Below are 288,358 nucleotides of genomic sequence, written 5' to 3'. Positions count from 1 at the left end.
GCAGACTGTAACAGTAACATCTGCACCTGCAACTACATTAATCTCCCGCAAAAGCACAAAGGTTTAGAAGGAAAATGTAGAGACCCATCACTTCCATTCAACAAACAATAGCAGTTGTCTTCCCACAGGGACCTAGTACCTCCTCAGTCACAGGAGATTTTGTGGTGGATCTCAATACAAGATAAGAATTCCCTTCTGTGCATGTGTACACATATCTAATTGGAGAGTTGTTGCGAATATACCTAACAATTGTGCCTTCTCTGTATCAGTGTATACATCTCTCATGACATTTTAATATGTGGGAGAGACAGCCAACAATCTAATAGAACAATTCCTGAATATTTTCTCCCCCAAATGATGGAAGAACCTGATTGGTCTATGAAAGCCAGCCTGCTATTGCACAGGGGGATTCCAGCTCAGGGCAAGTCTGACTTCTTCATATCCTGCAACTCAATCGATTGGTACTATTGTACTTCTGGTTCATACCTTACCACAGGATCAAAATAGCTTTCATAATCTGGGAGGTCCTAAAGATCTTCTTGGCCAACATCTCCTGAGGCTTAAGCCCACCTCTGGCACGTAGCATTTAGTAGGCATATGTCTTCAGAGAGTGCCATTTTCCACCCATGCAGGATACCATCTTTCAAATTCTTTAAGTTACTTTTACTCTTTTTGGAGATGCTGTCACAAATCTTCCAAATACCGAGAGGATACAATGATACCATACAGGAAATAAAAGATTTCCTACACAGGGTGCCTAGGGTCTGTAAAGACCTACCACTGCCTATTCTATCAGGGGACAGGCTTCCTGCAAAGTCACACACTAAGCAGATTCTCTAGAAATGAGGCAAAGTCTAGTCCTCTACAGTTGGAAAAGATCCCATCCCTTAGAGCTACTGACTCCTCACTAGAACAGAATTCAGAACAAGGGTAGTGATAGATAGGAAGCCCTACCTTAAGAATTAAGAAAGTCTTTGTATTCTAGATCAAATGACAAGTCTCTTTAACTCCTAATTTTCAGGATTCTTGTGGAGCCATTGTGGATCATAACACCTCTTAGGAGTCTGGTAACATCAACCCAACCTAATCACACTGACACAAAGACAAGAGCATGGCCACTGTCTGCCCATCCACTTGGGCTTATGCACACATCTGACACACTCCACAACACTGAAGAAGCAGGTGCCTCACTCTCTTTTCCTGAACAAACCAGGCCACTGAGAGGGCTCAGAATGAGCAAGCAATCTCTGACCCCAGCATATTATCTCTAATGAAAACATATACCTAGGTTATCCTGTGTGCATTGCTAAACACAGCATGGCATATGCTTACTTTGCTCTCACCTGTCCACTTGTTACATCTATGCTTTCTATCTATTCTGATTTAAAGACTTCAGAAGCTCACTAGCACGGCATGTGGTTTTCTGTCAATTTCTTCCTGAAAATTTAGCCAGCACAAGTATTATCACATGTGTGTCTCCATAACCATGTCTATTCCTACAGAGGGGGAAACAAAGGCCTTCTCACCTGACATAGAACACCATTGATACAGCAAGAAATAATTCCACCCCAGTCAACAATAATGAGCTTGTATGATTACCAAAGTTACTTAAAAGTGAATGACTGATGGATTACTTGCAGTAGGGACCATGATTTAGATATAGATGCACACACGAGATTTCCCTATATTTCAACAAAATACTGCATTCCATCTGAGAAGATACTCTGGGATGGGAAATGGGTTGTTCTTTTTTATACATATAAACAAAATATCTACTTTGTTTTTTCATGTCACCCAGAACACAGTACCAACAAATGCCTATTTTCTCCAGGTATTCTACTTTCTATTTATCCTGATCTCAGACTCAAGCTTGGCAGAGAATGCTAGAAGCCCAGGATTCCACAGAGGCTATTGCAAGGAGGAAGAAGCTTCAGTAACTATCACAATCATTATACTTGTGCATGAAAGAAGAAGGCAGCCAGGCTCAATGCCTAATAACCTCTATAACATAAGAAGTGAGGCAATATAAAAAGAATGACCACATGTCTGAGGCCAGAGTGAGATACATGATGAGTTGGGGAATAACAGGGGCTGCAGAGACTTGCCTATCTCAGGAAAACAAAAGACTAGAAGGAGAGAAAACATCCAGAGCTAGATGAATCTGAGCAGCAAAAGAGCAACAAGTTTGAAAGAGGTAACATGTGCAGCCAGGGTCACCATAAGCCCCTCAAGTGTTTGCTTCTACTAGCAGCATCCAATTACAAGCATCTTGAAGATGAACAGAAGTTCACCATGATACTGCTCACTACTGTAAGGATACAGGGTCACACTGGTCCAAGAAACAAACCTTGCCGAAAGGGATGAAAAGCAGAGAAGAGAGATGAGTCATGCCAGGACCAATACAGACTAAGGAAGGCCTCTAGGAGAAGACACACAAAGAAGAGTCTTGGAGTTCATCATCCAAGGTGTACTCAATGCACTCAGCCCTGTCCTTCAACACCATCACAAAGGAGCCCTTTGATCTCTTCCTTGGGTCATGGACAGATGCTGATGGCTCATAAATCAGATCAACTAAAACTGTTTCTCACCTGAGTTTCATCCACTTAGGTGTTCCTGTCCTGCCTGCCCAAGGGTACTGACTGTATGTACAGTGTATGCTGATGGAACACTTTCTGCTGGAAGATGACACCTCATAGGAACAGTAGACACAGCTTCATCAGGGAACCTTATATGAAGCACTGCCAATAACCTGGACTAAGCCTCATGGGAAGGGAGACTTCCATGCCAGGATTGCCTCCTTTCACTAGTCCACACCTCAGCCTCCATGGCTACAGTTGGTCTACTGGCATCCTCTCCAACCAATCCCATCTTTTAGCTCAGAATCTGACTTTTGCGTTGGCTGCTGCCTAATTTATAATATTCTCCCTCCAACCCTATCACCAGTGGCAGGTTCTTGGTGTTGCCATGGTGATGCCTGTAAACAAATTTGGACAATCACAGGTCACCTGTGACCAGTGACCAGTAAGTGCTGTCTGATACTGGACACACTTGCTACTCAGGTCAGCTGGTCAGACAAAGACAACCAATTCTCTTGCTCCATTGTACTGTGGATTGCTGATACTCTCTCTCCGACCATGGCAGGTAAGGAAAGAAACTTTAAAATGTGTCTTTTGATCACTTCTCCCTTACTTTTACTGTACTTTTAAATCTTTGTTCAATGGGGATTCTATTGATGTTGAAATCTCCAGTTGAATGTTACATTTAGATTTGGTTCTTACCAGTGGTTAGAAAATATGGAAATAAAAGAAGACAAAGAGAAGAGATGACTCTAGAGGTACACAAAGGTAGTCTGAAACTGAATGTTGCAGACAACCACAGATTTTAAATCAAAAGACACAAGACATTATCAGATCCCAAGCCATTTTTCGGCAACTATACTGTTGAGATTAGTCTAGGTAAAGGTTCCCTGTCACATATAGAAAACAATACCCTCCTCTGATCCCTGGCTCTTAAAATCTATCCAACCCATCTTCCACAGCATTCCCCACATCTTATGAGCACTGGCTGTGTTGGATCTTATCAGCTGGGGCTAGCTACTTCACAGTCAGTTGTTCTCTAGACAAGAACCTACACCCCAATGTGTAGGGGAATTCTCACAAGAATTCCCAACTAAAAGAGTAACAAGAAATTAACAGAAGAAGTAACTGTTTTAAGAATCAATTTAACCAATTATTAAGAAACAATCTTATTCAGAGATGAACCCTATACTACATTAGTAATCACAAAATGTCACATAAACATAGGCAAGACTCAACTTGATATGCCATACTTTGTTGACTCCCCAAGGGAAGCCTTAACCTCTCTGAGGAGTGGAAGAGTATGGGATGGGAGAGGAAGGAGCATGAGGGTATGGAGAGGGAACTGTGGATGGTATGAAAAATGAAATTAAAATAAAAAGAAAAGCTCAGAGTAGAGACAAGCCTGGAGGACTTGGCACGTACCTAGGACACCAGCACTCTGATGCAGAGGCAGGCCGATCTGTGTGATTTCAAGGCCAGACTGATCTAAATAAAGAGAATCTATCTCTACCTAGAGCAGAGATAAGTAGAGCAAGATCTGCACAGTACAGGACAAAGGCACAGGCATGAGAAGCTGTCTAAGGTTCTCCTATATTTAAACACTTCTGTTCTTGGACACATGTGTGAGGCAGTGCCACAGCAGGTTCAAGAACAAGACAATGCAGGGCAAAGAAGGGTTTTTTCTAGATCAGAGCAAGGGTCAAGGTGGATCAACTAGGAAGTCCATGCCCACACAGGAAGAACAGGCAGCTCATCAAATGAGTGTGATCCTATCCAGTACCAAGGATCATTCTGAACCATTTTGTTTGGAATATGTGAGGGAACATAGGCTTTGACTGTCCCAGACACTACAAACTGTAGATAAGACAGCTTGTGAGTGTTACAGCTCTGGAGGGGAAAGTACCCTGACTTATCCAGAAATCAGGCTATACCTGGAGCTGCAATAGGACAGTTCTGGAGGGTGAATCTGTAATAGGAAAGCTCTGAAGGCTGAAGCCACAATAGGACAGCTCAGATCTGGAGGGAAAGGTATCCTGATTTGTCAGGAAGCCAAGCTATACCTAGAGCTGCCATAGGACAGCTCTGAAGGGAGAGGTATCATGACTTGTCAGTAAGTCAGGAGATAACTGAAGATGGGGAGGGATGGGATATGGTCTCCCTGCAGGATACAGCAATCCTGCTCCTCTCCAAGAGAGAGCCTTCACAGATGAGCCTTGCTCTGCCTTTATTTACTTAAGAGCTCTGCTTCTACAGCTAGCACAGTGGAGACCCTGGCAGCAAAAGTAGCTACCACAGTTCGTTAATCTTTCATTCAATTGGGCATGATAAATTTAATTCAATAATTATATACATTTCTATTGGCTTTGAAAATTATAAATTTATAAATTCAAGTTCCATTTGCTTTTGGGATACCATCTTACAAGGACTCCAATTTGCAGTAAGGCTCGTTAAGGAAGGGAATGGCTCAGTTGCCTTTAGCCTACTAGCTATGGGTGGGATAGGACCTCTGTTGGTCTTTTCCATGTCTAACACACAGTTTGCAAGCCCAGTGCCACTTTGAGATTTTTGGCAGCAGTTAACCCTGCAGCTCACACACAATTGCGCCTGTATGATAATGAGTATTCAGAGATGGGTAATTCCTGGGGGGCGCTCACCAACCTAAGACAGAGCGCCTGTGTGGCCTGGGTAGGCATCTCCATGACAGGTAAGGTGACCTGCTGACATCCCACACAACCTAAGTCAGAAGCTGATTTTTTAGTAAAAGGGGGACCTGTAGGGTCCTGGCCCCTGTTTTGGGTAACTGTTGCCTTGCTTGCTGACTTTGACCTTGATGTCCTCCCTATGCTAATTCTCTGCCAGGTTCCATCATCCTGAATGCTTAAGGGAAGTTCCTTGTCTGTGTATCCTGCATAATGGGCATTAACAGCTTAGATGCAAGATTGTAAAACATTGGTAGCGAACTTCTGCCCTCCGGGGTTCTCCCATTGTGCTGTAAGCCTGCATTTAAGACCTTTTCTCTCCTTCAATAAACAGCATTTGGCATTAAATTTAAAAAAAAATGTTCCACAACCTCCCAAAAAAAGAGTTCTGCTTCTTCTCTCCAGCCCAAGATGTTGCTTCTTCTGCTTCACACTGCTAAAGGGGAAACCACTGCAGAAATGTAGCAATCTCCTCTGGCACCAATGAAAAGTGGTTACTTTTTTCTGCTCAGCCTTGCTCAACCCACCTAAGGGAACATCTTGACAAGGTTTTTTTGGCTCAGACCCGCTAAGGAATGTCTCAGCAAGGCTTACCCAAGACTCTTTAAGAAAGAGATTTATTTTGGAATGAGGTTTTGCAGAGGAATGGCTGCCTCTGCCAGAGTGGAAAAGAACAACCCACAACTAAACAGGCAGAGGGGATTACATAGGGCTTTTTAGGGGAAGAATTTCTCCAAGGAGGTCTTCTGCTCAAAGATTGATTTGTATCCTACTCAGGGATTGGTTGGTTTCATGGGTCAAAGACAGAGTTGGCTCTAATTTCAGGACCAGGGCGTATTTCTTTCACTGGCAGAGTTGGCTCTGATTTCAAGGCCAAAATGTTTCATTCACTATTTCTTTTTAGCATTTTGGATCTAATTTTAGGTCCAGGGCATATTCTTTAACTGACTCTGATTCTAGGGACAAAGTGTGTTTCTTTGCTTCTGGTATCAGGGTCAGGGTATGCTTCTTAGGTTCTGAGTTAAGGACTAAAGTGTTTCTTTCACTGGCTTGGGTCCCAGGGCCAGGGTGTGTTTCTTTCACTAGCTCTGATTTCAGGATCAGTATTGGTTTCTTTGATTGGCCCCATTTCCCTACATAGCTCCTCACAGGAAACTACAAAGCTGCCATCTCACCATTCTTCCCACTGTCCTCTTGCTTCCTACAGAAAATTTCCAAAGTGCACCTTTCTTTGGGACAGAATGTGCTCTGCAGCCCTCTGTGACTGTGCTAAGGAGTGTCATGCCCTTAGCAGGAAGTGTGTGCAACTTCTCCAGGGTCTCCAACCCAGCCATGAGTTCAGCATGGCTCCTGTCATCAGACTCCAGCACTTGTTGCCAGCAGCTCATGGACAGTGCCTACCCCTACCTACCAGCTGGCACAACCATGGTGACTGCAATGACTGACCAGGGCCAGAGGTCTCTGCCTTGACAATCTCCTATCCAGGTGTTCTCCAGTGGGATCTCACAGGAAGCACTGACAGGAGGGAAGCTGCATTCTAGGGCTTCACTGTAACTATCACTAACCAAAATACCACATTCTCCCCCTGTCTGTGACAGCCCAGGGTGATAATATTTTAGATCCCAATGCCTTAGTCCTTTCCTGTCCAAAACTTTCTGCCAACCTTGTTCAGGCCACACCACCACAGGTACCAAATCAAGGATACAGCCTGGCACCTTCCCACCAGGAGGGTAGCCAAGTCTATTACTATGACCTCAACAGCCTGGGCCCTCTGATGGCTGGAGAACTTGGGCAGTGTCTGCAGGCCTGTGACTCTGTGTCCTACTCAGAGTGTCAAACCTCTGTCCTGCACCCAGTGATGGTGATGATGCCAAAGGAGATTCAGCCAATGAATGTCCAAATACCTTTCTCCACCTCTGCCATCTACTATCCCACACCTGCTCAAAACATGCCAGACACCAGTCTTCAAGGTGAGTAAAACCCTCCAGGAAGGGAAGGACTAAGATCAGCACTCAAAGGAGACATAGCTCTACCTTTTAGCAGTGGACAGTCCATATAGAGGAAGAATGTGAGTCCTGATAGGTTAGGTGTGCCTATGGCTTGCCATCCTCATTTTCTGTCTCTATAAAGAAAAAGAATGCAGGGCAATGAGTGGCATCCATCCTTCATTGAGATATGTCCGATGAGCACCCCACAAACACACATGTCATAACCCAAGCTAATCAGTCCCATGTGATTGTACACTACAATCACCTCCTTCCTAATTTATTGCTCAAGGCTCTAGAGGACACCAAGGCCTTTCTGTTTTGGCAACACCTGATTTTCCCTGTGTTGAATTCTGACTCAAGAGCAACTCAGAATATGTCCTGGAGGAAATACTACTCTCAGGTTCCAAGTGCTAGTCCTGGCATTCTCTTATGATTATAAGTGCATTGAGAGTCCATGTACAATCGCTAAGATGGGAAAACCTTCTCTAACTCTCTCTCTCTCTCTCTCTCTCTCTCTCTCTCTCTCTCTCTCTCTCTCATTAGCCATCATTCTTCAGAGGTGAGCCAAGGCCATGATCATTAGGACATGTTCTCTAGTACACAGTCACACCCAAGCCCAAAGATTTCACTAATAACAAAACTGTGAAAAGTAGAGCTGAAAGAAATCCTGAAATGTTAGAATGCTGCCTTGCAGGAGTTAGGAACTGGGCTTGGATACCAGAATCCACTTAAAAAGCCAGGCTACTGGGGGCATTTGAGTAATGGCAATAAGTTGGCACACAGGTAAGTTCTTGAAAATTATGGACCAGACAAGCTGCCTAATAGCAAACTTCCAAGGAAATGAGGGTCACTCTTTCAAAGACAAAGGGAAAAGCAAGGGAGGACCACACAGCAAGGTAATTCTGTAACCTCCCCATGATCACTGTGCATGAACAACCATACACCCATAAAGAAACACACAATCATCTGAGAAAACATGACATTGCCTAGTCACCAGAAACAACAGAATATACCTACTTCTCAGCACCTCAAGGAACCATCTTGAAAATTGACCACATACTCAATAACAGAGCAAATCTCAATAGTTACAAAAAATTTGAATAACTCCTTGTATCTTATCAGATCACCATGGCTTAAGTCAGAATTCAACAACACAAAATACAGAAAGCCTACAAACTCATGAAAATTGAACAATGCTCAACTGAATCACCACTGGGTCAAGAAAGAAATAAAGAAAGAAATTAAAGACTTCTAGAATTCAATGAAAACTAATTACAACCCAAAATTATGGGACACTACGAAAGCAATACTAAGAGGAAAGTTCATAACACTAAATGCCTACTTAAAGAAGTTGGAGAAATCTCACACTATTGACTTAACAGCACACCTAAAAGCTCTAAAACAAAAGAATCAAACTCACCCAGGAGGAATAGATGCCAGGAAATAACCAAATTTAGGGCTGAAATTAATAAAATAGAAACAGAGAATAATACAAAGAATCAATGAAACAAAGAGCTGGTTCCTTGAGAAAATCAAAAAGATAGACAAACACTTATGCAAACTAACCAAAAGGCAGAGAGAGAATATCCAAATTAACAAAATCAGAAATAAAAAGGGAGATATAACAATGAGTAAATCCAGAGAATCATTAGGTATATATTTCAAACACCTGCACTTCACAAACAAAGAGGATCTAAAAGAAATGGACAATTCTATGAATTGGTATCACATACCAAAATTAAATCAAGACAAGATAAACAACATAAGTAGACCCTAAGAAAATAGAAGCAGTCATTAAAAGTCTCCCATTCAGAGCACCCGACTGGACTAAAAGGTGAGTCTTGCCGGGCGGTGCTGGCACACGCCTTTAATCCCAGCACTCGGGAGGCAGAGCCAGGCAGATCTCTGTGAGTTTGAGGCCAGCCTGGGCTACCAAGTGAGTTCCAGGAGAGGTGCAAAGCTACACAGAGAAACTCTGTCTCAAAAAACCAAAAAAAAAAAAAAAGGTGAGTCTTAATCTTCATACTCGAAAGCCTCAGCCCCTATTCTTTGGGCCCAGGGAAACAACCCTGCACCACCACTCAGTGCAATTCCAGTTTCAGGCCAGTTGGCAGGCAGAACTACTGCACACAGGTCAGGCTACCAACATCCCCCATCATACCCTGTAACCCAAACCCTACCTCCCCCAAACCACACCTACCCTAGGAGACTGCAACTGTCCCCTGAGACAGAGCCTGCCAGCACCTGCCTGACTAAGAGATAAGTATTTATCCTCATAATTGAAAGCCTCAGCCTCTATTCTTTGGGGCCAGGGGAACAACCCTGCATCCCTACACCACCACCTATTGCAGTTCCAGTTTCAGGCCAGTTGGCAGGCAGACCTCCTGCAGACAAGTCAGACTACCACCATCTACCACATCCTAAGACTGCAGCTACTCCCTGAGACAGTGCCCACGAGCACCAGTTGGACTAAGAGCTGCTCCCTGAGACAGAGTCCATCAGCATCAACTAGACCAAGAGCTCCCACTGGATCAAAAGTATCAAGCAGACCAAGAGAGACTCCCTCAGACACACACTGCTTGCACCAAGCGAAGAAAGAGATTGGCAGATGCCAGTGCAAAAATACAGTCAACATCATAAAAAAACCAATAAGGCTCCATCAGAACCTACATCAGCAAGACCTGAACATCTCAACAAAGAAGAAAAAGAAGATATCCACCATAAAAAAATTATTTTAAGAAGATATTACAGATCTCCAAAGAGGAAATGAAAAATTCCCTTTAAAAAATTGAGGGGGTTGGAGAGATGGCTCAGCAAGAACTTTAAGTCTCTGAAAAAAGAAATTGAAGAAGATGTCAGAAAATGGAAAGATCTCTCATGCTCATGGATAGGTAGGATTAACATAGTAAAAATGGCAATCTTACCAAAAGCAATATACAGATTCAATGCAATCCCCATCAAAATCCCAACACAATTCTTCACAGACCTGGAAAGAACAATACTTAACTTCATATGGAAAAACACAAAACCCAGGATAGCCAAAAGAATCCTGTACAATAAAACAACCTCTGCAGGCATCACGATCCCTGACCTGAAGCTCTACTATAGAGCTACAGTACTAAAAACAGCTAGGTACCGGCATATAAACTGACATGTGGACCAATGGAATCAAATTGGAGACCCTGACATTAATCCACACACTTATGAACATATAATTTTTGACAAAGAAGCCAAAACTGTACAATAGAAAAAAGAAAGCATCTTCAACAAATGATGCTGGCATGACTGGATGTCAACATGTACAAGGCTGCAAACAGATCCATACCTGTCACCATGCACAAAACTTAAGTCCAAGTGGATCAAAGACGTCAACATAAATCCAGTTACTCTGAACCTGATAGAAGAGAAAGTAGGAAGTAGTCTTGAACGCATTGGCATAGGAGTTCACTTCCACTTCCTAAATATAACACCAGTAGCACAGACACTGAGAGAAACAATCAATCAATGGGGCCTCTTGAAACTGAGAAGCTTTTGTAGAGCAAAGGACATGGTCAACAAGACAAAGCAACAGCCTACAGAATGGGAAAAGATCTTCACCAACCCTCCATCTGACAGAGGGTTGATATCCAGAATATATAAAGAACTCAAGAAATTAGACCTCAAAATGCCCAACAGTCCAATTAAGAAATGGGTTATAGAACTAAACAGAGAATTCTCAACAGAGGAAGCTCAAGTGGTTGAAAGACATTTAAGGAATTGCTCAACATCCTTAGCCATCAGGGAAATGCAAATCAAAACGACTCTGAGATACCACCTTACACCCCTCAGAATGGCTAAGATCAAAAACACTGAAGACAGCTTATGCTGGAGAGGATGTGGAGCAAGGGGAACTCTCCTCCACTGTTGGTAGGAACGCAAGCTTGTACAATCACTTTGAAAATCAATATGGCACTTTCTTAGAAAATTAGGAATTAATCTCCCCCAAGACCCAGCTATACCACTCTTGGACATATACCCAAGGAATGCTCAATCATACCACAAGAGTACATGTTCATAGCAGCATTGTTTGTAATAGCCAGAACTTGGAAACAACCTAGATGCCCTTCAACTGAAGAATAGATAAATAAAATGTGGTACATATACACAATGGAATACTACTCAGCAGAGAAAAACAATGACATCATGAGGTTTGCAGGCAAATGGGTGGATCTAGAAAAATTCATCCTGAGTGAGGTAACCCAGATTCAGAAAGACAAACATGGTATGTACTCACTCATAGGAGGATACTAGATGTAAAACAAAGGATGACTAGAATGCTATTCACAACTCCAGACAGGCTACCTAGTGATGAGGACCCTAAGAAAGTCACAGGGATCACCCAGTGACAGAGAAATGGATGAGATCTACATGAGCAAACTGGACGTGAGACAGGTAATGGAAGGCAAGGGTCAGGGGAAAGGGAGCTTAGGGGAACGGGAGATCCCAGCTGGATCAAGAACAGAAAGGGAGAACAAGGAAAGAGAGACCATGATAAATGAAGACCCCATGGGAATAGGAAGAAGCAAAGTGCTAGAGAGGTCCCCAGAAATCCACAAAGAAACCTCCACAATAGACAATAGGCAACGGTCAAGAGAAAGCCCGAACTGACCTACCCTGATGATAGGATGGCCGAACACCCTAACAGTCGTGATAGAACTCTCATCCAATGACTGATGGAAGAAGATGCAGAGATCCATGGCCAGGCCCCAGGTGGAGCCCAGGGAGTCCAATCAGTGAGAGAGAGAGGAGGGATTGTATGAGCAAAAGATGTTGAGACCATGATTGGAAAAAGCACAGGGACAAATAACCAAACTAGTGGAAACACATGAACTATGAACCAATAGCTGGATCAGGCCCTCTGAATAGGTGAGACAGTTGATTAGCTTGAACTGTTTGGGAGGGCCCCAGGCAGTGGGACCAGGACCTGTCCTTAGTGCATGAGCTGGCTTTTTGGAGCCTGGGGCCTATGCTGGGATGCTTTGCTCAGCCTGGGTGAAGGAAAGAGGGGACTGGACCTGCCTCGACTGAGGCAAGCTGAGCTGAATCCCCAGGGGAGTCCTTGCCCTGAAGGAGATGGGAATAGGGGGTAGATTTGGGAGAGGGGGGGCAGGAAGAGGGAGGACAGGGGAATCCATTGCTGATATGTAAAATTAAATTAATTATAAATTTTTTTAAAAAATTAAAAAAAAAGTGTGGGAGGATTTGGTGGCATGGCAAAAGGGGTGGTGAGAGAGAGTGCAGAAAGAGACCATTTGACTTAAGGGGAAGTCATTTCAGGGTTTAGAGTGCAAACTTAGTACAGTATAATCTTTCTGGAATCTATGAAATCGATCCAATTGAGAACTCCTAATAATAAGGGATATGGAGTCTCAACAGGACATTTTTTCTCACCAGGCAAGGCTTCCAGTGGTGGTACTTGATTGCATTCATATGAGTTATTGTCCAAGGTGGACCCATGGAAATCCCCCAAACAATATAGGCTGTTGCTAAGATATAGGGTTTCTCTCTGCAAACTGACAGAGACAGCTCCATTGCCTAAGACAACAACCCACAGACTCACTGAACATGGAGATGTCAACATGGAATCTAAACACCTAAGTTCTAGTGTCATTGGTGTGGGAAAGTATTCTGCATGGTGATGAAAGAGAAATATAAAAACCAACAGCCATTAGTTCGGGATTTAGCTCAGTGGTAGAGCGCTTGCCTAGCAAGCACAAGGCCCTGGATTTGGTCCTCAGCTCCAGAAAAAAAAAAGAATAAAAACCAACAGCCACAAGCCCTTTGACCTACAATCTATCTTGCCTGCAAATTATGATATGGCAACGGTGACACAGAACATGTGTGAGTAGCCAATTAGTGTCTGATTTAAGGCTCATTCCACAAGAAGGAACCCATACCAAACACTGCTTGTGTAACCTAGAACCAGACACTGGATAGCCCAAAGTCCAAGGGTAAGAACAACACTACTGGTCTAAATACAAATTGAAAAAAAATCAATAAAATGACTCCTAATGACATGCTGCTTTATTTCTATACCAGTGCCTTATTCAGTCATCATCAGAGAGGCTTCCTCTGGCAGCAGATGGGAACAGATGTAGAGATCTATAGCCACATTATAGGGAGAGAGAGTCTACATAGAAGGTCTGCATCAAATCCCTCTACTCAGAGCTCTGGAAATCAAATGGAAGAGAAGGCAGAAAGACTGTAAGAGCCACAGGACTGGAGGACAACCAAAGAACAAAGCCCTCTGTATCAACAAATCCCAGCTATATAAGCTCATAGAGACTGAAGCAGGGCCTACATAGGTCTATCCCAGGGCCTCTGTGTATATATTATAGCAATTAGCTTAGAATTTCATGGTACTCTGAACTCTGAGAAAAAGTAGGTCTCTGACTCTTGAACAAGCATGTTAAACATGCTTCTTCTCATTAGTAAGCCATGTTCAGTTTATATATAAGAATTTTTCCTTAGTCTTATTATGTTTGTTTGTCATAGTAAGTTGTTGTCTCTTAGAGTCCTGTTTTTTTCTAAAGAGAGACTAAAATGGAGTAGATACTGAGAAAAGGGGACTTGGGAATGAATAAGAGGGAGTATAGAGAAGGAAAAGTAAATTCAGTATAGGTTGTATTAGAAAATAAATTTTATTCTATAAAAGGAAAATAATAAACAAATGTGTAAAAAATACTTTAAAAACACAGAAATGGTCACTCCAAGACTGCAAGTATTCCCTGAGACAGAGCCTGCCAGTACCAGATTGGACTAAGAGGTGAGTCTTTGTCTAGGTGGGGCCGAGGGGCACAACTCTGCACTCCTTCAACACCACTCATTGCAGTTCCAGTTTTAGGCCAGTCTGCAGGCAGACCTCCTGCAGACAGGTCAGACTACCAACATCCCCCATCAGACCCTGTAACCCACAAGCCCCACCTCCCCCAAATCCCACCCTCAAAGACCACAACTGTTCCCTGAGACAGAGCTCACCAGCACCCAACTGGACTAAGAGGTGAGTCTTTATCCTCATACCCAAACACCCCAGCCCCTAGGCTTTGGGCCCAGGAGCAAAACCCTGTGCACCTACACCACCACCCATTGCAGTCCCAGTTTCAGGCCATTCAGCAGACAGGCCTACTGCAGACAGGTCAGACTACCACCATCCCCCACCAGAAACTGTAACCCACAAGCCCCACCCCTACCAACCCACCCACATGCCAAGATTGCAGCTACTCCCCGAGAGAGAGCCCACAAGCAAGAGCCAATTGAACTAAGAGCTGCTCCTTGAGACAAAGAGTCCATCAGCACTGATTAGACCAAGACCTCCCACTGGACCAAGAGTATTAATCAGCCCAAGAGAGGCTCCCTCAGACAAAGACACCGCTTGCACCAAGTGAAGAAAAAGATGGGTAGACACCAGTGCAAAAAACAGTCAACAACATAAAAACAAATATGGCTCAATCAGAACCTACATAACAAGACTTGAACATCCCAACACAGAAGAAACAGAAGAAATTGACCTTAAAAATGACCTTAAGAAGATGATAGAGATCTTTAAAGAGGAAATGAAAAATGCTATTAAAGAATTTAAGGAAAAGTCAAACAAAAAATTGGAAGAAATCAGTAAATCCCTCAAAGAAAGCCAAGAGAAAGCAATTAAACAAGTGAGGGAAACAGTTCAAGATTTGAAAACTGAAATCAAGACAATAAAGAAGACACAAACTAAGGGAATGCTGGTAGTGGAAAATCTGAGTAAACAAACAGGAACTACAGATTCAAGCACAACCAACGGAATGCAAGAGATGAAAAAGTGGATCTCTGACATTGAAGATACAATAGATTCATCAGTCAAAGAAAACACTAAAGCCAACAAAGTCATGGCCCAAAATGTTCAGGAAATTGAAGACACCATGAAAAGACCAAACCTAAGAATAATAGGGATAGAAGAAGGAGAAGAATACCAACTCAAAGGTACAGAAAATATATTCAACAAAATCATAGTAGAAAACTTTCCAAACCTAAAGAAGGAAATGCCTACAAAGATACAAGAAGGTTACAGAACATCAAACAGATTGGATCAAAAAAAAAAAAAGAAAAGAAGTCCCCTCACCACATAATAATCAAAACACTAAACATACAGAATAAAGAAAATATATTAAGAGCTGCAAAGGAAAAAGGTCAAATAACATATAAAGGCAGATCCATAAGAATATCTGATTTCTCAATGGAGACTCTAAAATCCAGATGTTATGCAGACACAAAGAGATCATGGATGCCAACCCAGACTATTATACCCAGCAAAACTCTCAATCAAAATAGATGAAGTAAAAAAATATTCCATGATAAAACCAGATTTAAACAATATCTATCCACAATACAGCCCTACAGAAAGCACTAGAAGGAAAAATCCAACCTAAGGAAGTTAGATACACCCATGAAAACACAGGCAATAGATAGTCCCAAACCAACAAATACCAAAGAAGGAAAACAAACAACACTACCACCAAAAAATAACAGGAATTAATAATCACTGGTCATTAATATCCAGTAACATCAATGGACCCAATTCACCTATAAAAAGACACAGGCTAACAGAATGGATACAAAAACAAGATCCATCCATTTGCTGCATACAAGAAACACACCTCAACTTCAGACAGACACTACCTCAGAATAAAAGGCTGGGAAAAGACTTTCCAATCAAATGGATTTAAGAAGTAAGCTGGTGTAGCTATCCTTATATCGAATAAAATAAACTTCAAACTAAAATCAATCAAAACAGATGGGAAGGACATTACATATTTATCACAGGAAAAATCTGACAAGATGAAGTTTCAATTCTGAATATTTATGCCCCAAGTACAAGGGTACCTACATTTGTAAAAGAAACATTACTAAAGCTTAAATCACACATCAAACCCCATATACTAGTAGGGAGAGACTTCAACCCCCCCACTTTCACCAATGGACAGGTCTGCCAGACTGAAACTTAACAGAGAAATAAGGGAACTAAGAGACATTATGACCCAAATGAACTTAATAGATATGTACAGAATATTACACCCTCACACAAAAGAATATACATTCTTCTCAGCACCCCATGGAACCTTCTCCAAAATCGACCACATGCTTGGTCACAAAGCAAATCTCAACAGACACAAAAATATTGAAATAATTTCCTGTATCTTATTGGACCACCAAGGCTTAAAGTTAGATTTCAACAACAACAAAAATCACAGAAAGCCTACAATCTCATGGAAACTGAATAATGCCCAGTTGAATCACCAATGGGTCAAGGAAGAAATAAAGAAATTAAAGATTTCCTAGAATTCAATGAAAATGAAGGTATAACATACCTAAATTTATGGGATACTATGAAATCAATGCTAAGAGGAAATTCATAGCACTGAATGCCCCATTAAGAAGTTGGAGAACTCTCAAACTAGTGACTTAACAGCACAACTGAAAGCTCTAGGACAAGAAGAAGCAAACTCACCAGGAGAAACAGATGCCAGGAAATAATCAAATTGAGGGCTGAAATCAATAAAATAGAAACAAAGAGAATAATACAAAGAATCAATGAAACAAAGGGTTGGTTCTTTGAGAAAATCAACAAGATAGACAAGCCCTTATCCAAATTAACCAAAAAGCAGAGACAGAGCATCCAATTAACAAAATCAGAAATGAAAAGGGAGACATAACAACAGACAACAAGGAAATCCAGAGAATCTTCAGATCATACTTCAAAAACCTGTATTCCACAAAATTGAAAAATCTGAAAGAAATGGATGATATTCTGGATAGGTACCCCATTCCAAAGTTAAATCAAGACCAGATGAACTATTTAAATAGAAAAATAACCCCCAAGGAAATAGAAATTGTCATTAAAAGCCTCCCAGCCAAAAAAAGCACAGGACCAGATGGTTTTAGTGCAAAATTCTACCATATTTTCAAAGAAGAGCTAATACCAATACTCTTCAAATTGTTCCAAACAACAGAAACAGAAGGAACATTACCAAAATCTTTTTATGAGGCTACAGTAACCCTGATACCCAAACCACACAAAGATACAACAAAGAAAGAGAAATACAGACCAATCTCTCTCATGAACATTGATGCAAAAACACTCAATAGCCGGGTGGTGGTGGTGCATGCCTTTAATCCCAGCACTCGGGAGGCAGAGCCAGGTGGATCTCTGTGAGTTCGAGGCCAATCTGGGCTACCAAGTGAGTTCCAGGAAAGGCGCAAAGCTACACAGAGAAACCCTGTCTCGAAAAAAAAAAAAAAAAAAAAAAAAAACACTCAATAATATTGGCAAACCGAATCCAGGAACACATCAAAAAATTATCCACCATTATCAAGTAGGCTTCATCCCAGGGATGCAAGGATGGTTCAACACACAAAAAAAATCTATCAATGTAATACAACATATAAACAAACTAAAAGAAAAAAAAAGCATGATCACCTCATTAGAAGCTGAAAAAGCCTTTGACAAAATCCAATATCCTTTCATGATAAAGGTCCTAGAGAGATCAGAAATACAAAGAACATTCCTAAACATAATAAAGGCAATTAACAGCAAGCCAACAGCCAACATCAAATTAAATGGATAGAAACACAAAGTCCACTAAAATCAGAACAAGACAAGGTTGTCCACTCTCCCCATACTTATTCAACATAGTACTTGAAGTCCTAGCTAGAACAAAAAAAAAAAAAAAAAAAGGTATGGTGATATTTCATTTGTACTGAAATGTGATTTTATTTGTATGTTAATAAATAAAGTTGCCTGGGGTCAGAGCTAATAGCAAGCCATAGCAGAGCAGGGTGTTGGTGGGTGGCGCACGCCTTTAATCCCAGCTCTTGGGAGGCAGAGCTAGGTGGATCTCTGTGTGTTCAAGGATACAGCCAGCATGGAGACACACGCCTTTAATCTCAATACCAACCATAGAAGACCTGGAGGTCTGTACAGGCAGGCAGTGATGAGGCGGTCATGTGGTTGGGTTTACAACCAATGAGAAGGCAGAACAGAAAGTCTTTATATAGACAAACACAAAGGAAGTAGCTCTCGTGGCTGAAGAGGATAGCTGAAGCAGAGTGAAGGGTAAGGCTCTTAGCTCTGAACTCCTGGGCTTTGATCTTTGCATTGGTTCTGTGTTTCTTATTAAATAAGACGGTTATTTCTACATTTGGTGCCCAACATGGCAAGAATCCATTAAAAACCGCTTCACTTGGCTTGGCAGCAGGTCCAGCTTCCCGCCTGGGTGGCCCAACTCCCTAGCTCAGGCACAGGTCAGCTTGGTCTCACGCCGGACTGACCGTAGCCCCAAGCGGTTAGGTGCAGCTGAAGCTACTTGCTTAAAGCCGGTGCTACAAACAACTCAGGACTGCCCTGCTGAACAGGGGCCCTACCTGTAAAGCCAATGAACATGGTCGGAGCTTAAGGAAGCCGGAGCCCAGGCTTGACTCATCTCAAGCAGGAACACGTGGCTGGATTTAAGTTTTTAGCCAGAACGTGTGGCTACGCTTTCTTTTGCTCTCTCTCTCTCTCTCTCTCTCTCTCTCTCTCTCTCTCTCTCTCTCTCTCTCTCTCTCTGGATTCACACCTCGGACACTAGGTGGATGTTTTGAAATTCCCTCAGATTTCTACTGTTCTACACAGACTTGGTAAGTCAATTAAGATATCAGATATTTTAAAGGAAACTATTTAAAAGATAAATTTTTCCCCATTAAAAAAATGGGTTTTATGTGTACATTGGAAGAATATTGGTCTTTGTTTCAAATTTTAGGCAGTCTGACAATGGAACAACTATATGAGGTTAATGTTGATCGAATTATGCACTTTATTACTTCTCTTATCCTCATTTTACTATTTAAAAAGATAGTCAATTTAAGTGCCAGGATAAAAGTTTTAGAAAAACCTGTTAAACCTGTTAAAATGAATTATAGAGAAATTCAAATTCAGACAGACGAAATTAACAATGAAGTTGTTTCAAGATTGGACCATAAGGTTACAGAAAGAAAGCCTGTTTTCACACAATCACCCTTAATTTATCTGGTAACCATACAGCAGTTACCTGATCAAGTAAATACACAAAATATTTGGGCTCCAATTGAAATGTTAGATTTAAGAAGGTTTAAGGAGGCAATATTATCTTATGGCATGCATTCCCCATATGTAAAGCAAATGTTAAACACCTGGTCAACTTATAATAGGATTATACCACAACTGGTGGGAGCTGGCACATGCTGTTCTGGAACCCAGACAAAGGATCCAGTGGCAAATGTGATTCAAAGAGGAGGCTAAAAACATGGAAAAACAATGGGGGGATAAAGGAATACAAGTCTGCCAGGATCAGCTTGTTGGAGAAGGCCAATATGCTGCAGTACAAAAACAATGTTTATATGATATTCAAACCTTAATTCTATGTCGAATGGCAGCCTTAAATGCATGGGACAGAGTTGAGGAACCAGGAAAAAAACTGAGTCATTTACAAAGGTTATACAAGGCCCAAAAGAATCTTTCACAGATTTTTTTTTTTTACAAAGACTGGCTTCAGTAGTAAAGAGAATGGTCCTGGATTCAGAAGCTAGTAAGATAATAATTGAATCTTTGGCCTTTGAGAATGCGAATGCAGCATGCAAAAGAATAATCAGGCCATTAAAGGCAAGATCTGCATCCTTGGAAGATTGGATTAAAGACACAGTTAATGTTGAGGCTCATTACCATGATGCTATGTGGGTAGGAGAAGCAATTTCAAAAGGTTTGAGGAATGTTAGAAGTTTTGGATGTGGAAAGCAAGGACATTTGAAACGGGACTGTAAACAGGTCATTCCTAGAAACAATGTTTCTTCAAGGAACAATGGCAACAGAATGCCCCTTCCTTCTGGAGTATGTGGAAGGTGTGGTAAGGGAAAACACTGGACCAACGAATGTAGATCAACAAGGGACAGGGAAGGTAATCCTTTGCCTCAGTCTTCAGGAAACTCCAAGAGGGGCCTCAGGCAGGCCCCCATAGCAAAACCAGTTCAAACCTTTCCTGCAGTTGTAGAGGAAACCCCTACTCAGAGCAATTAAATAACCAAATGCCTATTGGAATAAATCATGCTGGTCAGGATGATGAAACAGAGAGAATAGAAAATTCAGAAGAAAACAAAGAAAAATTTTTGGCAAACTTCTATAAATGAACAAAGACCAAAATTAATAATAAAAATTAATGGCATTTTGTTGTCTGGTCTGGTAGACACAGGTGTGGACGTTACCATAATCGCACCAGAATTTGGCATCCAACTTGGCCTCTTCAGGAGGTAAACATTCAACTGTTAAGAACTGGGACATATTCTCAAGTGAACAGAGTGCAAGATGGCTCAAATATATAGGTCCAGAAGGACAGAGAGGAAAATTAAAACCATATGTGGCTAACATAGCTATGAACCTGTGGGGTTAAGACCTGTTGCAACAATGGAATACTCAGATTAACATCCCTCCAACCTCAGAAACAAATCATAAACTAGGACATGTTTCTGAGAGAAATATTAGAAGATATTATTCTAATGAGTGGTCACCAGCCATCCATATTATACAAGAACAGGGCACAACAACTGATGATCTTCCAAAGACACCAACAGCTCTACCTTTAAAATGGTTAATAGACAAGCCTGTATGGGTTCAGCAATGGCCTTTAACAACAGAGAAACTACAGGCTTTAGAAGAACTGGTAGAAGAACAGTTAAATGCTCAGCATATTGAAGAATCAACCAGCCCTTGGAATTCTCCTGTATCTGTTATTAAAAAGAAATCTGGTAAATGGAGAATGGTAACAGACCTTAGAGCAATTAACAAGGTAATTCAGCCAATTGGCTCTCTACAATCTGGAATTCCTTTGCCTACTCTGTTACCAAAAGGATGGCCTGTCATAGTTATTGATTTAAAAGACTGTTTCTTTTCAATACCTTTACAAGAAAAAGACAGAGAAAGATTTGCTTTCACAGTGCCTACTTATAATAATTCTCAACCAGTTAAAAGATTTCAATGGAGGGTCCTCCCACAGGGAATGTTGAATAGCTCAACTCTGTGCCAATATTTTATACAACAGCCATTGGAAGTGATACATAAAACATTTCCTAAATCTATAATTTATCATTATATGGATGATATTTTACTAGCTGACTCAAATGCAGATACTTTAGAAAGAATGTTTGAAGAAGTAAAGAAAATTTTGCCTTGCTGGGGATTACAAATTGCTCCTGAAAACATACAAAGAGGAGATTCTATTAATTATTTAAGATATAAAATAGAGCTACAAAAAATTAGACCCCAAAAGGAGCAAATTAGGACAGATTGACTACAGACTCTTAATGACTTTCAAAGATTATTTGGAGACATTTCTCATCTATGAACTATTGTTGGGGTAAAAAATGATGAACTGAGTAATTTGTTCAAAACCTTAGAAGGTGACAAGGACTTAAATAGTCCAAGAGAATTATCACCTGAAGCTGAGAAAGAATTGGCCTTGGTAGAAAAGAAAGTACTTTGATCCAAAGCTGGATTGCATTTTGGTTATTTTACCTTCTAGGCATTCTCCTACAGGAATATTAATGCAGAGGGAAGATATTGTATTGGAATGGATATTTTTACCACATAAACCGAATAAAAAATTAAAAACTTATGTGGAAAACATCTCTGACTTGATTTGGAAAGGAAAATTGAAACTTCGTCAATTAGCAGGAATAGACCCCAGCAGAAATTGTCATACCTTTAACTAAGGAAGACATTGAAAAATTATGGACAGAAAGTGAACCTTGGCAAAGAGCTTGCAGTAATTTTTTGGGAGAAATTAACAGCAAATATCCCAAAAGCAATAGAATTGATCTTAGAAAGAGAGCTGATTGGATCTTGCTTCGAATTGTATGGGAAAAACTCCATATCTGGAGTTTGTACATTTTATACAGATGCCAACAAACAAGGAAAGGCAGGTTACAAATCAGAAAATTTAAGTAAAGTGGTTCAAAGTCCTTATACTTCAGTGCAAAAATCAGAATTGTATGCTATTCTGTTGGTATTAATGGATTTTTCAGAACTTCTCAACATAGTAACTGACTCTCAGTATGCTGAAAGAGTGGTATTACATATTGAGACTGCAGAATTTATCCCTGATGCTTCAGAATTAACTTCAGTATTTATTCAATTACAAGATACAATCAGGAAAAGGAGTCATTCTTTATATATAACTCACATCCAATCCCATACTGGTCTGCCAGGCCTTCTAGCACAAGGCAATGATGAGATTGATAATTATTGATAGGAAATGTGCTGGAGGCCTCAGAATTTCATAAAAAACATCATGTCAGTAGTAAAGGTTTAAAAAAGGATTTTTCTATAACCTGGCTACAAGCCAAAGAAATAGTAAAGAAATGTCCTACTTGTTTCTTCTACAATCAAATGACATTACCAGCAGGATGTAACCCAAAAGGTACTCAGAGGAATGAGATCTGGCAGAAGGACATGTTTCACTTTGCAGAATTTGGAAAATTGAAGTATGTACACCATACCTTCGATACTTATTCAGGATTTCAATGGGCAACTGCTTTGAGTTCTAAAAAAGCTGATTCTGTAATCATTTGTAGCATAAATCTTAACAGTTCTTATTAATAAAATCAAACCTGAGGCTAGTTATTGGGGTTAATTCTGGAGATCAGATGCAGAACAAGCCACAGCTATCTCACCTTGCCAATTCCTCAGCTGGTCTTGTTTCCTCAGACTGGAGGCCTCTGAGTCCTCTTCCAGAATGTGTCTCATCTGTACTGCTGCTAGAAGCCTGAAAGCTTAACCAGCGAAATGCTTCTAGTTTCTGGTCCTCACGCCTTATATACCTTTCTGCTTTCTACCTCCACTCCCTGGGATTAAAAGCTTGCTTTCTGGGATTAAAGGTGTGTGTCACCATGCCTGGCCATTTCCAATGTGGGCTTGTGTTGTGGTAGCGCCCGCGCTACCACCATCCATTCACAATGTCCAAGCGAGGGCCTGTGGATTAAAAAATAAGAGATAAGAGGCAGCGAGTCATTCGCCACAGCAGAATGCCGAATGCCGTTTATTGAAAGAGGGAGGAAACCTTAAATACAGGCTTACAGCACAATGGAGGAACCTCAGAGGGTAGAAGTTTGCTACCGAATGTTCTACATTCTTGCATCTAAGCTGTTTACACCAAATGCAGGATACAGGAACAAAGAACCTCCAGTGATCATTCAGTAAGAAGGAAACCAGCAGGGAATCAGCATAGGGAGAATATCTGGTCAAGGTCCACAAGCAAGGTGACAGCCACTCACAGTGGGGAGCCAAGGCCCACAGGTCCCCCCTTTTTACTAAAAAATAAGCTTTTGATTTAGGTTGCATGGGACGTCAGCAGGTCACCTTACTCATCATGGAGACACCTGCCCAGGCCACAAGTGTTCTGTCTTAGGTTGGTGAGCACCCCCCAAGCATTACTCATTTTTGAATACTCATTATCATACAGACTCAACCACATGAGCTGTAGAGTTAACTGCTGCCAAAGATCTCAAAGTGGCACTGGGCTTGCAATCTGTGTGACACAGAAAAGATCAACAGAAGTCCTAACCCACCCATAGCCAGGAGGCTAAAGGCAATTGAGCTATTCCCTTCCTTAATGAGCCTTACTGCAAATTGGAGTCCTTGTAAGGTGGTATCCCATAGGCAAGTAGAACTTGAGTTTTATAAATTTTACAACTTTCAAAGCCAATTCAAATGTATAATTTTAGAATTAAATTTATCATGCCCAATAAAATGAAAGATTAACTAACTGTGGTAGCTACTTTTGCAGCCAGGGTCTCCATTGTGCTAGCTGTAGTAACCAACTATGGAATAGCAATCCCAGAAACAGTAGCAGCAGTGGCCACCACTGCTATAACAGCAACAATGGCAACAGCGATGTCAGATTCTCTTCTGGAGTGTTTGAGCATCATATGTGTCTAACTGCCATGGTCCACTGGCATGGACACAGCTCCAGGAACATGAACCACCAAGGTCCATTTTTCTTGATCCCAGCACAACCTAAGCTGGCAGCTCTGAAAAAAAAAAAAAAACTGAGAACCATAAAGAAAAACAGACAACAAACAAGGAGCAGCACTAATGGTCTCATAATGGCTACATTCAGGCTCACAAATTTTAAGGTATCTTCAAAGGAGGCTAGATGAATTTCAGGAGGCCAATAGAAGTTGCACAGAGCCACTCCTGAAAAGGTAGGTACTACATCAGCTTGAAGAGAATTTCGAAAATGAAAAAGGCTTAGCTGGCATGCTATTGTTAACAAATGAAGGTCAGTGACCTTCAGAGTTATCCTTAATCTCGAAGGTGTCTGGGTGACACATTCTCAACATTTTTGAAAAAAGTTACCATACATTATCTTCTGAAGAATCCAACCACATGACTAGAGTTCCTAGGCTTACATTAATGTTTGCCAAGGCTAGCCGTATTGGGCTCTCAATCCCCATTGGCATCAGAAGGGGAGAATTTTTCACGAAGGGCCAATAGGTCTCTGTCATGTTGGGATTCAGCAGCAGCCACAGGGCGCACACAGCACTCAGGAACCCAAAGAGGAACCTCATTGTCCTGTGGAAAGATACAAACAGATCCCCGGGCCCACACCAACACTGGATCGGGTCCCCTCCAAGTGCCAGTAGAAAGATCCTTCCATCGCACCAGAGGATGATTTGCAACAGGAGCCCTCCAGTGTTTATCTGCAGTGGATACTCCAGCAGAATCCACCGATAAAAAATTTAAAATATATAAAACAAGGGGAAGAATAGAATGTGGAGAGGAGAGATGAGCCCTTAGCTCCTCCCTTTTTACTTCAGCAAAATATGTTTTTAAGGTACAATGGCAGCTTTCTACTATAGCCTGTCCTTGAGGATTATAAGGAATACCAGTCTTATTAACAATAGAAAAGTCTTGGCAGAATTTTGAAAATCCCGTACCTCTGTAGGCAGGACCATTATCAGTCTTTATGCATTTTGGTACTCCCATTTAAGCAAAAGCATGAAGACAATGATTTTTTACATCTTTAACCTTTTTTCCTGAATGGGCAGAAGCAAATATTAGAGAAAAATATGTATCAATAGATACATGGACATATTGTAATTTTCCAAAGGAAGGCACATGCGTGACATTCATCAGCCACACATGATTAGGTAAAAGTCTTTGGGATTAATTCCCAAATGAGGAACAGGTAAAAATTCAGCACAAATAGGACATGATTTAACTATCTGGATGGCTTGTTTTTGGGTTATGTCCGTATGATGACGAAGAGATCCAGCATTAAGATGATAACGTCGATGTAACTGAGTAGCCTTTTTAAGGGCAGAACAAATAAATGTGACAGCCATACGGGTAATGGCATCAGCCCTCTGATTACCTTCTCTTAGAGGTCCAGGCAATTGGGTATGAGCTCTAATATGGCCCACATAAAGGTTATGGAAGCGGGACCATATGAGTCCTTGTACTTGCAATAAATATTCATGAATGGGAGAAATGGATGGTATGTAGGCTGTTGTCTTCAAAGGCATAATGGCATGTGCCACATATTGACTATCAGTATAAATATTTACACTCTCATCAGAAAACATCTATAAAGCAAGCAACAGTGTCTGTAACTCTGTCATCTGGGCAGAAGTGCCTTGGACTTTCATTCCCTTCATTATATTACCAGAAACCACCACAGCAAAACCACATGAAGTGCCATCAGTAAATACCACACAGGCCTGAGGAAAAGGAGTCATCTGTATTATCTTGGGAAATATAACAGGATGCAATTTAAAAAACTGATACATATCATTGGAGGGGTAGTGAATATCAAACTGACCCTGTATGGAGCATGTCAATATGGTCCAATCATTATCATTAGCTTGTGACCATGTTATTTGAGACTGGGTATATGGGGTCACCACAATATCTGTCTCCTTTCTAAAGGTTTGAACACTGATCTTGATTCCCTTAAATATAATCTGAGCAACAGCCTGAGGATAAGTAGTAATGGTTTTTGCTGGAGAAGTTGGGGAATGTACCCATAGAATAGGACCTGTTTGTCAAAACACTCCAGTAGGTGAATGAGAAAAACCAAATATTCATGACCTAAATAATGATAGAGAAAAGATATCTGTACCTTTTTTGGGGCTATTTGTAAGTTAGCCAGGCTAAGAACCTCTTGTAATTTAGAAAAGGCATCAAAAAAACAAGTTTTAATCTTTAGCAGCCAATAAAATATAAGTCAATCATAATTAAATGCCAATGTTTAGGAATTGCCACAGGGGCAGGCAAGCCAGGCTGTGTTGCTTCCATGAGAAGCATGTTTTTATTTACAGCTCTAAGATCTTATAATAGTCTCCATTTTTCTGACTTTTAGTAGAGGCCAGTTGGGATCTCAGGATTCTTGTGAAAGTATGGATATATCCAGCACCAGAATCCAATAATCTTTCAATCTCAATCCCATATAATTTTATTTCTAATTTAGGCTGCTTATCATTGATAACTGTTTGTCAAAACACCTTTTTTCCTGTACCTCCAAAGCCTCCAGTTTTACATATAGGTGCCATTTTGTATTTAAAACATGAAAGCAATAATAATTGAGCAATTCTATCATGAGCTTTTGTTTCCATGGTCCTTTTTACATATGCCAATTATAAAAGCATTAAATACAATCTCTATAGTATTTGAAGAGGTAACTTTAGGTAATATTTTTGAGTATTTTTATAAAATTTTAAAAAGAGATCCTTTCTTATAGATTTCAAATAATACATTAATGTAAATCACCAATTATTAACAATGTGGACCAAACAATTTACCTGTATTTTATTTACTGGAAAAAATACTTTTGCAACCTCTTTATCAGTAAGAGATTATTATTTATGGGTTTATCTTAGCAACATTATTTAATAAGCTAACAACCCAATCCATTTTAGGTGTTATATTTTTAGAGAATTAAACCAAGAATTTCTAGAAAGCAACTTAAATTGCAGAGCCAAATTTTTAGTAATGATCAACAGACAAGAGCATACCTAATATATAGTTCAAAATTATGAATCCTGTTTCTTTAATTTAATCTACCATGAAAATCCAAACATTTATTAAGATAATCAAAAGAACAGAACATCCTTTATTTAAACAGTATTGACTTAGCATTCCATGTCCTGACCGAAACCATTTCTTACCAGAAGTTTGGCCCGTTTAAATTTTTAGCTCTAGTCCCTTCCTGGCCTCTGCTCACTTGGCTGAGGCTGTGGCTTTAGCTTTGGCTCCACCCAGTGCTCAGGCTCTATTATCAGTGCCTGTCCAGGCCACGCTCCATCGCAGCTCCGCCTCCCACCAGTGTGTACCTGTCCGCCCGCTGCTCTGGGCTAACTCACTCACACCTTTGTCCGCCACCCCCGCCACAGCTGGGTATGCGCCCCCCCGCACACACAAACTCATGTTTAAACTTTCTACTCCCATGAAGGGACTACCTAATAATGAGTTATTCCCACTATAAGGGAAAAACAGAAAAACATTTCCCATGAAGGGATCCTAAATATGGAATTATTCCCACTCTGAAGGAAAAATGAAAAACATTTAAACCAAAATAAGCAAATAGACAGCAAAACTTTTAACCTCTGGCTCGCTTGCTATTTAGCCAGCAGCAATGAGGCCTACCTGCCGACTCTTTGTAATTCAGATGCTGCTGCTCTGCACTGGCAGGAAGAAAGGGCTCTGAGTTTCAGCTATCCTGAAAACTCTACAATTGGAAAGAGTCTTTTCTTCCTCTATTACCACTGGGAAGAGGCTTCTCTCTTTTGTTCATCCTTCCTCTACAGGGTCCCAATCTTTAGGCCTAGTTTCAAAATTTTTTCCCTTTTTACCAGGAAAATCCTTTTTTCTTGATTAAATTTTTTTCTCCCTTTTCTAATGGGAAATTTCCTTTCCTTTCCTTCCCTCTTCCCTATTGGGAAGATTACCTTTTTTATTTAAAATCTTTAGCTGTCTTGCCCTTTCTTAACTGCAGTGGTGCCCTATTTGCACCCATGACAATTCACTCTTACCTTTTTCTTTTTTCTTTAAATTACTGGCCAGCCTTCCAAGAGTGTCCATCAGCTTTTCCATTTGAAAGACCCTAACCCTTCAGGCTCACACCCCCCCCCCCCAAGCCCCAAAAGAATGAGGAACTAAAAAAAAAGAAAAAAAAAGAAAGGAAAAAAGCTAGTTCCAAGGGCAAACTGACTCAGCCATTACTCAACCACCCCTGCCACAATGTAACAATGTAAAGAGATTTCTGTTAAGAGATGCACTCAACTGTGACTGGGATAATTGCAAGTGTTCCAGGAAAGACCACTGTAACCTTTGTGTAACCTTCACTCCCGCCCTGATACCCCCCTTGAGTTTTCGGGAAGAATGCACATGAGGACGTGATTGTACCCACCCTGTGATCAGGCCATGATCTTGTGAAATTAGCCTCTAGACATAAATCAATCAGAACGACATTGTATGGGAATTGTAATCTTATGGCTTTTATGGTTTTTTTTTCCTTTAAAAGTACCTATGTGGCTGCAGTAGAGGCGACTCTTGCCCTCAAGACAAGAGGAGCCTGACTGTACAGCCGCATCAATAAACCTCTTGCTATTTGCATCAACTGGACCGGAGTCTGGGTTCTTGGGGCGCCCACCCGAGAAGGTAGTACCCTGGGTCTGGGGTCTATCATTTGGAGGGTCCACCGAGATTTTGGGGTGCCCCTAGACCCCTACTCTGCCAGTTGGAGGTAAAAACAAGCTCAATCTATGTTTTATGTTATGTTATTGTGTTCTTGTCTTTTGTCTGGTCGATTTGGCACCTGTATTCTGTGCCTGCGCAGCATCTGTATCTGAGTATTGGGACCTGTGAGGGGAGCAGACATGCTCAGATGTCCCCAGGTCCCTGCTTTGGAGGTCTCCTCTGGAGTGATCTGGAGGAAGGAGACGGACCTAGTGTCTCTCCTTCCCAAGGAGTGAGGCTGTACGTGGCTGCTCCCATCTGAATCTGTACTTTCAGTTGTCGCCAATCGACCACCGTGAAGACTATGTCTGTCATTGTCCTCTTTGTGGTTTTTTTGGAATCTGTCTTTGCCTCTACCCATCTCTCTCTCCACAAGGGGCAACAACTAACTACCTCCCTAAGTTTGACTTTAGATAACTGGAAAGATGTCCTCACCCGGGCCCACAATGCCTCTCTGGAAGTCAAAAAAAAAGAAATGGATCATCTTTGAGGTCAGCTGGCTGGAGGATGGGACCTTTAACGTTGATGTCATTCTGCAGGTAAGTGCACACAGATCAAGTGCCTTCCTTACATTTCACTCTGGGAGAGTTTTGCCAGAGACCCACCTGCCTGAGTGAAGCTGTTCCTCACTGCTTCACCTGCCCCAGCAACACTGGGGCCCCAACCCCCACTTCCTCCTTCTCAAACTCCGCATATACCCTTACCCCCAGATCCGCACACTCCCCTTGTCCCTTCAGCCCCCTGCTGCCCCCCGACTGTTTCCCAGTTCTCCCACTTCCTTCCTTTACCCTCTTAAGGAAATCCAGCGTGAAGAATCTAAAGAAAAGAAACCCCCGGTCCTTCCAGAGGACCAGGGGGATCTACTAATGATGGAATCAACCCCCCGCCTTACACCGATCCACCGATGCAGGGAAGGGAATCCTCCAAAACGGCTCTGGAGGCGAACTCTCCTGGCAGAGACCACTCTCCCCACCGGGATCCCTCCTCTCCTCCCAGCAGCCACCTCCACCTCTGCCGTGATAGGGCTGGGGAGGCAGGAGATACTGGGACATCACAGGTTTTTCCCCTCTGCTCGGTGGGCAGCCAAACCCAATACTGGCCGTTCTCTGCTTCGGATCTCTATAACTGGAAAACTCATAATCCGCCCTTCTCCCAAGACCCCCAAGCATTAACTGGGCTAATAGAGTCCATTCTCCTGACCCATAGGCCTACGTGGGAGGATTGTAACCAACTTCTACAGGCCCTCCTTACAACCTAAGAGAGACAGCGTGTCATCCTAGAGGCTCTTAAGAACGTGCCGGGGGATGATGGCAGGCCCACTAAACTACCAAATGAGATCGAGGAAGCCTTCCCCTTGACTCGCCCCAAATGGGACTTCAATACCCCTCGCAGTAAGGAGCAACTCTGTCTCTATCGCCAGATTTTCCTGGCAGGTCTCAAAGGGGAAGGTAGACACCCCACCAATTTGGCTATGGTATGTGCTATAGTACAAGGGTCAGAGGAAACTCTGGCAGGGTTTCTAGAGAGATTAATGGAGGGATACCGCATGTATACTCCCTTTGACCCCCAGGCTCCGGACAGGCAGACTGAGGTCATAATGTCCTTCATTGGACAATCGGCCCCCAACATCCGCACTAAGCTACAGCAGCTGGAAGGGCTCCAGGGGTATACCTTGCCAGACCTAGTAAGAGAAGCTGAAAAGATTTTCAACAAAAGAGAGACGCCAGAAGAGAAGGAAGAAAGGCTACGCAGAGAGCAGGAGCAAAGGGAGGAAAAGCTGCGTAGGGAACAAGAAGAGAGAGAGAACTTAAGAGACAGAAAGAGAAATAAAGAATTATCTAGAATCCTGGCCACTGTAGTCTCAGGGACAGAGCAGAATAAGCCTAGGCAGAATAGGAACCTGGGAAACAGGAGGATGCCACCGCTGGAACAGGACCAATGTGCCTATTGCAAAGAAAAGGGGCACTGGGCCAAGAATTGTCCAGTCCGTATCCAGAAGACAAAAATGCGCAAGCCTGTCCCAGTATTGTCCTTGGAAGAAGATTAGGTGAGTCAGGGCCAGGAGCCTCCCCCTGAGCCCCGGGTAACTCTTAAAGTGGGAGGCCAACCAGTGACATTCCTGGTTGACACAGGGGCCCAACATTCGATCCTTACCCAGACCAAGGGGCCTCTGAGCTCCAAAACATCATGGGTCCAGGGGGCCACCGGGGGAAGACTATATAAATGGACTTCAGAGAGAGAGGTCCACTTATCCACGGGAAAAGTTACTCACTCATTCTTGCTGGTACCAGACTGTCCCTACCCACTGCTGGGAAGAGACCTTCTCTCCAAGGTGGGAGCCCAAATTCACTTCCAAGAAAAGGAAGTCTCCATTACAAACCCAAAGGGTCGGCCTCTCCAGGTACTGACCCTGAGTCTGGAGGATGAGCACCGGCTACATGAAGCCCCTCCAAAATCCCTCTGAATAGACTCCAAATGGCTCACCAACTACCCCTTGGCATGGGGAGAAATAGCAGGCATGGGACTGGTCACCCAGCAGCCACCGCTGGTGATAACTTTAAAGCCTACCACCACCCCATGTCCATCCGCCAATATCCTATGGCCAAGGAGGTGAAAAAGGGTATAAGGCCTCATATCCAGAGACTCTTACAATTGGACATTTTGAAGCCCTGCCAATTGGCATGGAATACCCCCTTGCTGCCAGTCAAGAAACCTGGCACCAATGACTGTAGGCTGGTCCAGGACCTGAGAGAGGTAAACAAAAGGACTGAGGACATTCATCCTACTGTACCTAACCCTTACAATTTGCTCAGCACCCTGCCTCCAGGACATGTGGTACACCGTACTTAATTTAAAAGATGCCTTTTTCTGCTTGAGATTGAGCCCTCAGAGCCAGACCCTTTTTGCCTTTGAATGGAAAGATCCAGAGTCTGGATACTCGGGGCAGCTGACCTGGACCAGGCTACCACAGGGATTCAAAAATTCCCCCACCTTGTTCGATAAGGCTCTGCATCAAGACCTGGCGGACTTCTGAGTTAACCATCCAGATCTGACCCTCCTCCAATATGTAGATGATCTGCTCCTGGCAGCCGAGACGGAACAAGGATGCCTCCAAGGTACCGGGGCCCTGTTAAAAAGACTGGGAGAGCTGGGATATCGGGCCTCAGCCAAAAAGGCCGAAATCTTCCAGCAAGAAGTGACTTACTTGGGGTATCTTCTACGGGAGGGCCAGAGATGGCTAACCGAGGGACATAAACAGGCCATGGCTCTCAGACCCCTGCCCTCTCATACTAAGAAGCTGAGAGAGTTCCTAGGGAGTGCAGACTTCTACCGCCTCTGGATACCGGGGTTCACAGAAATGGTGGCCCCATTATATCCCCTCACAAAGGCCAATGCTCCCTACACCTGGGGCGAGAAGGAACAGCAAGCCTTTTATAACATCAAGAAGGCTTTATTGTCAGCCCCCGCGTTGGGCCTCCCGGACATGAAAAAGCCATTCACCCTAAATGTGGATGAATGAAAAGGGATAGCAAAGGGAGTCCTAACCCAACAATTGGGCCCCTGGAAAAGACCGGTAGCCTACATTTCCAAGAAACTAGATAATGTAGCTTCAGGATGGCCTCCTTGTCTCCGCATGATAGCCGCGGTGGCAACCCTAGTCAAGGACTCTGATAAACTCACTCTGGGGCAACCTCTCACAATAATGGCCCCACATGTTATAGAGACAGTAATTCAGCAACCCCCCTGATCGATGGCTCGCAAACATCAGAGTCACCCACTACCAGGCCATGTTACTGAACCCTGAACGGATCCGGTTTGGGACAGTTACTTCCCTCAATCCGGTGACCCTGCTTCCTGAGAAAGTGGAGGAAACTGCAGTAGAGCATGACTGCCACCTAGTGCTGGCTGAAACCCATGGCACTCGAGAAGACCTGACGGACCAGCCACTTCTGGATGCAGACTGTTCCTGGTATACAGATGGAAGCAGCTTCCTACATCAGGGGGAATGGAGGGCAGGTGCGGCACTGGTGGACGGCACCAACGTGATCTTGGCAAGGGCCCTGACCCCTGGGACCTCGGCCCAGCGGGCTGAGTTAGTGGCCCTCATGCAAGCCTTGAAGACAGCCAAAGGTAAGACAGTTAATATTTATACTGACAGCCGGTATGCGTTTGCCACTGTGCACGTTCATGGGGAGATATATTGCAGGAGAGGATTGCTGACCTCCACAGGGAAGGACATTAAAAACAAGCAAGAGATCCTGGATCTCTTAGAAGCCCTTCACCTGCCCAAGAGACTGAGTATTATACACTGCCCAGGACACCAAAAAGGAGATGACCCAATAGCTCGGGGGAAATAGAATGGCCGATGAAACAGCCAAGGCCGCCACTCTAGGTGAACAGATACTCACCCTAAAAGAGCCTAGAGAACAGCCCCAAACCCCAAGATATAAATATTCAGATAGAGATCTGGACATTGTCCAATAGATAGGGGCACAATATGATAAACAAGAAGGAGCTTGGAGACTTCAGGACAAAACAGTCCTACCCCAAAAGATGGCTAGAATGCTAGTGACTGACCTCCACCACCTGTCCCACCTACAACATAAAAAACTCAGAGAGCTATTACAGAGAGAAGAACAGTTCTATTTCATACCCAACCTAAATTCCCTGATTAAGCAGGTTACGGGGTCCTGTGTTCCCTGCGCCAAGGTGAATGCCAATCGTCGGGCATTGTCAGAAGGAGCCAGAGCTCGAGGATCCTGCCCAGGAACAAACTGGGAGGTGGACTTCACTGAGATCCGCCCCTGACGATATGGAGCTAAATATCTCTTAGTTTTTATAGACACCTTCTCTGCGTGAGTGGAAGCTTTCCCTACGAAGAAAGAAACAGCACAGGTGGTGGTCAAGAAGATCTTAGAAGAGATTTTTCCCCGTTTTGGCCTGCCCAAGGTAATAGGGTCAGATAATGGTCCTGCCTTCATATCCCAGGTAAGTCAGTTGGTGGCCAGGATATTGGGGCTGAATTGGAAGCTACACTGCACATATAGACCCCAAAGTTCAGGACAGGTAGAACGTACCAATAGAACCCTCAAAGAGACCCTCACTAAATTAGTGATGGAGACTGGCACTAGAGACAGGGTCAAACTCCTCCCCATGGCCCTGTTCTGGGTTCAGAACACTCCTGCTTTCCTTGGGTTAACCCCCTATGAAATTCTCTATGGGGGCCCTCCCCCAATAGCAGACTTGTTGGGGCCTGACATAGACTCCTTTGCTACATCCCCCAGTCTCCAGGCATGCCTGAAGGCTCTACAACTCATTCAGGACCAAGTCTGGAAACCGCTGGCAGCTGTGTACCAATCCAAACCACCTAGTGTGCTGCATCCCTTCCAGATTGGAGACTCTGTTTACATCTGCAGACATCAAATTAAGACCCTGGAACCTCGCTGGTAGGGACCTTACACCATGTTGCTGACCACCACAACAGCCATCAAGGTCGACGGAATTGCTGCCTGGATACATGCCTCCCAAGTCAAGTCGGCACCTGCTGAGGCCAACGAGGACCCTACGGCCCCCAGGTGGAAGCTTCAGCGAACTCAAAATCCTCAAAAGCTCAAAATCGTGCATGTCTGACACTGGTCTTCATAATGGAGATGACAGGGACACTGTCTATGAATAACCCCCATATACCAGGAACAACTACCTGGACCCTGACCGTTGCGGGCACTGATGTCGTTCTGGATACTAAATCCTTCTCTGGCCTATACGGAGTTGGATGCCCAAATAAGATGAAAGCAGACCTGTAGATGTTATGTAACCAACCGTTTTATTAAATAAGAAATACAGAGCCGATTCAGAGAAGAAAGTCAAGAGGTCACAGCTAAGAGCCTCACCCTTCCTGCTTCAGCGATCCTCTTCAGCCAAGAGAGCTCTCTGAAAAGGACCTACTTCCTGTGTGTTTGTCTTATATAGTCTTTCTGTTCTGCCTTCTCATTGGTTGTAAACCCAAACACATGACTGCATCGTCACTGCCTGTCTGTAGAGACTTCTAGGTCTTCTATGGTTGGTATTGAGATTAAAGGTGTGTGTCTCCAATGCTGGCTGTATTCTTTTACACACAGAGATCTACCTAGCTCTGTCTACCAAGTGCTGGAATTAAAGGTGTGCCCACCACCGCCACGCTCTTGCTATGGTTCTAATAGCTCTGACCCCTGGGCAACTTTATTTATTAACATACAATTAAAATCATATTTCAGTGCAAATAAAATACCACCATACAGACCTCAAAAAGATCCTCAAAATGCTAGATGAAAAGATTCAGGGTATAGCCTGGTTTGATGACTGGTATATTTGCCCTGGGAACAAAAACACTCACCACTCGGGGTGTAACTCCCCTTGGCAATTCTATTGTGATAAATGGGGTTGCGAGACATTGTCTTTTGGTAGAATGACAGGAAGATGGGGCACAAAGCGAGGTAATGACCCCCTTTCAATAGAATGGGAAGATTGTGGAAATGTTTGCTATCCAGGCCGAGACAGATACAATCCCCTACTGAAATTCAATTGCAAACACCCCTCCAAGGTACCAGGAACCTGGGGTTCTCAACATTACCACCCTATGGGATATGATTGGGGGGCCCACATCACTCTTTCCCATTGTTTTGTGCCCTCAATCCCTCCACAAGTCTTGGGGCCAAACAAGGTATTGCGGGAACAAGAGACCTCCCCCAAGACCTATGGGGCCAACCCCTAGATCTACCCTGAGCCAGGGCACCACTCTGACTCGGGTAGCTACCAACACTACAAAACCCAATTCCACAGGGCACCGGGAAAAGAATGCTCAACCTGATAGAAGGAGCTTTTGGGATCATCAACCAGACCAAGCCTAGCTTGGCAGACCCCTGCTGGCTATGCTTAGGGGCGGCACTCCCTTATTATGAGGGAATTGCCACTATTGGAAATTACACCATCAGCAAGGCTTCCACTTGTCACTGGAATGCAACCCCTAAACTAACCCTAACTGAAGTTAATCGGGTAGGCCTTTGCATTGGGCAACCTACAGGATCACAAGCTAGCCTCTGCAATAAGACCATCTCAACCTCTGATATACAGGGACCATACATCATCCCACCTAAAGACTCATGGTGGGCCTGCACCACCGGGCTGACCCCTTGTGTGTCCATTGAAGTCCTTGAAAAGTTAGAAACAAAGGGAGGCTTCTGTGCAATGGTACAGATCATCCCCAGAATATATTTCCACCCAGCAGGCACCCTTGAAAATTTCTATTCCAGCCACCCCCCTCGCTTCAGACATGAACCTGTGTCTCTAACTCTGGCAGCTCTGCTAGGGCTCGGAGTCGCTGTGGGGGTTGGGACAGGGACAGTGGCCTTGATTCAGGAGAATAAGCATTATTTAACCCTCCAGGCTGCAGTCGATGAGGACCTCCAAGCATTGGAGCAGTCGGTTTCGAAGTTAGAACAGTCCCTTACCTCCCTGTCAGAAGTAGTACTCCAGAATAGACAAGGACTGGATCTACTATTCCTAAAAGAAGGTGGCCTCTGTGCCGCCTTAGGAGAAAAATGTTGTTTTTATGTAGACAACTCAGGGGTGGTCAGGGACTCCATGGAAAAGCTCCAAGCTAGATTGGATAAAAGACAGAGAGATCGGGAAGCCCAATAAGGCTGGTTTGAAGGATGGTTTAATAGGTCCCCATGGATGATGACCCTGGTATCTGAAATTATGGGACCCCTGCTTATTTTACTCCTGCTTTTAACCTTTGGCCCGTACATTTTAAATATATTACTGCAATTTATACGGGAGAGATTATCTATTGTACAGGCCCTTGTTTTAACTCAACAATACCAAGCTTTAAAAGTTACTGAAATACAGGATACCATAATTTTAAGATTAAAAGTTGCCAAAAGAAAATAGGGGAATGGAAGACCCTAACCCTTCAGGCTCACATCCCCCAAGCCCCAAAAGAATGAGGAACTAAAAAAAAAAGGAAAAGAAAGGAAAAAAGCTAGTTCCAAGGGTAAACTGACTCAGCCATTACTCAACCACACCTGCCACAATGTAACAATGTAAAGAGATTTCTGTATGGTAGTATTTTATTTGTACTGAAATGTGATTTTAATCATATGTTAATAAATAAAGTTGCCCAGGGGTCAGAGCTATTAGAGCCATAGCAAGAGCATGGCGGTGGTGGCACACACCTTTAATCCCAGCTCTTGGTAGACAGAGCTAGGTAGATCTCTGTATGTTCAAGGATACAGCAAACATTGGAGACACACGACTTTAATCTCAATACCATAGAGGACCTGGAGGGCTGTACATACAGTCAGTGATGAAAAAGTCATGTGTTTGGGTTTACAACCAACGAGAAGGCAGAACAGCTAGACTATACAAAGACATACACATAGGAAGTAGGTCCTTTTTGGAGAACTCTCTTGGCTGAAGCAGGAAGGGTAAGGCTCTTAGTTCTGACCTTTTGGCTTTCTTCTCTGAATCGGCTCTGTGTTTCTTATTTAATAAGACAGTTGGTTACATCTACATTTGGCGCCCAACCTGACAAGAATCCATTAAAAACCACTTAACTTGGCTTGGCGGCAGGTCCGGTTTCCCACAAGGGTGGCTGGCTCCCTAGCCCGGGCCCAGGTCTGCTTGGCCTCAGGCTGGACTAACCTTGAGCTACTTGCTTAAAGCTGGTGCTACAAACAACTCAGGCCTGCCCTGCCGAACAGGGCCCCTGCCTGTAAAGCCAACACATGTGGTTGGAGCTTAAGGAAGCTAGAGCCACGCCTTGACTAGGCTCAAGCAGGAACACGTGGCTGGATTCAAGCTCTTAGGCAGAACTTGTGGCTACGCTTGCTCTCTCTCTCTCTCTCTCTCTCTCTCTCTCTCTCTCTCTCTCTCTCTCTCTCTGGATTCACACCTCGGACACTAGGTGGCTGTTTTGAAATTCCCTCGGATTTGTACTGTTCTATGAGGGCTTGGTAAGTCACTTAACATATCAGATATTTTAAAGGAAACTATTTAAAAGAGAAATTTTTTCCACATTAAAAAAAATGGGTTTTCTGTGTACATTGGAAGAAAATTGGGCTTTGTTTGCAATTTTAGGCAGTCTGACAATGGAACAACTATATGAGAAGATTGATGTTGATCGATTATGCAGTTTATTACTATGCTTATCCTCATTTTACTATTTAAAAAGATAGTCAACTTAAGTACCAGGGTGACAGCTTTAGAAAAACTTGTTAAACCTGTAAAAATTCAGACAGAAGAAATTAACAGTGAAGTTGCTTCAAGATTGGATCATAAGGTTACAGAAAGAAAGCCTGTTTTCACACAGTCACCCTTAATTTGTCCAGTAACCGTACAGCAGTTGCCTGATCAAATGACTACACAAAATATTTGGGCTCCAATTGAAATGTTAGATTTATGAAGGTTTAGGGAGGCAATAGTATCTTATGGCATGCATTTTCCATATGTAAAGCAAATGTTAAACTCTTGGTCAACATATAATAGGATTGTACCACAGGACTGGCGGGAGCTGGCACAAGCTGTTCTTGAACCCAGTCAAAAGCTTCAGTGGCTAACTTGGTTCAAGGATGAAACTAAAAACATACAAAAACAATGGAGGGATAAAGGAATACAAGTCTGCCAGGATCAGCTTATTGGAGAAGGCCAATATGCTTCAACACAAACACAATGTTTATATGATGTCCAAACCCTAATTTTAGGTCAAACGGCAGCCTTCAATGCATGGGACAGAGTTAAGGAAACAGGAAAAAAACTGAGTCATTTAAAAAGGTTATACAAGGCCCAAAAGAATCTTTCACAGATTTTTTACAAAGACTGACTTCAGCAGTAAAGAGAATGGTCCCGGATTCAGAAGCTAGTAAGATAATAATTGAATCTTTGGCCTTTGAGAATGTGAATGCAGCATGCAAAAGAATAATCAGGCCATTAAAGGCAAGATCTGCACCTTTGGAAGATTGGATTAGAGACACAGTTAATGTTGAAGCTCATGAGCATGATGATATGTGGGTAGGAGAAGCAATTTCAAAAGGTTTGAGGAATGTTAGATGTTTTGGATGTGGAAAGCAAGGACATTTGAAAAGGAACTGTAAACAGGTCATTCCTAGAAACAATGTTTCTTCAAGGAATAATGGCAACAGAATGCCCCTTCCTTCTGGAGTATGCAGAAGGTGTGGTAAGGGAAAACACTGGACCAACGAATGTAGATCAACAAGGGACAGACAGGGTAATCCTTTGCCTCAGTCTTCAGGAAACTCCAAGAGGGGCCTCAGGCAGGCCCCAATACAAATCCAGTTCAAACCTTTCCTGCAGACATAGAGGAAACCCCTACTCAGAGCAATTAAATAACCAAATGCCTATTGGAATAAATCATGCTGGTCAGGATGATGAAACAGAGAGAACAGAAAATTCAGGAGAAAACATAAAGGAAATTTTTGGCAAATTTCTATAAATGAACAAAGACCAAAATTAACAATAAAAATAAATGGTGTTTTGTTGTCTGGTCTGGTAGACACAGGTGCGGACATTAACATAATTGCACCAGAATTTTGGCATCCAACTTGGCCTCTTCAGGAGGGAAACGTTCAACTGTTAGGAATTGGGACATTATTTCAAGTGAAACAGAGTGTAAGATGGCTCGAATGTATAGGTCCAGAAGGACAGGGGGGAAAATTAAAACCATATGTGGCTAACATAGGTATGAACTTGTGGGGTCGAGACTTGTTGCAACAATGGAATACTCAGATTAACATCCCTCCAACCTCAGAAACAAATCATAAACTAGGACATGTTTCTGAGAGAAGTATTAGAAGGCATTATTCTGAGTGGTCACCAGCCATCCATATTATACAAGAACAGGGCACAACAACTGATGATCTTCCAAAGACACCAACAGCTCTACTTTTAAAATGGTTAATAGACAAGCCTGTATGGGTTCAGCAATGGCCTTTAACAACAGAGAAACTACAGGCTTCAGAAGAACTGGTAGAAGAACAGTTAAATGCTCAGCATATTGAAGAATCAACCAGCCCTTGGAATTCTCCTGTATTTGTTATTAAAAAGAAATCTGGTAAATGGAGAATGGTAACAGACCTTAGAGCAATTAACAAAGTAATTCAGCCAATGGGCTCTCTACAATCTGGAATTCCTTTGCCTACTCTGTTACCAAAAGGATGGCCTGTCATAGTTATTGATTTAAAAGACTGTTTCTTTTCAATACCCTTACAAGGAAAAGACAGAGAAAGATTTGCTTTCACAGTGCCTACTTATAATAATTCTCAACCAGATAAAAGATTTGAAAGGAGGGTCCTCCCACAGGGAATGTTGAATAGCTCAACTCTGTGCCAATATTTTATACAACAGCCATTGGAAGTGATACGTAAAAAAATTCCTAAATCTATAATTTATCATTATATGGATGATATTTTACTAGCTGACTCAAATGCAGATACTTTAGAAAGAATGTTTGAAGAAGTAAAGAAAATTTTGCCTTGCTGGAGATTACAAATTGCTCCTGAAAAGATACAAAGAGGAGATTCTATTAATTATTTAAGATATAAAATAGAGCTACAAAAAATTAGACCCCAAAAGGTACAAATTAGGAGAGATAGACTACAGACTCTTAATGACTTTCAAAGATTATTTGGAGATATTTCTCATCTATGAACTATTTTTGGGTAAAAAATGATAAACTGCATAATTTGTTCAATACCTTAGAAGGTGACAAGGACTTAAATAGTCCAAGAGAATTATCACCTGAAGCTGAGAAAGAATTGGCCTTGGTAGAAAAGAAAGTACATGAAGGGCACGTAGATCATATTGATCCAAAGCTGGATTGCATTTTGGTTATTTTACCTTCTAGGCATTCTCCTACAGGAATATTAATGCAGAGGGAAGATATTATATTGGAATGGATATTTTTACCAAATAAACCAAATAAAAAATTAAAAACTTATGTGGAAAAACTCTCTGACTTGATTTGGAAAGGAAAATTGAGACTTAGTCAATTAGCAGAAATAGACCCAGCAGAAATTGTCATACCTTTAACTAAGGAGGACATTGAAAATTTATGGACAGAAAGTGAACCTTGGCAAAGAGCTTGCAGTAATTTTTTGGGAGAAATTAACAGCAAATATCCCAAAAGCGATAGAATTGATCTTAGAAAGAGAGCTGATTGGATCTTGCCTTGAATTGTACAGGAAAAACCCATATCTGGAGATTGTACATTTTATAGAGATGCCAACAAACAAGGAAAGGCAGGTTACAAATCAGAAAATTTAAGTGAAGTGGTTCAAAGTCCTTATAGTTCAGTTCAAAAATCAGAATTGTATGTTATTCTGTTGGTATTAATGGATTTTTCAGAACCTCTCAACATAGTAACTGACTCTCAGTATGCTGAAAGAGTAGTATTACATATTGAGACTGCAGAATTTATCTCTGATGCTTCAGAATTTACTTCACTATTTATTCAATTACAAGATACAATCAGGAAAAGGAGTCATCCTTTATATATAACTCACATCCAATCCCATACTGGTCTGCCAGGCCTTCTAGCACAGGGCAATGATGAGATTGATAATTATTGATAGGAAATGTGCTGGAGGCCTCAGAATTTCATAAAAAACATCATGTCAATAGTAAAGGTTTAAAAAAGGATTTTTCTATAACCTGGCAACAAGCCAAAGAAATAGTAAAGAAATGTCCTACTTGTTCCTTCTACAATCAAACACCATTACCAGCAGGATGTAACCCAAAGGGTACTCAAAGGAATGAAATCTGGCAGATGGACGTGTTTCACTTTGCAGAATTTGGAAAACTGAAATATGTATACCACACTATCGGTACTTATTCAGGATTTCAGTGGGCAACGGCTTTGAGTTCTGAAAAAGCTGATTCTGTAATCACTCATTTGCTAGAAGTTATGGCCATCATGGGTATACCTGCACAAATCAAAACTGACAATGCTCCATCATATGTCTCTGTTAAAATGAAACAGTTTTTTGCTTATTACAATATAAAGCATATTACAGGCATACCACATAATCCTACAGGTCAAGCAGTTATAGAAAGATCAAATAGAACTCTAAAAGATATGCTAAATAAACAGAAAGGGGTAACAAAAACCCCCAGAAATAGACTGCATAATGCTCTATTAACTTTGAATTTTCTCAATGCCAATGAGAAAGGAACAACAGCTGCAGAGAGACATTGGATAATAGAAAAAACTACAGAATTAAATCAGCCTATATACTTTAAGGATGTGCTGACCTCAGAATGGAAACCAGGATATGTGTTACATTGGGGACGAGGTTTTGCTTTTGTTTCTACAGGAGAAGATAAGCTGTGGGTACCATCAAAATTGATAAAGGTTCGATTTGAACAAGAGAAACCTCTTAATTAGAGGAGGTGATAGTTCATCAACTGGCATGAACATCTAATTTAAACTAACTTATACCAGTAACACATGCCTTTTCATTTAATCAGATAATAACTTGCCAAAAAGGAACATCCCCAAAATTAGTCTTGGGGAAAGGTTTTTGTTTTTGTCTTTTAGGAGAATGAAGGCTAAGGAATCTGAAGAACACTGGACAAATGAGACAACTGAAGAAAAGGGACAAATCATCTATCCCAGGAAACAGAGTGAAATGGCATATGGGTATATCATCTAAAAATTTTTATAAGTCTTCCTAAATGTTTGTTTCTGCTCTTCTCTAATGAAATTTAACACTATTGGTCTTCTAATAGTCCCAGTTCAATTAAAATTTAAAGCTGACTTTGGAGTTGGAGAATGGCTCTCTCCTTCTTTAAACTCAAGCATGTTGTTAAAAGGAACATGCAAACTCCCTGTATCATGCCAGAAGAAAAGAGCCATCTTCTGCTATGGGACAGGAGAAAAACCAAATTAATTAAAGGACTATTCTATTACTAATCTCAACTATTTGATTCTATTCTGATTCTTTAAACTTTTCTTAAAGTATGAACTTTATATCAAAATTTACAGGATTAATATATATATATATATATATATATATATACAGATATATATACATTTTAAACTTTGTTAAGATATGAATGATCATATAGAGTATTAACTAATTCTAGAAAAAAGGCTTCAATTAGCTGCTTATATATGTCTTTGTGTTCGAGTCTCTTATCAATTTTCTGCAGGAAATCACGGCCAGGCCTAACATCAACTGAAGTCTCCAGGAAGAAGATGGAGCCCCACAACAACAACAATTCCACGTGGACAATAATATCACTAAGCTGACAAACATCATCTACAGATCAGCTTTAGACTACAAAGTGCTCAGATCAATTTTGAGAGGGCTGCTGAGATGATCCAGTCTCAAAGACTACTTGAATAAGGACTTGAGATCAACACTGAACTTTGGCATTGTACACAGACTGGATAATGAAGGATATAGTTACCTTTCCTAGAATTTGACAACCTAAATTTTTTCTTTTCAGGATAAAGATACCTTCGCCCATACCCAGGAGGCAATTTTAAGAATAATTAACCACATTCTCAAAGAAGTGGTGTGGGGAGGGTGGTTTTTTGGTCTTTTAATGGGTTTTGGGTCTGGGATAATTTTCATTGTTTAGGGGGGTTGGTTACAAGTTGTTGTCAAGGGTTAGGAAAAGGGCTAAGCAAAGGAGGTTAGATTTAAGGTTCTTGTTTAAAAAAAAGAAAGAAAGAAAAGGAAAGGAAAAAGACAATTACTAGTTTTAAATATTTTACATTGGATTGGATTGTACAAATTATATATATTGAAATTGATATTGTTAGAAAATGCTATAAGTATATTTCTAATTGTACTTATACCGTTCATTTAACAATGTAATGCAATTTTCTGATCCTTGAATGTTATTATTACCAACTATTAGGATATAAAGAAGTGAAAGTTAGTAATTAGACATTATAATAGAACTTGTAGTCATATTAGATATGTTTTAAAAATTGAGCAGATATATTTTAGATAGACAGGTCATCTTCAAACCCTTCAGAGATCTACAGAATATGGCATTTAAAATGTTGTAATAACTTAGAAAATTTTTCTTTTTTGTTATGACTATGAGACATGTTGGCTCCTGGCAGTACCAATCTACTTCAGAGAAAATGTGGACATTGAAGAAACTGCATATGGAGTTAACGTCCATTGTGGCAAAAGTCAGCCACTGGACAACAAAGTATCTTTGAATCAACTGCTGACAAACAGGACAGACAGGACATAAAGCAAAGGACTACCGATTCTTGCCAAAACAAGTGTGTTTATGGCTTTATCAAAAGGCATCTTCTGAGGCCAGGACAATATGGCACCATCCCTGAAGTGGCCTTCGCAATCCAGAAGAGGTACAGTGCCCTTTTCTTCTAAGGCAGCTGAACAGGCAGTGGGCTGATGGCTTCTGATGTGTGGTAGAACGACAGGTAAAACAGTTATTCTTGAAGAGTAAACTCACACCTCTCAATAGTAGACTGGCATTTAATAAAGGGATATGGAAAAGAACAGGATGCTGAGATGAAGCCACACACACACATAGCCAAGAAGAATGGACAGCTGAATTAAAAAAAAATCAACAATTTCTAGAATTTAAAATCCTGAATCATGACAGGACACTAGTGGAATTCAGGTGTTTCTGGTACATGGACTGCTCTCACCCAATGTGAGGTCGAACTATTGACCTTGTGTACATCCTACTTCACAAATGAGTCTGTCAGATACGCTAAGCCCATAGGCTGAAGATGATGCCCCAACACTGCGGAGAAACCTCGGTGACTGTCCAGGCAGCTGGCTGTTTCTGTCAACTCATATTTTTTTTTGTTAGTTGCTTGCATGCACTTCCTATTTTTAATTTTTATTAGGTAATATTAATTGGGTCTCTGAGGGAGTTGAAGATTAGTTAGCTATAGTTGAAGATTAGTTAGGATAGAAAGTGAATTAGGTACATTTTGGACTTACCAAAATAGGACAGATAATGGAATAATTTTCTCTGAATTTGTCAAATACAAATGGACTAGACATGGTTTAGGTATTTATTACTTGTATATATGGTATATAGTTATTGTACTTTTGTATATAGTTTTTCATATGTTAGTTATAACCTTTTTCCTTTTTTCTTTTTATTAAAATAGAAAAGGGGAAATGTGAGGATATTTTATTTGTACTGAAATGTGATTTTATTTGTATGTTAATAAATAAAGTTGCCTGGGGGTCAGAGCTAATAGCAAGCCATAGCAGAGCAGGGTGTTGGTGGCGCACGCCTTTAATCCCAGCTCTTGGGAGGCAGAGCTAGGCGGATCCCTGTGTGTTCAAGGATACAGCCAGCATGGAGACACATGCCTTTAATCTCAATACCAACCATGGAAGACCTGGAGGTCTCTACAGACAGGCAGTGATGAGGCAGTCATGTAGTTGGGTTTACAACCAATGAGAAGGCAGAACAGAAAGACTTTATAAAGACGAACACACAGGAAGTAGCTCTCTTGGCTGAAGAGGATAGCTGAAGCAGAGTGAAGGGTAAGGCTCTTAGCTCTGACCTCTTGGGCTTTCATCTTTGCATTGGTTCTGTGTTTCTTATTGAATAAGATGGTTATTTCTACAAAAAGGAGATCAAGGGGATACAAATTGAAAAGGAAGAAGTCAAACTTTCACTATTTGCAGATGATATGATAGTATACTTAAGTGACCCCAAAAATTCTACCAGAGAACTCCTACAGCTGATAAACTCCTTCAGTAAGGTGGCAGGATACAAGATTAACTCAAAAAAGTCAGTAGCCCTCCTATATACAAATGATAAATGGGCTGAGAAAGAAATCAGAGAAACATCACCCTTTACAATAGCTACAAATAATATAAAATACCTTTGGGTAACTCTAACTAAGCAAGTGAAAGATCTATCTGATATGAACTTTAAGTCTCTGAAGAAAGAAATCAAAGAAGATATCAGAAAATGGAAAGATCTCCCATGCTCATGGATAGGCAGGATTAACATAGTAAAAATGGCAATCTTACCAAAAGCAATCTATAGATTCAATGCAATCCCCATCAAAATCCCAACACAACTCTTCACAGACCTTGAAAGAACAATACTCAACTTTATATGGAAAAACAAAAAACATAGGATAGCTAAAAGAATCCTGTATAATAAAGCAACCTCTGGAGGCATAATGATCCCTGACCTTAAGCTCTACTATAGAGCCACAGTAATAAAAACAGCTTGGTACTGGCATAAAAAATGACATGTGGACCAATGGAATCAAATTGAAGACCCTGACATTCATCTGCACACGTATAAACACCTAATTTTTGACAAAGAAGCCAAAATTGTACAATGGAAAAAAGAAATCATCTTCAACAAATTGTGCTGGCATAACTGGATGTCACCATGCAGAAGATTGCAAATAGATCCATATCTGTCACCATGCACAAAACTCAAGTCCAAGTGGATCAAAGACCTCAACATAAATCCAGTTACACTGAACCTAATAGAAGAGAAAGTACAAAGTAGTCTTGAATGCACTGGCACAGGAAATCACTTCATAAATATAACACCAGTAGCACAGACACTGAGAGCAATAATTAATAAATGGGACTTCTTGAAACTGAGAAGCTTTTGTAGACCAAAGGACACGGTCAATAAGACAAAATGACAGCCTACAGAATGGGAAAAGATCTTCATCAACCCCACATCTGACAGAGGGTTGATCTCCAAAATATATAAAGAACTGAAAAAACTGACTTCAAAATACCCAACAGTCCAATTAAAAAGTGGGGTAACAGAGCTTAGCAGAGAATTCTCAACAGAAGAATCTCAAATGGCTGAAAGACATTTAAGGAATTGCTCAACATCCTTAATCATCAGGGAACTGCAAATCAAAACAACTGAGACACTTCTTACACCTTACAGAATGGCTAAGATCAAAAACACTGAAGACAGCTTATGTTGGAGAGGATGTGGAGCAAGAGGAACACTGCTACACTGTTGGTGGGAATGCAAACTTGTACAGCCACTCTGGAAACCAATATGGGTTTCTCAGAAAATTGGGAATAAGTCTTCCTCAAGACTCAGCTATTCCACTCTTGGGCATATACCCAAGAAGTGCTCAATCTTACCACAAAGACATATGCTCAACTATGTTCATAGCAGCATTGTTTGTAATAGCCAGAACCTAGATACAACCTAGATGCCCCTGAACTGAATGGATAAATAATGATATCATGAAATTTGCAGGCAAATGGATGGAACTAAAAAAAAATCATCTTGAATGAGGTAACCCAGACTCAGAAGGACAAACATAGTATGTACTCACTCATAAGTGGATACTAGATGTGAAAGAAGTGATGGCCAGACTGTAACCCACAGCTCCAGAGAGGCTAGCTAACACAGATGGCCCAGCGAAGGAGAAGTGGATGAGATCTACATGAGCGGACTGGGAGTCGGGGGTTGGCAGAGGGTGAGGAGTGGGGGATGACAACATAGGGGAATGGGAGGATCAAGCTGGAATAGGGAAAGAGTGGGAGGGCAGGGAGGGAGATACCATGATAGATTAGGACATCATGGGAATAGGAAGAGGCAGAGGGCTGGGGAGGCACTCAGGAATCCACAAGGATGACACCATCTTGGACTGCTGGCAGTGGTCCAGAGGGTGCCTGGACTGGTCTACTCTGGTGACCAGTGTAGTGAATACCCTAACTGTCATCATAGAGCCTTTGTCCAGTGACTGATGGAGGCAGATGCAGAGATCCACAGCCAGGCACCAGGCTGAGCTCTGGAAACCCAATCAATGAGTGAAAGGAGGGATTCTGCAGGCAAGGGACATCGAGATCATGATGGGAAGACGTGCAGAGATGACTGGTCACACTAGTGGAATCCCATAAACTGTGGACTAGTGGCTGTGGAGCTCCCCATGGGCCAGACTAAGACCTCCGGAAACGGAAGATGGTTGTTTGGCTCGAACTGTTTGGGTTGCACCCAGGCAGGGGGATCGGGATCCATCCCCAGTGCATGGGCAGGCTGTTGGGAGCCCGGTGCCTGCAGTGTGGTGCCTTGCGCAGCCTTGGTGCAGTGGGGAGGGGCTTGGACCTGCCTAGGCTCAATGTGCTGGGCTCTGCAGACTCCCCATGGGAGACCTTGATTTGGAGTATGTGAGGTGGCTTGGGAAGGAGGGCTCAGGGGTGGGAGCAGGGAGGAGGCTGGATCTATGGGTGGTATGTAGAGTGAGTAGAAAATTTCTTAATTAAGAAAAATGAAAAAGAAAAAAACAAAAATGATGAGAATTTTTAAAAAGAACATAGTTTTTCTTATCTATCTACCTATCTATCTATTCATCTATCTATCTACCCATCTATCACTTTCTCTCCACTCTCAGACATCTCAATAACACAGTTCTAGTGACATTCTACTCACTTGTATCTACACTGCTACAGGAGGACAAGTGTTTTTTCTGAAAAGTCTACAACCAGGAGCCTGGACTGAAAGGAGACTTTCAGTCATTGTCACTTGGAATATTTCACATTATCTGACAAGTCATGAGTCACGAAGAAATCTGGAAGGGGAAAGACAGAAGCAGTCAGCTGGCCTATAAAAAAGGACATTATTATTGCAAAGTTTTGCTAAGCACTACAAAATATAAAACAATCTGCATGCAGGAAAAGGTCTACTGATCTGGGCATGTAGCTGCTAGCTACAGCATTAGCTCAGTGTAAAAGAGGTCCTGAGGGAAAGTGCTGACAGCTCATGTGAACGCAGGAGGAGAGCTAAACAGGCTCCAGGGTCATTTTCAATAAGGACTGACAGACGCTGTCACAGTAGTGCTTGTTGAGGAAGTTAGAGTAAGAAATGTATATAAATGCACACTACACTTACGCCATAATACAGTCTATGAACCCACCAGTGAATGACTAAAAAGAATAACAATCTAAACCAAAATGAGGAAACACACAAGATTTCCCCATACTTCAACAAAATGTCTCATTCCTATCTGTGAAGATACACTGAGATGTCTCTTTTTTTTTCAAATATAGAGCAAAATTGTAGGATAAAAGAGCCAGCCAAAGAAACATGCTGACCCTGAAACCAGAGCCAAAGAAACACACTCTGCCCCTGACTCAGCACAAAAACCAACCAATCCCTGAGCACAAAATCTAACCAATCTCCAAATTTTCCAAACTAGGGAATTGAAATCTGAGGAGCTTCATGCTGTAAAAACTCCCCCACTAAGAAGCCCTAAATAAGCCTTGTACTTGTTCAGTTGGGAACTGCCTTTTTCCACCCTGGCGGAGGCAGGTACCCTCCTCGAATCTTCCCTCCCAATAAATCTTTTGGATGAGGTTTGGGTGAGATCTTCTTTTGCCAGAATGGAGCAGCTCAGAGAAGTAACATTAGCCAGAGTGGGAGCAGAGCAGAACAGAACTGTAACACTTTCACTGGGGAAACCTTCCTGTAGCAAACCAGAGTTGTTACATTGAAGAAACCTTTCCCTGGAGCAAGGATGAAAGCTGCTACGCATACGTTGACTTTGTAGTATTCCTTGGCTCTCAACTGCCAGGATCCAATTCCACCCAGTTGCAACACTTACAAAAACACCTACATTGCTTTTTTCATGTAACCCAACACCACACGTCAACAAATGCCTTCCTGCTCCAGGTGTTCCATCTCTATTTAGCCTTTTCTCAGAAAAAAAAGCATGGTGGAGAATGCTAGAAGCCCAGGATTCTGCAGAGACTGTTGCCAGGAGGAAGAAGGTTCAGTAACTGCCACACTCATTATACTTGTGGATGAAGAGAGAAAGCAGCCAGACTCAATGCCTAATAACCACTATAATATAAGGGAGGCAAGATAAAAAGAATGCCCACATGTCTGAAGCCAGAGTGAGATACACAGTGAGTTCTCAACAACAGGGGCTACAGAGACTTACCTATCTCAGGAAAACAAAAGACCAGAAGGAGAGAAAACATCCAGAGGTAGATGTGTCTGGGCAGCAAAAGATTAACAAGTTTGAAAGAGGTAACATGTACAACCAGGCTCACCATAAGCCCCTCAATGTTTGCTTCTACCAGCAGCATCCAATTACAAGCATCTTCACAATGAACAGAAGACCACTGCTTCTGGAAGTTCACCATGATACTGCCCACCACTACCACTGTAAGGATACAGGGTCACATCAGTCCAATAATCAAACCCTACCAAAAAGGGATGAAAAGCAGAAAAGAGAGATGTGAGTAGCACCTGGGCCAACACAGACTAAGGAAGGCCTCTAGGAGAAGACAAATAAAGAAAAGAGTCTTGGAGTTCATCTTCAAGGTGCACTCAATACTCTCAGTCCTGTCCTTCAACACAGCCACAAAGGAGCCCTTTGATCTCTTCCTTGGGTCATGGACAGATGCTCACAGCCCATAAATCAGATCAACTGAAACTGTTTCTCACCTGAGGTCCCTCTACCTAGGTGTTCCTCTCCTTCCTGCCCAAAGCTACTGACTGTACAGACACTGTATGCTGATGGGACACTTTCTGCTGGAAGGTGACACCTCATAGGAACAGTAGACACAGCTTCATCAGGGAACCTTATATGAAGCACTGCCAATACCCTGGACTAAACCTCATGGGAAGGGGGACTTCCATGCCAGGATTGCCTCCTTTCACTAGTCCACACCTCAGCCTCCATGGCTACAGTTGGTCTCCTGGCATCCTTTCCAACCAATCCCATCTTTTAGCTCAGAATCAGACCTTCCCATTGGCTGCTGCCCCGTTTATGACATCAATCTCCCTCCAGCCCTACTACCACCTGGTAGGTTCTTGTGGTTGCCATAGCGATGCCTGTAAACAAATTTGGATCATCACAGGTCACCTGTGACCAGTGACCAGTAAGTGCTGTCTGATACTGGGCACATTTGCCACTCAGGTCAGCTGATCAGACAAGGACAACCAATTCTCTTGCTCCATTGTACTGTGGATTGCTGATACTCTCTCTCCGACCACGGCAGGTAAGGAAAGAAATTTTAAAACATTTCTTTTAATCACTTCTCCCTTATTTTTACTATACTTTTAAAATTTTGATTAACAGGGATAGTATTGATGCTGATAGAGATATCTGGAATTGAATGTCACATTTAGATTTGGTTCTTACTGGGGTTAGAAAATATGGAAATAAAAGAAGACAAACTGCAGAGATGACCCTGGATGTACACAAAGGTAGTTTGGAACTGAATGCTACAGATAACCACAGATTAAATAAAAAGGCACAAGACATTGTCACATCCCAACCCATTATTATGCAGCCACACTGTTGAGATTAGTCTAGGTAAAGGTTTCCTGTCACATATAGAAAACAACATCCTCCTCTGATCCCTGGCTCTTACAGTCTATCCAGCCTATCTTCCACAGCATTCTCCACATCTTTTGAGCACTGGTTATGTTGGATGTTATCAACATGGGCTGAGTACTCCACAATCAGTTGTTCTCTGGACAGAACTGACACACCAGTGTGTGCAGGAATTCTCACAAGGATTCTGAAATAGAAGAGTTACAAGAAATTAACAATTACTGAGGAAGTGTTCATTGAAGAATCAGTTTAACCAACTATTAAATTAAGAAACAATCTTATTCAGAGATGAAACCCATACTATATTATTAGTCCCAAGATGTCACATAAAACACAGGCAATCAACACGAAATGTTATCTGCAGGTTATATGCATATAGTCATATATGCATATGTGCTTAATGGTTATATAAAAACAAGAAGTAATGACTTATTCAAGGAGTAGAGGGGAACAGGAAAAGCTAGAGGAGGAATGAATTCTTAGCTAAATACAGTACATATCTATGAAATTCCTGATATATCATTTCCTTAAGAAAGCTCAGATTAGATACAAGTCTGGTGGACATGGAAAAAAACTACAATACAAGCACTCTGGATGCAGAGGCAGGCCAGTCTGTGTGATTTCAAAGCCAGACTGACCTTATCTCTCTACATAGAGGAAGATTGGCACAGAACAAGACAAAGGCACAGGCATGAGAAGCTGTCTAAGATTCTCCTATATTTAAACACTTCTGTTCTGGGACAAAGGTGTGAGGCAGTGCCACAGCAGGTATTAGAACAAGACAAAGCAGGGCAAAGAAGGGTGTTGTCTAGATCAGAGCAAGGGTCAACATGGATCAACTAGGAAGTCCATGCCCACACAGGAAGAACAGGCAGCTCATCAAATTAGTGTCATCCAGCCGGGCGGTGGTGGCGCACGCCTTTAATCCCAGCACTCGGGAGGCAGAGCCAGGTGGATCTCTGTGAGTTCGAGGCCAGCCTGGACTACCAAGTGAGTTCCAGGAAAGGCGCAAAACTACACAGAGAAACCCTGTCTCGAAAAAAAAAAAAAAAAAAAAAAAAGAAAACAAATTAGTGTCATCCTATCCATTACCAAGAATCATTCTGAACCATTTTGTTTGGGATATGTAAGGGAACATAGGTCTTAGACTCTCCCAGACAGTACAAACTGATGATAACACAACTCCCCACAGGAAACTAGAAGGATTCCTTCTCACCATTTTTTCCTACTGTCCTCTTGCTTTCTACAGAAAATTACCAAATATATATATATATATATATATATATATATATATATATATATATATATATATATATATATATATATATATATCCCTTAAAAGTAATGAAAAGGAAAACTGTTGTGACCACTATGTAGAAAATGGCTCCAAAAAATAACAAAACCAAAAACAGGAGTTGGTGGTATGGAAGGCAGTATACAGAAAAATCTGACAGTTCCTGTAAACCAAACACATTTCAAGCACTCTACTGTCATTATAATCTCAATCTACATAAAAACTTGTGTACGACAATACTGGTTATCCTATTTTATACAAAGTGTGAAAGAAACCGAGGCTCTGGGTTAACTAGCACGCTTCCAGCATGAGATGAGCTCGTGTCTCGGAGATCAGGGCTGTCTGACTCCAAACTATGCACTCCGCTGTGACAAGAGCCGACGAAACAGGAATGGCAGGGTCTCGACTTCAGAAGTGACAATGGGGCTGGAAAGCAAAATCCCAGTGAAGTATGTGCGTGGCGGTGCTCTGGGAAGTTAGGAATTGGCACCGCGAACCTCCAGCATCCCATCCACTCCCTTGGTTCCGAGGGCGCCTGCGCGAGTCTCCCCACCTGGATGAGCCCGCTGAGGACGCCGAAGAGCCAGTGCTTGCTGTAGACCGTGCTCCCAATGCAGTCTCCCCCGGCCTGGTCCTCCTCGTCCTCCTGATCGCAGCTAGGCGGCGGAGGCGACGGGTTACAGTCCATGCTGGCGCGCGGGAGCCACACCGGAAGCCCAGAGGAGGCAAGAGGACGTGCCAGAGAGCCCGACGCACCCAGCGCGGCTCCGCACAGCGCCCCCTGCCGTCAGATTCCTGCAGAACGGGTGGGAATCTTCCCCCAAAGTGTCCACCCAGGACCAGGCGTGAGCATGGACGAATGCACACATCAGCATTACCTTGAAGAGGGGAAGGGGAAAAAAAAGAGGAGGAGGAAGAAGATGATGGAGATGCTTGGACGTGGGACTTCAATACAAGCTGATTCTGGATGAAGAACCGAATATATAAAACAAAACTTTTACGTCTAGAAGAAACTGTAAAGAACATTTTATGACCACAGAGATAGGGAGGGTTTTCTTAAAATACACAGGAGCCTAATGTGAGAAACTGCCACATTTCTCAGACTGGGGAGATGGTTCAGCGGTTAAAAGCACTCACTGGTCTAACAGAGGATCCGGTTCCTGTTCCAGCATCCACATGGCAGCTCATACCCCTCTGTAGCTCCTCTTCCCCGGGGGATCCGATGCTGCCTTCGGGCCTCTGCTGGCACCAGACATGCACAGACACACATACAGGCGAAACACATAAAAAAGTAATTGCTACATTTCTATCATTCTGCATAAGGCTCAGCTGGACATGGTAGCTCACACCTGTGACCACAGCACCTGAGAGGCTGAGGAAGGGCATTGTCACAAATTTAAGGCAGTCTGTGCTTCACGATGAGACACTGTCTAATGATGATATGTACATCTTCAAATTGGGGAAAAATCAGTCTATAAATAACATAGGCTCAGGATCAAGAATAACAAAATCTTATAACTAATAAATCAGTAAGAAAGAGACAACTCATTAAGAAAACAGACAGAACATAGAAATAGGCAATTCACAAAGGAGGAGGCAAAACTGAGGGGACTGTTAAAAGGATCTCCAAGTCCGGTTTATGTAAAATGCATGAAAGTCGGGGACAGAGCTCAGTGGAAGAGCACACGTGTGCCAACTATGCCCGAGGCCCTGGGTTCAGTCCCCATTCACAAAGATACGTACATTCCATGGAGATGTAAATTTAGATCAGTGTAAGTTACCACTTTGCATCCCCACAGCTGAAATCTGACCACTCCGAGTATAAACATGATGGCGGAGAGGGGAGAATTCCACACACTGAAGAGAGACTTCACCTGAGCACAGCTACTTGATTTCAAGAATGGTGACCTATTTTTTAAGGTTTGAAATGTGTCCTACCTGCACATTTTTAAAGACACAGACAAGGCTAGGACAAAAGGAAAACTGCGAGAGGCCATTATATAGACCAAATATTGGCACTGTTTCGTGAAACCTTTGTTTCTGTTGCACACAAAATGCCAAGTGTTTCACAGAGCTTCTGTCTTGTTACACACACACCACACATACACACCACACATCACACACACTCACCACATACACCACACACACACATACATCACACACCACACACACACACATATACCACACACACACACATATACCACACACTACACACACACACACACACACACACCATGCAGGAGGAGGGGTGTATTTAAGGTACATGTTAAGATATGTCAGCCCTTCATTGGTGGTTGGTTTATACATTACATCATCTTACATTTCAGCATCCACTTGTGGGTTTTTTTTTCTTTGTTTGACTCTTTGTTTGAATAGGGTCAAGCTACATAGCCCAGGCTAGCCTGCTACTCACCATCCTCAGGCCACCACCTCCAGCAGCTAGGATTGTAGGCAGGTGCCATCATGCCCGGCAACTCCAGGTGAAGTTTTGTTTTGGGTTTTGTGGGTTTTGAATTCTTTTATCTGTGAGTCACACTGCTACACTGATGTTTGCATACATGCTTTGTGAATTTTCTTTTCTCTTAGAATCCCAGGGGCAGGAAATTGGATTAATTGTGACTGTAGTTTATGGTATCTTCTGATTTGTCATTACCCAACCAAACTTTCCTGGTCCTTCTCTCTCTCAGAATTACTATCTATAACCAGACAGTAGTTATTCTTTTCTCTCTTTTTTCCAAACACTCCTTTCTGTTGCCCTTGAATGAAAGCACAGGTCAATTCATGCTTCTCTGGTTACTCATAGGAAATCAACAACCTTGCATGATTTTAAACCATGAAGCTTGAAGACTTAGTTGAATTAACCATGAGGACTGCAGACCTTGGGACCACATAACGATTGGGATTTCCTGCTCACTTAGAGTGCGTTTTCTCCCCTTTCCTAATTCAGCTCATGATGAATAGGCTCTGTAGGTTGGAGATGGTGACTTTGTTTTCTTGTCAGTGTTCTTCCGCACACAGATCACCAGCTGCTCTTTCTGACCCCTCCTGGAAGGAGAAGGGGCAGGCAGAAGTGAGAGGCAGGAAAGGAAGAAAAAGTTGTACCCATGACAATTTCATAAGATGGTTCTGTGTCCTCTGGGCCTAACAGGTATTTTTGTTGTTGATGTTGTTTTTCAAGACAGGCTTTCTCTGTGTAGCTTTAGAGCCTGTCCTGGAACTCACTCTATAGACCAGGCTGGCCTCAAACTCAGAGATCCTCCTGCCTTTGCTTCCCAAGTGCTGGGATTAAAGGTGTGCACCACCACCGCACAGCCCCTAACAGGTATTTTAGCTGACACCATCCCCTATCTCCTGTGTGTGTGTGTGTGTGTGTGTGTGTGTGTGTGTGTGTGTGTGTTCTCTGTTGTTTTCTTTCCAAGCTGCTAGAGACCGAACGTAGGTAGGCAAGGACTCAACTGCTGAGATACACTGCCAGCCTATGAAAGTGGTTTACAAAATGCCAACTTCAATACAATTGCTCCCTGCTTATCAATGCTGTGGAGGCCTACTGCATCTGCACGCGGGAGCTGCAGACCATGGCTGATCAGGAAACCCTCTCCTCTGCTGCCTTCCAAAAGACTCTACTGGATGAGGTGAAACTGGACCCCTCTGCTGGGGCCTCTCTGTCTTCTTCTGCCTATGTTAAGGCCTGCAGCATGGCCTCAGCAAGCAAGAATTTATATATATATATATATATATATATATATATATATATATATATATATATATATATATATATATATATTATGAATACAAACTAGTTTGCACCCTAGCAAAGGAGTGGGTAAGAGATGCAAGAACTCCTGGGACTAGGCCACCGAAGCAAGGAAGGGACCAACAGGAGACCAGAATTGGAGGAGGCAGCTAATGACAGAGGACACAGCTGCCCAGACAGAAAGGGACTTCCTGAGCTAGCGTGACCCAGGGAAGGCTATGGTTGGGTAAAGAAACAACATGGAATATCTGAGCCCCAGTTTCCAAGATTGGAGAGTCTTCAGGGATTGTGTAAAGGGAGCAGCCCCAGGCTATACCTGGAGCCTGGAGCTGGTCACTGCTGGAGTCAGTCCATCATCAGTGACAAATTACATTTCACAAGTATTTATTCAACATTTTGGGGTGCTTAGGGATCCAGAGTTTAGGAACTAATTCAAGTCAGTAATTGCCTCTTTGGGGTCTGCATGGCTGGGAACAACATGAAGAGAAAACTCAGTATTTACTAGGCAGGCCAGCAGGTTGGAAGTGGTTGGGGTCTCTACCACTCTGACCCCATTCATTGGCAAGCTGGTCAGCTCTTGAGTCCTCTGCTCCATGTCCTGTGAACCTCTGAATACCCTCTCTAGCATCACTGCAATCAAGACAGACAAGAAGAAGACCCATAACCAAGCTGATGGCAATGGCCACACCCTCTGGACTCCCTTCTTCAAGAGATGGCTGTAAGAGGAGCCTAAGAACACCAGGGAAGGAGAGGATGGTACTGATCCCACCTAAGTAAACACCTGCTCAGCCAAGGAAGTCACCCTCATGCTGGATGAGCAGCACCAGGAGAGAGAGGGTGGGGTAGCATGCATCATTGCCAACCACTCCCAGTACTGTGCACAGAAAAGAGGACGGTTAATGGGCAGTGTGCACAGGATGCAGAGGAGAGACCCTCCTGACTGTCCAGAGCAGTCAAGCTCTGCTCACCGAGACCTCTGTTACCTGATCACTTTAGCAGTCCAGGCTCCTCCTGGTCCCCTTTGGGCAGCATCATAGTTCCCTCTAGCATGGAAGTATTTGTCTGAGTTTTTCCAGTTGGCCTCCTTCATGTCAGAGTAAGCCCGCCACATGTCTCTAGTCCCTGGAGAGTTAGGAGAATGATGAGGAAGATTGCATTTAGGCAAAAGAGAGAGTTAAAACTTCCGTCCAACTCATCCCAATGACTTCAGACTTTCACAAGCCACAGAAATGTTGCTGGCTTGAAAAGAATAGTTCTTACTTCCCCATGCCTTGCAAAGAGAAGTACTTTTGGAGCGAGTTTTATTCTGAGGGATTCCTGTCATAACTCTGTTGATGTTGGGCTTTGGCTGCTCTGTTGCTGGAGAATTTCTCTCCAGCTCCCGCCACCAAGTCCCGCCAGTCTCAGAGCCCACTTATAAAATAAACACACAGACTCTTACATTATTTAAACTGCTTGGCCATTAGCTCAGGCCTGTTATTGTCTAGCTCTTACTCTTATATTTAGCCCATTTCTATTAATCTTTACTTTGCCACATGGCTCATGGCTTACTGGTACCTTACATCTTCCTTGTCCTGATGGCGGCTGGCAGTCTCTCCCTCTCAGCCTTCCACTTCCCAGAATTCTTTTCCTTGTCCCGCCTATACTTCCTGCCTAGCCAATGGCCAATCAGTGATTTATTTACTGACCAATCAGCAACACACTTGACATACAGACCATCCCACAGCACTTCCCCTTTTCTTTTCTTAAAAAGGAAGGTTTTAACTTAACATAGTAAAATTACATATAACAAAACAATTATCAAGCAAGAATTACAGTTACAATATTAAAGAAGAGATCCTATCTATCTTATATTTGTAAGTTTAAGGTTTTATATCTAACTTATCTTTTATTATAACTAAGGAAAATTGTAAGTATCTAGTCTTTAACCACATCAAAGACCTCAGAAGGATATACTACTACCTGAGAAATGGAGAAGGACATAAGCAACTTTTAGGAGTCTTGTAGGGTAGACAGAGACAGCTGAGCCTGGACAGTCATGCAAAGTTTTCTTGTAAAGTTGGGGCATCTGTCTTCAGCCCATAGGCCTAGAGTCTCTTATTCACTTTTCTCTGTGTCCTGTAGAATGTCTGGCAGTTTTCTCTGCAAAGCAGGAACCTGAAGGACCATTTTGTCAAGCAAAGTTCAGTGGTCACCTTTCTATGGGTCCTGCATGTCCAGTTGATCAAGCAGTCCAGGCAAGAACAGTTTCTTGCCCAAATGGCTATTTTTGTCAAGGTGAAGATAAACTCCATATGGAGTGTCTTCGATGCCCATCCTCCTCTCTGAAGTAAATCGGTGCTGTCAGGAGCAGACATGTCTCACTGTCCAAAAAGTCTAAACTTTTAAAACATTTTAAATGCCATATTCTGTAGGTCTTTGAAGTGTTTGAAGACTACCTATCTATCTGAAATATATCTATGTATACCTAGAAGACTTAACTAACATGGCTACAAATATTATCATAGATGACTAACTATTAATCTATTTTTAATTATCCATTACAATTTTAAATGAGTTACATAAACATAATACCTCAAACAAGAATAGAAATATATATACAGTATAACAAAATTAAGTTTAAACTTGTATCAATAAACTAAAATCTATAGCAATGTAAAACATTTTAAACAAGTTGTTACTCTTTCAAAGTAGGTTCATTAATCTACCCTTTCATCCTATCATATCTAAACTATCCCCCTTTTTGTTTTAGAAAGAGATTGTATTTATAATCAACCTGATTTAAATAAAAATATTGTTTTTTCTCTGTCCTACACCAGAGGGCTCTTTTGATTTGGGACATAAGAATCTCTTAACCATTTTTTTTTTTTTTTGAGCAATATGTCTGGGTTTAGAGGGGGAGTGAGCCAATTCCATCTCTAAAGCCAGCTTGGTATATTTGGGAATTTGGGCGTAGCTTCTCTTACTACTTCCTGCTGGAGGGGGGCGCTGTATCTTCTGGAGACAGAAAGAAAATTTTAGGATCATGGAGTAGTCCGTGAGGCTGTATATCTGAGCCAGTTGACTTGAAACCATTCTGGATGTTGAATCATCTGGGCCATGGTGTCATTGGAGACCTTTCAGGGGGTCTTGGCTGGTCAAACCTGATGTATCTTAATCTGGAACAAATCCATAGTCTCTGGCTTTCTGTGGAAACAAGAGCAGAGACTCTTTTCCAAAGCAACATATCCTTATATCCAAATTTTGAAGTCAAGGTACCTTTAAAATATACATTTTGGCATAACTCAACAGCTTTTGTAATCAAATGTTTTTCTTCAGTTATGAATATCAAAGAGAACATAATCCAGATTCTCTGTGTGGTAGCCATCTTTACGTGGCTTATTTTTTTATATTACCTTGAGCCTATTGCTTTAAAGTGCAGCCTTCTAAGCCTGAAACGGTGCTGGCGCTATGGCTGCTGGCTCCGCCCACTTCAGCTTCCCAACATGGCGGCGGGCCGCTTTCCCCCAGCTCTGGGAGCCATAACTCTCAGAAATAGTGGGTCTACACTTTTACCAAGGTAGCGTGTAGCCCAGAAACCTCTTTTTTTGTTTTGTACTAGCAAAGGCTAAATTCACCACACAGTTTAATGTGCTACTTGCAGAGGCCTCATTCCCACCATACTGCAGGTCGAGCATGCACGCTAGGAACCCGCCAGTAGCTCAAACCGGCAGTTGCCGCTTATTTGAGAGAGACAATTAGGAAGCTGTTTTTAGTTCCGTTTTAGAATCTTTTTTGTAAGTTTTTAGGTGGAAACTCTTGCCACCACGTTGGATGCCATTTGTTGCTGGAGAATTTCTCTCCAGCTCCCGCCACCAAGTCCCGCCAGTCTCAGAGCCCACTTATAAAATAAACACACAGACTCTTACATTATTTAAACTGCTTGGCCATTAGCTCAGGCCTGTTATTGTCTAGCTCTTACTCTTATATTTAGCCCATTTCTATTAATCTTTACTTTGCCACATGGCTCATGGCTTACTGGTACCTTACATCTTCCTTGTCCTGATGGCGGCTGGCAGTCTCTCCCTCTCAGCCTTCCACTTCCCAGAATTCTTTTCCTAGTCCCGCCTATACTTCCTGCCTAGCCAATGGCCAATCAGTGATTTATTTACTGACCAATCAGCAACACACTTGACATACAGACCATCCCACAGCACTGCTCCAAAAGCATATAGAGGAGAGATGCTCTCTAGGGGATGTTTTATCTTGTGATAATGAAGCTATTTCTGAAATGGCCCAGGGAAATGTCTGTCTATGCTGTGAGACATGAGGCCTCTTCCCTTCCTCTGCTCCCCTCTCTTCTTCTTCCATTTCTTTCCTTTCTCTTATGTTCTCTTCCTTTAGAGACAGCATGCATCTCTATATAACCCTGGCCAGCCTGAAACTCACAATCCTTCTGCCTCAGCCTCCCAAGTGCTACAATCACCACTGCAGCCACAGATCTCTCCTAGCACAGGCCATGGGAGAAACTGCTCTCCAGGCAGAGTGATTGAAGTTCTGCTCTGACCCCACGGAACGTCCAGGATCTATTACAACCTGAGCTGTTCTCAGCTCTCCATCAGCGGAGACAACAGTGAGTTCTCTGATACAGGCAGCAACAAGCTGGATGATCAGAGACTCTAGGTGGCAAAGGGCACACTAGGTTTGAAACGTCTACATCCTCTCCAAGAACAGGGAAGAGTATTAGCCACCTTGGTGGTTATGTAGAAAACCTGAGAAAATGAACATGGGATGTTCATGGAAGATGCTCAATTTATCATCTCATTTCTCTGCTTCTCAGGAAGGTGCCACAAACAGCAAAAGGTGTAAACTAAGGGCAGCTGTGGTGAGCTGTCCACTGAAGGACAGATCCAGCTAACATTAAATGGGAAATGTCTTCAAAAGTGATAAGTTAGGAGAAAAGGGAAAGCCCAATATCTAGGTTCATTTAATTTTTATTGTGCTGTGGCTGATGGGATATATTTCCCTTGGTGACAGTTTCTTGTCCATGTCTCAGCCCCAGAAGACCTATATTCCAGGTAAGCAAGTCACCGTCTTCTGCAGGTGGCAGAGGATCTGGAGCGGCCTTCACAGGCAGTTGCCTTCCTCAACCCATGACCTGCTGTTTCTCAGGTCAACAGTGAGTGTGTGCTCATGAAGTCCTCTCTCTGTCCGGGGAGCTGTTTCATGGATTATGAGGAGCGGGCCAACCTGGCCTAACCTCTGTTCTTCCAGAGGTTTTTGTTGTTGTTAGATAGCTTATTATGTTTTTTGTGCCTCGGTTTCCTTAAAAGATAGATGTGGCACTACACCACAAGATTAATTTAAAAACTAATTCATTTCCACACATATTGAACAATGCCTTTTCATTATGTGAAAAGTTCAATTAGCCTTGGCTGCTGTCACTGTGGACTGGGGACCGCACTGGTTCTCCTGTGCCTGGCCTAGAACACTAACACTACCCTTGGGATGTACTTCAATTCACAGTCACCAGACATAGACGTGAACTGCCACAAGGGGGCAGCAGATCCCCTCTTCTGTTGGCGAATCTGCACCTTTCAAATACAGATTGTTCCTGCACTCCTGTGGAAAAGCTGCTGTACAAACATTACGTGATCTCAGGCTTGGGATCCTCACAGAAGAAGGTAAACACTGACCAGAAGAGTTCAGAACTACATGGGAAGAGCAACGCAGCTCGTCTCTCCATGGAGACTTCACAAGTACGTTATCCCTTAACGTGGTGGTCCCTGCTCTGGTAAATACTTGGAACTCACAAATACAACCGCCTGTCCCCATCCTTTGCCCTTACCTTGACCAGCCTCTTTCATGAACTGGAACCATCTTTGGCTGGCAACTCCCAGCACCAAGCAGCAAAAAATGATGGCAATGGATGACTTCATCCTGCTGTAGGGCCGGGAAAACACAAGGATGAATATGCCATTACTTAGGGTGGCAGATGCTTCTGTAATGTTGAGCTGTCCTTTTATGCCAGTAACCAATCCCTCTGGATTTTATACATAAACCCACACACGTGTAGAGGTGGATGATATAAGTGGATTCCAGGGAGCTATCTAGCTCCCCATTTCCACGTTTCATTAGACTCCTACTGACTGAGAGTTTGCAAATGGACCATTAGCATAAAGCACATTGCATTCCAATCTTGCCAGCCAAAACCAAACTGTGTATGAAGTTTCCAGAGAGCCATGTAGGGGCTTTATAGCCATCATAGACTTTTGCAGTCTATCTGTAGAGGGCTGACTCTACCCTCCCCTGAATTCACACAGAAGCATACAACAAATCTCCATGATAAAAATATCGCCTCCAGTGAATTCTAATCCATCTAGTAGATTCAGGAAAGAGACAGAGCAGGAAAACACAACAAGTGAATGCTGGCAGGGAAAAGAATCTGCAAAGAGCAAATGTCGGAAAGTTCTGACAACTCACCCTGGGCTGTCGGTTCCTGCTGAGACTCCTGGTGAGTGACTTGTGTCACTTGTTGAGGAGATGTGGCTGAGGTTATCTATATATACTGTCACTCAGCTAGTGGAGCAATCCCCCTGTTTCATCTTGCATAATCCCACTTGGCCATAATTTATCTTTCAGAACATAAAGATTTCTCTTCACACACAGGTCTGCTTTTCCCAGATTGCACAATCTGGCCATTTTCAGAAATGTGGCAAGTTGGGCTTTCAGAGTCTTCCCCATCCTAACTGGGAATAATCACAATGAGTACTTTCCATCCAATCATGTAGTGCCAATTTCTAAGAGAGGGAAATTAATATTGGAAAAAGAAATCTGAATATGTAATGAATCATGGAGGTGCATGGCAACTCCAAAGGCTGAGCTAAAGTCCTTTCAAAGCATAGTTCAGAATTTGCTGGGCCTAGGAAACAGAAGAAAGGAAGGCTGAAACTGACGTTTAGCATCCACATGGGTAAACTCAACACTGGAAAAGACTTCTCCAGACTCAAGTGTATTTATTCATGAACAGTTGGTATGGAAGATAAGAGAACAGATTAAATTCAGATACTGTGATAAACCAGGAACACGAAACAGTAGTACAGGATTTGTTTCAAAGTTGTGAATAAATAACCCACCATAAGCATGCATGAGGAAGGCCCACTGGCTGTGAAATTATGCTAACAGTGGGTTCAGGCAGAAAGTAGCAGAGCACAACAGAGGAATGCTGGGAGGTAGTACCAGGAAACAGCTTTTGGAGCTAGAAAAGCAACACTAGGTTTTGCTACATGCATTTGTCTTGTAAAGAAAATCCATTCAGGCAATCAGGGAACTACAATTCATTTTGTATCCCCACCCCTTTATTCAACAGAAAAAAATTAAATACACTGACTTCCCTAGAGAAGGAAGGGATATAGATAGCTACAAGATGGTGGATATCACATTTGTTCCTCTGTTCTAAGGGACCCGGGGCTGGAAGCCTGAGGACAGCAGTAAGGCTAAAAGACCCACCCAGAAAGAAATAGCTCGGGTTTTTTGCCTGAAATTGTTTGTTACTAGAAGAGGAATGTTAATATTTCAATGGAGAAACAAGTTGATGTAGGCAAACCATGTAAGCTGGAAGATGGTGACTAATAGCCAGGAAGAAGGAATAAGAGCCGAAGAGAATGGAAGTGAAGAGCTTTTTGTTGGACTACAAACCAGGGGGGTGGTGTGGTGTGGTGGAGGATGTGGGTAAAAGTGGTGCAGGATGAAGCAGGTCAGGCCAGGGTGGGCACCATGTTTGAGAATCGTCCTAGATTAGAGCTGTTGGGAATGAAGCCTCTTTCTAGGTTTGTCCTTTGTTTTAGTTGTTTTGGGCACTATGACATGAGAGCTGTAATGGGAAAAGCTGTCAAATGATGTCTCTTTAGTCTCTTGGTCCTTAGCCAAGGCACTGCCAAGCCACATTTGGCTACTCCTTACACGACTTCCATCCCTTGGGAAAGGGATTCTTTAGTGCCTGGGGTCCGGCTGGCTTGGCTCACATTGTTCTAACAGTAGGCAGTGAGCAGCAGCTACAACCTCCCACACCACACGCCCTGGTTGTGGACCTGCTTGGGGAGGTGCTTCACAGAAGACTGCACATAAAAGCAGCCCCTCTTCTGTCCTGACTTCCTTGGGATAGACATTTGTTGCCAGTGATTATGTACTGACCTCCTCAGCCATTCTCCATTCAAAATTCACTTCCCACATGTCCACTCTTTCAATCCACCCTTCTCCTCCTCTTTTACTTTGGTTTTACTTTATGTGTATTTTGCCTGGATGTATGTGCATGCACCACATACATGTCTGGTGCCTGTGAAGGTCAGAAGAGCATGTCAGTTCCCCTGGAACTGGTGTTAGAGATGGTTGTGAGCCAATATGTGAGAGCTGGGAATGAACCCAGATTCAATTAACTGCTGAACCATCTCTCCAGTCCCTGCCCTCTTCTTTGATAGAAATATTATTAAACAAGAGAATTCTTTCCTAGACATGAAGAAGAGCTTTTCATATGAACTTTTTCTTTATTAATAATTAACTAATTCTTTAAGGATTTTATCCAATGTATTTTGATCGTATTCACTCCTGATCTCCAACTCCACTCTCACCTCCCTACCCACCCAACTTAAAGCTTTCTTCTTTTTTTCCCTTCATCAAGTCCAGTTTGTATGAGCCAACTAGTCTTGGCGATGGGGTCTGCCCTAGAGGTTGGTCAACAAGGGTCATACCATTAAAGAAAGTTGACTCTTCCTCTCCTACCAGCTATCCAATGCCAATAACTTCTCATCTAGGGGTAGGATTTTGTTTCCACCTCACCCCATCCAAGCTGAGATTTCGTCTGCTTTGAGCTTGCACAGGTCTTGTTCATGCTGTCACAATCCCTGTGAGTTCACCTGTGTCTGGAAAACACTCTGTCCTTAAAGTCATCCACCACCTCTACCTCTTACATTCTTTCTGCCCCTATTCCAAGAAGAGCCCTGAGCCTGGGGGATGGGGTGTGATAGGTGTGTCCAGGGGCGTTTTTCTTTATTGTTCATTTTATTATCACACAAAGTTGCCCCTTGTTCATTCCTAATGTATCTCCATGGAATGGGATCTCGCGAGAAGACCACTGTCTGTTTTGTCTCGCTATCATCCAGACATTTCTCTTGGTTCCTTAAGCAGGTGATGAATAAATATAAAAATGCACTCATCTGTGCATTCTGCAAGCTTATTTACTTAAACTGGAAGAGGATTTTAGAGGACTCTAAATGTTTGAGAGAAGCATGCCAGTTTGGATGGTTCTGAGTCTAGCCCACATTGAGTAAACACAGATTGATCCACAGTGCATTGCATCTCTCCAGCACATGCAGGAACAACCCACATCAGACCCAACACTAACTTACTGTAAATGGACCCAACCCGCATTTCCCGTAGATTACTCCATAGCATTGGACTATTGCCTGCAAGTTTGCAAGGACTCCACCAACAAGGAACTTGGGTCTAAATACATGTTCTCAGAGTGTGAGCCTGGATTTTCTTTCCCATAACCAGAAATTTCAAAATGTAAACCTGGAAAAATCGAGAATTGCACAATGCCTTCTTTGGCAGCTGAGTTTGAAATTTTGCTGATGAACCCCTTTCTCCTGTTGCCTGCACCTGAGAGGATGAAGAGACTCTGATTGTTCCACACCCTGGAGAATTCGTGCAAGAAGCTGAGCCCGACCTCAGAGCCCCTAAAGTCTGGGAGGAGGCAGAGCGCAGGCTCTCAGTCCCAACCTCTCCTTCACCTCCCACTCCTGCTCTTGTGCATGTGGAGAGAACTCAGGGAGTGGACAGGACAGCTAACCCACATTGCTTGAGGGGGGCCTTAGAGCCGACCTACCATTAGAGTTGAACCGAGACTGCAGGGACTTTGCGTAGCCAACAGGACTAGAGTTGCTCTTCTGTGAGGAAAAAAAAAGTAGTTGCAGAGTTAGATCTCTTCATGTGGGTTCAGGTGCCCAGAAGAAAAGGACAAGCCTCCTGAGTCCTCAGCAGGTTTCATAGCAGGTGATACAGCCTGCCAGCTGACCCCACACCCTGCCTGGCAGATAGGAGTGTGGTGAGGGGGTCCTAGGGGAAACCCCTGAACACTCTGGTGCTTGCTCCTCATCTTGGTATTTTGGAAGGATGGAATAGCCCATATCATCAGAGTTTGAAGGGTACTGGCAGTGTGCCAGACAGATGTTCTATTCCTCTCTGCCACTTGGTCACTCGGGTTGGAAACTTTGGCTAGGTGAAGGTAGGCAAACCCTTCCTCAGGGAGCAGTGGGTGCAGCTGCTCCTCTTTCTGGTAATAACCTCCACTGCAGAGGGGGCTCATGAGGAGGTGAAATTCCTCTCAGGAGCAGCCATGCACACCATTTCTGCAGAGACCCCCAGGTCAACAGAGAATGTTAGCGTGATTAGGAGTACGTCAGACTCTGCCGAGGCCCTGGTGATACTCCCTCCCTATAGCAATCCCATCCCCCAGTCCTGAGGCGGGGAGCCATGGTGGAAAGACACCTCCAAGTCACTTGCATGGGAGGACCCTCTGGTCCTCACTCCTCCAAGTGTCCCAACAGCCAACTAGCCTGTAATGTGGGAGGTCACATTAAAGCAGACCTGTCACTGCAGTTGAAACAGGACTGCAGGGACTTCCAATGGCCAACAGTGACCCAGTGCTAAGGACAGAGAGGAGAATTTTACCTTCACAGTCAAACCAGGGTTGGGAAAACAAAGGCACTTTGTGGTGAAGCCTCCTAAACCAGCACTCTAAACTGGCTGTGTTTAGGCAGCATGTGTCAGTTTTCCGACTATGTTCCTTTGCACTTGGGACATCTGTACCACATCCTCTTCCCCCAGGGCTCACAGACCACTGCATAAGAGGAGAGAGAAGGACTGCAAGAGGCAGACATGACTACAGGGAAGTTGTTTTCCAGACACAGCCCCTGCTCACACGTGTAGACTCATAGCACAGCAATCGTGACAGTGCACAGCATCTGCACAAGCTCAGGCCAGACCGCATCCCAGCATGGAGAAGGGAGATGGGCACAAAGTCCCAGCCCTAGCCAAGGAACTATTGACAATTGATAGCTGCTGGGAGAGGGAGAGTGGGTTTTCTTTAAGGGTTCAGGCCTAGCAAGTTAGCCATGCTGTGGTGAAAGACCACACTTTCACCAAGTAGAAAAATTAGATTGGTAGATTAAAAAATCTACGAGAACACAAAGGTGGGTGGGTAGAGAAGGCAGAGTAGACCTGGGAGAAGTCGGGAGAGAATTATCATGTCTGCTATTGCTGTAATAAACACCGTGGCTGGGGTAGCTGGAATGAAAATGGTCCCATAGGCTCAAACACTTGAATGCTTGGTCCACAGTTGCTAGAACTGTTTGGGGAGTGTTAGGAGATATGGCTTCGTTGAAAGAAGTGTGTCACTAGGGTTGGGCTTTGAGATTTCAAAAGCCCACACACCACACCCTGTGAGTGTGCTCTCTCTCTCTCTCTCTCTCTCTCTCTCTCTCTCTCTCCTCTCCCTTCCCCTCTCCCCTCCCCCTCCCCCTCCCCCTCCTTCTCCCTCCCTCTCCCTCCCTCTCAACCTCCATCTTGACCTCTCTCTCTCTGCCTCGTGGTTGTTATCTTAACATGTAAGCTCTCGGCTACTGCTCCAGCACCATGCCTGTCAGCCTGCTGCCATGCTCCCTGCCATGGTGGACTCACCCTCTGAACTATAAACCAGCCTCCAATTAAATGCTTTCTTCTCTAAGTTGTCTTGATCACGATGTCTTGTCACAACAATAGAAAAGTTACTAAGGCAATGACCAAAAGTAACTTGTGGTGGAAAGAGTTTACATGGCTTGTGGGTCACATAGAGTCCATCATCAGGGGAAACCAAGGCAGGAACTCAAGGCAATAACCTGGAATCAGAGGCCATGGAGGGATGCTGCTTACCCTCTTATTCTCCATGGCTTGCTCAGCCCCATTTTCTTTTGTTTGTTTGGTTGGTTTTTTTGTTTTTGTTTTTTGAGACTGGGCTTCTCTGTGTAGACCTGGCTGTCCTGGAACTCACTCTGTACACCACATTGGCCTTGAACTCAGAGATCTGCCTTCCTCTGCCTCCAGAGTGCTGGGATTAAATGTGTGCAGCACCACTGCCCTTCTCAGCTCCATTTTCTTATAAAATGCGTTACCAACTACCAAAGGGCAGCACTGTCCCAGTGGCCTAGGACCTCCCATACCAATCATTAATCAAGAAAATGCCCAATAAGGCAGGGCAAGATGACCCACACTTTTAATCCCAGAATTCCAGAAAATATTTGTGAGTTTGGAGACAACTTAGTCTACATAGCCAGTCCCATGCCAACCAGGGCTGCATAGTGAGAACCTGCTTTGAAAGAGAAAAAGTGTGTGTGTGTGTGTGTGTGTGTGTGTGTGTGTGTGTGTGTGTGAGAGAGAGAGAGAGAGAGAGAGAGAGAGAGAGAGAGAGAGAGAGAGAGAGAGAAAGCACTCACTGGGAGTGGTGTGTGGGCTTTTGAAGGGAGGGAGGGAGGCAGGGACAGAGGGAGAGAGGGAGGGAGAGAGGGAGGGAAGGAGAGGGAAGGGGAGAAGGAGAGGGAGAGGGAGACAGAGAGACAGAGATTTCTCGATAGAGGCTTCTCTTTCCTGGTACCTCTAGCTTATGTCAAGTTGACAAAAGGCTAACCAGGAGGAGGGTGAAAGTAATAAAGTACTTTATTGGAAATTCTCAAAGAAATAAAAAAAGGGAGGGAAAAAGAGAACTAAGTTCCAGTCTGCTCATCTAACTTTGCCAGGCATGCTTTTATACACAGGCATGCACGCGTGTGCGCGCGCAAACACACACACACACACACACACACACACACACACACACACGCGCGCGCGCGCGCGCGCACCTTGCTCTCCCAGTGCCTGTAGCATTAGGACTTTTTCAGACATGGACTTTGAGATCAGGGAGAGGGGATTTGGATGGCACCCCTCGGGTCACTGTTTCACTCTTTCAGCAACACTTGGCTGCTGTTAGCTAGGCTGAGCACTCTGACTGGGAAATCTGCCCCAACCTGAGGTACCTCCCCTTCACTTCCCTGGAGGCTCTCTGCTCTTATTCCCTCTGCGTTCTGCTCTAGGAGGCTGGCCTGCACAGATGCCCTGACTCCACTCTGTGTCCCTTCTAATTTAGTTTGGCCAGTGGGGAGCCCTTGCAGGAGCTTGGGAGGAGGGAAGAGAGAGAGATTTAATGATTTGTTCATATAACTCCTTCAAAGAGGGGTCACCAAAACCCAGTTTGTCCCTCATCCAAAGGTCCTAACTCATTAATGCCTCTCTGCAAAGATTTCTGCCTTTGCCTGTCTATCATTCCCCTTCGCTCTTCCCTGTCTGCCACATTGCGTACAGGGACCACCTGTCTTTAGGGTTTTGATGAGATACTGACTACCAACTCACAGTAATTTCTGCTTTAATAAATGGGCTGCCTGGCCTCATTTCTCTACACTGTCGGCACCTTGTCACCCCTTGAGGAACACTGCTGTTGCCACCTTGTCTGACTGGGTTCTTTCCTGACAGAATCCCGACAGAGACAAAAGCCTCTGTGATGTGGATGTCTCCCCTACAAGTCCACATGTTAGAAATTTCATCCCCAACTTCAGCCGGCAGTGGGTTTTGGAGGTTTAGAGGTAAGTAAGGATCAGAAAAGGTCATAAAGATGGGACCCCCATGATGACTTTAATGTCTTTGTGATAAGAGGAAGGGACCTGATCTACCAGACCTGATCTGTCACTCAGTGTGGTGTTCTCAGAGGGGATGAGATACAAGACCCTCACCAGGGATCAGATTCCATCCTTGGACTTCCCAGCCTGTAGCATCATGAGGTAAATACACTTCTACATTTTATAAAGTTTCCAGAGGGTAATATTATATACAGCAACAGAAGCACACTAAGATTTACTTACTTAAACTAGATTTATTTCATTGTTTATTTTTACGTGCCCATCTGAGATCATACCATGGTGTCATCCACATTTATGGAGGGCCTTTCCCTCTTCTTCTCTGGAAACTTCCTTAGAGACACATTTAAAACTGTGCCTCACTAATGCCTGAAACAGGTTCATTTTCTCCTTTGTTATTATTTTATTTTTAATTACATGGATGTGGGAGCACACATGAATGCAGCTTCCCACTGAGGTCAGAGAGGAAGCCAGATCCTCTGGAGCTGGAATCACAGGTGTTCTGAGCCTCCCAATGTGGTGCTGGGAACCAAACTCAGGTCTTCTGGAAGAGCAACACACTACATTCTTAAGCACTGAGCCATCTCTCCAGGCCCCAGCATTTTTTATTGGTGGCCAGTGTATGTGTGGCACACACCACCACACAGCTGTGGAGATCAAATGGTATCTAGTGGGGTCAGTTCTCCTCTTCCACCTGTACATGGGCTCTGGGGATTGACCTCAGGCTGTGAGACTTGTGTGCCAGGAATCTTCATCTGCTCATCCATCCAACCTGCTCCTCTTCTCCTTTTCTCTTCTTCTTTTTAAAGTAATATTTTATGAAATCTTTGAGAATTTCACAGAATTTATTTGATCATATTCAACCCCCAGCTTCTCCCAGATCCACTTCCCACCTCCCTGTGCACCCATCTCCAAGCTCTCTCTCTTTTTAAAGTCACCAAGACCTGTTTGTGTCCTCAAATCTGGGATGTGTGTTCTTCCACCTGCCATGGTTCACACCCTCAGAGAAAACTGACTGCCCCCTCCCCCTTGAAAGCTACTCCCTCCTGTTGTGCCTTCCTGATCCCTCCCCTCTGTGGGAATTCTAACTGAAACACAAATTCAGAGATAACATCCACAGAAGAGATAAAGCATGTGATGTTTGCCTTTCTGAGACCAGGTTAGGTCACTTGGGATGATTGTTTACAGCCCATCATTTACCTGAAATGTTTTTGTTTTTGAGGCATTGTCTCGACTTTCAAAGGTTGATCTACAACTCCCTATGTACCCACGGATGACTTTGAACTTCTGATCTTCCTGCCTGCACCTTGTAAGAGACACTAAACCCAATTTATGAAGTGCTGGGAATAGAACCCAGGGCATCACACATCTTGGCCAGACTTTACCAAAGGAACTGATGTACCCCCAGTACCTTAAAAATTCATATTTAAACATTATTTTAATGTGAGGGATACATATGTATCCGTGTGTGTGTGCGTGCGTGCACATGAGCGCAGGTAGAGTTACACATGTGTACACATGTAAATGAAAGACAGATGTTGATATCTGGTGTCTTCTTCTCTTTTTAAAGCAGAATCTCTCACTGTACCAGAAACTCACTCTTTGGGCTCGGATGGCTAGCTTCCAAACCCGGGGATCTGCACATCTCTGTCTCCCTCCTCAGCACCTGGGTTATAGATGCATGGCCAATGCTCAGCTTTTGTGTGGGTGCTGTGGGTCCAAAGTCAGGTCTATATGCTTGTGCAGAAGGTACTTTACAGGCTGAGCCCTCTTCACAGACCCTCCCCCAGGAATGTCAATACTGAGTCAAGTGGAACCACAATTAAGCATCACCATAACTGAACGTTTATTGTTTCTTCTCGGTAGCTAAAATGGAGAGCAAGCTTCATTTCATGCTTTGTCAAATCTCAAACATACATGTACTGATTATGAATTTCCTAAATTAGGATATTCCTTAAGTTTACTAATAACAAGACAGCATTGATGAAATTAGTCACACCTGTAGGAATAAATTATTTCCTTTCTTTTTGAACATACTCAAAAACAAGACAAAAACCATCTTAATAAGGCTACAACATTTTCATTGAGTATAAGGATCTGAATGATAAGAGACCATTATCTCAGTTTAATGGGAACCATGTTTATCTTGGCAGTGTGTACATAAGTGTACATCTTTAAGGATATGGTGTTTTGTCCTTTAAAGGAATACAGTGTGCCACTACTACATGGTATGTTTTCTGCTAATGCTCCCTGTGAGAAAACAGTATGTGTGTGTGTGTATGTGTGTGTGTGTGTGTGTGTGTGTGTGTGCGTGTGTGTGTGTGTGTGTATTAGAGAGAGTGTAAGAGAGACACAGAGACAGAGAAAGAGAGACAGAGAGACAGAGACAAGATCTGCTATATAGATATATCGCCCTGGCTGGCCTCAAACTTGCAGCCATACCCCTGTCTCTACTTCCTATGTGCTTCAATTTAAGAATATGTCACCACACTTAGTATCAAAATATTTATTAAGTTCTTCTGAGGCTTTTCATAGTTTACTTATACTTCATAATTTTCATTTCTGTGAGAGCTGCAAAGCATTGCTGAGAAAATCCAACCTGTTCTATGCCACAGTAAGACTTTCTCATCTGGGGCGGTGGTGGCACATGCCTTTAATCCCAGCACCCGGGAGGCAGAGGCAGGTGGATCTCTGTGAGTTCGAGGCCAGCCTGGGCTACCAAGTGAGTTCCAGGAAAGGCACAAAGCTACACAGAGAAACCCTGTCTCAAAAAAAGAAAAAAAAAAAACTAAAGACTTTCTCATCTGGCTAGAATTTGAGCATTGATTTTGGTGTAGAATTACAGATTCATCTCAAGGTGACTCATCACCATGTTCTGCAAATAAAACTTGAATGAAACATTCATACATTATACAGCTTCTAGACGCTTCTCCAAATGTGTTGACTTCTGCGGAATACACAGTTTCATTGTCTTCTTTCAGCTCATGTTTGTAGAGCATCTACTCGTGGCAGGAGTTAAAACAGGTACTGTGGGTACAAAGATGGCATACAGCAATACAGACATTTTTGCCCTTTCATTTTTTTTATATTTTCTCTGTAGGCACATAGACACATAGACCAATAGAGTGAAGTGTGCTGAATCCTAAATGTAGCAATCTGTAATAAAAGCAGGCGCAACTGACTCCCCCCACCAGGTCCCTAGTCCTCTATCCCAGAGGCTCCATCTGTCCTCTTCCCTTCTCTTTTCTTGAGCAACTGATGTTTCTACTCTGTTGGAGTTAGGCTTCCACCTAGGAGCCTGGCTTTGGCATAGCAGCTATTCAGTTAGGACCAGTATCACCCTCTCCATCCGTGCCTTTTTGTTCCTACAAACTATAGTGACATTCACGGGCAGAATGCCTTTGCATTGTGAGTAAATTAAAACATTCATTCCTGCTCAGTTCTGCTGTGCCTCATTTCCCTTCTAGAACAGTAAGTAAAATTTTGCTTAGAGCAAAAGACAATGAGAATAAAATTAAGAAATAGTGACATTATAGGCATTTTCTTTTAGATAAAATGGACCAACACTAGTTAGAACATGTGCTGAGGTAGGCACTGGTGTGTGTGTGTGTGTGTGTGTGTGTGTGTGTGTGTGTGTGTATTTGATTACAACACAGGATCTCACCTGTCCCAGGAAGGCCTTGAAATCGTTATATAGGCAGAGCTGGCCTTGAATATCTGGTCTGTCAGCCCCTATGTCTCCAGTGCTGGAATTGTAAGTAGGTACCGTCACCGGGTTTACATAATTCTGGGAATCCTTCTATGGATTCGTGCATGCTAAGCAAACATTCTGTCAACTGAGCTATATCCCTGGTCTCCAGTGCAGTGTCGAGGTTAGGATTTCAAAGGTTAGGATAAAGCTTTGTCGAGGTGGTGTACTTCTCTACATGAAGAGGTCACAGGGGACAAGGACTGAAATCAGACCATGCATAGGCCATAACTGATAAGGTAGAGTGGCATCACTACACAGAAAAGCCTGGGAACAACAAAAACATAAACAGAGAGGCCTTGGTATGACTAAAAGATGTTGGGGGTAAAGACACACATCTGATCTATATCAAGGAGGGATTGATGGACAGCTCAGAGTAAATTTCACTTGTGGAGGCGGCTGACATGGCTGACAACACTCTACTACCTCATGCCTGTTTGTCAGGGGAAGCTGGTGTGGCTAAAGGCTAGAGCAGATTTGGTGGGGTGGGGTGAGGGGCCTGCATGGTTTCAGGCTACTTCCTGGTGGTCACAGCTCCTCCTCTACTTATCTTCTGTGTGATACATAGCAATTCTTCCCAGAAAGTATTTCTGACATTTCCACATTTCCATCAACAAATTCCATCCACAAAGTATTTGGTGGGCATCTCTAGCTTCTCTGTGATTCCTTTGGACACCAGTGACATCCTGTCAAGGGGAGAGGGATGCGGCTCACAGCTTAGTCTCCTCAGTGCAGCCTGTGTAGCAGGCTCAGAACTTCTCAGGCAGGCCCTGGGGTCTGAAGTGATTAGGGTTTTTGCCACTTTGACCCCATTCCTCGGGTTTTCAGGTAGATTCCAGGCTTTCCAATCCATGGTCCTTCATTCCAAAATAATACCGGTTTAGGAGACCCTGAAAGTATTTCCTGCTGGTGCTGAATTCCTTGTCCATAATAGTTTTTTCTAAATTACATAAAATGCTTGTATTTTGGCAAGTTTTTTTACCTCACTGCCCTAACTTCCCTGGATGATACACTGCAAGCTGTAAGCTGAAATGAACCCTTTCTTCCCAAACTTGTTTTTGGTCATAACATTTTGTCATACCAGTAGAAACCCTAATAGGACATGGACACAGTTCCAAAAGGCCAGACTCCTAAAGGCCAAGGTCTTGTTCACAGTAGTTCCGTACAGGCTTCTAAAACACCCTGATGAAGAGAGACTCAAAGGAGGAAAGGGTTTATTTGGCTCACAGTTGTAGGTGACACTTCATGATTGCAGGGGAGTCACAGCAGTAGGAGTGTGAGACAGCTGGTCACACCACATCTGGTCAAGGGCAGAGAGAATGAGTGCAGCCATGCTGCCTGCTTGTCTCTGCTCTCCGTTAGCTTTCTTCACTCTTACACAGTTGGGGCCAGCACATGAAAGGGAACATCTCATTTTCTGGGTGGGTCTTCCCACCTCAGTCAACAATCAAGAAAACCTCCCCAGACAAGCCCATAAGCCAATCTAGTCTAGGCAATTCTTCAATTTAGACATCCAGCTCAGGTAATTCTAGGTTATGAAAACTTGACATTTCAAACTTACCAGCCCACCCAGCACACAGTAAGTCTGTATAAATATTTGCCAACTGAACACATGGAAGGACCTAACCGGGGGTTCTAAATATTTCCTCATGCGATGTATGGTTAAAATGACAAGTAGCAGCCAAGAAATGGTGCTAACACAACATTTAGGAGGCTGAGATGGGAGGCAAATGAGTTCTGAGATAGCCTTGGCTACAAAATGAGAACCTGTCTTAAAACAAATAAAAGGCAAAAAGCAGGCAGGTATTAAGGTGGTACATGCCTTTTAAATCCAGCACTCAGGAGGCAGAGGCAGGTGCATCACTGAGTTCAAGGCCAGCCTGGTCTATAGAGTGAACAAGTACCAGGTTAACCAGGGCTACACTAGAAACTCTTGTAAAGCAAAAAGGGCAAGTATCTCCACTTGTCTAAATGGTGAGGCACATGTATTGAAGCCATGAAATAAGGCTGGAAATAATCTCTCTCTCTCTCTCTCTCTCTCTCTCTCTCTCTCTCTCTCTCTCTCTCTCTCTCTCTCTCTCTCTCCTCCCTCCCTCCCTCCCTCCTCCTCCTCCTCCCTCCTCCCCCTTCTCTCCGCTGGAGTTCTAGGTAGCTGATGGGCTCAGGTTCTCATTGGCTTAGCTGATGCCCAGACACAGAAGAGGACAATCTACTTTGCTGAGTTCACCAATTCTAATGCTAATCCCACCCAGAAAGAATCCCACACACAAACTAGTGCTCAACCTAGACACATGGCTTCAGAATATAATCCATTTGGTGGACACCAGTTCCTTCACATTAAAACACCCTGGGACTTAGTTCAATCAAGGTACATTCTAGAGACTTGGAAAGACCTCGAACTGTTGGATGTTTGACTGGGTAGTTGGTTTGCTGGTGTACATGTGTACAGATGCTGCTGCAGTCATTTCTGTCCTCTTTCCTTCCTTTTTTCCCTCCTTCCTTCCTTCCCTCCTTCCTTCTTTCCTTCCTTTTTTCCTCCCTCCCTTTCTATCTTTACTTACTAATTTGTTTTTCTTCTACTTGTTTAAACTGCAAATGTCTGTTATTATTTATGGAAATGATAAACAAAAAAAGAGTTTTGAAGGGATGGGTGAGGGGACAGTGATGTGTACGTACTGTGGAACAAGCTCTGAAATTGCTGGAATAAAGACCAAATTGGAAAGGTAAGGAGATGGCGCATTAAGAATGGCCAGAAGATGCATATAGCCAAGGCACAATGTGCTAATTGCTGGGATTTTTTTTTCACCTGCAAATTCCAATGCAGAAGCTAAGCTCATGCTAGGAAACTTTTACAGCATTTGTCTTGGAAGCAGACACCCCTAGGACAGATTAGTGGGGAAAATGAATGACACACAGGACAGCTGTGTTTGATATAAGATGAATTATTTTTTAAGACGTCATGATGCCTAAGACATGGGTGAGGGTGCTGGTTTCAGAACTATGGTGAAATCTTTTCATGGAACCAGTCCACAGCAGCAGCCAGTGCAATTAGACCAACACAGAGAGCTTCGGATGGACCATGAACTGTGCTTGGACAGAACACTGGGAAAGCAGCCTTAGAGCACCAAGGACTGTCAGTGATGCTGGCAGGGTTACATGGTAAGATGGACTAGTGAGATCATGTTACCAGGGAGAGGATCCAGGGAGGCTGGTTCTGGTCACTGAATGAAGGCTGTGCACTGAAAGCCAATCCTAGAGAGGGAGCCTAGGAATTGAATATTCAGAACTCTGGACAGAGGCAGCAGCCTCCCCCCCCCCCCCCCCCCGCTTCACAAGTTGGGGGCTCCATCGAGTGGCTGATACCCAGAAGCCAGGATGAAACCCTCCCCAAAGATCAAGTAGACTGTAAGGTGAATCATGGGGATGCCTTGCTGGTTTTCTCCAACAGGGCTCAGTCTACTCTTCAAAGCAGTTAGGAGAGAAGTGTGAAGTTGTCAAGGTGTGCAGAAAAGAGAAATGTTGGTTAACGTGGACAGATATGGATGTAACATGTTTTTTGAAATAGCTCTAATAAAAAGTGCTTATAATCAAGAATTTGTTTTCAGAGATGACACCACCATGGCTCAGTGGTGTATTGCTTGCTTCGCACATGTGAGGTCCTGAGTGATTTAAAACTATACAAAACAAACAAAACAAAAGACTGTACATAAGTACCTTCAGGCAACTCTGCCCTCAGAGATCCTTAAATACAGGACAGTGGGTTCAAGTTTCACCCTAAGGAATGGGATCCATGTGTCAGAGAGCCACAGTCAACCCATTCCTTCTGTCATGATCATTACCCACCCAAGGAAGGATGCTGTTGCCCAGGAAGAAGAAACAATCTATGTCAAAGTCCATTTCTCTGAAAGAGATGTGGAGCGTCTACAGAGAGCCTAAGAGAGTCTGTAGGAGTCATTCAAGGACAAACACCCAGAGCATAGCAGCCCTCAGCCAGTGCTATGATTACTCCAGCTCTCTATTTCAGAACTCCATCAGTGTACTTTCTGGAAATTGGTCCACCCCTAGAAAAGATGAAGGGTGGCTTATGGGGGGAATTCTAGGATGGGTGGCTTAGTTTGGAAGAAGGCCATGGGTCACAGCAATCCAGCTCCAGGCAACAAAAACCTGAACATTGTCCCTATGGTAGCCTGCCATGCTTATCTCCAAGAGAAATCCCTATTACAAAACACCAGAGAACCTGTCCAGGAGAGGCCTTGACCCTGAGTTCCCATCATAGATCATTTGCAAAGTGGATTTGCAAAGAGCATGGTCCTGAGGTGACTGGTCACTTGGTTCCTTGGGTCCTAAACCTACAGTGACTTCAGCTATGCACTGAATTGATACTGTAGAAGACATTCAGTGTCCTGGAAAAGGAGAGGTAATGAATAAAGGAAAGGGTGGGATGCAACAGGCCCATTTATGTTCACTCACAGTCCCATTGTGAAACTACGGATTTGTGAAATCCTAGGAAACAACCTAGGAAATTGTGCCTCAACAGATCCATGCAACAGTTCACCTGCCACCTCACAATTTCCTCCACTGGAGGGTTCACCTGCACTCGTACATTGACTAAAGAATGTTGTGGGTGTCCACCAGAGAAGACTACCAGACACAGGTCTAAGTAGAAAGTCTTTATTAAAGAAGGAGTGTTGGTGCACACTTTTAATATCAGCACTTGGAAGGCAGACCAGGTGGATCTCAGTAAGGTTGTGGACAACCTAGTCTTCATAGTGAGTTCCAGAGCTATACAGTGAGACCCTTTCTTGATAGTAAGAACCTGTCTCATGAAAAACCAAAAGCCAAGAAAATGTCTTTAGTAGCTAGATGGTGACCACATTTGGTGTTTTGGAATCCCATTGAAGCTCCAAACCTTTCTCAGGGTCATGACAAATACCATGTTCTGGGTCAACACACTTCAGTTATTTAACAAGAACAGTAGTTAGCTAGAGGCAGAACTGCAGAAACCAAAAGGTAAGGTTAGTACATTTAGAGACTGTCCCAGAACTTTGATGAATTAGGTCTTTGTTTTCGATTTGGTAGGTGATGCTGTCAATGTGCTGAGTTTTTATGGCCTGAATGGTGCTTTCATCATGGAGATAGTTGTGCCAAGTTTGGTCTGGGAGCCTGTTACAAGACAGGAATGTGTTCTGAGAGATGCAGATTTTTAGTTACTTTCTGTTTCAATAACAAATATTTTAAACAAAGAAACTTCTTGAAGAAAAAATTATTTTTAGTTATAATTCCAGAGGAATAAGAATCCATCATTCAGATGGATGGCAGAGGTGTGGGTGAGCCAGTTCCAATGTTGTGTGCATGGGAGAGCTGTCCCCATTACTCATCTGTCACATACTGGCAGGGGTTGAGGAAAGATGTCCCCACCTTATACCCATCAACACCTGAGGTTCGTGGAACAGATTGCCCTGAGGTCATAATAGTGGGAGAGCTGTTCCTGCCCCCTCATCACCTGCAGCACTCAGGAGAGTGGCCCCTATACCTCACCTGGGCAACACAGTAGAGCTGGTCCTGAAGATGTAGGTGTGGGAGAACTGACCCTGAGGAAAAAAAAAAGCTGGAGAACTGGCCTTGGCCATTGTTCCGTGTTGCAAGGGGTGAACTAGCCAGGACAGTGCTGAAGAGCTCCCCCTGGTGGGAAAGACAGGGAAGAGCTGGCAGTCTGACCAACCCTGGAACTACCCAGGCCCAGAACCAGGGTTGGCCAAGCCCAACATCAAGCCCAACAACCACCCCTACAGGGACGGGGGTCGACAATCTGGCAGATGCAGGGCTGCAGGATCTCCAGGAGACAGAGTAGAAACGGATATCCGGGAAGAATCCCAGTGATGGCCCAGTGTCAAGGATGTAGCAGAGACCAGGGACCTTGAACCAGACGAACAATTCTTTATGATGAACACCCTCATGTAAAAACGTATGGATAAAGGGTTTACTTCATGACTCACTGTGTCACAATGCAGCTTCCATGACTAGATTTTCACTTTATTCCATTTCCCCCTTTTTTCTCTAAAATTTTATTTTATTTTGTTTTGGTGGGAGAGGGAGATGGGTGGGGTTTGGAGGCATGATGTGAAAGACGTGAAGAATAAAGAAAGCTTAAAAAAATTTCATCATTCTGGGGAGACATGGCAGCTAGTGGAAAGCATGGCAGCGGGAGGAGGCAGCTCAAACCCAAGCAGGAAACAGAGAGAACAAGAAGTGGAATGAGACCTTAAACACTCAACGCCCAGTCCCAGGGACATACTTCTCTGTCCTTCCTCTAGCCTTGCTCTATTGCTAATATACAGAAAATGAGAGAGCCTTTGATAGGATTCAGTGTTTTGTGTCCAGGGGTGCCCCAATGTCTCGGCACCTTGTCAACCCTTGGGGAACACTGCTGTTGCCACCTTGTCTGACTGGGTTCTTTCCTGACAGAATCCCGACAGAGACAGAAGCCTCTGTGATGTGGATGTCTCCCCAGAAGTCCACACATTAGAAATTTCATCCCCAGCTTCAGCCGGCAGTGGGTTTTGGAGGTTTAGAATTAAGTAGGGATCAGAAAAGGTCATAAAGATGGGACCCCATGATGGCTTTAATGTCTTTGTGAGAAGAGGAAGGGACTTGAGCTACCAGACCTGATCTGTCTCTCAGTATGATGTTCTCAGAGGGACTGAGATACAAGACTCTCACCAGGGACCAGATTCCATCCTTGGACTTCCCAGCCTGTAGCATCATGAGGTAAATACACTTCTACATTTTATAAAGTTTCCAGAGGGTAATATTATATACAGCAACAGAAGCACACTAAGATTTACTTACTTAAACTAGATTTATTTCATTGTTTATTTTTATGTGTGCCCATCTGAGATCATGCCATGGTGTCACCCATATTAAGGGTGAAACTTTCCCTCCTCTTCTCTGGAAACTTCCTTAGAGACACATTTAAAACTGCCTCACTAATGCCTGAAACAGGTTCATTTTCTCCTTTGTTATTATTTTATTTTTAATTACATGGATGTGGGAATGCAGCATCCCACTGAGGTCAGAGAGGAAGCCAGATCCTCTGGAGCTAGAATCACAGGTGGTTCTGAGCCTCCCAATGTGGTGCTGGGAACCAAACTCAGGTCTTCTGGAAGAGCAACACACTACATTCTTAAGCACTGAGCCATCTCTCCAGACCCCAGCATTTTTTATTGGTGGCCAGTGTATGTGTGGCACACACCACCACACAGCTGTGGAGGTCCAAGGGTATCTAGTGGGGTCAGTTCTCATCTTTCACCTGTACATGGGCTCTGGGGATTGACCTCAGGCTGTGAGACTTGTGTGCCAGGATTCTTCATCTGCTCATCCATCCAACCTGCTCCTCTTCTCCTTTTCTCTCCTTCTTTTTAAAGTAATGTTTTTATGAAATCTTTGAGAATTTCACAGAATTTATTTGACCATATTCACCCCCCAGCTTCTCCCAGATCCACCTCCCACCTCTCTGTGCACCCATCTCCATGCTCTCTCTCTTTTTAAAGTCACCAAGTCCCGTTTGTGTCCTCCAAATCTGGGATGTGTGTTCTTCCACCTACCATGGTTCACACCCTCAGAGAAAACTGACTCCCCACTCCCCCTTGAAACCTACCCCCACCTGTTGTGCCTTCCTGATCCCTCCCCTCTGTGAGAATTCTAACTGAAACACAAATTCAGAGATAACATCCACAAAAGAGATAAAGCATGTGATGTTTGCCTTTCTGAGACCAGGTTAGCTCACTTGGGATGATTGTTTACAGCTCCATCCATTTACCTGAAATGTTTTTGTTTCTGAGGCATTGTCTCAACTATCAAAGGCTGATCTACAACTCCCTATGTATCCAAGGATGACTTTGAACTTCTGATCCTCCTGCCTGCACTTTGTAAGAGACACTAAACCCAATTTATGAAGTGCTGGGAATAGAACCCAGGGTTTCATTCATATTGGTAAGCACTCTACCAACTTCTATACCCCTAGTACTTTAGAAATTACAATGCTGCTATTATTTTAATGTGAGGGATATATATCCATATGTATCCATATCTCTGTGTGTGTGTGTGTGTGTGTGTGTGTGTGTGTGTGTGTTTTATTGTGACACAGGGTCTCATTTATCCCAGGCTAGCCTTGACTTACTATATAGCCAGCACTGGTCTTGAACCTGGTCTGACAGCCCCTACTTCCCCAGTGCAAGGAATATAAATGTGCTCCATCACCAGGTTTACACAGTTCAAAGGATCCCCTAAGGGTTCATGAATGCTAAGCAAACACTCTGTCAACTGAGCTATATCCCTGGTCCCCAGTGCAGTGTCTAGGTTAGGATTCCTAAGGTTAAGATAAGGCTTTCTCAAAGTGATGTTCTTCTCTCTATGAAAAGGGGTCATAATGAAAAAGCCTTGAGTCAGACCCTGACATGATGGATAAAGCAGAGTGGCATACCTATACAGAAAAGCCTGGGGGGCTGGAGAGATGGCTCAGAGGTTAAGAGCACTGCTTGCTCTTCCAGAAGTCCTGAGTTCAATTTCCAGCAACCACGTTGTGGCTCACAACCATCTGTAATGAGATCTGGTGCCCTCTTCTGGCCTGCAGTCATATATGCAGACATATATAATAAATAAATCTAGAAAGAAACGAACGAAAGGAAGGAAGGAAGGAAGGAAGGAAGGAAGGAAGGAAGGAAGAAAGAGAGAAAAAGAAAAAGAAAAAGAGAAGGAGGGAGAGAAAGAGGGAGGGAGGGAAGAAGTGAGAGAAATGTGTATTTGAGACAGAGGAGCAAAATGGCAGTGGCTGAGGCAGAATTCACCACGGCAATTTTCCCACAGTTGTGTCGCTGTCCACAGAGGCAGAGAAATATCAGACTAATGCAGCGAGAGAAGAGAAATTTCTGGAACAGTAGGCACAGAGGGTAGTGGTCACAATATGGAAAGGTCTAAAAACAGTATCTCTGTAACTTCAGGGACTTGAATAGTCACATGAGCCTGAATGGGGAATGGGGCAGTCATCAGAGCTATCTCTCTATGTAACTTCTGAGAATATCAGTCCTAAGCCTAAATATTCTATTCCGGACTGTGTTTAGTATTGACCCTTTATACCACACAACTCCACCCACTAAAACACAATGACAGGAAACTTCATCTCTTATGAATTTATTACATGTGCACTGTATGCCCTCCACACCCACAGTGGACACAAAAGTGAAGAACCCCATGTCCTGACCCCAGAGCCCGCAGCACAGCCTCCTGAGGCAGTAAGGAGGATGCTCAGTATTTGGCAGGCAGTCTTGCAGGTCCGTAGTGACTGGGGTCCTTTCCACTGCGGCCCCATCTGTTCGCTTCCTGGTCAGCCATGGAATCCTCATGTCCATGGCCCATGAGACTGTGAATGCCCTCTCTTGCATCACTAGGAGAAGCAGACATGGAGGAGATCTATCACCAAGCTTCATCGCCACAGCTGACACCCCCAGTTCTCTCATTTGCGTGGAATGGCTTTAGGAGGAAACCAGGAAGGGCCAGGAAAGAGGGCCTGAAACAGTGACCCTGCCAAGCCCAGCAATGCTTAGGCCAGTCTGGCCACCCTACACTGAATGACCATCACCAGACAGGCAGGGATGAATCATTCCCTGTCTGCATTTGGAAACAGGCCTATCAAGCATGAGCTGAGTGCTGACTCTGCCCACAGCCCAGGATCCACACTGAGCATGAATGGAGGAAGTAACTGCATGAGCAGGAGGGGGAGGGGCCACAGATTGGCATGACCTTCTCTGGGGCTCATCTGCCCCTGGTCTCCTAGCACAGTCAATACCTTCTACCCAGGCCCAGTGTCCCAACAGTCTGTGTTTACCTGATGACTTCAGGAGCCTAGACTCTCCCATGACCCCTTTGGGCAGCATCATAGTTCCCTCTAGCATGGAAGTATTTGTCTGAATCTTTCCAGTTGGCCTCCTTCATGTCAGAGTAGGCTTGTCACATGTCCCCAGCCCCTGGGTGGGAAAGACAACATGAGAGGATGACAGGGATGGAAAAACTCATGGCTTGAGCCTGTGGTCAGAGCAGCCTGAGACATGGTAGAGAAGAACATTTTCTAACCCTAGCTGGCCTCTCCAGGTTACTACTGAGAGTTCTTAGAAGGTGCTCCTGTGAGAGCTGGTGCCGCAATCTCCCCTCCCCCATGGGAGAGATGGCCCTGCCTCTGGCAAGGGAGAGCTGGCCCAGATGGCATGGCTTAGGAGTGCTGGCTCTGACCCTTCCCTAAGGGGGTGGTCCCAGTGGCCCAGACTGACCAGCTCATCTACCATCCAGACCCACCTGCCGGGCCTTGGGTTGGCCCACCCTAGTAGCTGCCCCATCTATGACCTGCTGGAGAGCACAAGGGCACTGGTCCTTCAGAACAATGACTGCAGGATCTCCATGACTCGGGGCAACAACAGGATGACCAGGAGGAGTTTCAGTGGGGGCCCAGGGTTGATGGTGTACCAGATCAGAAGCCATGAACCAGACCAATGACTCATTACAGTGAATAATTGGTAGGTGGGGCTGACTGGACAAAAGGGGTATACTTCGTGACACACTGCAGCTCCCGATACCACTAGGATGAAGGAGGACGTGTTGAAAGACGGAGGAGTGAGGTGGGTTTTTTGTTTTGCTTTGTTTTGAATTAATTTTGGGAGAGCATACTGCAGGGGTGATGGTGGGTATGGAGGGACTGGGAGGTGAGAGGGATTGGGGGGCACGATGTGAAATTTCCAAAGAATTGATAAAGAAAAGTTTTTTAAAACTAATGAATTAAAAATCCTTAAAAACAAGACAGTCCACCTGTGATGTGTTAGTGTGAGAAACACTGTGTACATGTGAGCTGCCTCTTTTTACACAATGGGAATGTGGAACAGAAAGACGGGAGCTATCATCACAGAACAGAACTTCTCAGCCTTGGCTCTATTGCTGTGTTGGGTCCCTCGTTTCCAGGGCTGATCTGAGCACTGAATATGTTTCCAGCATCCGTCTCTCCTCCCAACAGCACAACCCCCTAGTAGTCATCTAATGTACCTTCAGAAATTGAAAATGTCCCGAGCCACTGTCACATTAACCTTAATCCACAATGAGTGTTCGAGAATGAATTTGAGTTTCTGAGGGACTTCCAAATGCAGAAGACACAGGAAAGGGGGAGAAAGGCTGAACATGGGGAGCACTTCTGTACTGATTTCTAAGCAATCCATCTCAACAGTGTGCATGCACATCACTGTAAACAGGCACTTCTAGTCCTTCTAAACAGACTGTGCAGTGGGGTGGATGCTTGAGGAGGAGCTAGAGCCACAGTCCTCAGTGGTGGCTGTAGGTTCAGTCACATAGGGATTTACTGAAAGCTGCCATGACAGCCACACCCAAGATCAGTTCCTGAGACTCTAAGAGGACACAGGCTTCAGTAGCATTGAAGTCTACTGGGGATTTCACATGCTCCTAAGAAGTTCACATGGGAGACAGCAAGAAGGCACATCAACCAGGCTAGACTGGTCTCAGGCTCAGCCAAGTTCAAACACAGCTCTGCCACCTGCTGTGTTCAGACCATTACAGTCACTAGTACAAGATTTATATTTATATGGCACCCTACAAAAACCCAAAAAAGTACATACCAAGGCAGTGGGAAAAAGCTTTGAAATAGTTGGCTGAACTCCACAAGCCATACTTCATCCATCAGCCTTACCTCGGTAAGCCTCACCAGTAAATGAAAACCAACTGCTGACCCCCAGGGCCAGGGAGCAGAAAATGAGGCCAGTGAGAAGCTTCATCCTGAAGAAATCAAAAGAGAATCTAGGAGACACACGCAAATTTGTACCTTCCCCTTAAACATCTGTAATCCAGGAAGAAGCTAGTTGTCCATTCCCACTGCAACTCACTAGAATTCCAGTGGGACACCTAGGTGACCTTGCAACAGGACCTTCCTCAAAATCACAAGCCTTCAGTTATGATCCCATCAGCCCTGAACCAAGTCTGTCTGGGAGGACAGCAAGACATCACTGATGGAGGAAGAGAGACATCGAGAGCAGATTGTCTCCCCCTACAGGAACCCACAATTCACTGAGAGGCATTTCCCACATGTCCCTGAAGCACAGCACAAACTTCACACCATATATATTTAGAACACAAAGATATATATTTAGGCATTTCCCACATGTCCCTGAAGCACAGCACAAACTTCACACCATATATATTTAGAACACACCATATATATTTAGAACACAAAGATTAAAAGGAAATCACACTCTGGGACAGAAGAGCAGAAGTGTTTGTGTAGGTCAGTCCATGGAGTCATCTCTCACCTGAGTCCTGGAGAGTAGGTGATAGTCTGTGGCTGTCAGGGAGAGGATGCTGCTATTTATGTTGAGATTCCCCATTGAGGCCAATGGCATGTGTGCCTGGCTGGGTTCCTGGAGAAAGTCCCACCATGTCATTTCCCATGAAAGACTACAAAGGAATCTCCCTGGACTCCAGGATACTCTTTATTCACATGTCAGCTTAACCAGAGGACACAGGATAGTTTTGATTTTTTTTTTGATTGGCTGTTGGGTTAGGAAGGGTTCGCTGGGGTAAGGAGGTTCCTTAAGGTGTGCAGAGACAGGTGTCATCTATCCAGGATCTAGTTTTCCTTGCTGTTGGCCTATGTGGAACTTTGGTAGGTAAAGTCAGATGTCTTGAATCTCTGCTCCCTAACAATGCTCCCGTTTGTGATGGGGTGGGGACAGTTTTTCTAATGTTTGATCAGTCAGTCAATGCACATAGCCAGGTGGTAAAGGTGGTATATTTGAAGGCTGCCAGAATGATTGAAATGCAATAAAGTTGGTAGATTTCTTATGAGTATTCATTTATTCAGAAGTCATAATGGACATTGCTAATATATAGAAAATTATGATAGTTTGTGATTGAAATTATTACTTTATGTGTCCATGGGTCCCCCACTGTGTGGGAACCTATGAGCCTGAGTTAGAGCAAACCTCACAGACATACCCACTTGCAGCGAGTAGCCTGCAGTCTGGAGAGTCAACCTGGCAGCAGAGTTCAGGAGCTGTAGGGCCTGAGAATTTTCCCCTCTTCAGCAAAGATCACAACATGTTAATTTCTCAAACACAATATCCAGAATTAAGACAGTAAACAGCAGAAAGAATTTTAAGCCACAGCTGGTAATCTGTGAATCAGGGAAAAAACCCAGGTGGCTGCAGAGTATGATCCAATTGGTGGACACCATTTCCCACCCACTGAAACCACCTGGATTTAGGGGGTCTTGAACTTTTGGTTATTTGATGATTGGATAATGGCTTGTGGATGTACATTTGTTCAGAATGATGCTGCAGTCCTTTCTTTCTTTCCTTCCATCTTTCTTTCTTTCTTTTTTGTCTTTTTTCTTACAAATGTCTATTATTATTTGTGGAAATGATCATCAAATTACAAGAGTTTTGAAGGGATGGATGAGGAGACAATGATGTATACGTACTGTGAAGCAGACTCTGATGTGGCTAAAGACCAGAATAGAGAGGTAAGGAGATGGTGCATTGTGAATGGTCAGAAGATGCACAATTGCTGGGTTTGTTTTTTTTTTTTTTTCATTGTCAACTTCCAGTGCAGAAGCTAAGCTCATGCTAGGAAACTTGGAAGCAGGCACCCAGTAGGATGGATTAGTGGGGAAAACGAATGACACAAAGGCCAGATATGTTCGATATGAGAGGAATTGTTTTTGAAGATGTCAGGATCCCTATGAGTACATTTGAATGGGTGAGGGTGCTGATTCAGAACTGCAGGGAGAGGTTTTGATAGAACCAGTCTATAGCAGCAGCCAGTGCTGTTGGTCCAGCACAGAGAGCTTTGGATGGACCATAAATCATGCTCTGGCAGAACACTAGGAAAGCTGCATGTAGAGCAACAAGGACTGTCAGTGATGCTGGCATGGTTAGCATGGTAAGGTGGACTAGTGAGATCTTGTTAGCAGAGGGAAGATCCTAGGAGGCTGATACTGGTCACTGAATGAAGGCTGTGCACTGAAAGCCAATTTAGTGAGGGAACCTGGGAATTGAATATTCAGAACTCTGGACAGAGGCAGCAGCCTCCCCTCTTTGCTAGTTGGGGACTCTGTGGAGTGGCTGATACCCAGAAGCCAGGATGACACTCTCTCCTAAAGACCAAGTAGACTGCAAGGTGAATCATGGGGATGCTTTGCTGGTTTTACCAACAGGCTTCAATCTATTGAAAAAAAGAGGAAGAAGAGAGATGAGAGAGAGGGAGGTAGAGGGAGAGAGGGAGAGGAAGAGAGAGATAGAAAGGGAGGGAGGCAGAGAAGGAGAGAGAAAGGGAGAAACAGAGGGAGAGAGAGAGGGAGAGAGACGGGGGAGGGAATGGAGGGTCAAGAGTGAAAAAAACTAAAAAGTCTGACTAGTAGGGATAGATATGTCTATCATATATTTTTGAGACATTTCATAAAAAGTGTTTATAAACAAGATTTTCTTTTTAGAGATAACATACAGCACGCAAAAGTGAATGTGGGGCTAGGAATGTGGCTCATTGGTATAGTACTTGCTCACATGTGTGAAGTCCTGAGTAGTTTGAAACAATGCAATATAAACAAAACGAAAGCACACACATTAGGAATTGCAGACTAATTCTGAACTTGGAAAACCTTAAATACAGGACAGAGCGTTCGAGTTTCACCCGAAGGAATGGGATCCGTGTGTCAGAGAGTCACAGTCAACCCATTCCTTCCATCATGAGCAGGACCCCTTCTGGGAAGAATGCTGTTACACAGGAAGAAGAAACTATGTCCAGATCCATTTCTCTGAAAGAGCCTGTAGAGAGTCTACAGAGAGCCTAAGAGTCTGTAGGAGTCATTCAAGGACCAGCACCCAGAACATAGCAGCCCTCAGCCAGCACTCTGCCTACTCCAGCTCTACCTCAGAACTCCCTAAGAAGACTTTCTGGAAATTGGCCCATCCATTAAAAAAATGAATGGCTTACAGGAATTCTAGGGTGGGTGGCTTAGTTTAGAAAAGGGCCATGGTTCACAGCAATCCAGCTTCAGGCAACAAATCCTGGACATTGTCCCTTTGGTACCCTGTCATGCTTCTCCGTATGTGAAAGCCCTGTTACAAAATACCACAGGATCTGTCCAGGAGAGGCCTTGAACCTGAGTTCCCATCATAGATCTTAAAATCCAGCACCTTGGGCTTGGAAACAGCATGGTCCAGAGGGGAAGAGTCACCTTGGGTTCCAGGACCTAGAGTGACTTCAGCTATGCCCCATAGTGAAACTGGGAGACCCTCAAAGTCCTGGTGTAGAGGGGATAGTGTCTAAGAAAAAGCGTAGGGTGGAGTGGCCCCAGTGATGTTCAGTAGCATTTCTGCTGTTTTCACAGCCAACAAAGTGTGCATCAAGGGGTCCATGCCTCTGTACTCCTGGGCCTTCTGAATTTGCACCAGTGGCGTGTTCACCTACATACATGCACTGCTTAAAGACAGGGATGTGCTCTGAGAGATGTAGAATCTTAGTTACTCTTCTATTGCCAAGACAAAAATACCATAACTTAGAAACGTACAAAAGAATGATTTTGTACTTATGGTTTCAAAGGAATGAGAATCCATCATGGCGGGGAGACATGGCAGGAAGTAACAGGAAGTTCAAAGGCAGGCAGGAAGCAGAGAGTAAACAGCAAATAAGATATAAAAACTCAAAACCCACCCCCAGTGACATACTTTCTATAGTAAGGTTCCAACTCTCAAAGGACCCACAATTGTCCTAACAGCTCTACCATCTTGGTTACTTATGGAGGGCATAGTTCCTCAATATCACAGTATGGCAGAAGGCACCCAGGTCATTGTGTGCACATGCACCTGCACACAGCTAGACAATACAGGCTAACTCACCCATGTTGTCTCCAGGTACGACAAAGAAATAGTGAGTATCAGGTATATGAGGCTGTTGCTGCACAACAGGGAAGACTCTTGTACACTAACGTGGTTAACCAAAAGAAGTGCGTTGGAGTAAGTACAAACCAGGATTGGAGATATTCTTTACCATAATCAAAGCCTGTATAGAATTCTGTGTGCTGTGGTTTCATGTGAATGGCAACACAGTAGTTTTCCATACAGCAGTGCCATCCACATGTGAGCAGTACCTTGGTATATGGCAATCCCAAGGCTATTTTGTCAGCAACAGGAGTTCTTCTGCTCCATTATACTTTCATGGGTGTCAGTGACTAAGGTGTTGGGTTTTATCCCATGGCTGTTTAATCATAGGACAAGCATTCACTGGGTCTTTTATTTAACAGTCACTGAAGCAGATGTTGGACAGACAGTGGAGGCCAAGTCCAGCCTATGATTTCATGAATGTGAGACTTATAATGAGGGGATGGTGATGCATGCTTAAGACAACTCTCCTAGATATTTAATAACAAAATGGGTAATAAATAGAAAAATATATGAAGGAGTGTATATATAAAAGTTCAGTTAAGGAACTATTAAAGCAGAGGATACATACAGCCTAAGATTGCTATCTCCCATGAAGAAAAAACAAGAAATAAAATAATTCAGAACAGGGGCTTAGCAGTCAATTCCACTGTCCATTTCCTTCCCCCTTCTTGGCAGCAAGCAGCCCATTACAGCCATGAGGGACAGAGGGAAGTGTGTCCTTCTTGAGCCTCTTCTCACAAGTCACACGTGTGCTGGTCTAAAGGACATGGTGAAGGGAATAGACTCCTAGCTCTGTGGAGATGTGTCCCTTCCAAAGCTGGCACCCACAGTGAAGGGTAAATCCTTTTGACCTGGTGAGTGAGAAGTACCCAGGAGCATCAGAAGAAACCAGCAGGCCCTGTGTGTACAACTCTGCACTTCTCTCTTCTCCACAGTCTTCCTGCCTTCTGCGGCCTGCTGAGCTTTATGTGATGGAAAGAATCAGGGCAAAGGACACCACAGAGAGAGGGAAGATTCAGTCTCCACCCTACTGTCTGCAACAGTGACTGGAATCTGGAGTCTACCTGCAGTGTGGGCCAGCAGATAACTGCATCCTATACACAAATTGCTGGTGCTCTCCTCTGAGAACATTTGTGAAAGGGATAGTGCGTTACAGAGTGCTCAAACCAAATTGTTCCATGAAACCATAAAAATTGGTTCAAATAAAAACTCATTTCTAGACATAGTTTTTTTTTTTTTTTGGTTCTTTCAAGACAGGGTTTCTCTGTGTAGCCTTGGCTGTCCTGGAACTTGCACTGTAGAATACCACCAGTGCCAGGCTACAGATACAAATTATCAAATCATTTTTGAAGCTTTGTTAAAAGTCAAAGGATCAAGAATAACTCCATCCTATGCACCCAAACTAAACCTTCTGTACCTGGATCCCGGCACCCACCTAGGCTGGAGAAATGGCTCAGCAGTTAAGTGCACTGGCTGCTGTTCCAGAGGATTTGGGTTCAGTTAGCAGCACTCAGATGGTGGGTCACAACCATCTCTCCCTCCAGTGCCAGGGCATCTGACACCCTCTTCTGGCCCAGAAGCACTAGGCATTCATGTGGCACACAGACATAGATGAATGAGGCAATTTTTTACTTTTGGAATTTATCATGCATAGTTATTGTATCATTGGGAGAAGATAAAATTAGCCCCTTCTTCTCTGTGTTAAGGTGGATTGTACACAAAACATTCATCAATGAGTTCATTGGTCAGTAATTAGGTAGTTACTATTTTAGTCATTTTATTTATTTATTTTTAATATTATTTATTTATTTATTTTACATACCAACCACAGCTTCCCCTCCCTCCTCTCCTCCCGTTCCAAACCCCAGCCTCTCATCTACCCCCCTCCCCATCCACCCCTCCTCTATCTCCATTCAGAAAGAGGCAGGCCTCCCTTGGGCATGAATAAACATGGCACATCAAGTTGAGGAAGGACCGGGCTCCTCTCAAAGCATCAAGGCTGGATGAAGTAATCCCAGCATGGGGAACAGTTTCCCAAAAGCCAGCTAAGCACCAGGGACAGGTCATGATCTCACTGCTAGGAGCCTCCTCACAAACAGACCAAGCTACACAACTGTCACACACATGCAGAGGACCTAGGTCAGTCCCATGCTGGCTCCCTAACTGTTGGTCCAGAGTCCATGAGCTCCCACAAGCTCTGGTCCACTGTCTCTGTGGGTTCCCTCCTCATGACCTTGACCCCCCTGGCTTATACATTTCCTCCTCCCTTTCTTCAGCAGGACTCCAGGAGCTCAGCCCAGTACTTGGCTGTGGATCTCTTCATCTGCTTCCATCAATTACTGGATAAAAGCTCTCTCATGACAATTAGGGTAGTTAGTCATTTTATTATATAAAAATCCTTGGTGGATTGTTGAATGTATTTTCAAGTGATTATGATATTTGTAAAAATTGATTCTGAAAATATTTGTAAAAATTTACTAGAGATTAATTTTAAAGATTTGTTTTTATTATTTAATATGTACGTATGTATGTCTGTGTGAGTTTATTTACATCATACACATGCAGGAGCCTGCTGAGACAGGAGTGTTGATACTCTGAAACTGAGTTATGGGCAGTTGTGAGATGCCTAACGTGGATGCTGGGAACCAAACTCAGGTCCTTTGAAAGGGCAGCAAATGCTCTTAAGTGTTGGGCCATCATTGCAGCCTGAGATTATTATTATTTTATCTTGTGAAAGAGTGAAAATGATTGGTATTCAAAAAGTTGCTATGGCTGATCAAAAAACCATTTCTTCCCAACAATCACCAGGGATAATTTAAATCCAGACACTGAGGGTGGCCTGCTTTGTGTCGTGTGCTTATTTATTGGTCTCTGCAACATAAACACCACGAGGCCGGACCTTTCAGTACAGGGATGGTGTTAGCCCAGTGTACCAGTTCTGCAAGTCCCACTAGGACAAACATGGTGATGAGTGGCTGCTGACCACCCTCCAGGTGGTATGACAAACACCACATACATGCAGGGACAGTACAGACCCAATTTCTGCTGTCACTCTGAAGTTACAATGTGGGAGTCCTTGGAATCATTATGTAAACAAAACATCATCTGTCATAAGGCTACAGTTGGGTTTGACTTTTTGTTTTGTTACTACTTTCTGAATCTTTAACCTCAAACAAAGAAGGTAGACTGGTCAGATTCCTAACTTGCTGGCCAGGCCACAGGGGCCGTAACTGACCTCTTTTATTCCGCTAACGGCATGTGTGCACATAAGACATCTGTAAAGTCAGGTAGAATCTTGATGCCCCTCTCTTCGCCTCCCACATGCTACGTACCCTGGGGAGTTTAAAAGTCTGTTTTTCATTCATACCAAGGAAGAAGAGCAGGATGACAGGAGAGTGAACATCAGAAAGAAGAGACTAAATGAGCTTGTCTGCTGGGATGAACCAAACCCAGCAAAAGGAGGAGGAACAAGAAACTAGTTTCAGGCAGAGAATCAGTCCGTCTCCTCCATCCATCTTCAGTTTGTAATGATGTCACCTTGTCTAGGCTGCCTGTGGTGTCCAGAACCCTCTCCCTAGAATATTTCTGCTTAAGAAGAGCAAGAGAGCTTATTTTCTGGATGGCAGCAGGCTGTGTTCCTACATGTACAGGCTGGTGTAATGCCAGCCCTCATCTCCTACCCCTGATGACCCTGAGATTTCCAACTCACACTGATGAGAGGGCTAAGAGGGATCCTCTGGGAAATACAGCCCTGAGAGCTAGGCTCATCTTTCAGTGCCTGACCTAGCTTTCCCTCACCCCACCACCACCATCTCTGCTGGCTGCTCTTCTCTGTGAGAAATGGTACTTCCTTCCTCCCTTCTATGTGTTTCTTAGTTCCTTACTCCCCAAAGCCTTAGCCCTGACCTTATGCTCCTTCCTAGGACTGAGTTAAGAAAGGAGTAGGGCCCCTCTAGTACCTTGTCCCTGTGAGACAGTTTAGTTAATCTTTTTGTCACATCACAAAGAACATAGAAATAGAGGTGCCTCCCTAAGAGCTGAGAGCGGAGTATGCTAGTGAAAATGCTACAGGTGCCTTGGAAACACACAATGTCTGGTGGGGCTGGCTGGTCAGTTTTGCAATTTTAGTTTAGACATGAAAAAGAGACTTATGGCCAGCTGGGCGGTGGTGGCACAGGCCTTTAATCCTAGCACTCGGGAAGCTGAGGCAGGTGAATCTGTGAGTTCTAGGCCAGCTTGGTTTACCGAGTAAGTTCCAAGAGAGCCAAGGCTACACAGTGAACCCCTGTCTCAAAAACTAGAGAGGGGGAGAGAGAGACTGACTGACTGACTGACTGACTGACTGACTGACTGACTGAAGGTAAAGTGTCAGTTCCAGGTTAAAAAAATAAAAACCAACCTGAGGCAATGCCTGGGAAAGCAAGTGTTGGCTACAGGAATTATTCTCCTATCCTTAGGAGCCCTGATCCTCTACTGAGATGGCCACTCCTTGACTCTCAGCATCCTCAGTTCCATCAGTATTAAAAAGTATGTACTCTGACCCAGAAGACTGAAAAGACAAAGGTGTATAGTGTGTTCACATTGCATAATTACAGGAAATGACCTGTGGATGGAGCAAGATTTCTGTTGCAGCCTTTTAGAAGAAATGACCTGCTGGGAGTTTCCCCAAGCACCATGCCAGTCTCTCTCTGCCCCTGACCCCAGCAGGGAGGCTCAGCATAAATACCAGCCTCCTCTCACTGACAGCCACAGCCACCCATCTCTGCCCACCAGACATCAGGTGAGGGACAAACCTATGCACAGATACTTAGTGTGTGCTGTGTTTCAGCAAGTGTGCTTTCCTCTCAAGGGAATTCCTCACTTCCGTTCACCTGGTGTGGGATTTGTGCCAGATGAGGGGGCATGTGGTAAATGCTTCCTGCTGAATCAGAGGCTCCTGGAGAGAGTAGTAATCTAGTCTCTGCTCCTGCAGCTCCATCAGAACTGCCTGCTGCCTTCATAAACAGTTCAGCAGGCAGGATGGGGTCAGAACTGAGACCTTGTGGCTCTGAGCGGGGTCCTGCTGTGAGGTCTCCAGGGGCCACTGCTAGGACACTACTGAACATCAGTAAGACAGAACAACCAGGGCATCTGTGGATGAGACACTCAAGAGGGAGGCGCCAGACTGTGGGCGTCTCCTTCAGCCTGTCCTTTCATTTCAGCAGGATGAAGCTTCTCACTGGACTCATTTTCTGCTCCTTGGTCCTGGAAGTCAGCAGTCAAAGCTGGTTTTCATTCCTTAGAGAGGCTTACCATGGTAAGGCTTTGGGGGCAGAGAGGCACAGCCTCTAGGGGTCTCCTGAGTGTTGGGAGAATTCCTGCAGATTCCGGAGTGTTAGCACCTAGCTTTGATCTGCCTTTTGTGATTGCTAGCTCCTGTCTCTGGTACCCTCTGTTTGAAGTCTTATCTGAGAGTTTCCTAAGGGGTTTAAAGCCTATGCAAACTTGGTTTAGGACCCAAAACACTGTGGTATTCCTTTACTGAGAATTTGCATTTTGCATTGTCCCTTTAGGGGGCTTAGATAAGAGGTTTTGGTAAATGGAATTGACTTACTAAGGTGTAAATTGTATAACAATGAAAGGGCCCTTTGCTAAGCTACAGTGGTTCAGTCCAGAGAGATGAATCCACCTTGCAGTTGGAAAAGGCTAAGATTCATCTTTGAGGTGCCTCTGTGAATTCATTCCATGGACCCTCATTAACACCACCTGTTATACAACACCTGAGCATTCAGAAGAGCTGGACTCACTGTCCTGCTTGTCAGGATGGACCAGGGACTCTGGCAAGACTTCCTGAAATGCACTGCCTACAGCAGGGGGCAGAGCAGAGATCACAACCTAGCTATGCTTGAGGACAATCCTGTCTGTCAGTCTGGCGGACACTTTCTAAATTCATTTGTGACCAATATAAGGTACCAATGGCATCACCTAGAGAGTTGTAATACCACCCAGGTCTGGACCAGTCATCCCCCTGCACCTAGAGACTCAAGATTGGCCTTGGGTGTGGCCTGGCATGGTGACTCTCAGTGTCTCCTCAGAGGATCAGAACCTGCAGCCACAGCTGAGATCATTGCTTCAAAGCTCCCTAAAGACAGCACAGAACCTGTGCAGTCTAGTCCAAGGGCAGAGATGACAGTGTCACTGTGGTGCACATGCTCTCTGTCAGGACAGAATTCTTAGGGATCAGAGTCGATGCTCCCTGTGTGCAGCCCCCCTCTGCCTTCTGTATACTAAGTCACCTCAGGATGGGACTTCCTAGCTGAGGGTAGCTGCCTCCAGAAACACTGGCCCTAGCTTGGAGGTGGTGTGCTCGCAAGACATTTTCAATGGCTGTAGAGACACTAGGTTGCACTACTAAGGAAATGTGCTTTGAGGTCTAATGGCAGAAGCTAACGACTCTGTAGCAAACACTTCCATGATACTGAAGCTGACACACTCTGCTATGTAATGACACAGTGCTGCCTCATTGGCTGCTTCCCACCCAGGCGAGGGGCAGCTCACAGCAGAATTGTGGAAGAAAGGTGAACACAGGGCAGCTGGGCCCCCTAATGGCCCTCCTGAGTTACTAAGAGAGGACAGTGAGGATCAGGAGATGATCTTCCATTCACGCTCACAGCTGCTCTGACCACAGGCTCAAGCCATGAGTTCTTTTCATCCCTTTCATTCTCTCTAAGGCATGGGCAGAGCTTTAAGGTTCATGTTCCTGCTGTCTTTCCCATCTAGGGGCTGGGGATATGTGGTGAGCCAACTCTGACATGAAGGAAGCCAACTGGAAAAACTCAGTCAAATACTTCCATGCTAGAGGGAATTATGATGCAGCCCAAAGGGGACCAGGAGGAGTCTGGGCTGCTGAAGTCATCAGGTAAACATAGATTGATTGGAAGACTGGACCTGGGTAGCATCATCACCAGTGTTTCTGTTGTTCAACTAGTGTGGGGTGACCAGTCTGGGCTGACCTCCTGCCTGGCCCTTCCTGGGTTCCTCCTAAATCCATACCATGCAAAGGGGGAAAACTCAGACAGTGGACTGTGGCCATGCATCTCGGTGATGGATCTCTTCCATCTCTGCTTCTCCTATTGATGCGAGAGAAGTCTTTCAGAGTTTCATAGGCCGTGGACACGAGGACTCTATGGCTGACCAGGAAGCAAACAGATGGGGCCGCAGTGGCAATGACCCCAATCACTACAGACCTAAAGGACTGCCTGACAAATACTGAGCATCCTCTTTATTGCCCCAGGAGGCTGTGATGTGGGCCCTGAGGACAGGGACTGGGGTTCTTCTTTCTCATGAACACTGGAGTTGCTTGAGAACACACAATAGTTATCTCACATGAATATGGACCAAGAGTTTCAAAACTGTGCTATTCTTGGAGTAGTAACTACTGCTTGAAAAGAGGGTAATGAACACTAACATGGAAGTGGAGCTGAGCCTGAGTATCTGTCATTGAAGGACATTTCTGGGTTCACTCAGGGCAGACACCACTCTCACAGAATCTGGCATGATCCCTTCTCTGGGCTCCTGTGCTATGGGTATGTTGTTATTTGCAGGCCTTTCGATGTCCAGGCCCTTACTCCCTGTCAACCACGTCCAGTCCCCTGTTCTCATACCACAGCCTTGTGCTCCCTGTCTCTGGGGACCAGGTGCACAACCATAGGAGGGCTTGCCCTGCAGCTATCACCTGATCTTGCTCACTCCTCAGCAGCACCGAGACAAATCCAGTATTACACAACTTCTCCATCCTAAGAAATATTCCCAAGTAGTTTCCTCTCGCCTTAGGTCACTATTTCTGTGAGAAAATACTATGGCCAAAGCAACTTAGAGAAGGAACAGTTTGTTTGGCTTTCACTTCCACATCACTGAAGCAAGTCAGGGCAGGAACTCAAACAGAGCCGGAACCTTGTGTCAGGAGCTGATGCAGAGGTCATGGAGAGGTGCTGCTTACTGGTTTGCACCTCGTGGCTTGTTCAGCTGGCTTCCTCATAGAACTCAGGACCACCATCCCAGAGATGGCACCACCCACAATGGCTGGGCCCTCCCCCATCAATCACTAAGAAAATGCCTACAGCCAGATCTTATAGACACATTTTTAATTGAGGCTCCCTCTTCTCCAATGACCCTCTTGTGTGCAATTGACACAAAACCAGCCAGCACACCTCTGCTTGCCTTACACTGAGTCCAGAGAAATATCACAGGGAAAACTGTCTCTGGGGATACAGACACAGCATCAACACCAAGATGCAGCCTGTTTGTGTGGCCTTTGACATCCCTGTTCTGGGGAAAAAGCCACTGTCCTTCTAAGCCTATTCTGGCTGTACAACTTACACACTCCTCAGGAGTCTGGGCACTTTCCTCCTTAGATAGGAATTCTGAATGCTTTTCTCGTATTGCACCTCTAAGAAATCGATGACCTGGCCTTTCCAAACTAGTGAACAGACTTCTCTGTCCACATGTTCTATTTATCACATGCTAAGAAGTGGTGGTTGTTGAGACAGGGTCTCACACTGTTACTCAAGCTAGTCTTGAACACAAGAGATCCTCCTGCCTCAGGCTCCCAAGTTCTGGGATTACAAGCATGTGCCACCACACCAGGCTGTTTAAAAATGTTTTATATGAGTATGGTGTGTGGGAGAGTACTGTGCTGGCTGGTTTGATGTCAATTTGACACAAGCTAGAGTCATCAGAGAGGAGGAAATCTCAATGGAGAAAATGTCTCCAAAAGATCCTGCTGGAGGTTGTGTAACTTGGTCTTCATGTGAAACTCCTAACAGTGAGAGCAGGGTCTGTCTCTGACTGTGTTGCCTGCTTTGGAATCCAGCCATAATAGAAGAGGAGGTGCCTAATCTCGCTGCAACTTGATATATCATGGCTTACTGATATCTAGGGATGCCTGCCTGTATCTGATGAGAAACAGTGGGTGAGTGGATGCGGGGCAGGGGGTGTAGGAACTGGGAAGAGGGGAGAGAGGGGAAACTTTGATTTGATTGTAAAAAGAAATTTATATATACACAGACCAAAAAAACCCACACAAATTAAAAATATCTAGCTGTAGGGTATTTTCTTAATTAGTGGTTTATAGGAGAGGGCCCAGCCCATGCAGATGATGCCATCCATCAGCTGGTGGTGCTGGGTTCTATAAGGAAGCAGGCTGAGCAAGCCATGATGAGCAAGCCGGTAAGAAGCACCCCTCCATGGCCTCTGCATCATCTCCTGCATCCAGGTCCCCGTCTTGTTTGAGTTCCTGTCCTGACTTCCTTCAGTGATGGACTATGATTATAAGTGTAAGTCAAATAAACCCTTTCCTCCCCAACTTGCTTTTGGTCATGATGTTTCATCACAGCAATAGTGACCCTATGACATGTGTATGTTCATGCTTGCAAGTGTGTGGAGGTACAGAAGACTCTTGGTTGATATTGGCTGTTGTCCTACTTTGTTTCTCTGTTGCTGTGATAAATACTTTAACCAGTTGTGGGGGAAAGGGTTTACCAGGCTTATAGGTTACAGTCTGTCACCAAAGGAAACCGAGGCAAGAACCTAGAGGCCGTCACTGAAACAGAGACCACAGTGGAGCACTATTTCCTGGCTCTAGTTTGTGTACGGTTGACAACAACTAACCAGCATGGGTATCTTCCTCAGTCGCTCTCACTTCTGTTTACTGAGGCAGTTCTCTCTGAAGCCGCTGCTTGCCTGCTCCTGCTGGCTCTCTGTCCTTGCTCCCTGGGCACTGGGGTTAGAGGCAGCTACCACACCTGCCCAGCTTTTATGTGGGTCCTGGGAATGCAAACTCTAGTCCTCATGCTTCTCAGACAAGTGCTACCCACTGAACCACCCTCTCCCGCACTGTGCAGACTTTAATGTCTCTCATATTTATAAAGCCTTGGAAGGCTTGCTTTATTCAGCCTCACAGCTCGTCCTTTCTCTGATCTTTTGTTCTCTTTTCTTGCATTTCATGAAAATCTAGAACCCGACTTGGGGCCTCACTCTGCTGTAGGAATCTGACCACGGACCTGCCCCCTCAGTACTACACTCTCCTGGAGTCAAGTCCATGGCCACACTACCCTCAAGGCCAGGGCTTTGAGCATGGTCACAGAGCCACCCTGCCACCACTGTCTCCCCAATCTCATTTATTCTGCCCCCAACTCCTTTTGTCCTGAATCCAAGACAGAGCTTATCCCCTCTCCCTCTCCCTCACCTCTGTTTGAACCTCCTCACAGGAACTGGAGATGTTCTGCTGGGAACTACTCTGCTCTATGTTCACATTTCCTTTATTCTTTCATTTTTGGTTTTTCTCTAACAGGGTCTCACTATGCAGTCCTGACTGTCCTGGAACTCACTATGTAAACCAGGCTGTCCTCAAATTTACAGAGATCTGCCGCTTCTGCCTCTCAAGTGCCAAGACTAAGGGCTTGTGCCACTATGCCCAGCTCATTTATTCTTTTCAGTTGTCTTCCTCTGAAAATATAACTTCACCAGTCTCCTCCCCTGAAGAGTACTCAATTCCACTTTGAGCTCCCGTGCCCTCCTGTGATTTGTCTTCTCTGCCAGAAGAGGGCGCTGGCAAGGCAAGTCTGAAATAAGATCCCTGCTTCTGTACACTTGGCTTCTTTCCAGCTGGTGTTTCTGGGACCCCCGGTACCCCTCACCCCAGAGAGTTTTCGGACTAACAAAATCCAAGTCTGCTTCCCACAGGTTCAGTGGCAGCCCAGCTAGATTGCCAAGGGATTCAGAAGTACGTATCTTACCTTTCTTTCCATGGCTGGTTCTCCCTGCCCCTCCCTGGCAGTGCCCTGTTGGGGGCAACTTTCCCAGGAAGGCTGTTAGAACCCCAGCTGACTGCCTGGTCAGTTAGAAAAAAAGCGGCTACTCTCCTGGACTCCTCCTTTCCAAATAAATCTCTTTCTCAAAATCTTCATTCACTGAGGCACAGAAGAACCTTGCTGGGACATCCCATAGTGGATTGAGCAAGGGGGATCTGAACAGATCTTTGCTGAGACGTCCCTCAGTGGACAGAGCAAGAGAGAGCTGAAAAGTAACACTTTTCTCCTGAGCCTGAGGGGATTGCTACATTTCTGCAATTTCTTAGGCCAGAGAAGCAGAGCTCTGCTGGGAAGCCCCCTTAAGTGGGTGCTGAGCAAAGCTCAGCTGTAGCAAGCAGCTCTCCAGGAGAGGAGCAGGATTGCTATATCCTGCGAGGAGACCATCCCCATCACACCAGGTACAGTCTGACTTTCCCTAACAATCAGGATACCCTTCTCTGCTGAAGCAGTTCCAGGCCTGACTTTCCCAAGAAGTCAGAAAAACTTCCCTTCAGGGATGAACTGTGTCTTAGCAGTTCCAGCTGTCACAGCTGTGCTAAACAGGACACCTTCAGGGCAGAGCTGCTGTTCTGAGCAACTCGAGGTGTCCGGGATACCTCGCCCTCCAGGGCTGAACTGTCTCCTTGCAGTTCAGCCATCAGAGCTATCCTAAGCATCTCAAGGTGTTGCCTGACTCCCAGGTAGTCAGGACACCTTTCCCAGAGTTGCAAAACTCACGTTTTGGTGCCAAAATCCGGGACCAAACCCAGACTTGTTGCAACCAATTTATTAATTGTTGGTGCTGAAACCCAGGACCAAACCCACAGAGCTGCAAACAATTTACTTACACACAGTGCTTTTCCTGCTACCTGCAGATCAAGATGTAGGACTCTCAGCTCCTTCTCCAGCACCATGTCTGCCTGTGCACTGCCATGCTCTCCACCATGACGATAATAAACTCAACCTCTGAAACTGTAAGTTAGCACCAATTAAATGTTTTCCTTTGTAATAGTTGTCAAGTTATTGGGGTCTGTTCACATCAGTAGAAACTCTAATTAAGACAGTGCTGTCATCCCTCTTCTCGGCTCCCAGGCCTTATACCCTTTAGCTACCACCTCATTTTGTCTTTGGGAAGAGGAGCCCCTGGAGTCCTGGCAATGGATACACTGGGCTCTCCACCCCTTGTTCCTGACTCAAAGTACAACCCTTGCACTGTGAGGTCTAAGAGACCTTTTTCCTATGGTTCAAACTCAGTCTCTAAAACCATAGAACTGAAACACTATTCCATGAATACCCTCTGGCCTTGCAGGAGAAGGGAGGCTGACTCTGCCTGGAGCTGTTTCCACTGCACACCTCACAGGCGGCTTCCTCTAGTTCACATCTTTCACTGAGGTAAGGCTAAATTGCTGTGACAACAATAACTCCAAATACTGAAGCTTATGGAACCTACAGATGCACCTCACACTTAGCAGTTTAGGGCCCATATCTCAGCTACCATGGGCTTCAGCTCTGCATTTCACATTCCTTCCAAGCTGTTTTACCACACTGCAGTCTTGCACCTCAAATTATGATCTGAAGGCCAGAAACATCAGTCACCTTGAATCTTGTCAGAAGTACAAAACCTCAGGATCCCCACCAGTTCTGTGGTGACATTAAGGATCACCTCATTTGTGAGTACCATGAAAACCAGAAATGCGGGTGCCCTACTACAGAAACCATTTAGAATTACAAGATTGAAGAAACAGAGCACTAAGTCAAGAGCAGGAGCTCTCCCGAGCAGCAGATTCTGTTACTGTGAGTGCACATGGGGCTTCCTGGGGGCACAATAAAGGCCGATTGAGTCCCAAGGCATTCCCAAAGCATATCCACAAGGTCACACATACCAATGAAATAGGACAGTTTACTATGAAATGTTACTCAACCAGAGGGTTGAAAATACTATGACATAGCTGGGCGGTGGTAGTATATACCTTTAATCCCAGCACTTGGGAGGCAGAGGCAGGCAGATCTCAATGACCCATTTACCTGTTCTACATGGAGTGTCAGTTCTTATTCCTGGGCAGGTGGCTCTACACTCAGTTCCTAGGTGCCAGATCCCAGGGTAAAGCTCTCTATCATTTAATCCACACAATCAAAACTTAAAAGAGACAAAGTACCTCACCAAGATCATTAGTGGGGAGATACACCCAGGCTGAGTGGCCACCCTCCCATGTAGTGGGTAGCCATTCCAGCTTTGTTCTGGAAGTTCCAACCCCTATTGAGACTTAGGCAACTGTCAAGCCTACAAGGCGGGGCCAAGGGAGGCGCCTGGGGACCTGAGATCTGGATGGGCAAATGCTCTCTTGGTTCCAGGACCCTGGATGGTGGAGGTGGACAAAGCAGAGCTCCAGAGAACACCGCTGGACTGTGATACACCTTCCCCAGACCCCGCGACCTACCTATCCCTTAATTTGTAAGTTACGCCATTAAATAAATCTCCTTTTAACTACGTGGAGTGGCCTAAATAATTTCACCAATATCTGGCGCTCATGTGGTGCAAATTCCAAAAGCCTGGGTGGCTCCTGCCCTCAGCCTCCTCCCCGGCTAGTGGGTACCTAAACCCGCCTGCAAAGTTCCATATAACCAGGGAACACCTACAGGGCTCCATTCCCGAAAAAGGGAGCAGCTAGTCCGGTCTCAGCTCCCTAGCTTAGCCCCGAGACCAGCGAAAGAGGCACTCCCCAGCTTCCTGAGTGCACGCACGCCAGCTGCGGCTCGGCTCTGCCATCTTGACTCCAGCAAGCTGCAGTCAGCCAAGATCACCAGCAGGCCCTGCTTTGGAGCTGTACCATCACCACTTGCTGGCTGAAAAGTGCTACTACACCCCCCAAAACCACAAAAGGTAAGTAAAAGTACCTGATAATTTTACACCTTAAAATTGACTAACAAATTTTGAGTAATTCTTGTAATATGGCTGACAACATTACCTCACAAGAATTTGAAAACCTTTTTGCCTGTATGATGAATGACATCTTCCTGGAAATATACGACCTTCCTAAGGCATATCTGGCCTGTACCATTTTGGCATTCATTGTAATAATCCACGCAGTGTTCAAACACTGGTTTAAAAACAAGAACAAAGATGAGTCATTATTGGGACTGATACAGGCTTTAAGCGAGAGCAATGAAGGCTTACAGAAAAAGATTCTCTCTCTGGAATCTGCTAACCAGGATTTACAGGCTTTCAAAACTAACAATGACGGCTTACAGAAAAAGATTCTATCTCTGGAATCTGCTTTAATGGATAGCAATGAGACCTTAGAGAAAAAGATTCTCTCTCTGGAATCTGCTAACCAGGATTTACAGGCTTCAAAACTAACAATGACGGCTTACAGAAAAAGATTCTATCTCTGGAATCTGCTTTAATGGATAGCAATGAGACCTTAGAGAAAAAGATTCTTTCTCTGGAATCTGCTAATCAGGATTTACAAAACAGGCTTGTACCAAAAATTGATCTTATTGATAATAAATGTGAATATTTAATGGACAGAACACTAACTCTCCAGACACTATATAAGGAAGAAAGATTATCATTAATTGATAAGATAAGGTCCATGGAATCATGTGTTTCTGAGGAACATAAAAACTTCTATGATTCCATGAGAAATCTGGAGTCCCTTGCCAGAGAGGAGGTTCACTCCCTAGAACAGACCCTAGGTGCTCGTTTGCAGGCCTTAAAGAAACTCTCAGTAAACATGACAAGGGACCTAATAAGCAGAAGGGCAAGACCATAGAGGTTGTAACATCTCCAAATGGCTCTCACACAATGGCTTATCCTGTTATCATCCATGAGAAGCCAGCGGATGACACACACCCCGAGCCATATAATACATATACATTACAACCAATTTCAACAAGGGACTTTAAAAATATAAAGGAAGCAGTAGTTACATATGGGATACACTCCACATACGTAAAACAATTGTTAAATTCATGGTCTACCTCACATAGAATCATCCCAGATGACTGGCATCAGTTGATTTCAGCTGTTCTAGAATATAGTCAGCAGCTACAGTGGAAAAGCTGGTTGAGAGAAGAGGCAAAAAATTTAGAACAACAAGGTAAACTCAGAGGTTTTGTGATCTCCCAAGATCAAATACTTGGTGAGGGATGTTTTGCTGACAGGAATGTACAAGCCATTTATGATGAACATACAATATCCCTATGCCGTACAGCAGCTCTAAATGCTTGGGAAAAAATTCCAGAACCTGGAAAACCAACTGAGGTATACACAAAGATATTTCAGGGACCGCACGAACCCTTCACTGATTTTTTACAAAGACTGAACACAGCTATAACAAGAGCTGTATCAGATAAAGAATTAAGAAAAGTATTAACTGAGTCCTTGGCGTTCGACAATGCTAATGCAGAATGCAGCTTAAGGATGTGCTGTGCAGTAGATCACTCTTCTCAGTTTGATGAAGCCTAATGATTCTTCTCAGAGAAAAAAGCAACATAAAATACAAAATCAAAACTTTTAAGATGAGCTCATCATCAAACAGTTTAAATAAGATATAAACCAGGTATATTAACTATTGTTATTTCAAGTTGCTAACATGTAAAAGATCTTTAGAGAAATCTTCAAAAACATCACATTTTAAGTGAAAATTTCTCTGATTTATATTGAGGACTTGTAGTGGGTAGCCCATCCAGATCTCAGGTCTCCAGGTGCCTCCCTTGGCCCCGCCTTGTAGGCGTGACAGTTGCCGAAGTCTCAATGGGGGTTGGAACATCCAGATCAAAGCTGGAATGGCTACCCACTACAAGGACTAAATCCCAAGAACTGTAATTCAGTCACAGCATTTGCTATATGCATCTTGGTGGAAAAAAACTAAATATTTAGGTTACTGAAATAAAGAATTTATATACAAATTTACAGGTCTCCTGATATTTACACAGGACTCTGACTTAGGAATCCCTGATGTGGAGCATTCCTGTGTGCTGAAGATCACTCATTAACATTCTGTTCAGACTTCCTAAATTTAATTGAAATAATTCTCACTGTAACCTCAGTTATCTGGGAATCATTCACTTAGCCAAGAGGCTATTTTAGGCAGTACTTGTTTCACACTCTCCAGTGAAACATCTAGAACCTTCAGGGTATGTTAATAACCTTCACTTTTCTACAGAATAAATATTATTTATGGTTTTCTGAAGAGACAAGAAATTGTATCTTTTAAGTATAGATCTGAATTGAAAATCATATGTCTAAGAAAAACCTACAGCTCGTCCATCAGAGATATAAATACGGTTCTAGCTGGTTTATATTCCTTATTGTTATATTAGAATGTTCAATATTCTTCTATAGGATTATAAATAGGGAATTATTTATCTTAGATAACACTCGCATCATTTAAAAATACACTATATATTTCTGTCATTCACTAAAACAAGGAATTCATAGCCTCATAAGAGGAAATATATGAGCTCTATGACAGCACACATTTTAATAATGAACCCATGTTTGGATATATTATAAAAATAAAATTGACTTCAGTCTTCTTAAATTTTTTGAATGGCATGTCAGGAAAAAGTTGATACTGGAAAATACTAAAAATACAACATTCTTTGTCATCTTAATCCTTCTGGACCAGTACTGAATATTAAATCTACGAAATTTTCCACTTGAATGATTTGGCCTCATTGTCAAGTGACTGTCAATTTGGAGAGAAATCTTCTAAATGCTGAGGTGTGAAGATAGGTGAAACTTCACTGAGATGCTGTAACACCAGCTGTGGTTTTGACATGATCTTGTCTTTGATCTGTGGGATGCCTTCAACTGTCTGCAGACAGATGCTAGTGTGGGATATAGCCCAATATAGCTGAGCTACATAGTCACACGCAGGTAACTTTGTGCCCTGTCCCTGTTCCATGTCCTTGTCAGTACAGCAGGAGGTTATGATTCAGTTTCTTTTTTGCTGAAGCATCATCATATGTACACAGACCACTGTACTCTGTGGCAGATGGCCAGACTTGGTCCATGGACCCTAAGGATTGTATGCTTACATATCTCAACAGTGCTTCCACAAGGAGATATAACATAAATTAATTTAGACAAAAGAAAGACTTCCATGATGTCTCAGTGCAGGGATTCCAAATTTCTGTATGTTTTGAAGCATTTGAGGTGAGAAGCTTACAAAATCCTTTTAAACGACATTAAAATTTACCTTTCTTTTGTTGTGTGAGGAAATGATTTACACAAAATTATAAAGCAAAGATGCAAAGTATGAACTAGAAGTTTCAGAAAAAGAAGCCACACCCACACTAAACTTTCCACAATGCTGATCAGCTCAATGATTGTGGAGAGTTGGACTACTTCAGGTCCAGAACCAAATTATCATGGACTGTTTTAGTCCCCCCTAAATAGTTATTAATGGACTACCTCTGTGAATGACCTAAAATCCTTGCACTTCAAAGACACTCTTCCAGAGTTACAAACTCTCTGCTACCTCCCTGCAACCCAAAAGCTAAGAATATAATCAGATACCAGCTAAGACTGCTAGCAGAAATTTTCCCTTTGCTGTAAACTGGTTACCTGATGGTTCCACCAATATATCTGGAATGTTTCTTGGTTTATGATTGCCTTTGCCCTGTTTTTATAAAAAGCTTCATGAGGCTTTTACAACATCACAACATGGTATTTGGAGTGACATGAATCTGTGTTGTCAGGCCACAGTCACTTATGTCCTATCTACTATTCTCTCTGACATGGAAGCTGTATTTCTAGTGTCAATAATAGCATGGGGCCAGGCTTTGATTCTCCATCCACTCAGCAAGAAAAAAAAATAAATCACTAATAACCAGGACACTCGTAAAATGACATATTTTCCCTTTTTTGTACTCTACACAGAAATTATGACTTTAGTGTATTTTCCACAACTGAAATATAGACTATGACAACTGAGACAATATGAAGAAACAAACACAAAGAAGTTCTCAAAGAAAAACATAGAATTAATAACCAGTCAAAGCTTGTATAGAACACAAATTAAGAATCATAAAAAAATAAGAAAACCCCAAATAATTACAAAATAAAAGGAAAATGCAACCTTGTATGGTATTACTGTTGACAGCTTGAATGAGACAAAATGCCATCCTGCCTGTGAGAAAAAATTGTTTTACTTAATGGGGTAATTTGAGACAATACAAATTACTAATGAAATTTGTTTTAAAAATACCTAAGCTGAATAACGAAATCAGCTCAGTTACCAAAAAAATAAATAAGGTAGATGATTCAATCTGAAGTACCAGAGAAAGAAGTTATATATTATGAAGAGGAGAACTGAAGTAAAAGAAAAATTTTAATATGTACAATTTTAATATGTACACATTTTAATATGTACAATTCTGTATAGTTTTAGTAAAGATTACTCACAGATGATTTAATGAAATTGTGGATCTCTATGTGCATAAAACATTAGCTGTAAAAGTGCCATCCACCTCAAATTAGATATTAGATATCCTTTTCGCTCTGGTTGTTGGTTGAACTACTATATATATATATATATATATATATATATATATATATATATATATATATATATTATATATATATAAGTTTTTCGTATTGTAGCAGTTGAATGTTCAACTGCATTTGATCATTTTTAGTGCTGTTTGTTCCTGTTGGCTCTCTGAGAACAGTCCCCCTGTCTAGTCTAAGTTTGTCACCTTTGGCTTCACTATCACCCAGGGTTGCTCAGGGGAAATAGTCAACTCCCACAAGATACTAACTTACTAAATTTAGCAGTAGATAGAATCTTTTCTTGTGTATCCCAGATTCCCTGTGTAAGTTTGGAATTCACTCTGACTGAACCTTATTACAGTGTGGTTGTACTGAAGACATCAGAGCAGAGTGAAATGGATAGATGGAGGACTGACTGCCAAACTCATATTAAATGCAAAGTAGAAGCTGGATAAATAGTAAAGAAACAAGAAACAAGAGGATTGGACTTTGGAGACAGAAAAGAAGCATGTTGTTCCTCTGTGTATTTCATTACCTTAGACACTTTGTGGATGATCTTTTTTCTTTTTTCTTTAATTAATTAATTAATTAATTTTCCCCAGCCTGATTACAGATTCCCCCCCTCCTTCCTTTCCTCTTTCAGTTCCTTTCTTCTTTGGAGAAATAATACAGACAATAATAGCAAAGTAAAAGAAGACTCACGGTAAGCCATTGTGTACAAGGGAGTATGTAGATTCCATATTGTCACTGGATCATTAAGTTAACTTCACTTCTAAACATTTTCAAAAATGTTGTCCAGACACTTGATATAGGAATTAGTGTTAAAAGTCTGAGTCCTAGTGCTAAGGACAATGAACCTCTCTTACGGGGGATGCCACAATCATCAGGGTGCACACCCAGAGCTCGGGACCCAAGCTCTTTGCACATCCCAGTGATCACATTCTGACCTCTAACAACAGAACCTAAGATTTCTGCCTTTAAATTGTGGAGCTATTTGCTACTTCAGAAAAGGGAGAAAGAGAATATTTTAAAAAGTAAAATGAATTTTTCTTATAATAGATGAACTAGAAAAGATCATCCTGAGTGAGGTAACTCAGATCGAGAAAGACAAACATGGTATGTACTTACTCATAAGTGGATATTAGCTGTAAAATAAAGGATAAATATGCCACAATCTACAGACACAGAGACTAGGTAACAAGGAGGGTTCAAGGGGCGACACCTGCATCTCTCTGGGATTTTGTAAGCAGACTGCAGGTGGGTGGAAATGAGAATATGAGTGATCAGGTGGTGGGCAGAGAGGAAGGGGAAGAGTACTGAAAGAGACTACTGGAAATGGGGGGCATTTCAGGGTCAGGATAAAAACCTGACACAGAGGAATCTCCCAGGAATCTACAAGGATGGCCCCAACCATGACTCCTGGAAATAGCAGATAGCCTGAACTGGCCATCTCCTGTGACCAGGCAAGACTACAAGTGAAGGAGGTGGGAAACCAACCCAGTCACATAACCTTCAACCTACAGTCTATCCTGCCTGTGGATGTGCTGAGGTAAGGGTGGCCTAGAAATTGATGGAGTGGCCAACCAATGTCTGGTCTATCCTTAAACCCATGCCTGGAGAGTAGGCCCACCCTGAGACCACCTGGAACATCAGAACTCAGAGGCTGGATGACCCAGAGACCTAGAATAGAAGCAAACATGATTGAAGGGAAAAAATGTCAATGTAATGATGCCTAATGATATTCCACTATACTCATAGATTGGTGCCTAGCACAATTGTCATCAGAGAGGCTTCATTGAACAGCTGACGGAAACAGATACAGACCCACAGCTAAACATTAGCTAAAGCACAGGGAATGCTGCATAAGAGGGGAAGAAAGGACTGTAGGAGCCAAAAGGTTCAAGGACACCATAAGCAAATTCACAGAATCAACTAACCTGGGCTCATAGGGGCTCACAGAGACTGAACTGACAACCAGGTAGCCTGCACAGGTCTGACCTAGGCACATCGCACATATTAACATTATATACATTGGTCCTCTTATGGGACTCCTAACAATGGGAGCAGCGGCTATCACTGACTCTTTTACTGGCTTTTGAGACCTTACTACTCATACTGCTCAGTCTTAATACAAGGGGAGGTGTTTAGTCTTACTGCAACTTGATATGCCATATTTTATTGATACTCATGGGAGACCTACCCTTCCCTAAACAGAAATGGAGGAGAGGTGGATTGGGGATGGGAGCAGAGAGGCTGAGGGAGGGGCTAGGAGGAGAGGAGGGAGGAGAACCTGCAGCCAGAATGTAAAATAAATAAATAAATTCATAAATAAATAAAAAGTAAAATGTGTTTATTTTCCTTTCCTTGACCATAGACTCTCTGATATGAAAATATTAGTGTCTACTTAGTATTACTTAAGCACACTTTTCTGTAACTTTCAGTCATATCTGAGAAAAAGGGATTGTGCCTGGAACTTCTTTTTTCCTTTTCTTTCCTTCCTTCCTTCCTCCTTTCCTTCCTTCTTGCCTTCCTTCCTTCCTTCTTTCCTGCCTTCCTTCATTCTTCCTTCCTTCTCTCATTCTTCCTTTCTTTCTTTTTCTTTCTTTCTTTCTTTTTTGTCTGTTAGTTTTGAGACAAGTTCTCACAGTATAGCAAGGTTGACACCCCATACACTATGGTGGCCAGGAATGTTCAATGAAGTACTTCCTCTGCCTCCATATGCTGGGAGTGGAGGAGCTTGTCACTACAACTACCCAACAATAAGCTTACATCCTCAGACAATAATCTCATAGTCACTGTCTATTAAATCTCAGCCTTGGTGCATAAATGTAGGGTTCTGTGCCAACTTGTTCTTCTATGATAATACTGTACACTTTGTATAAAAGCTTTCTCTCCCAATCCCTATTATATTCTAGGCGCTATCCCACTGGCTGTAGATGCTTGTCAGATGTGTCTCATTGCTAACTGATGATTTGTATGCATCCTCAATGAATATAGCAAGACACAAGCTTTATATCCAAGAGCACCAACATAACTGATAAGTCAATGTAACTAAGTTACATGGGAAACGGTGCTTTCTTCAAACCATATGGTGTATAATAATGTTTTAGAATGTTTTACATTAGTATATATGTTTTTCAGACACAGTAGGTTTTGTATAAAAGTAGGTATGAATAATTCCATTAATAAAGATGTGAAGACTGGGAGGTAGGGGAGTAGCTCAGTAAATAAAGCTCTTATCATGCAAGGACTGGAGCCTGGATGCTAGAATCAACTTAAAGTCAAAGGACAAAAAGCCCTCTTAAAATTCCAGTGTGAAGGTCACGTGACACAGGAGACCAACCTAGCGGGATGGCTACATTGAGGAGCCCACATCTGTGAGCTCTGGCTTCAGGGAGACCATGCCTCAGTGAATGAGGTGGAAAATGACTGAGGAAGACTGCTGACATCAAACCTAGGCTTCCATAAGCATTTGCACCCATACAATTGCACAGACACATATGTGCCACACACATGCCAACAAACATACACATCTGCACACTCACACACAAACACATGCAGAAAATGTGTGCATAGAAATAGAAAGTAGTTCTATTTAATTGACCACCACATAGGTGAGCAAACATCATAGCCTCTAATATAATAATTATCAGAATTATAATATAAAATATTGCACTGACTGTGTGTGAGCAATGTGTTAGGCATCTGAAAGGCAAAACACTATGATTCTTAACTTCATAAAGCTTACTTTGTAGGCTCTCTTTTGCTTAACTTAATTTTTTAATCGTTCTATTACAACAAACATATTTTGTTTTTAGGATTTTAAAACCTGGTATTTTGTTTTCCCTTGCTATCTCCTTCGGCTGTCAAGGATGCAATGACATTCAATATTGCTCACTGCAGAATGAGCTGTGCGCATGGAGCAAATACCCTTCCATATTTCCCAAAGCTCCAAGGCATATAACTGTGGAAGATTATATTACTGACAGTTTTAGTGTATGGCTGCATTGTTTTAGTGCCCAGCTGTGTCTTCTTAATGAGTGGCTATGCTGTACCTTTCCTTTTGTTTCAGGGTTCATCATATAACACATAACAAACTTTTCTTACAGATTGAGTGAAAAGTAAAAATCCCTTTAATAGTTTAAATTGACCATTAGATATGCGCACTTCATTTTGAAACCTTGATGTACCAGGGTAATTGTGGCATGGAACTAGTGGGAGTGACCAATCAATGACTGCTCCAGCTTGAGGACCATGCCATGAGAGAGAGACATTGCCTGGGTGGCCAGGAACCAGAAACAAACACAACTGCCTGCCCATCTCACCCCCCAGAAAAAAGAAAAGAAAAGTCAATGAAGTGATCGACTGCTATACTCACAGATCCAGTGCCTAGCCCAATCATCATCAGAGAGGCCCACCCAGCAAGTGATGGGAGCAGACGCAGAGAACCACAGCCAAACAGTAGGCAGAGCTTGAGGAGCCCCTCAGAAGAGGGGGAGAATGGATTATAGGAGCCAGAGGGGTCAAGGACAGCAGATCATGGCAGGCAGAATCAACTAAGCAGGGCTTATAGGTGCTCACAGAGACTAAAGTGGCAATCACTGAGCCTGTATGGGTCTGAGCTAGGTCCTCTGCATATATGTTACAGTTGTATAGCTTGGTGTTCTTGTGGGACTCCTAACAGTGGGAGTGGGAGTGTCTGTGACTCATTTACCTGCTCTTGGGACTCTTTTCCTCGTACTAGGTTACCTCTTCCAGCCTTGATACGAGGGTTTGTGCTTAATCTTATTGTAACTTGTTATGCTGTGTTCAGTTGATATCCCTGGGTAGCCTGCTCTTTTCTGAAGGGAAACAGAGGAGGGGTGGGTATGGGAGAGAAGGGAAGTGGGTGGGAGAAACTGCATTCAAGATGTAATGTGTGAGAGAAGAATAAATTTTAAAAAATATTTTATAAGGAAAAAAAGAAGGGGTCTTGAAAGTTCTCAAATCAAGTTTGATGGCATTGTAAACTACTTGCACTAAATTTGAGCAGAAGGAATTATGGGGCATTAAAAAGAGGTAGCTCCAATAGTTGTTGCATAGGTTGTTATTTTGGTTAATTTTAATGTCAATTTAACAGAACTAAGAGTCACTTAGAATCTCACTTTTAGATGAAATCATACAGATAGTAAATGGCTACTGAGAGAAGAATTAGTCTGTCTACCCCAGGCATGAGCACCCTAATTGATTATCTAACACAAATATATATATTGTATCTGTGTACACACACACACACACACACACACACACACACACACACACACACATATTCATGATAGAAACATTATGTGGACCCAGCAGGGTATATTTATATATTCATGTGTGTGTGTGTGTGTGTGTGTGTGTGTGTGTGTGTGTGTGTGTAGGAAAAAGAGGCAGTGCATTTGAGATTGAGCACGGGATTGGGGTAGAAGATGACATGAGAGTGTTGGAAGAAAGAGATGAAGGTGTAAATTATGTAAATGCAGTACACATCTACAAAATTAAAAATAAATTTAATTTAAAAGACCGGTACAAGACCGTGAATATAACCTGGTGTGATGATGGAGCTGTGACTAAATATATTCACACATTGTACCTCTATCTGGGCCCTACAACTACTTCTTCCTAAGATGTACAGGAGGCCAACTGAGAAGATAGCATTATTCTGTCTTTAACTCTCCTGTGTGCCAAGCCTGCTCAAACAAACTGACATTCGTTCAGGTGGAGGTAGGAGGACCAGGAGTTCAAATCCAGCTTTGGCTGCATAGATAGTGAGTTGGAGGCCAGCCTGGACTACAGGAAAGCTGGTCGGTCTCTAAAACAGGAAAAGAGGAGGGGAAGAGGGAGAAAGAGAGAGGAGAGGGGAGAAGGGAGGGAAGGAGGAGGGGAGGGAGGGAAGGGAAGAGAAGAGATGGGGGAGTGGAGTGGAAGGGAGGGGAGTAGAGAGGAGGGGAGGGGAGAGGAGTAGAGTAGAGGGGAAGGGAGGAGAGGGGAGGGAGGGGAGTAGAAAGGAGGGAAGAGGGGTGGAGGAGAGGGGAGGGAAATAGAGTAAAGGGGAGTGGAGGGGAGTAGAGTGGAGGGGAGGGGAGGGGAGTAGAGTGGAGGGGAGGACAGGGGAGTGGAGGGGAAGGAAGTAGAGGGGAGGGAAATGTCAATAACAAACAAAGACAAATAAGAAAAGAACATAGTGCTTAGAAAAGATCAACAACAGATAAAATTTATTCTTGGTTTTACTGTAAATCCCTACAATTTTTAGGCACAGCAGATAATGATGACTTTAAATAAGTGATATAGAGTCTGCAAGAGATCTGCAAGTGTGAGTTTGAGGGAGAGATGGGGGGCACAGAGAGAAGTAGACAGATAGATGATAGATAGATGGAAGGACAGATAGACAGGCAGAGAGACTGAGTCCATAGGTGGATTGCCTCAGAATCAACCTGATGAAGGGAGACATCAGAACTCTGTTTTCCCTTAGATGTTCTGCATTTGGACTGAAAATAGCTATTATTAAATTTTGATGTATTATCATTTAAATTATTCAAATTATTATAAGAAGTCTTTTTTAAATCCATTTTCAAGGGCTACAATTTGTTATGGGGAGCAAACTAATACAGCTTTTGCATAAATGCACAGAAGAGAGTTTATTGGTTTTGTGGCATTTATCTATCTATTAAGAATATTATGTGCATGCTGACAAAGATTGGTCAGGCTAATGGCTCTGACTGTAGAGAAGGTGGTTCACTGCTGCTGACTAAGACAAGTCACAAGGTTGTTTTTAAAAGCCAAACAACACATTTGAGTAATAACTCATGTCACACAATAAATCACCCTGAAATATAATGGTTTAAGGAACCATCATGCATTTCTCTGAGCGTGTAACCATGCTCTCAGTATTCCACATCCAGCTGCAGCTGTATGTTTCTAAGAGTAACATCTGCTTTGGGATGTTCAGGTTTGGCTGTTGTAGGATTACTAGGTTTTGATGTTACTGCATTGCTCTTTATGTTGTTTAATGTGTTCTTACACTGCAGTCTACCCATTTCTTCCTTTAATATAAACAGGTGGAGCTCCAGATCATTCTTCCTCCAATTGGTGCAGGTGGACCCTCTGAGTCCTGTGGTTGCTCTTCTTCCCAATTGGTCCAGGATAAGGCATATGGCTCTGGTGGTCACTGGTGCCTAACAGGATGGTTGGCCAGAGGTGGGGGTAGGAGGAGGCTGATGCCCAGTCTCTGGAACTGCACTGGTGCGGGGAGTGGCACTAAATGTGCCCTCAGGACCTAGGGGGGCTGAGCAGTCTGGAGACTGGGGCCTCACCTGTTCCCAATTGGTGCAGGGTGGGCGTACAGGCCTGGTCACCTCCCATCCTCTTAAAGTATGGGAAGAAAAGTTACACATTAAGGATGGTAAGTATGCTTTGTCTTTTAGACTGATTGAAAGCCATCCTTTTATGGCTTGTGTACCATTACCTTACTAGCTACTAAATGGGCCTGTACAATTGTGCCGTAATAATTATTGCATCACTTGTGAATGCTGTACCCTTCATACCTGTGTTAATTCTAGTATGTCTTTAAACTTACTATTTCAAAGTTTATATATTCTTAGAGCAAGGGCAACAATCTGGATACCAGTGAAGTTGTCGATGTCATGTCAAGGCACACACATTTGATGAACCTGGTACAGAAGCTAGCTGAAAGAATATTTAGAAGAATACATCAAATGGTTGGATTGATTTTTGCAGTTATTATGAGAATTATTGCATTGACTGCTACTGGTGCAACAGCCAGAGTGGTGCTTCATAAAGAAATTCCAACTACTGGGTTTGTTAGAAACTGGCATAAGCATTCTACAGAACTTTGGACTGAACAAAATAAAATAGATAATGAGATAGTTAATGAATTAGCTGATTTGAGACAAGCTGGTATATTGTTGAGAGATCAGTTAGAACTATCAAAGGAGCAAAGAAAGTTAAAATGTGATTGGAATGTTATTGTATTACTCCTTTAAAGTTTAATGAAAGCAAGTATGGTTGGGAAAAGATTAAGATGCATTTGATGGGTCACCCTAACTCTTCTCAAATGATTTATGATTTACAGCAAGAAAGTAAGAATTTTTTAAAGTTACCTGATATGACAAGAATGGATGTTATGGAAAGCCTTGCAGATACTATAACCTCATTCAACCCTGTACATCACTTTAATAGATTTCTTGTTTGAGCAAGTGTTACTCTTTTGCTAGCAACAGTAACCTTATTGGCTTTAAGATGTGTTTTGATTTACTTATATAAGATTGTAAAACAGAAAGATAGAGAAAAGGCTGTATTTGCTGTGAAGCTACATAACCTCCAAAATAATTAATTGTTGCATGTAAAAAGGGGCATATGTTGGGAGAATTTCTGCAGAACTGCAGCTGGTTTGATTCCTGAGTGTTAGCACCTAGCTTTGATCTGCCTTTTGTGATTGCTACCTCCTGTCTCCATTATCTCCTGTTTGAAGTCTTATCTGAGAGTTTGCTAGGAGTTCAAAGCCTATGAAAACTTGGTTTAGGGACAACCCAGAAAACTGTGCTATTCCTTTACTGAGAATTTGCATTTGGCATTGTCTCATTGAGGGGCTTAGATAAGAGGTATATGGAATTGACTTGCTAAAGTTGTGAATTGCATAACAATAAAAGGGTCCTTTGCTTATCTACAGTGTTTCAGTCCAGAGAGATGGACCCCCTCTGAAGGTGATAAAGTCTAAAATCATTCTTAGAGTGCTCTGTGCCTTCTTTCTTTGATCCCCCATGAACACACATCCAATATCCCACAGTTTATCTTGGGCAAAGGACATTGAGTGAACAGCACCTGGATTGTTACGGCTGATGTTATATCTCCACCTTCAGATCCTATTCCTAGTCTGAGCCAGGGGTTCCACCATCACATCTACAAGTGGCCAGCATGAAGAGAATCAAAGCAAAGGGCTCCCTCTTCCCTTCTCAAAAGCAGAAATTTAGCCTTGAGAAGGTTCTGCCAGGGAAGTAATTGAGGTTCAAGGAGGGGAATGCACTCGACCTTGGCCACATTGTCATTGGGGATCCTAGGGCTTACACGAAGTCTCAAGTGCTCCCTCATGCTCATTCTCAGCCCTGAGCCCAGCTGTCTTCCTGAACACTGGAAATCCCAAGATCATGTTTCTGACTTTGTACCTGTTTCTGACTTTGTGACAGATACAGTCTCTTCCTCCCTCTGCATGAACTCTGGAAGCAGTACATCTGTGATCTATGCAGTGAGCTCAAGCCAGACACATGAGTTTTATTTCTGAAGCCTGCCATGGGATTAGACCCTCAAGTCTTGAGAGCACTAGAGATGCAGCCTGAGAAACCATCTGGCTGTGGGTGTTTGTGATCCTGTTTGCTTTGTTACCAACGCGTCTTTGTGGGCTCTTTTCACCACCTAGGCAGCTGCACATGATTCAGGCCAAGCATGTAAAGGCAAATCTTCATGGTGCTATTATCTCAGGTGATTTCTATGAGAGCATATGTTCATCTGGGGACTGTTACTCAGTGGCAGTATTCTGCTTGTCATCTGTCACTTGGTGTCCCTGAGGTACAAACAGTGAAGTTACAAACAGTGAAGATCTAAGATGGTTGTGACCTCAGCCATCCTGGAACCTTGTTAAACACACTAAGTGCTCTCTGCATGTCATTGGCTCACACTGTTGGAACCTAGCCTCTATCTGAGACTCTTGGGGGCAGATTCTCTCTCATCATGGTTTCCAGGGTGCCATCACCAGTGCAGATCTTTCCTGTCATTGCCAGACTCATTTACCTCATTGCACCCAACAGCTACCTGGACATCCAGGAGGTACCTCAAACTCCCTATCTAACACAGAACCCTTGGTCTCCATTTAGGTCAGCTCTCTCTGACCTGAATTCCTCATCTCCGAAAATGACACATCTCTGTATACAATTTGTTCAGCCTAGAAACCTAGAATCACACACATCACCTCTTTCCTAATCCTCCACCTCAAGTCAATTAACACCTTGTTTTTGTATCTAACTTACCTCCAGCTCCCTCAAGTTGGTATAGAAGCTTTCCCTCCTCCTCCCCCAGCTCACATACTGTTTTTTCCCACATACACACCAGATTAAATTCCCAAAATGAAGGCTGTTATCAGACATCAGACTACTAACTGCCATTTGCCTCTTCTTTAGCAGCTTCCCATCCAGTCAGAGTAAAAATTTTCAGTGTCCGTGGCTGGCCTCTGTGTGACTTGCACATCAGGTGCCTTTGCTTAGGTCCTTCTCTTAATAAGGGTACTCTGCAGGTTTGTGTATTGATTCCTGCTGTAACTTAGGTCACCTTTCTGATGTCACTTCCTGAGAGTCTACCACTCCTAAAGTTTTCCCCTCTACTCAAATTATTCTGTTATTATTTTCCTTACAGCCATTATCAGTATCAAGAAATAGAATTGCCCAGGTGTTGTTATGCACTGTCCTTCATGAGAACTTCAGCTCCACAGGAGCAGGATATAGGTCATATCATTCAGTGTCCTACCTCAGCAGCCACTTAGCACACTAGGCACATAGTTTGCTCCAAATGTTTACTACATGGAAGTGGGCAGGGGCCTGTCTGTGAGGAGGCTCACCCCTTAGTGCTGGGCAGCTCTATAAAAGAACTATATTCCAGGAACAGTTCAAGAGGCCCAAAAATGAATGATGGGTGTCCTACCAATGGCAATTGCTCCACCAAGGCAACAAGACTGGGCTTTGTTGGTTCTGTGTATGACCTGTTGGCTCCAGAACCCTGGCTAAAGCCCAAAGGACACTTAAGAACAGCCCGGAGATTGCAAAGCCCAGGACAAGGAGTTGGGGTGCCTTGGCTCTTGCTGGCTTGATCATTGCCAGGCTACAAAGGCACTATCCTCTGGAGACTCTCTTCCTCAGCTATGAAGGACCAGGCTACCAGTCCCTAAGGCCAGGCTGTGACTGCCGGAACTACCCAGGCCTTACCCTCAATTATTTTCTCCTTTGCAGTCATAAAATCCAAGTGACCCTCTTATTGGGGGGGGGGGTCACAGGAATCCTTCTGCAGGAGACAAGGCATGTCTTCAAGACCATCACCAAAGAAGACAACCTGAAAGGGACCAGTCAATTCCCAGTTAGCCACAGACCTTCTTTATGCAGAAACCAAGAGGTATTATATGGCCTTAAGAAATTATCATTTCTATATAAATCATTCAGGATTATAATCTGGTTGTATGCAAAGATTAGAACTACAGGGAAATAAGAATGGTAATAGATGAAAATGTTACTGCCCTAGAAAAATCTGTTAGCTAATAGTTCTTAATTCCCAATACACTTGAGCCCCAGGACAAATAGGACTCATGATTGAGTCCTGTCATTGGTACTTGTGAAGGGAGGGGGGGTTATGGGGCCTGGGGCAGTTGCCATGACAAGCTTAATAAAAACCAGCTAAAAAGTAGGCCTGAGTTTACTGGCAGGCATCACCTGGATCCAGGAAAAGCTATAAGCTGACCCCACCCAGAGAGGGCTAGCAACTAAGGGGAAATACCTCAAAACAACCTCAATACTATAAGAAGGGAGACAAGATAAAATGAATGCCCATGTGTCTGAGGCCAGCATGAGATACATCGTGAGCTTCTGAAAAACAGGGGCTACAGAGACTTGCCTGTCTCAAGAAAACAAAAGACAAGAAGGAGAGAAAACATCCAGAGGTAGACAAGTCTGGGCAGCAAATAGCAACAAGTTTGAAAGAGGTAATATGTGCAGCAAGGCTCACCATCAGCCCCTCAAGTGCTTGCTTCTACCAGCAGCATCCAATTACAAGCATCTTCACGATGAACAGAAGACCACTGCTTCTGCAAGTTCACCATGATACTGCCCACCACTTTAAGGATACAGGGCCATGTTGGCCCAAGAATCAAACCCTACTAAAAAGGGATGAAAAGCAGAGAAGGGAGATATGAGTCCTGCCTGGGGAAACACAGACTAAGGAAGGCATCTAGGAGAAGACACCAAAAGAAAAGATTCTTGGAGTTCATCATCCAAGGTGAACGCATCACACTCAGCCCTGTGTTTCAACACAGTCACAAAGGAGCCCTTTGATCTCTTCCTTGGGTCATGGACAGATGCTGACAGCTCATAAAAAAGATCAACTGAAATGGTTTCTCATCCAAGTTTGTTCCACCTAGCTGTTCCTCTCCTTCCTGTCCAAGGCTACTGACTCTATATACAGTGAATGCTGATAGGACACTTTCAGCTGGAAGATGACACCTCATAGGATCACTAGATACAGCTTATTATAAGTAGCAATGCCAATACCCTGGACAGACCTCATGGGAAGGGGTACTTTCATACCAGGATTGCCTCCATTCACTAGTCCACACCTCAGCTTCCATGACTACTGTTGGTCTCCTGGCATCCTCTCCAACCAATTCCAACTTTTAGCTCAGAATCCAACCTTCCCATTGCCTGCTGCCCCATTTATGACATCATTTCCCCTCCAACCCCACTACCACCTGGTACTTCTTGGGATTTGCATGGTGATGCCTGTAAACAAATTTGGATCATCACAGGTCACCTGTGCCCAGTCACCAGTAAGTGCTGTCTGATACCAAACACACTTACCACTCAGGTCAGCTGATCAGACAAGAATAACCACTTCTCTTGCTCCATTGTACTGTGGATTGCTGATACTCTCTCTCCAACCATGGCAGGTAAGGAAAGAAACTTTAACACACTTCTTTTGATCACTTCTCCCTTATTTTTAACTATGCTTTTAAATCTTTGTTTAATGGGGATTCTATTGATGTTGATATCTCCAGTTGATTGTTATATTTAGATGTTTTTCTTAGCAGCGGTTAGAAAATATGGAAATAAAAGAAGACAAATGGAAGAGATGACTGGAGGTAGTTTGAAACTGAATGTTTCAGATAACCACAGATTTTAAATAAAAAGATACAAGACATCATATCCCAAGCCATTTTTAGACACCACACTGTTGAGATCAGTCTAGGTAAAGGTTCCCTTCAAATATAGGAAACCATATCCTCTTCTGATCCCTAGCTCTTAAAATCTGTCCAGCCCATCTTCCACAGCATTTCCTACATCTTATGAGCACTGGTTGTGTTGGATCTTATCAGCTGAGGCTGGGTACTCCATAGTGAGTAGTTCTCTGGACAAGAAGTGACACACCAATGTGTAGGGAAATTCTCACAATAATTTCCAACTAAACAGTAACAACAAATTAACAGTTACTGAGGAAGTATTCACTTAAGAATCAATTTAACCAGTTATTAAATTAAGAAACAATCTTATTCAGAGATGAACCCTATACTACATTAGTAATCCCAAGATGTCACACAAAACACAGGGAAGCCTCAACTTGATATGCTAGATTTTGCTGACTCCCCAAGGGAGGCTTTATTTAACCTCTCTGAAGTCAGCAGAGCCCGGCACACTGAGCCTAGCCAGGTCCAAGCCCCTCCTCACTGCACCAAGGTTGTTTAACCTCTCTGAAGGTGGATGGGGGTGGGGGAGTAAGTAGCAGGAAGAGGGTATGGAGGTTAACTGTGGTTGATATGTAAAATGAAATTAAAATAAAAAAGAAAGCTCAGAGTAGAGATAAGCTTGGTGGACATGGCAAGTACCTATGATCCAGCACTCTGGATGCAGAGTCAGGCCTACCTGTGTGATTTCAAGGCCAGACTGATCTAGATAGAATCTATATCTTCCTTGAGTAGGGATAAGTAGAGTAAGATATGCACAGAACAGAACAAAGGCACAGGCATGAGAAGCTGTCTAAGGTTCTCCTACTTTAAACACTTCTGTTCTGGGACACAGGTGTGAGGCAGTGCCACAGCAGGTACAAGAACAAGACAATGTAGGGCAAAGAAGGGTGTACCTGTTTGCACTCCCACCAACAGTGGAGGAGTATTCCCCTTGCTCCACATTCTCTCCAACATAAGCTGTCTTCAGTGTTTTTTATCTTAGCCATTCTGACAGGTGTGAAATGGTATCTCAGAGTTGTTTTGATTTGCACTTCCCTGATTACTAAGGATGTTGAGCAATTCCTTAAATGCCTTTCAGCCATTTGAGATTCTTCTGTTGAGAATTCTCTGTTAAGCTCTGTAGCTCATTTTTTAATTGGATTCTTCAGTATTTTGATGTCTAGCTTTTTGAGTTCTTTATATATTTTGGAGATCAGCCCTTTGTCAGATGTGGGGTTGGTGAAGATCTTTTCCCATTCTGTAGGCTGTCGTTTTGTCTTATTGACCATGTCCTTTGCTCTACAAAAGCTTCTCAGTTTGAGGAGGTCCCATTTATTTATTGTTGCTCTCAGAGTCTGTGCTAGTGGTGTTATATTTAGGAAGTGATCTCCTGTGCCGATGCATTCAAGACTACTTCCTACTTTCTCTTCTATCAAGTTCAGTTTAACCAGATTTATGTTGAGGTCTTTGTTCCACCTGAACTTAAATTTTGTACATGGTGACAGATATGGATCTATTTACAACCTTCTACACACTGATATCCAGTTATGCCAGCACCATTTGTTGAAGATGTTTTCTTTTTTCCATGGTACTACTTTTTTGGCTTCTTTGTTCGTATGATCATAGGTATATGGATTAATGTCAGGGTCTTCAATTTGATTCCATTGCACCATGTGTTTGTTTTATGCCAGTACCAAGCTGTTTTTTTTTATTGTAGCTCTATAGAGCTTGAGGTCAGGGATCATGATGCCTCCAGAGGTTGCTTTATTGTACAAGATTCTTTTAGCTATCCTAGGTTTTTTGGTTTTCCATATAAAGTTAAGTATTTTTCTTTCCAAGTCTGTGAAGAATTGTTTTGGGATTTTGATGGGAATTGAATTGAATCTATAGATTGCTTTTGGTAAGATTGCCATTTTTACTATGTTAATTCTACCTATCCATGATCATGGGAGATCTTTCCATTTTCTGATATCTTCTTCAATTTCTTTTTCAGAGACTGAAAGTGCTTATCATACAGGTCTTTCACTTGCTTAGTCAGAGTTACCCCAAGGTATTTTATATCATTTGTGGCTATTATTTTAAAGTGTGATGTTTCTCTGATTGCTTTCTCAGCCCATTTATCATTTGTATATTGGAGGGCTACTGATTTTTTGAGTTAATCTTGTATCCTGCCACATTACTCAAGGAGTTTATCAGCTGTAGGAGTTCCCAGGTAGAATTTTTGGGGTCACTTATGTATACTATCATACCATCTGCAAATAGTGAAAGTTTGACTTCTTTCTTTCCAATTTGTATCCCCTTGATCTCCTTTTGTTGTCTTATTGCTCTAGCTAGAACTTGAAGTACTATGTTGAATAATTATGGAGAGATTGGTAGCCTTGTCTTGTTCCTGATTTTAGTGGAATTCTTTGAGTTTCTCTCCATTTAATTTGATGTTGGCTGTTGTCTTCTTGTAATTTGCCTTTATTATGTTTAGGCATGTTCCTTGTATTCCTGATCTCTCTAGAACCTTTATCATGAAGGGGTGTTGGATTTTGTCAAAGGCTTTTTCAGCATCTAATGAGATGATCATGTATTTTTTTTATTTCAGTTGTTTTTTTATGTGGTGTATTACATTGACAGATTTTCATATGTTGAACCATCCTTGCATCCCTGGGATGAAGCCTACTTGGTCATGGTGGATAATTTTTTTTATGTGTTCCTGGATTCGGTTAGCCAGTATTTTATTGAGTATTTTTGCATCAATGTTAATGAGAGAGACTGTTCTGTAATTCTCTTTCTTTGTTGCATCTTTGTGTGGTTTGGGTGTGAGGGTAACTGTAGCCTCATAAAAAGAGTTTGGTAATGTTCCTTCTATCTGTATTGTGTGGAAAAATTTGAAGAGTATTGGTATTAGATCTTCTTTGAAAATTTGGTAGAATTCTGAGCTAAAACCATATGGTCCTGGGCTTTTTTTGGTTGGGAGACTTTTAATGATCATTTCTATTTCTTTAGGGGTTATTGGTCTATTTAAATAGTTTATCTGGTCTTGACTAACTTTGGTATGTGGTACCTATCCAGAAAATCATCCATTTCTTTCAGATTTTCCAATTTTGTGGAGTACAGGTTTTTGAAGCATGACCTGATGATTCTCTGGATTTCCTTGTTGTCTGTTGTTATATTTCTCTTTTCATTTCTGATGCTCTCTCTCTGGTTTTTCATTAATTTGGATAAGGGTTTATCTATCTTGTTGATTTTCTCAAAGAACCAACTCTTTGTTTCATTTATTCTTTGTATTGTTCTGTTTGTTTCTATTTTATTGATTTCAGCCCTCAATTTGATTATTTCCTGGCATCTGTTTCTCCTGGGTGAGTTTGCTTCTTTTTGTTCTAGAGCTTTCAGATGTACTATTAACTACTCACTAGTGTGAGATTTCTCCAACTTCTTTATGTGGGCATTTCGTGCTATGAATTTTCCTCTTAGTACTGATTTCATAGTGTCCCATAAGTTTGGGTATGTTGTACATTCACTTTCTTTGAATCCTAGGAAGTCTTTAATTTCTTTCTTTATTTCTTCCTTGACCCATTGGTGATTCAATTGGGCATTATTCAGTTTCCATGAGATTGTAGGCTTTTTGTAATTTTTGTTGTTATTGAAATCTAACTTTAGGCCATGGTGGTCAATTAAGATACAGGAGGTGATTTCATGTTTTTGTATCTGTTGAGATTTGCTTTGTGACCAAGAATGTGCTTGATTTTGGAGAAGGTTCCATGGGGTACTGAGAAGAAGGTATATTCTTCTGTGTTAGGGTGGAATATTCTATAGATATCTATTAAGTTCATTTGAGCCATAATGTCTGTTAGTTCCCTTATTTCTCTGTTAAGTTTCTGTCTGGCAGACCTGTCCATTGGTGAGAGTGGGGTGTTGAAGTCTCCCACTACTAGTGTATGGGGTTTGATGAATGATTTAAGCTTTAGTAATGTTTCTTTTACAAATGTAGGTGCCCTTTTATTTGGGGCATAAATATTCAGAATTGAGATTTCATCTTGTCGGATTTTCCCTGTGATAAATATGAAATGTCCTTCCCAATCTCTTTCGATTGATTTTAGTTTTGAAGTCTATTTTATTAGATATTAGGATAGCTACACCAGCTTGCTTCTTAAATCCATTTGACTGGAAAGTCTTCCCAGCCTTTTATTCTGAGGTAGTGTTTGTATTTGAAGTTGAGGTGTGTTTCTTGTATGCAGCAAATGGATGGATCTTGTTTTTGTATCCATTCTGTTAGCCTGTGTCTTTTTATAGGTGAATTGAGACCATTGATATTAATGGATATTAATGATGAGTTATTGCTAATTCCTGTTATTTTTGGAGGTAGTGTTGTATATTTCCCTTCTTTAGTATTTGTTGGTGTGGAACTATCTATTGCCTATGTTTTCATGGGTGTATCTAACTTCCTTAGGTTGGATTTTTCATTCTAGTGCTTTCTATTGGGCTGGATTTGTGGAAAGATATTGTTTAAATCTGGTTTTATCATGGAATATTTTGTTTACTCTGTCTATGTTGATTGAGAGTTTTGCTGGGTATAATAGTCTGGGTTGGCATCCATGGTCTCTTAGTTTCTGCATAATGTGTGTCAAGGACCTTCTGGCTTTTAGGGTCTCCATTGAGATGTCAGGTGTTATTCTTATAGGTCTGCTTTTATATGTTACTTGGCCTTTTTCCTTTGCAGCTCTTAATATTTTTTCTTTATTCTGTATGTTCAGTGGTTTGACTATTATGTGGTGAGGGGACATTTTTTTGGATCCAGTCTATTTGGTGTTCTGTAATCTTTATAGGCATTTCCTTCTTTAAGTTGGGAAAGTTTTCTTCTATGATTTTGTTGAATATAATTTCTGTGCCTTTGAGTTGGTGTTCTTCTCCTTCTTCTATCCCTATTATTCATAGGTTTGGTCTTTTCATGGTGTCCCAAATTTCCTGGACATTTTGGGTGACGACTTTGTTGGCTTTAGTGTTTTTTTGACTGATTATTCTATTTCCTGTATCTTCAACGCCAGAGATCTGCTCTTCCATCTCTTGCATTCTGTTGGTTATGCTTGCATCTGTAGTTCCTGTTCATTTACTCATATTTTCCACTTCCACCATTCTCTCAGTTTGTGTCTTCTCTATTGTCTCGATTTCAGTTTTCATATCTTGAACTGCTTCCCTCACTTGTTTAATTGTTTTCTCTTGGCTTTCAAGGGATTTATGATTTCTTCCCAATTTTTGTTTGACTTTTCCTCGAATTCTTTAAGGGAATTTTTCATTTTCTCTTTAAAGATCTCTATCATCTTCTTAAGGTCATTTTAAGGTCAATTCCTTCTTTTTCTTCCGTGTTCAGATGTACAGGTCTTGCTGAAGTAGGTTCTGATGGTGCCATATTGGTTTTTATGTTTTTGACTATATTTTTGCACTGGTGTCTACCCATCTCTTTCTCCACTTGGTGAAAGTGGTGTCTGTGTCTGAGGGAGCCTCTCTTGGTACAGTGGGAGCTCTTGGTCTAATTGGGGCCGGTGGACTCTTTGTCTCAAGGAGCAGCTCTTAGTCCAATTGGTGCTTGTGGGCTCTATGTCAGGGAGTAGCTCTTAGCCCAATCTGGCACCGGCAGGTTCTGTCTCAGGGAACACTTGCAGTCTCGGAGGATGGGTGGGATTTGAGGGAGGTGGGGCTTTTGGGTTACAGGGCCTGATGGGGGATGGTGGTAGTCTGACCTGCCTGCAGGAGGTCTGTCTGCCCACTAAACTCTAACTGGGACTGCAATGGGTGGTGGTGTGGGGGTATAGGGTTGTCCCCCAGGGCCCAAAGCCTAGGGGCTGGGGTGTTCAGGTATGAGGATAAAGACTAACCTTTTAGTCCAATTGGGTGCTGGCAGGCTCTGTCTCAGGGAACAGTTGCAGTCTCAGAGGGTTAGGTGGGATTTCTCATTAATTCTTTTTAGCATTTTGGATCTAATTTTAGGTCCAGGGCATATTCTTTCACTGGATTTGAATTGAGGGACAAAGTGAGTTTCTTTTGCTCTGGTATCAGGGTCAGGGTATGCTTCTTAGGTTCTGTGTTGAGGGCTAAAGTGTTTCTTTCACTGGCATGTGTCCCAGGGCCACGGTGTGTTTCTCTCACTAGCTCTGATTTCCAGGTTAGAATGGGTTTCTTTATTTGGTCCCATTTCCTTACATGGCTCCCCACAGGAAACTACAAAGCTGCCATCTCATCATTTTTTCCCATTATCCTCTTGCTTCCTACAGAAAATTTCCAAACTGTGCCTGCCATTCTTTGGGACAGAATGTGCTCTGCAGCCCCCTGTGCCTGTGCTGAGGAATGCCACGCCCTTAGCAGGAAGTGTGTGCAACTTCTCCAGGGTCTCCACCCCTGCTCTGAGTTCAGCATGGCTCCTGCCATCAGACTCCAGCACTTGTTGCCAGCAGCTCATGGACAGTGCCTACCCCTACCTACCAGCTGGCATGACCATGGTGACTGCATTGACTGACCAGGGATGGAAGCCTACATTGGCACTCTCCTATCCAGGTGTTCTCCAGTGGGATCCCATGGGAAGCACTGACAGGAGGGGAGCTGTGTGGTGATATTGTATTTGTGATGAAATGTGATATTTTATTTGTATGTTAATAAATGAAGTTTGCCTGGAGATCAGAGGTCATAGACAGCCATAAACAGAAGTCAGGCAGTGGTGGCACATGCCCTTAGTCTGATCACAAGCAGACAGTCTCTATGTGTTCAAGGACACAGCCAAGCATGGTGGCACATGCCTTTAATCCCACTACCAACCATAGAGACCTGGAGGTCTGTATATAGAGGCAGTGATGAGGAAGTGAGGTGGCTGGGTTAAGAGCCAATGAAAAGGCAAAACAGCAAGGCAATAAAGGTAGAGGTTACACAGGAAAAGGATCTCTTGGGAAGCTATGGCGACGTGGTGAGCTAAGGTTAGTTGGTGGCTATCACTCTGATCTCTATGTATTTTACCCCTGTATTTGGCACTGTGTTTCTTATTTAATAAAACTGTTTAGAAATTTGTCTACATTTGGCACCCAACGTGTGGCCATGTTGAGTCTCATGACCATGATCATATGTGGATAGGAGAAGCAATTACAAAAGTTTTGAGGAAACATGTCATATGTTTTGAGTGTGGAAAAGAAGGTCATTTGAAAATGGAATGTAAACAAGGCATTCCTAGAAAGAAGGTTTATTCAAGGAACAATGGCAACAGAATACCCCTCCCTTCAGGATTATGCAGAAGGTGTGGTAAGGATAAACATTGGACCAATGAATTCAGATCAACAAGGGACAGACAAGGTAATCCTTTGCCTAGGTCCTCGGGAAACTCCCAGAAGGGCCTCATGCAGGCCCCCACAGAAAATTCACTTCTGACTTTTCCTGCCATCATAGAAGAAACCCCTTCTCAGAGCAATTAAATAACCAGATGCCTATTGGAATAAACCAGGCTCCTTGGGGTGATAGAACAGTTGAGGCAGAGAGAATAGAAAATTCAGGAGAAACCATGAAGCAAATTTTTTGGCAAAATTTTATAAATGAACAAAGACCAATATTAAAAATATGAATAAATGACATTTTTGGATGGTTTGGTAGACACGTGTGACAATAATTGCACCAGAATTTTCGCATCCAAATTGGCTGCTTCAGGAGGTAAACATTCAGCTGTTAGAGATTGGAACATTATCTCAAGTGAAACAAAGCACAAGATCGCTTGAATGTATATGTCCAGAAGGACAGAGAGGAAAATTAAAACCATATGTGGCTAATATAGCTATGAATTTTTGTGGCCGTGATCTATTACAACAATGAAATACTCAGATTAACACTCCTCCGATAACAGGACAGGGAATGTTCACCAGGAACAACTGAGTAGTTACTAAGTGTCCGTAAACCCAGGTGGTACCATTGCTACTCAAACATAGCTCATAGGAATGCCTGGCCCACTACTGAAGGAACCTGAGTGCTGAGGTGCACTGAAAGGAGAGGATCATCTCACTTACCAGGCACTGACTCCTTCCTTGACTCTTTTCCAGTGGTGGAAATGGAGACAGCCTGAAGATTGACACCTTCAGGCCTGACACTCTGTCTGCTACAGAGTCCTGACTGCTGCAATGTCTGCACCCAGGATACCCAGATGAAGATACCACCTGTTGATGGGGACAGGTCATTAACTGCCCTCATTCACAGTCCTTCAGAATTCCTTCTTTGTCTCCAGCTCCAAGCCTGGAACAAACAGAGAATAGCAATGTGGAAGAGATGACTGCTGAGCAATCAAAGCTGCTGAATGCCTATGAGGGCAGTACAGAAAACCAAGGCTCAGCCCTCCTCCCTTTAGCACACCCTGACATGCAGCAGCCCCTGAACTACACTGATGCTGGGAGATTAAGGTAGAAGCCAGATTCTGATAATGCCATCTTGGGAAGCAACAGCCTTGGTCTAGGAGAGCCTGGGTCTTTGTAGAGTGTCATGGTCTCAAGCATTGACTTGGAAGACATGACTACAGTGCTGTCAGATATTCACCTTCCTCAACTCTTAAACTCCCTCACTGACCTAGACTACTGGGAAAATCCCACAGCAATCCATTCCAAAGACTCCACAGTCATCAGGAGGGATCAGGTTCAGGAATGCTCCAGGATCATAGGACTCTCTGAATAGGTGAGCAAGAAAGAAATTATCTTATCTGCTTCATGGAGCTCTTCAGGCCCAAATCCAGCACCAGGACCTGGTGGAGGGTAGAGACGCTGGGGCCAATGCTGCAGCTAGTGAAGGGGTTATTGACAACATGAACAACAAACATTTGGAAGGCAAAGCTCAGGAAGCCACACCCAGCCGGCTCAGGGTAACTAGGGTGCAGGGGCAAGACGGAACTAAGAGGACTAGGGAAAACAATTTCAGCAAAATACAGCAGCTGAAGCCATCAAGTAACAGAGTCAAGACACAAGAGAAGCCCACCATCCCCAAGACCAAGAGGAAGAAAATATAAGACAGCTTTAAAAAGCCTCGAACTCACCTCGGAAAGCACATGCTCCATGCAGTTCCTTCACACACTGGAAAAGAAGAGTGAGAAAAAAATGGCAACTCATCCACCCAGGCTCTGCTAAATTTCAAGTGCAACAAAGATCCCAGAACAGACCCAGGCACCACATCACTACAGGATGTGCCATGTGATGGCCGAGGCCCTGTTAAAACGCTGGGCAATGCTCAAAGACCAGAGAGCAGTGTTTGCAAGTAGCTCTCTCCATCCCACTATGAGCTGCCCCCACCTGGGAAGGTCAAGTTAGTACCTCTGCCTTTCCCAGCCCCGGACAAGCCGCAAGCCAGACTGGTTTCTAGAAAGCCTCTCTCCCTGGCTTCACGCAGGCCCCCTGCAGTATGCCCTGTGAGGCCTCATTCCCACTCGGCTTAGCCTACCATACTCAAGCCACCCCATAAAAATGTCTGACATAGTTTCTATACTTGTAAATATTTGAAGACACTAAAAGTGACTGAAGAAACTAAAGTCAGTTATAGCATCCATGAGTAAGTATATATATAGAAGGCTTTGATGGTTTCTTCATACCTTTGCTACTATTCATGTTGCCAAACTAGAAATATGTGTTACATAAATATATCATATACTATAAATTACTGGTAGTGTTTATTTAAGGTAAAAGTAATTATTCTCTTTGACTTTTATTTTCAAATAAAAGTATTTGAACTTGGTATGTTTCCTATAGTGTATACTGTTATAGTAAACACACTCCTGTTCTCACCACACTTCCTCCCATTTAAAACCACTTACCCCAGTCCTTTAATCATTACTGGTCTGGGACAGATCTCCTTCTGAAATTTCATGAAATGAAATACAGGATTCCATGTATACACTATCAAGCACCCACCTTAAAGAGAAAATATACAAGGCTGACCATCTTCCTGAGAAGAGTTTCATTTCATAACTATGTTTATCTCAAGTTGTTTCCATCTTTGAATTCATCCATTTAATACTTTAATTTATTTTGCATGTGTGTTTGTCTGTGTATCGTCCACCTGAATTCATGTGGAACACATGTGTGGAGTGCCCACAGAGGCTGGAAAAGGGCATCATCTCTAGGGTCTGGAATTAAGAGAGTTAGAAAGCCACCAGGAGGTGCTCTGAAGCAAGCCTGGGGATTCTGCAATCACTCCAGTGTTCTTATCTACTGAGCCATCTCATGGAGCCTGAGTTGAATCCACATACTGCAAACAACATAACTTCATTTTCCCTATGGCTGAAAACACTTTACTTTCTTCAGACATCCCATTTTCTTCACCCATGGCTATGCTGTTGGACACCATGCTTGTTCTCCAAACAGTGCTGCAGTCAACATTGATGGGAAAGTACATCTCTAATGTATTGAGTTCTTTGGAAAGGCATATATGATCCATGTGGTGGGCCAGGTTTTGGCTGTTGGAGGACCTGCCACACTGACCTCCAATCAGGCAGGAAAACTTCCCATCCCCTCCAGCACTGTATAGCATTCCTTTCTGTGAACTCTCTCAGTGGTGGCTGTCATTTCTTTTCTAGTTGGCCTTGGATGGCATCTAGGAGGTTCACATGCATGTCTTTAATTCCTCCTCCATCTGAACCTTTGTATGTCCTCACTCTCCTTTTTAAGAAATCAGGGAGGACTGTCTTTTTCTTTGTCCTTTACTACCTGGGTTGTCTTCTTTCGTATGATTTATGTATTTTATCTAATTGTAAATAATCTAGATATTAATCTTCCTACTGAGGTAGCAATAGCAAAGATGTCCTCCTGTTCTCTAGGACCCCCTCTTAATAACTATTACCTTTTTCTGGCAACAAATGCTTTACTTCCCTGAGAGACCATCTGTCAACTACAGCCAGGATTTCTGAGTGGCTGGTGTGTTGCTCCATTCTGGCCTGTCTGTGAACATTCAACTCTTTCACATACTCTGTGCTCTGATATTATCAGGGTTACGCACACTATGACCTCTGAGGCATTTGGCATTTCATTTTACAGGGTGACACATAGGAAATATAACTCATTTATTTATTAATTTGCTTTTAATTTATTGAACCAGGTTCTCTCTCCATAACCCTGAATGTTAATGAACTGACTATGTTGTAGCATGAATCTTAAAGAGTCTTATTAATAAAATCAAACCTGAAGCCAGGTATTGGGATGAATGCTGGAAGGACAGAGAGACAAAACAAGGCACAGCTTCCTCACCTCACCAATTCCTCAGTTGATGCTGTGTCCTCAGACTGGAAGCTTCTGAGCCCTTATCCAGATGAATCTCAGCTGAACTGCTTCTCGAAAGCCTGAATGCTTAACCAGCCTAGTTCCTGGTTTTCACACCTTATATACCTCTCTGCTTTCTACCTTCACTTCCTGGGATTAAAGGCTCACTTTCGGGGGTTAAAGGCATGTGTCACCATGCCTGGTTGTTTCCAATGTGGTCTTGAACTCACAGAGATCCAGAGGGATTTCTGCCTCTGGAATGCGAGGATTAAAGGAATGAGTGCCACTATTTTCTAGCCTCTGTATCTAGTGGCTGTTCTATTCTCTTACACTAGATAAGTTTATTAGGGTACACAATATTTTGGGGAACACAATACCACCACACTATGTTGGTAAGGCTAGCCTTGAACTTACTAACATCAGACTGCACCTACCTTTGTCACTACCTCTACCTCTGACTATGACTCTGCCTCTGCCTCTAAAATAGCCCTGGACCTACCCCTGATCCTGGCCCTATCTCAAGAGTGTTGAGACTAAAGGAATGCTCCCAGAAACTAAATGGAATCAAGTTTCTTTCTGTCTATGTAGATATCCAGGTTTCCCAGCATGATTGGAAGAAGAGGACATGTGTAAGCCAAGGTGCATTTTTGGTACCTACCCCAAATCCTCACAGACTTAACTGAATGTGTTTACAACTGGAACTCAACTCTTACTGATGTTTCCGAATATCTGCAGCTGTGGCAGAGATCCTAAGAATGTCACCCAGCTGTTGTAGGGGCCTAAGTGCAGAGGTGCACTGAGAGGAGGGGACATCCCACTTAACTGGTACTGACTTCTTCCTTGACTCTTTTTCAGTGGTGCAAAGGTAAACTTCCCTGGGAATCTCCCAAGGAAGGCAGACTGTAACAGTTACATCTGCACCTGAGACTACATTAATCTCCTGCAAAATTGCAAAGGTTTAGAAAGGAAATGTAGAGACCCAACCATTCCAGTCAACAAAACAGTAGCATTTGTCTTCCCTCTAGACCTGGAACTCCTCAGTCACCAGAGATTTTGTACTGGGTTGCAGTATAAGATTAGAATTCCCGTCTATGCATGTGTACACATATCAAATTGGAGAGTTATTTCCAATATACCTCACAACTCTGCCTTCTCTGTCCCAGTGTATACATCTCTCTGGATATTTTAGTATGGGGGAGAGACAGCCAACATCCTAAGAGCACAAATGCAGGTAATTCTTCACCAAAATGGTCGAAGAGCCTGCTTGGTCTATGAAAGCCAGCCTGCTATCAGAAAGGGGGTTCCAGCTTGCGGCAAGTCTGACTCTTTCATAGCCTACTACTCAATCAATTCAGCGTTACTCTACTTTGGGCTCATAACTTAAACAGGAATGAAATAGTTTTCATATTCTGGGAAGTCCTAAGGACCTTCTTGGCCAACATCGTCTGAGGCTTAAGCCCCCTCTTGGCACTTAGCATTTAGCAGGCATATGTCTTCAGGGAATGCCATTTTTTTCATCCATGCAGGATACCATCTTTCAGATTTTTTTAACTTACATTTATTTTCCTGGAGATTATGGCCTAAAATTTTATTTTACAATATTTATTTGTTAACTCTTGAAAGCTCTTTCTTTTCTAGAGAGCAAACAGAAAGATAATAGGAACTGAGAAGTGGGGACTTGGAAAAGAATTAAAAGGACTTGAGGGTTCAGAAACTAAAAACAGTATAGGCTCTTAGAGAAAAGGAGTTGTTTATTACACTGAATAATAAATAATGTGCAAATGTTTAAAAATAAAAAGCACAGAAAAGATGGGAATTAAACACAGAACACCGTTCTATCTATGTGTCTACTTCTCTCTCTCTCTCTCTCTCTCTCTCTCTCTCTCACTCTTTCTCTCTCTCTATATATATATATAGATATAGATATATAGATATAGATATCTTATCTATGATCTCTCATTTTTTTCTCCACTCTCAGAATTCTCAGTAACACAGGGCCACTCATGTTCTGCTCACTTGGGTCTATGCTGCTACAAGAGGACACATTTTTCAGATTGGTCTTTGACCAGGAGCCTGGATGAACCTTCTGAATTTCAGTCATTGCCACTTGGAATGTGTCACATTATCTGACAAGTGGTCAGTCATGAAGGAAACTGCAAGGGTGAATGACATAGGCAGCCTAGTCACCTATGAAAAATGACATTCTTATTGCAGAGTTTTGCCAAGCAATCCAAAACATGAAACAATCTGCATGCAGGAACAGTTCTACTGAGCTGGGCCTGTAGATGCAAACTACAGCAGTAGCTCAGTGTAAAAGAGGTCCCAAGGGAAAGTGCTGGCAGCTCATGTGAATGCAGGAAGAGAGCTAAACAGGCTCCAGGGTCATTTTCAGTGAGGACTGACAGACACTGTCATAGTAGTGCCTGTTGAGGAAGTTAGAGTAAGATATGTATATAAATGCACGCGACACCCATGCCATAAGACAGTCTATGAACCCACCAGTCAGTGACCAAAGAGAATGATAACAATCAAAACCAAAATGAGGGAACACACAATATTTACCCATACTTAAACAAAATATCATATTCCTGTCTAAGAAGATACACTGCGATGGGAAATGGGTTGTTCATCTTTTCAAATATAAAGGGAAATTGTAGGATAAAAGAGCCAGCCAAAGAAACACATCCTAGCCCTGAAACCAGAGTGAAAACGGTAAAAAGGGCCTGTGAAAGAAACACACTTTGGCCCTGAAACCAGAGTCAAAGAAACACACTCTGCCTCTGACCCACTCAGCACAAAAACCAACCAATCCCTAAGCAGGAAAACCTACAGACCATAAATGAACCATTCTCTGGGTTTGTCCAAACTCAGGGATTGGAATCTGAGTAATTCTCACCCTGCAAAGCTTCACCCTGGAAAAGCTCCCCCACTAAGAAGCCATACATAAGTCCTGTACCTGTTCAGTTGGTAACTGCCTTTTTCCATCTGACAGAGGAAGTCACACTCCTGGATTCTTCCTTTCCAAAAATTTCTTGAATGAGGTTTAGGTGAGACATACTTTTGTTTGAAGGGAGCAGAGCAGAGAAGTAACAGTAGCCACTGTGGAGCAGAGCAGAGCAGAACTGTAACACTTTCCCTGGGGGAAACATTCCCCTAAAAAGAAGAGTTGTTACATTGGAGGGAAGATTTCCCTGGAGCAGGGATGTAACCTACTATGCTTAAATTCACTTTGTGCTATTCCTTGGCTCTCAACAGCTAAGATCCCTTGACACCAAGCTGCAACACTTACAAAAACACCCACATGGCTTTTTTTTTTATGTAACCCACCACCACATACCAACAAATGCCTTCCTGCTCCAGGTGTTCCTGTCTCTTTTTAGCCCTTTCTCAAAAAAAAAAAAAAAAGCATGATAGAGAATGCTAGAATAACAGGATTCTGCAGAGACTGTTGCCAGGAGGAAGAAGCTTCAGTAACTGTCACACTCATTATACTTGTGGAAGAAGAGAGAAGGCAACCAGACTCAATAACAAACAAACCCAATACTGTAAAAAGGGAGGCAAGATACAAAGAATGCCCATGTGTCTGAGACCACAGTGAGATACAAGATGAGCACCCAAACAGGGGTTACCCCTCAAGTGCTTGCTATAACCATTGGCATCAAATTACAAGCATCTTCACAATGAACAGAAGACCACTGCTTCTGGAAGTTCACCATGATCCTTCCCACCACTCTAAGGATACAGGTTCACCCTAGTCCAAGAATCAAACCCTACCAAAAAGGGATGAAAAGCAGAGAAGGAATGCTCCCACAAACTAAATGGAATCAAGTTTCTTTCTATCTATGTGGATATCCAGGTTTCCCAGCATGTGATCAAGAGGACATGTGTAAGCCAAGGTGCATTTTTGTTATCTACCCAAAATCTGAATATCTGTAGCCAAGGTAGAGATCCGAAGAATGTCATCCAGCTGTTGTAGGAGCCTAAGTACAGATGTGCACTGAAAGGAGGGGGCATCCCACTTACCAGGGACTGACTTCTTCCTTGACTCTTTTTCAGTGGTGTAAAGGGAGACTTCCCTGGGAATCACACCTCAAACCAGACACTCCCTCAGCTGGAGAACAGATCTCTGCTACTCCTGCACCCTGGATTACCAGATGAGGACACCACCTGTTGATGGAGACAAGACATTACCTACCCCAACTACAACCTTCAGAATTTCTTATATTGCCACAAGCTCCATGACTGGAACAAACAGTGAATGACAACCTGCATGAGATGGCAGCAAATCTTTCAATGCCTCTAGATGCCTATGAGTGCATGAAAGGAAACCAAGACCCATCTCCCTCCCTTTAGCACATCCCAACATGAAGCATCCGTTGCACTTCACTGATGCTGGGAGCCTAGGTCAGAAGCTTGCTTCAGACAATGCCACATTGGAGGCAGCAGTCTTGGTCAGGATGAGCCTGGGACATGCACAGTGTGTTGGCCTCCAGCATAGACTTGCAGATATGACTACACTGGTGGCAGAAATTCACCTTCCCAAATGATCACCTCCTTCTCTGAACTAAACCAATTCCAGGTTCCCACAGCCACCCAATGCAAAGTCTCCAGGGTCTTCAGGAGCGATCAGGCCCAGTAAAGATAAAGTGTTTTCAGCACACCCTTAAACCAGCTGAGGAAGAAGGAAGAGCAAAGCCCTAATCTGCTGGATGGAGATTCTCTGGCCAGAATCTAGTGTCAGGACCTGGTTGAGGGACAGAGCCTTGGAACAGTGCTGTGGGTAGAGAAGGTGATATTGACAACATCACCCAGCATATAGAGGCAAAGTTAAGAAAGCCACACTCTGCAGGCACAGCAGACCTGGGAATCATAAAAGACAAGACCAAGTGTATTAGAGATATCAACTCCAAGAAAGCTGAAAGAGTTGATGCTATTAAGTCACAGAGTCAAGACAGAAGACAAGCCCACTGTCCTCAACAACAAGAGGAAGTTCAATCAACCTGAGCTTAGCAATGATGGCTTTAAAAAAGCCTCAAAACCACCTCAGCGTGCACATGCTGGAGTCTGTGAAGGTCTGTCACTCACTGTGGAAGGAAGGGTGAGAAGAAAACTGGCATCTCCTGAACCTTCAACTCTTTGTGCTACTCTGTGCTCTAATAATAACAGAGTTTATTACACTTTGGCCTCTGGGGCATTTGCCATTATCTTTTTCCAAGATTACATATAGCAAGCAGAATTCATTTATTTATTAAGTCACTTTGAGTTACTTAAACTGGGACCCACTCCATGGCCCAGCATCTCCTAGAACTGACTACATGGAACAGACAATCATTGAACTCACAAAGATCTGCCTGCCTCCCCCTCTGCCTCAACCACCATCTCAGCCTCTGCCTCCCCTATTGCCTCCACATCTGCACACTCCTCAGCCACTGCCTCAAGATTGTTGACATGAAAGGAATTCTCCAACATGCAAGGTGGAATCAAGGTTCTTTCTGTAAGGTGCATAACCATGTTTCAGTGCATGACTTGATGAAGCGGCCATGTGTACTCCAGGTTACATTTTTGGAACATACCTAAAATCCAAAGAGACAAAAGCACATGTTTTTATAATGCAACTTCACTCAGAATCATTTGTTTTTCTGAAAATCTGCCATGTTTCAGTTGTAGGCTGCACTTGCAACAAAGCCTGTGAAGCACTATCCTCATATGAGGTATGCTCATGCAATCCTGTGTATTTTCTTCTTTTATAGTAAAGTTATGATTGCTTTCCTACTTCTAGGAAGTGGAGCATCTCAGGAATTGTTTTCTCCCTCTCCATAGAGTTTCTTGATGCATCTTTCTTCACAATATCTAACCCGCAACTACCGTGTATGCCCCAAATTGTTCATTCTAACAAGGGCTAAGTCCAGTCTAACTCACCTAGAAAATGTATACAAACTCAGCATGAAAAGATCCTTCTTCCTGAATGCAACGATCTCAGAGGGACAAATTTGAGTACAGCAGGATGATAGAAAGCAATGGCTTAGGGAGGCCTCTGGTTTTATCACTCCCTGTGTGTGGCTCAATGACAGATTTGCACACTGCCATGAGACTACTGTCTTCATCTCACACCTTAGGAGCAGCAGAAACACATTTGGATGGATATCTTCTAAACTTGATATTATTATTTTAATCTATATTTTTTCAAACTAAGGGTCTTGTAAAATAATCCTTATTAAAGAAGCTCAGGAAGCATTTTTATATTAAAGCAATTCACACAATGCTGTACTTGTATTGAATCCTCAATGTCATTAATTCCCATTGTACTATTCATTGAACACATTCTTTTAAAACTATACATTGTATACTGAGCCCAGTAACTTTGCGACCAAGGCCTACCCTATTCCTTAACTCTCACCAAAAATCTTAGGCATTGGTCATATACTCAACAGCATTGCCTTCAATGTCAGGAATGGAACATGGAGGTGTGAGTAATCTAGCATTCATATACAGACAGCATCGGGAGATATTTGTCTGGGACTAGATACATATGGTATAATATGATTATCACGAGTTACAAGAACTCTCCTGCAATCACCTTGACTACATTCAACACTTTAGCTGAAATGGTTCTGTTGTGTGTAGACATCACATATTCCTTCTCCATTGCTCTCTTATTGGACAGCAAGATCAACTAACATAGATATTCCTGAAAAACTCTGCGATCTGTACTGATGTGCAAAGCAATAACATGTTCAATTCCTTGGAATAGTATAGATGGAAAATGAGATAGACCTGGTGTTGGTGTTTAAAGTCACTCCATACTGAAATAGAGAGAGGGTAGAACACTTCACATTATACCCACCAAGTTATTGGTGTTTCCTGTGGAAGCAATACTTAAAAGCCCCCTATATTCAGTTAACTCTCCATTTCTATTCTCTTGCATCAAGGAAGACCATTTTCTAATGGGCCTGGTGTTCAAATTCAAGTTATGTCTAGAATGACAAGTCAAGTTTTCATGAACCTCCATGGCTCCTTTTACTATGTACAGCAAAGCTTCACAGCCAAAGACCTGTCTATCACTGCATCCATCTCTTCAATTACTTTCAAAGGTCTCCATCCAACTGAAGATCCATCACAATGGGATGTTCCTTTGATTTTGGAATAGGAAGCCATGCTACTCTATTCTACCCCACTGCTCTAACTCTCACTTTAAATGGGCTCCTACTTGCAGGACACTCCCTGAGCTTTGGATGGACTGCTTTGCACATGATCCACTTCTGAGTACCAGCCTGCCATCTCACCACAACAGCAGCCACTGAGACTCAGCAGCTGAAACAATGACAACTCTCTCCAACAGCAACAGAAACAAATACCAAAGGAAGGCCAGCAAGGAGGCAGACTGTAACAGTTACATCTGCACCTGAAACTACATTAATCTCCTGCAAAATTGCAAAGGTTTAGAAAGGAAATGTAGAGACCCAACCATTCCAGTCAACAAAACAATAGCAGTTGTCTTCCCTCTAGACCTGGAACTCCTCAGTCACCAGAGATTTTGTGCTGGGTTGCAGTATAAGATTAGAATTCCCGTCTATGCATGTGTACACATATCAAATTGGAGAGTTATTTCCAATATACCTCACAACTCTGCCTTCTCTGTCCCAGTGTATACATCTCTCTGGATATTTTAGTATGGCAGAGAGACAGCCAACATCCTAATAGCACAAATGCAGGTAATTCTTCACCAAAATGGTCGAAGAGCCTGCTTGGTCTATGAAAGCCAGCCTGCTATCAGAAAGGGGGTTCCAGCTTGCGGCAAGTCTGACTCTTTCATAGCCTACTACTCAATCAATTCAGCGTTACTCTACTTTGGGCTCATAACTTAAACAGGAATGAAATAGTTTTCATATTCTGGGAAGTCCTAAGGACCTTCTTGGCCAACATCGCCTGAGGCTGAAGCCCCCTCTTGGCACTTAGCATTTAGCAGGCATATGTCTTCAGGGAATGCCATTTTTTTCACCCATGCAGGATACCATCTTTCAGATTTTTTAACTTACATTTATTTTCCTGGAGATGCTGTACCAAAATTTTATTTTACCATATTTATTTGTTACCTCTTGAAAGCCTTTCTTTTCTAGAGAGCAACAGAAAGATAGTAGGAACTGAGAAGTGGGGACTTGGAAAAGAATTAGGAGGAGTAGAGGGTTTAGAAACTAAAATTCCTATAGGATTTTAGCATTAATAAGTTCATTACTACACTGAATAAAATAGAATGGACAAATGTTTAAAAATAAAAAGCACAGAAATGATGGGAATTAAACAAAGAACACAGTTCTATCTATTTATCTTTCTATCTATCTATCTATCTATCTATCTATCTATCTATCTATCATATCTATGTATCTCTCAATTTGCTCCATGCTCAGACTTCTCAATAACACAGGCCCAGACTAACTTCGGTCTATGCTACTAGAAGAACACACGTTTTTCAGAATGGTCTGTGACCAGAGGCCTGGATGAACCTTCCAACTTTCACTCATTGCCACTTGGAATGTGTCACATTATCTGACAAGTGGTCAGTCATGAAGGAAACTGCAAGGGTAAAACACAAAGACAGCCTGCTGGCTTATAAAAAAGGACGGTCTTATTGTAGAGTTTTGCCAAGAACCACAAAACATGAAACAATCTGCATGCAGGAACAGGTCTACTGAGCTGGACATGTAGCTGCTAGCTACGGCACTAGCTCAGTGTAAAAGAGGTCCCAAGGGACAGTGCTGACAGCTCATGTGAATGCAGGAGGAGAGCTAAACAGGCTCCAGGGTCATTTTCAATGAGGACTGACAGACACTGTCATAGTAGTGCTTGTTGAGGCAGTTAGAGTAAGAAATGTATATAAATGCACACTACACCCATGCCATAAGACAGTCTATGAACCCACCAGTCAGTGACCAAAGAGAATGATAACAATCAAAACCAAAATGAGGAAACACACAAGATTTACCCATATTTAAACAAAATATCATATTCCTGTCTAAGAAGATACACTGAGGTGGGAAATGGGTTGCCCTTTTTTTTTTCAAATATAAAGAAATTTTGTAGAACAAATGAGCCAGCCAAAAAAAACACACCCTAGCCCTGAAACTAGAGTGAAAACGGTAAAAAGGGCCTTCGAAAAAAACACACCCTAGCCCTGAAACTAGAGTGAAAACAGTAAAACAGGCCTGTGAAAAAACACACTTTGGCCCTGAAACCAGAGTCAATGAAACACACTATGCCCTTGACCCACTCAGCAAAAAAACCAAAAAATCAGTAAGCAGGAAAACCTACCCAAAAAAATCGAACCAATCTCTGGGTTTGTCCAAACTCAGAGATTGAAATCAGAGCAATTCTCACCCTGCAAAGCTTCACCCTGGAAAAGCTCCCCCACTAAGAAGCCATACATAAGTCCTGTACCTGTTCAGTTGGTAACTGCCTTTTTTCTTTCTGGCAGAGGCAGTCATGCTTCTAGATTCTTCCCCGAAAATAAACTCTTGAATGAGGTTTGGGGGAGACCATCTTTTGTCAGAAGTGAACAGAGCGGAGAGGGAACATTAGCCACAGTGGAGCCACCGTGGAGCAGAGCAGAGCAGAAGTGTAACACTTTCCCTGGGGGAAACATTCCCCTCACAAAGCAGAGTTGTTACGTTAGGGAAAGCTTTCCCTGGAGCAAGGATGAAAGCTGCTATGCTTAAGTTCACTTTGTGCTATTCCTTGGCTCTCAACAGCCAAGATCCCTTTCCATCCAGCTGCAACACTTACAAAAACACCTACATTGCTTTTTTCATGTAACCCACCACCACATACCAACAAACGCCTTTCGCCTCCAGGTATTCCAGTCTCTTTTTAGCCCTTTCTCAGAAAAAAGCATGGCAGAGAATGCTAGAAGCACAGGATTCTGCAGAGACTGTTGCCAGGAGGAAGAAGCTTTAGTAACTGTCACACTCATTATATTGTGGATGAAGAGAGAAGATGGCCAGACTCAATGACAAACAACCTCAATACTGTTAGAAGGGAGAAAGACACAAGGAATGACCACATTTCTGAGACCAGAGTGAGAAACACGATGATCTCCCGTTCAACAGGGGTTACCCCTTAAGTGCTTGCTACTACCAGCAGCACCAAATTACAAGCATCTTCACAAGGAACCGAAGACCACTGCTTCTGGAAGTTCACCATGATACTTCCCACCACTCTAAGGATACAGGTTCACCCTAGTCCAAGAATCAAACCCTACCAAAAAAGATGAAAAGAAGGGAAGGGAGATGTGAGTCCTGCCTGGACCAACACAGATTAAGGAAAGCATCTAGGAGAAGAAACCCAAAGAGAAGATTCTTGGAGTTCATCATCCAATGTGATCTCATTACACTCAGCCCTGTCCTTCAACACACTCACAATGGAGCCCTTTGATCTCTTCCTTGGGTCATGGACTGATGATGATGGCTCATAAACCAGATCAACTGATACAGTTTCTCACCCAAATTCCCTCCTCCCATGTGGTCCTCTCCTTCCTGCCCAAGGCTACTGACTGTATGTACAGTGTATGCTGAAAGCACACTCACTCCTGGAAGGTGACACCTCATAGAAACCATAGACACAGCTTCATAGATGAACGTTATTAGAAGCTCTGCCAATACCCTGGAATAAACCTCCAGAAAGGGGGATTTTCTGCCAAGATTGCCTTCTTTCTCTAGCTGACACCTCAACCTCCATGGCTACTGTTGGTCTCCTGGCATCCTCTCCAACCAATCCCATCTGTTAGCTCAGAACCCGACCTTCACATTGGCTGCTGCTCGTTTATGACATCATTCTCCCTCCAACCCAACCTACCAACCCTGGTAGGTTCTTGGGGTTGCCATGGCAATGCCTGTAAACAAATTTGGATCATCACAGGTCACCTGTGACCAGTGACCAGTAAGTGCTGTCTGATACCGGACACACTTGCGACTCAGGTCAGCTGATCAGACAAGGACAACCAATTCTCTTGCTCCATTGTACTGTGGATTGCTGATACTCTCCCTCTGAACATGGCGGGTAAGGAAAAAACTTTTAAAACATTAAAAAAATATAGGATCACTTCCCCCTTATTTTTACTATGCTTTTAAATTTTTGTGTAATGGTTATATTATTGATGCTGATAGAGATATCTGGTATTACATGTCACATTTAGATTTGGTTCTTACTGGGGAAAGAAAATATGGATATAAAAAAAGACAAACTGCAGAGATGACCCTGATGTACACAAGGCAGTTGGGAACTGGATGTTACAGATAACCAAAGATTAAATAAAAAGACAGAAGATATTGTCACATCCCAACCCATTATTATGCAGCCACACTGCTGAGATTAGTCTAGGTAAAGGTTTCCTGTTACATATAGAAAACAATGTCCAGCTCTAGCCCCTGGCTCTTACACTCTATCCAGCCCATCTTCCACAGCATTCTCCACATCTTTTGGTTGTGTTGGATGTTAACAACATGGGCAGGGTTCTCCACAGTCAGTTGTTCTCTGTACAAAAACTGACACACCAGTGTGTGCAGGAATTCTCACAAGGATTCCCTACTAGTAGAGTTACAAGAAATTAACAATTACTGTGGAAGTGTTCATTGAATAATCAATTTAACCAACTTTTAATTTAGAAGTGTTCATTGAAGAATCAATTGAACCAAATTTAATTAAGAAACAATCTTATTCAGAGATGAATACTATACTACATTAGAAATCCCAAAATGTCACTTGAAACATAGGGACTAAACATGAAATGTTATCAGCAGGTTGTATTCATGCAGTCATATTGGATGTGTACTGAATTTATATAAAAAAGTAAGAAATAATGACTTCCATAAAAAGTAGTGGGGCACAGGAGGAGCTAGATGACCAAGGGATTCTTAGCTAAATAGAGTTTTTATCTATAAAAATCCTGATACATCATTTCATTAAGAAAGCTCAGAGTAGAGCCAAACCTGGTAGACATGAAAGAACCTACAACATCAGCACTCTGATGTAGAGGCAACCAGTCTGTGTGATTTCAAGGCCAGATTGATCTAGGTAGAGAATATCTCTCTCTGCATAGAGGAATCTCTGCACAGAACAGGACAAAGGCACAGGCATGAGAAGCTGTCTAAGGTTCTCCTACTTTAAACACTTCTGTTCTGGGACACAGGTGTGAGAGAGTGCCACAGCAGGTATGAGAACAACACAAAGCAGGGCAAAGAAGGGTGTTGTCTAGTCAGAGCAAGGGTCAACGTGGATCAACTAGGAAGTGCATGCCCACACAGGAAGAACAGGCAGCTCATCAAATGAGTGTCATCCTATCCGTTACCAAGAATCATTCTGAACCATTTGTTTGGGATGTGTGAGGGAAAATAGGTCTCACTCTCCCAGACAGGAAAACTACAGAAAACAAAGCTCCTCATGGGAAGCCACACAGATTCCATCTCACTGTTCTTCCCACTTTCCTCTTCTTTCTTACAGAAAATTACCAAAGTGCACCTTTCTTTGGGACAGAATGTGCCTTGCAGCCTTCTGCACCTGTGCTGAGGAATGCCACGCCCTTAGCAGGAAGTGTGTGCAACTTCTCCAGGGTCTCCACCCCAGCTCTGAGTTCAGCATGGCTCCTGCCATCAGACTCCAGCACTTGTTGCCAGCAGCTCATGGACAGTGCCTACCCCTACTTACCAGCTGGCACAACCATGGTGACTGCACTGACTGACCAGGGCCAGAGCTCTGCCTCAGCACTCTCCTATTTAGGTGTTCTCCAGTGGGATCCCACGGGAGGCACTGACAGGAGGGGAGCTGCACTCCAGGACTTCACTGTAACTGTCATTGACCAGAATACCACATTCTCCTCCTTGTCTATGACAGCCCAGGGTGACAATATTTTAGATCCCAATTCCTTAGTCCTCTCGTATCCAATACTATCTGCCAGCCTTGTTCAGGCCACACCACCACAGGTGTCAAATCAAGGATACAGCCTGGCACCTTCCTACCAGGAGGGCAGCCAGGTCTATTACAATGACGTCAACAGCCTGGGCCCTCTGATGGCTGGAGAACTCAGGCAGTGCCTGCAGGCCTGTGGCTCTGTGTCCTACTCTGGGGGTCAGGCCTCTGCCCTGCAACCTGGGATGGTGGTGATGCCAAAGGAGATTCAGCCAATGAATGTCCAAACACCCTTCACCACCTCTGCCATCTACTATCCCACACCTGCTCAAGACATGCCAGACACCAGTCTTCAAGGTGAGTAAAGCCAGGAGGGGAGGAGTGAGATCAGCACACAAAGCAGACACAGCTCGACCTTTCAGCAGTGGATGTCTTCAGGGAGAAAGGATGGGAGTCCTGAGAGCTCAGCCTTGGCCTGGCTCACTATCCCCATTTTCAGTCCCTATAATGACTGACAATGCAGGACAATGAGTGGCACTCATCCTCCATTAAGACATGTCCAAGGACACCACCACAGACACACACATCACTGACCTAGCTTATCATTCCCATGCACCGTTACACAGCAATCACCTCCTTCCTAATCTATTCCTCGGGGCTGTAGAGGACACCAAGGCCTTTCTGTTTGGGAACACTTTATTTTCTCTGGGTTCAATTCTGACTCTAGAGCAGTGCAACTCCAAATCTGTCCTAGAAGAAGTATTGCTCGCAGATTCCAAGTGCTGGCCCTGCCGGACTCTTCCAAGCATAAGTGCATTGAGAGTCCAGTATAAACAGTGTACCAGTGTGAAACTGCTAAGTTGGGCAAAGCTTCTCTCTCTCTCTCTCTCTCTCTCTCTCCTCTCTCTCTCTCTCTCTCTCTCTCTCTCTCTCTCTCTCTCTCTCTCTCTCTCTCTACTCCTCTCCATCTCCCTCTCTCTATCCTTTTCTTTGCTATGGTTATTCTGAAGTGAGCCAAGCATGATCACTAGGATATGTTCTAAACTACAAACATAACACAAGCTAAAGATTTCACCTTCTTAAACCAATTTTCACATCATTAATAACAAGACTGTGAAATTTGGAGCTGGAGGAAATACATGGTTGTAGAAATGATTGCCTTGCAGGAGTGAGGAACTGGGTTTGGTTACCTGAACCCATTTAGAAAGTCAGGCAACTGGGGGCATTTGAGTAATGCCAAGAGTTGGAAGACAAGATTAAGTTCTTGAAAATTATGGACCAGACAAGCTGCCTAATGGCTAACTTCAAAGGAAATGAGGGTCACTCTTACAGAGACATGGGGAAGGCAAGGGAGGACCACACCCCAAGGGAATTCTGTCACCTCCTTATGATTACTATACATGCACACAACACACAAACACCGAAGAAAACACAAACATCTGAGAAAACATGATATCACATGTTTACCAGAAATAAGACAGTGGTCACAAGTCTCCCAATAGAGGTGCCGTGCCGCCTGTGCTACTCAAGCAGAGCTCATAGGAAAGCCTTCCCCACTGTTGTAGGGGGTCTGAGTACTGAGGTGCACTGAAAAGTGGGGAGCACCTCACTTACCAGGCACTGACTTCTTCCTTGACTCTTTTTCAGTGGTGAAAATGGAGACAACCCTGGGATTGACAGCTTCAGGCCAGACACTCTGTCTGCTGCAGAGTCCAGACCTCTGCAATGCCTGCACCCAGGATGTCCAGAAGACACCACCTGTCCATGGGGACTGGTCATTAACTGCCCCCATTGACAGTTTTTTGGAATTCCTGCCCTTGCCTCCTGCTCTGAGCTTGGAACAAACAGAGAATAATGACTTGGATTTGATGACAGCTGATCTGTCAACTCCTCTGTATGCCTATGAGGGCATAAAAGAAAGCCAAGATCCATCACTTCTCCCTTTAGCACATGCCAACATGCAGCAGGCCCTGAACTCCACTGATTCAGGGAACCTAAAACAGAAGCTTTCTCCTGACAATGCCACCTTGGGAAGCAGCAGCCTTGGTCAGGATGAACCTGGGGTGCTGCAGAGTGTGATGGGCTCCAGCATGGACTTTGCAGACATGACTACACTGGTGGCAGATATTCACCTTCCCCGACTCTTCAACTCAATCACTGAAATGAACCAATTCCAAGATCCCACAGCAACCCAATCCAAAGACACCAGGAGGGATCAGGCCCAGGAAAGCTCCAGCATAATCAGTGTATCTGTGAACCAAGTGAGAAAAAATAGCCAGAAATCCTCTGAGATGCTTGATGGGTCTCCTCAGGCCAGAATCCAGCTCCAGGGCCTGGTGGAGGAAGAAGAGGCTGTGGGCAGTGCTGGGTCCAGTGAAGGGGCTATTGACAACATGCCTAAGCACTTGGAGGGCAAAGCTCAGAAAACCACACCTAACATGCCCAGCAGAGCTAGGGCTCAGGGGCAAGACAAGACAAAGAGAACCAGAGAAAACAACTCCAAGAAAACAGAGGAGCTGAAGCAGTCAAGAAACATAGTCAAGGCAGAAGAAAACACAACCATGCCAAAGAACAAGAGGAAGAGGAATCCTCCGGAGCTCAGCCACAACAGCTTTAAAAAGCCTCGAACTCATCTCGGCATGCACATGCTAGAATCCGTGCAAGTCTTTCACCCGCTGGGGAAGAAGAGTGAGAAGAAAACTGGCATCTCCTCCTCCCAGGCTCGGCTAAACCTCAGCAAAAACAAAGATCCCAGGACAGGCCCAGCCACCACATCCCTTCTTGATGTGCCAAGTGATGGCCGGGGCCCTGGTAAAACCCCGAGCAATGCTCAGAGACCAGAGAGCAATGCTCACAGGGAGTGTCCATCTCCATCCCAGTATGAGCTGCCCCCACCTGGGAAGGTCAAGTTAGTACCTCTGCCTTTTCCAGCCCTGGACAAGCCACAAGCCAGACTGGTTTCTAGAAAGCCTCTCTCCCTGGCTTCACACAGGCCCCCTGCAGTATACCCTGCGAGGCCTCATTCCCACTCGGCTCAGCCTACCACACTCAAGCCATCTAAACCAGCTCCTGCCAGCACTTCTTTGATGGCCTCTGACAAGCCAGCTCTGCCTATTGCTACCAGGGACACACGAGCTAACATAACCAACCCCATCCAGTCTTGCCCTGGGCCTCAGCCAGCTGTCTGTAGGCCATTATCCTACAGGGCATCATCTCACCCTTCACTACAGAGGGAGCTTGACTCTTCTAACAAGAACAAGGCCCCATCAACCCCCAAACCTCAAATCCAATATCTACTACAAGACTTCAGCCACCAACCTATTCCATGGAGGAAAGTCCACATTCCAGGGCCAGTCATCTCACAGCCCATCACAGAAGAGCAGAGACCAGAGAGGGAGGCCATGAAGAGGCAGGCTCAACGGGAGAGAGAGAATGCTGCCAAGTTCACCTCTCTGGGAAAACCACAGCTCTTCCTTCAGAAGCAGAAGGATATGGAAATTTCTACATATTTTGGCTATGTCATGTAAGGGCTACCCTAGACTTTGGAACACAGTACTATTCAACACAGATAAGGTAATAGAGACACATATACATGAATACATTGGATTTAAAGACTTGGACGAATGTGTAAATATGTACGTATATATTGAGCTAATGTGACTAATAAGTACATCACAGGATTTATAGAAAAATGGTCAGACATAGTTTCTATACTTGTAAATATCTGAAGACACTAAAAGTGACTGGAGAAATTAAAGTCAGTTATATTTTATCCATGAGTAAGTATATATAGAGGGTTTTGCTTGTTTCTTTGTACCTTTGCTGTTATTCACGTATGTTGTCGATATAGTAATATATGTTACATAAATACATCATATGATATAAGTCCCCTGGTAGTGTTATTTAAGGTAAAAGTAATTAGCCAAAACTTGTAGTGGTAATAAAATTATTCTTCTTGACTTTTATTTTTAAATAAAATAAAAGTCTTTGAACTTGGTATGTTTCCTATAGTGTATACGGTTATAGTTAACACACTCCTGTTCTCACCACACTTCCTCCCATTTTGAAACTCTCACCCCAGCCCTTTAATTATTACTAGTCTGAGACAGAGCTCCTCCTGAAGTTTCATGAAATGAAATACAGGATTCCATGTGCACAACATCAAGCACCCACCATAAAGAGAAAATACACAAGGTTAACCAATTTCCTGAGTAGGGTCTCATTTGATTACTGTTTGTCTCAAGTTTTATCCATCTTTGAAATCACCCACTAATACTTTATTTTGTGTTTGTGTGTTTGTTTGTCGTCCACCTGAATTCCTGTGGAACACATGTGTGGAGTGCCCACAGAGGCCAGAAGAGGCCATCGGATCTCTGAGGTCTATAACCAATAGAGACTGAAAGCCTCCAGGAGGTGTTCTGGAGTAAGCCTGGGGATACTTCCAGAAAAGCAAGTGTTCTTATCTACTTAACCATCTCATGAGCCTCATTTGAACCCACATGACTGCAAACAACATGACTTCATTTTCCCTCTGGCTGAAATGACTTCACGTTCTACAAACATCCCATTTTCTTCACCCATGGCAATGCTGTTGGACACCGTGCTTGGTTTCCTAATATTCTTGAAAAGGTTCTGCAGTCAACGCTGATGGGCAAGTACATCTGTAATATATTGAGTTCTTTGGAAAGGCATATATGAACCATGTGGTGGGCCAGGTTTAGGCTTTTGGAGGATCCTCCGCATTGACATCCAGTCAGGCTGGAAATCTTTCCATCCTCTCCAGCACTGTATAGCATTCCTTTCTGTGAACACTCTCAGTGGTGTCTGTCATTTCTTTTCTAGTTGGCCTTGGGTGGCATCTAGGAGGTTCACTATGCATTTCCCTGGTTCCTCCTCCATCTGAACCTTTGTATGTCCTCACTGTCCTTTTTAAGAAATCAGGGAGGATTCTCTTTCTCTTTGCACTTTACTACCTGGGTTGCCTTCTTTCTAATGACTTCTGTGTTTTATCTAATTCTAAATAATCTACATATTAATCTTCTCACTGGCATAGCAATAACAAAGATGTCCTCCTGTTCTCTAGGACCCCCTCTTAATAACTGTTACCTTTTTCTGGCAACAAATGCTTTGCTCCCCTGAGAGACCATCTGTCAACTACAGCCAGGATTTCTGAGTGGCTGGTGCGTTGCTCCATTCTGGCCTGTCTGTGAACATTCAACTCTTTCGCATACTCTGTGCTCTGATATTATCAGGGTTACTCACACTATGACCTCTTTGGCATTTGACATTTCTTCCACAGGGTGACACACAGGAAATATAACTCACTGACTTGTTCATTTGCTTTTAGTTTCTTGAGACAGGTTCTCTCTCCATGACCCTGCATGTTCAGGAACTAACTATGTTGATCAGGCTAGCCTTGAACTCACAAACTTCAGCCTGCCTCTACCTGATACTATCTCTGACTCTGCCTATGACTCTGTGACTGCCTCTGCAATTGCCATGGTACTGATCCTGCCTCAAGAGTGTTGAGACTAAAGGAATGCTCCCACAAACTAAATGGAATCAAGTTTCTTTCTATCTATGTGGATATCCAGGTTTCCCAGCATGTGATCAAGAGGCCATGTGTAAGCAAAGGTGCATTTTTCTTATCTACCCAAAATCTGAATATCTGAATATCTGTAGCCATGGCAGAGATCCTAAGAATGTCATTCAGCTGTTGTAGGAGCCTAAGTACAGATGTGCACTGAAAGGAGGGGATATCTCACTTACCAGGGACTTCTTTCTTGTCTCTTTTTCAGTGGTGGAAAGGGAGACTTCCCTGGGAATCACACAACAAGCCAGAGACTCCCTCAGCTGCAGAACAGAAAGAACTCTGCTACTCCTACACCCTGGATTACCAGATGAGGACACCACCTGTTGATGGGGACAATACATTACCTACCCCAACTACAATCTTCAGAATTTCTCGAATTGCTTCAAGCTCCATGACTGGAACAAACAGAGAATGACAACCTGCACGAGATGGCAGCAAATCTTTCAATGCCTCTGGGATGCCTATGAGTGCATGAAAGAAAACCAAGACCCATCTCTCCTCCCTTTAGCACACCCCGACATGAAGCATCCCTTGCACTTCACTCATGCTGGGAGCCTAGGGCAGAAGCTTGCTTCTAACAATGCCACATTGGAGGCAGCCGTCTTGGTCAGGATGAGCCTGGGACATGCACAGTGTGTTGGCCTCCAGCATAGACTTGCAGACATGACTACACTGGTGGCAGAAGTTCACCTTCCCAACTGCTCAACTCCCTCTCTGAACTAAACCAATTCCAGGTTCCCACAGCCACCCAATGCAAAGGCTCCATAGTCATCAGGAGCGATCAGACCCAGTAAAGATAAAGTGTTTTCAGCACACCCTTAAACCAGCTGAGGAAGAAGGAAGAACAAATCCCTAATCTGCTTGATGGAGATTCTCTGGCCAGAATCTAGTCTCAGGACCTGGTCAAGGGACAGAGCCTTGGAACAGTGCTGTGCCTAGAGAAGGTGATATTGACAACATCACCCAGCATATAGAGGGCAAAGTTCAGAAAGCCACACTCTGCAGGCACAGCAGACCTGTGAATCATAAAAGACAAGACCAAGAGTATTAGAGATATCAACTCCAAGAAAGCTGAAAGAGTTGATGCTATTAAGTCACAGAGTCAAGACAGAAGACAATCCCACTGTCCTCAACAACAAGAGGAAGTTCAGTCAACCTGAGCTCAGCAATGATGGGTTTAAAAAGCCTCAAAACCACCTCAGCATGCACATGCTGGTGTCTGTGAAGGTCTGTCACTCACTGTGGAAGAAGGGAGAGAAGAAAACTGGCCATCTCCTGAACCTTCAACTCTTTGTGCTACTCTGTGCTCTAATAGTAACAGAGTTTATTACACTTTGGTCTCTGGGGCATTTGCCATTATCTTTTTCCAAGATTACATATAGCAAGCAGAATTCATTTATTTATTAAGTCACTTTGAGTTTATTAAACTGGGACCCACTCCATAGTCCAGCATCTCCTAGGACTGACTACATCGAACAAGCAATCATTGAACTCACCAAGATCTGCCTGCCTCCCCCTCTGCCTCAACCACCATCTCAGCCTCTGCCTCCCCCACTGCCTCCACATCTGCACACTCCTCAGCCACTGCCTCAAGATTGTTGACATGAAAGGAATTCTCCAACAAGCAAGGTGGAATCAAGGTTCTTTCTGTAAGGTGCATAACCATGTTTCAGTGCATGATTTGATGAAGAGGCCAAGTGTACTCCAGGTTACATTTTTGGTACATACCTAAAATCCAAAGAGACAAAAGCACATGTTTTTAGAGTGCAACTTCACTCAGAATCATTTGTTTTTCTGACAATCTGCCATGTTTCAGTTGTAGGCTGCACTTGCAACAAAGCCTGTGAAGCACAAACCTCATATGAGGTATGCTCATGCAATCCTGTGTATTTTCTTTCTTTTGTAGTAAAGTTATGATTACTTTCCTACTTCTAGGAAGTGGAGCATCTCAGGAATTGTATTCATCCTCTCCATAGAGTTTCTTGATGCATCTTTCTTCACAATATCTAACCCCCAACTACTGTGTATGCCCCAAATTGTTCATTCTAACAAGGGCTATGTCCAGTCTAACTCACCTAGAAAATGTTAACAAACCAGCATGAAAAGATCCAACTTCCTGAATGCAATGATCCTCACAGGGACAAATTTGAGTACAGCAGAACGATGGAAAGCAATGGCTTAGGGAGGCCTCTGGTTTTATCACTCCCTGTGTGTGGCTCAATGACAGATTTGCACACTGCCATGAGACTACTGTCTTCATCTCACACCTTAGGAGCAGCAGAAACACATTTGGATGGATATCTTCTAAACTTGATATTATTATTTTAAGCTTTATGTATTCAAACTAAGGGTCTTGTAAAATAATCCTTATTTAAGAAGTTCAGGAAGCATTTTTCATATTAAAGCAATTCACACAATGCTGTACTTGTATTGAATCCTCAATGTCATTAATTCTCATTGTACTATTCTTTGAACACATTCTTTTAAAACTATATATTGTATACTGAGCCCAGTAAATTTGTGACCAAGGCCTACCCTATTCCTTAACTCTCACCAAAAATCTTAGGCATTGGTCATATGCTCAACAGCATTGCCTTCAATGTCAGGAATGGAACATGGAGGTGTGAGTATCTAGCATCCATATATAGAGATAGCATCGGGAGATATTTGTCTGGGACTAGATACATATGGTATAATATGATTACCATGAGTTACAAGAACTCTCCTGCAATCACCTTGACTACATTCAACACTTTAGCTGAAATGGTTCTGTTGTGTGTAGACATCACATATTCCTTCTCCATTGCTCTCTTATTGGACAGCAAGATCAGCTAACATAGATATTCCTGAAAAACTCTGCGATCTGTACTGATGTGCAAAGCAATAACATGTTCAATTCCTTGGAATAGTATAGATGGAAAATGAGATAGACCTGGTGTTGGTGTTTAAAGTCACTCCATACTGAAATAGAGAGAGGGTAGAACACTTCACATTATACCCACCAAGTTATTGGTGTTTCCTGTGGAAGCAATACTTAAAAGCCCCCTATATTCAGTTAACTCTCCATTTCTATTCTCTTGCATCAAGGAAGACCATTTTCTAATGGGCCTGGTGTTCAAATTCAAGTTATGTCTAGAATGACAAGTCAAGTTTTCATGAACCTCCATGGCTCCTTTTACTATGTACAGCAAAGCTTCACAGCCAAAGACCTGTCTATCACTGCATCCATCTCTTCAATTACTTTCAAAGGTCTCCATCCAACTGAAGATCCATCACAATGGGATGTTCCTTTGATTTTGGAATAGGAAGCCATGCTACTCTATTCTACCCCACTGCTCTAACTCTCACTTTAAATGGGCTCCTACTTGCAGGACACTCCCTGAGCTTTGGATGGACTGCTTTGCACATGATCCACTTCTGAGTACCAGCCTGCCATCTCACCACAACAGCAGCCACTGAGACTCAGCAGCTGAAACAATGACAACTCTCTCCAACAGCAACAGAAACAAATACCAAAGGAAGGCCAGCAAGGAGGCAGACTGTAACAGTTACATCTGCACCTGAAACTACATTAATCTCCTGCAAAATTGCAAAGGTTTAGAAAGGAAATGTAGAGACCCAACCATTCCAGTCAACAAAACAATAGCAGTTGTCTTCCCTCTAGACCTGGAACTCCTCAGTCACCAGAGATTTTGTGCTGGGTTGCAGTATAAGATTAGAATTCCCGTCTATGCATGTGTACACATATCAAATTGGAGAGTTATTTTGAATATACCTCACAACTCTGCCTTCTCTGTCCCAGTGTATACATCTCTCTGGATATTTTAGTATGGCAGAGAGACAGCCAACATCCTAATAGCACAAATGCAGGTAATTCTTCACCAAAATGGTCGAAGAGCCTGCTTGGTCTATGAAAGCCAGCCTGCTATCAGAAAGGGGGTTCCAGCTTGCGGCAAGTCTGACTCTTTCATAGCCTACTACTCAATCAATTCAGCGTTACTCTACTTTGGGCTCATAACTTAAACAGGAATGAAATAGTTTTCATATTCTGGGAAGTCCTAAGGACCTTCTTGGCCAACATCGCCTGAGGCTGAAGCCCCCTCTTGGCACTTAGCATTTAGCAGGCATATGTCTTCAGGGAATGCCATTTTTTTCACCCATGCAGGATACCATCTTTCAGATTTTTTAACTTACATTTATTTTCCTGGAGATGCTGTACCAAAATTTTATTTTACCATATTTATTTGTTACCTCTTGAAAGCCTTTCTTTTCTAGAGAGCAACAGAAAGATAGTAGGAACTGAGAAGTGGGGACTTGGAAAAGAATTAGGAGGAGTAGAGGGTTTAGAAACTAAAATTCCTATAGGATTTTAGCATTAATAAGTTCATTACTACACTGAATAAAATAGAATGGACAAATGTTTAAAAATAAAAAGCACAGAAATGATGGGAATTAAACAAAGAACACAGTTCTATCTATTTATCTTTCTATCTATCTATCTATCTATCTATCTATCTATCTTATCTATGTATCTCTCATTTTTGCTCCATGCTCAGACTTCTCAATAACACAGGCCCAGACTAACTTCAGTCTATGCTGCTGCAAGAACACATGTTTTTCAGAATGGTCTATGACCAGAGGCCTGGATGATCCTTCCAACTTTCACTCATTGCCACTTGGAATGTGTCACATTATCTGACAAGTGGTCGGTCAGTCATGAAGGAAACTGCAAGGGTAAAACACAAAGACAGCCTGCTGGCTTATGAAAAAGGACGGTCTTATTGTAGAGTTTTGCCAAGAACCACAAAACATGAAACAATCTGCATGCAGGAACAGGTCTACTGAGCTGGACATGTAGCTGCTAGCTACGGCACTAGCTCAGTGTAAAAGAGGTCCCAAGGGACAGTGCTGACAGCTCATGTGAACCCAGGAGGAGAGCTAAACAGGCTCCAGAGTCATTTTCAATGAGGACTGACAGACACTGTCATAGTAGTGCTTGTTGAGGCAGTTAGAGTAAGAAATGTCTATAAATGCACACTACACCCATGCCATAAGACAGTCTATGAACCCACCAGTCAGTGACCAAAGAGAATGATAACAATCAAAACCAAAATGAGGAAACACACAAGATTTACCCATATTTAAACAAAATATCATATTCCTGTCTAAGAAGATTCACTGAGGTGGGAAATGGGTTGCCCTTTTTTTTTTCAAATATAAAGAAATTTTGTAGAACAAATGAGCCAGCCAAAAAAACACACCCTAGCCCTGAAACTAGAGTGAAAACGGTAAAAAGGGCCTGTGAAAAAAACACACTTTGGCCCTGAAACCAGAGTCAGAGAAACACACTCTGCCCTTGACCCACTCAGCACAAAAACCAAAAAATCAGTAAACAGGAAACCCTACCCAAAAAAATCGAACCAATCTCTGGGTTTGTCCAAACTCAGAGATTGAAATCTGAGCAATTCTCACCCTGCAAAGCTTCACCCTGGAAAAGCTCCCCCACTAAGAAGCCATACATAAGTCCTGTACCTGTTCAGTTGGTAACTGCCTTTTTTCTTTCTGGCAGAGGCAGTCATGCTTCTAGATTCTTCCCCGAAAATAAACTCTTGAATGAGGTTTGGGGGAGACCATCTTTTGTCAGAAGTGAACAGAGCAGAGAGGGAACATTAGCCACAGTGGAGCCACCGTGGAGCAGAGCAGAGCAGAAGTGTAACACTTTCCCTGGGGGAAACATTCCCCTCACAAAGCAGAGTTGTTACGTTAGGGAAAGCTTTCCCTGGAGCAAGGATGAAAGCTGCTATGCTTAAGTTCACTTTGTGCTATTCCTTGGCTCTCAACAGCCAAGATCCCTTTCCATCCAGCTGCAACACTTACAAAAACACCTACATTGCTTTTTTCATGTAACCCACCACCACATACCAACAAACGCCTTTCGCCTCCAGGTATTCCAGTCTCTTTTTAGCCCTTTCTCAGAAAAAAGCATGGCAGAGAATGCTAGAAGCACAGGATTCTGCAGAGACTGTTGCCAGGAGGAAGAAGCTTTAGTAACTGTCATACTCATTATATTGTGGATGAAGAGAGAAGATGGCCAGACTCAATGACAAACAACCTCAATACTGTAAGAAGGGAGAAAGATACAAAGAATGACCACATTTCTGAGACCAGAGTGAGAAACACGATGATCTCCCGTTCAACAGGGGTTACCCCTTAAGTGCTTGCTACTACCAGCAGCACCAAATTACAAGCATCTTCACAAGGAACCGAAGACCACTGCTTCTGGAAGTTCACCATGATACTTCCCACCACTCTAAGGATACAGGTTCACCCTAGTCCAAGAATCAAACCCTACCAAAGAGATGAAAAGCAGAGAAGGGAGAGGTGAGTCCTGCCTGGACCAACACAGATTAAGGAAGGCATCTAGGAGAAGAAACCCAAATAGAAGATTCTTGGAGTTCATCATCCAATGTGATCTCATTACACTCAGCCCTGTCCTTCAACACACTCACAATGGAGCCCTTTGATCTCTTCCTTGGGTCATGGACTGATGATGATGGCTCATAAACCAGATCAACTGATACAGTTTCTCACCCAAATTCCCTCCTCCCATGTGGTCCTCTCCTTCCTGCCCAAGGCTACTGACTGTATGTACAGTGTATGCTGAAAGCACACTCACTCCTAGAAGGTGACACCTCATAGAAACCATAGACACAGCTTCATAGATGAACGTTATTAGAAGTTCTGCCAATACCCTGGAATAAACCTCCAGAAAGGGGGATTTTCTGCCAAGATTGCCTTCCTTCTCTAGCTGACACCTCAACCTCCATGGCTACTGTTGGTCTCCTGGCATCCTCTCCAACCAATCCCATCTGTTAGCTCAGAACCCGACCTTCACATTGGCTGCTGCCCCGTTTATGACATCATACTCCCTCCAACACAACCTACCAACCCTGGTAGGTTCTTGGGGTTGCCATGGCAATGCCTGTAAACAAATTTGGATCACCACAGGTCACCTGTGACCAGTGACCAGTAAGTGCTGTTTGATACCAGACACACTTGCGACTCAGGTCAGCTGATCAGACAAGGACAACCGATTCTCTTGCTTCATTGTACTGTGGATTGCTGATACTTTCCCTCTGACCATGGCGGGTAAGGAAAAAAATTTTAAAACATTAAAAAAATATGGGATCACTTCCCCCTTACTTTTAGTATGCTTTTAAATTTTTGTGTAATGGTTATATTATTGATGCTGATAGAGATATCTGGTATTAAATGTCACATTTAGATTCGGTTCTTACTGGGGAAAGAAAATATGGATATAAAATAGACAAACTGCAGAGATGACCCTGATGTACACTAGGCAGTTGGGAACTGGATGTTACAGATAACCAAAGATTAAATAAAAAGACAGAAGATATTGTCACATCCCAACCCATTATGATGCAGCCACACTGCTGAGATTAGTCTAGGTAAAGGTTTCCTGTTACATATAGAAAACAATATCCAGCTCTAGCCCCTGGCTCTTACACTCTATCCAGCCCATCTTCCACAGCATTCTCCACATCTTTTGGTTGTGTTGGATGTTAACAACATGGGCGGGGTTCTCCACAGTCAGTTGTTCTCTGTACAAAAACTGACACACCAGTGTGTGCAGGAATTCTCACAAGGATTCCCTACTAGTAGAGTTATAAGAAATTAACAATTACTGTGGAAGTGTTCATTGAATAATCAATTTAACCAACTTTTAATTTAGAAGTGTTCATTGAAGAATCAATTGAACCAAATTTAATTAAGAAACCATCTTATTCAGAGATGAATACTACACTACATTAGAAATCCCAAAATGTCACTTGAAACATAGGGACTAAACATGAAATGTTATCAGCAGGTTGTATTCATGCAGTCATATTGGATGTGTACTGAATTTATATAAAAAAGTAAGAAATAATGACTTCCATAAAAAGTAGTGGGGAACTGTTGCTGGAGAATTTCTCTCCAGCTCCTGCCACCAAGTCCCACCAGTCCCAGAGCCCACTTATAAAATAAACACACAGACTCTTACATTATTTAAACTGCTTGGCCATTAGCTCAGGCGTGTTATTGTCTAGCTCTTACTCTTATATTTAGCCCATTTCTATTAATCTTTACTTTGCCACATGGCTCATGGCTTACTGGTACCTTACATCTTCCTTGTCCTGATGGCGGCTGGCCGTGTCTCTCTGACTCAGCCTTCTACTTCCCAGAATTCTTTTCCTTGTCCCGCCTATACTTCCTGCCTAGCCAATGGCCAATCAGTGATTTATTTACTGACCAATCAGCAACACACTTGACATACAGACCATCCCACAGCACTTCCCCTTTTCTTTTCTTAAAAAGGAAGGTTTTAACTTTAACATAGTAAAATTACATATAACAAAACAATTATCAAGTAAGAATTACAGTTACAATATTAAAGAAGAGATCCTATCTATCTTCTATTTGTAAGTTTAAGGTTTTATATCTAACTTATCTTTTATTATAACTAAGGAAAATTGTAAGTATCTAGTCTTTAACCACATCAAAGACCTCAGAAGGATATACTACTACCTGAGAAATGGAGAAGGATATAAGCAACTTTTAGGAGTCTTGTAGGGTAGACAGAGACAGCTGGCAGCCTGGACAGTCATTCAAAGTTCTCTTGTAAAGTTGGGACATCTGTCTTCAGCCCACAGGCCTAGAGTCTCTTATTCACTTTTGTCTGTGTCCTGTAGAATGTCTGGCAGTTTTCTCTGCAAAGCAGGAACCTGAAGGACCATTTTATATCTCTCTCTGCATAGAGGAATCTCTGCACAGAACAGGACAAAGGCACAGGCATGAGAAGCTGTCTAAGGTTCTCCTACTTTAAACACTTCTGTTCTGGGACACAGGTGTGAGAGAGTGCCACAGCAGGTATGAGAACAACACAAAGCAGGGCAAAGAAGGGTGTTGTCTAGTCAGAGCAAGGGTCAACGTGGATCAACTAGGAAGTGCATGCCCACACAGGAAGAACAGGCAGCTCATCAAATGAGTGTCATCCTATCCGTTACCAAGAATCATTCTGAACCATTTGTTTGGGATGTGTGAGGGAAAACAGGTCTCACTCTCCCAGACAGGACAAACTACAGAAAACAAAGCTCCTCATGGGAAGCCACACAGATTCCATCTCACTGTTCTTCCCACTTTCCTCTTCTTTCTTACAGAAAATTACCAAAGTGCACCTTTCTTTGGGACAGAATGTGCCTTGCAGCCTTCTGCACCTGTGCTGAGGAATGCCACGCCCTTAGCAGGAAGTGTGTGCAACTTCTCCAGGGTCTCCACCCCAGCTCTGAGTTCAGCATGGCTCCTGCCATCAGACTCCAGCACTTGTTGCCAGCAGCTCATGGACAGTGCCTACTCTTACTTACCAGCCTGCACAACCATGGTGACTGCACTGACTGACCAGGGCCAGAGTTCTCCCTCAGCACTCTCCTATCCAGGTGTTCTCCAGTGGGATCCCACGGGAAGCACTGACAGGAGGGGAGCTGCACTCCAGGACTTCACTGTAACTGTCATTGACCAGAATACCACATTCTCCTCCTTGTCTATGACAGCCCAGGGTGATAATATTTTAGATCCCATTGCCTTATACCTTTCTTATCCAACACTGTCTGTCAGCCTTGTTTAGGCCACACCACCACAGGTGTCAAATCAAGGATACAGCCTGGCTCCTTCCTACCGGGAGGGCAGCCAGGTCTATTACAATGACGTCAATACTCTGGGTCCTCTGATGGCTGTAGAACTCAGGCAGTGCCTGCAGGCCTGTGGCTCTGTGTCCTACTCTGGGGGTCAGGCCTCTGCCCTGCAACCAGGGATGGTGATGATGCCAAAGGATAATCAACCAAAAACTGTCCAAACACCCTTCACCACCTCTGCCATCTTCTATCCCACACCTGCTCAAGACATGGCAGACACCAGTCTTCAAGGTGAGTAAAGCCAGGAGGGAGGACTGAGATCAGCACTCAAAGCAGACACAGCTCGACCTTTCAGCAGTGGATGTCCTCAGGGAGAAAGGATGGGAGTCCTGAGAGCACAGCCTTGGCCTGGCTCACCATCCTCAACGTCCATCTCGTAAGTAAGAAACATGCATGTTAGGGGCTGACATCCATCCTTCATTAAGACATGATCAGCAACCACACCACAGACACACACGTCACTGGCTACGCCAATCAGTGCCATGCTCCATCACACTATAATCACCTCCTTTCTAGGATAGTGCTCAGGGCTCTAGAAGACATCAAGAATTTTATATTTGGTTAGCACTTATTTTTCTCTGAGTTGAAATCGGATACCTGAGCAACACAACTGCAAATATCTCTCTCTGTCTGTCTGTCTGTCTGTCTGTCTGTCTCTCTCTCTCTCTCTCTCTCTCTCTCTGTCTCTCTCTCACTCACTCACTCATACTTACTCACTCTCTTGCTGTATCTTCTCTTATTCTCTTTCTTTTTCTCTGTGATTCTTCAGTGTTGACACAAGTCCATGATCATGTACCCATGTTCTCTATAACAAAGTCACACTCATGCCACACTATTTCACTTTCTTCAAGTAATTTTCATATCACTTATAACACGTCTGTGAAATGGGAGCTTGAGGAAAGTTGGGGTTCTTAAATGGCTTGCATTTCAGGAGTGAAGGCCTGGGTTTGCACACTGAAAACCCAAAAAATCCAAACATCTGGTTGCACATGAGTAATGCCACTACTTGAACGAAGTAAGCAGATTGTGTAAGTTTTGGAAATTATAGACCAGACAAACTGCCTAATGGCACACTTCCAAATAACTGAGAGGAACTGTTTCAAAGTCAAAAGGAGGACAAGGAAGGACCACACACCAAGAGAATTCTGTAACCTCCCCATGACCACTATGCATGCTCACACCAATAAATGATATGGAACACACAAACATCTGAGAAAACAAGACATTGTGTGGTCACCAGAAACAACTGAGTAGTTACTAAGTGTCTGTAAACAGAGATGCTACACTTGCCACTCAAGCAGAGTTCATAGGAATGCCTAGCACACTGCTACAGGAGCCTGAGTGCTGAGGTCCACTGAAAGGAGGGGATCATCTCACTTACCAGGCACTGACTCCTTCCTTGACTCTTTTCCAGTGGTGGAAATGGAGAGGGCCCTTGGATAGATAGCTTCCGGCCAGACACTCTGTCTGCTGCAGAGTCCTGACTTCTGAAATGCCTGAACCCAGGATACCCGGATGAAGATACCACCTGTTGATGGGGACAGGTCATTAACTGGCCTCATTCACAGTCCTTCAGAATTCCTGGCCTTGCCTCCAGCTCCAAGCCTGGAACAAACAGAGTATAGCAATGTGGAAGAGATGACTGCTGAGCAATCAAAGCCTCTGAATGCCTATGAGGGCAGTACAGAAAACCAAGGCTCATCACTCCTCCCTCTAGCACACTCTGACATGCAGCAGCCCCTGAACTACACTGATGCTGAGAGACTAAGGTAGAAGCCAGATTCTGATAATGCCATCTTGGGAAGCAACAGCCTTGGTCTAGGAGAGCCTGGGTCTTTGCAGAGTGTCATGGTCTCAAGCATGACATGGAAGACATGAATACAGTGCTGTCAGATATTCACCTTCCCCAAATCTTAAACTCCCTCACTCTCCTAGACCACTGGGAAAATCCCACAGCAATCCATTCCAAAGACTCCACAGTCATCAGGAGGGATCAGGCCCAGGAAAGTTCCAGCATCACTGGACTCTGAAAAAGTGAACAAGAAAGACCAGAAAGTATCTCATCTGCTTCATGGACCTCTTCAGGACCAAATCCAGCACCAGGACCTGGTGGAGGGAGCAGAGGCTGGAACCAATGCTGGGGCCAGTGAAGGGGATATTGACAACATGGACAACAAACACTTGGAGGGCAAAGCTCAGAAATCTGCACCCAGCAGGCCCAGGGTAGCTAGGGTTCAGGGACAAGACAAGACCAAGAGGACCAGAGAAAACAACTTCAGCAAAATACAGCAGCTGAAGCCATCAAGTCACAGAGTCAAGACACAAGAGAAGCCCACCATCCCCAAGACCAAGAGGAAGAGGAATCCACCCGAGCTTAGCAATGACGCCTTTAAAAAGCCTCAAACTCACCTCGGAAAGTACATAATGGGCATCCACTCAGGTCCTTCACCCACGGGGGAAGAAGAATAATGACAAAACTGGCATCTCCTCCTCCTGGACTCTGCTAAACTTCAGCAGCAACAAAGATGTCTGGACAGGCCCAGCCACCTCATCCCTTCTGGATGTGCCATGTGATGGCCGGGACCCCGGTAAAACCCCGCGCAATGCTCAGAGACCAGAGAGCAATGCTCACAGGGAGTGTCCATCTCCATCCCAGTATGAGCTGCCACCACCTGGGAAGGTCAAGTTAGTACCTCTGCCTTTTCCAGCCCTGGACAAGCAGCAAGCCAGACTGGTTTCTAGAAAGCCTCTCTCCCTGGCTTCCTGCAGGCCCTCTGCAGTATACCCTGTGAGGCCTCATTCCCACTTGGCTCAGCCTACCACACTCAAGCCATCTAAACCAGCTCTTGCCAGCACTTCTTTGATGGCCTCTGACAAGCCACTTCTACCTATTGCTACCAGTGTCACACGAGCTAACATAACCAACCCCATCCAGTCTTGCCCTGGGCCTCATCCAGCTCTCTGTAGGCCAGTATCCTACAGTGCATCATCACACCCTTCACTACAGAGGGAGCTTATTTCTGCTGCCAGGAAAAAGGCCCCATCACCTCCAAAATCTCAAATCCATTATCTGGTGAAAGATTTTGGCCGCCAACCAATTCCATGGAGTAAAGTCGACATTCCAGGGCCAGTCATCTCACAGCCCATCACAGAAGAGCAGAGACCGGAGAGGGAGGCCATGAAGAGGCAGGCTCAACAGGAGAGAGAGAATGCTGCCAAGTACACCTCTCTGGGAAAACCGCAGCTCTTCCTTCAGAGGCAGAAGGATATAGAAATTTCTAGATATTATGACTATGTCATATAAGTCCTAGCCTAGATTTTGGAACACAGTGGTATTCAACACAGACAAGGTGAGATATAGACATAGATATACATGTATATGTTGGATTAAAATCTTGGTGAGTGTGTAGATAAGTAGGTACATATGGAGTTAAGGAGATTAATTGGTAGATCCAGGGATTTATATATAAATGGTCAGACAGTTTCTATACTTGTAAATATTTGAAGACACTAAAAGTGTTTGGAGAAATTAAGTCAGTTATATCATCCATTAGTAAGTATATATAGAAAGCTTTGATGGTTTCTTCATACCTTTGCTATTGTTCTTTAATGTTTCCAAAGTAGAAATATGTGTTACATAAATTCATCATATGCTAGAAATCACTGGTAGTGTTATTTAAGGTAAAAGTAATTAGTCAAAACCTGTAGTGGTTATAAAATTATTCTCCTTGACTTTTATTTTCATTATACTGGTTTTTGAACTTGGTATGTTTCCTATAGTGTATACTGTATAGTGAACACACTCCTGTTCTTCCAACACTTCCTTCCAATTTTAACCACTTAGCCTAGTCTTTTCATCATTACTGGTCTGGGACAGATATCCTCCTAAAATTTCATTAAATGAAATACAGGATTCCATGTATACACTATCAAGCACCTACATTAAAGAGAAAATATACAAGGTTGAACATCTTCCTGAGAAGGGATTCATTCATAATGACGTATGTCTAAAGTTGTATCCATCTTTGAAATCATCCTTTTAATACTTTAATTTTTTTTGTGTGTGTGTTTTTGTGTGTCATCCATCACTATGTATTTCCCTGATTCCTCTTCAATCAGAACATCTTAATGTGCTTATTATCTTTTTATTATATCAGAGTAGATATCTTTTTCTTTGTCCTTTACTACCTGGGTTGCCTGATTTCTTATGATTTATGTATTTTATCTAATTCTATATAATCTAGATATTAATACACTTACTGAGGTAGCAATAGCAAAGATGTCCTCCTGTTCTCTAGGAACCCCTCTCAAATATCTCTTTCTTTTTCTAGTAACAAATGGTTTACTTCCCTGACAAACCATCTGTTAACTACAACCAGGAATTCTTGAGGAGCTGGTGTGTTGCTCCATCCTGGCCTGTCTCTAAACATTCAACACCTTGACATACTTTGTACTCTAATACCATCGGGGTTACTCACACTATGGCCTCTGAGGCATTTGGCATTTCATTTTACAGTGTGACACATAGGAAATATAACTCATTTGTTTATTAGTTTGCTTTTAGATTCTTGAGACAGGTTTTCTCTCCATAACCTTGCATGTTCATAAATATGTTTATCAGACTAGCTTTGAAATGACTAACATCAGCTGCCTCTACCTCTGCCACTATCTCTGCCTTTGCAACTGCCCTGCCCCTGGCCCTGCCTGAAGACTGCTGAGACTAACAGAATGCTCGCACAAACTAAATGGAATCAAGTTTCTTTCTGTTTATATGAATATCCAGATTTCCAAGCATAATTGGATGAAGAGGACATGTGTAAGCCAAGGTGCATTTTTGGTACCTACCCAAAATCCCAAGAGACTTAACTGAATGTGTTTACAACTGGAACTCAACTTTGACTGATGTTTCTGAATATCTGCAGCTGTGGCAGATATCCTACTAATGTCATCCAGCTGTTGTAGGGGCCTAGTACAGATGTGCACTGAAAGGAGGGGGCATCCCACTTACCAGGGACTAACTTCTTCCTTGACTCTTTTTCAGTGGTGCAAAGGGAGACTTCTCTGGGAATCACACCTCAATCCAGACACTCCGTCAGCTGCAAAACAGATCTCTGCTACTCCTGCACCCTGGATTACCAGATAAGGACACCAATTATTGATGGGGACAAGTCATTAACAGTCCCCAACCTTCAGAATTCCTGGTATTGCCACAAGCTCCATGCCTAAAACAGAGAATGACCACCTGCATGAGATGGCAGCAAATCTGTCAATGCCTCTGGATGCCTATGAGTGCATGAAAGAAAACCAAGACCCATCTCTCCTCCCTTTAGCACACCCCAACATGCAGCATCCCTTGCACTTCACTGATGCTGGGAGCCTAGGGCAGAAGCTTGCTTCTGACAATGCAACATGGGCAAGCACAAGTCTTGGTCAGGATGAGCCTGGGACTTGCACAGTGTGTTGGCCTCCAGCATAGACTTGCAGGCATGACTACCCTGATGGCAGAAGTTCACCTCCCCAAATGATCAACTCCCTCTCTGAACTAAACCAATTCCAGGTTCCCACAGCCACCCAATGCAAAGGCTCCATAGTCATCAGGAGGAATCAGGCCCAGTAAAGATAAGGTGTCCTCAGCACACCCTTAAACCAGTTGAGGATGAAGGAAGAGAAAGTTTCTAATCTGCTTTATGGAGCTACTTGGGGCAGAATCCAATGTCAGGATCTGGTGGAGGGAGAGAGGCTGGGACCAGTGTTGTGGCCAGACAAGGGGCTATTCACAACATGGCCAAGCAAATAGAGGGCAAGGCTCAGAAAGCCACACTCTGTAGGCCCAGCAGACCTAGGGTTCATGGGCAAGACCAGACCAAGAGAACTAGAGAAAACAACTCCAAGAAAGCTGCAGGAGCTGAGGCCATCAAGTCACAGAGTCAAGGCAGAAGACAAGCCCACTGTCCTCAACAACAAGAGGAAGCAGGATCTACCTGAGCTCAGCCATGATACCTTTAAAAAGCCTCAAACCAACCTCAGCATGCACATGCTGGAGTCTGTGATGGTCTGTCACTCACTGTGGAAGAAGGGAGAGAAGAAAACTGGCATCTCCTGAACCTTCAACTCTTTGTGCTACTCTGTGCTCTAATAGTATCAGAGTTTGTTACACTTTGGCCTCTGAGGGATTTGGCATTAACTTTTTCCAGGGTTAAATATAGGAAACAGAATTCATTTATTTATTAACTCACTTTTAGATTCTTGAGACAGGGACCTTCTCCATAGCCAAGCATATCCTGAAACAGGCTGCACCTACCAAGTAATCACTGAACTCACAAAGATCCTTGCCCCTGGCTCTGGCTCTGGCTCTGGCTCTGGCTCTGGCTCTGCCTCTGCCTCTGCCTCCTCCTCAGCCAATGCCTCAAGAGTACTGGGACTAAAGGAATGTTCCAACAAGCCAAGTGGAATCAAGGTTCTTTCTGTACATGTGGATAACCATGTTTCCCAGCAAGGCTCGATGAAGAGACCATTTCTAATCCATGGTGCATTTTTTTTGCACATACCTAAAATCAAAAGAGAGTTAACTGCAAGTGTTTACAACTGGAACTTAACTTGGATTCATTTTTTCTGACAATCTGTTTTGTTTCAGTTGTAGGCTGTACTTGCTACAATGTCTGTGAAGCCCTGACCTCTAATGAGGTAGGCTTATGCTATGTTGGGGACTTTTTGCTTTTGTGGTAAAGTTTTTATTGCTTTTCTACTTCTAAGAAGTGGGGCATCAAAATATTGCTGAGCGATTGTATTCAAGCTGTCCATAGAGTTTCATCATGTATCTATCTTAAAAATATCTAAACTCCAACTACTGTGAGGGCCCCAAATTGTCCATTCTAATAAAGGCTATGTCCAGAGTCACCCAATTAGAAAATGCTAACAAAGACAGCATGAAAAGATCCCACCTTCTGTATGCAATGATCCTCACAGGGACAATTTTCGATTAACAGAATGATGAATAGCAATGGCTTAGGGAGGCCTCTGGTTTTATCTCTCTCTCTCTCTCTGTGGCTTTAACTACAGATTTGGACACTGCGATGAGACTACTGTGCTTCACTTTACACCTTAGGAACAATAGAAAGGCATTTGGACAGATATCTTCCAATCATGATATTATTATTTTAATCTTTGTTTTCAAATTAAGTATCTCATAGAACAACCCTTATTAAATAAATATCAGGAAGTATTTTTCTTATTAAAGCAATTAACACAATGCTCTTCTTATGGAATTCTTCTCAGTGACTATTAATTCTCATTGTACTATTCATTGAACACATTTTTCTTAAAACATTACATTGTATTCTGAGCCCAGAAACTCGGTTACTTACACCTACTCATTCCTTAACTCTCAACACAAATTTTAGCAATTGTTCTGCTCCACAGCATTGCCTCCAATGTCATGAATGGAAACATGTAGGTAAGTGTAATGTAGAATTGATATATAGAGACAGCATCAGGAGATATTTGTCTGGGGCTGGATACACTTGGTACAATATGATTATCTCAAGTTAAAAGAATTCTCCTGCAATCACCTTGACTGCATTCATCACTTTAGCTGAAATGAGTTCCATGGTGTGTAGACATCACATATTCATTATCCATTGCTGTTACTGAAGCAAGATCAGGCCCTAACATAGACATTCCTGAAAAATGCTGCAATCTACACTGATGTGCAAAGCAATAACATGATCAATTTCTTCTAATAGTAAGGATGAGATATGTGGAAGACCAGGTGTTGGTGTTTAAAGGCTCTCCACACTGAAATTCATAGAAGGTAGAATACTTCACATTATACCCACCAACTTATTAGTGTTTCCTGTGGAAACAATACATGGGAATCCATTACTTTCAATTAACTCTCCACTTCTTCTATTTTCTAGCTTCCAAAAAGACCCTTTTCCACCAGGGCCTGGTGTTCAAATGCAAGTAACATTTAGAATGACAAGTCAAGTTATCATGACTCTCCATGGCTCCTTCTACTATGTACAGTTATGCTTCACAGCCACAGACCTGTCTATCACTGCATTAATCTGTTCAATTACTTTCTAAGGTCTCCATCCATCTGAGGTAATCACTGCTAAGAAATCACAATGGGGGCTGGAGAGATGGCTCAGCCGTTAAAGGCTAGGCTCACAACCAAAAATATAAGAAATCACAATGGGATGTTCATTTGATTTTGGAATAGAAAGCCATGCTACTCTATTCTACCCCACTGCTCTAGCTCTCAATTCGATTGGGCTCCTACTTGCAGGACAATCCCTGAGCTTTGGATGGACTGCTTTGTGCATGATCCATTTCTGAGTACCAGCTTGCCATCTGACCACAACAGCAGCCACTGAGACTCAGCAGCCTAAACGATGACAACTCTCTCCATCAGCAACAGAAACAAATGCCAAAGGAAGAACAGCAAGGAGGCATACTATAACAATTACATCTGCACCTGAAACTACATTAATCTCCTGCAAAAGCAAGGCTCAGAAGGGATATATAGAGACCCAGACACTCCATTGAACAAAACATTAGCAATTGTCTTCCAACTGGGACCTAGTACCTCCTTACTCACAAGAGATTTTATGGTGGATCATACTACAAGATAAGAATTCCCTTCTGGGGCATTACATACTCATCCCAGGAAAGATCCACCAAGATGAAGTTTCAATTCTGAACATTTATGCCCCAAACACAAGGGCACCCACATATGTAAAAGAAACATTACTAAAGCTTAAACCACATATAAAACCCCACACATTAACAGTGGGAGACCTCAACACCCCACTTTCACCACTGGACAGATCTCCGAAATCAAAACTTAACAGAGAAATAAAGGACTTAACTGATGTCATGACTCAAATGGACTTAATCGATATCTACAGAACATTCCATCCTAACAAAAAAGAATACACCTTCTTCTCAGCACCCCATGGAACCTTCTCTAAAATTGACCACATACTTGGCCACAAAACAAATCTCAACAGATACAAAACAATTGGAATAACCTCCTGTGTTCTATCAGACCACCATGGTCTAATGTTAAATTTCAACAATAACAAAAACTACAGAAAACCTACAATCTCATGGAAACTGAATAATACTCAACTGAATCACCAATGGGTTAAGGAAGAAATAAAGAAAGAAATAAAAGACTTCCTAGAGATCAACGAAAATGAAGACACCACATACCCAAACCTATGGGACACTATGAACGCAGTACTAACAGGGAAATTCATAGCACTAAATGCCCACATAAAGAAGTTGGAGAAATCTCACACTAGTGACTTAACAGCACACCTGAAAGCTCTAGAACAAGAAGAAGCAAAGTCTCCCAGGAAAAATAGACACCAGGAAATTATCAAAGTGAGAGCTGAAATCAATAAAATAGAAACAAAGAGAACAATACAAAAATTAATGAAACAAGAGTTGGTTCTTTGAGAAAATCAACAAGACAGACAAGCCCTTATCCAAACTAACCAAAAGACAGAGAGAGAGCATCCAAATCAACAAAATCCCAAATGAAAAGGGGGACATAACAACAGACAATGAAGAAATCCAGAGAATCATCAGGTCATACTTCAAAAACCTCTACTCCACAAAACAGGAAAACCTAAAAAAAATGGATAACTTTCTGGTTAGGTACCACATACCTAAGTTAAATCAAGACCAGGTAAACTATTTAAATAGTCCAATAACCCCTAAGGAAATAGAATCAGTCATTAAAAGTCTCCCAACCAAAAAAAGGCCAGGACCAGATGGTTTCAGTGCAGAATTCTACCAGATCTTCAAAGAAGAGTTAATACCAATACTCTCTAAATTGTTCCACACAATAGAAATAGAAGGAACATTACCAAACTCCTTCTATGAGACTACAATTACCCTGATTCCTAAACCAAACAAGGATACAACAAAGAAAGAGAACTACAGACCGATCTCCCTCATGAACATTGATGCAAAAATTCTCATAAAATATTGGCAAACAGACTCCAAGAACACATCAAAACAATTATCCACCATGATCAAGTAGGCTTCATTCCAGGGATGCAAGGGTGGTTCAACATACGAAAGTCCGTCAATGTAATACACCATATAAACAAACTCAAAGAAAAAAAACACATGATCATCTCACTAGATGCAGAAAAGGCATTTGACAAAATCCAACACCCCTTCATGATAAAGGTCTTGGAGCGATCAGGAATCGCTCCTAAACATAATAAAGGCAATTTACAGCAAGCCAACAGCCAACATCAAATTAAATGGAGAGAAACTAAAAAAAAATTCCACAAAAATCAGGAATGAGGCAAGGCTGTCTGCTTTCTCCATTCTTATTCAATACAGTACTTGAAGTTCTAGCCAGAGCAATAAGACAACATAAGGAGATTAAGGGGATACACATTGGAAAGGAAGAAGTCAAGCTTTCCCTATTAGCAGATGACATGATAGTATACTTGAGTGACCCCAAACATTCCACCAAGGAACTGATACAGCTTATAAACACCTTCAGCAACATAGCAGGATACAAGAACAACTCAAAAAAATCAGTAACCCTCCTATATACAATGGACAAAGAAGCTGAGAAAGAAATCAGAGATACATCACCCTTTACAATAGCCACAAATGACATAAAATACCTTGAGGTAACACTAACCAAGCAAGTGAAGGACCTATATGACAAGAACTTTAAGTCCCTGAAAAAAGAAATTGAAGAAGATGTCAGAAAATGGAAAGATCTCCCATGCTCAAGGATAGGCAGGATTAACATAGTAAAAATGGCAATCTTACCAAAAGCAATCTACAGATTCAATTCAATCTCCACCAAAATACCAACACAATTCTTCACAGACCTGGAAAGAATAATACTCAACTTCATATGGAAAAACAAAAAACCCAGGATAGCCAAAAGGATCCTGTACAATAACACAACCTCTGGAGACATCACGATCCCTGACTTCAAGCTCTACTATAGAGCTACAGTAATAAAAACAGCTTGGTATTGGCATAAAACCTACATGTGGACAAATGGAATCAAATTGAAGACCCTGACATTAATCCGCACACCTATGAACATATAATTTTTGACAAAGAAGCCAAAAGTGCACAATGGAAAAAAGAAAGCATCTTCAACAAATGGTGCTGGCATAACTGGATATCAACATGTGGAAGGCTGCAAATAGATCCATATCTACCACCATGCACAAAACTTAAGTCCAAGTGGATCAAGGGTCTCAACATAAATCCAGCTACACTGAACCTGCTAGAAGAGAAAGTAGGAAGGAGTCTTGAACGCATTGGCATAGGAGATCACTTCCTAAATATAACACCAGTAGCACAGACACTGAGAGAAACAATCAATCAATGGGACCTCTTGAAACTGAGAAGCTTTTATAGAGCAAAAGATACAGTCATGGCAAAGCGACAGCCTACAGAATGGGAAAAGGTCTTCACCAACCCCACAGCTGACAAAGGACTGATAACCAGAATATATAAGGAACTCAAGAAGTTAGACATCAAAATGCCCAACAGTCCAATTAAGAAAAGGGCTATAGAACTAAACAGAGAATTCTCAACAGAGGAAACTCAAATGGCTGAAAGACATTTAAGGAATTGCTCAAAATCCATAATCATCAGGGAAATGCAAATCAAAACAACTCTGAGATACCACCTTACGCCTGTCAGAATGGCTAAGATCAAAAACATTGAAGACACCTTATGCTGGAGAGGATGTGGAGCTAGGGGAACTCTCCTCCACTGCTGGTGGGAATGCAAGCTTGTACAACCACAATCAATATGGCGCATTCTTAGAAAATTGGGAATCCATCTCCCCCAAGATCCAGCTATCCCACTCTTGGGCATATACCCAAGGAATGCTCAATCATACCACAAGAGCACTTGTTCAGCTATGTTCATATCAGCATTGTTTGTAATAGCCAGAACATGGAAACAACCTAGATGCCCTTCAACTGAAGAATGGATAAACAAAATGTGGTACATATACACAAAGTAATACTACTCAGCAGAGAAAAACAATGACATCATGAGGTTTGCAGACAAATGGATGGATCTAGAAAAAATCATCCTGAGTGAGGTTACCCAGACTCAGAAATACAAACATGGTATGTACTCATAGGAGGATACTAGATGTGGAAGAAGGATGACTGGACTGCTACTCACATCACCAGGGAGGCCACCTGGAAAAGAGGACCCCAAGAAAGACACAGGGATTGCCCAATGATGGAGAAAGGGAAGAGATCTACATGAACAGCCTGGACATGAGTGGGGTTAATGAAGAGTGAGCGTCCAGGGAAAGAGAGCTTGGGGGAGTGGGAGATCCAAGCTGGATCAACAACAGAGAGGGAGAACAAGGAATAGGAGACCATGGTAAATGAAGACCACAAGAGAATAGGAAGAAGCAAAGTGCTAGAGAGGCCCACAGAAATCCATAAAGATACCCCCACAACAGACTGCTGGCAATGGTCGAGAGACAGTCCAAACTGACCTACTCTGGTGATGGGATGGCCAAACACCCTAATTGTCGTGCTAGAAACCCCATCCAACTACTGAGGGATCTGGATGCAGAGATCCATGACTAGGCCCCGGGTGGATCTCTGGGAGTCCAATTAGCAAGAAAGAGGAGGGTTTATATGAGTGAGAATTGTTGAGACCAAGGTTGGATAAAGCACAGGGACAAATAGCCAAACGAATGGAAACGCATGAACTATGAACCAATGGCTGAGGGGTCCCCAACTTGATCAGGCCCTCTGAATGGGTGAGACAGTTGATTGGCTTGATCTGTTTGGGAGGCATCAAAGCAGTGGGACCGGGTCCTGTGCTCATTGCAAGAGTTGGCTGTTTGAAACCTGGGGCCTATGCAGGATCGCTTGGCTCGGCCTGAGAGGAGGGGACTGGACCTACCTGGACTGAGTCTACCAGGTTGATCTCAGTCCTCCTCAGGGGAGGCTTTGCCCTGGAGGAAGTGGGAATGGGGGTGGGCTAGGGGGAAGGTGAGGGGGGCGGGAGGGGGGAGAACAAGGGAATCCGTGGCTGTTATGTAGAACTGAATTGTATTGCAAAATAAAAATTAAAAAAATTAAAAAAAATATAACACAGAGTACAACTGCAAAGCTGGTTGGCCCATGTAACTGTATCCTGAATGAATTGTGTGTCTTAAGAAGTGGAGACTTTAAAAATAAAGAAGATTTGCTTTGTAAAAAAAAAAAAAAAAAAAAAAAAAAAAAAGAAAAGAAAGAAAGGGGGACCATTGGGAGCCCATTGTCAGGTTCCTCATGGCTTTACCCAGCAGGTCCTCATAGAGAGGATGATTAGGACCAGGGGCCTGAGTGCAGGTGTCTGAGATGGTCTGCACTTGGCTGTGCTGGGGGGGGTCTTTTGCTCCCCCCTTGGCCTCTCTATAAATACCCTGGCGCAGAGACAGTCAGGGCCCATTGCAAAAGGTTCCAGGCCCTCTCGAGGCTATCCTTTATTTTCTATCTGTTTATCTCCGCAATATGAATCCTTCTATTTAATATTTCCTGCTGCTCACACTCAAGAAAACTCTGAAGAGCTGTGGGGTTGGTTGGTAAATGCCCCACAGACCTGAAGATGACCTATGCACTGAGAAGAGAGAACAACACCCCTATGAACCTGAAGAATGCTGGTGCCAATGGGTCCATGTTCTCCTCTATCCAACACCTGTAGTTCCGCTTGCCAGTCCTCTGTACTGACACCAGAGTTTGGATCAAGTGCAAAACAGGGTCAGGGAGTTCGTAATCTGTGCCTTGTATTTTTGAGGGTATGGATAAAGCTGGGTATCTAATGTTAAGCAGTGCTGTCTTGCAGAGTAGTCCAAGCCAGCCTATGAAGCAAGCACAGGAGAACCCACAATTTAAGAAATGCAATGACCCAGAACCCAAAGTGTCCTGAAAAACCTTCAGATTTCAGATCAATTTACAGCTTTAAGTTTCAGATTAGGATTTTTCAATCAGCAAATCCATGCCAACATTCCCACAGTCCAGAAAAATCCAAAGTATGAGACACTGCTGGTCCCAAACATTTTGGATAAGATGAGAAATACCCTCTGATGTTCTCATAGTATTTCACACAGGGCTTTCTTGTGTGAAAGCCCAAAAAGGCCTGTCTCTCTCACATACAAATAACCATTGAAAAGAACCGGAACTGGACCTGATGGTGATCTCCTATAGTCCTGTCACTGGGCAGGTTGAGGCACATGTATGCATGTGTGTATACATATTTCATACGACAAATGAAATAAAAGAGTAATGAAACAGTTTCCAGCTCTCATGATTAATAAGGCCTCTGGTTCTAATTGCATGCTTGGGGTTAATTTCTTTCTAATCACTAAGTTTTTAAGCAGTGACTAAAACTCCAGTAGAAATGTTTCTCCTTAATCCAAAAGTGAAGTGGGCTACAGAAAGTAATTCCCACTGTCACCAGAAGTCATTAGATAAATGGATCTCATTCACTAATGGAACACATGGTTTGAATCTGCAATGTCTCCCAGAGGCTCATGTTTTGACCACTTGTTCCCCAGCTGGCGACACTATCTGGGAAGGCGATGGAACCTTCAGGAAGCCCAGCTTCCTGGCAGAAGTAGATAATTAGGAGTGGCCTTTAAGGTTACAGCCCAGACATAGTTCTGGTCATTCTGCTTGTCCTGGTCAGCCATGACATGAGTAGCACTGCCACACACTTCTGCTGTCATGGACTGAGCCACTACACCATGCCCACCCTGCTGTGATAGACTGCAGATCACTGACCCTGAGCCAAAGTTAACCTTTTCACCATTGTTTCTGTACATATAGTGTCAACGGCAGCAAGAAGTAAACTAAGGGGCTGGCAAGATGGTTCTGTGGGTGTGCTGTCTAGTTTTGTGTCAACTTGGCACAAGTTAAAGTCACCTGAGAGCAGGCGAAATAGAGGTTTCCACTAAGAAAATGCCTCCAGAAAGTCAGGCTATAGGCAAACCTGCAAGGAACTTTCTTAATTAGGGATTGATGTGAGAGGGCCCAGCCCATTGTGGCTGGTGCCGCCTGGGCTGGTGGTCCCAGATTCTGTAAGAAAACAGGTTGAACAAGCAATGAGGGGTAAGTCAGTAAACATCACTCCTCCATGGCCTGTGCATCAGCTCCTGCCTCCAGATTCCTTCCAAGTTTGGGTTTCTGCCTTGACTTCCCTCAATGGACTGTGACTGGGGATATATAAGAGAAATAGACCCTTTCTTCCCCAAGTTGCTTTTGGTCATAGTGTTTCATGACAGCAGTAGAAACCCTAACTAAGACAGTGGGTAAATGTGCTGGCTGCCAAGCCTGATGACAGGACTTCAATTTTGGGACACACAGACTGCAGGGTGAGAACTGACTCCTTCAGCTATCCTTAGACCATCACGCGTGCTGTGGCACACACGTGCCAACACTCGCAGACACACATAATAATTGTAATAGAATGAAGGAGGGCTGGAGAGATGGCACAGTGGTTAAGAGCACTGGCTGTTCTTCCAGAGGTTCAATTCCCTGTACCCACATGGCAGCTCACGATTGTCTGTAACTCCAGTTCCAGGTACCTGACACACTCATATAAATACACAAGCAGGAAAAACAACAATGCACAGAGATTTTTTAAAAAATGGAATAAAAAGTAGAAAAAGAAAGTAATCCAAGTTATGGCCTGATTTTCAAATACTCATGTGTTTAATAACTGAAGTTATTCTTGAATCTCTGTATGAAAATGTGCTTCTGTCTTTGATATGACAGCCTGAAGGTCTTAAGACAGCAAGCCAACATAATCTGCACAAATGTAGCAAGATGTCAACTGCAGAAGTATACTGGTACTGACTGGAGTAGGTGTATGTGAGTGTGGTACACACGTGGCACAGCATGTATGGGGAGGTAACAGGTCGACTCTCTGGAGTCAGTCCTTTTCTGTCCTGGTGGAATTTGGTGATGGAATTCAGGTGGTCAGATTTAGATGGCAAACACCCTTACCTGCTGGCCATCTCACCAATCCTACTTCAAGTTTTCCATAGTAAGTTGTTGGAAGTGGGTGGAGGCACCATCATGCCATTGAACCTCAAATTCTCACAGAATTTTCATAGATTCACTCGTGGGAAAATGCATGACTATCCATGATGCAAAGTTTACCATTCATCGCTACAAAGAGAAAAAAATTAAGATGTCACTTTCATAAAATGAAGTTTTTAAATAAGCAAAGGTATTTCCTCATCCATTTATAAAACCTTTCAATGTATTTGTACAATTTTTCTGTACAGATTTGGTTTTATTTACTAATATTTCTATAACCATCCTAAAAATTGTGATTATCTAACCTGTAATGGGACCTATTACATACCTGAATATAAGAACATCTCACCTGAGAACATTCTTTAAAAATACAGATTCTAGGGGCCAGGGAGATGGCTCAGGGGTTAAAAAAAAATTGCTGCTTTTCCAGATGTCCCAGAACCCACATTGGGTGGCTCCAAACCACATGTAACTCGAGATCCAATGGAGTTTTCTTCTAGTCTCTGTGGCTACTGGCACATGCATAGTGCACATGCACCCACACACACGTATACACACACACACACACACAAACACATAAACACTTTTAAAATCTTTTTTTTCAAAACATAGATGCTGGGTACTCATTTGCTAGGTAACTCTAAGAGATGCCTAGGAATCAGAAATTTTGAAACCTTTAATTTGTTTGCTTTCTCAAACAGGGTCTCACTGTGTATCCTAAGAGGACCTTAAACTCTCTATCCTCCTGGCCCAGCTTTCTGAGGGCTGGAGTTATAGGTGTGTACTCTATCACCCATGTGATAAATTTAATTTACCAAATAAATCAGCCCATACTTCATTTGCTCAGTCCATAGCTGTCAAATATTATTCTGAGTATTTTGCTATCATAAATAATAATCACAAAAATTCTAATAGGTATCTCTCTTCATACACTGTTTTCTGAAGAGGATAAAGTGGGGGCACTCCCTTCTTAAAAAGCAAATATTTTAGTAAGCAGGCAACTGTGGTCACTGTTGCTCTGGGGAACCCACCACCCTACTGTAATCTGAGAATCACAGGGAACACTGGCAGATATTCAAAGCTATGCTTGCTATTTAAAAATGATTCATTAAGAGATTCCTATTAATTGGGGTAGAAAGAGGGCTCAGCAGCTAAAAGCACCTACTATTCTTGCCGAGGATTGGGGTTCAATACACATTGAACACATGAAGGCTTACAACCATCTCTGTAAGTCCAGTTCCAGAGAATCTGGCACCCTCTTCTGGCCTCTGCAGGCACGAGCCACACACAATGCACGTACCAGATACGTACGTACATGCAGTCAAAACACTATAACATAAAGCCGGGCATGGTGGCACATACCTTTAATGCCAGTACTTGGGAGGTAGGCACGATGATCTCTGTGTGTTTGAGACCAGCCTGGTCTACAGAGGGAATTCCAGGACAGCTAGGGCTGTTGCACAGAGAAACCTTGTCTTGAAAAACCAAAAAGAAAAACCACTCATAAAATAAAAATAATTCTTTTCAAAAAGAGAGACTCCTTTGCCTCTGTCACTATAACCACAGAATCCACGCTACTTTTGAGTCTACAACCCACAAAATGACTCCTATATTTTCAGTTGTCTAACCTCACCCCCACCATCTGCTACTCTGGTAATTAAACTCAAGGCCTCAATGTACAAAGCAAGTGTTCTGCCACTGAGCTACACCCCTAGACCACTCTTGTCTTATACTTATCTAAGTTCATAATGGTAAGGGAGGAATAGCTCAGTGATACATACCATGAGTTAGGTCCTGGGTTGATCCTAACCACCAAAAATAAATAAGTAAATTCATTAATTAAATAACTTTTTAAAGAAAAGGCTAAAAGCTAATTCATAATAATCTAATGTATGTCATAGCTACTATAGTAGCAGCATATACTTCAAAAAAATCACTAAAATTTTAAATGTCTCACCAAAAAAACAATTACATGTGGTTATTTAGACTGATTTAGCCATATCATAATATATAAATTTCAAAGTGTTATTTTAAATGTATACCATTTTTGTCAAGTAATCTTTTACCATGTTTTAATTCCAGCACTCTTAAGACAGAGGCAGGTGGATCTCTGTGAGTTTGTGGCCAATTTGATCTACATAGCCAGTTCCAGAACAGCCAGGCCTGCAAAAGGAGGCCTATCTCAAAATAGAAATCAAGTATTCATTATTGAGTTCACATTTATGAGTCCCCAAGGGCACTTTTCACACACAGTCTTATACATGCTAAACTAGTGTCAGGCCTTTGCAAATGCAAAACATTTGGTGTCCATCCTGTTGTTGTTAGGCTGGCCTCAAAGTCTAAAGCATATGTGTGTTACCATGGCCTGTACTGCTAAAGATCAAAATGGCACACAGTTATCACCCAAAGACATATAAAGCCTATGTTTCTTAAACAAGAATGTGGTGCTCTTTGCCCAAGTTTCTCTAAAATATCGTTTCCCTCTTTAAAAGGAGGTCGCATAGTACTCAATATTAAAAATCACCGACTGAAGAGACCACAGGGACTGTTTCTCTCACCTACCATCCAAGTTAGATCCAGCACTCATCAGAAATCAAGGGCGGTGTCTGGACAGAACCCAGGCAGGCTGAGAAGGCTGGGCTGGGCCTTTGTGTCCCAGATCTGCAGCCACAAGAATCACTTTTTGTCTTTTATCATATTGACAAAAACTAATGCGCCAAGTCTCAAGAATGCTTTCTGGGTTGGATGCAGTAAGAGAAGCCTGTAAATTCCAATGCTCCAGAGGCTAAGGCAGGAATAGTGATTAGACTTAGGAGCTCAGCCTCGGCTACATAGAAAGTGTCTGGGCTACACAGGGAGACTTTGTCTTCAGAAGGAAAAATAAATAAATTTTAAAAAGCAAGCATTCTGAGACTAAAGCCAGCTAAAGCTACTCTATTTTACTCATAGGAAAGAGACCCTTAAACGAGGTCATAAAATTACATAGTACCTTAAATAGAAGAAAATCCCTGGTCACCATTACAAAAGATAACTAGCAATCCTGTGAGTGAATTCTAGGCCAGCCAGGGACACATGAGTCCCCTGGGGGCCGAAAAGAAAATCCAGACAATGGTGGCTCAAGCCTTTAATCCCAGCACATAGGGGGCAGAGGCAGGCATTTCTCTGAGTTTGAGGCCACATGGTCTACAAGAGTGAGTTCCAGGATAGCCAGCTCTTACAAAGAGAAACCTTGTCTCGAAAAACTAAAAGGAAAAAAGAAAAAAAAAAATCCTAAGACCTCAATACAGCCATTACGTCCACTACGTCGGGCCCATTTCTGCCCTCCGTAGTCCCAATCTCCCTCGCATCCTCTCCATGACAGCTTGCCAAGCTATACTTCATTAATCCTGACCTGCAACCGGACTGCTAGGCCAGGATAGCCATAAACTGAAGAGGCCACAAATAACAGACTCCACCGGCCACAGAACCGGCGCTTAGCTAGCCCCTCCCTCGGTAGCAGAGCTAAACCCAAGGCGCTGCACCGCCAGAGCCCGTCGCGCTTCCATGGCGTCACACAAAGCGCATTATCCGAGATATGGTCCCATCCATTGATGCCGCCTGGAGCAAGTCTGTCTGTGTACTGTGCGCAAGTTGTTTCTTGGGCACAACGGATTTTTCCAGCGGAAAGGTAAACAAGAAAGAGTCCTGGTGGCTGAAAGCTGCTGAACGAAGTGAAGAAAGGGGAAGAGTGAGTGAGACCTGAAGGAAACGTCATCAAAGCGCTCCGGAAGCGTCCGACAATGAAGGGTAAGCGGGATGAGAGACACGAAATTGGGCCGGGATGACAGTATAGAGGGTCTGGAACAGGAAGCTGAATCAGGGATACCTGTCACAACAGAGTCCCAAGACAGTTTCCAGGGAACTGACTCATAGTACACAAAAGAAATCAAGGTGCAGAGTGTGAAGTGGCCGGACACAGTCTCTAAGCTAGGAATAGATGTCAAGATCCAGTGTGTGTGTTTTCCCCAGGGGAGCTAGGGCTGCTCAGGGGAACTAGAAGAGGTGGATCCAAGACCTTGGCAGGACTTAGCCACTACCTGCCCAGATAACTGCTGACAGGACCTGCTCCCCTCTACCACCTGGCTTTTCACCCTTTGTCATGTAAAAACCTTCTTAGGCCCAGTATAGCAAACCTAAGGCATTGGTATTTGAGCAGAAAAGAGATATTCCAGGAAAGGAAGCAAGCACTGGAGCAGTATAAGAGGGAGAGGGGATACTGTAAAGATTAAGCTTCTGATCTGTTGATTTACACTCCTGCCATGTCCTTTTATCAGAGATCAAGTGCCTTGGCATATCTCAACTTCAATATTATTTTGTACATAACTAGGAATAACTATGTTTAAAATTGCTTAGAAAGATTAATGAGATTAAAATAAATGTATACATGCACCTACCAGTGTATATATGTGTTGTTTTAAATCAACTACTTGACAAGCAGTGAGTGTACCAGAGCTATTACATGTGTACTGCTGCAGAAAGACTTCCAACTCTGTTGCTAGTCACCTGGAGTAGGTAAAACAAAGTTATTCCTAGAGTCCCAGGCCCTGCACATTAATCTCAATAAACAAACTGGAGTCTCAATCTGCAGTTCAACGGAGAACTAGATTCTGTATGTAAAACTGGTAACTACCTTGGTTTGTTTGCTTGGTCAAACATGTACTCAGGGAAGCACAGGAGAACAGAGGTGGGTTTTTGTTTCTTTGTTTGTTATTATTGTTGCTGTTAGGATAAGGTCCGCTATATAATTCTGACTGAGCTGGAAACAGACTGTAAAGGAGGCTGGCCTCTCCCTCTGAAGTGATTGGATCAACTGTGAGCGCTACCACACTCAGCTCAGAGACTAAATGTATAGAGTGTAGTGTGAGCTACATTTTCTGGTCATTTGCCCTTTCCTACCACATTTACAACTGTACTCTGTCCCCCAATGCCACCGTGATGGTTTCCTCCAAACAAATAAGAAACAGAAGCATGGAGGTTTAGAGAGATTTTGGCATCATGCTGGCCATATTTAGAATTTGCAGAAAGACTGTTGTATTTTGTCTGTCAGGATACATTCCAATTTTATAGATTCTAAACAGCGAAAAATATGTTTTAAATTTCTTATAGTCAGCAAAATACAGTGTTTCAACCAACCACCCCCTAACCGTTAACATCACCTCAGTTTTAGTGTCTTCATTCCTTAGTGAGCAACTGCCCCAGCATAATTATAACTTGTATTTTAAATCAGAATTACTCTAAATGTGATCCAATGAGGAGTTTTTCTGGACATGCAGAGTCTGGAGTAGGAACTAAAACCCCATGTTTTAATAAGATCCCAGAGGTTCTTAAACACATTAAGCTTTGAGAGGTGCTCTTTTAAACCTCATCCTAAATATTTCTAGGACAAATCTGGCCAGAGGGAAGAGTTAAGAAGTATCTAAGATAGTTGTGGTGGTACATGTCTGTAATCCCAGGAACTAGCACTTAGGAGCCTGAGACAGAAGTATTGGAGGTTTAAGGCCATTGTGAGCTACATAGCAAATTCTAAGTCAGCCTAGGATGCCAAGTGAGACTGTGTCTTTAAATAAATATGTAAATAAGCAGCATTCAGTAGGACCAGGGACATGGATCCATGGTGAAGCATTTGCCTGGCATGCATTAAACTCCAATGAGTTTAATCCCCCAGGACTGCAGAGTAAAACAGAAGTACCATCCAAGAAAGCTTTGCCTTTTCATACTAACTGTTAGGCCCAGATTGTGACACCAAAGATACCACCAAAGACCTTAGGTACAGAATGCAAAAGCAAGGTTTATTTCTGTTTACAAGCCGCGGGCAGGGAAGCTCGATCCAAAGCACTCACTCATAGTAACCGTGAGGCCAGGAGGAACTTGCTTTTTCTTTGTGTGGCTAGCTTTTTAAAGGCAAAATCCACAAGCTCTTCAGGGGGGTTGGGGGAGTTTTGCACGGGTGCAACTCAGATTGGTTTATTTTTATCTCTGTTCTCTTTCAATTGGGTGGGGGTATGTAACCTTTGAATTTACTGGTTGGTGGTTACAATTTATCACTTTGGGGACAGTCCAGCACAAGTCCCAGGCTTTGTCCTTGAGCCACCATGGGGGCTGGCTGGCCAAGCACGTACTGCACATAACTCTAAGTTGGTGAGGGGCCCCAGAGAGTAAACGTCTGGCTGAACTTTGAGCAGTCTGAGTACGTGCAGAAAGGGAGCTACTGCAAGGACTATGTCTTTTGTTCATGGCCCTCCCAGAAACTGCTTGCTTAAGTCTCAGGAAACTGAAATTGAGGCCTGATCTCTGAGAGAAGACTGAGCAGCCTGTTATGGCATCTGCTTGGTCCTTTCACTAACCAAGTATTCCGTCTCTAAATAAGTGTAGTTTTGGTCATACTTAGAAGAGCCTTGGATATTACACTCATTCCTAACAGGAAGTAATCTTCTATTTTTGTCTTTCATCCCCCAGCTGTGATTTACCATGCCTTTTCTCATAAAGAAGCCAAGGAGCACGATGTACAGGTACAGTCTTTCAAAGGTGGGCTGGGAGCAGTAGACTTGATAGCAAAGATGGTTCAATGTCTTCTAAGACTGGTCTAGCTGTCCTTTCCCATGGATTACTCTTCACCTTAACAGTCAGCATATTAGACCCCATTGAGGTCTTTTGTGCTGATGTCTTCTTGTGCCAGACTCCTTTTTTAGGGTACCAGAGTCAGCTCTGAGGGACTTGGACTCCTAGATTTCATGTCATCTTCCACTCCATGGGGAATGACAGCCGGTGCCTACCTGAAACCTGACTTGCTCTTGCTTCTGTGTTCAGTGTTCAGGCCATTTCATAAGTGAATGTTATAAATTCTGTCTGGATGCTTCAGCATGCTTTGTCAGTTGGGTGGACATGTCACCTGTGTCTCATAAAGAACACATGCCCTACCAGGCTGTGTGGCGCATGCCTTTAATCCCAGTTCTTGGGAGGCAGAGGCAGGCAGTTCTCTGAGTTTAAAGACAACTAGGGATATACAGAGAAACCCTGTCTCAAAAAAGCAAAAGAGAGAGAATATCCTTGAAATCAAGATTTTAAAAGGCCTTGATTTTATTTCCCCATGAAAGAGAGACTACATATGAGTTTAAAAGAACCAAATTGTTCTGATATTGATGATAGATTGTTTAGCCATCCCGACTTTGAACTGCCTCAAAGATTGTGTGTTCTGTCGTTTTACCCCCTGCTTTAGCAGAGAGAGGATATCGGCCACTGTTGATATGTTAACCTAAATAAAGCTGGAAGTTAGCCTCAGACTTGTTTTTACTGTCTGGTTAGTGCAAAAAGAGCCCAGCAAATGGTCCAGTCAAGAGGTAGGTCCTCAGGAAAGAGCACTGTCCGGGTTGCAGCAGATGAAGGCCAAGTGAGATGCCTGCTGCCCAGTGAAGAATAGACTGTTGCTGCCCCAACTTGAGAGGTGGTGACACTAGAGTGTCTCAGGACTGGCTGCAACAGTGAAGTGGTTTCACCTGCTCTTCCCTAGGGTATTACAGTCCTGTGGATGAGAGTCAGTAGTGCCCGAGATGCACTTCACGCTTTCTGCCTCAAGGGGGACTGGAGCAGACCTCTCCAACAGCAGCCACATGGAGGCCACAAGGCTGAAAAGCAAGGAAAGGGGACTATGGTGCTCAGTATCAGATTTCCTCCTCCTTGACCTGTCTGGAACCCCCAGGCAATTTCCCCTAGTTCTGGAATGGCTATTTCCCTAACACCCCCAGCTCCCTTCCACTTCAAGCTAGTCTTGTGGTCATGACTTATTAAATAACCTGTATCATCCATTTCTCAAGCTTCCTTCCCCACAAGGATTAGAGAAGTCTTGTGTTACAAAGGATTTTGAATGCTCAATAGAGTTACCTCAGAGAAACAGGACAGGAAGTAAGTGTTTGACCTGGCTACAGTGTAGGACAGTGTCACAGTTAGCATGTGAGTGTTACTTTTACATCTTGGTAGTTGTGTGTAGCAAACACTTGGAAGACAAGGGATTTGTAACCTAGATCAGCAAAAATGGTGGCTCTCAGGAACGGGACATGAGGACCCCGGAGTCTGAGAACAGAACAGTAAACCACACCACCATGTTTCCCAGCAGGAGCTTGGAAGCCAGCGGGCTGAGGCCTTTGTGAGGGCCTTCCTGAAGCAGAGCATAGTTCACTGGAGCCAGCAAGACTTTTGAGAGCCATCTGCAACTTAAGGCTGTGGTCTTGGAATACTTGTCAGAAGCCAAAGCAGCAGAAGAAGAAATCCAAAGGCCTCACTGCCAAACAGAGGAGAGACATGAGGCTCTTTGACATTAACCCAGAGCAACAGAGGTACGCCCATCTTTCCTAAAGGCCTTGCCACTCATCATTGCCTAGTCTTTCTGGTCAGGGTGTGCACTGGTGATTCCAGGGGCTCACTAGGCAGCTCTGCCCCCTTAGTCTCAGGGGCTTCTCTGCCTTCCGTCACAGGAGGCAGCCTCCCCCTATCAATGTTTTTATGTCTTGGCTTGGCTTCTAAAAGTCAGGCATTGGTGAGCCAGAGAACTTTCATCATTGAGTGTCTCTCCTAGGTTCACTAATAAGTGAGTCTGTTACCCATAGCCACAGACTGTCTTTGCTTTCTAGAAAAGTGGAACTGATTTTCCTTAATATGGACTTTCTTATAGCTTTTAATATCACTAGACAGAATCACCCACTCAAAGGTTACTGCCAAGGAGAGGTACTGCCTACACTTGTCTGAAGTTTCTGAAAGGAATATATCACTTTCTTATGGGAGGATGTCTCCCTTAAGGCAGTTCTGAGTTTGTGTGTACAGTCACTATTTATAGGCTTTGTATAACACTCTATTGCCACATAGCCTTGCACATCAGGTGCCTTTGCTTAGGTCCTTCTCTTAATAAGGGTACTCTGCAGGTTTGTGTATTGATTCTTGCTGTAACTTAGGTCACCTTTCTGATGTCACTTCCTGAGAGTCTACCACTCCTAAAGTTTTCCCCTCTACTCAAATTATTCTGTTATTATTTTCCTTACAGCCATTATCAGTATCAAGAAATAGAATTGCCCAGGTGTTGTTATGCACTGTCCTTCATGAGAACTTCAGCTCCACAGGAGCAGGATAGAGGTCATATCATTCAGTTTCCTACCTCAGCACCCACTTAGCACACTAGGCACATAGTTTGCTCCAAATGTTTACTACATGGAAGTGGGCAGGGGCCTGTCTGTGAGGAGGCTCACCCCTTAGTGCTGGGCAGCTCTATAAAAGAACTACATTCCAGGAACAGTTCAAGAGGCCCCAAAATGAATGATGGGTGTCCTACCAATGGCAATTGCTCCACCAAGGCAACAAGACTGGGCTTTGTTGGTTCTGTGTATGACCTGTTGGCTCCAGAACCCTGGCTAAAGCCCAAAGGACACTTAAGAACAGCCCGGAGATTGCAAAGCCCAGGACAAGGAGTTGGGGTGCCTTGGCTCTTGCTGGCTACAAAGGCACTATCCTCTGGAGACTCTCTTCCTCAGCTGTGAAGGACCAGGCTACCAGTCCCTAAGGCCAGGCTGTGACTGCCGGAACTACCCAGGCCTTACCCTCAATTTTTTTCTCCTTTGCAGTTATAAAATCCAAGTGACCCTCTTATGGGGGGGGTCACAGGAATCCTTCTGCAGGAGACAAGGCATGTCTTCAAGACCATCACCAAAGAAGACAACCTCAAAGGGACCAGTCAATTCCCAGTTAGCCACAGACCTTCTTTATGCAGAAACAAAGAGGTATTATATGGCCTTAAGAAATTATTATTTCTATATAAATCATTCAGGATTATAATCTGGTTGTATGCAAAGATTAGAACTACAGGGAATTAAGAATGGTAATAGATGAAAATGTCACTGCCCTAGAAAAATCTGTTAGCTAAGAGTTCTTAGTTCCCAATACACTTGAGCTCCAGGACAGATAGGATTCATGATGAGTCCTGTCATTGGTACTTGTGAAGCGGGGGCTATGGGACAGCTGCCATGGCAAGCTTAATAAAAACCAGCTAAAAAGTAGGCCTGAGTTTACTGGCAGGCATCACCTGGATCCAGGAAAAGCTATAAGCTGACCCCACCCAGAGAGGGCTAGCAACTAAAGGGAAATACCTCAAAACAACCTCAATACTATAAGAAGGGAGGCAAGATAAAAAGAATGCCCATGTGTCTGAGGCCAGCGTGAGATACATTGTGAGCTTCTGAAAAACAGGGGCTACAGAGACTTGCCTGTCTCAAGAAAACAAAAGACAAGAAGGAGAGAAAACATCCAGAGGTAGACAAGTCTGGGCAGCAAAGAGCAACAAGTTTGAAAGAGGTAACATGTGCAGCAAGGCTCACCATCAGCCCCTCAAGTGCTTGCTTCTACCAGCAGCATCCAATTACAAGCATCTTCACGATGAACAGAAGACCACTGCTTCTGCAAGTTCACCATGATACTGCCCACCACTTTAAGGATACAGGGCCATGCTGGCCCAAGAATCAAACCCTACCAAAAAGGGATGAAAAGCAGAGAAGGGAGATATGAGTCCTGCCTGGGGAAACACAGACTAAGGAAGGCCTCTAGGAGAAGACACCAAAAGAAAAGATTCTTGGAGTTCATCATCCAAGGTGAACGCATCACACTCAGCCCTGTCTTTCAACACAGTCACAAAGGAGTCCTTTGATCTCTTCCTTGGGTCATGGACAGATGCTGACAGCTCATAAAAAAGATCAACTGAAATGGTTTCTCATCCAAGTTTCCTCCACCTAGGTGTTCCTCTCCTTCCTGTCCAAGGCTACTAACTCTATATACAGTGAATGCTGATAGGACACTTTCAGCTGGAAGATGACACCTCATAGGATCACTAGATACAGCTTATTATAAGTAGCAATGCCAATACCCTGGACAGACCTCATGGGAAGGGGTACTTTCATACCAGGATTGCCTCCATTCACTAGTCCACACCTCAGCTTCCATGACTACTGTTGGTCTCCTGGCATCCTCTCCAACCAATTCCAACTTTTAGCTCAGAATCCAACCTTCCCATTGGCTGCTGCCCCATTTATGACATCATTTCCCCTCCAACCCCACCACCACCTGGTACTTCTTGGGATTTCCATGGTGATGCCTGTAAACAAATTTGGATCATCACAGGTCACCTGTGCCCAGTGACCAGTAAGTGCTGTCTGATACCAGACACACTTGCCACTCAGGTCAGCTGATCAGACAAGAATAACCAATTCTCTTGCTCCATTGTACTGTGGATTGCTGATACTCTCTCTCCAACCATGGCAGGTAAGGAAAGAAACTTTAACACACTTCTTTTGATCACTTCTCCCTTATTTTTAACTATGCTTTTAAATCTTTGTTTAATGGGGATTCTATTGATGTTGATATCTCCAGTTGATTGTTATATTTAGATTTTTTTCTTAGCAGCAGTTAGAAAATATGGAAATAAAAGAAGACAAATGGAAGAGATGACTGGAGGTAGTTTGAAACTGAATGTTTCAGATAACCACAGATTTTAAATAAAAAGATACAAGACATCATATCCCAAGCCATTTTTAGACACCACACTGTTGAGATCATTCTAGGTAAAGGTTCCCTGTCAAATATATGAAACCATATCCTCTTCTGAACCCTGGCTCTTAAAATCTGTCCAGCCCATCTTACACAGCATTTCCTACATCTTATGAGCACTGGTTGTGTTGGATCTTATCAGCTGAGGCTGGGTACTCCATAGTGAGTAGTTCTCTGGACAAGAAGTGACACACCAATGTGTAGGGAAATTCTCACAATAATTTCCAACTAAACAGTAACAACAAATTAACAGTTACTGAGGAAGTATTCACTTAAGAATCAATTTAACCAGTTATTAAATTAAGAAACAATCTTATTCAGAGATGAACCCTGTACTACATTAGTAATCCCAAGATGTCACACAAAACACAGGCAAGCCTCAACTTGATATGCTAGATTTTGCTGACTCCCCAAGGGAGGCTTTATTTAACCTCTCTGAAGTCAGCAGAGCCAGGCACACTGAGCCTAGCCAGGTCCAAGCCCCTCCTCACTGCACCAAGGTTGTTTAACCTCTCTGAAGGTGGATGGGGGTGGGGGAGTAAGTAGCAGGAAGAGGGTACGGAGGTTAACTGTGGTTGGTATGTAAAATGAAATTAAAATAAAAAAGAAAGCTCAGAGTAGAGATAAGCTTGGTGGACATGGCAAGTACCTATGATCCAGCACTCTGGATGCAGAGTCAGGCCTACCTGTGTGATTTGAAGGCCAGACTGATCTAGATAGAATCTATGTCTTCCTTGAGTAGGGATAAGTAGAGTAAGATATGCACAGAACAGAACAAAGGCACAGGCATGAGAAGCTGTCTAAGGTTCTCCTACTTTAAACACTTCTGTTCTGGGACACAGGTGTGAGGCAGTTCCACAGCAGGTACAAGAACAAGACAATGTAGGGCAAAGAAGGGTGTACCAGTTTGCATTCCCACCAACAGTGGAGGAGTATTCCCCTTGCTCCACATTCTCTCCAACATAAGCTGTCTTCAGTGTTTTTTATCTTAGCCATTCTGACAGGTGTGAAATGGTATCTCAGAGTTGTTTTGATTTGCACTTCCCTGATTACTAAGGATGTTGAGCAATTCCTTAAATGCCTTTCAGCCATTTGAGATTCTTCTGTTGAGAATTCTCTGTTAAGCTCTGTAGCCCATTTTTTAATTGGATTCTTCAGTATTTTGATGTCTAGCTTTTTGAGTTCTTTATATATTTTGGAGATCAGCCCTTTGTCAGATGTGGGGTTGGTGAAGATCTTTTCCCATTCTGTAGGCTGTCGTTTTGTCTTATTGACCATGTCCTTTGCTCTACAAAAGCTTCTCAGTTTGAGGAGGTCCTATTTATTTATTGTTGCTCTCAGAGTCTGTGCTACTGGTGTTATATTTAGGAAGTGATCTCCTGTGCCGATGCATTCAAGACTACTTCCTACTTTCTCTTCTATCAAGTTCAGTGTAACCAGATTTATGTTGAGGTCTTTGTTCCACCTGAACTTAAATTTTGTACATGGTGACAGATATGGATCTATTTACAGCCTTCTACACATTGATATCCAGTTATGCGAGCACCATTTGTTGAAGATGTTTTCTTTTTTCCATGGTACTACTTTTTTGGCTTCTTTGTTCGTATGATCATAGGTATATGGATTAATGTCAGGGTCTTCAATTTGATTCCATTGCTCCATGTGTTTGTTTTATGCCAGTACCAAGCTGTTTTTTTTATTGTAGCTCTATAGAGCTTGAGGTCAGGGATCATGATGCCTCCAGAGGTTGCTTTATTGTACAAGATTCTTTTAGCTATCCTAGGTTTTTTGGTTTTCCATATAAAGTTAAGTATTTTTCTTTCCAAGTCTGTGAAGAATTGTTTTGGGATTTTGATGGGGATTGAATTGAATCTATAGATTGCTTTTGGTAAGATTGCCATTTTTACTATGTTAATTCTACCTATCCATGAGCATGGGAGATCTTTCCATTTTCTGATATCTTCTTCAATTTCTTTTTCAGAGACTGAAAGTGCTTATCATACAGGTCTTTCACTTGCTTAGTCAGAGTTACCCCAAGGTATTTTATATCATTTGTGGCTATTATTTTAAAGTGTGATGTTTCTCTGATTGCTTTCTCAGCCCATTTATCATTTGTATATAGGAGGGCTACTGATTTTTTGAGTTAATCTTGTATCCTGCCACATTACTCAAGGAGTTTATCAGGTGTAGGAGTTCCCTGGTAGAATTTTTGGGGTCACTTATGTATAGTATCATACCATCTGCAAATAGTGAAAGTTTGACTTCTTTCTTTCCAATTTGTATTCCCTTGATCTCCTTTTGTTGTCTTATTGCTCTAGCTAGAACTTGAAGTACTATGTTGAATAATTATGGAGAGATTGGTAGCCATGTCTTGTTCCTGATTTTAGTGGAATTCTTTGAGTTTCTCTCCATTTAATTTGATGTTGGCTGTTGTCTTCTTGTAATTTGCCTTTATTATGTTTAGGCATGTTCCTTGTATTCCTGATCTCTCTAGAACCTTTATCATGAAGGAGTGTTGGATTTTGTCAAAGGCTTTTTCAGCATCTAATGAGATGATCATGTATTTTTTTTTATTTCAGTTGTTTTTTTTATGTGGTGTATTACATTGACAGATTTTCATATGTTGAACCATCCTTGCATCCCTGGGATGAAGCCTACTTGGTCATGGTGGATAATTTTTTTATGTGTTCCTGGATTCGGTTAGCCAGTATTTTATTGAGTATTTTTGCATCAATGTTAATGAGAGAGACTGTTCTGTAATTCTCTTTCTTTGTTGCCTTTTTGTGTGGTTTGGGTGTGAGGGTAACTGTAGCCTCATAAAAAGAGTTTGGTAATGTTCCTTCTATCTGTATTGTGTGGAAAAATTTGAAGAGTATTGGTATTAGATCTTCTTTGAAAATTTGGTAGAATTCTGAGCTAAAACCATATGGTCCTGGGCTTTTTTTGGTTGGGAGACTTTTAATGATCATTTCTATTTCTTTAGGGGTTATTGGTCTATTTAAATAGTTTATCTGGTCTTGACTAACTTTGGTATGTGGTACCCATCCAGAAAATCATCCATTTCTTTCAGATTTTCCAATTTTGTAGAATACAGGTTTTTGAAGCATGACCTGATGATTCTCTGGATTTCCTTGTTGTCTGTTGTTATATCTCTCTTTTCATTTCTGATGCTCTCTCTCTGGTTTTTCATTAATTTGGATAAGGGTTTATCTATCTTGTTGATTTTCTCAAAGAACCAACTCTTTGTTTCATTTATTCTTTGTATTCTGTTTGTTTCTATTTTATTGATTTAAGCTCTCAATTTGATTATTTCCTGGCATCTGTTTCTCCTGGGTGAGTTTGCTTCTCTTTGTTCTAGAGCTTTCAGATGTACTATTAACTACTCACTAGTGTGAGATTTCTCCAACTTCTTTATGTGGGCATTTCGTGCTATGAATTTTCCTCTTAGTACTGATTTCATAGTGTCCCATAAGTTTGGGTATGTTGTACATTCACTTTCTTTGAATCCTAGGAAGTCTTTAATTTCTTTCTTTATTTCTTCCTTGACCCATTGGTGTTTCAATTGGGCATTATTCAGTTTCCATGAGATTGTAGGCTTTTTGTAATTTTTGTTGTTGTTGAAATCTAACTTTAGGCCATGGTGGTCAATTAAGATACAGGAGGTTATTTCATGTTTTTGTATCTGTTGAGATTTGCTTTGTGACCAAGAATGTGCTTGATTTTGGAGAAGGTTCCATGGGGTACTGAGTAGAAGGTATATTCTTCTGTGTTAGGGTGGAATATTCTATAGATATCTATTAAGTCCATTTGAGCCATAATGTCTATTAGTTCCCTTATTTCTGTTAAGTTTCTGTCTGGCAGACCTGTCCATTGGTGAGAGTGGGGTGTTGAAGTCTCCCACTACTAGTGTATGGGGTTTGATGTGTGATTTAAGCTTTAGTAATGTTTCTTTTACAAATGTAGGTGCCCTTTTATTTGGGGCATAAATATTCAGAATTGAGATTTCATCTTGTCGGATTTTCCCTGTGATAAATATGAAATGTCCTTCCCAATCTCTTTCGATTGATTTTAGTTTGAAGTCTATTTTATTAGATATTAGGATAGCTACACCAGCTTGCTTCTTAAATCCATTTGACTGGAAAGTCTTCCCAGCCTTTTATTCTGAGGTAGTGTTTGTCTTTGAAGTTGAGGTATGTTTCTTGTAGGCAGCAAATGGATGGATCTTGCTTTTGTATCCATTCTGTTAGCCTGTGTCTTTTTATAGGTGAATTGAGACCATTGATATTAATGGATATTAATGATGAGTTATTGCTAATTCCTGTTAATTTTGGAGGTAGTGTTGTATATTTCCCTTCTTTAGTATTTGTTGGTGTGGAACTATCTATTGCCTGTGTTTTCATGGGTGTATCTAACTTCCTTAGGTTGGATTTTTCCTTCCAGTGCTTTCTATAGGGCTGGATTTGTGGAAAGATATTGTTTAAATCTGGTTTTATCGTGGAATATTTTGTTTACTCTGTCTATGTTGATTGAGAGTTTTGCTGGGTATAATAGTCTGGGTTGGCATCCATGGTCTCTTAGTATCTGCATAATGTGTGTCAAGGACCTTCTGGCTTTTTGGGGTCTCCATTGAGATGTCAGGTGTTATTCTTATAGGTCTGCTTTTATATGTTACTTGGCCTTTTTCCTTTGCAGCTCTTAATATTTTTCTTTATTCTATATGTTCAGTGGTTTGATTATTATGTGGTGAGGGGACATTTTTTTGGATCCAGTCTATTTGGTGTTCTGTAATCTTTATAGGCATTTCCTTCTTTAAGTTGGGAAAGTTTTCTTCTATGATTTTGTTGAGTATAATTTCTGTGCCTTTGAGTTGGTGTTCTTCTCCTTCTTCTATCCCTATTATTCATAGGTTTGGTCTTTTCATGGTGTCCCAAATTTCCTGGACATTTTGGGTAACGACTTTGTTGGCTTTAGTGTTTTTTTGACTGATTATTCTATTTCCTCTATCTTCAATGCCAGAGATCTGCTCTTCCATCTCTTGCATTCTGTTGTTGTGCTTGCATCTGTAGTTCCTGTTCATTTACTCATATTTTCCACTTCCACCATTCTCTCAGTTTGTGTCTTCTCTATTGTCTCGATTTCAGTTTTCATATCTTGAACTGCTTCCCTCATTTGTTTAATTGCTTTTTCTTGGCTTTCAAGGGATTTATGATTTCTTCCCAATTTTTGTTTGACTTTTCCTCGAATTCTTTAAGGGAATTTTTCATTTTCTCTTTAAAGATCTCTACCATCTTCTTAAGGTCATTTTAAGGTCAATTCCTTCTCTTTCTTCTGTGTACAGATGTGCTGAAGTTAGTTCTGACGGTGCCATATTGTTTTTTATGTTGTTGACTGTATTTTTGCACTGGCATCTACCCATCTCTTTCTCCACTTGGGAAAAGTGGTGTCTGTGTCTGAGGGAGCCTCTCTTGGTACAGTGGGAGCTCTTGGTCTAATTGGGGCCGGTGGACTCTTTGTCTCAAGGAGCAGCTCTTAGTCCAATTGGTGCTTGTGGGCTCTATGTCAGGGAGTAGCTCTTAGCCCAATCTGGCACTGGCATGTTCTGTCTCAGGGAACACTTGCAGTCTCAGAGGGTGGGTGAGATTGGAGGGAGGTGGGGCTTGTGGGTTACAGGGCCTGATGGGGGATGGTGGTAGTCTCACCTGCCTGCAGGAGGTCTGTCTGCCCACTGAACTGTAACTGGGACTGCAATGGGTGGTGGTGTGGGGGTGTAGGGTTGTGCCCCTAGGGCCCAAAACCTAGAGGCTGGGGTGTTCAGGTATGAGGATAAAGACTAACCTTTTAGTCCAATTGGGTGCTGGCAGGCTCTGTCTCAGGGGACAGTTGCAGTCTCAGAGGGTGGGTGGGATTTCTCATTAATTCTTTTTAGCATTTTGGATCTAATTTTAGGACCAGGGCATATTCCTTCACTGGATTTGAATTGAGGGACAAAGTGTGTTTCTTTTGCTCTGGTATCAGGGTCAGGGTATGCTTCTTAGGTTCTGTGTTGAGGGCTAAAGTGTTTCTTTCACTGGCATGTGTCCCAGAGCCAGGGCGTGTTTCTCACTAGCTCTGATTTCCAGGTTAGAATGGGTTTCTTTATTTGGTCCCATTTCCTTACATGGCTCCCCACAGGAAACTACAAAGCTGCCATCTCATCAATTTTTCCCTTTGTCCTCTTGCTTCCTACAGAAAATTTCCAAAGTGCACCTTTCTTTGGGACAGAATGTGCTCTGCAGGCCCCTGTGCCTGTGCTGAGGAATGCCACGCCCTTAGCAGGAAGTGTGTGCAACTTCTCCAGGGTCTCCACCCCAGCTCTGAGTTCAGCATGGCTCTTGCCATCAGACTCCAGCATTTGTTGCCAGCAGCTCATGGACAGTGCCTACCCCTACCTACAAGCTGGCATGACCATGGTGACTGCATTGACTGACCAGGGACAGAAGCCTACATTGGCACTCTCCTATCCAGGTGTTCTCCAGTGGGATCCCATGGGAATCACTGACAGGAGGGGAGCTGTGTGGTGATATTGTATTTGTGATGAAATGTGATATTTTATTTGTATGTTAATAAATGAAGTTTGCCTGGAGATCAGAGGTCATAGACAGCCATAAACAGAAGTCAAGCAGTGGTGGCACATGCCCTTAATCTGATCACAAGCAGACAGTCTCTATGTGTTCAAGGACACAGCCAAGCATGGTGGCACATGCCTTTAATCCCACTACCAACCATAGAGACCTGGAGGTCTGTATATAGAGGCAGTGATGAGGAAGTGAGGTGGCTGGGTTAAGAGCCAATGAAAAGGCAAAACAGGGGCTGGAGAGATGGCTCAGAGGTTAAGAGCACTGCCTGTTCTTCCAGAGGTCCTGAGTTCAATTCCCAGCAACCACATGGTGGCTCACAACCATCTATAATGTGATCTGGTGCCCTCTTCTGGCGTGCAGGCATGCATGCAGCTAGAACACTGTATACATAAATAAATAAATTAAAAAAAAAGGCAAAACAGCAAGGCAATAAAGGTACAGGTTACACAGGAAAAGGATCTCTTGGGAAGCTATGGCGACGTGGTGAGCTAAGGTTAGCTGGTGGCTATCACTCTGATCTCTATGGATTTTACCCCTGTATTTGGCACTGTGTTTCTTATTTAATAAAACTGTTTAGAAATTTGTCTACATTTGGCACCCAACGTGGGGTCATGTTGAGTCTCATGACCATGATCATATGGGGATAGGAGAAGCAATTACAAAAGTTTTGAGGAGACATGTCATATGTTTTGGGTGTGGAAAAGAAGGTCATTTGAAAAGGGAATGTAAACAAGGCATTCCTAGAAAGGAGGTTTATTCAAGGAACAATGGCAACAGAATACCCCTCCCTTCAGGATTATGCAGAAGGTGTGGTAATGGTAAACATTGGACCAATGAATGCAGATCAACAAGGGACAGACAAGGTAATCCTTTGCCTCAGTCCTCAGGAAACTCCCAGAGGGGCCTCATGCAGGCCCCCACAGAAAATTCACTTCTGACCTTTCCTCCCATCATAGAAGAAACCCCTTCTCAGAGCAATTAAATAACCAGATGCCTATTGGAATAAACCCGGCTGCTTGGGGTGATAGAACAGTTGAGGCAGAGAGAATAGAAAATTCAGGAGAAACCATGAAGCAAATTTTTTGGCAAAATTTTATAAGTGAACAAAGACCAATATTAAAAATACAAATAAATGACATTTTTGGATGGTTTGGTAGACATGTGTGACAATAATTGCACCAGAATTTTGGCATCCAAATTGGCTGCTTCAGGAGGTAAATAATCAGCTGTTAGAGATTGGAACATTATCTCAAGTGAAACAAAGCACAAGATCACTTGAATGTATATGTCCAGAAGGACAAAGAGGAAAATTAAAACCATATGTGGCTAATATAGCTATGAATTTTTGTGGCCGTGATCTATTACAACAATGAAATACTCAGATTAATACTCCTCCAAAAACAGGACAGGGAATGTTCACCAGGAACAACTGAGTAGTTACTAAGTGTCTGTAAACCCAGGTGGTACTCAAGCATAGCTCGTAGGAATGCCTGGCCCACTACTGAAGGAACCTGAGTGCTGAGGTGCACTGAAAGGAGGGGATCATCTCACTTACCAGGCACTGACTCCTTCCTTGACTCTTTTCCAGTGGTGGAAATGGAGACAGCCTGAAGATTGACACCTTCAGGCCTGACACTCTGTCTGCTACAGAGTCCTGACTGCTGCAATGTCTGCACCCAGGATACCCAGATGAAGATACCACCTGTTGATGGGGACAGGTCATTAACTGCCCTCATTCACAGTCCTTCAGAATTCCTTCTTTGCCTCCAGCTCCAAGCCTGGAACAAACAGAGAATAGCAATGTGGAAGAGATGACTGCTGAGCAATCAAAGCTGCTGAATGCCTATGAGGGCAGTACAGAAAACCAAAGCTCATCCCTCCTCCCTTTAGCACACCCTGACATGCAGCAGCCCCTGAACTACATTGATGATGGGAGACTAAGGCAGAACCCAGCTTCTGATAATGCCATCTTGGGAAGAAATAGCCTTGGTCTAGGAGAGCCTGGGTCTTTGTAGAGTGTCAAGCATTGACTTGGAAGACATGACTACAGTGCTGTCAGATATTCACCTTCCTCAACTCTTAAACTCCCTCACTGACCTAGACTACTGGGAAAATCCCACAGCAATTCATTCCAAAGACTCCACACTCATCAGGAGAGATCAGGTTCAGGAACGCTCCGGGATCATAGGACTCTCTGAATAGGGGAGTAAGAAAGAAATTATCTTGTCTGCTTCATGGAGCTCTTCAGGCCCAAATCCAGCACCAGGACCTGGTGGAGGGTAGAGAGGCTGGGGCCAATGCTGCGGCTAGTGAAGGGGTTATTGACAACATGAACAACAAACATTTGGAAGGCAAAGCTCAGGAAGCCACACCCAGCCGGCCCAGGGTAACTAGGGTGCAGGGGTAAGACGGGACTAAGAGGACTAGGGAGAACAATTTCAGCAAAATACAGCAGCTGAAGCCATCAAGTAACAGAGTCAAGACACAAGAGAAGCCCACCATCCCCAAGACCAAGAGGAAGAAAATATACGACAGCTTTAAAAAGCCTCGAACTCACCTCAGAAAGCACATGCTCCATGCAGGTCCTTCACACACTAGAAAAGAAGAGTGAGAAAAAAAATCACTCATCCACCCAGGCTCTGCTAAATTTCAAGTGCAACAAAGATCCCAGAACAGACCCAGGCACAACATCACTACAGGATGTGCCATGTGATGACCGAAGCCGTGTTAAAACACTGGGTAATGCTCAAAGACCAGAGAGCAATGTTTGCAAGTAGCTCTCTCCATCCCACTATGAGCTGCCCCCACCTGGGAAGGTCAAGTTAGTACCTCTGCCTTTCCCAGGCCCGGACAAGCCTCAAGCCAGACTGGTTTCTAGAAAGCCTCTTTCCCTGGCTTCATGCAGGCCCCCTGCAGTATACCCTGTGAGGCCTCATTCCCACTTGGCTCAGCCTACCACACTCAAGCCATCTAAACCAGCTCCTGCCAGCACTTCTTTGATGGCCTCTGACAAGCCAGTTCTGCCTATTGCGACCAGTGCCACACGAGCTAACATAACCAACCCCATCCAGTCTGGCCCTGGGCCTCAGCCAGCTGTCTGTAGGCCAGAATCCTACAGGGCATCATCTCACACTTCACTACAGAGGGAGCTTGCCTCTGCTGACAAGAACAAGGCCCCATCACCTCACAAACCTCAAATCCAATATCTACTGCAAGACTTCAGCCACCAACCAATTCCATGGAGGAAAGTTGACATTCCAGTGCCAGTCATGACACAGCCCATCCCAGAAGAGCAGAGACCAGAGAGGGAGGCCATGAAGAGGCACGCTCAACAGGAGAGAGAGAATGCTCTCTGGGAAAACCGCAGCCTTTCCTTCAGAGGCAGAAGGATATAGAAACTTCTACTATTTTCGCTATGTCATGTAAGTTGTGGCCTAGACTTTGGAACACAGTACTATTCAACATAGATAAAGGGAGATATAGATACACATATACATTTATGCATTGGATTTAAAGATCTGGGTGAATGTTAGATAAGTAGGTACATATGGAGTTAAGGAGATTAATTGGTAGATGCAAGGATTTATATATATATAAATGTCAGACATAGTTTCTATACTTGTAAATATTTGAAGACACTAAAAGTGACTGCAGAAACTAAAGTCAGTTATATCATCCATGAGTAAGTATATATAGAAGGCTTTGATGGTTTCTTCATACCTTTGCTACTATTCATGTTGCCAAACTAGAAATATGTGTTACATAAATATATCATATACTATAAATTACTGGTAGTGTTTATTTAAGGCAAAAGTAATTATTCTCTTTGACTTTTATTTTCAAATAAAATAAAAGTCTTTGAACTTGGTATGTTTCCTATAGTGTATACTGTTATAGTAAACACACTCCTGTTCTCACCACACTTCCTCCCATTTAAAACCATTTACCCCTGTCCTTTAATCGTTACTGCTCTGGGACAGATCTCCTCCTGAAATTTCATGAAATGAAATACAGGATTCCATGTATACACTATCAAGCACCCACCTTAAAGAGAAAATATACAAGGCTGACCATCTTCCTGAGAAGAGTTTCATTTCATAACTATGTGTATCTCAAGTTGTTTCCATCTTTGATTTCATCCATTTAATACTTTAATTTATTTTGCATGTGTGTTTGTCTGTGTGTCGTCCACCTGAATTCATGTGGAACACATGTGTGGAGTGCCCACAGAGGCTGGAAAATCATCCCTTGCACTTCACTGATGCTGGGAGCCTAGGGCAGAAGCTTGCTTCTGACAATGCCACATTGGAGGCAGCAGTCTTGGTCAGGATGAGCCTGGGACATGCACAGTGTGTTGGCCTCCAGCATCGACTTTGAAGACATGACTACACTGGTGGCAGAAGTTCACTTCCCCAAATGATCAACTCCCTCTCAGAACTAAACCAATTGCAGGTTCCCACAGCCACCCAATGCAAAGGCTCCATAGTCATCAGGAGCCATCAAGCCCAGTAAAGGTACAGTGTCTTCAGCACATCCTTAAACCAGTTGAGGATGGAAGAAAAAGGCTCTAATCCTCTTCACATACCTTCTCTGGTCAGAATCCAATATCAGGACATGGTAGAGGAAGAGAGGCTGGGGTCAGTGCTGTGGCCAGAGAAGGGGATATTAATAACATGGCCCAGCAAACGAAGGGCAAAGCTCAGAAAGCCACACTCTGCAGGCCCAGCACACCTAGGATTCATAGAATACAAGATCAAGAGAACTAGAGAAATCAATTCCAAGAAAGCTGAAGGAGCTGAAGCCATCAATTCACTGTCCTCAACACCAAGAGGAAGCAGGAATTACTGGAGCTCAGCCATGATGGCTTTAACAAGCCTCACACCCACCTCAGCGTGCACATGCTGGAGTCTGTGAAGGTCTGTCACTCACTGTGGAAGAAGGGAGAGAAGAAAACTGGCATCTCCTGAACCTTCAACCCTCTGTGCTACTCTGTGCTCTAACAGTATCAGAGTTTGTTACACTTTGGCCTCTGAGGCATTGGGTGGTAATTATCTTTGTCCAGGGTTAATTATAGTAAACAAAATTCAATTATTTACTAACTCACATTTAGTTTCTTGAGAAAAAGACCCTCTCCATAGCCCAGCCTGTCCTGGACCTTGCTAAATCGAACAGGCAAACATTGAACTCAGAAAGAGCTGCCTGCCTTCCCCTCTCCCTTTGTCTGCATGTCAACCTCAGCCTCCACTACTGCGTCCACCTCTGCCTCTTCCTCAGCCACTGCCTCAAGAGGGCTGAGACTAAAGGAATGAAGCAAGAAGCCATGTGGTTTCCAGGTTCTTTCTGTAAGGTGGATAACCACGTTTTAGTGCATGACTTGATGACGAGGCCATGTGTACTCCAGGGTGCATTTTTGGAACATACCTAAAATCCACAGAGACTAAACCACATGTATTTCCAAATGGAACTTAACTCAGATTAATTTTTTTCTGGCAATCTACCTTGTTTCAATTGTAGGCTGTACTTGCTACAACACCTGTGAATCACTAACCTCATATGAGATGTGCTAATACTATCTTGGATATTTAGTGCTTTTATGTTATAGTTATGATTGTTTTTCTACTTCTATGTAGTGGGGCATCTGATTTTTAAGAAGGAACTGTATTCACCCTGTAAATAGAGTTTCATGGTACATCTTTCTTCACAATATCTAACCCACAACTAATGTGTAGGCCCAAAAGTGTACGTTCTAAAAAGAGCTTTTCCAGACTCACCCATCTAGAATATGATAACAATCCCAGCATGGAATAATCCTACTACCTGTATGCAATGATTGTCACAGGGACAAATTTGAGTACACAAGAATAATGGAAAGCAATGGTTTAGGGAGACCTCTGGTTTTTATAACTCTCTATGTGTGGTTTTAATTACAGATTTGCACACTGACATGAGATTACTGTGCTTCACTTTACACCTTAGGAGTAGTGGAAACACATTTGTCTGGATATCTTCTAACCTTGATATTATTGTTTTAATCTTTATGTATTGAAACTAAGGGTCTTGTAAAATAATCCTTATTAAAGAAGCTCAGGAAGCATTTTTTATATTAAAGCAATTCACACAATGCTGTACTTGTATTGAATCCTCAATGTCATTAATTCTCATTGTACTATTCATTGAACATATTCTTTTAAAACTATACATTGTATACTGAGCCCAGTAACTTTGTGACCAAGGCCTACTCATTCCTTAACTCTCACCAAAAATCTTAGGCATTGGTCATATGCTCAACAGCATTGCCTTCAATGTCAGGAATGGAACATGGAGGTGTGAGTAATCTAGCATCCATATATAGAGACAGCATCAGGAGATATTTGTCTGGGACTAGATACATATGGTATAATATAATTATCACGAGTTACAAGAACTCTCCTGCAATCACCTTGACTACATTCATCACTTTAGCTGAAATGGTTCTGTTGTGTGTAGACATCACATATTCCTTCTCCATTGCTCTCTTATTGGACAGCAAGATCAGCTAACATAGATATTCCTGAAAATTGCTTCGATCTGTACTGGTGTACAAAGCAATAACATGTTCAATTCCTTGGAATAGCATAGATGGAAAATGAGATAGACCTGGTGTTGGTGTTTAAAGTCACTCCATACTGAAATAGAGAGAGGGTAGAATACTTCACATTATACCCACCAACTTATTGGTGTTTCCTGTGGAAGAAATACTTGGAAGCCCCCTACTTTCAGTTAACTCTCCATTTCTATTCTCTAGCATCAAGAAAGACCATTTCTAATGGGCCTGGTTTTCAAATTCAAGTAATGTCTAGAATGACAAGTCAAGTTTTCATGAACCTCCATGGATCCTTTTACTATGTACAGTAAAGCTTCACAGCCAAAGACCTGTCTATCACTGCATCCATCTCTTCAATTACTTTCAAAGGTCTCCATCCAAATGATCATCGATCACAATGGGGTGTTCCTTTGATTTTGGAATAGAAAGCCATGCTACTCTATTCTACCCCACTGCTCTAACTCTCACTTCAATTGGGCTCCTATTTGCAGGACACTCCCTGAGCTTTGGATGAACTGCTTTGTGCATGATCCATTTCTGAGTACCAGCCTGCCATCTTACCACAGCAGCAGGAGCTGAGTCTCATCAGCCTAAACAGTGACAACTCTCTCCATCAGCAACAGAAACAAATACCAAAGGAAGGCCAGCAAGGAGGCAGTCTGTAACAGTTACATCTGCACCTGAAACTACATTAATCTCCTGCAAAATTGCAAAGGTTTAGAAAGGAAATGTAGAGACCCAACCATTCCAGTCAACAAAACAGTAACCTTTGTCTTCCCTCTAGACCTGGAACTCCTCAGTCACCAGAGATTTTGTGGTCGGTTGCAGTACAAGATAAGAATTCCTTCTGTGCATGTGTACACATATCAAATTGGAGAGTTATTTCCAATATACCTCTCAAATCTGCCTTCTCTGTCCCAGTGTATACATCTCTCTTGACATGTTAGTATGGGGGAGAGACAGCCAACATCCTAATAGCAAATACCAGACAATTCTCCCGCAAAAGGATGGAAGAGGCTAGCTTGGTCTATGAAAGCCAGTCTGCTATCAAAAAGGGGGTTCCAGCTTGTGGCAAGTCTTACTCCTTCATAGCCTGCTACTCAATCAATTCAGCGTTATTCTACTTTGGGCTCATGACTTACACAGGAATGAAATAGTTTTCATATTCTGGGAAGTCCTAAGGACCTTCTTGGCCAACATCTCCTGAGGCTTAAGCCCCCCCTTGGCACTTAGCATTTAGCAAGCATATGTTTTAGGGAGTGCCATTTTTTCACCCATGCAGGATACCATCTTTCAAATTATTTAACTTACATTTATTTTCCTGGAGATACTGGCCTAAAATTTTATTTTACAATATTTATTTGTTACTTCTTGAAAGCTCTTTCTTTTCTAGAGAGCAAACAGAAAGATAATAGGAACTGAGAAGTGGGGACTTGGAAAAGAATTAAAAGGACTCGAGGGTTCAGAAACTAAAAACAGTATAGGCTCTTAGAGAAAAGAAGTTATTTATAACACTTAATAAAAAATAATGTGCAAATGTTTAAAAATAAAAAGCACAGAACAGATGGGAATTAAACACAGAACACCATTCTGTCATTCTGTCTATGTATCTACATCTCTCTCTCTCTCTCTCTCTCTCTCTATATATATATATATATATATATATATATATATATATATATATATATATATACCGTATCTATGTATCTCTCATTTCTTCTCCACTCTCAGAATTCTCAGTAACACAGGGCCACTCATGTTCTGCTCACTTGGGTCTATGCTGCTACAAGAGGACACATTTTTCAGATTGGTCTTTGACCAGGAGCCTGGACGAACCTTCTGAATTTCAGTCATTGCCACTTGGAATGTGTCACATTATCTGACAAGTGGTCAGTCATGAAGGAAACTGCAAGGGTGAATGACATAGGCAGCCTAGTCACCTATGAAAAATGACATTCTTATTGCAGAGTTTTGCCAAGCAATCCAAAACATGAAACAATCTGCATGCAGGAACAGTTCTACTGAGCTGGGCCTGTAGTTGCTAGCTACGGCACTAGCTCAGTGTAAAAGAGGTCCCAAGGGAAAGTGCTGACAACTCATGTGAACGCAGGAGGAGAGCTAAACAGGCTCCAGGGTCATTTTCAATGAGGACTGACAGACACTGTCATAGTAGTGCTTGTTGAGGAAGTTAGAGTAAGATATGTATATAAATGCACGCGACACCCATGCCATAAGACAGTCTATGAATTCACCAGTGAGTGACCAAAGAGAATGATAACAATCAAAACCAAAATGAGGAAACACACAAGATTTACCCATATTTAAACAAAATATCATATTCCTGTCAGTGAAGATACACTGAGATGGGAAATGGGTTGTTCTTCTTTTCAAATATTAAGTGAAATTGTAGGATGAAAAAGCCAGCCAAAGGAACACACCCTAGCCCTGAAACCAGAGTGAAAATGGTAAAAAGGGCCTGTGAAGGAAACATACTTTGGCCCTGAAACCAGAGTCAAAGAAACACACTCTGCCTCTGACCCACTCAGCACAAAAATCAAGCAATCCCTAAGCAGGAAAACCTACAGACCATAATTGAACCAATCTCTGGGTTTGTCCAAACTCAGGGATTGGAATCTGAGCAATTCTCATCCTGCAAAGCTTCGCCCTGGAAAAGCTCCCCCACTAAGAAACCATACATAAGTCCTGTACCTGTTCAGTTGGTAACTGCCTTTTTCCATTCTGGCAGAGGAAGTTACCCTCCTGGATTCTTCCCCTCCAAAATTTTCTTGAATGAGGTTTAAGTGCGACATACTTTTGTTTGAAGGGAGCAGAGCAGAGAAGTAACAGTAGCCACAGTGGAGCAGAGCAGAGCAGAACTGTAACACTTCCCTAGGGGAAACATTCCCCTAAAAAGAAGAGTTGTTACATTGGAGGAAAGATTTCCCTGGAGCAGGGATGTAAGCTGCTATGCTTAAGTTCACCTTGTGCTATTCCTTGGCTCTCAACAGCTAAGATCCCTTGACACCAAGCTGCAACACTTACAAAAACACCTACATTGCTTATTTCATGTAACCCACCACCACATACCAACAAATGCCTTCCTGCTCCAGGTGTTCCTGTCTCTTTTTAGCCCTTTCTCAAAAAAAAAGCATGATAGAGGATGCTAGAAGCACAGGATTCTGCAGAGACTGTTGCCAGGAGGAAGAAGCTTCAGTAACTGTCACACTCATTATACTTGTGGAAGAAGAGAGAAGGCAGCCAGAGTCAATAACAAACAACCTCAATACTGTAAAAAGGGAGGCAAGATACAAAGAATGCCCATGTGTCTGAGACCACAGTGAGATACAAGATGAGCACCCAAATAGGGGTTACCCCTCAAGTGCTTGCTATAACCATCGGCATCAAATTACAAGCATCTTCACAAGGAACAGAAGACCACTGCTTCTGGAAGTTCACCATGATACTTCCCACCACTCTAAGGATACAGGTTCAGCCTAGTTCAAGAAACAAACCCTACCAAAAAGGGATGAAAAGCAGAGAAGGGAGATGTGAGTCCTGCCTGGACCAACACAGATTAAGGAAGGCATCTAGGAGAAGAAACCCAAAGAGAAGATTCTTGAAGTTCATCATCCAATGTGATCTCATTACACTCAGCCCTGTCCTTCAACACTCACAATGGAGCCCTTTGATCTCTTCCTTGGGTCATGGACTGATGATGATGGCTCATAAACCAGATCAACTGATAGAGTTTCTCACCCAAATTCCCTCCTCCCATGTGGTCCTCTCCTTCCTGCCCAAGGCTACTGACTGTATGTACAGTGTATGGTGAAAGCACACTCACTCCTGGAAGGTGACACCTCATAGGAACCATAGACACAACTTCATCGATGATCTTTATAAGAAGCTCTACCAATATCCTGAAATACCCTCCTGAAAGGGGGATTTCCATGTCAGGATTGCCTTCTTTCACTAGCACACACCACAGCCTCCATGGCTACTATAAGTCTCCTGGCATCCTTTCCAACCAATCCCATCTGTTAGCTCAGAATCTGACCTTCGCATTGGCTGCTGCCCCGTTTATGACATCATTCTCCCTCCAACCCAACCTACCAACCCTGGTAGGTTCTTGGGGTTGCCATGGCAATGCCTGTAAACAAATTTGGATCATCACAGGTCACCTGTGACCAGTGACCAGTAAGTGCTGTCTGATACCAGACACACTTGCGACTTAGGTCAGCTGATCAGACAAGAACAACCAATTCTCTTGCTCCATTGTACTGTGGACTGCTGATACTCTCCCTCTGACCATGGCAAGTAAGGAAAGAAATTTTAAAGTATTAAAAAAATATGGGATCACTTCTCCCTTATTTTTACTACACTTTTAAATTTTTGTGTAATGGTTATATTATTGATGCTGATAGAGATACTGGAAATGAATGTCACATTTAGATTTGGTTCTTACTGGGGTTAGAAAATATGGGTAAAGAAAAAAGACAAATTGCAGAGATGACCCTGATGTACACAAAGGCAGTTGGGAACTGCATGTTACAGATCACTACAGATTAAATAAAAAGAAAGAGGACATTATCATGTCGCAACCCATTATTATGCAGCCACATTGTTGAGATTAATCTAGGTAAAGGTTTCCTGTCACATATAGAATACAATATCCAGCTCTAGTCCCTGGCTCTTATACTCTATCCAGCCCATCTTCCACATCATCCTCCACAATATTTGGTTGTGTTGGATGTTATCAACATGGGCTGGCTACTCCACAGTCAGTTGTTCTCTGGACAAGAACTGACACTTTAGTGTGTTGCAGGAATTTTCACAAGGATTCCCAACTAGGAGAGTTACAAGAAATTAACAAATACTGTGGAAGTGTTCATTGAAGAATCAATTTAACCAACTTTTAATTAAGAAACAAACTTATTCAGAGATGAACCACGTGCTACATTAGAAATCTCAAACTGTCACTTGAAATATAGGCACTCAACATGAAATGTTATCAGCAGGTTTTATTCATGTAGTCATTTTGGATGTGTGCTGAATTTATACAAAAAATAAGAAGTAATTACTTACATAAAAAGTAGTGGGGAACAAGAGAAGGTAGATGGGATTCTTAGCTAAATACAGTTCTTATCTATGAAATTCCTGATACATCATTTCATTAAGAAAGCTCACAGTAGAGCCAAGCTTGGTGGACATGGAAAGAACCTACAATGCCAGCACTCTGATGCAGAGGCAGGCCAGTCTGTGTGATTTCAAGGTCAGACTGATCTAGGTAGAGAATCTCTCTCTCTTTCTACATAGAGAAAGACTTGCACAGAACAGGACAAAGGCACAGGTATGAGAAGTTGTCTAAGGTTCTGCTACTTTAAACACTTCTGTTCTGGGACACAAGTGTGACAGTACCACATCAGGTATCAGAACAACACAAAGCAGGGCAAAGAAGGGTGTTGTCTAGTCAGAGCAAGGGTCAACGTGGATCAAGCAAGGAAGTGCTTGCCCACACAGGAAGAACAGGCAGCTCATCAAATGAGTGTCATCCTATCCATTACCAAGAATCATTCTGAACCATTTGTTTGGATTATGTGAGGGAAAATAGGTCCCAGACTCTCCCAGACAGGACAAACTGCAGATAACAAAGCTTCTCACATAAGCTACACAGATTCCATCTCACTGTTCTTTCCACTTTCCTCTTCCTTCCTACAGAAAATTTCCAAAGTGCACCTTTCCTTGGGAAAGAATGTGCTCTGCATCCCCCTGTGCTTGTGCTGAGGAATGCCACGCCCTTAGCAGGAAGTGTGTGCAACTTCTCCAGGGTCTCCACCCCAGCTCTGAGTTCAGCATGGCTGCTGCCATCAGACTCCAGCACTTGTTGACAGCAGCTCATGGACAGTGCCTACTCCTACCTACCAGCTGGCACAACCATGGTGACTGTGCTGACTGATCAGGGCCAGAGCTCTGCCTCAGCACTCTCCTATCCAGGTGTTCTCCAGTGGGATCCCACGGGAAGCACTGACAGGAGGGGAGCTGCACTCCAGGACTTCACTGTAACTGTCATTGACCAGAATACCACATTCTCTTCCTTTTCTATGACAGCCCAGGGTGACAATATTTTAGATCCCAATTCCTTAGTCCTCTCGTATCCAATACTATCTGCCAGCCTTGTTCAGGCCACACCACCATAGGTACCAAATCAAGGATACAGCCTGGCACCTTCCTACCAGGAGGGTTGCCAGGTCTATTACAATGACCTCAACAGCCTGGGCCCTCTGATGGCTGGAGAACTCAGGCAGTGCCTGCAGGCCTGTACCTCTGTGTCCTACTCTGGGGGTCAGGACTCTGCCCTGCAACCAGGGACCGTGATGATGCCAAAGGAGATTCAGCCAACGAATGTCCAAACACCTTTCTCCACCTCTGCCATCTACTATCCCACACCTGCTCAAGACATGCCAGACACCAGTCTTCAAGGTGAGTAAAGCCAGGAGGGAGGAGTGAGATCAGCACACAAAGCAGACACAGCTCGACCTTTCAGCAGTGGATGTCTTCAGGGAGAAAGGATGGGAGTCCTGAGAGCTCAGCCTTGGCCTGGCTCACCATCCTCATCTTCAGTCTCTATAATGACTGACAATGCAGGGCAATGAGTGGCACTTATCCTCCATTAAGACATGTCCAAGGACACCACCACAGACACACACATCACTGACCTAGCTTATTAGTCCCATGCAAGGTTACACAGCAATCACCTCCATCCTAATCTATTCCACTCCAAATCTGTCCTAGAAGAAGTATTACTCACAGATTCCAAGTGCTGGAACCACAGTTCTCTTCAAAGCATAAGTGCATTGAGAGTCCAGTATACCCGGTGTACCAGTGTACAACTGCTAAGTTGGGCAAAGCTTCTCTCTCTCTCTCTCTTTCTCTCTCTCTCTCTCTCTCTCTCTCTCTCTCTCTCTCTCTCTCTCTCTCTCTCTCCTCTCTCTGTTTCTCTCTGTCTCCATATTATAAATGCTAAGTTGGGCTAAGATTTTCTTTCTCTTCTCCCTCTACCATTCACCATGCCCCTCCTTCTCTCTCACTCTCTCTCTCACTCTCACTCTTTCTGTATCTCTCTGTTTCCTTTGTCTCTCTGTCTCTCTGTGTCTCTCTGTCTCTCTGTCTCTGTCTCTATCTCTCTCTTTTTCTTTGCTATGGTTATTCAGAGGTGACCCAAGGCTATGCATGATCCCTAGGATATGTTCTAAACTACACACATAACACAAGCTAAAGATTTCACCTTCTTAAACCAATTTTCACATCATTAATAACAAGACTGTGAAATGAGAAGCTGGACGAAATCCAGGGTTGTAGAAATGATTGCCTCGCAGGAGTGAGGAACTGGGTTTGGTTACCTGAACCCATTTAGAAAGTCAGGCAACTGGGGGCATTTGAGTAATGCCAAGAGTTGGAAGACAAGGGTAAGTTCTTGAAAATTGTGGACCAGACAACCTGCCTGATAGCAAACTTCGACAGAAATCAAGGTCACTATTACAGAGACATGGGAAAGGAAAGGGAGGACCACACCCCAAGGGAATTCTGTCACGTCCCCATGATCACTATGCATGCACACAACACAAAAACACCAAGGAAAACACAAACATCTGAGAAAACATGATATCACATGGTTACTAGAAATAAGACAGTGGTCACAAGTCTCCAAACAGAGGTGCCGCCTGTGCTACTCAAGCAGAGCTCATAGGAATGCCTTCCCCACTGCTGTAGGGGTCTGAGTACTGAGGTGCACTGAAAAGTGGGGAGCACCTCACTTACCAGGCACTGACTTCTTCCTTGACTCTTTTTCAGTGGTGAAAATGGAGACAACCCTGGGATTGACAGCTTCAGGCCAGACACTCTGTCTGCTGCAGAGTCCAGACCTCTGCAGTGCCTGCACCCAGGATGTCCAGAAGACACCACCTGTCCATGGGGACTAGTCATTAACTGCCCCCATTGACAGTTTTTTGGAATTCCTGCCCTTGCCTCCTGCTCTGAGCTTGGCACAAACAGAGAATAATGACTTGGATTTGATGACAGCTGATCTATCAACTCCTCTGGATATCTATGAGGGCATAAAAGAAAGCCAAGATCCATCACTTCTCCCTTTAGCACATGCTAACATGCAGCAGGCCCTGAAATACACTGACTCAGGGAGCCTAAAACAGAAGCTTTCTCCTGACAATGCCACCTTGGGAAGCAGCAGCCTTGGTCAGGATGAGCCTGGGGTGCTGCAGAGTGTGATGGGCTCCAGCATGGACTTTGCAGACATGACTACACTGGTGGCAGATATTCACCTTCCCCGACTCTTCAACTTAATCACTGAAATGAACCAATTCCAAGATCCCACAGCAACCCAATCCAAAGACACCAGGAGTGATCAAGCCCAGGAAAGCTCCAGCATCATCAGAGTACCTGTGGACCAAGTGAGAAAGCATGGCCAAAAAGCCTCTGAGATGTTTGATGTGTCTTCTCAGGCCAGAATCCAGCTCCAGGACCTGGTGGAGGAAGAAGAGGCTGTGGGCAGTGCTGGGTCCAGTGTAGGGGCTATTGACAACATGCCTAAGCACATGGAGGCCAAATCCCAGAGAGCCACACCTAGCATGCCCAGCAGAGCTAGGGCTCAGGGGCAAGAGAAGACAAAGAGAACCAGAGAAAACAACTCCAAGAAAACAGAGGAACTGAAGAAGTCGAGGAACAGAGCCAAGGCAGAAGAAAACACCACCATGCCAAAGAACAAGAGGAAGAGGAATCCTCTGGAGCACAGCCACAACAGCTTTAAAAAGCCTCGAACTCACCTCGGCATGCACATGCTAGAATCCGTGCAAGTCTTTCACCCACTGGGGAAGAAGAGTGAGAAGAAAACTGGCATCTCCTCCCAGGCTCAGCTAAACTTCAGCAGCAACAAAGATCCTAGAAGATGCCCAGCCACCTCATCCCTTCTGGATGTGCCATCTGATGACGGGAGCCCTGGTAAAACCCCGAGCAATGCTCAGAGACCAGAGAGCAATGCTCACAGGGAGTGTCCATCTCCATTCCAGTATGAGCTGCCCCCACCTGGGAAGGTCAAGTTAGTACCTCTGCCTTTTCCAGCCCTGGACAAGCCACAAGCCAGACTGGTTTCTAGAAAGCCTCTCTCCCTGGCTTCACGCAGGGCCCCTGCAGTATACCCTGTGAGGCCTCATTCCCACTCGGCTCAGCCTTCCACATTCAAGCCATCTAAACCAGCTCATGCCAGCACTTCTTTGGTGGCCTCTGACAAGACAGTTCTGCCTATTGCTACCAGGGCCACACTAGCTAACATAACCAACCCCATCCAGTCTTGCCCTGGGCCTCAGCTAGCTCTCCGTAGGCCATAATCCTACAGGGCATCATCTCACACTTCACTACAGAGGGAGCTTGCCTATGCTGACAAGAACAAGGCTCCATCACCTCCAAAACCTCAAATCCAATATCTGCTGCAAGACTTCAGCCGCCAACCAATTCCATGGAGGAAAGTCCACATTCCAGGGCCAGTCATCTCACAGCCCATCACAGAAGAGCAGAGACCAAAGAGGGAGACCATGAAGAGGCAGGCTCAACGGGAGAGAGAGAATGCTGCCAGGTATACCTCTCTGGGAAAACCACAGCTCTTCCTTCAGAGGCAGAAGGATATGGAAATTTCTACATATTTTGGCTATGTCATGTAAGGGCTACCCTAGACTTTGGAACACAGTACTATTCAACATAGAGAAGGTAAGATATAGAGACACATATACATGTATACATTGGATATAAAGACTTGGATGTACATGTTGATATGAAGGTATGCATTGAGTTAACGTGAATAATATGTACATCCAGATTTAATATATAAATGGTCAGACATAGTTTCTATACTTGTAAATATCTGAAGACACTAAAAGTGACTGGAGAAACTAAAGTCAGTTACATTTTATTCATTAGTAAGTATATATAGAGGGTTTTGATGGTTTCTTCGTATATTTGCTGTTATTCATTTATGTTGTCTAAGTATTAATATATGTTACATAAATACATCATATGATATAAGTCCCCTGGTAGTGTTATTTAATGTAAAAGTAATTAGCCAAAACCTGTAGTGGTAATAAAAGTCTTTGAACTTGGTATGTTCCCTATAGTGTATACTGTTATAGTTAACACACTCCTGTTCTCACCACACTTCCTCCCATTTTGAAACTCTCACCTCATCCCTTTAATTATTACTAGTCTGGAACAGAGCTCCTCCTGAAGTTTCATGAAATGAAATACAGGATTCCATGTGCACAACATCAAGCACCCACCATAAAGAGAAAATACACAAGGTTAACCAATTTCCTGAGTAGCGTCTCATTTGATTACTGTTTGTCTCAAGTTTTATCCATCTTTGAAATCACCCACTAATACTTTATTTTGTGTTTGTGTGTTTGTTTGTCGTCCACCTGAATTCCTGTGGAACACATGTGTGGAGTGCCCACAGAGGCCAGAAGAGGCCATCGGATCTCTGAGTTCTGTAACCAATAGAGACTGAAAGCCTCCAGGAGGTGTTCTGGAGTAAGCCTGGGGATACTTCCAGAAAAGCAAGTGTTCTTATCTACTGAACCATCTCATGAGCCTCAGTTGAACCCACATACTGCAAACAACATGACTTCATTTTCCCTATGGCTGAAATGACTTCACGTTCTACAAACATCCCATTTTCTTCACCCATGGCAATGCTCTTGGACACCGTGCTTGGTTCCCTAATATTCTTGAAACGGTTCTGCAGTCAACGCTGATGGGCAAGTACATCTGTAATATATTGAGTTCTTTGGAAAGGCATATATGAACCATGTGGTGGGCCAGGTTTAGGCTTTTGGAGGATCCTCCACACTGACATCCAGTCAGGCTGGAAATCTTTCCATACTCTCCAGCACGGTATAGCATTCCTTTCTGTGAACACTCTCAGTGGTGTCTGTCATTTCTTTTCTAATTGGCCTTGGGTGGCATCTAGGAGGTTCACTATGCATTTCCCTGGTTCCTCCTCCATCTGAACCTTTGTATGTCCTCACTCTCCTTTTTAAGAAATCAGGGAGGATTCTCTTTCTCTTTGCACTTTACTACCTGGGTTGCCTTCTTTCTAATGACTTCTGTGTTTTATCTAATTCTAAATAATCTAAATATGAATCTTCTCACTGGCATAGCAATAACAAAGATGTCCTCCTGTTCTCTAGGACCCCCTCTTAATAACTATTACCTTTTTCTGGCAACAAATGCTTTACTCCCCTGAGAGACCATCTGTCAACTACAGCCAGGATTTCTGAGTGGCTGGTGTGTTGCTCCATTCTGGCCTGTCTGTGAACATTCAACTCTTTCACATACTCTGTGCTCTCATACTGTCAGGGTTACTCACACTATTACCTCTGAGGCATTTGACATTTCTTGCACAGGGTGACATACAGGAAATATAACTCATTGACTTGTTAATTTGCTTTTAGTTCCTTGAGACAGGTTCTCTCTCCATGACCCTGCATGTTCAGGAACTAACTATGTTGATCAGGCTAGCCTTGAACTCACAAACTTCAGCCTTCCTCTACCTGATACTATCTCTGACTCTGCCTATGACTCTGTGACTGCCTCTGCAATTTCCATGGTACGGATCATGACACAAGAGTGTTGAGACTAAAGGAATGCTCCCACAAACTAAATGGAATCAAGTTTCTTTCTATCTATGTGGATATCCAGGTTTCCCAGCATGTGATCAAGAAGCCATGTGTAAGCCAAGGTGCATTTTTCTTATCTACCCAAAATCTGAATATCTGAATATCTGCTGCCTTAGCAGAGATCCTAATAATGTCATCTAGCTGTTGTAGGAGCCTAAGTACAGAGGTGCACTGAAAGGAAGGGACATCCCATTAACAGGGACTGACTTCTTCCTTGACTCTTTTTCAGTGGTGCAAAGGGAGACATCCCTTGGAATTACACGTCAAGCCAGAGATTCCCTCAGCTGCAGAACAGAAGGAACTCTGCTACTCCTGCTCCCTGGATTACCAGATGAGGACACGACCTGTTGATGGTGGCAAGTCATTAACTGCCCCCATCACAACCTTCAGAATTCCTGGCATTGCCACATGATCCCTGCCTGGAACAGAGAATAAAAACATGCATGAGATGGCAACAAATCTGTCAATGTCTCTGGATGCCTATGAGTTCATGAAAGAGAAACATGATCTATCTCTCTCCCTTTAGCACACCCTGACATGCAGCATCCCTTGTACTTCACTGATGCTGGGAGCCTAGGACAGCTGAGAGTCAAGGATAGAAGCTTGCTTCTGACATTGTGAAATTGGGAAGCAGCAGTCTTGGTCAGGATGAGCCTGGGACATGCACAGTGTGTTGGCCACCAGAATAGACTTGCAGACATGACTACACTGGTGGTAGAAGTTCATCTTCCAAACTGCTCAACTCCCTCTCTGAACTAAACCAATTCCAGGTTCCCACAGCCACCCAATGCAAAGACTCCATAGTTTTCAGAAGCGATCAGGCCCAGTAAAGATCAGGTGTCATCAGCACACCCTTAAACCAGTTGAGAAAGAAGGAAGAGCAAAGCCCTAATCTGCTTGATGGAAATTCTCTGGCCAAAATCTAGTGTCAGGACCTGGTGGAGTGACAGAGCCTTAGAACAGTGCTATGGATAGAGAAGTTGATATTGACAACATCACCCAGCATATAGGGGGCAAAGTTCAGAAAGCCACACTCTGCAGACACAGCAGACCTGGGAATCATAAAAGACAAGACCAAGTGTATTAGAGATAACTCCAAGAAAGCTGAAAGAGTAGATGCAATTAAGTCACAGAGTCAAGACAGAAGACAAGCCCACTGTCCTCAACAACAAGAGGAAGTTCAATCAACCTGAGCTCAGCCATGATGGCTTTAAAAAGCCTCAAAACCACCTCAGCGTGCACATGCTGGAGTCTGTGAAGGTCTGTCATTCACTGTGGAAGGAAGGGTGAGAAGAAAACTGGCATCTCCTGAACCTTCAACTCTTTGTGCTACTCTGTGCTCTAAGAGTAACAGAGTTTGTTACACTTTGGCCTCTGGGAATTCACTATTATCTTTTTCCAAGGTTACATATAGTGAGAAGAATTCATTTATTTATTAAGTCACTTTTAGTTTCTTAAACTGGGACCCACTCCATAGCCCAGCATCTCCTAGAACTGACTACATCGAACAGGCAATCATTGAACTCACAAAGATCTGCCTGCCTCCCCCTCTGCCTCAACCTCCATCTCAGCCTCTGCCTCCCCTACTGCATCCACATCTACACACTCCTCAGCCACTGCCTCAAGAGTGCTGGGATGAAAGTAATTCTCTAACAAGCAAGGTGGAATCAAGGTTCTTTCAGTACAGGTTGATAACCATGTTTCAGTTCATGTCTTGATGAAGAGGCCAAGTGTACTCCAGGGTACATTTTTGTACCTGAAATTCAAAGAGATGAAACCACATGTTTTTACAAATGCAACTTGACTCAGATTCATTTTTTTCTGACAGTCTTCCTTGTTTCAGTTGTAGGCTATACTTGCTACAATGCCTGTGAAGCACTCATGCTATCCTGGGTATTTTCTACTTTTGTAGTAAAGTTATGATTGCTTTTCTACTTCTATGAATTGGGGCATCTGAGGAATTGTATTCACACTCTCCATAGAGTTTCATGGTGCTTCTTTCTTCACAATATCTAACCCCCAACTACTGTGTATGCCCCAAATTGTTCATTCTAACAAGGGTAAGTACAGTCTAACTCACCTAGAAAATGTTAACAATCCCAGCATGGAAAGATCCTACTTCCTGAATGCAATGATCCTCACAGGGACAAATTTGAGTACAGCAGAATGATGGAAAGCAATGGCTTAGGGAGTCCTCTGATTTTATCACTCCCTGTGTGTGGCTTAATGACAGATTTGCGCACTGCCATGAGACTACTGTCTTCATCCTACAGCTTAGGAGCAGCAGAAACACATTTGGATGTATATCTTGTAACCTTGATATTATTATTTTAATCTTTATGTATTCAAACTAAGGGTCTTGTAAAATAATCCTTATTTAAGAAGTTCAGGAAGCATTTTTCATATTAAAGCAATTTACACAATGCTATACTTGTATTGAATCCTCAATGTCATTAATTCTCATTGTACTATTCTTTAAACACATTCTTTTAAAACTATATATTGTATACTGAGCCCAGTAATTTTGTGACCAAGGCCTACCCTATTCCTTAACTCTCACCAAAAATCTTAGGCATTGGTTATATGCTCAACAGCATTGTCTTCAATGTCAGGAACGGAACATGGAGGTGTGAGTATCTAGCATCCATATATAGAGATAGCATCAGGAGATATTTGTCTGGGACTAGATACATATGGTATAATATGATTATCACGAGTTACAGGAACTCTCCTGCAATCACCTTGACTACATTCATCACTTTAGCTAAAATGGTTCTGTTGTGTGTAGACATCACATATTCCTTATCCATTGCTCTCTTATTGGAAATCAGGATCAGCTAGCATAGATATTCCTGAAAACTGCTGCGATCTGTACTGATGTGCAAAGCAATAAAATGTTCAATTCCTTGGATTAGTATAGATGGAAAATGAGATAGACCTGGTGTTGGTGTTTAAAGTTACTCCATACTGTAACAGAAAGAGGGTAGAATACTTCACATTATACCCACCCACTTATTGGTGTTTCCTGTGGAAGCAATACATGGAAGTCCCTTACTTTCAGTTAACTCTCCACTTCTTCTATTCTCTAGCTTCCAAAAAGACCTTTTTCCACCAGGGCCTGGTGTTCAAATGCAAGTAACATTTAGAATGACAAGTCAAGTAATCATGACTCTCCATGGCTCCTTCTACTATGTACAGTTAAGCTTCACAGCCACAGACCTGTCTATCACTGCATTAATCTGTTCAATTACTTTCTAAGGTCTCCATCCATCTGAGATAATCACTGCTAAGATATCACAATGGGATGTTCACTAGATTTTGGAATTGAAAGTCATGCTACTCTATTCTACCCCACTGCTCTAGCTCTCAATTCGATTGGGCTCCTACTTGCAGGACACTCAATGAGCTTTGGGTGGACTGATTTGTGCATGATCCATTTCTGAGTACCAAGCAGCCATCTCACCACAGCAGCAGCCACTGAGTCTCAGCAGCCTAAACAATGACAACTCTCTCCATCAGCAACAGAAATATCAAAGGAAGACCAGCAAGGAGGCAGACTTTAACAGTTACATCTGCACCTTAACTACATTAACAGATCTACTGAGCTGGGCATGTAGCTACTAGCTATGGCACTAGCTCAGTGTAAAAGAGGTCCCAAGGGAAAGTGCTGACAGCTCATGTGAACGCAGGAGGAGAGCTAAACAGGCCCCAGGGTCATTTTCAATGAGGACTGACAGACACTGTCATAGTAGTGCTTGTTGAGGCAGTTAGAGTAAGAAATATATATAAATGCACATCACACCCATGCCATAAGACAGTCTATGAATCCTCCTGTGAGTGACCAAAGAGAATGATAACAATAAAAACCAAAATGAGGAAACACACAAGATTTACCCATATTTAAAGAAAATATCATCTTCCTGTCTAAAAAGATACACTGAGATGGGAAATGCGTTGTTCTTTTTTTTTCAAATATAAAGAAATATTGTAGGACAAATGAGCCAGCCAAAGAAACACACCCTATGAAACCAGAATAAAAATGGTAAAAGGGGCCTGTGAAAGAATCAAACTTTGGCTCTGAAACCACAGTCAAAGAAACACACTCTGCTCCTGACCCACTAAGGACAAAAACCAACCAATCCATGAGCAAAAAAACCTACCCAACATAATCCAAACTCAGAGATTGGAATCTGAGCAATTCTCACCCTGCAAATTCACCCTAGAAAACAGTCCCCGCTAAGAAGCCCTACATAAGCCCTGTACCTGTTCAGTCGTTAACTGCCTTTTTCCACCCTGGTAGAAGAAGCCACCCTCCTGGATTCTTCTCCTAAAATAAATCTCTTGAATGAGGTTTGGGTGAGACCTTCTTTTGTCAGAAGGGAGCAGAGCAGAGCGGGAACATTAGCCACAGTGGAGCAGAGCAGAGCAGAACTGTAACAGTTTCGCTGGGGGAAACCTTCCCCTATCAAAGTAGAGTTGTTACTTTGGGGAAAGCTTTCCCTGGAGCAGGGATGAAAGCTGCTATGCTTAAGTTGACTTTGTGCTATTCCTCAGTTCTTAAATGCCAAGATCCCTTTCCACCAAGGTGCAACACTTAGAAAAACACCTACATTGCTTATTTCATGTAACCCACCACCACATACCAACAAATGCCTTCCTGCTCCAGAGGTTCCAGTTGCTTTTTAGCCCTTACTCAGAAAAAAGCATGGCAGAGAATGGTAGAAGCCCAGGATACTGCAGAGACTGCTTCCAGGAGGAAGAAGCTTCAGTAACTGTCACACTCATTATACTTGTGGATGAAGAGAGAAGGTGGCCAGACACAATGACTGACAATTTCAAACTATAAGAAGGTTGAGCATTCCTTGGGTATATGTCCAAGAGTGTGGTATAGCTGGATCTTGGGGGAGATGGATTCCCAAATTTCTAAGAAAGCGCCATATTGATTTCCAAAGTGGTTGTACAAGCTTGCATTCCCACCAGCAGTGGAGGAGAGTTCCCCTAGCTCCACATCCTCTCCAGCATAAGGTGTCTTCAGTGTTTTTGATCTTAGCCAATCTGACAGGCATAAGGTGGTATCTCAGAGTTGTTTTGATTTGCATTTCCCTGATGATTAGGGATGTTGAGCAATTCCTTAAATGTCTTTAAGCCATTCAAGTTTCCTCTGTTGAGAATTCTCTGTTTAGTTCTATAGCCCATTTCTTAATTGGACTGTTGGGCATTTTGATGTCTAATTTCTTGAGTTCCACAAGAGCACTTGTTCAGCTATGTTCATATCAGCATTGTTTGTAATAGCCAGAACATGGAAACAACCTAGATGCCTTTCAACTGAAGAATGGATAAACAAAATGTGGTACATATACACAATGGAATACTACTCAGCAGAGAAAAACAATGACATCATGAGGTTTGCAGACAAATGGATGGATCTAGAAAAAATCATCCTGAGTGAGGTAACCCAGGCTCAGAAAGACAAACATGGTATGTACTCACTCATAGGACGATACTAAATGTGGAACAAGAATGACTGGACTGCTACTCACATCACCAGGGAGGCCACCTGGAAAACAGGACCCCAAGAAAAACACGGGGATTGCCCAATGATGGAGAAATGGAAGAGATCTACATGAACAGCCTGGACATGAGTGGGGGTAGTGAAGGGTGAGGGTCGAGGGAAAGAGAGCTTGGGGAAGCAGGAGATCCCAGCTGGATCAACAACACAGAGGGAGAACAAGGAATAGGAGACTATGGTAAATGAAGACCACATGAGAATAGGAAGAAGCAGAGTGCTAGAGAGGCCCACAGAAATCCATAAAGATACCCCCACAACAGACTGCTGGCAATGGTCGAGAGTCAGCCCAAACTGATTTCTGGTGATGGGATGATTAAACACCCTAATTGTCATGCTAGAAACCTAATCCAACTACTCAAGGATCTGGATGCAGAGATCCATGGCTAGGCCCCGGGTGGATCTCTGGGAGTCCAACTGGCGAGAATGAGGAGGGTTTATATGAGTGAGAATTGTTGAGACCAAGGTTGGATAAAGCACAGGGACAAATAGCCAAATGAATGGAAACACGTGAACTAAGAACCAATGGCTGAGGGGTCTCCAACTGGATCAGGCCCTCTGAATGGGTGAGACAGTTGATTGGCTTGATCTGTTTGGGAGGCATCCAGGCAGTGGGACCAGGTCCTGTGCTCATTGCATGAGTTGGCTGTTTGAAATCTGGGGCCTATGCAGGATCGCTTGGTTCGGCCTGGAAGGAGGGGACTGGACCTACCTGGACTGAGTCTACCAGGTTGATCTCAGTCTGCAGGGGAGGCTTTGCCCTGGAGGAAGTGGGAATGGGGGTGGGCTGGGGGGAACGGGAGGGGGTGGGAGGGGGGAGAACAAGGGAATCTGTGGCTGATGTGTAGAACTGAATTATATTGCAAAATAAAAAAAAAAACTATAAAAAGGGAGACAATATAGAAAGAATGCCCATGTGTCTGAGACCAGAGTGAGATACAAGATGAACACCCAAACAACAGGGGTTACCCCTCAAGTGATTGCTACTACCAGCAACACCAAATTACAAGCATCTTCACAATGAACAGAAGACCACTGCTTCTGGAAGTTCACCATGATACTTCCCACCACTTTAAGGATACAGGTTCACCCTAGAACAACAATCAAACCCTACCAAAAAGGGATGAAAAGCAGAGAAGGGAGATATGAGTCCTGCCTGGACCAACACAGATTAAGGAAAGCATCTAAGTGAATAAACCCAAATAGAAGATTCTTGGAGTTCTTCATCCAAGGTACTCTCAATACACTCAGCCCTGTCCTTCAACACACACACAATGGAGCCCTTTGATCTCTTCCTTTGGTCATGGACTCATAAACCAGATCCAGTTTCTCACCCCGAGTTCTCACCCCGAGTTCCCTCCTCCCATGGGGTCCTCTCCTTCCTGCCCAAGGCTACTGAATTTATGTACAGTGTATGCAGAAAGCACACTCACTCCTGGAAGGTGACACCTTATAGGAACAACAGACACAGCTTCATCGATGATCATTATTAGAAGCTCTGCCAATACCCTGGAATAAACCTCATTAAAGGGGAACTTCCATGCCAGGATTGCCACCCTCACTAGCACACACCTCAGACTCCATGGCTCCTGATGGTTTCCTGGAATTCTCTCCAACCAGTCCCATCTGCTAGCTCAGAATCCCATCTTCCCATTGGCTTCTGCCCTGTTTATGACATCATTCTCCCTCCAACCCTACCATCACCTGGTAGGTTCTTGTGGTTGGCATGGTAATGCCTGTAAACAAATTTGGATCATCACAGGTCACCTGTGACCAGTGACCAGTAAGTGCTGTCTGATACCGGACACACTTGTGACTCAGGTCAGCTGATCAGACATGGACAACGAATTCTCTTGCTCCATTTTACTGTTTATTGCTGATACTCTCCCTCTGACCATGGCAGGTAAGGAAAGAAATTTTAAAACATTAAAAAAATAAGAGATCACTTCTCCATTATTTTTAATATACTTTTAAATTTTTGTGTATTGGGTATACTATTGTTGCTGATAGAGACATCTGGAATTGAATGTCATATTTAGATTTGGTTCTTACTGGGGTTAGAATATATGCAAAAAAAAGACAAACTGCAGAGATGACCCTGGATGTATATAAAGGTAGTTTGGAACTGAATGTTACAGATAACCACAGATTAAATTAAAAGGCATGAGACATTATCATATCCCAACCCATCATTATGCAGCCACACTGTTGAGATTTGTCTAGGTAAAGGTTTCCTATCACATTTAGAAAACAATATCCAGCTATAGTCCCTGGCTCTTACACTCTATCCAGCCCATCTTCCACAGCATTCTCCACATCTTTTGGTTGTGTTAGATGTTATCAACTTGGGCTGGGTACTCCACAGTCAGTTGTTCCCTGGACAAGAACTGACACACCAGTGTGTGCAGGAATTCTCACAAGGATTCCCAACTAGGAGAGTTACAAGAAATTAACAAATACTGTGGAAGTGTTCATTGAAGAATCAATTTAACCAACTATTAAATTAAGAAATAATCTTATTCAGAGATGAACCACATGCTACATTATAAATCCCAAGATGTCACATGAAACATAGGGACTCAACATGAAATGTTATCAGCAGGTTGTATTCATGTAGTCATATTGGATGTGTGCTGAATTTATATAAAAAAGTAAGAGATAATGACTTGCATTAAACGTAGTGGGGAACAGGAGGATCTAGATGACCAAGGGATTCTTAGCTAAATACAGTTCTTATCTATGAAATTCCTGATACATCATTTCATTAAGAAAGCTCACAGTAGAGCCAAGCTTGGTGGACATGGAAAGAACCTACAATGCCAGCACTCTGGTGCAGAGGCAGGCCAGTCTGTGTGATTTCAAGGCCAGACTGATCTAGGTAGAGAATCTCTCTCTCTACATAGAGAAAGACTTGCACAGAACAGGACAAAGGCACAGGCATGAGAAGTTGTCTAAGGTTCTGCTGCTTTAAACACTTCTGTTCTGGGACACAAGTGTGACAGTACCACAGCAGTATCAGAACAACACAAAACAGGGCAAAGAAGGGTGTTGTCTAGGTAGAGCAAGGATCAACGTGGATCAACTAGGAAGTACATGCCCACACAGGAAGAACAGGCAGCTCATCAAATGAGTGTCATCCTATCCATTACCAAGAATCATTCTGAACCATTTGTTTGGCATATGTGAGGGAAAATAGATCTCAGACTCTCCCAGACAGGACAAACTGCAGATAACAAAGCTTGTCACATAAGCCACAAAGATTTCATCTCACCATTCTTCCCACTTTCCTCTTACTTCCTATGGAAAATTTCCAAAGTGTACCTTTCTTTGGGAAAGAATGTGCTCTGCAGCCCTCTGTGCCTGTGCTGAGGAATGCCGCGCCCTTAGCAGGAAGTGTGTGCAACTTCTTCAGGGTCTCCACCCCAGCTGTGAGTTCAGCATGGCTCCTGCCATCAGACTCCAGCACTTGTTCCCAGCAACTCATGGACAGTGCATACCCCTGCTTACCAGCTGGCACAACCATGTTGACTGCACTGACTGACCAGGGCCAGAGCTCTGCCTCACCACCTTCCTATCCAGGCGTTCTCCAGTGGGATCCCACGGGAATACTGACAGGAGGGGAGCTGCACTCCAGGACTTCACTGTAACTGTCATTGACCAGAATACCACATTCTTCTCCTTGTCTATGACAGCCTAGGGTGAAAATATTTTAGATCCCATTGCCTTAGTCCTTTTAGGAAAGGACCAACACTGTCTGTCAGCCTTGTTCAGGCCACACCACCACAGGTGCCAAATCAAGGATACAGCCTGGCACCTTCCTACCGGGAGGGCAGCCAGGTCTATTACAATGACATCAACAGCCTGGGTACTCTGATGGCTGAAGAACTCAGGCAGTGCCTGCAGGCCTGTGGCTCTGTGTCCTACTCTGGGGGTCAGGCAACCAGAGATGGTGATGATGTCAAAGGAAATTCAGCCAACGAATGTCCAAACACCTTTCTCCACCTCTGCCATCTACTATCCCACACCTGCTCAAGACATGCCAGACACCAGTCTTCAAGGTGAGTAAAGCCAGGAGGGAGGACTGAGATCCGCACTCAAAGCAGACACAGCTCGACCTTACAGCAGTGGATGTCCTCAGGGAGAAAGGATGGGAGTCCTGAGAGCTCAGCCTTGGCTCTGGCTCACCATCCCCAATGTCCATCTCAAAAGTAAGAAACATGCATGATAGGGACTGACATCCATCCTTCATTAAAACATGATCAGCTACCACAACACAGACACACATATCACTGCCTAAGCCAATCATTGCCATGCTCCATCACACTATAATCACCTCCTTTCTACGATAGTGCTCAAGGTTCTAGAAGACATCATGAATTTTATATTTGGTTAGCACTTGATTTTTCCTGAGTTGAAATCGGATACCTGAGCAACACAACTGCAAATCTCTCTCTCTCTCTCTCTCTCTCTCTCTCTCTCTCTCTCTCTCTCTCTCTCTCTCAAACTTACTCACTCTCTTGCTGTATCTTCTCTTATTCTCTTTCTTTTTCTCTGTGATTCTTCAGTATTGACACAAGTCCATGATCATGTACCCATGTTCTCTATAACAAAGTCACACTCAAGCCACACTATTTCACTTTCTTCAAGTAATTTTCATATCACTTATAACACATCTGTGAAATGGGAGCTCGAGGATAGCTGGGGTTCTTAAACGGCTTGCATTTCAGGAGTGAAGGACTGGGTTTGCACACTGAAAACCCAAAAAATCCAAACATCTTGTTGCACATGAGTAATGCCACTACTTGAAAGAAGTCAACAGGTTGTGTAAGTTTTGGAAATTATAGACCAGACAAACTGCCTAATGGCACACTTCCAAATAACTGAGAGGAACTGTTTCAAAGTCAAAAGGAGGGCAAGGAAGGACCACACACCAAGAGAATTCTGTAACCTCCCCATGACCACTATGCATGCTCACACCAATAAATGATATGGAACATACAAACATCTGAGAAAACAAGACATTGCATGGTCACCAGAAACAACTGAGTAGTTACTAAGTGTCTGTAAACAGAGATGCTACACTTGCCACTCAAGCAGAGTTCATAGGAATGCCTGGCCCACTGCTACAGAGGCCTGAGTGCTGAGGTCCACTGAAAGGAGGGGATCATCTCATCTCACTTACCAGGCACTGACTCCTTCCTTGACTCTTTTCCAGTGGTGGAAAGGGAGAGGGCCCTTGGATAGATAGCTTTCAGCCAGACACTCTGTCTGCTGCAGAGTCCTGACTTCTGAAATGCCTGAACCCAGGATACTCAGATGAAGATACTACCTGTTGATGGGGACAGGTCATTAACTGCCCTTATTCACAGTCCTTCAGAATTCCTGGCCTTGCCTCCAGCTCCAAGCCTGGAACAAACAGAGAATAACAATGTAGAAGAAATGATTGCTGAGCAATCAAAGCCTCTGAATGCCTATGAGGGCAGTACAGAAAACCAAGGCTCATCACTTCTCCCTCTAGCACACTCTGACATGCAGCAGCCCCTGAACTACACTGATGCTGGGAGATTAACGTAGAAGCCAGATTCTGATAATGCCATCTTGGGAAGCAACAGCCTTGGTCTAGGAGAGCCTGGGTCTTTGTAGAGTGTCATGGTCTCAAGCATGACGTGGAAGACATGACTACAGTGCTGTCAGATATTCACCTTCCCCAAATCTTAAACTCCCTCACTGACCTAGACCACCAGGAAAATCCCACAGCAATCCATTCCAAAGACTCCACAGTCATCAGGAAGGATCAGGCCCAGGAAAGTTCCAGCATCACTGGACTTATAAAAGGTGAACAAGAAAGACCAGAAAGTATCTCATCTGCTTCATGTACCTCTTCAGGACCAAATCCAGCACCAGGACCTGGTGGAGGGAGCAGAGGCTAGAACCAATGCTGGGGCCAGTGAAGGAGATATTGACAACATGGACAACAAACACTTGGAGGTCAAAGCTCAGAAATCTGCACCCAGCAGGCCCAGGGTAGCTAGGGTGCAGGGGCAAGACAGGACCAAGAGGACCAGAGAAAACAACTTCAGCAAAATACAGCAGCTGGAGCCATCAAGTCAGAGAGTCAAGACACAAGAGAACCCCACCATCCCCAAGACCAACAGGAAGAGGAATCCATCTGAGCTGAGCAATGACGCCTTTAAAAAGCCTCAAACTCACCTCGGAAAGTACATGCTGGCATCCACTCAGGTCCTTCACCCATGGGGGAAGAAGTGTAATAACAAAACTGGCATCTCCTCCTCCCGGACTCTGCTAAACTTCAGCAGCAACAAAGATCCCAGGACAGGCCCAGCCACCTCATCCCTTCTGGATGTACCATGTGATGGCTGAGGCCCCGGTAAAACCCCCAGCAACGCTCAGAGACTAGAGAGAGCAATGTCCACAGGGAGTGTCCATCTCCATCCCAGTATAAGCTGCCCCCACCTGGGAAGGTCAAGTTAGTACCTCTGCCTTTTCCAGCCCTGGAGAAGCCACAAGCCAGACTGGTTTCTAGAAAGCCTCTCTTATAGTGGTATTTTATTTGTACTGAAATGTGATTTTAATTGTATATTAATAAATAAAGTTGCCCAGAGGTCAGAGCTATTAGTGCCATAGCAAGAGCATGGTGGTGGTGGCGCAAGCCTTTAATCCCAGCACTTGTTAGACAGAGCTAGGTAGATCTCTGTGTGTTCAAGGATACAGCCAACATTGAAGACACAAGCTTTTAATCTCAATACCATAGAGGACCTGGAGGGCTGTACACACAGGCAGTGATGAGGCCGTCACTTGTTTGGGTTTACAACCAATGAGAAGGCAGAACAGAAAGACTATTTAAAGACATACACACAGTAAGTAGGCCCCCTTTTCGGAGAGCTCTCTTGGCTGAAGCAGGAAGGGTAAGGCTCTTAGTTCTGACCTCTTGGCTTTCTTCTCTGAATCGGCTCTGTGTTTCTTATTTAATAAGACGGTTGGTTACATCTATACTCTCTCCCTGGCTTCACGCAGGCCCCCTGCAGTATACCCTGTGAGGCCTCATTCCCACTCAGCTCAGCCTACCACACTCAAGCCATCTAAACCAGCTCCTGCCTGCACTTCTTTGATGGCCTCTGACAAGCCAGCTCTGCCTATTGCTACCAGTGCCACACGAGCTAACATATCCAACCCCATCCAGTCTTGCCCTGGGCCTCAGCCAGCTGTCTGTAGGCCATTATCCTACAGGGCATCATCTCACACTTCACTGCAGAGGGAGCTTGACTCTTCTAACAAGAACAAGGCCCCATCAACCCCCAAACCTCAAATCCAATATCTACTACAAGACTTCAGCCACCAACCTATTCCATGGAGGAAAGTCCACATTCCAGGGCCAGTCATCTCACAGCCCATCACAGAAGAGCAGAGACCAGAGAGGGAGGCCATGAAGAGGCAGGCTCAACAGGAGAGAGAGAATGCTGCCAAGTACACCTCTCTGGGAAAACCACATCTCCTCCTTCAGAGGCAGAAGGATATGGAAATTTCTAGATATTATGACTATGTCATGTAAGTCCTACCCTAGTTTTTGGAACACAGTGCTATTCAACACAGACAAGGTAAGATATAGACATAGATATACATGTATACATTGGATTAAAATCTTGGTGAGTGTGTAGATAAGTAGGTACATATGGAGTTAGGGAAATTAATTGGTAGATCCAGGGATTTATATATAAATGGTCAAACAGTTTCTATACTTGTAAATATTTGAAGACACTAAAAGTGATTGAAGAAATTAAGTCAGTTATATCATCCATTAGTAAGTATATATAGAAGGCTTTGATGGTTTCTTCACACCTTTGTTATTGTTTTTTAATGTTTCCAAAGTAGAAATATGTGTTACATAAATTCATCATATGCTAGAAATCACTGGTAGTGTTATTTAAGGTAAAAGTAATTAGTCAAAACCTGTTGTGGTTATAAAATTATTCTCCTTGACTTTTTTTTTTTTTTTTTGGTTTTTTTGAGACAGGGTTTCTCTGTGTAGCTTGGCGCCTTTCCTGGAACTCACTTGGTAGCCCAGGCCGGCCTCGAACTCACAGAGATCCGCCTGGCTCTGCCTCCCGAGTGCTGGGATTAAAGGCGTGCGCCACCACTGCGCGGCTCTCCTTGACTTTTATTTTCATTATACTGGTTTTTGAACTTGGTATGTTTCCTATAGTGTATACTGTATAGTGAACACACTCCTGTTCTTCCAACACTTCCTCCCATTTTGTACCACTAACACTAGTCCTTTATTCATTACTGGTCTGGGACAGATATCCTCCTAAAATTTCATTAAATGAAATATAGGATTCCATGTATACACTATCAAGCACCCACCTTAAAGAGAAAATATACAAGGTTGAACATCTTCCTGAGAAGGGATTCATTCATAACAATGTATGTCTGAAATTGTATACATCTTTGAAATCATCCTTTTAATACTTTAATTTATTTTGTGTGTGTGTTTTTGTGTGTCACCCATCACTGTATTTCCCTGATTCCTCTTCAATCAGAACATCTGTATGTGCTTATTATCTTTTTATTATATCAGAGTAGAATGTCTTTTTCTTTGTCCTTTACTACCTGGGTTGCCTGATTTCTTATGATTTATGTATTTTATCTAATTCTACATATTCTAGATATTAATACACTTACTGAGGTAGCAATAGCAAAGATGTCCTCCTGTTCTCTAGGACCCCCTCCCAAATATCTGTTTCTTTTTCTAGTAACAAATGCTTTACTTCCCTGACAAACCATCTGTTAACTACAACCAGGAATTCTTAAGTAGCTGGTGTGTTGCCCCATCCTGGCCTGTCTCTGAACATTCAACACTTTGACATACATTGTACTGTAATACTATTGGGGTTACTCACACTATAGCCTCTGAGCCATTTGACATTTCATTTTACAGTGTGACACATAGGAAATATAACTCATTTGTTTATTAATTTGCTTTTAGTATCTTGAGACAGGTTTTCTCTCCAAAACCTTGCATGCTCATAAGTATGTTGATCAGACTAGCTTTGAAATGACTAACATCAGCCTGCCTCTACCTCTGCCACTATCTCTGCCTTTGCAATTGCCCTGAACCTGGCCCTGGCCCTGCCTGAAGAGTGCTGAGACTAACAGAATGCTCGCACAAACTAAATGGAATCAAGTTTCTTTCTGTCTGTATGAATATCCAGATTTCCAAGCATGATTGGATGAAGAGGACATGTGTAAGCCAAGGTGCATTTTTGGTACCTACCCAAAATCCCAAGAGACTTAACTGAATGTGTTTACAACTGGAATTCAACTTTGACTGATGTTTCTGAATATCTGCAGCTGTGGCAGAGATCCTAAGAATGTCATCCAGCTATTGTAGGGGCCTAAGTACAGATGTGCACTGAAAGGAGGGGACATCCCACTTACCAGAGACTGACTTCTTCCTTGACTCTTTTTCAGTGGTGCAAAGGGAGACTTCCCTGGGAACCACACATCAAGCCAGAGACTCCCTTAGCTGCAGAACAGACCTCTGCTACTCCTACACCCTGGATTACCAGATGAGAACACCACCTGTTGATGGAGACAAGACATTACCTACCCCAACTACAACCTTCAGAATTCCTTGTATTGTCACAAGCTCCATGACTGGGACTGCATTCCCAGATAAGGACACCAACTATTGATGGGGACAAGTCATTAACAGTCCCCAACCTTCAGAATTCCTGGTATTGCCACAAGCTCCATGCCTGGAACAGAGAATGACAACCTGCATGAGATGGCAGCAAATCTGTCAATGCCTCTGGATGCCTATGAGTGCATGAAAGAAAACCAAGACCCATCTCTCCTCCCTTTAGCACACCCCGACATCCAGCATCCCTTGCACTTCACTGATGCTGGGAGCCTAGGGCAGAAGCTTGCTTCTGACAATGCCACCAGGGAAAGCAGCAGTCATGGTCAGGATGAGCCTGGGACATGCACAGTGTGTTGGCCTCCAGCATAGACTTGCAGACATGACTACGCTGATGGCAGAAGTTCACATTCCCAACTGCTTAACTCCCTCTCTGAACTAAACCAATTCCAGGGTCCCACAGCCACCTAATGCAAAGACTCCATAGTCTTTAGGAGCAATCAGGCCCAGTAAAGATAAGGTGTCATCAGCACACCCTTAAACCTGTTGAGGATGAAGGAAGAGAGATGCTCTAATCTGCTTCATGGAGAATCTCTAGCCAGAATCCAGTATCAGGACCTTGTGGAAGGAGAGAAGCTGTGGCTAGTGCTGTGGCCAGAAGGAGATATTGACAACACAGACAAGCAAATGGAGGGAAAGCTCAGAAGGTCACACTCTGTAGGCTCAGTAGACCTAGGGTTCATGGGCAAGTTGAGACCAAAAAGAGCTAGAGAAATCAACTCCACGAAAGCTGAAGGAGCTGAAGCCATCAAGTCAGAGTCATGGCAGAAGAGAAGCCCACTGTCCTCCACAACAATAGGAAGTGGAATCCACTTGATCTTAGCCATCATAGCTTTAAAAAGCCTCAAACACACCTCGGCTTGCACATGCTGGTGTCTGTGAAGGTCTGTCACTCACTGTGGAAGAAGGGAGAGAAGAAAACTGGCATCTCTTGAACCTTCAACTCTTTGTGCTACTCTGTGCTCTAATAGTATCAGAGTTTGTTACACTTTGGCCTCTGAGACATTTGTCATTATCTTTTTCCAGGGTTACATATACTAAACAAAATAATTTATTTGTTAACTCACTTTTAGATTCTTGAGACAGGGACCCTCTCCATAGCCCAGCATGTCCTAGAACTGACTACATCGAACACGCAACATTGAACTCATGAAGATCTGCCTGCCTCCCCCTCTGCCTCCACCTCCATCTCAGCCTCTGCCTCCCCTTCTGTCTCCACTTCTGCCTCCTCCTCCTCTGCTGCCTCAAGAGTGCTGAGACTAAAGGAATGCTCCAAGAAGCCAGGTGGAATCCAGATTCTTTCTGTACATGTGAATAACATTTCCATGCATGTCTTGATGAAGAGGCCATGTGTACTCCAGGGTGCATTTTTGGTACATACCTAAAATCCAAAGAGACTAAACCACATGTGTTTACAACTGCAACTTAACTCGGATTAATCTTTTCCTGACAATGTGCCTTGTTTCAGTTGTAGGCTGTACTTGCTACAATACCTGTGAAGCACTGACCTCTAATGAGGTGTGCTCATGCTATCCTGGGTATTTTCTGCTTTTGTGGTAAAGTTATGATTGCTTTTCTACTTCTAGGAAGTGGGGCATCTGAATTTTACTGAGGAATTGTATTCACCCTTTTCATAGAGTTTCATGGTTGTAAATGAATTTTTAAACAGTCTTAAATAAATAAAAAACACAAAGCCAAATATAGGGGTGAAAGCGTTAGAGATCAGGGAAATAGTGATAGCCACCAACCTTACCTCTCCAGCCCTGCAGCTTTCAAAAGTGAGGTACTTTCTCTCTTACCCTCACCTTTATTGCCTTGCTGTTCTGTCTTCTCATTGGCTCTTAGCCCTGCTACCTCACTTCCTTGTCAATGCCTATCTGTACAGACCTCCAGGTCTCTATGGTTGGTGCTGGGTTTAAAGGCTCCACACTAGGCTGTTCCCTAGTGCATCCTTGAACACATAGTGACCCTGTCTGCCTTTTGACGGGATTAAGGTATGTGCTACCACTGCCTGATTGCTGTGTTTACTTAAAAGTGCTTTATTTATTAAGAATAAAATTTATAAATAATATAAGAAAAACTATATACAATAAGTACAACTATATACAATATATACAAGCAATAAATACATCAGCAATTTGACAAATTTAGAGAAAATATTTCATTATCTACTCTATTTTTTGTGATTTCAAAATGTACCTAATTCACTTTCTACCTGAACTTGTATTACCTACAGAAAATTGTCCTGTAATATTCCTTAGAACTTATATACTTTTCACCTCTTAGTGAGTTTCTTTTTTTTTTTTTTGAAATTTCTTAACAAGGAAAAATGTAACTATGACTATCAAATCTTCAACTCCCTCAGAGACCAAGAAGGAAATAATATTACCGAGTAAAACAGGAATTGCAAACAAGCAACTTCTGGAAAATTGTGAGTTGACAGAAACAGCCAGCTGTCTGGACAGTCACCTGAGGTTTTCTGCAATGTTGGGGCATCATCTTCAGCCTACAGGCTTAGCATATCTGACAGACTCATTTGTGATGTAGGATATACACAAGGCCTACAGCTCAACCTCACATTCGGCATGAGTATTCCATGTACCAGATAAAACTGAATTCTACCAGTGTCCTGTTATGATTCAGGATTTTAAATCCTGGAAATTGCTGGTGTTTCTGGAATTCATCTGCTTATTCTTCTCAGCTTGTGGATGGCTTCATTTCGGCATCCTGTTCTTCTCTGCATCCCATTCTTCTCGGCTTGTGGGTGGCTTCATCTTCTTTATCAAATGCCAGTCTACCATTAAGAGGTTAGACTCTATCAGCCTAGTTACTCTTTCAAGAATAACTGTTTCAGCTACTGTTCCACTGCATACCAGAAGACATCGGTCCATTGCCTGTTGAGCTGCCTTCTTAGAAAGGGGCCCTGTACCTTTTCCAGATTGCAAAGGCCACTTTAGCGATGGTGCCATATAGTCTTGGCATCAGAGGATGCCTGTTGCTAAAGCCACAACCACACTTGTTTAGGCAAGGATTGGTAGTCCTTTGCTTTGTGTCCTCTTGGTCCATTTTGGATAGCATACTCTCAGCAGTTGATATGAGGGCACTTTGTTGCCCAGTGGCTAACTTTTGCCATAATGAAAGTTAACTCCATATGCAGTTTCTTCAATGCCCATATCTTCTCTGAAGTAGATTGGTGCTGCCAGAAGCCAACAAGTCTCATAATCATAAAAAAATTGTAAGTTATTAAAACATTTAAATGCCATATTCTGTAGATCTCTGAAGGATTTGAAGATGACCTGTCTATCTAAAATATATCTCTGCTTAACCTTGAAAACACCTAATATGATGACAAGTTCAATTGTAATGACTAACTACTAATTCTCATTTCTCTATATCCTAAGTGTTGATAATAATAACTTTCAAGAATTAGCAAATTGTTAAATGAACTGTATAGGTACAATATCCTGAACAAGATTAGCAATATACATACAGCATTTTCTAACAATATCAATCTCAATATATATAATTTGTGTACAATATATAAAAATTCAATCCAATGTAAAGTATTTAAAACTAGTAGTTTTCTTTTAAAAATAGATTCAATAATCTACTTTTTTAACTGTATCATATCTATAGCCTCTCGTTTTTTTCAGAGTAGATTCAATAATGTACCTTTTATTCTATCATTTCTATATCTTTTTTTCAGAGTAGATTCAATAATCTACGTCTTATCTATATCATCTTTTTTTCCAAACAAGAATCTTAAATCTAATCTCCTTTGTTTAGCCCTTTTCCTGACCATTAACTACAACAACTTGTAACCAAGCCTCCTAAACAATGACAACTACCCCAAACCCAAAACCCATTGAAAAACCAAAAACCACCCGCCCCACCTCTTGGGAATGTGGACATAGTGCTCTGAAAAGTTGCTTTCTGCAGTTTGTTGGTGATAGCATCTTTAGAAGATTCTGAAAAGAAAATTTTTGGGTTAAATGTCAAGTTCCAGGAGAGGTAGCTATATCATTTGTTGTCCAGTCTTGGTATAATGCCAAAGTGCAGGGCTTATCTCAAGTCCTTGTTCAAGTAGTCTGTGAAACAGGATCATCTCAGCTAGCCATCTCAAAATTGTTCTGAGCAGTTTGTAGTCCAAAGATGATCTTTGGGTGATGTTTGTCAGCTTAGTGGTATTATTATCGTCCATATGGAATCATTGTTATGGGACTCCATCATCTTTCTGGAGACTTCAAATTCAAGGTTAGGCCTGGTCATGATTCCCTGCAGAAAACTGATAGAGACTCCGACACAAAAACATGTATAGGCAGCTAAATTAAGCCTTTTTCTAGAATTAGGTAGTACTCTATATGACCAATAATATCATGACAAAGTTATATACATATATAAATCTTGTAAATTTTGATATAAAATTCATAACTTAAGAAAAGTTTAAAGACTCAAAATAGAACCAAAGAATTGAGATTAGTGGCAAAAAAACCAGTTCCTTAATTTTTTGGTTTTCTTCTGTCCTATATCAGAAGATGGCTCTTTCATCTGACATGACACAGAGATTTTCCATTTTCCTTTTAACAACATACGTGGGTTTAGAGAAGGAAAGAGCCATTCTCCAACTTCAAAGCCAGCTTTAATTGTTAATTGAACTAGGACTACAAAAAGACCATTTGTGTTAGTGGTCTGTAGAGAAGAGCAGAAACAAATATTTAGGAAGACTTAAGAAATTTTACATGTGATACACCAACAGGCCAAATTACTCTTTTTCTTGGGACATTTTTCTAGATGATTTGTCCTTTTTCTTCAAATGTCTCATTTGTCCAGTGTTCTTCAGATTCCTTGGCCTTCATTCTCCTGAAAGACAAAAACAAAAAACGCTTCCCCAAACCTAACTTTGGAGAGGTTCCCTTTTGGCAAGTTATATCTGATTAAATAAAAAGGCATTTGTTAGTGGTATAAGTTAGTTTAAATTGGATGGTCATGCTGGTTGATGAACTATCACCTCTTCTAATTAAGGGGTCTCTGTTGTTCAAATTGAACCTATATCAATTTTGATGGTATCCACAGCTTATCTTTTCCTATAGAAACAAAAGCAAAACCTCGTTCCCAACATAACACATATCCTGGTTTCCATTCTGAGGTCAGCACATCCTTAAAGTATATAGGCCGATTTAATTCTGCAGTTTTATCTATTATCCAATGTCTCTCTGCAGCTATTGTCCCTTTCTCATTAGCTCTGAGAAAATTCAAAGTTAATAGAGCATTATGTAATCTATTTCTGGGGGGGGGTTGTTACCCCTTTCTGTTTATTTAGCATATCCTTTAGAGTTCTATTTGATCTTTCTAAAATTGCTTGGCCTGTAGGATTATGTGGTATAACTGTAATATGCTTATATTGTAATAAGCAAAAATTTTCGTTTTACGAGAGACATATGCTGGAACATGGTCAGTTTTAATTTGTGCAGGTATACCCATGATGGCCATAACTTCTAGCAAATGCATGATTACAGGTTCAGCATTTTCAGAACCAAAAGCATTTCTGCACTGAAATCCTGAATAAGTATCAATGGTATAGTGTACATATTTTAGTTTTCCAAATTCTGCAAAGTGAAACACATCCATCTGCCAGATTTCATTCCTCTGAGTACCCTTTGAGTTACATCTAGCTGGTAGCAGAGTCTGGTTATAAAAGGAAAAATTAGGACATTTCCTTACAATATCCTTAGCTTGTTGCCACGTTATAGAAAAATTCTTTTTTAAATCTTTACTACTGACATGATGTTTTTTATGAAATTCTGAAGCCTCCATCACATTTCCTATCAATAATTTATCAATCTTGTCATTACCTTGTGCTAGAGGGCCTGGCAGACCCATATGGGATCAGATGTGAGTTATATATAAGGGATGCTCCTATTCCTGATTATATCTTGTAACTGAATAAATAGTGAAGTTAATTCTGACTCATCAGGGATAAATTCTGCAGTCTCAATATATAATACCACTCTTTCAGCATACTGAGAGTTTGTAACTATGTTGAGAGGTTCTGAAGAATCTGTTAATATCAAAGAATATCATACAATTCCATTTTTGAACTGAATTATAATGACTTTGAACCACTTTACTTAAATTTTCAATTTTTTTCCTGCTTCCTCAATTCTGTCCCATGCATTCATGGCTGCCATGCGGCATAGAATTAAGGTTTGATTATCATATAAACATTGTCTTTGATCCTGGGCAATGTCTACACCTCTAATTCTACATGGTGTCTATTGCCTTAGCCTCCTCCTTAAGCCATTGTCACCACTGTAATTGTGCTCTGGATTCTAGAACATCTGTTACCAACTCTTTCCAGTCCTGAGGAATAATCCTATTACAAGTTGACCACGAGTTTAACATTTGCTTTACAAATGGAGAATGCATTCCATAGGATACTATAGCTTCTTTAAATCTCCTTAAATCCAACATTTCCACTGGAGTCCAATTCGCTTGTACATGCCGTTGAGCAGGTAGTTCCTATAAGGCTACCAGATGAATTAAGTTTGATTGTTTGAAAAGAGGCTGTCTCTCTGTAACCATATAATGCGTTCCTGAAATTATTTCACCTTTAAAGTCTTCTGCCTGGGTCTGAATTTCTCTATAATTCATTTTAACCTTTTTTTTCCTCAAGCTTTTGTCTTGGCACTTAACTTCACCAATCCTTTTAATACTAAAATAAGGATAATTAAACAAATAATAGTTATAACTGATGTTTCCTACATCCTATCAGCATTAATTATCCTCTCTTTTAACTGTACAGTTTTCAGACTGTCTAATGAATTATCAAACAAAGACTAATTTCCTTTTATTGAAAAATATTTCCTATTTTTTAATATGGAAAAAAAATGTTCTCTTTTAACTAGTTTCTCCCTTTAAGATATCTGATATCTTAATTGACTTACCAAGTCTGCATAGAACAGTAGAAGTCCAAGGAATTTCAAGGCAGCTACCAAGCATGGTGGCAGTCCAAAATGGGAATCAGAAAGACAGAGAGAGAGAGAGAGACAGAGACAGAGAGAGAGAGAGAGAGAGAGACAGAGAGAGACAGAGAGTCAGAGAGACAGAGATAGAGACAGAGAGACAGAGAGAAAGAGAGAGAAAGCACGTCCTAAAAGCTAAAAACTAAATAAAAAGTCCAGCCACATGCTCTGGCCTGAACGAGCGGCTCTGTAAACATACAAGCAGTCCAGCTGCTTGCAGCTCTGCAACCTTGCAGCTCCAGCAACATGAGTAGGAGATCTGGCTGCAAGTAGCTCCAGCTGCATTTAGCTAGATCTCATGTAGCTCTGGCCAAGCCAGGAGGCCTGTAAACCCTGGCCTATAAGGCCATCAATGGGTTTTTTTAATGAATTCTTGCCATGTGAGCACCAATTGTAGATGAATTTCTAAATGGTCTTATTAAATAAGAAACACAGAGCCAAATATAGGGGTGAAAGCCTTAGAGATCAGAGAAATAGAGAGAGCCACCAACTTTACCTCTCCAGTCCTGCACCTACCAAAAGTGAGCTACTTCCTGTCTTACCCATGCCTTTATTGCCTTGCCCTCTCATTGGCTCTTAGCCCAGCTGCCTCACTTCCTTGTCAATGCCTGTCTCTACAGACCACCAGGTCTCTGTGGTTGGTACTGGGATTAAATGCGTGTGTCACCATGCTTGGCTGTTCCCTAGTGTGTCCTTGAACACACAGAGACCCTATGCCACATGATCGAATTAAGAGCGTGTGCTACCACTGCATCACTTCTATGTTTACTTAAAAGTGGCTGGCCGTTTTACCCTTGATCTCCAGGCATGCTTTATATATTAACATACAAATAAAATATCACCACAAATGGTGTATCTGTCTTCACAATATCTAACTACTACGTGGGACCAAAATTGTTCATTCTAAAGAGAGGTATTTCCAAAGTCATCCATGTAGAAAATATTAACAAACCCACCATGAAAAGATCCTACTACCTGTATACGATGATCCTCACAGGGACAAATTTGGGTACAACAGAATAATGAAAAGCAATGGCTTAAGGAGGCCTCTGGTGTTATGCTGTCTTTGTGTGGCTTTAATTACCGATTTAAGCACTGCCATGAGACTACTGTGCTTCACTTTACATCTTAGGAGCAATAGAAATGCATTTGAATAGCTATCTCTAACCTTGATATTATTACTTTAATCTTGATGTTTTCAAACTAAGGGTCTTGTAGAATAATTCTTATTAAACAAAGCTCAGTAAGCATTTTCATATTAAAGCAATTCATATAGTGCTGTACTTGTATTGAATCCTTCTCAATAACATTAGTTCTCATTGTACTTTTCATTGAACATATTCTTTTAAAACTGTATATTGTATACTGAGCCCAGTAACTTTCCTTAACTGTCACCAAAAATCTTAGACATTGACAACTGCTTGACAGCATTGCCTCCCAAGTCATGAATGGAACCATGGAGATATGTGTAATCTAGGATCCATATACACAGACAGCATCAGGAGATATTTGTCTGGGACTGGATACATATGGTATAATATGATTATCATGAGTTACAAGAACTCTCCTGCAATCACCTTGACTGAATTCATCACTTCAGCTGAAATGGTTCTGTTGTGTGTAGACATCACATATTCCTTCTCCATTGCTCTCTTATTGGAAAATATTCCTGAAAAATGCTGCAATATGTACTGATGTGCAAAGCAATAACATGTTCAATTCCTTGAAGTTGTATAAATGGGAAATGATATAGACATAGAGATGGTGTTTAAAGTGACCTCATACTGAAATAGAGAGAGGGTAGAATACTTCACATTATACCCACCAACTTATTGGTGTTTCCTATGGAAGCAATACTTGGAAGCCCCCTACTTTTAGTTAACCTCTATTTCTACTCTCTAGCATAAAGAAAGACCATTTTCCAATGTGCCTGATGGTCAAATGCAAGTAACATCTAGAATGACAAGTCAAGTTTTCATGAATCTGCATGGCTCCTTCTACTATGTACAGTTAAGCTTCACAGACACAGAACTGTCTATCACTGCAAATTTCTGTTCAATTACTTTCTAAGGTATCCATCCATCCAAAGTAATCACTGCTAACATATCACAATGGAATGTTCACTTGATTTTGGAATAAAAAGCCATGCTACACTATTCTACCCACTGTTCTAGCTCTCAATTTGATTGGACTACTAGTAGGACAATCCCTGAGCTTTGGAAGGACTGCTTTGTGCATGATCCATTTCTGAGTACCAGCCAGCCATCTCACCACAACAGCAGCCACTGAGACTCAGCAGCTGAAACAATTACAACTCTCTCCAGCAGCAACAGAAACAAATGCCAAAGGATGGCTAGCAAGGAAGCAGACTGTAACTGTTACATCTGCATCTGCAAATACATTAATCTCCTGCAAAACTGCAAAGGTTTAGAAGGGAAATGGAGAGACCCAACCATTCCATTCAACAAAACAATAGCAGTTGTCTTACCTCTGGGACGTAGGAACTACTCAGTCACAGAACATTTTATGGTGGATTGCAGTACAAGATAAGAATTCCCTTCTGTGCATGTGTACAAATAACAAATTGGAGAGTTGTTACAAATATATCTAACAACTGTGCCTTCCACTTACCAGTGTATAATTCTCTCTTGACATTTTAATATGTGGAAGAGCCATCCAACAACCTAATAGCACAATTCCTGACCATTCTCCCCCAAAATGATGGAAGAGCCTGCTTGGTCTATGAAAGCCACCCAGCTGGCTATCAGAAAGGGGATTCCAGCTCCAGGCGAGTCTGAAATTCTCATATTCTGGAATTCATTCAATTTGGCCCTTTTCTACTTCTTGCTCATAACTTACAACAGGATCACAATAACTTTCATATTTTAGGAGGTACTAAGGACCTTCTTAGCCAACATCTCCTGAGGCTTAACCCTGCCTCTGTTACTTAGCATTTAGCAGGCATCTTTCTTCCGAGAGTGCCATTTTCCCACACATACAGGATGCCATCTTTCAAGTTATTTAACTTACATTTACTTTTCTTGGAGATGCTGTTCTAAAAAATATTTTATCATATTTGTTTGTTATCTCTTGAAAGCTTTTTCTTTTGTAAAGAGGGAGAGAATGGTAGTATGTACTGAGAAATGAGGACTTGGAAAATAATTGAAAGGAGTGTGGTAACTAAGTTTGGTATATGTGGTTAGAGGAAATAAGTCATATTACACTGAAAGAAAAATAATATGCGAATATTAAAAAGTAAAAAACACACTGAACACAGTTCTATCTATCTACTTACTAATCTTTCATTTTCTCTCCACTGTCAGAATTCAAATAACACAGGCCCCGGCATGTTCTACTCATTTGGTTCTAAGCTCCTACAAGAGAACAATTTTTTTCTGATAGATTTACAACCAGAAGCCTGGATGAACCTTCCAACTTTCAGTCATTGCCACTTGGAATATGTCACATTATCTGACAAGTGGTCAGTCATGAAGGAAACTACAAGGGTGAACGACAAAGGCAGCCTGCTGGCCTATGAAAAAGGACAGTCTTATTGCAGACCTTTCCCAAGCACTACAAAACATGATACAATCCACATGGAGGAAAAGTTCTACTGAGCTGGACATGTACCTACATGATACAGCAGTAGCTCAGTGTAAAAGAGGTCCCAAGGGACAGTGCTGACAGCTCATGTGAAGGCAAGAGGAGAGCTAAACAGGCTCCAGGGTCATTTTCAATGAGGACTGACAGACACTGTCACAGTAGTGCTTGTTGAGGCAGTTAGAGTAAGAAATGTCTATAAATGCACACTACACCCATGCCATAAGACAGTCTATGAACCCACCAGTCAGTGACCAAAGAGAATGATAACAATCTAAATCAAAATGAGGAAATACACAAGATTTCCCCATATTTCATCAAAATTTTGCATTCCTGTCTGTGAAGATACACTGAGATGGGAAATGTGTTGTTCTTTTTTTTTCAAATATAAAGGGAAATTGTAGGATAAAAGAGCCAGCCAAAGAAACACACAGTGACCCTGAAACCATGGCTCTAAAAGAATAGCCAAAAGCTTAAAAAGGGCCAATAAAAGAAACAGACTATAGCCCTGAAACTAGAGCCAAAAGGTTAAAAATGGCCAGTGAATAAAAACACACTTGGGACCTGAAAACAGAGTCAAAGAAACACACTCCACCCCTGATACATTCAACACAAAAACCAACCAATCCCTTAGGAAGAAAACCAACCAATCCCTGAGCACAAAATGTAACAAATCTCTGGGTTTGTCCAAACTCAGGGAGTGGAATGTGAGCAATTCTCACCCTGAAAAGCTCCCCCACTAAGAACCTCTACTACATAAGCCCTGTACACGTTCAGTTAGGAAATGCCTTTTTCCACTCTGTTAGAGGAAGCAACCTTCCTGGATTCTTCTTCTCTAATAAATCTCTTGAATGAGATTTGGGTGAGACCTTCTTTTGTCAGAAGGGAGCAGAGCAGAGAGGGAACATTAGCCATAGTGGAGCAGAGCAGAGCAGAACTGTAACTTTTGAAAAGCTCCCCCACTAAGAACCTCTACTACATAAGCCCTGTACACGTTCAGTTGGAAAATGCCTTTTTCCACTCTGTTAGAGGAAGCAACCTTCCTGGATTCTTCCCCTCTAATAAATCTCTTGAATGAGATTTGGGTGAGACCTTATTTTGTCAGAAGGGAGCAGAGCAGAGAGGGAACATTAGCCATAGTGGAGCAGAGCAGAGCAGAACTGTAACTTTTGCTGTGGAAACTTTCCCCTAACAAAGCAGAGTGGTTGCATTGGGGAAAGCTTTAACTGGAATAGATGTAAGCTGCTAGCTTAAATTGACTTTGTGCTATTGCTTGGCTCTCAACTGCCAGGATCCCATTCCAACAAGCTGCAACACTTACAAAAACACCTACATTGCATTTTCATGTAACCCACCACCACATACCAACAAATGCCTTCCTGCTCCAGGTGTTCCATCTCTATTTATCCTTTTCTCATAAAAAAGCATGGCAGAGAATGCTAGAAGCCCAGGATTCTGCAGAGACTGTTGCCAGGAGGAAGAAGCTTCAGTAACTGTCACATTCATTATACTTGTGGATGAAGACAGAAGGCAGCCAGACTCAATAACTAACAACTTCAAACTATAAGAAGGGAGGCAAGATACAAAGCCAGAGTGAGATCCAAGATGAGCACCCAAACAACAGGGGTTACCCCTCAAGTGCTTGCTACAACCAGCAGCCTCCAATTACAAGCATCTTCACGATGAACAGAAGACCATTGCTTCTGGAAGTTCACCATGATACTTCCCACCACATTAAGGATACAGGTTCACCCTAGTCCAAGAATCAAAGCCTACCAAAAAGGGATGAAAAGCAGAGAAGGGAGATGTGAGTCTTGCCTGGGTCAACACAGACCAAGGAAGGCCTCTAGCAGAAGAAACTCAAATAGATGATTCTTGGAGTTGATCATCAAAGGTGCATCAATACCCTGTTCTTCTACCCAGTCATAAGGGAGCCCTTTGATCTCTTCCTTGGGTCATGGACAGAGGATGACAGCTCATAAATCAGATCAAGTGAGACGGTTTCACACCCACGTTTCCTTCACGAAGTTGTTCCTCTCTTTCTTGCCCAAGGCTACTGACTGTATGTTCAGTGTATGATGATGGGACACTCTATGCTGGAAGGTGACACCTCATGGGAACAATAGACACAGCTTCATCGATAAATCTTATAAGAAGCTCTGCCAATACTCTGGACTAAACCACATGAAAGGGGGACTTCCATGCCAAGATTGCCTCCTTTCACTAGCCCACACCTCAGCCTCTGTGGCTACTGTTTGATTCCTGGCATTTTCTTTAACCAATCCCATCTGTTAGCTCAGAATCCGATCTTCCCATTGGCTGCTGCCCTGTTTATGACATCAATCTCCCTCCAACTCTACCATCACCTGGTAGGTTCTAGGGTTTGCCATGGTGATGCCTGTAAACAAATTTGGATCATCACAGGTCACCTGTGACCAGTGACTAGTAAGTGCTGTCTGATACTGGACACACTTGCCACTCAGGTCAGCTGATCAGACAAGGACAACCAATTCTCTTGCTCAATTGTACTGTGGATTGCTGATACTCTCCCTCCAACCATGGCAAGTAAGGAAAGAAACTTTAAAACATTTCTTTTGATCACTTCTCCCCTTATTTTTACTATAATTTAAATCTTGGTTTAGTGGGGATACCATTGATGCTAATAGAGTTGCCTGGAATTGAATGTCACATTTAGATTTGGTTCTTACTGGGGTTAGAAAATATGGAAATAAAAGAAGACAAACTGCAGAGATGACCCTGATGTACACAAAGGCAGTTTGGAACTGAATGTTACAGATAACCACGGATTATATAAAAAGGCTCAAGACAATGTCACATCCCCACCCATTATTATGCAGCCACACTGTTGAGATTAGTCTAGGTAACCGTTTCCTGTCACATATAGAAAACAATATCCAGCTGTGATCCCTGGCTCTTACACTCTATCCAGCCCATCTTCCTCATCATCCTCCACATTTTTTTGAACACTGCTTGTGTTGGATGTTATCAACATGGGCTGGGTACTCCACAGTCAGTTGTTCTCTGGACAAGAACTGACACACCAGTGTGTGCAAGAATTCTCACAAGGATTCCCAACTAGGAGAGTTACAAGAAATTAAGAATTACTATGGAAGTGTTCATTGAAGAATAAATTTAACCAACTACTAAATTAAGAAATAACCTTATTCAGAGATGAACTCCACAATACATTTGTAGTCGCAAGACATCACATGAAACACAGGCAATCAACATGAAATGTTATCAGCAGGTTGTATTCATGTAGTCATATATGCATATGAGTTGAATGGTTATATAAAAGTAAGAGGTAATGACTTACACAAAAAGTAGTGGGGAACAGAAGGAGCTATATGACCAAGGGATTCTTAGCTAAATATAGTTCTTATCTATAAAATCCCTGATACATCATTTCATTAAGAAAGCTCCGAGTAGAGCCAAGCCTGGAGCACATGGAAAGAACCTACAATGCCAGCACTCTGGTGCAGAGGCAGGCCAGTCTGTGTGATTTCAAGGCCAGACTGATCTAGGGAGAATCTCTCTCTCTGCATAGAGGAAGCTCTGCACAGAACAGGACAAAGGCACAGGCATGAGAAGCTGTCTAAGGTTCTCCTACTTTAAACACTTCTGTTCTGGAACTAACGTGTGAGGCAGTACCACAGCAGGTATCAAAACAAGACAAAGCAGGGCAAAGTATGGTGTTGTCTAGTCAGAGCAAGGGTCAATGTGGATCAACTAGGAAGTGCTTGCCCACACAGGAAGAACAGGCAGCTCATCAAATGAGTGTCATCATATTCATTACCAAGAATCATTCTGAACCACTTGTTTGGGATATGTAAGGGAAAATAGGTCTCAGACTCTCCCAGACAGGACAAACTGCAGATAACAAAGCTCCTCACAGGAAGCCACACAGATTCCATCTCACAGTTCTTCCCACTTTCCTCTTCCTTCCTACAGAAAATTTCCAAAGTGTACCTTTCTTTGGGACAGAATGTGCTCTGCAGCCCTCTGTGCCTGTGCTGAGGAATGCTACTCCCTTAGCAGGAAGTGTGTGCAACTTCTTCAAGGTCTCCACCCCAGCTGTGAGTTCAGCATGGCTCCTGCCATCAGACTCCAGCACTTGTTGCCCGCAGCTCATGGACAGTGCCTACCCCTACTTACCAGCTGGCACAACCATGGTGACTGCATTGACTGACCAGGGCCAGAGCACTGCCTCAGCACTCTCCTATCCAGGCGTTCTTAGTGGGATCCCAAGGGAAGCACTGACAGGAGGGGAGCTGCACTCCAGGACTTCACTGTAACTGTCATTGACCAGAATACCACATTCTCCTCCTTGTCTATGACAGCCCAGGGTGATAATATTTTAGATCCCATTGCCTTAGTCCTCTCCTATCTAACACTATCTGCCAGCCTTGTTCAGGCCACACCACCACAGTTACCTAATCAAGGATACAGCCTGGCACCTTCCTACCAGGAGGGCAGCCACCTCTATCAAATGACCTCAACAGCCTCGGTCCTCTGATGGCTGGAGGACTCAGGCAGTGCATGCAGGCCTGTAGCTCTGTGTCCTATTCTGGGGGTCAGTCCTCTGCCCTGCAACCAGGGATGGTGATGATGCCAAAGGAGATTCAGCCAACGAATGTCCAAACACCCTTCTCCACCTCTGCCATCTAACATCCCACACCTGCTCAAGACATGCCAGACACCAGTCTTCAAGAAAAGCCAGGAGAGGAGGAGTGAGATCAGCACTCAAAGCAGACACCTCTCCACCTTTCAGCAGTGGATGTCCTCAGGGAGAAAGGATGGGAGTCCTGAGAGCTCAGCCTTGGCCTGGCTCACCATCCCCATCTTCAGTCTCTATAATGACTGACAATGCAGGGCAATGAGTGGCACCCATCCTCCATTAAGACATGTCCAAGGACACCACGACAGACACCCGTCACTGACCTACTTAATCAGTCCCATGCACCGTTACACAGCAATCACCTGTGGGAAGCCTTCCTTGGCAGTGGATGGGTTCTGCAGAGAATGTAAGGAGTCAGTGGTGAAGGAAGTGAGCCAGGCCATGGTGGTTGGGAGAATCTTGTAGCCTGACTAACTAGCAGCCAGAGTGTTTTTCTTTATTTATACAGAATTTACTTAGCAGACATTCATGATATTCCAAAACATGGATCATATCATTTTTGGTTTTGGACACTTCCTTTTGCTCATCTTTTAGTAATCATTTGTAAAATATGACCAAACAGAGTTATTATTTCCAATCATTTTTCCTCAAGTTTTGACATCATTAATAAACATAGTAATCATTCTTACTCATTAGCCCCATAGCCCTATTTTTAATAATCTAGAGGCATATGATAGTCTGTGCTCAGGCCTGTTGCTTTGGTTACTTCAAGGACACTAGACCAAAACAAAATCCTCAACCATCCTGGGCATTTTGTCATGTCCCAAGCAATGTATTATTAACTCTTAGTGGTCAGAGTACCCAGGAGAAATCCTTAGGCTAAAGATGCTGCAGTTATTATTCAAATTCTGACATAATTCAATGTTCACATTTATCTCTTTATAGAATTTGTCTATATGTTTAATCCTGGCATTCTGTTGTTCCTCGGTCATGTGACATTATGTTGGCTCTACATGAGCTAACTTCTAAGACAGGGAGGTTGTAACCACTCATACTTTCATCGTCTTTCCACTCCATACTTTACTTATCAATATGTCTCTATGTAGGGCAGAGTTGTATGTCATGTAATTGTCAGATTGTACAGTGGGAAGAGCCTTGTAATCTGAACTGTGGACAATTCCTCTAGCCCACCAAATCTTGTTGACCTTTTTAATTTTACTTTGTTTTGAATAGCTTGTCCCTGTGTAAGTACAGGGACAGATGTTTCAAGAATATCTAATAGCCTCTTGAAGAAACCTCTGGCTTCTTTATGTGTCACAACATCCAAGGCGTAAAGAAGACCTTCAAGTAGATAAGGATATCTCCCTCAAAGTGTATGTGGGGGGAACAGTATGTTCTGGACTTTACTGGGTAAGTTTAGAAGCAGCATGCCTGGGAGAAGGCAGAAATGATTCATAAGGAATTTTCCATCGATACAACATACCCAAATTGTACAAATATTAAAAGTGCCCCATTAAAAGTGTCACAGGTGAAAACCAAAGGTGGCATGGCAGCCATCATGTGGCTCAGCTTTGCTGGATCTTTGTCAAGCAGCAGTTCTGGCTTTATAACTTCTGTCATTCCATTCAGATATGGCTGTGTCAATCACCTACTTCCTAATCTGTTGCTCAGTGCTATAGAAGAACCAAGGCATTTCTATTTGGTAGACCTTTATATTCTCTGTGCTGAATTCTGACTCTAGAGCAGTGCAACTCCAAATCTGTCCTAGAAGAAGTATTACTTGCAAATTCCAAGTGCTGGCCCTGCCATTCTCTTACAAGCATAAGTGCGTTGAGAGTCCAGTATACCCGGTGTACCAGTGTACAACTGCTAAGTTGGGCAAAGCTTCTGTCTCTCTCTCTCTCTCTCTCTCTCTCTCTCTCTCTCTCTCGCTCTCGCTCTCGCTCTCGCTCTCGCTCTCGCTCTCGCTCTCGCTCTCGCTCTCTCGCTCTCTCTCACTTTCATTGGCTCTGTCTCTCTCTCTTATTTTTTTTGAAAGGGTTATTCAGAGGTGAGCCAAGTCTATGCATGATCGTTAGGATAGGTTCTCTACCACACAGTCACACAAATGTAACATTTCACCTTCTTAACCCAATTTTCATATCATTAAAACAAGACTGTGAAATGTGGAGCTGGAGGAAATCCAGGGTTGTAGAAATGTTTGCCTTGCAGGAGTGAGGAACTGGGTTTGGATACCTGAACCCATTTAGAAAGTCAGGCAACTTTGAGTAATGCCAAGAGTTGGAAGACAAGGGTAAGTTCTTGAAAATTGTGAACCAGACAACCTGCCTGACAGCAAATTTCCATGGAAATGAGGGTCATTCTTACACAGACATGGGAAAGGAAAGGGAGGACTACACCCCAAGATAATTCTGTCACCTCCCCATGATCACTATGCATGCACACAACACACAAACACCGAGGAAAACACAAACATCTGAGAAACATGATATCACATGGTTACAAGAAAGAAGACAGTGGTCACAAGTCTCCCAACAGAGATGCTCCCTGTGCTACTCAAACAGAGCTCATAGGAATGCCTTTCCCCCTGCTGTAGGGGTCTGATTACTGAGGTGCACTGAAAAGTGGGGAGCACCTCACTTACCAGGCACTGACTTCTTCCTTGACTCTTTTTCAGTGGTGAAAATGGAGACATCCCTGGGATTGACAGCTTCAGGCCAGACACTCTGTCTGCTGCAGAGTCCAGACCTCTTTAATGCCTGCACCCAGGATGTCCAGAAGACACCCCCTGTCCATGGGGACTGGTCATTAACTGCCCCCATTGACAGTTTTTTGGAATTCCTGCCCTTGCCTCCTACTCCAAGGTTGGAACACACAGAGAATAACGACTTGGATTTGATGACACCTGATCTATCAACTCCTGTGGATGCCTATGAGGGCATAAAAGAAAACCAAGACCCATCACTTCTCCCTTTAGCACATGCCAACATGCAGCAGGCCCTGAACTACACTGATTCAGGGAGCCTAAAACAGAAGCTTTCTCCTGACAGTGCCACCTTGGGAAGCAGCAGCCTTGGTCAGGATGAGCCTGGGGTGCTGCAGAGTGTGATGGGCTCCAGCATGGACTTTGCAGACATGACTACACGGGTGGCAGATATTCACCTTCCTCTACTCTTCAACTCCCTCACTGGAATGAACCAATTCCAAGATCCCACAGCAACCCAATCCAAAGACATCATGAGGGATCAGGGTCAGGAAAGCATCATCAGTGTGCAATTGGACCACGTGAAAAAGAATGGCAAGAAAATCTTGGAGATGCTTGATCGAACTTCTCAGGCCAGAATCCATTCAATGACCTGGTGGAGGGAGGGGAGGCTGTGGGCAGTGCTGGGTCCAGTGAAGGGGCTATTAACAACATGCCCAAGCACATGGAGGGCAAAGCCCAGAAAGCCACATCCAGGATGCTCAGCAGAGCTAGGGATGAGGGACAAGATAAGACCAAGAGAACTAGAAAAAACAACTCCACGAAAACAGAGGAGCTTAAACAGTCAAGGAACAGAGTCAAAGCAGAAGTAAACACCACCAAGCCAAAGAACCAGAGGAAGAGGAATCCACCCGAGCTATGCTATGACAGCTTTAAAAAGCCTCGAACTCACCTCGGCATGCACATGCTAGAATCCGTGCAAGTCTTTCACCCACTGGGGAGGAAGAGTGAGAAGAAAACTGGAATCTCCTCCTCCCGGGCTTGGCTGAACCTCAGCAGCAACAAAGATCCTAGAACATGCCCAGCCACCTCATCCCTTCTGGATGTGCCATGTGATGGCCGGGGCCCTGGTAAAACCCCGAGCAATGCTCAGAGACCAGGGAACAATGTCCACAGGGAGTGTCCATCTCCATCCCAGTATGAGCTGCCCCCACCTGGGAAGGTCAAGTTAGTGCCTCTGCCTTTTCCAGCCCTGGACAAGCCACAAGCCAGACTGGTTTCTAGAAAGCCTCTCTCCCTGGCTTCATGCAGGCCCCCTGCAGTATACCCTGTGAGGCCTCATTCCCACTCAGCTCAGCCTACCACACTCAAGCCATCTAAACCAGCTCCTGCCAGCACTTCTTTGATGGCCTCTGACAAGCCACTTCTGCCTATTGCTACCAGTGCCACACGAGCTAACATAATCAACCCCATCCAGTCTTGCCCTGGGCCTCAGTGAGCTGCCTCTAGGCCTGGACCCTACAGGGCATCATCTCACACTTCACTACAGAGGGAGCTTATTTCTACTGACAAGAACAAGGCCCCATCACCTCACAAAACTCAAATCCAAAATCTGCTGCAAGACTTCAGCCACCAACCATTTCCATGGAGGAAAGTTGACATTCCAGGGCCAGTCATCTCACAGCCCATCACAGAAGAGCAGAGGCCAGAGAGGGAGGCCATGAAGAGGCAGGCTCAACAGGAGAGAGAGAATGCTGCCAAGTACACCTCTCTGGGAAAACCACAGCGCTTCCTTCAGAGGCAGAAGGATATGGAAATTTCTACATATTTTGGCTATGTCATGTAAGAACTGTCCTAGAATTTGGAACACAGTACTATTCAACATAGACAAGGTTAGATATAGTCACAGATATACAAGTACATATTGAATTTAAAGACTTGGATGTACATGTACATATGTAGGTACATATGGAGTTAAGGAGATTAATATGTACATCCCAGGATTTATATATAAATGGTCAGACAAGGTTCTATACTTATAAGTATTTGAAGACACTAAAAGTGACTGGAGAAGCTAAAGTCAGTTATATTTAACCCATGAATATTATATATAGAGTGATTTGATGGTTTCTTCATACCTTAGCTTTTTTAATTTATGTTGCCGAAGTGGAAAATATTTTCCATAAATACATCATATGCTATAAGTCAGTGATAGTGTTTCTTTAAGATGAAAGTATCTAGCCAAAATCTTTAGTGGAATTAAAATTATTCTCCTTGACTTTTATTTTTCACTATACTGGTTTGGTATGTTTCCTATAGTGTATACTGTATAGTGAACATATACCTGCTCTTGCCACACTTAATCCCATTGGGAAACACTCACTCCAGCCCTTTAATCACTATTGGTCTGGGACTGAGCACCTCCAGGAATTTCATGATGAGATACAGGATTCCATGTATACACTATCAAGCACCCAACTTAAAGAGAAAATATACTATGTAGACTATCTTCCTGAGATTGATTTCATTTGATTACTATTTTTATCTTAAGTTGTATCCATCTTTGAAATTATCCATTTAATACTTTAATTCATTTTGTGTATGTGTGTGTGTGTTTGTGTGTTGTCCACCCGAATTCCTGTGGAACACGTATGTGAGGTGCCCACAGAGGCCAGAAGAGGGCATCAGACCTCTAAGGTCTGGAATTAAGAGAGATTGAAAGCCACCAGGAGGCAAGCCTGGGGACTCTGCAAGACAACCAAGTGTTCTTATCTCCTGAGCCATCTCATGAGCCTCAGTTGAATCCATATACTGCAAACAACATGACTTCATTTTCTCTATGGCTGAAAAGACTTCACGTTCTACAAACATCCCATTTTCTTCACCCATGGCAATGCTCTTGGACACCATGCTTGCTTGGTTCCCTAATATTCTTGAAATGGTGCTGCAGTCAACACTGATGGGCAAGTACCTCTCTAATATATTGAGTTCTTTGGAAAGGCATATATGAACCATGTGGTGGGCCAGGTTTAGGCTTTTGGAGGATCCTCCACACTGACATCCAATCAGGCTGGAAATCTTTCCATCTTCAGCATTGTATAGCATTCCTTTCTGTGAACTCTCTCAGTGGTGGCTGTCATTTCTTTTCTAGTTGGCCTTGGATGGCATCTAGGAGGGTCACTATGTGTTTCCCTGATTCCTCCTCCATCTGAACCTTTGTATGTCCAAGCTCTCCTTTTTATGAAATAGGGGAGGACTGTCTTTCTCTTTGCAGTTTACTACCTGGGTTGCCTTCCTTCTTACGATTTATGTATCTAATTCTAAATAATCTAAATATTAATCTTCTCACAGGGGTAGCAATAGCAAAGATATTCTCCTGTTCTCTAGGACCCCCTCTCGATTAACTGTTTCTTTTTTTCTAGCAACAAATGCTTTACATCCCTGAGAGACCATCTGTCAACTACAGCCAGGATTTCTTGAGTGGCTGGTGTGTTGCTCCATCCTGGATTATCTCTGATCATTCAACACTTTCGCATACTCTGTGCTCTGATATTATCAGGGTTACTCACACTATTGCCTCTGAGGCACTTGGCACTTCTTTGAGAGGGTGACACATAGGAAATATAACTCATTGACTTGTTAATTTGCTTTTAGTTTCTTGAGACAGGTTCTCTCTCCATAACTCTGCACATTCAGGAACTAACTATGTTTATCAGACTAGCCTTGAACTCACAAACATCAGCCTGCCTCTACCTCTGCCAATATCTCTGCTTCTGCTTATGACTCTGCCTCTGCCTCTCCAATTGCCTTGGCCATGACCCTGGCCGTGGCGCTGCCACAAGAGTGCTGAGACTAAAGGAATGCTCGCACAAACTAAATGGAATCAAGTCTCTTTCTGTCTATGTGGACTTCCAAGTTTGCCAGCATGATTGGATGAAGAGGCCATGTGTAAGTCAAGGTGCATTTTTGGCACCTACTCATAATCCCAAGAGACTTAACTGAATGTGTTTACAACTGGAACTCAACTCAGACTGATGTTTCTGAATATCTGTAGCTAAAGCAGAGATCCTAAGAATGTCACCCAGCTGTTGTAGAGGCCTGAGTGCAGAGGTGCACTGAGAGGAGGGGACATCCCACTTACCATGGACTGACTTCTTCCTTGACTCTTTTTCAGTGGTGCAAAGGGAGACTTCCCTGGGAATCACACCTCAAGCCAGATTCTCTGTTTGCTGCAGAGCAGAACTCTGTACTCCTGCAACTGGATTACCAGATGAGGACACCACCTGTTGATGGTGGCAAGTCATTAACTGCCCCCATCCACAACCTTCAGAATTCCTGTCATTGCCACAAGATCCATGCCTGGAACAAACAGAGAATGACAACCTGCATGAGATGGCAGCAAATCTGTCAATGCCTCTGGATGCCTATGAGTGCGCGAGAGAAAAACCAAGACCCATCTCTCCTCCCTTCAGCACACCCCGACATGCAGCATCCCTTGCACTTCACTGATGCTGGGAGCCTAGGGCAGAAGCTGGCTTCTGATAACGCCTAATTTGGAAGCACATTAGTGGTCAGGATGAGTCTGGAACATGCACAGTATGTTGGCCTCCAGCATAGACTTGCAGACATGACTACACTGATGGAAGAAGTTCACCTTCCCAACTGCTCAACTCTGTCTCTGATCTAAACTAATTCCAGGTTCCCACAGTCACCCAATGCAAAGGCTCCAGGTCTTCAGGAGCGATCAGGCCCAGTAAAGATAAGATGTCATCAGCACATCCTTAAACCGGGTGTGGAAGAATGAGGAGAAATGCTCTAATATGTTTAATGGAGCTTCTCTGGCTAGAATCTAGTGTCAAGATCTTGTGGAGGGAGAGATGCTGGGGCCTGAGAAGGGGATATTGACAACATGGCCCAGCAAATGGAGGGCAAAGCTCAGAAAGCCATACTCTGCAAGCCCAGCAGTCCTAGGGTTCATGGGCAAGACCAGGCCAAGAGAACTAGAGAAAACACCTCCAAGAAAGCTGAATGAACTGAAGCCATCAAGTCACAGAGTCAAGACAGAACACAATCCCACTATTCTCAACACCAAGTGGAAGCAGGATCTATCTGAGCTCAGCCATGGTAGCTTTAAAAGCCTTAAACCCACCTCAGCATGTACATGCTGGAGTCCATGAAGGTCTGTTATTCACTGTGAAAGAAGGAAGAGAAGAAAAATGGTATCTCCTGAGCCTTCAACACTTTGTACTAATCTGTGCTCTAATAGTATCAGAGATTGTCACACTTTAGCCTCTTATGCATTTGGCATTTCTTTTTCCAGGGATACATATTGTAAACAGAATTCATTTACTTATTAACTCACTTTTAGATTCTTGAGACAGGGACTCTCTCCACAGCCCAGCATGTCCTGGAACTGGCTACATTGAACAGGCAATCACTGAACTCAAAAAGTCCTGCCTGCCTCCCCCTCTGTCTCCTCCTCCATCTCAGCCTCTGCTTCCACCTCTGTCTGCTCCTCCGCTGCCTCAAGAGTGCTGGGACTAAAGGATTGCTTCAAGAAGCCAAGTGCAATCAAGGCTCTTCTGTGTAGGTGAATAACAACATTTCAGTACATGACTTCATGAGGTGGACTTGTGTACTCCAGGGTCCATTTTTTTATCATACCTAAAATCCAAAGAGATGTGTTTACAGATGGAACTTGACTTGGATTCATTTTTTCCCTACAATCTGCCTTGTTTCATTTGTAGGTTGTACTTAGTACAATGCCTGGGAAGTTCTGACCTTATATGATGTGTGCCTATCCTATCCTGGGTATTTTGAACATTTTGGTAAAGTTATGATTGCTTTTCTACTTCTAGGAAGTGGGGCATTTGAATTTTACTGAGGAATTGTATTCACGCTCTCCATAGAGTTTTATGGTGCACCTTTCTTCATAATATCAAACCCCCAACTATTGTGTAGGCCCCAAATTGTTCATTCTAATAAGGGCTATGTCCAGACTGACCCATCTAGAAAATGTTAACAAATCCACCATGAAAAGATCCTACTAACTGTATGCAATGATCCCCACAGGGACAAATTCCGGTAGAAGAGAATGATGGATATCAATGTCTTTGGGAGGCATCAGGTTTTATCACTCTCTGTATGTGGTTTTCATTATAGATTTGGGCACTGCCATGAGACTACTGTGCTTCACTTTACAGCATAAGAGCAATAGAAAGACATTTAAATGTATATCTTCTAACCTTGATATTATAATTTTAATCTTTATGTTTTCAAACTAAGGGTCTCGTAGAATAATCCATATTAAACAAAGCTCAGGAAACATTTTTCATAATAAAGCAATTCACACAATGCTTTACTCGTATTGAATCCTTCCCAATAACATTAGTTCTCATTGTACTATTCATGGAACATGTTCTTTTAAAACTGTATATTGTATAGTAAGCCAGTAACTTTGTGACCAAGGCCTACCCATTCCTTAACTGTCACCAAAAATCTTAGACATTGACAACTGCTTGACAGCATTGCCTCCCAAGTCATGAATGGAACCATGGAGATATGTGTAATCTAGGATCCATATATACAGACAGCATCAGGAGATATTTGTCTGGGACTGGATACATATGGTATAATATGATTATCATGAGTTACAAGAACTCTCCTGCAATCACCTTGACTGAATTCATCACTTCAGCTGAAATGGTTCTGTTGTGTGTAGACATCACATATTACTTGTCCATTGCTCTCTTATTGGACAGCAAGATCAGCTAACACAGAAATTCCTGAAAAATGCTGCAATCTATACTGATGTGCAAAGCAATAACATGGTCAATTCCTTGGAATAGTATAGATGGGAATGAGATAGACCAGGTGATGGTGTTTAGAGACAGTCCATACTGAAATACAGAGAGGGTACAATACTTAACTGTATGGCCACCAATGTATTGGTATTTCCCGTGGAAGCAATACTTGGAAGTCTCCTACTTTCACTTAACACTCCACTTCTATTCCTTAGCATCAGAAAGACCATTTTCCAATGGGCCTCGTGTTCAAATGCAAGTAACATCTAGAATGACAAGTAAAGTTTTCATGAATCTCTATGGCTCCTTCTACTATGTACAGTAAAGCTACACAGCCACAGACCTATCACTGCATCCATCTCTTCAATTACTTTCTAAAGTCTCCATCCATCAGAGATAATCACTGCTAACGTATCACAATGGGATGTTCCTTTGATTTTGGAGTAAAAGGGCATGCTGCTCTATTCTACCCTACTGCTCTATTCTACCCTACTGCTGCTGTAGCTCTCAATTCGTTTGTACTCCTACTTGCAGGACAATCCCTGAGCTTTGGATGGACTGCTTTGTGCATGATCCATTTCTGAGTACCAGCCAGCCATCTCACCACAAGAGGAGCAACTAAGTCTCAGCAGCTGAAACAATTACAACTCTCTCCAGCAGCAACAGAAACAAATGCCAAAGGAGGGCCAGCAAGGAAGCAGATTGTAACAGTTTCATCTGCACCTGAAACTTCATTAATCTCCTGCAAAACCACAAAGGTTTAGAAGGGAAACATAGAGATCCAACCATTCCAGTCAACAAAACAATAGCAGTTGTCTTCCTTTTGGGATGTAGGAACTACTCAGTCACAGAACATTTTGTGGTGGATTGCAGGACAAGATAAGAATTCCCTTCTCTGCATGTGTACACATATCAAATTGGAGAGTTATTGCAAATATATTTAACAACTGTCCTTTCTCTGTACCAGTGTATACATTTCTCTTGAAATTTTACTATGTGGGAGAGACATCCAACAACCTAATAGCACAATTCCTGACCATTCTCACTCAAAATGATGGAAGAGCCTGCTTGGTATATGAAAGCCAGCCAACTGGCTATCAGAAAGGGGGATCCAGCTCCAGGCGAGTCTGAACTTATCCTATCCTGCAAATCATTCAGTTTGGCCCTTTTCTACTTCTTGCTCATAACTTACAACAGGATCACAATAACTTTCATATTTTAGGAGGTACTAAGGACCTTCATGGCAAACATCTTAGGTTTAAGCCCTCCTCTGGCACTTATCATTTAGCAGGCATCTGTCTTTAGGTAGTGCCATTTTTCAACCCATGCAGGATACCATCTTTCAAATTATTTAACTTACATTAACTTTTCTTAGAGATGCTGTCACAAAACAATATCTTATCATATTTTTTGTTATCTTTTGAAAGCTTTTTCTTTTGTAAAGAGGGACAGAAGGTTAGTAGGTACTGAGAAGTGAGGACTCAGGAAAGAATTAGAAGGAGTACAGGGTGTGAAAACTAAGATCACTATAGGTTGTTAGAGGAAATAAGTTCATTATTACACTGAAAGAAAAATAATATGCAAATGTTTAAAAATAAAACAATAGAAATGATAGAAACTAAACACAGAACACAGTTCTACCTATCTGTCTCTACCTATCTCTCTATATTTATCTATCTATTTATCTATATCTCGTTTTGCTCCACTCTCAGAATTCTCAATAACACATGCCAAGTAACATTCTACTCACTTGGGTCTAGGCTGCTAAAAGAGGGTGCTTTTTTTTCTGTATGGTCTACAATCAGGAGCCTGGATGAACCTTCCAACTTTCAGTCATTGCCTCTTGGAATGTGTCACATTATCTGACAAGTGGTCAGTCATGAAGGAAACTGCAAAGGTGAAAGACAAAGGCAGTTTGCTGGCCTATGAAAAAGTACGGTCTTATTGCAGAGTTTTGCCAAGCACTACAAAACATGAACAAATCTGCATGCAAGAACAGTTCTACTGAGCTGGGCGTGTAGCTGCTAGCTACGGCACTAGCTCAGTGTAAAAGAGGTCCCAAGGGAAAGTGCTGACAGCTCATGTGAACTCAGGAGGAGAGCTAAACAGGCTCCAGGGTCATTTTCAATGAGGACTGACAGACACTGTCATAGTAGTGCTTGTTGAGGCAGTTAGAGTAAGAAATGTCTATAAATGCACACTACACCCATGCCATAAGACAGTCTATGAACCCTCCAGTGAGTGACCAAAGAGAATGATTACAATCAAAACCAAAATGAGAGAATACACAAGATTTACCCATATTTAAACAAAATATCATATTCCTGTTTAAGAAGATACACTGAGATGGGAAATGGGTTGTTCTTTTTTTTCAAATATAAAAAAAATTGTAGGACAAATGAGCCAGCCAAAGAAACACACCCTAGCCCTGAAAACAGAGTGAAAATGGTAAAAAAGGCCTGTGAAAAAAACACACTTTGGCCCTAAAACCAGAGTCAGAGAAACACACTCTGCCCATGATCCACTCAGCACAAAATCCAAAAAGTCCCTAAGCAGGAAAACCTTCCCAAAATAATCGAACCAATCTCTGGGTTTGTCCAAACTCAGGGATTGGAATCAGCAATTCTCACCATGCAAAGGTTCACCCTGGAAAAACTCCCCCACTAAGAAGCCATACATAAGTCCTGTACCTGTTCAGTTGGTAACTGCCTTTTTTCATTCTGGCAGAGGCAGTCATGCTTCTAGATTCTTCCCCGAAAATAATCTCTTGAATGAGGTTTGGGTGAGACCATCTTTTGTCAGAAGTAAGCAGAGCAGAGAAGGAACATTAGCCACAATGGAGCCACAGCTGAGCAGAGCAGAGCAGAACCATAACACTTTCCCTGGGGGAAACATTCCCCTAAAAATAAGGGTGAAGCCAGGCGATGGTGGCACACGCCTTTAATCCCAGCACTCGGGAGGCAGAGGCAGGCGGAACTCTGTGAGTTCGAGGCCAGCCTGGGCTACCAAGTGAGTCCCAGGAAAGGCGCAAAGCTACACAGAGAAACCTTGTCTCGAAAAACCAAAAAAAAAAAAAAAAAAAAAAGGGTGGTTACATTAGGGAAAGCTTTCCCTGGAGCAGGGATGAAAGCTGCTATGCTTAAGTTCACTTTGTGCTATTCCTTGGCTCTCAACAGCCAAGATCCCTTTCCATCCTGCTGCAACACTTACAAAAACACCTACATTGCTTTTTTCATGTAACCCACCACCACATACCAACAAACGCCTTCCTACTCCAGGTGTTCCAGTCTCCTTTTAGCCCTTTCTCAGAAAAAAGCATGGCAGAGAATGCTAGAAGCCCAAAATTCTGCAGAGACTGTTGCCAGGAGGAAGAAGCTTCAGTAACTGTCACACTCATTTTACTTGTGGATGAAGAGAGAAGATGGCCAGACTCAATGTCAAACAACCTCAATACTGTAAGAACGGAGAAAGATACAAAGAATGACCACATTTCTGAGACCAGAGTGAGAAACACGATGAGCTCCCAGTCAACAGGGGTTACCCCTCAAGTGCTTGCTACTACCAGCAGCACCAAATTACAAGCATCTTCACAAGGAACAGAAGACCACTGCTTCTGGAAGTTCACCATGATACTTCCCACCACTCTAAGGATACATGGTTCACCCTAGTCCAAGAATCAAACCCTAACAAAAAGGGATGAACAGCAGAGAAGGGAGATGTGAGTCCTGCCTGGACCAACACGGATTAAGGAAGGCATCTAGGAGATGAAACCCAAATAGAAGATTCTTGGAGTTCATCATCCAATGTGATCTCATTACACTCAGCCCTGTCCTTCAACACACTCACAATGGAGCCCTTTGATCTCTTCCTTGGGTCATGGACTGATGATGATGGCTCATAAACCAGATCAACTGATACAGTTTCTCACCCAAATTCCCTCCTCGCATATGGTTCTCTCCTTCCTGCCCAAGGCTACTGACTGTATGTACAGTGTATGCTGAAAGCACACTCACTCCTGGAAGGTGACACCTCACAGAAACCATAGACACAGCTTAATCGATGATCATTATAAGAAGCTCTGCCAATACCTTGGACTAAAGCTCCTGAAAGGGGGACTTCCATGTCAGGATTGCCTTCTTTCACTAGCATACACCTCAGCCTCCATGGCTACTGTTGGTCTCCTGGCACCCTCTCCAACCAATCCAATCTGTTAGCTCAGAATCCGACCTTCCCATTGGCTGCTGCCTCGTTTATGACACCATTCTCTCTCCAACTCAACCTACCAACCCTGGTAGGTTCTTGGGGTTGCCATGGCAATGCCTGTAAACAAATTTGGATCATCACAGGTCACCTGTGACCAGTGACCAGTAAGTGCTGTCTGATACCGGACACACTTGCGACTCAGGTCAGCTGATTAGACAAGGACAAGCAAATTCTCTTGCTCCATTGTACTGTGGACTACTGATACTCTTCCTCTGACCATGGCAGGTAGGGAAAGAAATTTTAAAACATTAAAAAAATATGAGATCACTTCTCCCTTATTTTAACTACCTTTTAAACTTTTTGTGTAATGGGTATATTATTGATGCTGATAGAGATATCTGGTATTGAATGTCACATTTAGATTTGGTTCTTACTGGGGTTAGAAAATATGGATATAAAAAAGGACAAACTGCAGACATGACCCTGGAGGTACACAAAGGCAGTTAGGAACTGAATGTTACAGATAACCACAGGTTAAATAAAAAACACAAGACATTATCACATCCCAACCCATTATTATGCAGCCACACTGTTGAGATTAGTCTAGGTAATGGTTTCCTATCACATGTAGAAAACAATATCCAGCTCTAGTCCCTGGCTCTTACACTCTATCCAGCCCATCATCCACAGCATTCTCCACATCTTTTGGTTGTTTCGGATGTTAACAACATGGGCAGGGTTCTCCACAGTCAGTTGTTCCCTGGACAAGAACTGACACACCAGTGTGTGCAGGAATTTTCACAAGGATTCCCTGCTAGGAGAGTTACAAGAAATTAACAATTACTGTGGAAGTGCTCATGAAGAATCAATTTAACCAACTTTTAATTAATAAGTGTTCATTGAAGAATCAATTGATCCAAATTTAATTAAGAAACAATCTTATTCAGAGATGAACCCTATACTACATTAGAAATCCCAAAATGTCACTTGAAACATAGGGACTCAACATGAAATGTTATCAGCAGGTTGTACTCATGCAGTCATATTGGATATGTACTGAATTTATACAAAAAATAAGAAGTAATGACTTACATAAAAAGTAGTGAGGAGCTAGATGATGAAGGGATTCTTAGTTAAATACAGTTCTTATCTATGAAAATCCTGATACATCATTTCATTAAAAAAGCTCAGAGTAAAGCCAAGCCTGGTGGACATGGAAAGAACCTATAAAGCCAGCACTCTGATGCAGAGGTAGGCCAGTCTGTGTGATTTCAAGGCCAAACTGATCTAGGTAGAGAATCTCTCTCTCTGCATAGAGGAAGATCTGCACAGAACAGGACAAAGGCACAGGAATGAGAAGCTGTCTATGGTTCTCCTACTTTAAACACTTCTGTTCTGGGACACAGGTGTGAGAACAAGACAAAGCAGGGCAAAGAAGGGTGTTGTCTAGTCAGAGCAAGGGTCAACGTGGATCAACTAGGAAGTGCATGCCAACACAGGAAGAACAGGCAGCTCATCAAATGAGTGTCATCCTATCCATTACCAAGAATCATTCTGAACCACTTGTTTGGAATATGTGAGGGGAAAATAGGTCTCAGACTCACCCAGACAGGACAAATTGCAGATAACAAAGCTCCTCATGGGAAGCCACACAGATTCCATCTCACTGTTCTTCCCACTTTCCTCTTCCTTCCTACAGAAAATTACCAAAGTGCACCTTTCTTTGGGACAGAATGTGCCTTGCAGCCTTCTGTGCCTGTGCTGAGGAATGTCATGCCCTTAGGAGGAAGTGTGTGCAGCTTCTCCAGGGTCTCCACCCCAGCTGTGAGTTCAGCATGGCTCCTGCCATCAGACTCCAGCACTTGTTCCCAGCAGCTCATGGACAGTGCCTACCCCTACTTACCTGCTGGCACAACCATGGGGACTGCACTGATTGACCAGGGCCAGAGCTCTGCCTCAGCACTCTCCTATCCAGGTGTTCTCCAGTGGGATCCCATGGGAAGTTAATCCCAGCACTTGAGATCTCATGTCTTGCTTGGGAAAGACACATGCCTTTAATCCCAGAAAGTGATGGCAGGAAGCAGAAAGGTATATAAGGCGTGAGGACCAGGAACTAGAGGCTTTTAAACTTTTAGGCTTTTTAGCAGCAGTTCAGCTGAGATCCATTCCAGTGAGAACTCAGAGACTTTCAGTCTGAGGAAACAAGATCAACTGTGGAGTTAATGAGGTGAGGTTGGCTGTGGCTGGTTCTGTCTCTCTGATCTTTCTGAATTCACCCTAATATTCGGCTTTGGGTTTTTTCTTTATTAATAAGATCATTTGAGATTCGTGTTACAGAGTTTTGTCCATATAAGCCCCAATAACACATGTCTCAAAGCCATACAGCTGGAAGTTTCTAGATGGTGGCCCTGACAAGATTCCATCTTGGTCAATATTTAAAATTTTAATAAAAAGCTAATTTTTATCTTTACCTTCTGTCCTTAATATACATCTGTTTCAAACCTGGGGCAGGAGACTGAGGTACCTATTTAACATATTAAAGCTGGACCTTGCTGCCAGGTTCTCTCACTGTCCCTCAGTCCCTACGTGTTACAGGTTATATGGCTGCCCCAAAATTACAATTTTTATAAAACTAACAGTGGTCCCACCTTTACCAACTCCCAATTCACAGCCTTGGGCTTACAGTGGAAGATTCCCCACCACAGAGATTCCTTACAATTCCCAGGCCAAGGGATCATAAAAAAAATCAAACTCTAAAGCTCAAAAATAAAATAATGAGCATCCACACCTCTAATATCCACACCTCTTTTATACATCCAACTCCAAACACCTTCCCATCTTAGTACGATGACATTACCCCATGGATGCAATATTGAAGGGACCCATCTCCCTCCTCACAATGGGAAGAGGTCTTTTGCTTGTGTTTTTTTCCACAGAAAGGACCGACCAAAGCCTATTTAGATTCCAGCCAGAAATGTCAACATCACCCCACCAACCAAAAAGATGGCTCATCTCTCATTGGCTGGTCAGGGACGGAGAAGGCTGAAGAAACCCCACCCCTTGTAAACAACAAAATCTCCGGAAAGGACATCCATGATCTGGTGGCAACTGCACAAGCCATATGTTGTTCCCCACCCCATCCTCCTTTCTGCTATTTTAATGGCAGCCTTTGTTATATTACAGGCCTGCCTGCCACTGTTTAACCCTCTAGTTCTCAACTCACACCCAACACTGGTATTTTTTTTCCCTTCAGGAAACCTATGAGGATAAAAATCTATGAGAGTGGATCCATGGATTACCCCAACCAAGGATGCTGTTTCTGTTTCAAAATGTAAATAATCATTTCACCATTATAATAGATGACCTCTGAAATGAAAGATAAAGAGCAAGAGTCGTGGAAAAACTGCATCCCACTGGTTAAGCTGTGTATCCCTCTGCTGCTATTCATATTTCCCAAGAGCTGGTGCGGACCTCCCAGTCCACACTAACCCATAAAAATATTCTTCAGCGGGAGATATAGCTAAGAAGACATGCGCAGTCCACCCTAGCTACAGTATGTTAAGTATGTTGTTAACTTTCTCCCTTTCACCATCCACCCTAATGCATCTAACTGCTTCTTTTATACAACCAACAATAGACCTCTGCTGACTCTCCTTTACCCCAAGACAATGTCTCACTAACATCACTATTTCCAGGCTGACAGGCATCACCCTTCCCCTTCCTCTTTGCTGTAAGAGAAAGCTAACTTCCTGCATAGACACCCCCTGTGAGGGTTTTGCACCACAGCTGTGATTATTCCATAGGTCTATCTATATGAGGAGAAAGAATTGACACTGCTTCTAACCAAAGATGAAAGATATTCCTTCCGTTACTGTTAGAAATAGAACTTGCCATCTCCCTTGGATGTTCTGGGGCTACAACAACAACCATTGTCCAGACACTCATCTAGCTAGAGACTTCAGATACAGACTTGATCAGACCATAGCATCCACACCTGAGAGCCTTGAGTCACTTCAAAGACAAATGAACTCTCTTGTTGGAGTTTTACTCCAAAACAGAAGATCACTGGACCTAATAACTGCTGAACATGGGGGGACTTGTATGGTCTTGAGAGAAGAACATTATTTCTTTGTCAATGAGTCCAATTTAATGGAACAAAATGTAAAGACACTTGAAGCCCCATGCAAAGATCTCCAGGCCCAGCATCAGTCCCAGAAATCTTTATCCTGGATCCATAACCCCTTGTTTTCCTGGCTCCTATGCTTTATTGGTTCTCTGATTATGCTGTGTTTTATTTTGATGCTTGCCCCCTGCTTTATTCAATTCCTCTGGCCACAGATCACCACCATTGCTAAACTTACCAGCAATGAGGTCATGGTTCACTACCATGCCCTGGACCCTTCTGAAATGGGCAACAGGTTTCATAGGACTTACAATGACACCTCTCCATTATAAAATAAGGCAGGGGGAGATGTTAGAAGACGTTGTTGGCTGATAGAGGTTGCACTCTACTCTACCACAGCTTGGCAGTTTTCTCTAAGCTTCACAATATGGAAAAGCCCTCCCTCCCCAGCAAAGCTTCCCCCTCTCTACCCAGCCTTATCTGAAGGATGTCTCTAGGCCCAGGATGCCTGACTTATTCCAAGGGTGACCCTTTACGTAGCATAGTTCCCTGAAAAGGCTCTCTCCTTGTTGACTCACATGGTAATTAGGCAAGTGCTCTAGCCATTTTGATAGGACCTTACTGCCAAATACAAAGCCTTATAATAGAAGTGTGTCACTTAATGCAAATTAGGGTTCATCCCCAGGCTCCCCAATCCTACATATTTCTTATACTTTGGGATAAAGTTGAGTTGATTCACCAAAATCTATCTCCCTGAGAGCTGTCTCCATTAGTGTTCATGGGCCGCATACAAAGCTTTCTGTGTCTGCCACTGACTCTTGCCCTCCCAACCTAGTGGCTGACAGGCCAAGAGGAAAAGAAGACCCCCCACAAAGGATGGACTTTGGCAGTAACAGTGTTCAATATGGTTTCTTAGATCTTACCAAGTGCAGCACTCCGGCAAGAGAGGATGGTAACAGGGAGAACATGCTTGGTAAAGGGAAATTACTACCCCTTCCACTTGAGGCGTCATGGAGCTTAAATCAGTTATAAAAACAAAGTCCATTAAATAAAAATTTTCTTAAAATGACTCACCCAACTGTAGTTTGCTTTCAATTACATCACTTTAAGTTTAGTGACATAAGTCAATTAACTACAGTGTGCTCAAATAATATATATATAATACTAAGCTATATGAATTTCAGATAGATACAACAGATTTTGGAGCAAAGAAAGTTACTAAAATTGGATGTACAAAAACATAAAAGGATAAAAAGTACCAGTAATATGCATACACCCCAAGAGTTCATTCAACTTTAATGTAGAAGCAAAACCTGATAGGAATGAAAGGGCAATAAAAGAGTTAATAATTACAGTTGCATGTTTCAGCAACTATAGTGTATGTCTATGTGCGTGTGTGCACATGTTTGTGTATCTTTTGTGAAGACTCTGTGAAGGACCTATGCAAGAATTTTGTACTTTAATTTGTCTGACTCATTTTACTTCTAAATTTTAACAGTTTTTGCATATATCAGACACATGGCACCTATCCAATCTGTTCCTGGTGCCTTTCATAGAGAAGACAGTTAGTCTTCATAAAGTCTCTTATTTAAGGATCTTTTAACTGGTGTTTTATAGCCTTTCAATTTATCTCTGAACATATCTCTGAATGATGGTTTTCCTCTCTGCATTTATTTTCAGGTTACTGGGTTGGTAAATTATGTAAGGTCCTCTAGAGGAACAAAGCTGAGAGAGTGTATCTATATTATGAACTAGATTGTTACACATGATATGCACTGGATAGTACAGAGATGGCTGTCTGCACACTGGGGAGACAGAGAACAGAATAGCTGATCAGTCCACCAGGCTGGGTGTGGTTCTAGTTCAGTCTGGAGGATGGAGGATTCTTGTTGAGCCACCATTCTTCAGTCCATGACAGAAGCCCAGGGAAGTTGGGTTCTGACCCCAGGAAAGGATCCCAGACTTAGAAGCAGCAAGAGTAGGTACACTTACCAACAAATAGAAAAGGAGGGCAGGCAAAAAGCAAATGCTTTTCCCTCAGAGTTCTTTACATCCGGATCTCTACTGGAAAGTGTTGCTTGCTCTGGATGAAGGTCTTCCCTTTCTGTTCTTCCTGGAAATGCCCTCACAGACCTATCTACAGATGTCTGTTAATGAGTCCAAGATCCAGGCAAGTTGACAATCATGCTTAAGCATTCTAGTCAGAATTCCCCTCGTAGGAACCTCCAAACAACACTGAGGCTGACAAGCACAGCAGGAATGCCACTTGTTTGAGGTTACAGTGAAGAAAAGATCATTTAGTGCTTCTGGATAACAATATTCTTGATTATTTGGACTAAAACATCAAATGAGTTGACTCAAGATAAAGTGTGACAATCTCTTGGAAAACTGTTTATGTTATCTTGCCCCAATTTAATTAATTTTCTCCTTGATGAGGTTAATGATATTTGGGAATTCCATTTGACTTAAATGAATATATATTCAAAACATTTCTGTGGTATAAGAAATGGTTAACTATGGGAAGTATAAAAATATCTACCCACATACTTCTCACCTTACTGTCCTCCAAGGTATGGGTTATGTAAGGGTTTGGTGGCTAAAGAAGTTTGGAAAAGCCATCTACTGGTTTTTCTGCCTTTGGGACATTCCCAGGGCACACTGATACACAGGTTTTGACAAGTTCTTCAGTGAAGACACTTGTTACTAAGAAACTATGGTAGCAATCCACTTCAACTATTTTGTGAAACATTCTTCTTGGGGGTTGAAGTACAGACCTAGTCTAAACCCCGTCTAAAACAAAAACAATTTTAAGCCATACCAATTCTACCTTAGTCATGGTTATTTGATACTTAAAAAACATCAGAAATATCTACATCACACCCTCTTATCTGGAAGCAGAGGAAATGTTGCAGACAGAGGGTAGGAAGATTGAAAGAGCCAGAAGTTGGGAGGACTTCTGGGAAGCAAGGTCATCCAAGAGTAACCTATCTGCCACACTCAGGAATTCACAGCACCTGTGGTTGCCTATAAAACCTGCCCAAGATTAAGTCAGTTATGGCTGTTGGGGGAGGTCATGTATAGAGTTTTTATTTAGCTTTGACTGTCAAAGTTTTTGCTTTGTGTTTTTTGGGAATGCACCCCTTGCTTTTAATGGTCAGTTGAAGCTGTGGATGTGAAATTCTGTATCTTTCACATTGCACTGTTCATAATTCTAATTTGTCATTTCCTTCCAATCTTTTATATCATTAGAGACTCTCAAGGTTTCCTTTTTCTCAGATAGTTACTCAAGAACTACAGCACTTAACTTGAAGTTAGATGCTTTCTACTGAAAGTTAAATAAACTCAAGCAAGTTAAAAAGAAAAAAAAAATGTTTCCTGTTCCTTTCCAATGGAGAATAACTTCCAGATAATATTTTTGCCATCTAATTCTTTTGCAAATGTTGTGTATAATAAAGGCCATGCCATTAGAAATTCAGAGACTGTCAAGTCACATGAATTATAATTTTTTTTTGTTTTGTTTTTCGAGACAGGGTTTCTCTGTGTAGTTTTGCGCCTTTCCTGGAACTCACTTGGTAGCCCAGGCTGGCCTCGAACTCACAGAGATCCGCCTGGCTCTGCCTCCCGAGTGCTGGGATTAAAGGCGTGCACCACCACCGCCCGGCATGAATTATAATTTTTAAGACTATTATCTGGTTCATTGCCTTACTTCATTTGTGCTTCTAATATTAATATTTAATTTGATACATCTACTATTAAAGGTAGAAATACTTTTGAGTTTTCTTCTTTTGAGTCATACACAATCTTTATCCTCTGTATTTTGTCATATTGGATAGAAGTCAGAACGAAACTCATGGCTTCTTAGGTTTCCTACTTTGGTGGAAGTAAAGAATCTGATATCACATTCTTGCTTTAGTTTCATCCTCCTTAAACTGAGTGTAATAACATTTAGTGTGGCTATTAGATTAAATCAGCTATAAATACTGCCTGAATGAAAAGCCCCACATGTATTAGTGCTTTAGAGTTTCCAACCACAGCATGCGATCAGAGCAATGAGCACCAAGGTAATGGCTGTATTGTTGGCAGAATTTTAAAGACTCCTGTGTAGAGAGAAGACTCAGATTTTGAGTCAAGAGGAGTTAGTCTAACTACATAGTCAGTAGTGATGGAGCTGAGAGAAATCATTTGTCCTTCTGGAATCTCCTTTCCAGTGTGGAAAGTTGGAGAAACAGGAACTTACCATGAGAGTTGTCATCTCCTTAAGGAAGAACATGGCTCAGTTCATGTCAAAGTGCTTCTGTCTGAGAATGTGCTGTGACCATGTGAGTGCTGACCATGAGGAGATGACAGGATGGCTACCCAGAGTACAAATTCCCTTGTATGTCTACTTAAGGTTACTGTCTACTTATGGAGGATTTCAGAATCAGACTCTTATGCTATAATGACTTCTTTCAAGCAAACACTATGAAATAGTCACTGTACTAAATATGCTAAATTCCTTTTAAGACAGGGAATTTTCTTTCAGAGATCTTACCAGGTAGTAATGGAAGTGACATGTTAACAATATAGGCAATAAGGCTGAATAGCTGCCTGGTATATATTGTATGTCATTTAAGTGTCAAAGACATAGCTCAGGCCTTGGATGACAGAAAAAGGTCCTGGTATGAGACCTTGCAACACATCTCTCAGATTTAGCATCCAGTGAGCTGCAAGCTCTTGGATGGTAGAGGTCTGAGTATGTGGGAGAACCAGAGTGACACACAAGCAAGTGCCATTCATGTGGACTTCTGGGAATTGTCTGTATTCAGGTCAACTGCTGTGTACTATTTAGGGAAATTGTATGTGTACCTGTGTGTGTGTGTGTGTGTGTGTGTGTGTGTGTGTGTGTGAGATAGATAGATAGATAGATAGATAGATAGATAGATAGATAGATAGGAGTATAAAGTAAGGGTAGAGAAAGAGGCATCAATAGAATGGAGGGAGAGAGATTTGTTCATTTATTTAAGGGATTGGAATAAAAGCTAACAAATTAAGGTGTCTTGGAAAATTCTATCTATAAATCATAGCTATAAAATGAAAACAATTTTTCTCAGTACACAATAAGAACAAAAAGCTATGTGCTTTATTGAATTATGAACCATAATCTTCTATAAGAACTAGAATCCTTATGTAATTCTCTATTATTTACATTATTATCAAAACTCTAATATGATTATGAACATTAGTGATGGATTTAACTATCCACTACACCAGGGAGGAAGCTTTATGTGGTGAAAACAGTCAATAAGTACACGAACACACATGAGAGAATACAAGAAAGCAAGAGAAAAGGAAAAACAAAAGGGAGGAAGCAAGAAAGGACAGGGCCAGTAGAACTGGACCTTAAATTTGAAACTTTACTCAGATTTTTGATAGCTAGGAAATTAATCATATACATTAACTTGCTAAACTTTGACATTACTCAATATTAGTGGGTCTGATTCTCTCATATAAACATGGGGAGATACCTTTGTGAAACTTGAAAATAAATTTTATAGTTATGAAAGATGAATATAATCTCTAAATCTATGTTACAGCATAGTACCTACAGTTAATAATACTGTGTGTACTGTATATTTAATTCTTTTCAGTGTGTGTGTGTGTGTGTGTGTGTGTGTGTGTGTGTGTGTGTGTACCAGAGGTTGACACTGGCTGTTTTCCTCTGTCTACCTTCACAGCACTGGGATTATAGGTGTGTAGCACTGTGCCCAGCTTTTTAGGAGTGCTGGGGATCTGAACTCAGTTCCTGATGTTTGCCCAGCTGGCATCTTACAGACTGAGCCATTTCTCTAGCCTGCTTAACATTTTTTTGTTAATGGGTTAGGTGTGCTATAAGTGAGTTTTAAGTGACAACACCATAGACAGAATATTAGGAGAAATATTAGAGATGATGCATATATTTATGATGGTACCCCATGGTAAGAGATTAATAGAAATGCATATTCTTCTAAACACATCCAGTTGTATATACTAAATAGGTACAAGTTTTTGTTTATCAGATACCTTAGTAAAGTGACCTTAAACTTCACTTTAATAAAATTATTAGCAAATAATATACGCTTAGAATGTTTTTCCTGGCAATTCTCTTTTAAATTTTTTGTTGTTGCTGCTGGTAATTCTTGAACTTAGGTGAATGCCGCCCACTGCCACTTATCACCATCACCATACCCTGTGGCATTCTCTTACATACTTATATGCATCAAACTATATTATAAAACTGAAATTTTAGGAGTGTGGTCACAAGTTCTGGGGAGATTGTATCTCAATAGACAAATAGTATACCATTTTAATAAGCCCTGTTTCTCAATGTTCTATTGCATACAGATATGGATCACTATCTAAAAGAAGACACTAGAGCCTCATATACCTTTATTCAAGAGAAGTAAAATAACAAGCATCAAGTACCTATGGACCACCTCATCTGCAATGCTCCCAAACCTGATGCTAGATGTAGATGGAAAGAATATTAAAGAGACATACTCACCGATAAGATCTGGTCTCCTCTCTGGAGCTCCCCACTCAGGTCTGCTGGTCCACCGGCCAGAATGAAGGATACAAAAATACCTTCTCCATCTTCCCCGCCCACAATGTTGAAGCCCAGGCCAGTGGAGCCTTTGTGAAGGACTACCTTGCGGGGCTCCCTGTAGAAACAAATGGAGAACATAGCTCACAGGGTGACCCCGCTCAGATTCTGCTTTCTTTTACTTTTGTGGGAATATGTGGTACCAGCTGTTCACCACCTGCTACAATGGCGGTGGCTTCCCATGGTAAAATGCATTTGCAGACTATGAAAGGTCCTATGAGGGCAGATACCTGAGTTCTCATCACAACTACCAACATCCCATGCAACACCATTTCTGAAACACCTTCAATCAATGTTTCTTCCACCTTTTCTCTTAAAAAAATCTGCAATTGTATTGATCATCAAGTATTACTCAACAGAATGGAAATAAAGGAGAGATGAGGAGAGGGATCAGACTGGACCTTGCTGGTGGTAGAATGCCCTGGAATCTGAGGCACCTGGACTATTTAAATGAAGAAGATTAAGAAGTGGTCATGCATACTGTTGAGCTGCAGATGTGATGGAAGGCAGGAAAACCAGCTAGATTTTTTTCTTTTTTAAGAAACCCAGGTATGAAACAGTGACAGGAGGAAGACTGAGAACCGTGAGGATGAAAATGAGTGACAGAGAGGAGAAGAATTTGAAGGAAGATGTGGTGGGGTGGCTGGCAAAAAGAGAAGGCATGGGATGCAGGCTTGAGAGGATGAGGATGGCTAGGCATTTCCTGTTCCAGCTAATAGTCATACACCCCTGTGGAGATATTCTGAAGCAGATGGAGACAAATGTGAATTGAGGTTCCCGGAAAAATCAAGAACAAAACCAAAACAAACAAGACAAAACAAGACAAAAAAAACAAAACAAAACAAACAACAACAACAACAACAACAAAACACCCCAAAACCCACACTTGGGATAAAGAATCTACAGGTTGATTCATTTCTCTTTTCCTTCTCTCTCTCTGTGTATACGTTAGTGTTCATGTGTGTGCCAATGATATGCATGTGTGTGGAGGCCAGAGGTGGGTGAACCCCAGGTGACAGTACTAGGGTACTGTCTACTTCTTGAGGCATTATTTTTCACTGACTTTGAACTCAATGATTAGGTTAAGTTGACTGGCTAGAGAGCCCCAGGGATTCACCTGTCTCTGCTCCCAGTGCTGAGATCACAAATGTGTGCCATCATGCCAGAATATTTTTGTGGGTCCTGGGGTTTGAACTCATGTTAGATGCTTACTTACTTGGCAAACACTTTCCCAACTAAGTAAAACATTTCCCCTGCCCCTAATTCAATTTACTTTAAAAAATATTATTATTGCCCATATTGAACTCGAGTTGGAAGAGGCGAGTCCGGTCTCAAAATGGAGGGCCATGATCCAAAGGAACCAGAACAGTTGAGGAAGCTGTTTATTGGTGGTCTGAGCTTTGAAACCACAGATGATAGCTTAAGAGAACATTTTGAGAAATGGGGCACACTTACAGACTGTGTGGTAATGAGAGATCCCCAAACAAAACGTTCCAGAGGCTTTGGTTTTGTGACCTACTCTTGTGTTGAAGAGGTGGATGCTGCAATGTGTGCTCGGCCACACAAGGTTGATTGGCGTGTGGTGGAACCAAAGAGAGCTGTTTCTAGAGAGGATTCTGTAAAGCCTGGTGCCCATTTAACCGTGAAGAAAATTTTTGTTGGTGGTATTAAAGAAGATACAGAAGAATATAATCTGAGAGACTACTTTGAAAAGTATGGCAAAATTGAAACCATAGAAGTTATGGAAGACAGGCAGAGTGGAAAAAAGAGAGGATTCGCTTTTGTAACTTTTGATGATCATGACACAGTTGATAAAATTGTTGTTCAGAAATACCACACTATTAATGGGCATAATTGTGAAGTGAAAAAGGCCCTTTCTAAACAAGAGATGCAGTCTGTTGGATCACAGAGAGGTCGTGGAGGTGGATCTGGAAACTTTATGGGTCGTGGAGGAAACTTTGGAGGTGGTGGAGGTAATTTTGGTCGTGGTGGAAACTTTGGTGGAAGAGGAGACTATGGTGGTGGAGGTGGTGGCAGCAGAGGTAGTTATGGAGGTGGTGATGGTGGATATAATGGATTTGGAGGTGATGGTAACTATGGTGGTGGTGGGAACTATAATGACTTTGGAAATTATAGTGAACAACAGCAATCAAATTATGGGCCCATGAAAGGGGGCAGTTTTGGTGGAAGAAGCTCAGGCAGTCCCTATGGTGGTGGCTATGGATCTGGTGGTGGAAGTGGTGGATATGGTAGCAGAAGGTTTAAAAAAAAAAGCAGAAAAGGGCTACAGTTCTTAGCAGGAGAGAGAGCGAGGAGTTGTCAGGGAAGCTGCAGGTTACCTTGAGACAGTCGTCCTAAATGCATTAGAGGAACTGTAAAAATCTGCCACAGAAGGAGCGATGATCCATAGTCAGAAAAGTTACTGCAGCTTAAACAGGAAACCCTTCTTGTTCAGGACTGCCATAGCCACAGTTTGCAAAAAGTGCAGCCATTGATTCATGCAATGTAGTGTCAATTAGATGTACATTCCTGAGGTCTTTTATCTGTTGTAGCTTTGTCTTTTTCTTTTTCTTTTCATTACATCAGGTGTATTGCCCTGTAAATTGTGGTAGTGGTACTAGGAATAAAAAATTAAGGAATTTTTAACTTTTCAGTATTTGTGTAGTTCAGTTTTTCTACATTTTAGTACAGAAACTTTAACAAAAATGCAGTTTTGAAGGTGTTTCCTTGTGAGTTAACAAGTAAAGAAGATCATTGTTAATTACTATTTTGTATGAATTTTGCTAAAGTTAACTGTAAAGAAACACCTACTGACTTGCAATTTAAGGGGAATCTATTCTCCCCATTTCCAAAACCATGATGAATGGGCACTGATATGTGGAGAGAATAGATAATCTGTATGTTTGCAAAGTGTGTTTTAGATAATTAGGATTGGGTAATAAAAATTAGCATATTTGTGAATTTAATAGCATTAAGATTACTTTCCAATGAAAAAGATCTCAAAAGTTAAAAAAAAAATTATTATTATTTTATCGTGCGTGCGTGCGTGCGTGCGTGTGTGTGTGTGTGCCAGAGGCCAGCTTTTGGACGTCACTTCTTTCATTTTATGATGGGTTCTAAGTATCAACCTCACATCAGGCTAATGCAGTTAGTTACTTTTACCAGCTGAGCCATCTCACTAGCTCTTCATTCAATTTTCCTCCACATCAATTAAAAAAATATGTCCTGTCAGCCTTAAATTTGACCAAGGAGCCTTTCTGTCATATACCTTTCTCTTCTAAACATCTCAGTTCCAATTACTAAAGTTCCTTTATTTTACTCTCAATGATATATGGATAGTAAAGAGCCATCCAATATATCTTTATGCTAATAATATGGAGAGTTTATTTGCAATCACATTTCTATGCTTAAAATGATATATCTATGTTGAATCTCATTGTAAGAGTGTCAAATGCACATCCCAGCTTAAACTTTAAGTAATACGGTATATAGTGATATGCTGTCAGAGAAGAATTGACATACAGCTAATTCACTATAGTCTACAAACATTGGATAGGCACTTACTGTACCGGACCTTTTTCTAGGTGGGTGGGTTCTCAGGATGTTTTCAAACTACATGAAAGTCCTTGCCCTGGTGAATTTACATTCTGATAATAAGCCACTGACTCAGTGACTGAATGTATTCTTTATTATGTTAGAAATCATTATTTGGAGAAAAAGAGAAAGCAGAGCAATAAATGGTGATGGGTTTTAGGCCTAGGTTGTACACATTGAGAAGGACTATGATGAAGACTCTGGTGATCATGTAGGTGTCCAAAGGAAGGGTACTGCAGCTGGAGGAGGCACTGCAAATACCCAGATCCTAGTGTGTGAGGGTTCTGACGTCACAGAAGAAGCAGGATTCCAACGTGGTGAACTATGACAGCCACTCCAAAATCCTTGTCAGACAACTCCAGTGCTATTCAGTGTTAGCAAATGTTGACTGTCTTTTCTCATGTGAGGCTCCTGGTGTTTAGTGGGACAAGACATTTTGGGTATTAAGTTGTAAGGTGCTAGGTCCTGTATAATGTTTTCTGCAGGTAGCTGATCTGTTTAAACACATACATACACTCACGTTGAAGGGCTATTCAGTAATGCCTCCTCAGTGAAGCATTTTCACTCATGGCAACTGCGGAAGTCTGAGAGTTTAACTCCCCTCCAGAGAGGGGAGAAGTGGAGAATTTCATCTATTCTACCTCCAGTTTCATATGTAACAGGAGTGCAGAATTTCAGGGTGGTTGCTAGCTCACATATCCTTCACTAGATGCCTGGAGTCCAGGCATCATATGAAACATATGGGTGGTACTGGCACTCCCAGAGAGTCGGAGGTTTCAAGACCTGTTATTAGTTAGTTTTTCTATTTCTGTGATAAAATACTGTGACCAAAATAGACTTAGGGAAGGGAGGGTTTATTTTAGCTTATAGTTCCAGAGGGATAGAGTCCATGATGCCAGGGAAGGCATGGTAGCTGGAAACAAAACGACCACATTTTTATCCACACACAGGAAGCAGAGAGACAGAACAGGAAGCAAGGCGAGGTTAAAGCTCACCCCCAGTGACACACTTCCTCCAGCAAGCCTCTACTTCTTAAAGATTCCACAACATCCCCAAACAGCACCACCAGCTAGGGACCTAGTGCTCAACTACATGAGCCTATGGGGGACATTTCTCATTTGAATCACACCCATGTAGTACAACTTTCCTCTTCATCTTTCTGCCTCATTGGTGCTGGGCTGGGTGGAATTTCAGTTCTTATTCTGTCTACTGACTTTAGTTCAGTGGAAGAAGTATGTGGACAGCTATCTTATAATTGTTTTCCCTGACTGCTTGGTAGAAATATAGAGAAGTTTACCTCTCTGGGAAGACCTGTGGCAGCACAAGGGTGAGAGGCTTCATTCCTTGCATGGTTGGCTACAGTATGGCCAGAGTAGCATTATCAAAACTGTGACAACATGTACAATAACTGCACACATTTAAGTCAGACAAAAATCCCAGCAGTGAGGAGGGAAACCTGGTACAAAGTCCCACCTCTAACCAAGAAGAAGCTATTTGAATTGATACCAACTGGGAAAGGGGAACTTAGTTTTCTCCAATAGAGTTACATTGTATATATCCACCACACTCCAAGGCAGGCCTCAAGATGAGGAGTAGTTGGCTAACACAAAATGGACTCCATGTTCTTTGTTTTTTCCCGCCCCCCTGTGGTTATGATTTGGTGTTTTTTGTCTTTTTAGTCTTAATTTAGTTTTGGTTTATTCGCTTCATTTTTAATGTTGGAGGGAGGGAGGGAGGATGGGAGGGAGGGAGGGGGAGGGAGGAAGAGAGAGGAGAAAGAGAGAAGAAGAGAGAGGAAAGAGAAGAGAGGAGAAAGAGAGAAAGAGGAGAGGGAGGGAGGGAGAGAGAGAGAGAGAGAGAGAGAGAGAGAGAGAGAGAGAGAGAGAGAGAGAGAGAGAGAGAGAGAGAGAGAGAACATGAAGTTGGGTGTTGTGTAGCAGTTTCCTCTGAGATTCTGCTTAAAACTTAGTAAACAACTCAAAATAGCCTCAGAAAGTCCCTGAAACCGACCAGATTCACTAGGCCCCTCCCTCCCAAGAGTAAATGTTAAAGACTGCTGAGAGGGATTCTCAGACAAGCCAGGCTGCTACAAAGAAGGCTGAGACCAGACCAGCTGCCCGGAAGAAGCAGAAACCAGCTGAGCTGCTTGGAAGAGGCTTAGATCAACTGAGGCCCCTGGAAAGGAAACTCTCCAACCTGGTGAGAGGCCTGAAGGCTGTGTAGTGTGCTCCAGGTTCCCAGCTTTTGTGAGCTTTACCGATTCGAGGCTGGGCTTTGGTGATAGAAGTGTATGAATTATTTCTGCTCCTGGAAATAACTTCTCACCCACACTCCTGTACCAATAAAACTCATTGGTACACCAAGTTGGACTTTGGTGGCACCTGTACTTTGCTCTTCTGTGGACTTCCTATCTGGGGTAGTAGATGGGTATGCTGTCTTTCCAGGAAAAGTCTTGTCATACAACAGGTGGGTAGGAAGATGGAGAGGATTTGGCAGAACTGGGAGGAGGGTAAAGAATATGATAAAAAATATATTGTATGAAAAGTTTAAAAAATAATAAATTTCTCCTCCACTTCCTTGCTAACTCATCCTTCTCCCGGACCCTAGTTTGGAGAGAAAGGGTTGATTTAGGGTTTTGGCTTGTTTGTGCCTGTTGATAATTGCAGAATGCAGGATTCTCCAGTATCTTATCCAGTGTATATAAGATGTAAGAAAAAAAAAAAAAAAAAGAAAGTCCCGGGAATTCATCCCTGCCCTTTCATGCTTTCTCTACAGCAGTTTGCTCTTCTTCATTCTTCCCAGCGCCTAGAGATTTCCAGTGTGTTGGTTTTATTATGTCCAAAGTTTTTAAAAAATGTTTCTCTATTAAATAAGAGGGAAGATCAGAGAGGAATGGACAGGTGCATGTGTCATCTATTTCTTGGACACACTGTGCTTTGCATATGTAAAGGAATGCAGTATTTCTGGATGGGTGCTAGGTCACATGTCCTTCACTAGGATGTGTACTAGAGCCCAAGAATCAGCACTTCCCCAACGCAGCAAGAGATTTGACAATCAGAAGAAATACAGGAGATGGCTATTGAGAGAATGGACTAACTTCCACAGGGATTTAGGCCTCCGCTTCAGATTATAATTATTTATGCAAATGTATTTCCTTCTTGCTAGGGTTTTAATCAAGGATTGAAAAATGAATACACAACAGGGATGGTAAAGACAGCCTAAGTGAGTGAAGTAGGCTGAAGAGCTATTGTGGCCCATTTCATCTGAAGAGGGCTGCAACTAGCTAGCTCTGGATGAGGACGTCAAGAAAGAACTGCCTCATTCGAACACCGCCTCATTCTCCAGTCTTTATCTAAAGATAAGCCAAGAACCTAGATTTTATGTAAAATGTCTAGCATTTTAAATCATCAATGATTGAAAAAAACCCACAACAACAGAAGCTCCATACGGTTCCAACTATGACCTTCCCTCTGATGGACCCAGCTAGGGGCTGCTGGTGTGAGATGGCATTATGTGAAGTTTCAGGGCACATCTGATACCTGTTTTATGGTCTTTTCTTCAGTGCTGTTTGGCATGGATGGGATTTGACATCTGGTAATTCTCTGTACTTTTAAGAGTCTATCTTCAATGCCGTTTCTATCCTTCCCTTCTCAAGTTCGCTCACTCTAGAATAATCTTCCCTTTTGTTATATTTTTCCTTGGTCTTATTTTCTCTCTCTTTGTAGTACAATTGGTTAAAGACCCATCATCTTTATGATGGCCCATTCTCAAGCACTTGAAGCCATGGTCCTCTTGTCTGCATGCTTACTGTCAAGGAATGACTCTGGGTCTGATGAATGTGATGTCTTGAATCTCTGTGAAGTATATTTTTTGTGTGTGAGGCACTGTGGCTTCTAGACAGGCCATAATCTCCTGGTGTATAGTGTTAGTTTCACCTAGAAGAATGCTCAACAAATATGTGATAACTAACTAAATAAATCAACATAAAAATTTACAAAGAACACGAATACTTTTTATATGGAAACACTAATTTGCTGTGTTATTCTTCTTCCAGAATTCAGATGGTCTCAAGACCATTACCATCCATTATCCCAGATCATTATATACAAACAGTAGAACAAAATTCTAACCCCCATTATTTATTCATGACATAGTGCAGGTCACTTGACTGATCATCTGGGAAGGAGCTGTCTTTATCACTCTCCTCAGATGCCCAATTCTCAACTGAACTGGAAGTTTCCTCTGGCATTATGTCCATGTAGCTATCATAATGCTTATTATCCTGGCTTGGTTTACACATATCCCCCTCTAGCTATAGTAAATAACTTGAGAGCACCATCCACACCATTTATTTATTTGTCTTCAATACTTAATACACAATGAAGTGCTTTCTATTTGTTTCTAAATGCGATTTTCATATTACATCTTTAATATGGACACCACAGAAGCTGGAACCAACTATTTACAATAGCAGCATGTTTTGAAAGGACACATACTCATTAAAATAGCAGTTTGATTCATCTAGCCAGTCTGTTAGTAAGCAGCACCTCTAGAATGCCTACTCTTGGTTGGGCATTGTGAATACAAATATTAAAGAGCCTGGGCAGGAGCTAATTAGAAACAAAGCAGAATTAAGAATACTGCAGTGACAGAGACTCAGGAGCAGTACACTAATATAGATAGGAGTGAAGAGTGACTAATCTAAAAAGAGTTTATCCTTGTGTTATCATTACTCCTGGAAACATGCTGCACTCACTTTATGCAGTTTTACTTTTAACATGATGCAAAAAGCCCTCTTTTTTTTTAATAACCCCCCTGGATGTTAGGCAGCTGGAGAAAGGCCAGTTTGTTCTGTCCAAGCTGTGTCAGGTCAGCTGCGGCACACGATTGTTTAGGTCCCTGAGCAGGATCCAAGGCAGCTGGGGAGTTCGGGGGAGAAAAGTGCCGTGGGATTTTTCTTTTAATTCTGATGGCTCAAGTCAGTTCAGGATTCAAGGGGAAAGTGATCACTTAAAGCCGAATGGTTTGTGTTGATGGAGGATAAGACTGTTATCCATTACCTTTTAAAAACATGTATGTCCATGTTAGTATCTACTCAAAAGCATTCGGTATGCCCTCTGGAAGGCCTGCACTTCTAAGAATAACATTCAGAATCCCTCATCACATGACCTTTACCCACTTCAGCAATGCCTAACTTCACCATTCTCCTTATGTACTCTTGCCTTAGTAAGCAAAGCTGTGGACCACAGCCCCTCACACTGGGCTGCTGCATGCCTCACTAGCTCATCCAAGGGTCTCCTTTGTCCGGGATGATGCTATGATGCTTTCTCTTGCTGTTCTTTTCTTTCCAATGAGCTTCTGCTTGACCTTCAACACCAAGATTTGGTGCTGTTTCCTGTCTGCTCCCCTATCATTACCTCCAAACGAAATGGCAACTCTTTTCTTTCTTTCTTTCTTTCTTTCTTTCTTTCTTTCTTTCTTTCTTTCTTTCTTCCTTCCTTCCTTCCTTCCTTCCTTCCTTCCTTTCTTCCTTTCTCTCTCTCCCTCCCTCCCTCTCTCTCTCTCTGTCTCTCTCTCTCTTCCTCCCTCCCTCCCTCCCTCCGTCCCTCCGTCCCTCCCTCCCTCCCTCCCTCCGTCCCTCCCTCCCTCCCTCCTTCCCTCCCTCCCTCCTTCCCTCCCTCTCTCTCTCTTTCTTTTTGAGATGGAGGAGTCTCCTAGTGGTGCCCAGGTCAGATTTGAACTCTTGGGCTCAAGCGATCCTCCACCTAAGACTTGAGACTAAGCCGGAGTGGTGGTGCATACCTTTAATCCCAGGACTCGGGAGGTAGAACCAGGTGGATCTCTGTGAGTTTGAGGCCAACCTGGTCCGCAGAGTGAGATCCAGGACAGGCACCAGAACTACATAGAGAAACCCTGTCTTGAAAAACCAACCAATCAAACAAACAAAAAGAGACTTGAGACTAGTGGTATTACAGGTATATGCTGCTGTGCCCAGATTAATTTCTTCCCTTAAGAAAGCACACTGTCAGGGCTGGAGAGATTTCTCAGTGATTAAGAGCACTGGCTGCTCTTCCAAAAGTTCTGAATTCAATTGTCAGCAACCACATGGCAGCTCATAACTATCTATGGGATGCAGTGCTCTCTTCTGAGAGCACACCATCATTTCAATGACACCACTCTACCTTCCCTTACTAATTGGACCTGACTTTATCTGGCCATCTACATGATGGATCTGGTGACTCAGAAGTATAAATGCCTTCAGATATTTTTTGTTATGTTTTTGTTTGTAGTTCTGGAAGGTACCACACACAAAGCACATAACAGCCACACAACAGATATGCTTCACACAGAAAGAAACTCCAAGGGAGTGTTGGGGAGAAATGATGGAGAGCTGTGGTTCCACAACTAGAGACTAGTGAATAGCAGGACACCACACCCTATAGCCCAGGTTCTGTGCTGGGGAAATGCTGGGAATAACATGTAGCTTATAAGGAAGCAGTAAAACTTAGGTCAGGCAATGAGCCAAAAACACAGAGAAAACTAAAAAGTAAAGGAAAAGGAGATATTGAAATCCTATTTCCAGTCATATGATAGATCAAATGTCTCATAACCCCTCTCATTAAAGAATAGCTAAAAACCCTGAACAGAATACTTTAAACATATTTTTAAAGGATTAGTTAACTTATAAGTAAGAGGTATTTTCAGGGGTTAAAAATAAAACAGAAGCTTGATCTGCTTTAAGGGGCCCCCTGGCAGTAGGATTAGGATTCTTTCTTGGTATATGAGCTGGTTCTTTGGAGCCCACTACCTATGGTAGGACACCTCAAACAGCCTTGAGGCCGCGGGGAGGGCTTGGACTTGCCTCTACTGAATGTACCAGGCTCTGCTGACTCCCCATGGGAGGCCTTACCTTCTTGTGGGAGGGAATGGGGTGTGAGTTTGGGGGTAGGCTGAAGAGGTGGGAGGAGGGAAGAGGGGGATCTGTGATTGGTATGTAAAATGAATAAAAATTTTTCTTAATTAAAAAATGAAACAGAAATGTAAATCCAAAAAAAGAAAGATGAGCAGTGAGATAGCCCAGGCCAATGCACAAAGGTTTAGTATTCCAGTGTCTAGATTTGAGGTCTGTATGGAGAGTAGGATTGTGGGGGCCCAGAGACAAGGTTGGACTGGAGAGTCTTACCAAAACCAGGACTCTGAAAGGCAACATCTTACACAAAAGGATAAAGCAAAAAACACAAAGTGCAAAAATAATAGCCTCTCTGTGGTATCAAACATACAAATCCAAATTTTACTTAAGCAGAAAAGGCTAGGAGAACTAATCAAAGCATTATTTAATATGGAGGCAGCCACACTGTAGGAACAGAATTAATAGATTTGAGTAAACTGGGAGAGGGACAGAGAGTCTGTCTGGCTGGTAGGTGAAAGGGGTCGGTAAGGGATCTCCAGTGTAGTGAGGCAGGTGTGTGCGTTAGCTCTGGCTCGTTCCATGTTGACCACATGAATACACTGTCATGGTTGGTCAGGATAGCACATGAAGCAGGTTCAACTGGTTGTCCTAGCTCAATAGCAGTGCCCATGAAGACTGTTAGCTGACCATCGGCTCATTAAAACATATTTTCACATAGTGATTTTTCCTAATGAGCACAGTCTGGCATCTTGAGAAGTTATATTATCATTGTAAAATAAAAAGATAACAGAATAGCATGTGAACTTGATCACTCCTCAATACACTGACAAAAATTAAGTTTCAGAGTATGTAAGCCTAAGACCCTAATCATTACTGTGACAGCCCAGTAGGACTGTTATCCTCTTATGTCATGTCTGCAGAGACAGCTAGTCTCCCTCAACCCTCGTTCCTGTAGTTCTCTATAAGCACAACTCTTTGAGTTAGTAAGGAAAAGAGACAGTGGTAGATTAAAGAAGTGGCATGCTTTGTTTATTTTTTTTTACAATGGGAAAATATGCATTAGCATAACTTTGAGGGGGAGCAGGAATGGTGGAGACTTGGAGGTCAATTGCAGCAAGCTTCAAAGCTTCAGAAAGTATTACTCATGTCACATAGCTTCGTGAGCTGGATCCTCAGAAGACTGAAGCACAGTGCATACCACTCATTCAGATAATTAGTGTGGGCAGTCAAACAGCCAGTCAAGTGAAGAAAGGAATTTTGTTGAAGTGTTGTTGCAAGGACGTGCTAAAATAGTACATTTTGATTTTGGCCTTATGCATTGGTGATCTCTGCTGGACTTTAGGTAAGCAACAGAAGGCAGGCTGATGTCAGCAAGATAGCCACGACACAACTGTTAAGTCTGGGTTAAATATAGTGTGGTTGGTAGGAACTATGTGAGATTTAATAAAAACAAAACCCACAAGACTATTAGATGATGATAGTCTGATGTGCTGTGATACTAGGACAGACTATAGTCATTGGGGTAGATAGAGCTGTGTTTGAATCATACTCTTATTAATAGATGAATAACCTAGGAGATTAAATCTCTCTGAGTGTGTGTGTGTGTGTGTGTGTGTGTGTGTGTGTGTGTGTGAATATGGGTGCATGCATGCATGCCATGGCACACGTGTAGACATCAGAGAACAACTTTGGACACTGGTCCTTGCCTTCTACAGTGCTTGATACAGGATCTTTTGTTTTAATATTTTTATTTTTTTGCTAATACCACATTAGCCAGCCTTTTAACTTCCCAGGACTCTCCTGTCCCCACCTCCAATCTTTGCCTAGGCATGCAGACATACACCCTACTGTATCTGGCTTTATATGAGTTCTGGGGATTTAAACTCAGGACCTCACATTTGCACAAGAGCTTTACTTGCTGAGCCATCTCACTAGTCCAATCTAAGAAACTTTTAAAGTCGTCTTTATTGTTGTTGTAAATTGTGAATAATAGCATTTATTTCATGGTATTATAAGGTGAATTAAAAAAATATTAAGTATCAAGACCATACAGAAAGTGTTCAATTAATGTTAACCCACTGCTTCATATTCTATGACTTACTATCACTGGACAGCAAATAGATATGCATAAAATGATAAACAAGCAATGCCAAAGCTCCATGTGGTAAGTAGTAAATGAACACTGTGGATGATGAGAGAACTCTATGTTAAGGGAAAGATTAGGTTGTAGAAAAGATAGAATGTGATCTAGAGGGCCGGGTAAATACTAAACAAGTAGACAGGAGAGTGATAGGGACAATGTACCGACAGATAGACTGAGCTCAAGGTGAGAACAAATATGGCATGTGTTTGAAGAACTGGACATTTGTCAATTTTGTGGAACATCAGCATCAATGAAAACTAGGAAGATGACAGAGGAAACCCAGGAGGATCCCAGATCCTAGGAATTCAGACTTGCTGAGCCAGATATGTACACCAGCAGAGACTGAATGAGTGACTTCTGTCCGAAGCCCAAGCTCTGATTCTGCTGTGCTTGTTCTGTAACTTTCCAAGTTAGTTCACAAGAAGCTGAGTTAAACATGTGAAGACTTTCTGCAGACACTTGCTGCGAAGTGAGGGTGTGTGGCTGAAACTGTGCAGCCGAAGTCTGAGTCTGGGCTGCTCAGATCCAGCCTGCAGACTTCCTGAGATCTACTCTTGGCTCTCTTCTCTAGGGAAAATCTTGGGATTAGTTACGCATCTGAGATTACACATAATGTCCTGGGTAAAAGGAATCAAGAAGACAGGTCAAATCATTTTTTTCCCACAAACATAAATCAGTTATAGATTAGTTTCAATCAGCTTGATTTTGAAATATATGGAGCTTTTGCTTATTCCTATATCAAGCATGATAATTTAATATATGTATTTCATTTCAATTTTCCTTGCTCTAAGCTTATTAAAAAGATAGAGGAGCAGTTAAGTCTTGATCTCATGTGTGTTTAAATTTTCAAAATTATGCCTTCTAAACATTTCACCTCCAAGACAAAAGAAAACATGTTACTCTTCTATTTTTCTTTGCTTTTATATTATTTATTTGAAAACCTTCCCATTAAATTACGTGTATTATCTACAATGATAGGAATTTACTCTGCTTCCTGTTGTATTTTATATTTTTAAACTACTGTTGATTATTAAAAATGGTTATCTTGTTAAATAAAACTACAACCTTTATGTAGCTTTTAATTGTTGTGTTATACGATTTCAAGTGACCATAATTGGCAAAATATTGAAGTACTATTTGAAAATATTATAAGAGTCAAGGTATAAGCATAACTATTATTCAGCTACAGGGATTGACTTTAACAGCTTATATATTATTCCTAAAGAAAAGTGTGTTTTATGAAATAAGTTTTAAACTGTCTTTTGAGTCAGAGCCCCATGGAACAACAAAATTTCAGTCCTCTGTGATCAGTGAGATAACCAGGCAGTGCACTGGGTTAACTAACTAAAAGTAGTTAGGTTCAAGTTTCAGAACTCTTAACTCTAATTTGGGAATGCACATTATTGCAGAAAAAGTTTAACCTGAGCCCAGTTTTCTAGTTCTCATCAACAGTAACCACTGGATATTTCTTTTATTTTATTTTATAATTAATTTAATTTTACATATCAGCCACAGATTCCCCTGTCCTCCCTCCTCTCAGTCCCCAGCCTTCCCCCCCAACACTCCCCCCATTCCCACCTCCTCCAAGGCAAGGTCTCCCCTGGGGATTCAGCTCGGCCTGGTAGATTCAGTTAAGGCAGGTCCAGTCCCCTCCTCCCTACACCAAGGCTGAGCAAAATGTCTCAGCATAGGCCCTAGGTTCCAGAAAGCCAGCTCATGCACTAAGGACAGGTCCTTGTCCCACTGCCTGGGGAACTCCTAAACAGTTCAAGATAATCAACTGTCTTACTTATCCAGAGGGCCTAGTCCAGTTCCATGGGGGGCTCCTCAGCTATTGGTTCATAGGTCATATGTTTCCACTAGTTTGTCTATTTGTCCCTGTGCTTTTTCCAATCATGGTTTCAATATTTCTTGCTCATATAATCCCTCCTCTCTCTCGCCAATTGGACTCCTGGTGCTCTACCCGGGGCTTGGCTGTGGATCTCTGCATCTGCTTCCATCAGTCATTGGATGAGAGTTCTACCACGACAGTTAGAATATTTGGCCATCCAATCACCAGAGTAGATCAGCTTGGGCTGTCTCTTGACCATTGTCCGTAGTCTATTGTGGAGGTATCTTTGTGGATTTCTGGGGACCTCTCTAGCCTTTTGCTTCTTCTTGTTCCCATGGGATCTTCATTTATCATGTTATCTCTTTCCTTGTTCTCCTACTCTGTTCCTGTTCCAGCTGGGACCTCCCGCTCCCCTAAGCTCTCTTTCCCCCAACCCTTGCCCTCCATTACTCCCCTCCCAACCTTGATGTCGAGGTTGCTCATGTAGTTCTCATACATTTCTCTGTCGTTGGGTGATCCCTGTGTCTTTCTTAGGGTCCTCTCTACTAGATAGCCTCCCTAGAGTTGTGAGTTGCAGTCTTGTTATCCTTTGCTTTACATCTAGTATCCACTTATGAGTGAGTACATACCATGTTTGTCTTTCTGAGTCTGAGTTACCTCACTCAGGATGATTTTTTCTAGTTCCATCTATTTGCCAGCAAACCTTACGATGTCATTGTTTTTCTCTGCTGAGTAGTACTCTGTTGTGTATATGTACCACATTTTCTTTATCCATTCTTCAGTTGAAAGGCATCTAGGTTGTTTCCAGGTTCTGGCTATTAAAAATAATGCTGCTATGAACATAGTTGAGTATGTGTCCTTGTGGTATGTTTGAGCATTCCTTGGGTATATGCCCAAGAGTGGTATAGCTGGGTCTCTTATTTATTTGATTTTTGTTTGCTTTGCACTATGAAGCCTCAAACTAGTGATATCCACCATTCCACTCACCATTTATACATCCTGAGTGCTGGGAGATTGTCTCCAGAGAATAAAAACAGGATGGAGCTTAGTAGTGAAGCCCGTGCTTTGGATTGCACATTTTCAGCCACAGCACCCTACTCTGCAGTGAGTGTTTCTAGAAAGACTTACCTTTAACATGTGTGACCATGCTCAGCTTCGAACAAGACATCCTCAGAACAACAACTGTGTCAGAAAGGTAGTAGAGAGGAAGGCAAAACTAACTCCTCCTCATCCTAGCATTTCAAATAATTTCTTATGAAAACAGGTTTATTTCCACTTCCCAGTCACAAATCTATTACAATATTCGATATTCAAGTATCTATGGGACTATTGGGTAGTCATTTCTAAGAGAGTAGAGAGAATGAAGTGGCTCTATTTTAGTCCCACTCCAAGGCAAACTCTCTTTGGATTCTGATGTTACAACTTTTCTCTTTACGTGTCCACAGTAGAAGTTTCTGAGACATTAGAGTTGACATTTGATTGTCTTGTCCAGTGTTGTAGTAATGTGTTACTATGCACTGGAAGCATGTCTGGCATAACCAAGAAGCTTAAAATTTCCTTTTGGTTACTAAATAATTTATATTAAATAATCCCATGTATTTAGTTGCTACTGTGACAGTGCAGTCCTAGAGTCATTTTTTTTTCTCTTGTTAAGGAGAATTTATGCTTTCAGTTTCTGTTTTATCTCTCTGTTCCCTCTCCTTAAAAGTCTCCTTAAAAGATTCTTTCTTTCTTTTGAGATAGGGTTTCTCTGTATAACAACAGTCCTAGCTGTCCTAGAACTCGATTTGTAGACCAGGCTGGGCTCTAACTCACAGAGTTGCCTCTGCTTCCCAAGTGCTGAGATTAAAAAGGTGTATGTGTGTCACCACCACCTGGAAAAAGATTCTTATCTGATAAATTCCTATTGCTGAAGATACCATGTACTTTGGACAAAAGACCTAGAGGATCCAAGCTGGATCTCACTTGAAAGTCTCCTCCCCAAGGACTAGCTTCATAGTACTGGAAGGTGCTATACAAGCTTACCAAGGAGAGAAACAATCAATAGTCTTACTCAGCTCAATGCCATCTATGAACCACCACAACAACCAGCATTGTATGAGAGCCCTGAGGATACAGTACTGACACTCATATTTTGGTAGTAACCAACAGCTCTCTAATTGGACTTAAGGCCTGCTTAACAGGAGGGAAATCATACCTGGTACTGAAAACTTAGCCAACTACTTAAGGCTAGTGAAGTCATGATCCTGGAGGAGAGCTATGATTGCCACCTTACTCAGCCACCATAATTCCTAACTGCATTTAAATATTTATCTTTACACTCACAGATAAATGTAACTCTAACCTCTCATCAAAGAAATTTATTTTCAGAACAGACAAATACCACTACAAACAACAACAACAACAACAACAACAACAACAACAACAAAAACCAAAAAAACTACAACTGGTAAAATGCAGAGAAGAAGTGATTATGGGATTCCCAGCCTCAGTTGGTGAATTTGCAGCAAAACTCCTGCACCTAAGGCTTGGGGGGTATTGCATAAGAAAGGATGGAAAGATTGTTAAGAGCCAGAGGACCAGGAAATCTGCTGTGAGATTGAGTCTCCAAGAAATGACAGGGACGCTTCACCATGATACTCAACAATGTGGCTGCCTAAACAAGACCTGAAGAAGTATAGCAGGAAGCTTCACCCATGATACTCAACAATATGGCTGCCTAAACAAGACCTGAAGAAGTACAACACCACCAGGCATGCTAATATGGAAGGGGGACATCTCATAGGGCCCCATCCATAGACAAAGAACTACAGTCAACTAAAGAATGTCAGCATTCCTTAGTTGGAATCTCTAGGGATGAGCACCCTAACTGGTTATTCAATACCAAGTGGTTAGCCCTAAAATCACATACATACAAGTAACACTAAACAGACTGAACAGATTGTGTGTGTGTGTATATATATATTTTTATAGGTATGTAACAATAGCAAAGAAAAATAAGCCATGGTTTTAAGTGGGAGCAAATTGGGGCTTGATTCCTGGGAGGGACTGGAAAAAGGAAAATGAAAAATTAAAATGTTGTAATTATATTTTAATTAAAAAGTAAAATGGCCAGGCGGTGGTGGCGCACGCCTTTAATCCCAGCACTCAGGAGGCAGAGCCAGGCAGATCCCTGTGAGGCCAGCCTGATCTACAGAACAAGATCCAGGGCAGGCACCAAAACTCTGTCTCGAAACAAAACAAAACAAAACAAAACAAAACAAAACAAAACAAAACAAAAACAAAAAAAACAACAACAAAAAAAGCAAAATGAAGGTAAAAAATATTCTTATTTGCCATTCACAAATGGCATTGCCAAAATTTATGTCTTCAACAACTTTCTCCATACATTTTTTCCCCTGGAAGAGCTTGTTCTTTCTTCTTTAGACCCAAGTGCAAATGCTACTGTCACAACTCCATCCAAAGAAGCCGCACTTCATTCTTTTCTGTCATATCCTCCTGCATGTCTCACTCTTGATGCTTGTCTTACAGTGAAGTATCTTTGTCGATGCTCATTACTTTTCCTGCTCCCTGAATCTGGCTGGGATGAGCATAGCAGCTCCCTTGTGCCCTGGCACATATTGTGGACGTAATATTTGTTGAATGAACCAATAAATGGGTGGTCTTATCTTTTTCCATTACTGATGATTTGCTAATCCCTCTCACTCACTCAGACCAGCATCTTCCACTTTAGATTTCCATTTGACTGCTCTAGAATGAAATTACTGTCTTCCACAGAAACTGCTTTTTCCCTTATCTTGGTTAATGATGTCTGCCCAGTCTCACAAATCAGAAACTTCTGCATTTTGCCTCCCCCTTTTCATTTAGTACTTCTAATACCCAGCAGATCCTGTCTGTTTTCCCACTGAAATGCCTCTGACTCATTCTTGTATGGTTTTAGTTTAGTGCCTTACTGTCGCATACTGTGGTCTCTCTCAGGACCCTCTAACAAGGGTCTTCCTGCCATTACTTTATCCTTGGACCCTCTGCTCCATGTTGCTGTCAAAGAAACATTCTTATAAGATGAGAATAAAGCTGAGTATTGTGGTACATGTTGGTAGACCCAGTATTCTGTAATGTGGGGACAAGAGAATCAGGGTTCAGGGTGAGCTTCATTTACACAGCAAACTTGAGATCAACCCAAGCTAAATAAAGCCCTTTCTCAGAAAAGAAAAAAACAACCAACCAATCAAAAAAACTGGTGGTTCTCAACCTGTGGACTACTACCCTTTTGGGTGTTGAATGACACTTTTACAGGGGTCACTTAAGACTATTGGAAAACACGGATATTTACAATAAGATTCATAACAATAGCAAAATGACATTTATGAAGTATCAATGAAAATAATTTTATGGTTGGGGGGATCACCACAACATGAGGAACTGTATTATAGGGTCGAAGCATTAAGAAGGTTGAGAACTGATGCCCTAGATCTAAAACCAGCTAGTTTATCTCTCTTCTCTGAAAGGCACCCACTGGTTCTACATTGCCTGTGGGAGGATGATGGTAATGATGATGATGGTGATGATGATGATAGTGATGACTGTGGTGGTGATGATGAGGATGATGGTGATGATCTTAAATCCCTGTGGGATATTGCCTTAGTCTCTCCCTCCTGCCTGTCCCCCACCCAGCTTCTGTGAACTGTCTATTCTGCTATCTACTTCTAAAAGTCTGAATTTTGTAGATTTCTCATAGCACTGATCATATGTCATTTCAAAGTCCAGAATGTGTAATGCATTGACTATTACTAGGTTCCCTACAAATGCATGTAAAAGCTTTTGTTAATTGAAAATAAAACAACCCCCTGTATACCACCTCTTTTCTTTTTTATAGAATTTCAAGATAAATCAACTCTTGGTGTTGTGCTTGATAGTAGAAATATAATTATAAATGCAGTTTAACCCATGGCTCCATGGGCTCTAGCTGTTTGGGTATAGAAAGCACATAAAATATCAAACTGTACTATAAGTAGATTAATTATTTCACGGCACTTTACCTGCATTTTCTAACAGATAGGATGGCACTAGATTGCCATTCATAGACTGTGAGGGAAGGATGTTTCATGACTAAGGAAAGGTAACATTGAGAGAATGCATGGGGTTTAAAAACAGGCAAGTTTTCTCATGTGACTGTATTACAGGGTTACAGTGGGACTGTGGTGGAGCCCTCGAGGCAGAAGCCAGACCAGAAAGATGCCCTTGAGTAATATAGAGACTCAGTTTTCAAGTCTTTAGAAAATGGAGCAGAGTATTTACGTTTTCTTCATTCAACAAATGGTGCCCCAAAAGCTGCTGGATAAGATCTGGTTGAGCCTGGGGTATAGAAAGTTATATAGGGGTATTTGTATATAATTCCAATTGTGTATAGAAACATGTGTAAGGATATGATATTATAGAGAATTGGTTATGAGAGACCACACGACCAAATACTAATGGATGCTTTAAATGGCCGC

General features: G+C 42.8%; 4 protein-coding genes, 4 long non-coding RNA genes and 8 pseudogenes across 10 annotated transcripts; 14 read left to right on the top strand and 2 right to left on the bottom strand.

Moving 5' to 3' along the window:
• The first annotated feature begins 29,984 nt into the window (after positions 1-29,984).
• LOC131925305 (uncharacterized) lies at positions 29,985-35,093 on the top strand. Its single transcript, XM_059280633.1, is given in 1 exon segment — positions 29,985-35,093. A coding segment is annotated over 1 exon segment (1,560 nt). The 3' UTR covers positions 31,545-35,093.
• A 21,759-nt stretch (positions 35,094-56,852) lies between these two features.
• LOC131922672 (serum amyloid A-3 protein-like) lies at positions 56,853-62,657 on the bottom strand. The gene is made up of 3 exons (XM_059277516.1): positions 62,313-62,657; positions 57,469-57,607; positions 56,853-57,115 (listed from the first exon to the last, which is right to left on the bottom strand). Exons 1-3 carry the CDS (start codon positions 62,401-62,403, stop codon positions 56,977-56,979), a joined length of 369 nt encoding a protein of 122 aa, XP_059133499.1. The 5' UTR covers positions 62,404-62,657; the 3' UTR covers positions 56,853-56,976.
• Positions 62,658-83,142: 20,485 nt separating this feature from the next.
• Positions 83,143-257,644, bottom strand: LOC131922600 (serum amyloid A-5 protein-like; annotated as a pseudogene).
• LOC131922690 (serum amyloid A-5 protein-like) lies at positions 95,161-97,259 on the top strand (annotated as a pseudogene).
• LOC131922280 (uncharacterized protein C2orf78 homolog) lies at positions 142,194-153,444 on the top strand. Of its 3 annotated transcripts, none has more exons than XM_059277048.1 (5): positions 142,194-143,589; positions 145,030-145,791; positions 147,082-150,089; positions 150,782-151,058; positions 151,233-153,444. In XM_059277048.1, exons 1-3 carry the CDS (start codon positions 143,583-143,585, stop codon positions 148,959-148,961), a joined length of 2,649 nt encoding a protein of 882 aa, XP_059133031.1. In that variant the 5' UTR covers positions 142,194-143,582; the 3' UTR covers positions 148,962-150,089; positions 150,782-151,058; positions 151,233-153,444. The 3 variants fall into 3 exon arrangements, with proteins under 3 accessions (XP_059133031.1, XP_059133027.1, XP_059133038.1); XM_059277044.1 differs by having other exon boundaries at positions 150,782-151,068; XM_059277055.1 differs by lacking the exon at positions 150,782-151,058.
• On the top strand, positions 160,122-168,025 carry LOC131925214 (uncharacterized protein C2orf78 homolog; annotated as a pseudogene).
• LOC131922778 (uncharacterized) lies at positions 180,410-186,349 on the top strand. The gene is made up of 4 exons (XR_009382382.1): positions 180,410-180,623; positions 183,333-183,385; positions 184,984-185,206; positions 185,908-186,349. It is a non-coding gene; the product is annotated as an uncharacterized LOC131922778 (long non-coding RNA).
• On the top strand, positions 196,230-201,191 carry LOC131925128 (uncharacterized protein C2orf78 homolog; annotated as a pseudogene).
• Positions 205,534-211,790, top strand: LOC131922300 (uncharacterized protein C2orf78 homolog; annotated as a pseudogene).
• On the top strand, positions 212,487-215,816 carry LOC131922918 (uncharacterized). Its single transcript, XR_009382434.1, has 2 exons — positions 212,487-213,450; positions 213,618-215,816. It is a non-coding gene; the product is annotated as an uncharacterized LOC131922918 (long non-coding RNA).
• On the top strand, positions 222,254-225,921 carry LOC131925043 (uncharacterized protein C2orf78 homolog; annotated as a pseudogene).
• On the top strand, positions 223,148-225,921 carry LOC131924955 (uncharacterized protein C2orf78 homolog; annotated as a pseudogene).
• LOC131922349 (uncharacterized protein C2orf78 homolog) lies at positions 241,336-249,146 on the top strand (annotated as a pseudogene).
• On the top strand, positions 249,990-252,991 carry LOC131922930 (uncharacterized). Its single transcript, XR_009382437.1, has 2 exons — positions 249,990-250,585; positions 250,812-252,991. It is a non-coding gene; the product is annotated as an uncharacterized LOC131922930 (long non-coding RNA).
• LOC131922795 (uncharacterized) lies at positions 257,052-262,835 on the top strand. Its single transcript, XR_009382397.1, has 3 exons — positions 257,052-257,928; positions 259,779-259,870; positions 260,580-262,835. It is a non-coding gene; the product is annotated as an uncharacterized LOC131922795 (long non-coding RNA).
• Positions 262,836-269,684: 6,849 nt separating this feature from the next.
• Positions 269,685-270,925, top strand: LOC131922453 (heterogeneous nuclear ribonucleoprotein A3-like). Its single transcript, XM_059277244.1, has one exon. The coding sequence runs from the start codon at positions 269,722-269,724 to the stop codon at positions 270,727-270,729; it is 1,008 nt and encodes a 335-aa protein (XP_059133227.1). The 5' UTR covers positions 269,685-269,721; the 3' UTR covers positions 270,730-270,925.
• Positions 270,926-288,358: the final 17,433 nt, after the last annotated feature.

Source organism: Peromyscus eremicus, chromosome 1, assembly GCF_949786415.1.
Source record: "Peromyscus eremicus chromosome 1, PerEre_H2_v1, whole genome shotgun sequence".
NCBI lineage: Eukaryota > Metazoa > Chordata > Mammalia > Rodentia > Cricetidae > Peromyscus > Peromyscus eremicus.
This window is presented reverse-complemented; position numbering and strand designations above follow the sequence as displayed.

Coding starts and splice junctions, on each gene's coding strand:
- LOC131922672 (XM_059277516.1), bottom strand. CDS start 62,403: ATGAAGTCATCCATTGCCATCATTTTTTGCTGCTTGGTGCTGGGAGTT. Junction 57,608..62,312: donor CATGAAAGAGGCTGGTCAAG/GTAAGGGCAAAG, acceptor CTAACTCTCCAG/GGACTAGAGACATGTGGCGG. Junction 57,116..57,468: donor TGGACTGCTAAAGTGATCAG/GTAACAGAGGTC, acceptor TCTTGATTGCAG/TGATGCTAGAGAGGGTATTC.
- LOC131922280 (XM_059277055.1), top strand. Junction 145,792..147,081: donor GCCAGACACCAGTCTTCAAG/GTGAGTAAAGCC, acceptor ACTCTTTTTCAG/TGGTGAAAATGGAGACAACC.
- LOC131922453 (XM_059277244.1), top strand. CDS start 269,722: ATGGAGGGCCATGATCCAAAGGAACCAGAACAGTTGAGGAAGCTGTTT.